At 44.6% G+C, this 248,215-nt stretch overlaps 1 protein-coding gene across 1 annotated transcript; it reads left to right on the top strand.

Annotated features, from left to right (window-relative positions):
* The first annotated feature begins 11,152 nt into the window (after positions 1–11,152).
* sema3h (sema domain, immunoglobulin domain (Ig), short basic domain, secreted, (semaphorin) 3H) lies at positions 11,153–182,674 on the top strand. The gene is made up of 17 exons (XM_078209416.1): positions 11,153–11,819; positions 73,036–73,190; positions 85,502–85,564; positions 89,472–89,591; positions 114,555–114,648; positions 133,844–133,963; positions 134,220–134,365; positions 138,161–138,275; positions 141,782–141,851; positions 151,179–151,323; positions 152,738–152,957; positions 155,856–155,944; positions 158,951–158,992; positions 163,010–163,167; positions 169,339–169,400; positions 178,876–179,018; positions 181,992–182,674. The coding sequence occupies exons 1-17, from the start codon at positions 11,645–11,647 to the stop codon at positions 182,454–182,456; spliced, it is 2,382 nt and encodes a 793-aa protein (XP_078065542.1). The 5' UTR covers positions 11,153–11,644; the 3' UTR covers positions 182,457–182,674.
* The last annotated feature ends 65,541 nt before the right edge of the window (positions 182,675–248,215 follow it).

The raw sequence follows: 248,215 nt of genomic DNA, 5'->3' as shown, positions 1-248,215 counted from the left end.
TTCATCAGATGGAGTGGATATCTGCTCTCAAACAGGGCATACAGAGGTGTCTCTGTATGCCCTGTTTGAGAGCAGATATCTACTCCATCTGACGAAGGAGCAGGGCTCCGAAAGCTAATGGCATTTGCTACCAAATAAACGCGTTGGACTTTAACCTGGTGTTGTTAAAACTCTTACTGTGTTTACCCCAGTCCAACGCCGGCATCTCCACATCATGAATTAGAATCATGCCAAGTACAGAAAGAAAGTTAAAGGAAAGAAAAATAAATATTTGATTAAGAAAGAATAAGGTGTATAATGTAGGAAAATGTGAAGTTATGCACTTTGGTAGGAAGAATAAAGGAGCTGAATATTATTTAAATGGAGAAAGACTGCAGAAAACTACAGCACATAGGGATTTGGGCGTCCTTGTGCATAAATAATAAAAAGTTAGCATGCAAGTTCAGCCGGTAATTGGGAAGGCAAATGGAATGTTGGCCTTTATTGCAAAGGGAATGGAGTATAAACGTTGCTAAAACTATACAAGGTACTAGTTAGACCACACCTAGAATTCTGTGTCAGTTTTGGTCCCCTTATCTAAGGGAAGATCATAGAAATCATAGAAACCCTACAGTACAGAAAGAGGCCATTCGGCCCATCGAGTCTGCACCGACCACAATCCCACCCAGGCCCTACCCCCATATATATTTTACCCGCTAATCCCTCTATTCTACGCATCCCAGGACACTAAGGGGCAATTTTAGCATGGCCAATCAACCTAACCCGCACATCTTTGGACTGTGGGAGGAAACCGGAGCACCCGGAGGAAACCCACGCAGACACGAGGAGAATGTGCAAACTCCACACAGACAGTGACCCAAGCCGGGAATCGAACCCAGGTCCCTGGAGCTGTGAAGCAGCAGTGCTAACCACTGGCATATATTGGCATTAGAGGCAGTCTGGAGAAGGTTGATCTCGGGTATAGAGGGATTATCTTATGAGGTGAGGTTAAGTAGGTCTGTACTTACTGGAGTTTAGAAGAATGAGAGGCGACCTTATTGAGACATATAGGATTCTCAGGGGGCTTGATATGGTAGATGCTGAGAAGTTGTTTCCTTTTGTGGGAGAGTCTCAGACGAGAGGGCATATTCTCAGAATAAGGGATCGCCCATTTAATACAGAATGGGAGGAATTTCTTCACTGAGAGGGTAGTGAATCTGTGAAATTCTTTATTGCAGAGCACTGTGGAGGTTAGGTCATTAAGTATGTTCCAGGCTGAGATAGACAGTTTTTAATCAGTAAGAGAATCAAGGATTATGGGGATAAAGTGGGAAAGTAGAGTTGAGAATTATATCAGTTTAACCATGATCTCATTGAATGGTGGAGCAGACTCAAAGGGCAGAATGGCTTACTTTTGTTCCTATTTCATATGGTCTAATGGTTTTAAAGGAATAGTCAGAAGCTTTTTCCCAGGGAGGAAGAGTCAATTACTAGGGGGCACAGGTTTAAGGTGCAAGAGGCAAGGTTTAAAGGAGATGTACGAGGCAGATTTTTTTACACAGAGAGTAGTGGGTGCCTGGAACTCATTGCCGGGGGAAGTAGTGGAAGCGGATACGTTAGTGACTTTTAAGGGACAAATACACGAATAGGATGGGAATAGAGGGATATGGTCCCCGGAAGGGTAGGGGGCTTTAGTCCAGTCGGGCAGCATGGTCGGTGCAGGCTTGGAGGGCCGAAGGGCTGTAATTTTCTTTGTTCTTTGTATAATAAGGAAAATGTCTGAATTTAAAATGGGCATTTTTAAAACCAAATTCTGATGGAATGTGATTCCGTATTTCCAATATATATTTTTCAGTGCCAGAAAGGTCCATTGGCGGTCATTAACATTTATCACATTAATAGTATACTGAAGTTATATAATTAAGTGATTGCAGATTACTTTAAGAGCTCATCACATGATTTGATTGTGATATCATTAGGGTGTTGCACAGGCTGTTGTTTTACTTTCAGTTTGTCCTCTGTACAGAGCTCCTAGAATAAATCTGTTGTTGTTAGTTTGAATCTACGTGTGCAAACCACATCTTTTCATTTTGTTAACCCACAATCTCTAACATAGCTTGGAAATAACAACTTATAGGAGGTATTGTGGTGCAGTGGCAATGTCTCTACCTCACGCCATCCCCACGATCACTGCTTGCCCCCACAATCACTGACAATCTCTAAGATCACTAACACCCACCGCGCTCCCCCCCCACCCCACCACCTTGTTCTTGGGCGACAGCCTCAACCGCAGCATTCTCCATCTGACAGGCTGAGTTTACAGGTGGGGAATCAAACTTTTCAAAAAAACATAGACATCAATGGACCAGAACCCCTCCACATCTTGACCCGACCCAACGTTGAAATCTCACCCCAAGAAATATCAGGCCCATAGAGTTCCTGCTGATCAATCAGCTAGAGACACTGACCCACAGAATTCATGTTGATCCATCACTAATGGCACTGATCCATTGGGGTAAATTTTAGCACCCAAAAATGGATAGATTCGAGTTGTTTGGGGTGTTAAAACTGTAAAGGTATCAAATCTGATCCAACCAGCCTCTAAATTGCACTCTTCCATGTTTAACAAAGGCCGGATGACAGATTCCCAGCTAGCCCATTCTTAACATGCCTCATTAAACCTAACAATTTTAAGGAGATGAAGACAGCTTTAGGGAGAAAGGAGGTGCCTTTATAGCACTGCTTGTGGACCAAGAAGAGTATGAATGCTTTCCCCAGTACTCCCAAGCTCTAATCCATAGGAAGACTCCCAGGGGTTGGGGAACAGACTTTATTGGGATCCCTAACCCCCCACACCCACAGTCATGTATCAGACCTACTCCCCGTCAGTGGTTGGCCTCTTTCATGGCAGAGAATGCTCAGTGACTACCCACAATACTAACTGACCCCAACTCAGGAAAGGGGATTTGAGTCATGGAGGTGGGTGGAAAAGTGGGATCAGCAAAGTCTTGCCCATGGAGTTAGTTCCTGCACTGGTAATGCTGAAAGTAAAACAACAGCCTGTGCACACCAACAGTATCGTTGCAGCATTTATTTATTTTTTTGTTTTACTTTCCTGGAACTACGTTCCTAACAGCGCTCTGTGCACCTGCGCAAGATGGACTGCAGCAGTTTGAGACGGCAGATCACCATCAACTTCTCAAGGGCAATTAGGGGAGGCCCAGCCAGTGACACTTAGATCCCATGAGAGAATAAAACATAAATAAAGTAGATGGTTTTGGCATTAGTCTGTCAGTATTTCAGTATATTTATTTCAGTATGTTATAAATATTTGTTACTTTGTTTCAGTATTTCCATCCCAGTGGTTTATGCCATAGATAATAAGCAAGGATGTATATAGACAGTCTTCGGACTTACGGCACTACTGGTTCTTGAAAACCATGTTGTAAGTTGAAACGGCGTAAGACGGAACCAATTTTTCCATAGGAACACTGGTACAAATGGGGGATTGGCCAGAAATCACTTATGGGGCACCCAGTATTGTGAAATGTTCTCAACAGTTGCCCTGTCAAGTTGTTGAGGTGACTGTCAATGTGTGCCTTCCAAAGCACAAGTTCCTTACTTAGTGTGGGTGATATAAAGAAGCCATCAATCACCCTCAATTGCCTGATTAATCTTGAATTTCAGTAAATCTGAGTGCACATTAGATACAACATAATTGTATACATTAAAATCACACCGGTTGTGCCAAAAATGTTTGTAGCAGAATAAAGCACTAGTTTCCAACCTAATAAATATGGTTCAACCTGTCCAGTCATAGAGATGGGTGGCACACAGCATCAATGCGCACATATGAACGTGCTGACATGGCATCAAAACCAATGTTGTAAAGTCAAAATGGGGTGGCAATGGGGTGCTATTCATCATAACTCGAAGGTCGTAAAATCAAGGACTGCCCTGTATTGTCTTTCAAGACACTTGACAGCCAACTAAATAATTTCAAAAATGTAACCACTGTTGCAATATAGGACAAGCTGTCGCTAATTTTCACACAGCAAAGTACGACAGGCAGCAATATGATAATGACCAGATAATCTGTGATTTTGACCAGATAATCTGTTTTAGGTATTGGCTGTCGGTTAAATAATAATGACGTGGAGATGCCGGCGTTGGACTGGGGTAAACACAGTAAGAGTTTTAACAACACCAGGTTAAAGTCCAACAGGTTTATTTGGTAGCAAATGTCATTAGCTTTCGGAGCGCTGCTCCTTTGTCAGATGGAGTGGAAATCTGCTCTCAAACAGGGCACAGAGACACAAAATCAAGTTACAGAATACTGATTAGAATGCGAATCTCACCAGCCAACCAGGTCTTAAAGATACAGACAATGTGAGTGGAGGGAGCATTAAGCACAGGTTAAAGAGATGTGTATTGTCTCCAGACAGGTTGAGAGCAGATTTCCACTCCATCTGACGAAGGAGCAGCGCTCCAAAAGCTAATGGCATTTGCTACCAAATAAACCTGTTGGACTTTAACCTGGTGTTGTTAAAACTCTTACTGGGTTAAATAATATCCAGGATAATAAGGAAAATCCTGCTGCTCAATTTTGGATGGATGGACAATGGGTTTAACAATTTCATTCGCCTCTAAAAGTGGGCATCTTTAGTTAGATTTTTCACGTTGATGACACTGAGACAACCCAACATCTCCTTCAGGGTGGATCCCTGGTGCTGTGAGGCAGCTGTGCTAACCACTGTGCCACATTGTACCACCCTTTATTGTAAGTTTGGGTTTTTCACCTCTAAAAGTGGGCATCTTTAGTTAGATTTTTCGCACTGATGACACTGAGACAACCCAACATCTCCTGAAATAAAGGAAACTTATTAATTAAATAGTAAAAGCAAAATAATGCAGATGCTGAAAATCTGAAATAAATAGAAAATGCTGGAAAGTCTCAGCAGGTTTGATCGCATTTGTGGATGGCATTTGTGGAGAAACAGAGTTAACGTTTCTAGTACTTATGACTCTTCTTCAATTAAATAGTAATATTATTAAACTAACTACCAAATTCTGCTCTACCAGTGTGAGCTACCCTTAAGGAGATGTTGGGTTGTCTCAGTGTCATCAGTGCGAAAAATCTAACTAAAGATGCCCACTTTTAGAGGCGAATGAAATTGTTAAACCCATTGTCCATCCATCCAAAATTGAGCAGCAGATCCTTCAGGAGATGTTGGGTTGTCTCAGTGTCATCAGTGCGAAAAATCTAACTAAAGATGCCCACTTTTAGAGGTGAAAAACCCAAACTTACAATAAAGGGTGGTACAATGTGGCACAGTGGTTAGCACAGCTGCCTCACAGCACCAGGGATCCAGGTTCAATTCCGGCCTCGGCTAACTGTCTGTGTAGAGTTTGCACATTCTCCCTGTGTCTGCGGGGATTTCCTCTGGGTGCTCTGGTTTCCTCCCACATTCCAAAGATGTGCAGGTTAGGTTGATTGGCTATGCTAAAATTGCCCCTTAGTGTTAGGGGTATTAACAGAGTAACTATATAGGATCACGGGGATAGGGCCTGGGTGGGATTGCGGTCGATGCAGGCTCGATGGGCCGAATGGCCTCCTTCTGCCCTGGAGGGATTCGATGGAACTTGTCAAGTTAAATCACAATGTTGCTTTCACTCAAAGGATTTTGCATTTAGGGTTCTTGTCCATTACTCAAAACCTTCGCTCAACCTATAGATGGCAGTGAGGCACCGCTCTATGTCAGGCCAGTGACTGCTCTTTCTCTCCCTCTCTGCATACATATTGACTTCCTGTGGAAATTTGTGACCAGTGGCCTCTTGAACACTGAACTCTGCCGTTGACTGTAGATATTCGCACTGCACGCAAACACCGATCTGTCAAACAGCCAAGACTGAAGTATGAACTGAGGCCGCCAACTCTTGATTTGGTCGCCGCTTGACGTCTCGAACACGATCCTGCCAGTGTGGGTGACAATCGAATGCAGGCGAAGATGTCTACAGCTTTGATTCATAAAAAGTTACTGGCTTTCCCGCACATAGGAAATTATTAATCTTTAGCACACGCTCCTTTCTCAGACCCGTTTTTTTTGCGAGGGAAATGTATCCTTAGCCCACTGCAGTCACCCATGTGAGATCCTGCACACCCCACCGGAAAGGATATCGCTCCAAACTTGGCAAGGTGTCCAGTTCAGCCTAAGAATAGCTACAGTATTGGTCATTGTCCCTCCGTACAACCACATTTCGATAGACACCAAAGGCAACTAATATCATTTGAGATTGTGGATGTTTGTGGACATAATGTACTGAGGAAGTTTACCAGTAATTAAATATATTTTACTCGCTGTGCCTGTTTATTGGTAAGGGTCTTCTGTCATAATTTGACCATCTCCAGCAGAAATCGATTCTATAGCTTCTGAAAACAGAAAAAAAAGAGATTGCGTTTAGGCGTTTTAAGAATTTAAAATGTCTCAACGCTCTTCAAAATCAATGAAGTACTTTGGAAGTGTAACCTAGGGACACACGTGAACCAATTTGTGAACAGCAAGCTTCCACCAACAGCATTGAGATAATGACCAGATCATCTGATTTAGTGGGTATTGGTTTCAAGGCAGCACTGGGAAGAACTGGCTAGAGCAGTGCTCCGAAAGCTTATGGTATTTGCTACCAAATAAACCTGTTGGACTTTAACCTGGTGTTGTGAGACTTCTTACCCAGTTCTTCTTCACCCAGAGTTGTGGGATCTTTTCCATAGGGCGGCACTGCTGTCTCACAGTGCCAGGCGTCCCACGTTCGATTCCCGGCTAGGTCACTGTCTGTGCAGAGTCTGCACATTCTCCCCGTGATTAGGTGCGTTGGCTATGCTAAATTCTCCCTCAGTGTACAGGTGTTGGTGTGTGTGACGACGAGGGGATTTTCACAATAACTTAATTGTTAATGTGGGCCTACTTGTGACTTTAATAGATAAACTTAAATGTAGGACAGGCTGGACCTCAGTTTAACAGCTCCCATGAGAAAGAGGGCACCTCGGACAGTGCAATGCTCCCTCAGTACTGCAGTCAGCTATAAAGAGAGGCTGGTTAGGCTTATGTTGTTCTCTTTAGAGCAGGGGAAGGGGAGGGAGGACTGATTGAAGTGTACAGAATTATGAGGGACATGGATAGGAAGGAATTTTCCCCCTTATTAGTGGAGTCAATAACCAGGGGGCATAGATAAGGTAAGGGGCAGGGGATTTGAGGAGAAACCTTTTCACCCAGAGGGTGACGGAAATCTGGAACTCACTGGCTGAAAGGTTGTTAGATGTAGGAACCCTCCCAACATTTAAGGAGGATTTAGATGAGCACTTGAAATGCCATAGCACACAAGGCTACAGACCAAGTGCTACAAAATGTGATTAGAATAGATAGAGGATTGATGGCTAGCACAGACTTGATGGGCCAAAGGGCTTCTCGTCGTGCTGTAAAACTCTATGACTCTATCAGCCTGGCTTGTGTCCTCAAATCCCTGGGCATGTGGGATTACCCACTGATGAGTATTGAAATTGTAGGCAGAATTTTGGGGGTGTCACAAAGAGGCAGAAGGTGCTTTGCATACATTGTGATATTAAAGTAGTAATGTTATCATCCATTCAGCTGCATTTTACAGCAGTGAAAGTAACACCCACCCAAATAGAAAATACCTGGACCCTGCTCACCCATTAGCCAACACACTCCCCATAATCCATTCTCAAGATATGTTGATCTGAACTGTACCACAGGACACTTGGGAGTACTGGCTGTTGAAAATGTTTGTCCAAATGCTTCATTCGCTGACAATGGAGCTGATCTTTGTATGATTAGTGTCAAATAAGTCATACTTGGCATCTGCTTCACACTTGTTTATTAACACGTCTGAACAAATTACGGAGTGAGACCATAAGACCATAAGATATAGGAGCAGAGTTAGGTCATTCGGCCTGTTGAGTCTACTCCGCCATTTGATCATGTTTCTCAACTCTATTCTCCTGCCTTTACCACGTAACCTTTGCCAATCAAGAATTTGTCTCTCTCTGTCTTAAATATACCCAATGACCTGGCCTCTACAGCATTCTGTGGCAATGAATTCCATAGATTCATCACTCTCTGGCTGAAGAAATTCCTCCTCATCTCGATCCTAAAGAATCATCCCTTTACTCTGAGGCTGTGCCTCAGTTCCTAGTCTCTCCTACGAATGGAAACATCTTCACTCTGGGATCATTCTTGTTTACCTCCTCTGGATCCCGTCCGGGGCCAGCACATCCTTCCTTAGATACAGGGCCCAAAATTGCTTACAATATTCCAAATGTGGTCTGACCAGAGCCTTATAAAACCTCAGCAGTACAATCCTGCTTTTGTATTCTAGCCCTTTTGAAATGAATGCTAACACTGCATTTGCAATGGGGCAGCATAGTGGCAGCATGGTGGCACAGTGGTTAGCACTGGTGCCTCACAGCGCCAGGGACCTGGGTTCAATTCCCAGCTTGGGTCACTGTCTGTGCAGAGTTTGCACATTCTTCCCGTGTGTGCGTGGGTTTCCTACGGATGCTCTGGTTTCCTTCCACACTCCAAAGATGTGTGGGTTAGGTTGATTGGCCGTGCTAAATTGGCCCTTAGTGTCCCAGGATGCGTAGGTTAGAGGGATTAGTGGGGTAAATATTTGGGGTGACGGGGATAGGGCCTGGGTGAGATTGTTGTCAGTGCAGACTGGATGAGCCAAATGGCCTCCTTCTGCACTATAGGAATCTATTATTTGCCCTCCTAACTACCAACTCAACCTGCATGTGAATCCTGAACTAAGACTCCCAAGTCCCTTTGCACTTTCGATTTCTGAATTCACTCCCCATTTAGAAAATAGTCTATGCCTCTATTCTTTCCACCAAAGTGCATAACTCCACTCTTCCCTCGTTGTATTCCATCTGCCACTTGTTTGCCCACTCTCCTAACCTGTTCAAGTTCTTCTGCAGTCTCCCCGTCTCCTCAATACTACCTGTCCCTCCAACTATCTTTGTATCATCTGCAAACTTAGCCACAGTGCCCTCAATTCCCTCATCTAAGTCATTGATGTACAAAGATGATGTTAAAAGAGTAGGTTTGTTGCTCCCACGCATGATCCCAATCTCTCTGGAGAGAGTCTAACACATGACTGGCTGATGTCAATAGTAGATCATCACCTTTTTAATAGTATCACTGAATCCCTACAGTGCAGAATGAGGTCATTCAGCTCATCGAGTCTGCACCGACGCTCTGAAAGAACATCCCACCCAGGCCTATCCCCATAACCCCATGCATTTACCATGACTAATCCACCTAACCTGCACATCTTTGGACTGTGGGAGGAAACCAGAGCACCCAGAGGAAACCCACACAGGGAGAATGTGCAAACTCCACAGTCACCCAAAGCCAGAATCAAACTGTTGTCTCTGACGCTGTGAGGCAACAGTGCTAACCATTATGCCACCCCATTTATATTAGCATATCTCTTAATCCTTTCTAATACACCCCCGCCCCCATTTTGCAAAGTCAAGATCTACTCCAATATGTGTAACATGGGTTAGAAGCCAACCGTGTGCTCCCTTTAAGTGTTCATGCACCCTAACTTTAAAATAGCAGCCCCATCATTCCCTCCACGATTGCAGGAGTGCTTGATTTTCTACAATATCATGTTCCGCTCAGCAACACACCCAATGTGATTTGAACTTGGAGAGAACAATCTCATTTACCACTGGTATGTGTCCCTTACCCCAGCCCCAAACTTGAAAAAATCTCAACTGACCCAGAACACAGCCTTCCTGATTTCCACAACACAACTCCCACCATCACCGTGTGGTGGCGATTTCTTCATTTCACTTGTAATGCTGAAGGAGGGGGCACAAACTCTAATTCTGACTTCATGTCCTCTCCTTCAGGATTACCCACCAGAGAAAATCATAGAATCATAGAAACCCTACAGTGCAGAAAGAGGCCATTTGGCCCATCGAGTCTGCACCGACCACAATCCCACCCAGGTCCTACCCCCATATCTCAGGACATTAAGGGGCAATTTTAGCATGGCCAATCAACCTAACCCACACATCTTTGGACTGTGGGAGGAAACCGGAGCACCCGGAGGAAACCCATGCAGACACAAGGAGAATGTGCAAACTCCACACAGACAGTGACCCAAGCCGGGAATCGAACCCAGGTCCCTGGAGCTGTGAAGCAGCAGTGCTAACCACTGTGCTACCGTGCCGCCCATAAAATAAATACCTTTTCCGTACCCTATAGAATCCCTTCACCATTCAACCACCTCCACAACCTTCCGAACTCAAGGTAAATTTATGCTGCCTGGCCCTATAATTTAAATGATGTGGAGATGCCAGCGTTGGACTGGGGTGAACACAGTAAGAGTTTTAACAACACCAGGTTAAAGTCCAACAGGTTTATTTGGTAGCCAACACCATTAGCTTTCGGAGCGCTGCTCCTTCGTCAGATGGAGTGGTAATTTAACCCTTCAAGTCCCGGCATCAGGGTGCTGTATCTGCGCTGCGCCCCCCTCCCAGACTAACACACACTTATCTGACCGTCAGTGGCTCTGGTGGTGAACGCTCTTGTAACATTGCCATTCAAAGGAAGGGACACTGTCAAGTGCTTCCGTGCAAGGAAGCAATTAATAACTCTGGTATCCGTGCCTCGGGAGCCTCCCTGGTTAATTAAGCCACACTGCCTATGTGGAGTAGTGATCGCAGAGAGAGTCAAGTGCACCTCTCAATGAGAGAAGCAGAGAGCACAACAGGACACTACCCTGCACAGACACGCACTTATAATCCTCTGCTGGGAGTCCGGAATTATCCTACTGTGATCATAACATTTTAAAAAAGCGATGAAAGGGATTTTATTCTTTCATTGGTACTGGCAAAGTCATTTATATTAACTGGCTTATTCTGACCTTCAGGTAGAGTTTTACACAAAGAGAGAGTTTGTGTGTGTTGGGGGGGGGGGGGGAGGGATAATCGCCACGTGTGTGTATAGGGTGGGGGCTAATCTGACAGCGTTTCTGTCTCTGAAGTATTAAAGCGGAATTCCAAACGTGTGACTTGCATTTAACTTTCGCCAGTGATCGCACTGTCGGCTGAATGAGAGGAGGGGCGTGTGCCTGGCTCTCCCTCCCTCTCTCCACAAGGAGGGACAGAGTACACCCATGCACTGGAGGAGCTGTCGCTGAGGACCTGGCAAAAGGAGGAGCAGCTAAGAGGAGGGGAGATAGCTCCTGTCCAAAACTCCACACAAGTAGAGAGAGAGAGAGACAGAGCAGGCACTGGGAAGAGGCTGTTTGGTGTGTGTGTACCCGGGGAAAAGGTCGAGAGTGCTGCCAAGCTGGTGACAGCCTCAAACTGTGCGTCTGTGACCCTCACACCCAAAGAGGTTAATTGAGAAGCTCAAGAGCTGGAACTTCTGTTGTTGACCTCTTGGGTTGAGAGGTCAGTCAGGCTGAGACCTGCAAGTCGTTCTGCCCACTCCATCCCTTCTTCTGGCAGCTGCTTTCTCCTCCTGTCACTCAGATTATTTGCACTGGGACAGTGTCAGGCTTTGAAGGATTGCTTTTTGTGACTTGTTGAAATCACTTCTGGAAAGAAGGAATAAGGTGACTGCGCGCCATGTGGATTAAGAGGACCCACCGTTTACCTCCGAGTCCCGGTGGATGTAGATTCAACCTGGGGCTCTGCAGGCTCAGTGCATTCCTCCTTCAAGTCCTGTTGCTGTCTGTCCTTGGGGAAAGACTGACCAGTGCATGGAGACCTTCACAAGCCCGGCTCCGACTCACCTTCTCAGGTAGACTTCCGATTATTTTAGTTTGCTCTCTTGGTTGTGCTCTCTCTCTCTCTCTTCCTGTCCACCTTTCTCACTCTGCTCTTCATCTGTCTCTGCTTCTTACTGTCCTGCTCTCTGTTTCTAGCCCACTCTGTCTCTGTATCAATCCTTGGCTGCACCTCCCTCTCAACCTCCTGGTTGTCTCTTTATTTCCTCTTTCTATGACATCTTTCCCATTCCTTGTGTTTCTTTCTCTCTCTCTGTCTTTTTCTTTAAGTGTCTCTCTCTCCTTCACAAACTCTCATGGAATGCCCCTCAGTTTCTGTCTCTTGCTCCCAGTAGCTGTCTGTCTCATTTTTTTCCATGTCTCTGCTCTGTCTGTCTGCCTGCATCTCTCTTTTGCACTTCCCCCTTGTGTACTGCTTAATCCTGTAAATGTTGTCTCTCTTGGATAGAACATGTAATTTCTATTGCTTTAACATGTGTATCATGGAAAGAAAATGTGTTATAAATGAAAAATGCAGCTTGATACAGTCCCAAATGTTCCCTGTCTGAGAGACACCAATAAATTAATTATATTGGATGTGTTACCTGGTTACGACAGAGTGACGATTCTCTGGTATTACATTAATGTTTGGGGGCTGGTTGCTTCGTGTAAAAGTTAACTCTAATCCTCATTAACCATTATCCAACCAACCTTTTTTTGCAAAGTATATACTTATTTTATAAAATATCTCAAAAACATGACAAAATGTTGCAAAATGGTCATTACAGAAACTATAATCCAGCTAACAATTCGGTGACAATGCCAGTGTTGTCCAAAGAAGGACAACACTTGCAGTTATACAGTGCCTTTTATAACCTCAGAATACCAAAAAGCACTCTGCAATCAGTTAAGTACTTTTTGAAGTGCAGACACTATTGTTACATAAGCACTGCAGGCACTTTGTGCAAAAAAAGGCCCCAACAAATGGCAGTGAGTTAGTGATCAGACAATCTGTCTTAGGCGTGGCTTGAAGGATAAATATAGGCCAGTACACTGGGAGAACTCTCCGAATGTATACTTTCAGAAATATTGTACTTTTTCAAATTCAACCATGGGGTGTAGGTATCGCTGGCAAGGCTGGCATTTATTGACATCTGTAACTACCTGTAAGGTGGTGATGAGCTGTCTTCTTGAACCGCTGCAGTCTGATGCCAATGCATTCTAATCTTGTACAAATATGTTTATAAATTCATCACTGCAAATTACTTCCAGAGCCACCACTGTAGCTACCCGTACTGTACCCTAATGCTCTGCAGCCCAATCTACACAAACTAATTGTTAAACCTATGCCTGTTCAGCTTGTGCTTTTTTAAAAGCATCGTGCAAAAGGTTTACATGTCGACCTTTATGTTTGAATAAAATCCAGTGATAATGTCAAATGATAAACTTGGCAGCACTAAGCATCCAGTGAGGAGCTACACTCAAACGGGCTACAAGTAGAACAGGGAGCTCCGATAATGTAGTGCCAACAGTCCTCTCAAGTGAAGCTCCCCTCTTGGAGCACTGAGGCACCACTCGAGAGTTGCTCCCTGTTGTGCACAATGGGTTAACTGGATAATTCTTGTTAACTCTTGTCTGTTTGTGTTGTTCATGAGGTAGCCAGTGGGGGCATCTGAGACTACATAAATAAAGGGAGGTGAATGACAGATTGTTTTTGTGATCCACTGTGTTTGGAAATCTAATAATGTGGGGAGGCAGAGGGGGGTGGTCTCATGCTAGATCTGTGCCTCTATTGCTGAATCTTAAGGTAATCATAGGCACTTTTGGTAGTCTGATGATAGCAGTGCATGCTCTTCTTTTCAGGTGCTCTGGCAAAGTCTTTCCTCACAACTCCCTGGTGAATAAGAATCACATTCTGATCTGATATGCCTGATCACCCAAGGCCATTGTCCATCTCATTTTCCATTCGTCATGATAACATCTTCATAAACATCATTATTGATCTATTCAAGGCAGCACTGCCTGCTGTTGTGTCTAAGTGACTGCTTTCTAAATTGAAATTTACCAATGATTCGAAAAGAAAGTAAGACCATCAACAGAATCTTTTTCATTCTGGGGATGTGGGCATCACTGTCGAGGTTGGCATTTATTGCCTATCCCTACTTGCCCGTCTGGTTGTACTGGACTACCTCCTTGAACTGAAAATGTTCTCCAATCTTCAGCGATCCTGTTAGGTAGGGAGTTCCTTGATTTCTGACTTTTTGTTTAAATTCTTTAAATTCCTTAAGAAGAAAGGTTGTTTGCAGACTGGAGTATGGCCAGGACAAATTCTTACCGTCCCATATTTCACCCGGTGTCTGTTTTTTAAAATTTTTGTTTTAATTTTCTGTTTTAGTAGTTATGAAAGCATTGGGAGATAGGTTTGGGAAAAGGCTGTTTGACTAACAGTCAAGAATCATCCAATTTCCCACTGGCAGGTGAAGGTAGGGTGCCATGAATGAGATACAGACAATGGGCTACTCGTTTCTGTGAAAGCAGTGAGTTTGGAGATGGGCGTGCTGGTAATTTTGCGTTACTGGCCTTTATGCTCCTGCTTGTGGTCGATTTTCAGTGAGGCTGCTTCTGGAGGTGACTGTTACCCACCCAGTGGTGGATAGCCATTATGACCAATTAAGGCACCAATTGAGGCCAATCATTATCTATCATCTGGAATTTTACAGACAGCAAGCAGGCACCCCGCTGAGATTGAAGCCTGTCATATGGTTAGAGACAGCCTCCCAGTGGCAGGCTGGAACTCTGAGAGACCTCCTTTAATTTCCACCCCCCCCCCCCCGCCCCCCCCCCCCCTACCCCCCCACCCCCACTGTCATTATGCATGCCAGAGGACCACAGCTGTGTAAAGCAGTTTTCCCACCACAATGATCGCCTGGCAACTATGGCCACATGTAAAAAATATTTTCTAAAGTCTCTAGATAGCAACCCTGTCTTGAGGCACCCTCCCATTCCCTCAGCTGCACCCACCTCTCCCAGCGGGGTTGCCAGTCAGTCACCCATAGTCTCAGGTGCTCCCATTGGCCTGCCCTGCTGCAGAGCCCACCCGCTATCCCTGGTTTGGTGGCACTTCCAGAGGCAATCTCTTGAGTGGCTGTCTCCTCGAAAAATCTCCATTAGGATCCCGTAACAGCAACTATTGGGTTCCCACAGCTGGAATTCAACCTGACATCGGGACTGGGACCCTGGAACGAAAATCCAGCCTGAGTATGTGAGAATGTGTGACAGTGAGAGTGACACTACAGCGAAAAACATTTAAACCGACTGTGCACATTGCAGATAGACTATCATAGAATCCCTACAGTGCAGAAGGAGGCCATTTGGCCCATTGAACCTGCACCAGCAACAATTCCACCCATGCCCTATCTCTGTAACTCCATGTATATACCCTGCTAACCCCCTGATATTAAGGGGTAATTTAACACATCCAATCCACCTAACGCACATTTTTGGAGTATGGGAGGAAACCGGAGCACACAGAGAAAACCCACGCAGATATGGGGAGAATGTGCAAACTCCACACAGACAGTGACCCAAGGCCAGAATTGAACCTGGGTCCCTGGTGCTGTGAGGCAGCAGTGCTAACCACTGTGCCACTATACATCACAGCTAACCATGGTATACCATAAATGTTGCTGAATGTGAGGAGAGCAAAATTAACTTTGAAGTTCATTGCAGTAGAGTTATCTCCTCAACTTCTCTTGTGAAGATTTATTTTTATATTCACTAGCCTATCTTAAATCACACAGGTTCAGACAAGACATGTATGTGCCAACATGGTGGAACTTTAAGCAGATCATTCTGGAAAATACTACTCTGGCCTCTTTTGAGGCAGTCACCTCCAATGCAGCAGTAAGATTCATTGTTTGGTATAGTGGGTTAACATAACATCCTTTCCAGCTCTGAGATAGGTCAATTTCAACTTAGACGTGTGGGATGAAAGAATTTTTTTGTTGATGACCTTAAAGATCCTAATTTGAATTAGTATAAAGAGTTGAAACCTGGTGACCAGTGACAGATAACGCAACCTACACCTAAATTAGCATTCTAATTTAGAGCGCCACAATGGATTGGTTGGTGTAGAAAGGCAGATGGTGCCAAGCATAGTCAAAGGCTAAATTACATTGGAAGAAGTGATGGAATTGGAAAGGCAGTTCAGAAATCAGAATGAGTTGAACAAGAAATGTAATTGGGCAGACCAATTAGAGATTAAATTTAAAGCAGACAAGTTTAATGTACTAAGAAGGAAAAATAAGCAACATATATTCCATGAATGGCATGGAAATGATTATGTGTGAAACAGAAAGATTGTTAGAAGTTTTTGTAAGCCATACATGTCCAACAAGCAATCAGCAAACATAAGATGTTGAATGACATTTCCAAAGCAGTAGTACGCAAATTCGTGGAAGGTATTGATTCAATTTTCCATTTCTGTAGTCAGATCACACCTTCAGTGTTTCAAAACACATTGCTGGAGGTTGTTCAGAGAAGGTCCATGGACATTGGTCGCTAAGTGTTAGGGGCTAAATAGATTTGAGTGTTCAGCCAAATATCCTAACTTTTCCCACATTTTGATGTAAGTTCACAGACCTGAATCCCTGTTTACCTCTCCACAAATACTACCAGACCTGCTGAACATTTCCAGCTTTGTCTGTATTATTTCAGATTTCCAGTGTCTGCAGTATTTTAATTTTGTTTAATTCACTGCCACTTCTCTTCTGCCTGTTTGGATGATTTTTGCTTTTCTCCCTTACAGGATTACCATCTGTTTCTTCTACCTTGTTCACCTTCAGAACTTTCTATTTCTCCTCTTGTGCTGGATTGGGTATCTCCCTTTGGCCTTCACAATGAAATATTTTGCCTTTTAATCTAGTCTGCCCTCGATCCTAAAACCGACCTTCCCTTTTGCTCTGCTTCCCACCCTCCCCATCATCCACTTACTCAAAAACTATTACATTTTTAACTTTCAAAGTTCTGATGAAAGGTCCCTGACCTGAAAAATTCACACTGTTTCTCTCTCCACAAATGCTACCAGGCCTGCTGAGTATTTCCGGTATTTCCTGTTCTTATTTCCAATTACCATCATCCATAATATTTGGCTTTTTTTATTACTATTTCCACTGGTTAAGGAGCCTTGAGCTAGGGGACCATGGGCTAAAAATTAGAACCAGACCTTTTAGGAATAAAATAAAGAACCATTTTTGCATGCAAGGCGTGGTAGAAATTTAGAATGTTTTTCTGCAAACAGCATTTGAGGTTGGATAATTGTGAATTTTAAATCTGAGATTGATGGATTTTTGCTAACTTAAGGTATTAACGGATATGGGGCTAATGTGGGTATATGGAGTTAGGTCACAGATCAACCATGAGTAGCAGAACAGGCTCGAGGAGCTAAATAGTCTCCCCCTGTTCCCAGCTCCATTTACCCGTCTTTGCTCCATGTACCTTGATACCCTTCCCCAACTAAAATCTATCAACCTCTGTTTTGAAAATTCCAATTGATTCAGCATCCAGTGTTTTGGTTCCAGATTTCCACTCTTCTGTGTGAAATGGTGTTTCCTGATTTCACTCCCAAATAACTTTGCTTTAATTTTCAGATCTTGCCTCATTCTTCTGGATTCCTGCATGGGAGGAAATGGTTTTAATTTAAATGCCCTGCACCTTTTAAACTCAAGGGAATGTAAATTGAGATTATGTAGCCAGGCCTCATTGTTTGATCCTCCTATTCGGATATAATTTCGCAGAATTAAGGGGAGATGGTGGCATAATGGCAATGTCACTGGACCAGAGACCCAGGCTAATGCTCTGGAATGTTACCATCGTTTATGCCGAAGGGATCTTCCCATCCTGCTGTAGTGAACAGAGATTTGGCTGGGTGTCAAATTCTCCCAACTCGCTGCAGTGGGAGCGTGGCATGAACGGCTGTTAAGGTTGTGCCCAAAGGTTCAAATCCCACCATGGTAGCCTGGTGGAATCTCAATTCAGTTAATAAATCTGGAATTATAAACCTCGTCTAAGTAATGGTGACTCTGAAACGTCAACCGATTGTTGTAAAAACCCATCCGGTTCACTAATGTCCTTTAGGGAGGGAAATCTGTCATCCTTGCTCGTTTTGGCCTGCATGTGACTCCAGTCCCACAGCAATAGTGGTTGACTCTTAACAGTCCTCTAGCCTAGCAAGCTACTCAGTTCAAGGGCAGTTAGGGACTGGCAACATATGCTGGCCTTGCCAGCGATGCTGACATCCAATGAAAGAATTTTAGAAAACAATCTGCTCTTGAATTTTCTTAAGGATGAGATATCTTTTCTGTGGTACAGTGGCCAAAACTGCAGTATTTCAGATGGGGTCTGCCCAAGGCTTTACATAATTTAAAGCATAATTTCCTCAGATTTGTATTCCAATCACCTTGAGATTCTATTAGCCTTTTGACTATATTTTACATCTGTGCACCAATTTTTCGTGAGCTGTGAAAATAGCCATCTGAATCCCTTTACAGTTCCTGGACTTATCATTGAAAAAAAAGTATTTGGATTCAAATTAGATGGCCACACACTTCCCCAAATTCAACTCCATCTGCCACAGTTTTTCTCATTCACTTAATCTATGTCACTTCAAATTACTGTTTCCACCTCCACAACTTACTCTGTCTTCTAAGTTAGTGCTCAAAGGGCTGAGTGGCCTACTCCTGCTCTCAACTTGTATGTATTGTGGGACCGGAAGATTTTGCCCTGAGTATCAGATACTGTTTTCATCTCAGGAAAGTGGGCAGACACACCCCCATGTTGTTATATTCCAGAAAGCCAAATGGTGAAGGTATACAAATCTCTAATCCTTCATCCATGTCATTGACATACATATATATGTAAAGTATATTTGGATCCAGTAAAGTTTACTGGGGGTTAGCACTTGTTATATTCTGACAATACAGAAAACCTTCCCTTTACCCAGCTCACTGAAGCTACTATATTTTTGCTTCTTTCCGGTCACAGGCTTTGCAATGGCATCAGGCACCTGCACAACTTGAGAAAGTAACATGGGTGTCCAGTGATTTCCTTTAAAAATCAATTGGCTGTGTTTGCTCAGAAGCCCACAGGGAATCCCAAACCTGGCTCTCGGTACATTGCTAAAACATGCTGACGATTGCTATCCCTCCCTCCCAGTGTCTTAGGATAAAGAAAGACCATCTATCAAAAAGCCAAAACGTTACTTCAAAGGCCTGTGGAATTGTTGCTTAATTTGTACTGAGCTTGAAACATGATGTTTTGCTTAATGCCTGGGTGAGACAGATTAACCTTAGCAGAGCCAGCTTTTTTTGTAATACCCCCCTTGAGTATTTAAAAGATTGCTGAATACATCACTGTAACAGCAATGACAGACATAGTCTGGGCTGAAGCAATCTTCAGTGATTAATTAAAAATTTGTCTTGTTTTTATGCCCAAGAAATACATGTTAAGAGAGTGCAGCACTCCAAAAAAGGAAAAAAGAAATTTTTCTAACACTTTATCAAGTCTGCACAATCAATGAATTACCTTGGAGTACATGGAAACGTAGCAGTCAATTTGCACAATCAGATCCCACAATGAGTAAATGAGTTGAATGGTAAGTTAAAGTGCATTTTATTAGCATTACTTGAGGAGGAATGTTGGCCAGGACACTGGGAGAATTTTTTGCTGAATAGCCACCTGAATAGGGCATTGGTTAAAAGTTTCTTCTGAAAGATAGCACCATCCAACAATGACCTGTCCACCTAGATTGTATTCTTCAACCCTCGGATGGCACTTGAACCCAGAAGCTAGAGCGCTGAACCCAAATTCCACCTACGGTCTCACCGATGAATGATGAAAATGATATAGGGATGTTCTGATTCTTTTTCTTCACTGGCAGAACATTATGTTCAATCTTTCATTCTTTCCTTGAACGTCGCTCCCTTTTAAACTGCTTTTCATGGAAACTGTATCACGGGAAACGTTCCAGGAACAGGTTCCAGCAATCTGGAATACGTGGAAGGCATAGTGGGATCTATGATGGTGCAAACAATTCCAAATAAAAAGAAACATTATTGATCTTATTCTTTTCCTCCTAAATAAAGTGTCCCATCTCTTGCTACTTTTTACCTTCAGCCATTTACGAATGGCCACAAGATAAAATTTCTCCAGCTCTTCTTCTCTGTGGAGAAATATATTTGCTTCACACTTACACTCTGCCTTTGAGCTCCTCATTTCTGTTTACAACTCTCTTCCCTTTTCTATTTGCTGCCCTCTTTTCCTCAGTGTCTCGCTATTGACTTATTGCACACCTCCCATAAAGTGCCTCCATTTGCTTTGCAGATTGCCCCACTGCTGACCACCATCTTTCCCCTCTGTGACCCAAATCCTCCCTCCTACCATCTCTCTTTGTTATTTGATTTAATTATTCCTTCTTGCCGCCTCTCCCATCTCGTGTGAACCAGATCCTTTATTTTGACCCCTCTTCTCATTAGGAACACTGGACTTAGGAGCAGGAGGAGACCATTCAGCCCCTTGCGCTTTCTCCATCATTCAATAAGATCACAGCTGATCTTGTTTGTATTTCAACTCCACTTTGCCATCTACCCCCCATAACCCTTGACTCCCTTCTCTATCAAAAATCTGTCAAACTCTGCCTGGAATACATTCAATGATCCGGCCTTCACTGCTTTCTGGGGAAGAGAATTCCACAGACTAATGACCCTCTGAGAGAAATAAATTATCCTGACCTCTGTTTTAAATGGCAGACCTCTTATTTTTAAGCTGTGTCCATGATATGATTATTGTATGATCCAAGGTTTCTGTTTTATCACTTCCCCTTCCTACCTGACCCATGTCTCTCCTTGTTATCTGGTTCATCCCTTCCCTTATTACCCCATCCATTATGTTGCCCAGCCCATTGTTCTTATCATCTTCCTTCCATTATAAACTAAAAAGGACATGGCTGGTATGAGTGGGAGGCCAGTATACTGCATTCGGTGTGGGATGTGGGAGTTCCTGGAGACAACTTGCCTCCTGGCAGTCCATATCTGTGCCAGATGCGTGGAACTGCAACTCCTGAAGGATCGTGTAAGGGAGCTGGAGCTGAGGCTCGATGAACTCAGTTTAGTTAGGGAAAATGAGAGATTAATAGATAAAAGTTATAGTCAGGTAGTGACACCAGGGTCAGGAGGGGTAATAGTCAGAAGGTTGATGTGCCAGAAAGTACCCCAGTGGCAGTCTCCCATAAAAGAAAGGGATGGGCAACAGATGGGAGAAAGGAAGGGAGTGAGCAGTCTGTGGAGGGATCCCCTGTGGTTGTCCCCCTCCAAAATAGGTATATTGTTTTGGATTCTGTGAAGGGGGATGACCCTCCAGGGGTAAGCCACGAGGACCAGATCGCCTTCACGGAGACAGGCTCAGGGGTCCGGAAGGGAAAGAAGGGGTTTAGGAGAGTGATAGTGGTGGGGGACGCAATGGTTAGAGGCACGGACAGGCGGTTCTGTGGGAGTGAACGAGAATCCAGGATGATAGTCTGCCTCCCTGGTGCCGGGGTACTGGATGTCTCCGAGAGGGTAGGAAGCATATTTAAAAAGGAAGGTAGTCAAATGGATGTGATTATACACATTGGTGAAAATGATGTAGGTAGGAAGAGCAGGGGGGTCATACGAGAGAAATTCAGGGAGTTGGGTGCTAGGCTAAAAAGTAAGGCCTCCAGGGTAGCAATCTCTGCACTGTTCCCGGTGTCTAGTGCAAGTGAGGCTCGGAACAGGGAGATTCTACAGTTGAATGCGTGGCTAAAGGACTGGTGCAAGAGGGAGGGTTTTAAATTCATAGATAACTGGGAAATCTTCAAGTCAGGATGGCAACTGTACAGAAAGGATGGGTTACACCTTAACTGGAAGGGAGCAAATATCCTGGCTGGGAGTTTTGCTAGAGTGTTTAGGCAGGATTTAAACTAGTGTGGCAGGGGGGTGGGGAACAAAACAGTAGGTCAGTAAATACTGAGGCTGGGGTTGAGCTGGGGGCCAGGGCAAGGCTAGCTAAGAAGAGGAGCACTCTGGAGGAGGATGACCTGAGTGGGCCTGGAGGTCTGGAGTGCATCTGCTTCAATGCGAGGAGCGTAACGGGTAAAACAGACGAACTTAGGGCCTTAATGCTTATGCGGAATTTGGATGTGGTTGCGGTGACGGAAACTTGGTTAAAAGAAGGACAGGACTGGCAGCTGAATATTCCGGGGTATAAGTGTTTTAGGCGAGACAGAGGAGGGGCTAAAAAAGGTGGGGGAGTAGCGATATTAGTTAAGGAGCATATTACCGCGGTGCAGAGGGTAGACAACTTAGAGGGGTCATGTACTGAGTCGCTGTGGGTGGAACTCAGAAACAGGAAGGGTGCAGTCACTATGCTGGGGGTGTACTACAGACCACCCAACAGCCCACGGGAAGTGGAGGAAAGGATATGTCAGGAGATTCTGGATAGGTGCAGAAAAAATAGGGTTGTTGTAGTGGGGGACTTTAATTTCCCTGGCACAGACTGGAAAGTGCTTAGAGCTGGGGGTCCGGACGGGGAGGAATTTGTAAAATGCGTACTGGAAGGTTCTTTGGAACAGTATGTAGATAGCCCGACTAGAGAGGGGGCTATACTGGACCTAGTTCTGGGAAATGAGCCCGGTCAGGTCGTCAAAGTTTCGGTAGGGGAACATGTGGCAAATAGTGACCACAACTCTGTTAACTTTAAGAAAGTAATGGACAAGGATGAGTGCTGTCCTATGGGCAGGGTGCTAAATTGGGGGAAGGCTAACTATAGCCGGATTAGGCAGGAATTGGTGGATGTTGATTGGGAGAGGATGTTCGAGGGTAAGTCCGCGTCTGGCATGTGGGAGTTTTTTAAGGAACTATTGATAAGGCTGCAGGATAGGCATGTGCCTGTAAAAAGGAAAGATAGGAAAGGTAGGATTCGAGAGCCGTGGATAACCAGGGAAATTGAGGAACTGATTAAAATGAAAAGGGAGGCGTATGTTAAGTCCAGGCAACAGAAAACAGATGGAGCTCTGGAGGAATACAGAGAGAGTAGGAAAGAACTCAAACGGGGGGTTAGAAGGGCAAAAAGAGGTCACGAGATGTTCTTGGCAGGCAGGATTAAGGAGAATCCTAAGGCATTCTATTCATACGTTAGGAACAAAAGAGTTGTCAGGGCGAAAATCGGACCTCTCAGGGACAAAGGAGGGGAATTATGCTTAGAACCCAAGGGAATAGGGGAGATCCTAAATGAATACTTTGCATCGGTATTCACGAAGGAGAGGGGCGTGTTAACCGGGAGTGTCTCGGAGGGAGGTGTTGACCCGTTAGAGAAAATCTCCATTACAAGAGAGGAAGTGTTAGGTTTTTTAGGGAACATTAAAACTGACAAAGCCCCAGGGCCTGATGGCATCTATCCTTGACTGCTCAGGGAGACGAGAGGTGAAATTGCTGGGCCTCTGACGGAAATCTTTGTCGCTTCTTTGGACACGGGTGAGGTCCCTGAGGATTGGAGGATAGCGAATGTGGTCCCGTTGTTTAAGAAGGGTAGCAGGGATAACCCAGGAAATTATAGGTCGGTGAGCTTGACGTCCGTGGTAGGGAAGTTGTTGGAGAAGATTCTTAGAGACAGGATGTATGTGCATTTAGAACGGAACAATCTCATTAGTGACAGACAGCATGGTTTTGTAAGAGGGAGGTCGTGCCTTACAAATTTGGTGGAGTTTTTTGAGGAAGTGACAAAAACGGTTGACGAAGGAAGGGCCGTGGATGTCGTCTATATGGATTTCAGTAAGGCATTTGACAAAGTCCCACATGGCAGGTTGGTTAAGAAGGTTAAGGCTCATGGGATACAAGGAGAAGTGGCTAGATGGGTGGAGAACTGGCTTGGCCATAGGAGACAGAGGGTAGCGGTCGAAGGGTCTTTTTCCGGCTGGAGGTCTGTGACCAGTGTTGTTCCGCAGGGCTCTGTACTGGGACCTCTGCTATTTGTGATATATATAAATGATTTGGAAGAAGGTGTAACTGATGTAATCAGCAAGTTTGCGGATGACACGAAGATGGCTGGACTTGCGGATAGCGAAGAGCATTGTCGGGCAATACAACAGGATATAGATAGGCTGGAAAATTGGGCGGAGAGGTGGCAGATGGAGTTTAATCCAGATAAATGCGAAGTGATGCATTTTGGAAGAAATAATGTAGGGAGGAGTTATACAATAAATGGCAGAGCCATCAAGAGTATAGAAACCCAGAGGGACCTAGGTGTGCAAGTCCACAAATCCTTGAAGGTGGCAACACAGGTGGAGAAAGTGGTGAAGAAGGCATATGGTATGCTTGCCTTTATAGGACGGGGTATAGAGTATAAAAGCTGGAGTCTGATGATGCAGCTGTACAGAACGCTGGTTAGGCCACATTTGGAGTACTGCGTCCAGTTCTGGTCGCCGCACTACCAGAAAGACGTGGAGGCGTTAGAGAGAGTGCAGAGAAGGTTTACCAGGATGTTGTCTGGTATGGAGGGTCTTAGCTATGAGGAGAGATTGGGTAAACTGGGGTTGTTCTCCCTGGAAAGACGGAGAATGAGGGGAGATCTAATAGAGGTGTACAAGATTATGAAGGGGATAGATAGGGTGAACGGTGGGAAGCTTTTTCCCAGATCAGAAGTGACGTTCACGAGGGGTCACGGGCTCAAGGTGAGAGGGGCGAAGTATAACTCCGATATTAGAAACATAGAAACATAGAAACCCTACAGTACAGAAAGAGGCCATTCGGCCCATCGAGTCTGCACCGACCACAATCCCACCCAGGCCCTACCCCCATATCCTTACATATTTACCCACTAATCCCTCTAACCTACGCATTCCAGGACACTAAGGGCAATTTTTAGCACGGCCAATCAACCTAACCCGCACATTTTTGGACTGTGGGAGGAAACCGGAGCACCCGGAGGAAACCCACGCAAACACGAGGAGAATGTGCAAACCCCACACAGACAGTGACCCAAGCCGGGAATCGAACCCAGGTCCCTGTAGCTGTGAAGCAGCAGTGCTAACCACTGTGCTACCGTGCCGCCCCATTAGAGTGATGTTTTTTACACAGAGGGTGGTGGGGGCCTGGAATGCGCTGCCAAGCAGGGTGGTGGAGGCAGGCATGCTGACATCGTTTAAGACTTACCTGGATAGTCACATGAGCAGCCTGGGAATGGAGGGATACAAACGATTGGTCTAGTTGGACCAAGGAGCGGCACAGGCTTGGAGGGCCGAAGGGCCTGTTTCCTGTGCTGTACTGTTCTTTGTTCTTTGTTCTTTATTATCTCAGGGTCTCCCAAACATTTCCAACCGCAAAACCTTTTTGACCTCCCAAGAGTACTAAGGGAAACCCTGAGAAACATCCTGATTATCTTGAAGAATGAACCATAAAAAATGATTATTATTTTGCAATAGGTACAAATTTACAAAAACAAAACTTAAAACATGTTTCTATGTCTTATGTCATCTTGAAACAAAAAGAAAATTTTATTCAACAAATACTTTGAAGTCTTATCTTCATTTTATTATTTTTAATGGGAGCATCCATTCACATACACTCCCTCACCCACACTCACCCACTCTCACCAATTTACACACTCACACCCTCACCTTTGAGAACCTCTGAATTATCTCATTTTTCCATTCACTTTCCCTCCCATTATCTGATCCATTGCCTTCCTCTGTCTGCCATCTCTTCATGTGTTGTTTTTTTTTCTTTCTCTCCCTCATTGCCCAAGATAGGATCCTGAGGGGACTTGATATGGTAAATACTGGGAGGATGTTTCCCCTTGTGGGGGAGAATAGAATTAGGGGACAAAGTTTAAGAATGAGAAGTCTCCTTTTTAAGACTGAGATGAGGAGAATTTTTTGCTTTCAAAGAGTAATTAGTCTGTGTAATACTCTTTCTCAGAGAACAATGGGGACTGGGTTATTAAATTTATTCAAGGCAAAGTTAGCTGGTTTTTTGCTAGGAAGGGTATTAAGGGTTATGGGGGTAGGGCAGAAAGGGAAGTGGAGTTGAGACCATAACCAGATCAGCCATGAGCATTTATGTAGCCTTTTAAACATAGCACAGAGCAAGGCAATTCACAGTAACATTATCAGACAAAATCTGACATTGAACCAAAAAAGGAAACGTCAGCACAAGCGACCAAAGAGGCAAGTTTTAAGCAGCATCTTAAAGGAGGAGAGAGAGGCACAGAAGTTTGGGGAGAATATACCAGAGTTTAGGACTTAGACAGCTGAAGGCACAACTACCAATGGTTGGATGAAGGAATTGCGGAATTTGCAAAAGACCAGAGTTAGAGCAATGCATGTCTCTCAGAGAATGTCTTGGACGTGGAAAACCAGCCAAAAGTCCATTGACTTCAGTGGGATCGGAAAATTCCGGCCAGGGAGTGCAGAGGGCCATGGGGTGATTTGAACATCAGCATAACAATTAAAAAATTGACGCATTGCTGAACCGGGAACCAATGTAGGTCAGCAAACATAGGACTGTTGGGTGAAAATACCTCCACTCTTTAAACAGCAGATTGCCCCTCTCTTCTTTCTGGGAATGTTGGAGTTGTGAAGTACCGTGTCATGGATAATCTTTGCGTGACTTGTCAAAGTGATGGGAGGATTACAGGTGAAGCTAAAATTGCTCTCAGTTGACATCTGAGCATTCATGTTTTCCAAAAGGGGTCACCAGAGATCAATCAATAGACAGTGTCTCACAGAAATTTCTCCCCTCCCGAGCTCCATGTCACCAGTTCTGCTCCAAATGAAATATATTAGCTTAGGGCAAACCGGGAGTTAAATCTGAGCCTTCTTGGCCTACTGAACCACAATATGGTAAAAAAAGAACTTTAATTTATATAGCACCTGTCATGACCTCTGGACATCTTTAAAGGTGCTTTACAGCCAGACACTAGCCTGTGTTGCAGTGTAATGGTCTCAGCTGTGGCTCATATGGTAGCATCCTTGCTTCTGAGTCAGTAGCTTTGAATTCAACACGTACTCCAGGACTTTAGCACAAGAATCCTGGCTAACACTCCAGTGCTGCACTGTCAGAGGTGCCGTCTTTTGGATGAGACGGTAAACCAAGGCTCAGTCGGCCCTCCATGGTTGATGGGATCTTGCTGTGCACAAAATTTTCTACATCACAACAATGACACATCTCAAGAAGTGCTTCATTGGCTGTGTAGCACTTTGGGTTGTCTTGTGGTCTGAAGGGTACTGTATAAATGGAAGGCATGCTTTCAGAAACACTGCAACCTGGTGCCTTCTAATGGACAAGCATGGATTCAGTGTGGTAGCTGTAATGCCACCAATATTAAAGGACATTGGCTCTGCATAGGCGCCTTTGGCAAATATTTCCCTTCTCCTTCGTAGGGAAGGAAAAAGCCAGAAAAATCACGTGCCAATTTTTTGTCAGAATGAAGTTAAGCACAAAGGATATAATATTGCATTTTTAAAAATCTTTTACGGCTCAAGGGTAATTTGTTGTCATCACCCGTCCAATTTTTATTCCATTCATATCAACAGTTGGGTTCTATAACAAATGGATTATCTGCTCTGTCAAGTTACTGCTTGTGGTGTTAAGATGAAGATTTACCCCACTGTGTCGTGTCTTGTGGATGAGTGTTAATCAAGGCTCCGGCTACATTCTCAGGCAAATGTAAAACATCCCATAGCACTAATTCAATGACAAACAGGGGAATTTTCCCCAGTGTCCTGGCCAATGTTTATCCATCAACCAACATCACTTAAAAAATGATATACACACACATAAGAACATAAAAATTAGGAGGAAAATTTGGCCACTCAGCCCTTCAAACCTGCTCCACCATTCAATAAGGTCATGGCTGATCTGATTGTAACCTCCCACCTACCCCTGATAACCTTTTGCCTCCTTGTTTATCAAGAATCTATCTACCTCTGCCTTAGAAATATTAAGAAACTCTGCTCCCACTGCCTTTTGAGGAAGAGAGTTCCAAAGACTCACTACCCTCTGAGAGAGAAAAAAGTCTCCTCATCTCTGTCTTAAATGAATGATCCCTTATTTTTAATCATTATTGGATTTGGTCATTATAACATTGTTGTTCGTGGGACTTGCTGTGTGATGATCGGCTGCTGTATCTCCTACATTACAACAAAATCCCCTTGACTGGCTTACTGGGATGTCTTGAGGCGTTGTTTAAATGCAGGTTCATTCTTTTTATCGGACCATTGGAATTAGTGACATTCTCCAAACATCTAACCCCCTGTTTAGACTATCACGTTTGTCAGTAATGCTTAGTGGGGCCGTTGAGCAGAAATGTGAATGTAAGGTTAAAGTATACAGAGAGTGAAATTTTAAATGTGCATTACTGATGTTGTTTAAAAGGGTGTCTCATCAAGCCTGATAACTATAAACAGCCCAAACCACTCAACAGCCCATTTGCTGTTCAGAATAAAACACGTTTCCACCCTCTGCATCTCTAAGATCGAGATCTGTCTTCTGTGTTTGTTTTTCATTTCTTGTACAAGTCTTTTATTGTTTGGGTCACAGGCCATTAGGCTGAATGTATCAGTAGGCACTTGGCCAAATGAGGCAAGTTACTGTAAATAATTGAGCAGTGTATTCATTACCTGCTGTCATCGGAATGAAGACATTTCTTAATCTGACTAAAAGTCGCGAAAGAGAAATGATTTATGGGCCACCTAATGCAAAATTCCATTTTCCCACCGATTGAATAGCACACAGCCCCCCCACCACGTCAACATGCCCTTGGGTACCCTCAGTCTTTTGAAACTCTCTTCTGATTTGTCAGGTGGAAGTTTGTGGGAGAGGGAAACAAATCAAGGGACCAAAATATAAAACTTTCTACATCACTCTGCATTGCGGGAGGGTATATCTGTTGTTTGTCTGTGTGTGGTAACTTCTTTAGATGAGCTTTCACTCAGGACTTTTGACATTGACGTGCGACCTGTGGTCTCACCCTTCCTGCTGAGTTAGGATGTTGTAGATTCATGACTTCTAGAGAATGTACAGCACAGAAACAGGACAAGGATATTGTAGGTTCATGACTTATGTAGAATGTACAACACAGAAACAAGACCTTTAGCCCAATTGCCTTCTGCTCCACATAAACCTCTTTTTTTATATTGTACCTTGCACGTGTTGAAATGTACGTCAAATAATATATTTTTTTGCGTTCGACCCACCGTTCTTATGCAGTGCAGATGCAGCAGTAAGTCTGCACGCAGAGAAGTTTCACAAACATGAAATAAATTAGTGCTTAATCTATTTTGATGATATAGGTTGAGGGAGGAATATTGACCAGGACACAAGGGGACCTGCTGTGCTCCCTTGATGGTGTCACGGATTCTTCCATGCCAGTCAGCTAACGACATTTCATCTGAGGGACAACACCTCCGATCATTGCCGTGCTCCCTTAGTACTGCGCTGAACTGTCAGCCTAAGTTATAAGTTTAAGACCTCTTAAGTAAGGCTCGACCTTTTGACTTCGAAGTGAGTGTGCAGCCCCTGGGCCGAGCTGACGTTCACGTGATGGCGAAGATGTGTTGCAAAACACCCATTATCTGCTTCCATGAGCTGCATGGTGCCATAACACACCCCCAGCGACAGTGGTTCCCAAAGGGTGCGGCGCGCCACACTGGTGCGGCAAGAGAGGATGGCAAGTGTGGCGGGAAGATTCAAGGACAATCAAAGAAACATTTAAACATGGTTTAAACAAGCATTGTTTTATACTTTCTGGATGTCCCATGATCATATTATAAAGTAGTTGTGTTCTATGTTACGAATCAAGCACTGCTAGGAGTTGTTTTTTTTTTGAATGTATTTCTTAATCAATAAAAAATTTGGTGTGGCGCGAGCAAATTTTTATTCCGAAAGTGCGGCCCAGTGAAAAAAGTTTGGGAACCACTGCCGCCCAGCAGGAGACAGACAGAATCTCTTCCATGAAAGCTGGTCCCTTTTAACAAGTGAGAACTTTGTTAGAATGCCCTGAATTCAGGATCTCCATTCTGTTGAATGTCCCAATTCTTTTTGTGAATTTGCATATTCCACTGTGTCCGCTGGGCCTGGGTCAATAGCTCAGTCTTATTATAATAATTGGCAATTTATATCAGTTGGCTTGTTTATATCAGTTGAAGAGGGGTGGTGGGTCAATGTTGTGTCTTTAGTCAAATCATAGTGCCAAATAGTGAGTCATATTAAGACAGCATTTCAAAACTGCAAATATTGAAGTTATGTCAAGTGTTGTGCAAGATGGAATGACAGCTGAGCATGTACTGATGACTTGCTGACCCAAAAAGTTAGGGAGGTGGCGGCCCAAGTAATTTGGAGCATTCACTCTGCCCTGTTAGTAATTCGATGCTAAACAATGCAGGCAGTCAGTGCTTTCTGCCAGTTTGTGACAGAGGGCTGTATCAATCTGAGGTCACTAAATGGTGCAAACGAACCAGTTTCACACTGGTTTTCCGCACTGGTCATTCCGAGATTGGGATGAAGGATTTACTTGCCACTCTGCGCTCTTTCACAACACTGATCAGTTACGAGTTCTAGGCTCCCACTTGGGACTGGAGTTTTAACGCAGTATTTATTCTGTATCACTGCTGTGAATGAATCAACTCATCCAGGTTAAAGAGATGTGTATTGTCAGGACTGTCTGGAGACAATACACATCTCTTTAACCTGTGCTTAATGCTCCCTCCACCCACATTGTCTGTATCTTTAAGATCTGGTTGGTTGTAGGGATTCGCATTCTAATCAGTATTCTGTAACTTGATTTTGTGTCTCTTTGCCCTGTTTGAGAGCACATTTCCACTCCATCTGACGAAGGAGCAGCGCTCTGAAAGCTAATGGTATTTGCTACCAAATAAACCTGTTGGACTTTAACCTGGTGTTGTTAAAACTCTTACTGTGCACATGCGATGCCAGAGGGAATGATAGAATCATAGAATTCCTACAGTGCAGAAGGAGGCCATTTGGCCCTTCGAATCTGCACCGACGCCATTTAGAGCATCTTATCCAGGCCTACCCCCCCCCCCCCCTTGCCCAATCGCGGTAACCCCACATATTTACCCTGCTAATCCCCACAACCTACGCATCGTGGGCCACTAAGGGGCAATTTAACATGGCCGATCCACCTAACCTGCACATCTTTGGACTGTGGGAGGAAACTGGAGCACCCGGAGGAAATGCACGCAGGCACGGGGAGAACGTGCAAACTGCACACAGTCACCCAAGCTGGAATCGAATCTGGGTCCCTGGCGCTGTGAGGCAGCAGTGCTAAAACTGTGACACTGCCACCCATTGATAGGACTGAAGGTGTGTGGGACAGATATGAACTGAGATTATCAAATGCGCCACAGGACACAACGCTTTCTGTAATCACTGGAGTGAATATTGTAATTGCCAGAGAACAGTTGGCCAGGTATGAAAGGAATGGACATTTGGGATGGGTAAAGATTCTAGATCAGGAATGAATTTTTTTTTTTGAAAGGTTAAACGAGTTGAGTCCATGAAAGGGTAAATGGCACCGAGTCTGTGGAAGAGTGGATGATGGGCTGAATCTCATTTTCTTGTGCTTTGTAATTTTATCTTATTATGCGGTAATATAGGAACTAATGACTAGTCTTTTTGGTAAGAGGTCAAACAGTTAAACTTGGGAGGTAACCGCTCGTCTCTAATCTGTAACATCAGTTTACGTTTATGTCATTCCTTTTGATTTAGCAAACTATTCCAAATTGCTTCACACTTGGGTACTGAGGACTGTTTTTAATGAGCTCAGCCCCAGTCTGCATCTGATACTTTGCATAGGCACACTTTGAGTAACCTCACATCATTCCACAAACCCAGCCTGGCCTGCTTTTAGTGACCTTCAACCCTTCTGCTTTTGATGTTCTCCCAGCTGCCAGTTACCTCCTTCCATAGACAGTAACCCTGAAAAGTGATACTTAGCCAGGATCTCAATCAAGTTACAGTTTTACAGTGTTGGAAACATAAAGTGAAGAAGCAAAGAATTGTACAAAAAAAAGCCGTTCAAGAAAACTAAATGAGAAGCGCAAATTAGCGGTGGGGTTTAACACAGGTACTAAAAAAGATGAGGGTTTCTGAGAATAAATAAGCAGAAACTGTTTCCCCACTTACAGGAGGGTCGGTAACCGAAGGAGACAAATATATAATAATTGGCAAAAAAAACAGGGGGAGATGAGTTTTTGTTCTGCAGTGAGTCATGATCTGGAATGTACTGCTGAAAGATTACTTTCAAAAGGGATTGGATATCTATTTAAGTTTATTTATTAGTGTCACAAGTAGGCTTACATTGACACTGCAATGAAGTTACTGTGAAAATCCCCTAGTCGCCACACTCCGGTGGCTGTTCGGGTACACTGAGGGACAATTTAGCATGGCCCATGCATGTAACCAGCACGTCTTTCAGACTGTGGGAGGAAACCAGAGCACCCGGAGGGAACCCACGCAGACACGGAGAGAATGCGCAGACTCCACACAAATAGTGACCCAAGCTGGGAATTGAACCCGGATCCCTGGTGCTGTACACGACAAGGGAAAAAGTTACAAATTATATGAGGAGGTGATGGTCTAGTGGTATTATCACTAGACTATTAATCCAGAAATGCAGCTAATGTTCTGGGGACCCAGGTTCGATTCCCACGGCAGATGGTGGAATTTGAATTCAATATCTACTGATTACCGTGAGGCCATTGTTGATTGTCAGAAAAACCCATCTGGTTCACTAATGTCCTTTTTAGGAAGGAAATCTGCCATCCTTATCTGGTCTCCAGGTCCAGAGTTACAACAATGTGGTTAACCTTCAACTGCCCTCGGGCAACTGGGGATGGGCAATAAATGCTTGGCCAGCCAGTGACACCCATGTCTGATGAATGAATTTTAAAAAACTACAGGGAAAGGTTATGGGAGTGGGATTAACTGAATAGCTCTTACAAAGAGCTGGCACAGGTATAATGGGCCAAATGAGCTGGAAGATTCTACCCATTTGTTGTGCAGAATACAAATTAGTTTTGAGCAGAGGAAAAGGGAAAATAAGGTAAATCGGGCATTAGAAATTATGGAATGCTGAGCTTGGCCGATAAAAGTCTGAAGATTATAAGATGGAGGAAGTAGAGAGGTGGGTTGGGGTTGGGTGGTGGGGGGTTCCACAGCTTTAGGGAATAATGAGTTGGTGTATCCGTGCTTTACGTTAATGCCGCCGGAGTTCCAAAGTGTGGATCTTAGTCAACTTAAGCCAAATGTAAAAATTGCCAGGATTGTTGAGACTGATGAATGGAAAACACGCCAAAAAAACAGAAGGTTTCCATTTGGTGCACACTAGGAATGTGCTGATACTTGTCCGGATCTCATACAGGTGGAAATACCCAGAGGATACCAATAACCGTGTGTCCTCAAAGCACCATTACGCTAATCCATGCTCTTATATTTTCATCTTCACCGAGTAAATTTTAAACCATTACAATTTAGCATAATGCACGACATATTGAAACCATATGACTATAAATTCCAAGCAAAATTATACAGATTTGTCCAGAATGGAATTCCAGAGTTGACAAGCACATTTTTGAAATACTGAGATTTTAGATAGTGAGATAGACATCTTGCCACAATGAACTTTGAAAAATTGTTTCATAAAAATAAAAAAAAGGTCTGTAATTGTCCAGCAAGTGTTGTGGAACATGTTTTTTTAAAACAAATCATCCTTTCTCAATGCCTTTAAACTCCATATGGAATTGGAAAGTATTTTCCAGCAGGATGAGTTCATACACAAAGTGAACTATTCTCCAATGCCGAGAAAACAATGGTTTTTAGGCACATTGCTTCCTTTTAAATGCTCTCCTGATTTGTACATAGCTCTGTTACATCACTGCCTCCAGGCTATCAATGAGATATACCTCAGCAAGCCACACGACGTCCCTTTTTCCTTTTATTCCTTGTGGAGAAGCAACTGGCATCTTATGACTTTCCCTGGCCAGCCCAGTTTAAATCTTAGAAACTTACCTGATTGTCAATAGTAAATTCAAACCCTCATTCTCACACCCTTTGTCAAAGTGTTTGAATACATTGTAGCATGGGCTGCTATTGATTGCAGTGTAAATCAAGCACAATTCTAATCCAACCACAGAATGCTTCCCATTCATTTCTACTCTAAAGAATTCCAAGATGGCCTAACCAATCTTAGTTCAACAACTTGCATTTATCTAGCACTTTTAGTAACGTGGTCCAAGGTGCTTCGCTGGTGTGTAATTTAACATTGAGCCACACCAGGAAATATTAAGACAGGTGACCAAAGGCTTAACTAAAGAATTGGGTCTTGAGGTGTGTCCTGAAGGAGAGAAAAGAGGCGGAGAGGGACTTTGGAAGGAATGCCAGAGCTTAGGACCTAGGCAGCTGAAGACGTGGCCACCAAGGATAACCTGATTAAAACTGGGGATGTGTAAGAGACCAGAATGGAGAAACACCGAGATCTCAAAGGCATGCAAGGCTGGTTGAGGCTACAGAGATAGAGGAGGCAAAGGTCCTACAGGGATTTGTAAAAATAACACTTAAAATTTGAGGCTTTGTTTTTTTCCATTCAGTTGTATAGATTTCCAATGCAATAATTGTTGCATTCACTTTAATTTTACAGAATTTCAGTGAGATAACCTCCTCATGATTACTCCTGCCATACAAAATTTAAATGTATTAATGAAACTTCCATTCATTCCCAACACATAAAATTCCAATGGACCCAGCGCCTTCCTAACCGTACCTATGTATAGAATGGGAGTGGATGACTTTTCACTAACTCTCATTGTGCAGAATTCCAATGGGCCAAGCCCTTTCCCGTTCACACTAATGTTACAAAATCCTGCTGAACACTGGAAAACAAGATGCTGATCCAAACCTAACTGTTCTCAGCTGTTCATATCACAAAATACAGTCGCCTCAAAACCACACAAGGCAACAGCAGACAACAGTTCATCCGCTTTATGTAAAATACTTTATTGTTTATGAGTATTTTCTGTGTATGTTTTTACTCACATTGAATAACTAAGTGAATGATCACAGACTGTGGTACTGAAGACTTTCCAAGTGGTTTCTTTTATCTGAAGTTTATAGAAACGCTGTTCCAAAGGGCCGCCTAGTGCGTGAAAATGCTTCCTTTCCACCTCTGCGACCTGGCTTGGATCCATCTTGGACTGATTACATGCAGCTTCATTCCTTCTGATGTCAATGAGAATTCTAAATAAGTTGAGTCTGGGACGGTTTAATCCAGTGGGCATGAGTCCACAACATAAACTGCCTATATGTCAACACAAATTGGCATCCATTGAGCATCTTTCAGAGAGGCCTCAGAGATGGATTGTGAGAAATGGAAATTTTTGGCTGGTGCAGTGGGGAGTAGTTTTTGGATGCTGGGGATAAGAAGGAAGGAAGGGTCAAGCTTCGGTATTTCTGACAGGCATACAGTACTCGCTTTGTGAGTGCTTTACCCTGATGCAGAATACTGAAGGTCCACATTTCTTATCACCAAGCACTACTGTCCCTCCAGGGAGGTCTTGTGGCACGGTGGATAGTGTCCCTACCTCTGGATCAAAATCTCTGGGTTCAAGTCCCACATCAGGACTTGATGGCCACGCAAGATGCATTCACAACGTGGCCAAACGGGTTGATTATGAGCCTGCAAGTCCTTCCAATATGCCTGATGGTCGTCAGTAAAGAGCAGGAGAGTTTTTCCTAGTCAGCCAAACTGCAGAAGGCAATAGCAAACCACTGCCAAGCAGAACCATGGACTAATCCAATGGAAGTCCTTGGTCACCAATGCACCCTTAGGGCACGATACCTGAAGGAGGAAGGAGGCTGTCTCTCCATGACTCTAAGGACCAGCCCCAGAGTAGGAAACAAAAGTAATTCTAATCTGAAACTTCAAAGAGAAACTCAGCGGGGCAAAGATCCTGCAACAAAGCCTCACATGTCTGTAGCTTGAATTGAGGAATTGGGGGCATTTCTTTCCCTTCTGATGCATCTCCATTCTGGTCCTAATGTCTCTTCTTTAACTATTGTGGCTTTATTAGGACCGTATTTGGTCTCCAGCAGTTGTGAAAGAACAAACTGTTAGCCACATCAAAGCTTGTGCAAACGGTTCACCCACTTGTCCTATTATAGAGCAGATATCTCCATTAGTGGGTAGTGTAGATGGGTCTTTTTCAGAGTGGAGGTCGGTCACCAGTGGGGTGCCCCAGGGATTTGTTCTGGGACCCTTGCTCTTTGTGATTTTTATAAATAACCTGGATGAGGAAGTGGAAGGATGAGTTGGCAAGTTTGCTGATGACACAAAGGTTGGAGGTGTTGTGGATAGTGTAGAGGGATGTCAGCAGTTGCAACGAGACATAGATAAGATGCAAGACTGGGCGGAGAAGTGGCAGATGGCCTTCAACCCAGATTAGTGTGTGGTGGTTCATTTTGGCAGGTTGAATAGGATGGAAGAATATAATATTAAGGGTAAGACGCTTGGCAGTGTGGAAGAACAGAGGGATCTTGGGGTCCGGGTTCATAGGACGCTCAAAGTGGCGTCGCAGGCAGAGGCTGTGGTTAAGAAGGCGTATGGAATACTGGCCTTCATCAATAGAGTTTAGAAATCGGGAGATAATGCTGCAGCTGTATAGGACCCTGGTCAGACCCCACCTGGAGTACTGTGCCCAGTTCTGGTCGCCTCATTACAGAAAGGATGTGGAAGCCATAGAACAAGTGCAGAGGAGATTTACGAGGATGTTGCCAGGATTAAGTGGTATGCCTTATGAGGATAGGTTGAGAGAGCTAGGTCTATTCTCCTTGGAGAGGCGAAGGATGAGAGGTGACCTGATAGAGGTGTATAAGATGTTGAGAGGTATTGATAGTGGATTCTCAGAGGCTTTTACCCAGGGCTGAAATGGTTGTCACGAGAGGCCACAGGTTTAGGGTGCTGGGGAGTAGGTATAGAGGAGATGTTAGGGGTGAGTTTTTCACTCAGAGGGTGGTGGGTGCGTGGAATCGGCTGCCGGTAGTGGTGGTGGAAGCGGATTCGATTGAGTCTTTTAAGAGACTTTTGGATAGGTTCATGGAGGTTAGTAGGATAGAGGGTTATAGATGAGCCTAGAAGGTAAGGAAATTGTTCGGCGCAACTTGTGGGCCGAAGGACCTGTTTGTGCTGTAGCTTTTCTATGTTCTATGTTTAGTGCCTGTTTCATGGAAATTTTCACATGATTTTGAGAACAAATCCACCATCTCTTGAGATTTGATAAGTGATGGTGGCTGTACATTCTTTTGCAGGGCTGGTCTAGAAGGTGTTCTGTTCATATGTTTGGGGAAAGATTGCTCTTGATTTTCCAAGTCTGAAGGTTAGATTCAAGTCCAACACCAGGACTTGACGGCAACTATCTATGATGACACTCCAGGGCAATGCTAAGGGAGTGCTGTAGTGTCTTCCACATGAAACATTAAACCTGTCTGCACTTGGGTGGATGCAAGAGAACCCCTGGCACTATTTTGAAGATGAGCAGGGGAGTTCTCCCTGGTATCCTTGGCCACTATTTACCGCTCAGTCGACATCACAAAAAGTAGATTATCACTTTTTAATCTCATTTCTGTTTGTGGGAGCTTGCTGTGTGTAAATTGGCATTTCGCCATTACAACAGCGACTCCAATTCAAAAGTATTTAATTAGCAGTAAAGCATTTAAGAATGACTGATAGGTGCTATATAAATGCATGTCTTTTGTTAATGCGTGCTTGCCATCAAGTTTCCTGAATTTCCAAAGTTCAAATCAGGTTGTGCTCTCTCTGTCAGGTAAATAGTGATAAGTATTAACTTAAGATTGCAAGTAAAACTCAGCGCCGATAATGACTGGAGAATCACCCCACCTTGTACCTCAAACACGCGACTCTGCTTGTCAACGCCAGAATGTTTATTGCTCTCTGCGGGTCTTGATGAAATGCCAGTTGTCTAATAACTTTACAGCTGCTGCCTCCATTGCTGCTTGTGTAGGCTCTGTGGAATTAGATTGTTCCATTCAGTGAGTTACATTCCCCAGCCCTTGGCCTGGTGCCCCTCGTCCACTCAGCCCCAGTTAGATGGGATTGGATATGCACCACAGCAGGTGGAATCAGGAAAAGGTTTCTCAGGGTTCATACACAGTGCGAAATGTATGAGCAGCGTGAACGGGTTATGTTACTGCTCTACCTCACATCTTCCAATCTTTCTCACATTAATTTTCTGTCCCTCAGCCCCCTTCATTCACTCCGTCACCCGTCTGGTTCTTTCTGCCTGTTTGTATACAAATCTTCCCATCAGCCTAGCCCTGTGTCCCATACATGTGCAGACAACGGTTTTGTTCTCTGCATCTGTCTTTCTACAGTTGTTTTTCTATCCTTGACTGCTTTTCCCACTCACCTCATCTGTCTCTCCCAATCTCTGGATGGAATCTTCTGCTTTCTCTGATGATGTGCTTGGAGGCAGGAAGGGCATGTACTTAGATGGGAAAATGATGCACTGGAACCCTGCCATCTTCTCACATCCGCCAAAATTAAATTCTGGAAGGGAAGGCCCATTGTTGAACTTACTGCTCTGCTGCCGGTGGAGGCCCCTAAGTGGCCAATTAATGACCATTTAAGCGCTGTGTCCCATTGCTGCTGGTATTGACCTAGCTGCAGGCAGGCCTGTTGTCATGTGGCATGCATGGCAGCTAAAACCATGTAGCTAGCTTGTCACCTCCGCAAGTGGTCCCTCGATCAAAGGTACTCAGTGCTTGATGGAAGGACTGGACATTGGGAAGGGTGGAGCCTGCTGAGAGCCAGACCTCTGCTCTTGCTGTCGACCCGCCCTGCACCTCGCTGTCCTCGACCCCTATGCTGTGAAACAAACCCCCCATTACTTACCTGCGGCCTGGTTAACTCCGCAATCCTGGGATCTAGTGCCTGTCCTTCCTACAGCTGCCATGGCTTCCCCCAGGGCACCTCTGAACACAAGCTGGTAGCCTCCGATTGGCTCTTGGTAGACGAGGTTTCTGTCCCCAGGGTCTTGAGTCCCGGGCAAGGCCCACCGCTGGCATCACCGCTGCCTGATTGGCTTGTGGTTCAGTGGGCTTTCCTGAAACAAGGCAGCGTGAGTCTCTCACAGGCTAAGGCAAGACCCCTGATCCCATCGTCTGTCTTTCTGTGCTCATCTTTCTTTCAACTTTCTAACATATTTCCAGTGTGTTGTTCTGTTTTACTATTTTATTTTCATCTATGTAGCCGAGTTTATTTTAAATAACACCAGAATAGCAAACAAAGGAAGAGATATTAAGGAGAGAATTTATCTTTCTGACCTGCAAGGGCCAGGTTGGGGAACCTGGAATTTGGATTCTTGCACATGCTGTCGTTTATGATATCACTAATGAGTTCCTCACTTGGAGACCAGTTTGATAGTTAGAGAGGGAACTGATTGGTGGAGATTGCAGGGACAATTATATCTGTGCTGTGGAGAGGGTGGGGTGGTGATGGGATGCAGGGTTGGTCAATATGTAGGGGTTTGATGTTGATTGGGGTGGGCGATCAGATGGCCTCCCAATCCAAGAGTTGGGGGGATGGTTTGGTTTGGAGGTTGCGAATCTAGTGTTGGGGAAATTGGAGGCTTTGCTGTCAGGGGGTGGGGGATGTTGGAGGCCTGATGGGGGCTTGATAGGCCTTGTGGCAGTGATGAAGGATGGGGTTGGGGGAGGAATTGGAGGCTTGAAGGGGAGTGTGGGTGACTCGCGGTGGGATCAGAAGCCTGGGAGATAAGGTGGTGAGGGCCTATGCAGAGGGTCCCTAGGCATTCAGCTGGATCCAGAGCGTGGTGTAAAGGCACTTATCTCCTGAATTGGTCAAGTCCTGATGAGCAGCAGTTAAAATTAAACTTGACAACATGAGAAATAGGAGCAGGTGTAGGCCATATATTTGGGCAGAACAGGGAAAAGCTATTTCTGTTGGCAGAAGGATTGAGAACCAGGCGACACCTTTAATGTGATTGGCAAAGGAAGCAAAAGGGGCATGAGAAATTTTTTTTTATGCAGCAAGTGGTTGGGAACTGCAGTACATGGACTGAGTGTGGTGGCGGCAGATTCAATTGTGGCTTTCAAAAGTGAATCAGGTAACTACCTGACAACGGAAAATTTACAGGACTATGGAGAAAAGGTAGCAGAGTGGGACCAGCTGAGTTGCTGTAGAAAGCTGGCATGGACAAGATGGGCCAAATGGTCGTCTTCTGTGCTGTAACCATTCTGTGTGGCTTCCTCAAGCTTGCTTCATCACTCAATACAATCATGGCTGATCTTCTATCACTTCCACTTTCCTGCCCACTCCTCATTTCCTTTGATTCCCTGAGAGTCCAAAGATCTGTCTATCCCAGTCTGAAATACAGTCAACAATGGAGCATCTACAACCCTCTGCGATGGAGAATTGTAAAGATTCTCAATCCTCTAGGTGAAGTGAAAAATTAAATGACAAAGAGATTTGCAGCCTCATTATTGTATTTAAACGTTCCAACCCACCTCCTGGGAGCGGGCCTCAGTTAAAGCCAGGAGTAGGCAGGTAGAAAGTGGATTTAAGTCGGAAAACAGATTTTCTCAGATTCAAAATCCCCTCCCGCCAACTTGACCCAAACGTACTGTTTTTAAGTTAAAATTTCCCCTGAGTCTTTGCCCTTCGTTTCTATCGTTAAATTTGTTTGTTTGTTTCTTTTCTCTATATGGTTGTTCTTTGCTCCCTACCCCTCTCTCTCTCGCTCCCAGACTCTGTATCTTCCACCTCCCAAATCAGTATGCCAGTGGTCTGATTTATTGGGAATAAACTTTGTACATTTGGACTTTAAGTAATAACATCGTAATAAACAATTGTCCCCCACTCCCCCCCCCAAAATGAAAAGGCTTTTGTTTAATAATTTAATCTGCCCTTGGAATGTGTAAAGGGCTGAGAGGGGCAAGTATTGGCGGTACGGTGGCACAGTGGTTAGCACTGCTGCCCCACAGCACCAGGGACCCAGGTTCCATTCCCAGCTTGGTCACTGTCTGTGTGGAGTTTGCATGTTCTTCCCGTGTCTGCGTGGATTTTCTCCGGGTGCTCTGGTTTCCTCCCACAGTCTGAAAAACATGCTGGTGAGGTGCATTGACCCATTCAGGTGCTGGAGTGTGGCGATAAGGGGAATTTCACAGTAACTTCATTGCAGTGTCAATTTAAGCCTTACTTGTGACTAATAAATAAACTTTACTTTAAGTATTCTTAGACTGTGTTCAGGAGAATCTTCCACAGCAGTATGTGTCTGGTTCAACAGGAAATGAGGCACTGGTTCTTGGAAAAATGATGGGCCAAGTAGGTCAAGTGTCAGTGGGGAGCATTTGGAGGACATTGATGGTTGTTGTATTTAGGATGACGGTAGAAAAGGACAATGTGCAAGCCAGAGTAAGAATACTTAACGGAGGGAGAGCTGACTTCAATGGGGCAAGCACGCAGCGGGGCCAGATGGACTGGACTGGGAAAAAGTTTAGTTGAACAATGGGCTACCTTAAAAAAAAATGGTTTGGGTGAAAACAAAGTTTATTCCCTTAAAAGGGAAAGATAGGGCAAACAAATCTAGAGCTCCCTGGATGAAAAAAGGAGATAGAAATTAAGATAAAGAAGAAAAAGTGTGCTTATGACAGGTGTCAGGTAGAAAATACAGTTGAGAACCAAGAGGAATACTAAAGATTCAGAGTGGAGGTGAAAAAACACATTAGCAAAGAGGGATTATCAGAAAAGACTGGTAGCCAACAGAAAGGGGAATCCCAAAGTGTTATATAGGTAGATAAATAGTAAAATAATCTTAAAAGGAGGTGAAGGGCTGATTAGGGACCTGAAAGGGCATTTACACATAGAGGTAGGGGGCATGGCTGAGTTTTAAATGAATACTTTGCATCTGTCTTTATCAAGGAGGCAGATGCTACACAGACAGAGGAGGAAACTCTGTCACTAGAGGGGTTCAAAATTGATAAGGAGGAGGAGGAAGTGTTGAATAGACCGTCGATAATTAAAGTTGACAAGGCACCGGGACCAGATGAGATGCATCCAAGGATATTGAAGGAAGGGAGAGTGGAAATTCCAGGGGCATAACCATAATCTCTCAGTCTTTGGTAGACTGGGGGGAGGTGACAGAGGACTGGAGAATTACAAACATTATGCCTTGTTCAGAAAAGGTCATAAGGGTAAGCCCAACAATTACAGACTAGTCAATTTAACATCAGTGGTGGGGAAGTTCCTAGAAACAATTGGGATAGAATTAATAGCCACTTGGAAACATATGGGTTGAATGTGGCGAGGAAACATGTATTTCTTAAGGGAAGGTCATGTTTAACTAACTTCCTGGAGTTTTTGGAAGTGGTAACAGAGGGTTGAGAGAGTAATGCTGTTGTTGTGCAGTATATGGACTTTCAAAAGGCATTTGATACAGTGCCACACAACAGATTTTTGGGAAAAGTTATAGCTCATGGAATAAAAGGGACAGTAGCAACGCAGATACAAAATTGGCTGAGTAATAGGAAACTGTAATGGTTAATGGATATTTTTTGGGCTGGAGGAAGGTTTGTAGTGGAGTTCCCCAGGGTTTGGTATTGGGACCCTTGCTTTTCCTGATGTATATTAATGATCTGAATCATTGTGTTCCAGGGGACAATTTCGAAGTTTGCAAACTTGGAAGCATTGCAAACTGTGTGGAGGACAGTGTAGAATTTCAAAATGACATAGACAACTTGTCTGAGTGGAGAGATGAAGTTCGAAGTGAAGCAATGTGAAGTAATTGATTTTAGTGGGAAGAACATGGAGAGCCAATATAAAATAAGGGGTACAATTCCAAAGGATGTATAGGAGCAGAGGCAATTAGGTATTTAAGTGCATAAGTCATTAAAGGTGACAGGACAAGTGGAGAGAGCAGTTAATAATGCTTATAGCATTGTTAATAACTTTATTAATAGTGGCATAGGAAGTTATGCTGAACTTGTATAAGACTCTAGTTAGACCTCAGCTGGAGTTTGTGTAGTTTGTGGGCACCACACTTTAGGAAGGACGTGAATGCATTGGAGAGAGTGCAGAAGACGTTTACAAGAAGGGTTCCAGGGATGAGAAGTTTCAGTTATGAAGATAGATTGGAGAGGTTGGGATTGTTCTGCTTGGAGAGGATTTGATAGAAATTTTCAAAATCATGACGGGGACAGGCAGAATAAATAGGGAGAAACTGTTCCTGCTCGTAAAATGATTCAGAATGACAGGGCACAGATTTTAAAGTGACTTGCAACAGAAGCAAATGTACTGCCTGGGAGTGTGGTGGAGGTAGGTAGAATTGAAGCATTCAAGAGGGCATTAGACGATTGTTTACGTAAAAACAATGTGCAGAGGTACAAGGAAAAGGCAGGAAAATGACACTATGTCATAATACTCATTCAGAGAGATGGTGGAGATATGATGAGCCAAATGGCCTCCGTCTGCACCATGGCAGTTCTGTGATTAGTGATAAATGCCCATCCCACAAATAACCTGTAAATGTGCTAGAATGTTCATGAAGTATAACACTCCACACATTCATTCACTTCACATGTTCATTCATTCATTCACTGCAAGTGCAATTGAAAAATGGAAACAAACTGAATTGTTCAAATTATCTACAAGTTCAGGCATGTGCCTTACTAAATGACAATGTTCACAGACCACACTGAGTATAACTCGTTCCATGGTTCGTTGGAGTTACACAACTTTACAGTAATCGCTCTCTTTAAATAATTTTGCCAGTTCTCTCCTGGAGGTATTTTTGTCAGGCTAGAGTTCCACAGGCATCACTTCCCTGAATTCCTTCATCACTGCTGGGTGAAAATCCTGGAAGCCCACCTCTAAAAGCACTGTGGGAGGACCTTCACCACATGAACAGCAGCAATTCAAGAAGAGGGCCCACTGTGACTTTCTCAAAGGCAGCGAGGGATGGGCCTGACTAGCTGCAACCACCTCTCAAAAACGGACATAGAATGTGACCATTCTTAATGGTTAAGCTCAGATAGAGTGTGGTTGCACGTTATTCTATCACCACAGACATTGTGGCTGAGCCTAATCCCATCCACATCCGACATTCACATTTAGCAGTTGTTGAATCTGTGACCTTCCTACTATCTATGGCTCAGTTATTCACTGGTTTAAACAGCTGAGATCAGAGGATAACCTAACTAACTTTAACTTTAATCAAGGGGCAACAAAGGTTGGACATGGGCTGAACAAAAAGAGGCAGAACAAGAAGAAAATAGGGCATTTTCTCTCACTGTTCGATCCCAAAAACCGAACTTTAACTTTAATCAGTTATGTGGTGGTGTGAGAATATAAGCAAAAGCCCTCATCAAATTCCAATAATAAATGTAATTACAAAGTAATACTCAACCTTGTAGCAGCTTGAAGGTACACAGTAGATATTGAGTGCGTATATTAATATATATAAATATATATATATACATTAATATTTATATATAGTACATTTCATCTTCCTTTCATCATAATTTCAAGAATATAATCTTGGTTTATAGAGATCAATGTCATGTGGGCTCAGTTTTGCTGTTTGTTCATGTTAGTGGTTTGGCACCAGTGTAAACCTCTTTGATCAAACAACGTCTCTTTTACTGTTAATGCCATATTCTTTCTCCCTATTCCTTCACTAAAACAGATTATCTGGTCCTAATCTCACAGCTGTTTGTGGGGTCTTGCTATGTGCAAAGTGTAATGGTTAAGCCTAGACAGAGTGTAGTTGCAAGTTATTCCATTACTGCACACATCATAGCTGAGCCTAATCCCATCCATGCCCGACATTCACATATGGACCCTTCCCATTGAGGTCACTCAGTAGGGACCAGGAGCAGAAGCCCTGTGCAGCTTTGCCCTTCACAACTTTTGAGCATTGGCCCATTATAGAAACACTACCACACTCCCCTTTCAGATCCACCAGTTGTTAATTCTGTGACCTTGCTATTCCCAATAGCTCAGTTATGTCATGTTTCCCATATTAGTGTAGTGATTACACTTCAAATGTATTTCATTGTGTGCAAGGTGCTCTAGGATGCATTGAGATTGTAAATGGTGCTCTATAAATGCAGGTCTTTCTATATACTGTCAAATTCCCAAGTCTCTGCCTCCTTTTCAAGTACTACAATTGATTCTGTAGCTTCTCCTAGTACATTCATGGTAATCCCCCTTTAGGTATGAAGAAGTTTTTTTGGTTTTGTCTTTATCCAGTAGAGTTTTAATTTGAAGATATCTCCCTTTGTTTTGGTTTCTCCTGTAAGATGGAAGAGTCAAGTCCCATCAATCCTCTCCATTATTTTAAGCATGTTTAAAGTTAAAGTTTCTTTATTAGTGTCACAAGTAGGCTTACATTAACACTGCAGTGAAGTTACTGTGAAAATCCTCTTGTCACCACACTCTGACACGTGTTTGGGTACACTGAGGGAGAATTTAGCATGACCAATGCACCTAGCCAGCACGTCTTTCGGACTGTGGGAGGAAACCAGAGCACCCCGAGGAAACCCATGCAGACACAGGGAGAATGTGCAAACTCCACACAGTGACCCAACCCGGGAATTGAACCGGGGTCCCTGGCGCTGTGAGGCAGCAGTGCTAACTACTGTGCCACTGTACTTCCCCTCACAGCACATTGCATTTTGAGAGCACTTTTAACATAGTTAAATATCCCTAGACACTGCACAGAAGCATTCACAGAAGGAAATTTGACATTGAGCCGTTTACGAAGTGGAACTGCTGTTTTCCTTGGGAGCAGGAAAAGTATAGGGATTTAATTGAGGTGTTCAAATTCTTGAAGGGTAAATGAAGACAAACTGTTTCTAGCGGCAGAAAGTAACTAGATGACACAGATTGAAGATAATTGGCAAAAACAATACAAATGGGAGATGAGGTTTTTTTTAAATTCGACCAGTTGTTATGGTCTGGAATACATTGTGATGGAAGGATAGCAGAGCGGGACTGATTACAACATTTAAAAGACGTTTGGACAGGTACATGGATGGGAATGGTTTAGAGGGATATGGGCCAAATGCAGACAAATGGGACTAGTTCAATTTAGGAAATTTGATTGGCATGGATGAGTTGGGCCGAAGGGCCTGTTTCTGTGCTGAATAGCTCTACGACTATGACTTATCTGGCACAAGCACCATGGGTTAAATGGCCTCCTCCTGTGCTGTAAGATTCTTTGAATCTATAATGCTGTAATTAGGACAGTTGACCAAAAACATGGTCAAAGAGGTAGTTTTTAAGGAGAGGGGAGAGGTAGAGAGGTGCTGGGCTTCACAGGGGAAATTCTAGAGCTTAGGGTCTTGACAGTTAAAGTCACTGCTGCCGTTGGTGGAGCGATGAAAACTGGGGATACACAAATTGGAGGAGTGCAGAGATTTTGCAGCATTGTTGGGCTGGAAGAGATTACAGCGCTAGGAGGGGCAGGCTTATGGAGGAATTTGAGAATTCACAGAGTAGATGTTGCTGTTCCTGCTCCTGAAGGTAGTGTGTGCCATCAAAGTCGGTGGATTTTGGCTCTTGACAACACAGTCACAAGTGTGAATACTGCTGTGGAAGGCACAAACATCACAAAACGTGACTCCCAGCCAGTTGAAGAAGGGGCTTTCACCCTCCATACTTGTCAAGTCAGCTGACCCTTCCCTAAACTTTTACCTCCTATTATCCCATTGCTTGTCCTCTCTTTTTGACTGGAGGCTTTCACTGTCAAAATGAATGCTGGGATGGTCCTCCAGTGAGTGAAAGAACTTCAGAATTCCACAGCCAGGTAAAGACTTAAAGAGGAATACATAAATAGTCAGACAGAACTCCACTAAGAAGAAATTGCATTTCTATAACATGCTTCACAATCTTGGGGTGTCCTTAAGTGCTTTAAGACTAATGAAATCCTTTTCCTTTGTTGGCATTGTTCTATGGAGGACATTTTAACAAATCGCCACAAATGACAATGAGATAATGACCAGACAATACATGTTTTAGTGCTGCTGATTGAGATAAATACCAGATCAGCAGAGATGCCTTCTGGTTTCTGCAGCCCACGAGGTCCAAGGAGCTCATTGCATTTATCACTGTTTATTTTTGCGGTAGATTGACAGTTTAATTTTATTGTTTCAGACTGATAATTGTAACACCCACCTGCATCCAATTTGACAGCTCTGGTGCCGTAACACCAGTAGAATTACTGACCATGAATAAGGGGAAGTGAACTTGTGACATTGGGATTATTGGAAGAAGTTTACACTTCAGTGATTGCTGACATTTCAGCTAATTCCACACATCTTCTGGATCCTGCATCAGAAGCAAGATTGCAGTCATGAAAGGGTTAAGATCTGGGGGGTGGGGGCGGAGGGGGAGGGGGAGGTGGTGGGGGGTTGGGAGTTCTTAGCAGCTTCTGCTTCTTGTTTGGGTTATGGTTGGTTCTGATTTATTGAAAGCTCTGGTATTACTGATGTAATCTTATGTAATCTCTTAATGCTGCCTGTGTGTGGTAACTCGGCAGGATTACCTTGTGTATCTTATTGATAACAACATGACACATTGGCGCGGTAAGCATAAAGCCATTTGCCCAGCAAATAGGACAGAAAGGAAAAAAACAATTTTTTTTTCATTCGATGATGGTGGGTGGCTTTTCTTTGAGCGCTAAATCATGTCAGGTTTGTTTTCCTGATCTGAGAGTGTTTGCAGTGTTTTAGGGAGTCCAGTCTAGGAAGAACTAAGAGGAAGGGAAATTCCACATGTGTCACTTATTTATTCCCTGTCTGGGATGAACCAGAACTTCATCCAGTTCTAGTCTGTGATGTCCTTGCTGAATTATTTCCTCAGGCTGAACTTGATGGTGTGAAACCTTGGTGTACCACTCTACCCTGAACTCAAATCCTTTCACTGTTCACTTATGCCATTGGAACTATATTCCCTACCTCTGCCTGTACCTCTCTCACTACCGTTCCTGACTTTGTTATTCCAGATTCGCTTTCCACTACCTCCAATTCAGTCAGAACTCAGCATCCTGTCCATTATGAGGCCTCGCTTGTCAATCTTCCCAGTTATAGAATCATGGAATCCCTACAGTGCAGAAGCAGGCCATTTGGCCCATCAAGTCTGCACAGACCACAATCCCACCCAAGCTCTATCCCCATAACTCCACATATTTACCCCGCTAATCCCCCTGACGCTAGTGTCAATTTTTTCCCCTGGCCAATCAACCTAACCCGCACATCTTTGAGCTGTGGGAGGAAACCGGAGCACCCGGAGGAAACTCATGCAGCCACGGGGAGAACGTGCAAACTCCACACAGACAATGGCCCGAGGAGTTTGCACATTCTCCCCGTGTCTGCGTGAGTTTCCTCCGTTCTAGCAACTCTCCTTCTCCCAGCAACACATTGATTTCAAAATCTGTGTCCCTGTCTGAAAACCCTCCATGACTTCAGCCCATCTGACAGCTGATAGCCCCACCCGGCTCGAAATCACATCACGCATTCTTGGCTCTACAGAATCTGGACAATCTCCCTCTCCACTCCTTAGCCCTCGGATGTCATTTGATGTCATTCCTCCCACTAGCCCATCCTTGTTACATCTCTTTTTCCATGTATCATTATTATTTTAAATCTACCTCTTCTACCACCACATCTTTTGGTCACCCATTCTAACCTTTCACTAGCCAATGAAGTTCTTCATGATCTTTTGCTGAGTTGAAGGGGCTGTGTAATTGTACACAGAGAATGACGTAGAATACACAGCGCAGAAACAGGTCCTTCAGTCCAACTAATGTGTACTGGTGTTGAAACACGTCATGAATATGCTCCAAATCTATCTGCATTATTGTTACATTACCTTTACTTCCAAGTTCTCATGTTTTGGTTCCGAAATTTGACTTCTCCTTTCTAAAAGTGCAACTGTCCTGATGTTCCATGACCTTCATTTACACTTGTATTACCTTTCAAATGACTGGTGAGCACTGACAGGGGTGGGGAGGGGAATGGAATTATCATTGCTCCACACAGTCTTGTTCTCATCCATATGACAAATCATTTTCACTTCTAGCAGCTAGTGGACAGTGATCACCTACAGGAAGCCTGGTTGATATTCTCACCCTGAACCCAGGGAGACTGAGGCCACTTGTAGGCACTTGTAAAATTGGCTTGGCCGAGATCAGCTAATTCAATTGAGACTGGAGATTGAACCTGGGCACCTTTCTTGTCTGCATTGTGAAACAATTCACTATCTCAGCCTGCTGAATCATTGAGGAAAAGGACACTACTATTGTTTGTCATGCAGAGATGGCGTTGGATGTCCCATCGCAGCCACGCTGCAATCCTTCTGCCTTTAAATACAATTTTTATTGCGGTTGGAGTCGACATGTGAGTTGAGGCAAAACACATCAGTCACACTTGTAGGACAGATAATTCAGAGAAAATCAGTGATGGTCATGACTCTGTCCCAGACACTTACAAAACGCTGGTGTGAATATTTGAGGAAGCTAGAGGAGGGGGTGTGGGAGAGGCAATGAAAGAGAGGGAGGGGGGGAAAGAGAGAGAGAGGTTATGACAGGGGTGATGAGAGGGAGGGAGAAAGGAGAAAAAAAGAGAGGATGGGACAGGGAGAAAGAGGGAGGGAGAAGGAGAGAAAGAGGCTGCATTAGAGATAGAAGAAGCGAGCAAGAGAAAATTCAGACAAAGTAAGTGGACAAGGTTGCGAGAAGGCAGAATGCGGTAGCATATGAACCAGAGTGACAGAGAAGAATGAGGAGAGCTGTGTTAGTGTAGAAGCGAATATAAGACAACTAAAAAAGTGAAGAAAAAGTAAACGGACGGGGCAGAGATTGCAAAATAGAGTCAGAAACAGATTGAGAAAGAATGCAGCCCAGAGGGACGGAAAGAGGGACAGAGAAAGGGAGTGGGACAGTCTGGTGGAATTGTTCACTGATGGCATGAATTAGTCATTTACAGTATTCCACATGTCTGGCAGTAAAACAATATTCCACATTCTATGAATAATTACGTCTGTTCTCTTGTTTATGAGATTTCATTGGCCACACCCAATCACTGAGCTCGGTTAAAACTGGCTTGGTGGAGGGCAAGGTCAGATTGTGTAAAACATTCCGCACTGGCTGTCTGAAGATGTTAAATCAGGCTGTTTGTGAAGTGTACCAATACTCTGAACAAGCACCAAGTGATGGAAACAAAATAATTTTCACCACATGTGAGGGCTGAAAGGAGTTGAGTGAGACTGACTGACAAGATTCTTTGGAACACAGAACTCCAGTTTGACAGTCACCTGAGATGATAATCAATTTAAAGCTAATCACAATTAAATTAATCTTCATACAAAGGAAATTCTCATTTGTGGTCCCCCTGTCTGTGAGCATTTCCTTTTTACTTCAGGAATATCATCTAAATTTTAAACATTTGACTTTGAGAAAATATATGTTACAAGCAGATCTAACATTAGGAAAAAAAATTAGAATATATGGTTAGAACTAAATTAATATGTGAGTTGACGGAACTTGCATTGAAAGTGTTGACCAGGAGCAGAGGGGGGTGGGGTGGGGAAGGAGGATGACCTCCTCGTCAACCTGCTCCTGAGCCTGACCAAACGTGCCGTCAACAGGTCCAGACAGTGGGCGATCGATGGGGGATATAGGACCAACTGTCCAACCCTCTACTGTGGCTACATTTGTGGCCGGGTGTCTCTGGAGAGAGAGCATATGCTGTACATGGGCACCATCAAGGCCTTTCATGCACATTGGGCATCACAGGGACTGCGGTGTCTTATTGACCCTCTTACTCACGTTTTGGTTTAATGTCTTCATAGAATCATTGAATCCTTACAGTGCAGAAGGAGCCATTCGGCCCATCGAGTTTGTACCAACCACAATCTCACCCTATTCCTGTAACCCCACATATTTACCCTGCTAATCCCCCTGACACTAGGGTCAATTTAGCATGGCCAATCAATTGAACCCGTACATCTTTGGGGAGAATGTGCAAACTCTACACAGACAGTCACCTGAGGCCGGAATTGAACCTGGGTGCCTGGCATTGTGAGGCTGCAGTGCTAACCACTGTGCCACTGTGCTGCCCCTTTTAAATTTCATTTGTGATTTTGTTTTTGTTTTGGTCAGTTGCCCTTGAAGGGGCTGTCCCTTTTACTTTGTCTCTCAGTTTGTTTAATTATTTTCCACAAAAGAATGAGAGTGTTGACTTGAAGCTTATAATTAGCTAGCATATTGCTGAAAAGCGAGACATGTTGTCAAAGCTTTTTGTCCTAGACTCATCAGATAAATGCAAGAATACCAAATTTCAGACAATCACATCAATTTATACTATAGGAGAAGAGGGGGCTGATTGGTTGGGAAGTCAACTCTGATTGGCCAAGGCATTGTCAGAGAGTAAGTAATGGGGAACAGTAGGCTCTTCAAGCTCCTGGCTAGTTCAAAAAAGGTGCATGACTTGAACATTTTCCTTTTGTTTGAACTGGTCCCCGTGTATGAATGTATCTTATTTATATCAAGCATAAATGAGTCACGTTGCAAGCTCAACTGATTAACTTAAATTGGTTGTTAGTGTAGCTAATAGCACACTCAGGAACGTTCAGCAAACACTGTCCAATCACAGAATCACATCTAACAGCAGACATTTTGTTTCAAGTTTTGCAAGTTGCAAAGACGCTCACTGCGCTGTAATGTTCTAATGTTCTAATGTCATTTTGACCTCGCAATAGAAGCCAAGTTCAAGTTGACAAGCCTTGTATTTTGTCAGAGACATGAGACTGGTTTGATGTCTGGTAACAAGTCTGCATTCTGTGTTAACAATGAACAACAACAGCCTGCATTTATATTAGTGTCATTAACATAGGAAAATGCCCTAAGAAGGGTGTAATCCACCAAAACCTGACACTGAGCCAAGTAAGGAGAAATCAGGACCCAAAACTTGATCAAAGAGGTAGGGTTTTAAGGATCATCTCAAAGGAGAGATAGAGGAGTGGAGAGGTTTAGGGATGAAATTAAAGAATTTAGGACCTAAGCAGGAGCTCTTGTTGTGCAGTGGGTAGTGTTGCTGCCTCTGAGCCAGAAGCTCTGGGTTCAAGTCCAATTCCAAGACTTGATAGTCAAGGAAGATATGTTCATAACACTGCAAAACAGACTGAATATCAACTTGTAAATCCTTCCAACGTACACAGGAGGTAAGAATGGGAGAGATGCCTAGTCAGCCTTGTGGTAGAAAGGAGTTGGAGCCTCTACCAATACTATTCATAACTCCAGGCTACAACATGCATGTAAAACTATATGTTGCCACACCAACTTGGACTCCTTAGGAGAGAGGGGGTGGCGGGTACTGGTTGGCTCAATTGGTTGGATGGATGGCTGGTGTGGATCAGATTGATGTCAAGGGTACTGGGTTTGCTCCCTGTTCTGACTGGAGTGGATCTGAACCTGCCTCTTCACCCTACCTGTGGTGGAGGTTAGGGCTGTGGGTTGGACTTGCCTTCCGGCAGACAGCTGAAGAAGAAGAGCCTAGGCAGCTAGAGGAATGGCCAGCATAGGTGGTGTGAAGGAAATTGGGGATGTCCAAGAGGTCAAAATGGGAAGAATACTCAGCTGGTTGTAAGGCTGGAGGAGTTTACGGAAGTGGATGTAATGTAAAGCTGGGAAAGTTTACAGAGGTGGATGTAATGGAAGGTGGGAGGAGTTTACAGAGGTGGATGTCGTGGAAGGCTGGAGGAGTTTACAGAGGTGGATGTAATGGAAGGTGGGAGGAGTTTACAGAGGTGGATGTAATGGAAGGCTGGAGGAGTTTACAGAGGTGGATTTAATGGAAGGTGGGAGGAGTTTACAGAGGTGGATGTCGTGGAAGGCTGGAGGAGTTTACAGAGGTGGATGTAATGGAAGGCTGGAGGAGTTTACAGAGGTGGATTTAATGGAAGGTGGGAGGAGTTTACAGAGGTGGATGTCGTGGAAGGCTGGAGGAGTTTACAGAGGTGGATGTAATGGAAGGCTGGAGGAGTTTACAGAGGTGGATTTAATGGAAGGCTGGAGGAGTTTACAGAGGTGGATGTAATGGAAGGTGGGAGGAGTTTACAGAGGTGGATGTCGTGGAAGGCTGGAGGAGTTTACAGAGGTGAAGCATTGAAACTATTATTTCTTTTCACAAACTTTTCCTGTGGCTCCTGCATTATCCCATTTCCACAGTTGCAAATCTTTCCCATTGTACTCTGTGTGATTATGAACTATTTTCCCATATTTATTTTTCCCCAAATTGCTCAATTAAAGACTAAAAGTTTCCTTTTCTTCCCTTCACTCTTACAGCCACCAGTTTATACGATGGAAATTAATTGGGGAGACATTTATTCCTAACCTAGGGGAAGGGTTTGCAAAAAAAGTGAATGTTTAAACTGTGGGGCTCATTTTCTGATTTCTGGACAGTGTTGGAGAAAGTTTTTCCAACAATAATTTTCAAATGGTTTCCATATGGGAGTTTCAAGAATCTTCTTGTGGTCATGGTTAACTTTATTTCTGTCTTTCCTCTTCCCCACACAGCACAGGATTCAAAAGGACACTAGCAAGGCCGGTTTCCTGATCTACATACAACATTCAATATGCCCTTACAGTGCTTTAGATAGTAAATGGTTGCATTATGAGTAATATCATACGATTGATAGCAGCACAGTTTGAGTCACCCAGTCAAGAGGCTCAGCAGCATGTGGTACAATGGCTGCAGTTTGCCATTCATTTGAACTATAAGTACTGCTGCTATACTGAACACTAACTTTGCTCCTGCCTTGTGAACAACAGAACAAGAAAGTGGTGGCTCAGTGGATAGCATTCTCACCTCTAAGCCAGAAAGTCGTAGGTTCAAGCCCCATTCCAGAGGCAGTGAGGAGAACAATTTAGGCAGGCACTCCAGTACTGAGGGAATACCGCCCATGCACTGTCTGTCTTCTCAGCTGGTTGTAAACTCCCATGGCACCGTTTTGAAGTCATATAGAGGACTTCTCCCCAGTGTCCTGGTTAATATTAATCCCTCAATCAATATTTGGTGAAGGGGAAGAACCTACTGATGCCTTGTTTCTCTTGAATTCCAGATCTCAGATGTGCTGCAGACAGGAAAAAAACAGAAGCAAGAGTGCCATAGCCCAGAAAAATCAAGTGGGAAAGATGTAGTGTTCAATAGCCTAATTGATCTGTGTTTAATTGTGTGAGACTGGTAACTGATCCATACTCACAGTGCTTGATTGGTTAAGTTGGGGTATGGACTCAAAGCAAAGTAAACAGACACTGTAAGAATGAGTGTAGACGTTTTGTGATTGCAGAGATATTTGAAGACTTTTATAAACAAACCTGTCGCAGACTTAGACACCAGTGTCATTTCTTCATTGCTCTGCTATAAAGTATACAGCAAAATATATCTGGGAATCTAAGAAAACTGACATCTTAAGGTCAAAATTTCCATGCTTTACTGTCAAAGCTTATTGTAACCTCAGCGTCTCATGGAGTATTGGCATCTGTAAGAGTCCTTTACTTTTCTCCACTCCAGCAGCACTGGTTATCACTGGAGTTTGATCCCACTCCAATTGATAACCTTCACTGCTGCCATCCAGATCTAGGTCGCCTTGATTTACGTGCAATCCTCGGTGGTGTGGCTTGGTGGGTTATCTAACTGCGAGGAACATCACGGCTGAGCTTCCTTCGGTTTGTACTTGACAACCACTTTCTAAGTCCGGACAGTAGGCAGCAAGCGGGAGCAGAAAATCTACTTCATTTGTTTTCTATCCTGAGCTGAAGGATACCCTGGGGCTGGTTATTACACTCCCTAGCTAACTCAGCGCAGAGTCCAAGGATCAAACCTGGGGCATTCCAGCTTCACACCACATGATTAATTTATTCAGTTGGCCACTGGGGAGTTACACCGTAAATGATTCACAGGGGCGGCATAGAGTAAGTGAGTAGGAAGTAATGTTGCATTTAGTACATTCCTCAGTTCATTTATATTTGAGCAGACTGTTCATTTTGTCGTTTGGAGACTAAAATATTTGGAGGGTAATATGTGAAAACTCTATTAAGACAGTCCGAGCATTTTTAACAATGAACAGGGGAGGTACTGAATTATAATACAATTGATTAGAGATTACTGTGGGTGCACTACAGGCTCTCATGGGATGGGTGATCATTTTGGCCAAGGTGCCATGCTGTCATTGCCATGTGTGAAGTGGCATGTTTGGCATTAGATTAATCACATCAATAGCATGTGATTGGAGGGTTTGGTTCATAGTTCAGCCTGGGTTCAACTGATGGGAAGAAAGTCTGTTCTGTTTCCCAGCTGTGGGGGTCATCAATGTGATGAATTCCGAGCTTGAGTGCACAGCCCAACAAAGTTAATTTGTGTACAAGCTGGCGTTGACCCATAAGCGCACTCGGAGGAGGCTGGTGCAGGAAATGGAAGTTATTAAATTGATGTAATAGGGAGTGTTCTTTGACTGCAGATGCAAAGTAGAGTGAGCTTTCCTCTGTGTTTTACCCGAGAGTGCTGAGGACAGACACTTGAGTGGGAAACTGTTTCGTTCTCCAGCACTGACATCGCTCACCTTTAATGAGCACAAGCATGTTGGATTGCTCTGCAGTTCAAGGGGATTAAATTCAAAACAAATCTGTAGCAACACTGGGCTGAATTTAGCAGCCCACGGGAAGTGGGAGAGTGTTGGCGGTGGGGATGGGTGGGTGTCAATTTTGTGAGGAGTCGAATCAGGTGGGGTCCCTGATGGGGTTTCGTTATCAGGGCATTTTACCAATGGTGCCACCAGATGCAGCGAAGTTTCTGGCACCATGGAGGGGGGAAATTGATTTACAGATGTAGATACCCTATTAACTAATCATTGGCAAAGGCGGGGAGACCAACACTCATTCCCCCATCCCAGTTCCCTTCATTGTATGAAGAAGCAGCCAGCTAAATACAGTACAGATAGACATCCAGCAACAGTCCAGGGGTTAGAAGATCTCACGGGCCAGCAGAAAAGGCAGCAGCTGTGTGGTGAACTATTGTTGGTTACCACCAGGAGTGCTGAGCCATGGTCTGGCCAGTACTATGAGTCTGTAGATATGTTACTGTTGGGGTTAGGGTTGGGCTGTTCTACCTGTTAATATAGTCCTATGGTACACCCCAGTTGGCTCCGCCTCCTGGGAGAGGTATAAAGGTCACTGCTCTGCCTGGTGACCCTTTAGTCTGGGAATGTGGTGAACCATTGTTGGTTACCACCAACCTGCAGCTGCAATTGCCCCCCCGCAGGGGCTTCCTCTTTGACCCTCAGTCCCATGAATTTAAAAAAAACTTTTAACTTGCTCGGCTCGGCTCCCGAGGCTTCCTGTATTCTTCAGGAGCAATCACCTATCCCAGTGGCCCTGCTTTTCACCTCAATGTCAGTGGTCCCCACTCCGGTGGTAAATTTCACCCGTTATTGCAATGAGTGAGTGGACAGTCTGTGGAACAGGCTCCTTGCACAACTCGTCATGCAGTTGGGGTCATGCTTGGGGTTCGTGCAGGGGTGGAGGATGAATTGAGGGGCATTTTGAGCCATGACGGGGCGGCATGTCGGGTATCATGAAGGGCGACCCAATGGGAGGGCTCCAATGGCTGGATCCCGGCGATCCATGTCGGGGAGGGGTTGGGGAAACATGCTGCAGATGAAGTGGGGGGGGGCGGGGGGAGAATCCTGATGTCTGTAGGTGGGGGGAGGGGGTCTCCCAGTGCACTGTGAGATCAAAGTGCCCGATTGCTTTACAGCTGGGCACACCTGCGTGTTTAGACTCTGACCCTCCCAGAAGCAGCGCGCAACTCACCACTGTTGTGAGGTCAAAATGACTAAGTGTGGGACAATTTGGACTTAAGGTTCCTAAAACTCTCCACCATTGGGGTTTTACTCAGCTCATGTCTGCCTCTGTTTTAGACTAATTGATAGAGATTAATTGCTTTGATTAGTTATTTCATTGCATTATTGTTGCATTATACAACTACCGGACAGGAAATCTAGATGGACCTTGGACTTTTTTCTCCATGTTCCTCTGCTCATTCAGCTGGCCTCAATGCCCGACAAAAGAATGCTTTTTATAGAGTTTATCGCACAGAATCAGGTCATTTGGCTTAACATGTCTGTGCCACTGTTCATGCCCCACATGAGCCATCTCCCATCTCATTTCACCTCACCTCATCAACATACCTCTTCTATTCCTTTCTACCTCATGTACGAATTGAGCGTCCTTTTAAATGCTTATGGAAAATTCTCCTCAGGGACTCTGGCAGCAAGTTGCACATTCTCACCACCCTCCGCGTGTAACCTCTTTAAGAACATTAAGGTGGCACGGTGGCACAGCACCAGGGATTGTGTTCAATTCTTGCCTCGGTTGACTGTCTGTGTGGAGTTTGACACGTTCTCCCTGTGTCTGCGTGGGTTTCCTCCGGGTGTTCAGGTTTCCTCCCACACTCCAAAGATGTGCGGGTTAGTTTGACTGGCCATGCTCAATTGCCCCTCAGTGTTAGGGGGATTAGCAGGGCAAATACGTGGGGTTGTGAGGATAAGGCCTGGGTGGGATTGTTGTCAGTGCAGGCTCAATGAGCTGAATGGCCTCTTTCTGCACTGTAGGGATTCTATGATTATTGGCAAGCGGCGCAGATTCTGCAAGGTGGGGTTTATAGTGCTTTCTTTCATCTCTTCCATACAATCTTTTTGTCCCTCGAATTAATTGCAATATGAGCTCACTGGTACTTCTGACTCTGATCCTTCTTCTGATGGAGCCATTTCTACTGAGATCAGATCAGATTTATTCAACTCTCTTGGCGTCGCACGACGACTTGGCATTAGCCTAACATTGATGTTCTTTAGCTGACTGTCCTTTTTCCTTTGACAGGATCTTCTTATTCATCGTACTCCTGCAGATAAGCTTGTGAAGTACACTAGTGACTCACCAAAACACATTCTGATAAACCACAGTATCTGATATAACACGCATTGTTCAAAGCACCCTCATCACTTGGGAAAATAATATAAGATAGCTTCTCTATACATCGCATCCTGACCAAAACATTCTCTTTTTTGTGTGGCTCTGAAAAGTATTTATCCAGTACCGGCTTGTGTCAGCTGTGGATCAGTGATAGTATTTGCACTCTGAGTCATCAGGTCGTGGGTTCAAGTCCCACTTGAGCATATAATCGAGGCTATAATTCCGGTGCACGAATGAGGGTATTGAGGGGGCCATCTTTTGGATGATACATTAAATTATAGGCCCATTTGCCCTCAGAGGTGTACATAGAATCATAGAATCCCTACAGTGCAGAGGGAGGCCATTCGGCTCATTGAGCCTGCATCGACAACAATCCCATCCAGGCCCTATCCCCGCAACCCCACATATTTACCCTTCTAATTCCCCTGACACTAAGGGGCGATTTAGCCAATCCACCTAATCCACACATCTTTGGAGTGTGGGAGGAAACCGGAGCACCCGGAGGAAACTCACGCAGACACGGGGAGAACGTGCAAACTGCACACAGCACATAACAGATTCCATAGCCGAAGGAAAGCGGGTGAGCACTCCCTGGTGTCCAAACTGATATCTAACCCTCACCCAACATCACTGAAACAGATTATTCAGTCATTACAACATTGCTGCTGTGGGATCTTACTGTGCGGATGTTGGCTGCTCTGCTTCCTACATTGCGGCATGGTGACATAATGGTGAGCACTGCTGCCTCTCAGCGTCAAGGACCCAGGTTCAATTCTGGCCTTGGGTCATTGTCTGTGTGGAGTTTGCACTTTTTTCCCATGTCTGTGTGGGTTTCCTCCAGGTGCTCCCATTTCCTCCCACAGTCCAAAGATGTGTGGGTTAGATTGATTGATGTGGAGATGCCGGCGTTGGACTGGGGTAAGCACAGTAAGAAGTCTCACAACACCAGGTTAAAGTCCAACAGGTTTATTTGGTAGCAAATACCATAAGCTTTCGGAGCAATGCTCCTTCGTCGGATGGAGTGGTCTCTGTTCTCAAACAGGGCACAGACACAGAAATCAAATTACAGAATACTGATTAGAATGCAAATCTCTACAGCCAGCCAGGTCTTAAATGTACAGACAATGTGGGTGGAGGGAGCATTCAACACAGGTTAAAGAGATGTGTATTGTCTCCAGACAGTACAGCTTGTGAAATTGTGCAAGTCCAAACCGGGATGTTGGATTTATGTCACATTATCAGTAACCCCCACAGCTTGGCTCCTGGACTTGCACAATTTCACAAGCTGTACTGTCTGGAGACAATACACATCTCTTTAACCTGTGTTGAATGCTCCCTCCACCCACATTGTCTGTACATTTAAGACCTGGCTGGCTGTAGAGATTTGCATTCTAATCAGTATTCTGTAATTTGATTTCTGTGTCTGTGCCCTGTTTGAGAACAGAGACCACTCCATCTGACGAAGGAGCATTGCTCCGAAAGCTTATGGTATTTGCTACCAAATAAACCTGTTGGACTTTAACCTGGTGTTGTGAGACTTCTTACTTAGATTGATTGGCCATGCTTAATTGACCCTAGTGTCAGAGGGATTAGCTAGGGTAAATGTGTGGGATTACGGGAATAGGGCCTGGGTGGGATTGTTGTTGGTACAGACTTGATGGGCTGAATGGCCTCCTTCTGTATTGTAGGGATTCTATGCTTCTATGATTGCAAAAGTGCATTGTCTTCAAAGCTTCCTGTGATGGCCCGAGGTTGAGGAAGGCCCTACAGAGATGCAAGTTGAAGAATTTGACTGTTCTGATTCATGTTGGTACTGACAACATGGGAAATATTAGGGAAGAGGCCCTGCCAAGGCAAATTAAAGGAAGGAGTTAAGGATAACAGTTAAGGAAAACATAAGGAGAGTTGGTAGAACTGTCATAGGACTAGTAATCCAAGACTCAGGCTAATGCTGTGGGGACAGGGTTCAAATCCCATCATTGCAGCTGTTGGAATTTAAATTCAATTAACAAACCTGGAATTAAAAGCTGCTTTAAGTAATGGTGACCATGAAACCATTGTCAATAGTCATAAAAATCCATCTGGTTCACTAATGTTTCTTTTAGAGAAGAAAATTGGCCAACCTTACCTGATCTGGCCTACATGTGACAGCAATATGGTTGACTATTAACTGCTCTTTGAAATAGTATGATGAGCCACTCAGTTCAACAGCAATTAGGGATAGCCATGGTGCATAAAAATAAAATAACTATTAAAAACAAGGAGAGATGAATAATAAATAAATGCAATGTAAACTGTTTGTACAGGAACAGATGTAGTATTCAAAACATTACAATGTATTATCTATAATGTATTGCCTGGTTAGATGGGTGAAATCCAGAGATGCTCCAATGGCCCTACTCCCACTGCAAAACACAGCTGAGTGATAGCTGCAAAGGATCCAGATTAACCCACACCTTAATCAGCTTCCCTTCTCACAATGAGATTAAGCAGTCGGGTCTGGTGAAAATCATAACACTGCTGCACAACATCTGGTTAGTCAGTTGGAACGAACCCACCTCACAATTAAAATAATCCCGGCTCAACAGAATCAAAGTTAAATTGCATTAACATCCCGCAGAACATAAGAGTTTCTAGGATCAGTAAATGGCCAATGGGATATTGGTTTCTGTTTGATCAATGTATGAGCTTGGATCAGTGTTAGCACACTTGCCTCTGAGTCAGAATAGTTTTCAAGGCTCAGTCCATAGTTTGAGCACACAAACTAAGCTGACACTTCAGTGCAGTTAAAAAAATTGTGCATTGTCAGGACTGATGCCTTTAAAATGAGACTCCATCTACCAGTTCATGTGGATGTAAGAGATCTCATGGCACAGTTTGAAGAGGAGCAGGGGGACTCTCTCCGTATCCTGGTCAACATTTATCTTTGAAATAGCATCATCAGGATAGATTAGCTCATCATTTATTCATTGCTGCAGTCCACAAATTAGTGGTGGCCACATTTCAAAAGTACTTAATCAGTTATGAAGCACTTTGAGATATTCTGGGGATGTGGCGGTTGCTGTCTAAAACCGAGCTAATTTGTTCTTTCTTGTTAGGGCCTTGCACACAGTTGGTGGTGTAAAGTTGATGAGGTGTCTCGAAAACCCTAGCTAAGTCAATCCAACTTCTTTTCACAGAGACTGCCCTTGGGTATCAGACTAAAATTTACCTGTGCAAAATGTATTTCTAAAGTAATTTTAAATATTTTAATTCAATGTTTTGCCTCAATCACATTCTTATTGTTCACTTAGCTGCTGTTCTCAGTGCTGTGGGCTTTAATTCTTTGTTATCTTCTCTCACACCCAGCCCTATTCAAACTGTTTAAGAAGCCAGCAACACCAACATTTTTCTGAATGTGGAAAACCCAAACAGAAATGAAAATATTTGGCCAAATAACCAGAGGGAGAAGAGGAGAATTTCTTTTAGGCAGTGAATTAGGTGGGAGCGGATTTAATAATAACTTTAAAGAGTAATTTGATAAATAAATCTAGTTGAAAAGTCAAAATATTGTAGACTGTGTGGAAAGAACAGGTGACAGGACGAATTGATTGGTCTCTCAAAGAACTATGGGCTGAATGGCCACATACTGCACCATAAGATTCTGAGACTGATTGTTTTTGATAAAAATCAATCATTTCAAACCATCTCATCACCAAATCCCTCAGTCCCTTCTCCCTCTAGAAATGAATCTAATTGCATCCATGTACCCTCTGTTTCATTGATGTTTCCTGACAGTGATTCTACAAATCCATTATTAGGTGAGAGAGATTGTCTGTAAAGCCAGTTTTTGCAATTCCCAGCCTTTCCAGAGCACTTTGATGTAATCTGTTTTAGTGCTGTATCAACGACTAACCGCTGCATTTGAATGAGTTTATATTCAACCAAATGGGATTTAGAAAACTAACGGCAGATTTGCTATTTATTAAAGTGACAACAAGCTTTGATTCATCCCTACTGCCAAAACTTAGGTGCAAATGGCTGTTAGTGAATCAAAGGCACAATGCAATAGGAGTGTGCTGCTTGAACCCAATTTTCAAAGGTCAGCTTAATAATATAGGTTCAGGCACAGAGAAGGATGGCTATTCTATATAACCAATGTTTAAAGGGATGGGAGTTAAAGGGGTTTGCCACAATAGGGAGACAAAATTTGCAGTCTTTGGGGATTCACCAAAGGCGTACCATTTAACTTTCCAACCTCTGCCTAGGTTGAAGTGGCATGAATTGCGAAGAGACAGGATAAAATGAAGCAGTGGGAAACCTAGATTAGAAGCACAAATCTGCAGATGGAACAAGACCATTCCGACGAAGAGTCATATTGGGTTTGAAGCATTAACTCTGTTTCTCTCTCCACTGACACTGCCAGACCAACTGAGTCTTTTCAGAACATTGTTTTTATTTCAGGTCTCCAACATCCACAGTTTCATTTTGCTTTAATTGAGGTGCTTTATGAGTTGGTTAAGGTTGATAGCTGCTATCCTCACGGGTTGCTAGTGCAGCATCCCTGTCAAGAGGCAGAGGGCAGATTTTAAGCCATACCTGACTGCTATTTCATTGGATGTGCCAGGCCCATGCTGAACACTGGCTGGAGCAAATGGAAAGGCTGCTTATTCACTGACCTGAACTCTGTGGTCATTGCCAAGGCTGACAGATATTGTTAGTGGCCACTTGGCAGCTTTGACCAATTGAGTTACATTGGCTGTTGGGTCACTCTGGCATACTTTAATCTCACGTGCTGCTACTGAAAGCAAGGCACATTGTGATTGGGATGGATTACCGTTCGTTTAAAAGTGTTTTCATATCTTAAAGGCACCATCAGGTTTGCTGTGACAGTTTCCTTGTAAAATAAGAGCTGCTACATGTACATTTCGGGCGAGAGTCTTGTCCGTGGTGGGATCTGTTGTGAGTGAGAATGGAAAATTTGTCGTTCAAGCCAAAACTACATTCACTTCCAGCGGCATCGGAAAATCCCAGCTGCGAACAAGGATGGAGGATTTTGGCCATCATCTGCCAAAGGGCGATAATTTTCTTGTAGGTGTAAATATGGGCACAGAGTACCTTGTGCCATCTGAACCACCTGCCAGCTTCACTGGTTTTCTTCTTCCAAACACCTCAAATAGGAGGATACTCATTGGATATTACATTTATGCCAGTAATGGCTCATGGGCAAAAAAAAATAATCTATAACTATTGACGCAAAGCTTCAAGAGAATCAGAAGTGCTAGAATTTTCTTTTAAAAAGAAAGAAAACCTGATAAGAAATAGCTGAAATGCACCTCAATATTGTTGAGTCCCTTCTCTGACCTTTCATGCTCAGCAATGCCTAGTGACCCTAGAGATCCATTTTCACATTGGCCTGATTTAGGTCCTGCACAGCAAGAATTAAGGCAGGAGGGCAGCGGATGTATAGTTTTTATCACTACGGTATTATTTTCAAGTGAAGCGTTTCAATGTGATAAGCTCCATTGCATCCAGTGTTTGCAAGTAAATGAACAGGCCCTCTTTTCATTAAACACCACGCCTTTACATCTTCCTTTTCAGTTTTCAAGGGCTGAGTCAACATGAGTGACCAGTGCTATAAGGAATAGGTTTTCATACCAGGGTCCATTGTTAATGAGAGGATCTTTAACAGAATTCTCGGGGTTCATAAAGCCACCTGTGTTGCATGCTGCATTCAATTTTTTTTTTCTGTTATTTATTGAATCAATAATGAATTGTAATTAGAACTCATTTTCTGTAATGAAGGGGTTGATTTTAACCAATAGGATTAAATTAATATTAAATTAATAAAATTATTAAATTAATCTACTTCAATAGATGGTACAATCAGGGCAGATGTAAAATCATCTTTGCATTCGATCTTGTCTATTTCCTGACAAGCAGATTAAATTAGTTTCCCCTCAATAGAACAGCTTTCCTTCAGGCATGTTTACATTTTGGGTGAATGTTTTTAGACTTTGGTCTACCTTTTCAAAAGTCTGAAAGCTACGACATTAAAGATTAGCCAAGTTGGTGGAAAGGACCATTACCCACTGCTGGGTCTTCACTGGCATGGAGCTCAGCCTGTGGGTTCCATGGTCCCGGTGTACCATTTCCTGCAAAGAATGCCTCCAGTCAACAATTCGGTAACCCTGGACTCCAGCACTTTACAAGTTTGTAATTAGCAATTAAGGTAGTTGTATTCTAAATAAATAGTCTTCAAGCCTGGTAACTGCATTGAAAATAAATACTTGACCAGGAGGGGCACATGCAGGATCTGGTTCTTGTAGGTTTCTTTGCAACTACAATGCATGGCTTTTGAGACGGACTGTGTTTGGGCAGGATGATTGACAAATTGATCCCCAGGAAGCATGGCAGAGTAATCAGAAAACTGAGCAAAGACAGGTGCTCTCCACATAGACCGCATTGATTAATTGGCTGACCTTGGGATATTTTGTTGTTCAGGCTGAGTTGCCGCATGTCATAAATAAAGATTTGTTGATGGGTTTCATTTAGCATGTTCCTTTCATGACATGTTAACTTGAAAGGTTGATTCCTTGCTACTTCCTCCCTCTTCCACATACACACACAACCCTCCCCCCCGCCCCCACTATTCTTCAGCCCTTGTCTGAGAGGCGGTTATCAGGTGAAGAGTGGAGCAGCCTTCATTACCGTTCTTAAGTCAGCTTACCCTAGCTTATTCTTCTTGAATTGGGACATGAATTGGAAAAATGCAGGAAGATCGCAACACGCAGAATCCCTCGCCACAAGGAGAAATTTATACCCATGCTCCTTTGTGATTAACAATAACAGCTAGCATTTATATAGCACCACTAGCATAGTAAAACGGCCCAAGGATCTTTATCGGACAAAATCTGACTACATTTTTTCATTTGCTCATGATATGTCAGCATTGCTGGCTAGGCCAGCAATTACTGCTCATCCCAAATTGCCCTTGTGAAGGTGGTGGCGAGCTGTTTTCTTGAATTGTTAGAGTACATGTGGTGTAGGTACACCCACAGTGCTGTTAGGAAGGGAATTCCAGGATTTTGACCCAGTGACAATGAAGGAATGATGATATATTTCCAAGTCAGAATTGTACATGTCTTAGAGGGAAACTTGGAGGTGATAGTATTCACATTCAACTGCTGCCCTTGTCCTTCTAGTTGAGAGAGGTCAAGGATTTGGAAGGTGCTGCCAAAGGAGCCTTGATGAGTTGCTGCAGTGTATCTTGTAGCTGGTATACACTACTGTCTCTGTGCATTGGTGGTGGAGGGAGTGAATGTTTAAGATGGTGGATGGGGTGCCAATCAAGCAGCTCCAACACTCAAGAAGTTCAACACCATCCAGACTCAATGGGTTGAATGGCCTCTGTCTGCACTGTAGGATTCTATAAGTGGGTTGCTTTGTTCTGGATGGTGTTGAGCTTCTTGAGTGTTGGAGCTGCAGTCGTCTGGGCAAATGGAGCATGATCCATCACACTCCTGAGTTGAACCTTATGGACTGTGGACAGTCTTTGGGGAGTTAGTAGATGAATTACCAGCTTCAGAATTCCCAGTCTCTGATCTGACCTTGTAGCCACACTATTTCTATGGCCAGTCCAGTTCAGTTTCTTGTCAATGGTAACCCCCAGGATGATGTGTCACATTAGGAGATGTTAGGACACATGGTCAAAAATTAAATCAAAGAGCTAGATTTTCAGGAGTGTCTTAAAGATGTAGCATGAGGTAAAGAGCTGGGAATACTTAGTGAGAGAATTCTAGAACCTGGGTTCCAAATGACTGAAGGTATCACCACTATTGATGGGGTGAAGGAAACTGAGATTGTATAAGAAATCAGAATGTGAGGAAAACAGATCTCTGAGGGGAACTTTTCTCTTTCCACTCTCCTCACTTAAAAGCAGCCTTGAGAAGCTAAGTTGCAATTGAGATTAACACAACATGAATTTTTGCCATAGTAAGGTGTTCAACATATTTACAAATGGCTCTAAACCTTCCAGGTTGAATTGGAGGCAGTCCAGCGAAGGTTCAGTTATGAAGGGATTTTTTTATGAGGAGATGTTGAGTAGGTTGGACCCGTTCTCATTGGTGTTCGGAAGAATGAGAGAAGACCTTATTAAGATATATGGGATTTTCGGGGGGGCTTGACAGGGTAGATGCTGAGAGGTTATTTCCCCTTGTGGGAGAGTCTCAGACCAGAGGACATAATCTCAGAGTAAGGCGTCGCCCACTTAAGACAGTTGAGAAGGAATTTCTTCTCTCAGAGGGTAGGGAATCTGTGGACTACGTTACTGCAGAGAGGTGTAGAGGCTGGGTCATTAAATATGTTCAAGGTTGAGATAGACAGATTTTTAATCAGTAAGGGAATCAAGGGTTATGGGGATAGGCTGGAAAGTGAAGTTGAAGAATTATCATTTCAGATCAGTCATGATCTCATTGAATGGTGGAGCAGACTCGGTGGGTTGAATGGCCTACTTCTGTAATTACATCTTATGGTCTTATGTTTTGCATTGAAGATACATGAGACTGAGGAAAACAGGCATAGAAACGGAGCAGTTAATGCTTACAAATTGATATCAAAAGCAAAACGTTTCATTCCTTTCATTCTGTTGCGAGAAGTATCCCTATTTCCTTCCATCTGTTGCTCGGCAGCTGTGTCTAAACCAGAGCATTTCTCACAAATTTGGATCTATTAATCTTAATTGGCCAGAAAATGAGTTGAACAATGATGCCACCATACAAAAGCAATTATACACAGCCTTTGTTGTAGCATCAATTTGTTCCAACCACACTTTAACAAATGCCAAGATCTTGGTTATGTAATGGGAATGGGGTCACCAATTTATCTTTTATTGGCTATACTGGGGGCAACTTGTGAGGAGGCAGCGATCACCATGAACTTTGAACTTTGCCAGGATAAAAGGAACAAAATGGGGAAGAGGGGAACATGTGTTAAAATAGATTCCAGTGAATCAAGATGTTTGGCTTAAATTCCAAAGAGGCCACCCTACTCATTAACTCTTGGTACATTTCTGATGCTGATGCGCGTTATCATACACGAGGCTTGATGCTCAGGAAATAAAGGCTTTTATTTGCTGTAACAGGGCAGCTACCAATTATATACACGATCCCAGACTGAGGGGTCCCAGCCAGAGTAGGGACCTTTATACCTCTCCCAGGAGGCGGAGCCCGACTGGGATGTGCCACAATACTACAATACAAAGGTGTAACAACCCCACCCTAACCCCAACAGCAACAAGTAGAACAACCCATCCCTAACCCCAACAGCAACATATATATATACTTGTAGTACTGGCCAGACCCTGGCTCAGTACTATCCAGTGGGAACCAACGATGGTTCACCACAGATGCCTTTTCATTTCCTCCTCCGCTGCTCAACTGTGATTTGTTTTCCCACCAAATCTGCTACAAGTACCCGAACCCACCAAAGGAAAATGCCAGTAACAACACTATAGACCATCTTGTCGATAGTAAGAATTCAGTATTGGACAAAACTAAGTATAATCATGAAATTCAAATCAGTAAAGCTGCTACAGATCTGTGTCTGCTGCAGACATCAACTTGAGCTTGGTGGATCTGTTATTTCCTTAAATATTTCATTGCTGTCTTTTTAACATAGGTTCACTACCATTGGCCTAAGGAAACTACTGCAAGAATGGCACTGTGTATGGTAACAATGAAACACCCTGTGATCCCAACTAGGCCATAAGAACATGCATCCCTTAGGTTTGTTAAAAGCTGGACCAAGTTAACCCTGGCTGAGGCGACCTGCCAGTCCATTCATCAAAGAGCACTAAGGAAAGAAAGAAATTGCACTTGCATAGTGCCTTTCACAACCTCAGGACATAATGCATGGAATTTACTGATGGAGCCTAACCCAAGACCAAAAAATACTGCCCAAGGTCAACGGACCATTAAATGGTCCGTCAAGATATCTGTGTCGCCCGCGATGATTCCCGTGGTGGACAGGACTGGAAAATTTACCCCAATGTGAGAAATAAGTGCAAGAGTTGACCACATGGGCCATTGAGCCTGTTTCCCAGTTCAAAATGATCATGGCTAATCTTGGGCTTCAACACCACTTTCCCACCCATTTCCCATATCCCTTAATTGGTGTTGAAGCCCAAGAAAAGTGAGACCAAAAATCTGTGTATTTCAGTCTTAAATATATTCAACAATAGAGCATCCACAACCCTCTGGGGTGGAGAATTCCAACAATTCACAGTCCTTTGAGTAAACTAATTTCTCCACATCTCAGTCCTAAATGTTCAGCCCCTTATCATGAGACAGTGCCCTCATGTTTTAGATTCCCTGATCAGTGGAAAGAAATCTCTCAACGCCCATCCTATCAAACTCCTTCAGCATTTTGTCGGTTTCACTGAGATCACTTCTCATTCTTCTAAACTTCAGAGATTATAAGCCCAATTTTCTCTTTGCAAAATGCTTTACAACATTTACAGTGTAGTCATTGATGAAATGGAAGAATCGCGATGGACAATTTGCGTGCAGCAAGATCCCACAAACAGACAAATGATAATAAGAAGATCATCTGTTTTTTAGCGATGTTGCTTCAGGGATAAATGTTGGCCAGGAAAGCAGGGAAGCTCCCCTACTTTTGTTTGTAACATGGGCCAGAATTTTTCATAGATCATAGAAATCTATCAGACCTAGGCTCTATCCCCGTAACACCACATATTTGCCCCATATTTGGGCAAATCCCTCTAACCTATGCATCTTGGGACACTAAGGGTCAATTTAGCATGGCCAATCAACCTAACCCGCATATCTTTGGAGTATGGGAGGAAACCGAAGCACCCAGAGGAAACCCACACAGACACAGGGAGAATGTGCAAACTCCACACACAGTCACCTGAGGCCAGAATTGAACTCGGGTCCCTGGCGCTGTGAGGTAGCCATGGTGTGGAGATGCCGGCGTTGGACTGGGGTAAGCACAGTAAGAAGTCTCACAACACCAGGTTAAAGTCCAACAGGTTTATTTGGTAGCACCAAATAAACCTGTTGGACTTTAACCTGGTGTTGTGAGACTTCTTGCTGTGATATAGCAGTGCTAACCACTGTGCTATCGTGATGCCCAGATGGCAGAGTTTCCCCTCCTGTTATCTGAGGAGTTGGCAGCAAATGCATGCCCACCAATACTGGCTGCCCCGCATCCATTCTACACTCCCAACATTTGGCTGGAGGCGAACCTACGCCCCTTATTCGGGAGGAAATCCCACCTCAGAGATGTGAAAATTGAGGCTGGCTGGGAATCAGTCCTTGAACGGTCTTGAATTGACCACTTAAGGGCCTCAGTTGGGATGAGTTTATTCACTGGTCTAATCTGAGGAGTTATTTATTTATTGCATTAGCATGAAATATCCAACTAACCAGGGTGAGGTTCCACCCTTGTAACTTGCAGATGGTTGACTGATATTTTGCTGCTTGTGGCCTGATTTTGAAAAGATTTTCTTCAACTATTAGCAGAGATTAAAAGAGCCTATTAATGCCACAATGATCGATGTCTTTCTGAATGAGCACATGTCGCAAATGAATTGGCCATTGTTTGTGATCAGTACCAAAAACAGCTCGACATCATAATCTCATTCACCCAGCTAACCTAAATGGCTATTATGCAAAATACAATGGGAATGAATGATAGATGAAAGGTTTTAGTTTAAAGCGAGTTTTTTGGGGGGAATATCTGAATTGCCTCGCACTGCAATTTGTGCAACATTCCCATTTCTTAAAGTCTAAATTTAAAGCACATTCTATGTGTTAGTTACAGCATTAATACCAATGGTTTATGACAAGCAGGCTAGTTCAAACAAGTCTGACGAAACCAGCACGCCTGAAGGAATCTCTGTATCCTTTGTGGGTTTAAATAGGATGTAATTAAAAACAAACACAATTAAAATTTTCTCAACGTTATCCTTTATTTATTGCTGCTGAAACTTCAAAGGTACACAATATAGAATGACTCAGTGCTGACTACAGAATCACTCCAAGGTGTCTTTATTTCAATACTTCATAGCCATATTAAAGAACACAGATATCTCTCGGTCTGCTTCCTCGACGTATAAGGGGTACTTATGAACTTGTACAATCATGAAATGAAAAATTTGGGGCAGGGGGCTGAAAAGATTTACACTCCCAGCATATTCCTCATGCAGGTTCCCAACAGGCTAAGTAGCATGCCTTGGATGCAAGTTAAGAAAATATTCCCTTTATCAATGTTGTGACCATTTTTGCCTAGTGTATAAAGTACAACCTCGGAGCAGAATTTAACTGATATATTTTTCTAATGATATAATACCTTGGTTTTATTAACTGTACAGGACACAAGGCACCGATTGCTCATAAGGGATTGGGTAAACAAGTTGTGAGTTCACTTTTTAAGACTAGGTACATGAGAACATTTAAACATAGGTACAAAGATTGAAGGCATCAGAGATGTGTGTGTGTGTGTGCTCTGCTCAAAGCAAAAGTGAAACTACAGCTGGATCACATGGCACATTTCCCTTCTGGTGATGTCATGCTGATATCCTGGTAATTATAGACCGGTGAGCCTTACTTCTGTTGTGGGCAAAGTATTGGAAAGGATTATAAGAGATAGGATTTATAATCACCTAGAAAGGAATAATTTGATTAGGGATAGTCAGCATGGTTTTGTGAAGGGTAGGTCGTGCCTCACAAACCTTATTGAGTTCTTTGAGAAGGTGACCAAAGAGGTGGATGAGGGTAAAGCGGTTGATGTGGTGTATATGGATTTCAGCAAAGCATTTGATAAGGTTCCCCATGGTAAGCTTTTGCAGAAAATACGGACACATGGGATTGAGGGTGATTTAGTGGTTTGGATCAGGAATTGGCTAGCTGTAAGAAAACAGAGGGTGGTGGTTGATGGGAAATATTCATCCTGGAGTTCAGTTATTAGTGGTGTACCGCAAGGATCTGTTTTGGGGCCACTGCTGTTTGTCATTTTTATTAATGACCTTGATGAGAGCGTGGAAGGATGGATTAGTAAATTTGCGGATGACACTAAAGTCGGTGGAGTTGTAGACAGTGCGGAGGGAAGTGGCAGGTTACAGAGGGACATAGATAATCTGCAGAGCTGGGCTGAGAGGTGGCAAATGGAGTTTAATGTGGAAAAGTGTGAGGTGATTCACTTTGGAAGGAGTAACAGGAATACCGAGTACTGGGCTAATGGCAAAATACTTGGTAGTGTGGATGAACAGAGGGATCTGGGTGTCCATGTGCATAGATCCCTGAAAGTTGGCACCCAGGTTGATAGGGTCGTTAAGAAGGCGTACGGTGTGTTAGCTTTTATTGGTAGAGGGATTGAGTTTCGGAGCCAGGAGGTCATGCTGCAGCTGTACAAAACTCTGGTGCGGCCGCACTTGGAATATTGTGTACAGTTCTGGTCGCTGCATTATAGGAAAGATGTGGAAGTGTTGGAAAGGGTGCAGAGGAGATTTACCAGGATGTTGCCTGGTATGGTGGGAAAATCGTATGAGGAAAGGCTGAGGGACTTGAGGTTGTTTTCGTTAGAGAAAAGAAGGTTAAGAGGTGACTTAATAGAGGCATACAAGATGATCAGAGGATTAGATAGGGTGGATAGTGAGAGCCGTTTTCCTCGGATGGTGATGGCTAGCACGAGGGGACATAGCTTTAAATTGAGGGGTGAGAGATTTAGGACAGATGTTAGAGGTAGGTTCGTTACTCAGAGAGTAGCAAGGGCGTGGAATGCCCTGCCTGCAGCAGTAGTGGACTCGTCAACATTAAGAGCATTCAGATGGTTATTGGATAAACATATGGATGATATTGGAATAGTGTAGATTAGAGGGGCTTTAGATTGGTTTCATTGCTCGGCGCAACATCGAGGGCCGAAGGGCCTGTACTGCGCTGTAATGTTTTATGTTCTATGTTCTATGTTCTATATCCGTTAAAAACATTTTGCAACAAGGATTGCTCTGGGAGTTCCTTGAGCTGCTTCCTTCTGAGATACCAAACTTTGTTTAAAGAATGTGAAGTGAATAGAGTGGCCAGTTGTGTTATTATGGGAGAAAGAGTGGAGGTTGGTTGGCGTCATGGGTGCAAACACAAGGCCATGTATCTAAACTTGGGCTGGAATATATCCAACTTCATGCACTGAGACAAAGAGCTAGCTGCACAGTTAATCTTTTCAAACTACCAAAAGTTGAACATGCGAATGACTTTGCTTAGATAGGAAGGAATTCAGGAGTTAATCCTTCTCTTCTGGAAAGATCACGGGGAGAAGTTTAACCTCACCCACCCTTCAGGATACAGATGAGACTGAGAATGCTGGTTTAACAGCTGCCCCTATTTTACTCTTCATTAAAGACAAAAGAGAGCAGTATTAGGCAGGATATAAACCCAGTTATTCACGTGCTCGTGAGTTAGGTTAAAACTACATCTATGAATCAGGACTGGGAAGAGGGTGTTTAATTGTCATAACTGGGAGCCCTAGCAACCAGGTGCATTTTAAAAACAGCTGGTTGGTTTGGTGGGCATTTTGCCAATCCAACAAAAGTGGTTCATGCTCCTCCAATGACTCAGAGAGCCACTGCCTGATCTGTGTTGAATTAGCTAGTCATCAGCGGTGGCATTACAATTGTTTTCAGCATTCTCTGGCCTCAGAAGAGGAAAATGAGATCCACAGTAATCAGCGAGTGAAGCTTCCTCTACTTGTCCCCGACAGTATAGTTTTGCTCCAACCTCGGAACATCTCCTCCACCAGTGTGACTATTACACATTTCCCACATCCAATATTTCTGTGACTTTAGTCAGATTGACAATTAGTGCCAAAGCTGTTTTGTGGCATTGGCCCGCTTGATTTGGGACTACCACAAACTTAATCCACATGGGATCGTTACCATCAGCAGTGGAGGAGACTTTCATTCTTTCAGCATAGTGTGACTTGTAGTCCAGGTCTTACTTGTGAAAGAAGTGATTCCTCATGTTAGACTTTGAGCTGATACTTTTGATAATTTCAAGTCCAGTTCTGTGTTGTATAATACTTTTATTTTTATTGATTACATTATTTTTTAGAGTTGATGTCAAACAAGCGGATCATCCCACTCAGATTCAGTGCCTCCAACTTGCATTCTATAATTCTCGATGAAGACAACCGAAAGCTCTATGCAGCTGCGAAAGACTACCTCCTGACCTGCAACCTGGATAACATCTCAAGTGGTGTGAAGAAGGTAAAAACAAACCCACCTTGCCTCACTCGGAGATGACATTCATAATAAGTGTTGTGTTGCGGGCTGCACCGAAATACACAAAAAGCAATAAATAGACTTGTCAGGTGGGATTTTCCACAGGCTACCCCGCCCCCCCCCCCCTCCCTCCCCACCCCCAGTATATAGAGCGAGCCAGCCAAAAGTCCATTGACTTTGGCGGCACCGTTAAATCTTGCCGGCGACCAGGAATGGAAAATCTCATCCATAGAGTGGGCAGACCAATGGCGATAAAAATTCAATTTGGTGAAATGTGAGGTGGTTCACTTTGCTAGGAGGAATGAAGAACCAAGTTTGAAGGGAGTGTGGATCAGAGATCAGGGTTCCCTTTCAGTGTGACTCGATGCTGGCAACACAATGTTAATCCAGAAGGAACTCTTCAAATGTAGACAATAAAAGTATAACAAAACTTACTCCAATTTATAAATCAAAGAAAAGGTTTAATAAATAAACTTCATTACTCCAAACTTGAGGCCTCACCCTGGGCCATTCCAAATTTGGAGTAATGAAGTTTCTTTATTAAACCTTTTCTTTGATTTATAAGTTGCAGTAAGTTTTGTTATATTGTTATTGTCTACATTTGAAGAGTTCCTTCTGGATTAACACTGGTAGCAGAGGATGGTTTACTGGGCCAGCTGACCCTTACAGCTTGTTACACCATTGGTCACATTTCAACAGACCCAATGTTACCACCGGTTACATTCTAACACACAAGAGCTCTGAATGTACCTTTGTGTGTTCACATGAGCTTATAGCGGGGCAGAGAAGTGAGAATACATTAATAGAAATGATGGACTGGTAAAATACATTTTAAATGACAGGACTCCAAGAGAATTGCCATTCAATGAAAATGATTCTAATTTTCTTTTAAAAAAACTACACAGGCACGTAATGAAAACTGTCACCACTTGCCACAATCGGTGAGCAAATAAGAGTGAGTGTGAGTCCAGCCTCTTCACATGTCCCAGTTGCAGAGCTAGCTAATCATTGAGCAGGAAATAGAGCCAATTGAGTCAGCCTTTGACACTTGTGGGGTTAAGAACACATCATTTTGAGATCGTTATTACTTGTCAGTGCAAGTGTTTGTTTTTGATAGTTAATTATATGGAGCCCGTGAATGCCACAGAAAACACGAGGGTGTTCTTTAGAGTTTCTGTTTTAAAAAAAATCGACTTATGACTGGCCAAGCGACTTGCTAAAATGTACAGGACGGGGCTGTTATTGAAATTCAGAAGTGCATTAAGTTTTCTTGTTGGGCAAGTTCATTGATGAACACTGCTCTTTGTGTGATACTTTCAGGCAGATGTTAACCTGTTTGTTTTAATCAGGTTAATTGCTTGGCTAGAAAAGGCACATAGAGAATTGCCATAGCAGCATGCCAAGTGCTCATAGTTGATCTTGATTGATTAGACAGTATACCCCAGACTGTAGCAAATGAGCAATCATCAGTCATTTATCATGGCCTTTCTGATCCATTAATGTTTCATACCACACATGCAAGCTACTACTGGCTCCTCACAATAGCCGGAACAGGCAGAGGTCAAGGAGACTTGTCCTCTTGCACAGGCGATGATAAGCAGTAGACGGCCAAGGAATCACGGAGTCATAGAATCCTACAGTGCAGAAGGAGGCTATTTGGCCCATCGAATCTGCACCGACCACAATTCCACCCAGGTCCTAACTTCATAACCCCACATATTTATCCTGCTAATCCCCCTCATATTATGAGGCAATTTACCATGGCCAATCAACCTAATCTGTACATCTTGGACAACAAGGAGGTATGGGGACAACCTCTTAAAATAACCAGCCGTCAGGACAGACTGGGAGAAAACTTGGGGCGTGGAGAGAGAATGGGGTGGAGATAGTTCATGAAATGAATATTAGGCTGCATGGGATGTAGGCAAGCAAGAGTTATTAAATAAATGGAACATATTTTCCTTACACAGCGACAATTGTAGACTTCTTAAATTCCTCCTGTGATTGGGACTATTCCTATTCAGGTGCAGTCAGAAGGCAAGTTAATGTTAGTGACAGACACTGGGTGCAATCTTACGAAAAAAATTGTAAATGCCGAACGAGCGAGAAAACGGGAGAGAATTGCACTGTTTTTTCAGCGAGCCGCAAGCCACAATCTTGTAGCACTTAGTGCAAAATAAAAGCCCAGATGTGATTCTCCCCAGCTGGGAGGGGGGGCTGGGCTCGCTGGTGAAACCAGCTGCAGAGCGCTTTGGGCACCATTGCGCAGGTGCCCCGAACACCCAGTGCACTGGGAGATCTCCTGCCAACCCACCCATTACCCACTGATCACCACCCCTGCAGAGTTTCCCTTCCCCACCGATCACCACCTCTGCAGAGTTTCCCTTCCCCACCGATCACCACCCCTGCAGAGTTTCCCTTCCCCACCGATCACCACCCCTGCAGAGATCCCCTTCCTCGCTGATCACCACCCCTGCAGAGTTTCCCCCTTCTCTCTGATCACCACCCCTGCAGAGATCCCTTTCCTTGCTGATCACCACCCCTGCAGAGTTCCCCTTTCCTGTCAATCACCACTCCTGCAGAGTTCCCTTCCCCTGACGACTGCTCCCTGTCTGCAGAACTCCCCCTTACCTCCCCTGTCATTGCTCCACCCCCACTCAGTCCCCACCCACTTGGCACTGCCCCGGCACAGTTATGGTGCCCGGTGGGCAGTGCCAGGATACCCGATGACCAGTGCCAGGGTGCCTGGGCCATGCCCCGAACCACCCAAGGGCTTCAATGGCTTCTGATCTCTGCTGATGGAGACCAGCTGTGGTTCTTGCTGGTGTGAAGCACAATCGGCGAGGAGGTAGGTATAAGTGAGCGGGACTCACTAATGACATATCAATCATGTCATTAATATTGAAAGGGCCGAAGCCAATTTCACCGGCAAAACAGGACCGGTAAGATTGGGTGAGGCGAGAAACCGGGTACGAACCTAATTTTTTGCCCCTCACCCTATCTTACCCCCTCGCCTCGCCAAACGACGGGTGAGACGAGGCCGTAAGATCATATCCACTGACTCCAAGGGGGGCATTTTACAGACTCTCCCACCAGTGGGATTTTCTGCTTTCGCTGAAGTCAATGGACTTTGGAATGGCTCGCCGTATTTTCGGGCCCCACCCTAACCCCCGCCATGACAGGGCCATCAAATTCTGCCCCAAGAGCCTAATCTGAATCGATCCCAATTTGGATTTCTTATAAGAATCTAAATTTTGCCAAACTTGAACAATTTATGCTTTGTATATGCTTTGGGGTAGATTTTCATCGTGCCATCTGGGCGTGAGTTGTCATTTGAGTGATGTTCAATGTGAAAAAAAGATCAAGTAGGGAGGATTATAGGTCCATAATGGATCCTTCCATTTTCCCTCTATTTTAACTCAATGGCAGGAAAATGAGGCAGACTCTGTTGCTAACATGCAATTCTCCCTGCCCAATTTTATTCCTGCTGTGTATTGTCTACCTTCAAAAGCTGATGGCATCAACACAATTTTCTGAATGCCCACACAGCGAATAAGAGAGGGCCTATGCTGTTTTATGCATTGTATATGATGGCCTCTTGCCAATCTGGTGGTAAATATACAATTACCAGGCGGTATATAGCTATAGCTGCTTTTTTTCCAGTATTCAGGTGACTGTATCTAGCTGCCCTTACTCCTTGGTTCTTCAGTCTTGGTAACTGGTTGTCTCCATTTGGTGTTTCATTGTAACCAATATAGCAGTCAGTTAAATATTTAGATGTTTGACTGGGAAGAATTTTTACCCTACCAAGCCAGCTGTCTAACTATAGTTTTGAAGCATTTACTTTCAATGATGATACTGGATGAAGTGTTAACCCTAACAGTGTGCTGGAGGGAGCAACTTTACTGGGTCAAGCTAAGTTCAGGTTCCGTGGTCAGAATGAGCCGAATTGGACAAGCCAATCCCTCTGAGGCACTTTGGTTATGTGATGAGTTGGAGGACCAATGATGACAGTGAATTGATATGATGAAATGATAGCAGGCTACATTTGGTGCTGCACGTAGACAGGCATCGTAACTGCACACAAATAGAGTTTGTTTGAAGTGTGGCTCCTGGGACTGTGTCTGAATATACATCCTACGCTGTCAGTACTTGATACGCTGTCAGTACTTGATTTCTGGAGCCCATTAGATGTAATTGCAGCCAATTATAAACCCATTGACTTCCACTGGGAAAGGTCATTTCCAATTTAGTTGCATTCAATATTACAGCCCTGTATCAGAAGACGAGGTTAATGGTTCCTATTAGTAAGTTGTTGTTGAAAAATGCGCCTTGAGAAAGCAATACAATAAGGAAATATTTGCATTAGATCCCCACCCCCACTCTAACCACGGAGGCACACTTTGAATGTTATGGGATTGTGATCCCTCTCTGAGTATCAGTAAAACTGAATGTGAATTTATCCAGTTTGGACCTAAGGGGCGTAGAACAGGGTACTTTCTAAGTGTCATAAAGCTAGAAATAGTGGAGGGCAAAACTTGGGCATCCAGGTACAAAGATCATTGAAAAGTCTTCAACAGCTATAGAAATTAATTGAAAAGGCGAAGGAATAAAGGACATTTTAGCTAGAGGATTAGAATATTAATGAGTAGAAGTTGTGCTTCGCTGCTTTACAAAGGCCTAGCTAGACACCTGGCGCACTGTGGCCAGTACTGGGGACCACACCTAATTAAGGCTTTACAGGGAGTGCAGTGTAGGTTTACCAAAATCAGACCTGGATTCTATGGGTTAAATTATGAGGAGTTTACTGGCATTTAGAAGCCTATGGGGTGATTTGATCAGAGGTTTTGAGATAATAAGGGGCACAAACTGAACATGAGAGAAATTATTTCCACTGGTTGGGAAACCTCGGACTAAGGGACATAGTCCAAATATTAGGGACGGACCTCTCAGGAGTGAAATTCGGAAACAATCCTACATGTGAAGGATGGTAGAAGTTTGGACTTCTCTTTTGGCAAACAGTATTTAATGCTCGATCAATGCCAAATTTTAAATCTGAGATTGACTGTTTTTTGTTCACCAGAGTGTTAACGGATATCGGGCAAAGACAGGAGTTAGCCATGAGTTCATTGAATGCCAGAATGGGCTCAAGGAAATAAAAGACCTACACCTGTTCCAACGTTCTTCTTTGCCCAAAACCTTATTTCTTTTCAATAGTCAACTAGGGTTCATGTATCAGCATCCTTACTCCTGCAACAGAGCACAGTGCATCCAAGTCCCACTCCAAAGATGCAAGCACAAGATTTAAACTGATACCGAGGAGTCCAACACTCGTAATCATTGCCTTTCAGATGAGACATTAAATCAAGGCTCTGTTTACCTCTCGGGTATTAAAAGATCTCATTGCACTATTCAAAGAGGAGCAAGTGGTTCCCTCAGTGTTCTGACCAAAATTGATCCTGTTCCCAACCCTATTAAAACAGACAACCTGGGCATTTGATTGAGTTGCTGTTTGTGGAACCTTGGTGTGCATCAATTGGCTGCCGCATTTCTCTACATTAACAGTTATTACGCTGCAAACGTACCTCATTGGTGGCGAAGAGGTTACATAGAACATAGAACAGTACAGCACAGAACAGGCCCTTCGGCCCACGATGTTGTGCCGACCTTCATCTGAAACCAAGATCAAGCTATCCCACTCCCTACCATCCTGGTGTGCTCCATGTGCCTATCCAATAATCGCTTAAATGTTCCTAAAGTGTCTGACTCCACTATCACTGCAGGCAGTCCATTCCACACCCCAACCACTCTCTACGTAAAGAACCTACCTCTGATATCCTTCCTATATCTCCCACCATGAACCCTATAGTTATGCCCCCTCGTAATAGCTCCATCCACCCGAGGAAATAGTCTTTGAACGTTCACTCGATCTATCCCCTTCATCATTTTATAAACCTCTATTAAGTCTCCCCTCAATCTCCTCCGCTCCAGAGAGAACAGCCCCAGCTCCCTCAACCTTTCCTCATAAGACCGACACTCCAAACCAGGCAGCATCCTGGTAAATCTCCTCTGCACTCTTTCCAGCGCTTCCACATCCTTCTTATAGTGAGGTGACCAGAACTGCACGCAATATTCCAAATGCGGTCTCACCAAGGTCCTGTACAGTTGCAGCATAACCCCACGGCTCTTAAACTCCAACCCCCTGTTAATAAAAGCTAACACACTATATGCCTTCTTCACAGCTCTATCCACTTGAGTGGCAACCTTTAGAGATCTGTGGATATGGACCCCAAGATCTCTCTGTTCCTCCACAGTCTTCAGAACCCTACCTTTGACCCTGTAATCCACATTTAAATTAGTCCTACCAAAATGAATCACCTCACATTTATCAGGGTTAAACTCCATTTGCCATTTTTCAGCCCAGCTTTGCATCCTATCTATGTCTCTTTGCAGCCTACAACAGCCCTCCACCTCATCCACTACTCCACCAATCTTGGTGTCATCAGCAAATTTACTGATCCACCCTTCAGCCCCCTCCTCTAAGTCATTAATAAAAATCACAAAGAGCAGAGGACCAAGCACCGATCCCTGCGGCACTCCGCTAGCAACCTGCCTCCAGTCCGAAAATTTTCCATCCACCACCACCCTCTGTCTTCGATCAGACAGCCAGTTACCTATCCAATCGGCCAACTTTCCCTCTATCCCACACCTCCTTACTTTCATCATAAGTCGACCATGGGGGACCTTATCAAACGCCTTACTAAAATCCATGTATATGACATCAACCGCCCTACCTTCATCAACACACCTAGTTACCTCCTCAAAAAATTCTATCAAATTTGTGAGGCACGATTTGCCCTTCACAAATCCGTGCTGACTATCCCGGATTAATCCGCATCTTTCTAAATGGTCGTAAATCCCATCCCTAAGGACCTTTTCCATCAATTTACCAACCACCGAAGTCAGACTAACCGGTCTATAATTACCAGGGTCATTTCTATTCCCTTTCTTAAACAGAGGAACAACATTTGCCACTCTCCAGTCCTCTGGCACCATCCCCGTGGACAGCGAGGACCCAAAGATCAAAGCCAAAGGCTCTGCAATCTCATCCCTCGCCTCCCAAAGAATCCTAGGATACATTTCATCAGGCCCAGGGGACTTATCGACCTTCAGTTTATTCAAAACTGCCAGGACATCCTCCCTCCGAACATCTATTTCCTCCAGCCTATTAGCCTGTAACACCTTCTCTTCCTGAAAAACATGGCCCCTCTCCTTGGTGAACACTGAAGAAAAGTATTCATTCATCACCTCGCCTATCTCTACTGATTCCATACACAAGTTCCCACCACTGTCCTTGACCGGCCCTAACCTCACCCTGGTCATTCTTTTATTCCTCACATAAGAGTAAAAAGCCTTGGGGTTTTCCTTGATTCGACCCGCCAAGGACTTCTCATGTCCCCTCCTAGCTCTCCTCAGCCCCTTTTTCAGCTCGTTCCTTGCTAACTTGTAACCCTCAGTCGAGCCATCTGAACCTTGTTTCCTCATCCCTACATAAGCTTCCCTCTTCCTTTTCACAAGACATTCCACCTCTTTTGTGAACCACGGTTCCCTCACTCGGCCATTTCCTCCCTGCCTGACAGGGACATACCTATCAAGGACACCCAGTATTTGTTCCTTGAAAAAGTTCCACTTTTCATCAGTGCCTTTCCCTGACAGTTTCTGTTCCCATCTTATGCCCCCTAATTCTTGCCTAATCGCATCATAATTACCTCTCCCCCAATTGTAAGCCTTGCCCTGCCGTCCGGCCCTATCCCTCTCCATTGCAATAACAAAAGACACCGAATTGTGGTCACTATCTCCAAAGTTCTCTCCCACAACCAAATCTAACACTTGGCCCGGTTCATTTCCCAGTACCAAATCCAATGTGGCCTCACCCCTTGTCGGCCTATCCACATATTGTGTCAGGAAACCCTCCTGCACACACTGCACAAAAAGTGCCCCATCCAAACTATTTGACCTACAAAGGTTCCAATCAATATTTGGAAAGTTAAAGTCCCCCATGACAACTACCCTGTGACCCCCACACGTATCCATAATCTGCTTAGCAATTTCTTCCTCCACATCTCTATTACTATTTGGGGGCCTATAGTAAACTCCTAGCAACGTGACCGCTCCTTTCCTGTTTCTAACTGCAGCCCATATTACCTCAGTGTGCATATCCCTCTCAAAGTGCTTTTCCGCAGCCGTTAAACTATCCTTGATTAACAATGCTACTCCTCCACCTCTTTTACCAGCTTCCCTACACTTACTGAAACATCTATACCCCGGAACGTCCAACAACCATTCCTGTCCTTGTTCTACCCACGTCTCCGTAATGGCCACAACATCGTAGTCCCAAGTAGCAATCCACGCCCCAAGTTCATCCACCTTGTTCCGGATGCTCCTTGCATTGAAGTAGACACACTTCAACCTATCTTCCTGTCTACCGGTACCCACCCTTGACCTTGATACCTTCCCCAATACCTCACCACCCTCAACACTGACTTCTGGACTACAACTCCTTTTCCCACTCCCCTGACAAATTAGTTTAAATCCCCCTGAAGAGCCGTAGCAAATTTCCCTCCCAGGATATTGGTGCCCCTCTGGTTCAGGTGCACCCCGTCCTGTTTGTAGAGGTCCCACCTTCCCCAGAACGTGTTCCAATTATCCACGTATCTGAAACCCTCCCTCCTGCACCATCCCTGCAACCACATGTTTAAGTGCACTCTCTCCCTGTTCCTCAACTCGCTATCACGTGGCACCGGTAGCGTACCAGAGATGACCACATGTTTTGTCTTTGCTCTCAGCTTCCAGCCGAGCTCCCGAAATTCCTGTTTTAAATCCCCGTCCCTTCTCTTACCTATGTCGTTGGTTGTGGGTGTCCTGAGATTGTAAACGGTGCTAAATAAATAACAAACTCTTTCTTTCATCTATCCACCTGATCCTCTTTGCCTATATCCTTAATTTTAATCCATTTACCGCTAACCCCAGTACCAAATCAAGACTGGGGCTGGGATTTTCTAGCCCCACCATGATGACACCCACCACGGAGGTCACGTTGAGTCGGCCAGTGGATTTTCGGAGGAACTGGAAGATCTGGGTAGCAGGCAGGGCTGGGAAATCCTGGCCCAAGTGTGGGTGGGTAGTTAAGACAGAAGTGCAGCCCCTGATCTTCTTCTCAAACTTCCAGCACCTTGGGATTGGGCTCCTAAACTACAATTATTCAAATCCCTCTCAGCTCTCCTCCCCCATTATGTTTATAGGAGGAATAAAGCATCACTTGCTGAATCAGTGACTGAGCTGTGGGAAATCTGTTGTCCATTTATATCCCAGTATAATTTCTCCAATTCTTTCTGACCTTCCATACACCAATATGGTCAAAGTCACCCGACATCAGTCCTCATTACAGCAACTCTGGATCCATTTAAGACACCATAACATTTTTAAAAATAATTCTTGGGTGAAAAATTCTTTCCGAATCCCCAAGTACCAGAAATGCGTTTCTGATCCATTGGATTGCCAATCCTCAATGCAGAAACCTTAGAACTGTTGCTATATTTTCAAATGGCTCATAATGTGCCTGTTGTGATAATCTTGGTAATCTCCTCAATGGAGCAAAGAAATGTGGAAATGTACATGATATCCAGGTAAAGGTTGGTTGCATTCAGAATGCAGTGGAACTCATTTTAACTTGGTCGAATGAGTGTTCGCGAAGTGCTCACAGCCTCAAAATAGGGCAAGAAAGCTGAGTGCCTCCTTGTCAATACCTTTAAGGCCTCTGTCATCTTTGAAGGAGCCTATTGCTGGGTGGCTTCTGTGCATCCCTGTTTCACATGGTAGGTCCTCTTAATAAGCAAAAGGGTGCCTCTCCCCGCCCCTGGTAGCAATTTGGGACACAACCAAGCACAGCCTACAACCAGTTTCATGTTGAAGAGGCCCCAGAACAGTAGGTTTTAAATTAGTTGGAGGGACCAGAAGGAACAAGAGTGCACTTCTGATCCCCACAAAAATAACTGGGCTAGCTGTCATACTGAGGAACCCTGTTCAGTGATAGAACACAGTAAGAAGTCTCACAACACCAGGTTAAAGTCCAACAGGTTTATTTGGTAGCAAATACCATAAGCTTTCGGAGCGCTGCTCCTTGGTCAGATGGAGTGGAAATGTGCTCATTTCCACTCAATCTGACGAAGGAGCAGCACTCCGAAAGCTTATGGTATTTGCTACCAAATAAACCTGTTGGACTTTAACCTGGTGTTGTGAGACTTCTTACTGTGTTCACCCCAGTCCAACGCCGGCATCTCCACATCAGTGATAGGACCCCCATCCCTCCCCACCTTGTCCTCAGGCAGAGTGAGCCTCAGGACTGCCCCATATTGCACCAGCCTAGAACCAGCAACCTGCCGTGAGAGGCCTGATTCCTTTCCTGCCACCGACATAGTAATCGAACCCTGCCCTTAGTGCTCGACTCGGTTTATTAGGTATCTGGTCATGGAGCTTCCCCACTTGCTGGTCAAAATCTACAGCCAGTCAGATTTAGTGAGCTTTGCTGTGCATATTGTTTACAGATACAAGAGGTTGCACCATTCAGTGAGGCTGAGTTTGAGTGAGGAGTCAAAACAACAATTCACATCATCAGTGGGTGGGTAAATCCATGTTGTATGGCAGCTGAGCCTTACTGCCGGGTGATAAGGACAGCATTGACGATCAGCCACCCATTACCACCCTGCCCATTTCTTGTTTTATGAAGGTGGTCACTGGGTGTACTGTATAACAACAGCCGACCTGTAACTCCTGTATCTATCCGGTAGCAAAATCCACTGCATTGATTCACAATCCAGTGGCTCCCGGAGTGTAAATCGCAATTTATAATGCAAACTGGTTTCTTGCTCAGGAACAGGCAGTGCTGTGAAGAATGAGGCAGCGATGCTGGGTGGGGATTGTTGACAGAGACTCTGAACTCACAACACTGGAATATGTCTGTGCAGCTAAACCTCAATACAACAACAAAATCTTAATCACCAACCCCATTCATTCCAGACATTCCAGGTTCCAACAGCATCACTATCTCTATTGGTTTGATCTGATTAAATACCTGAGCGTTTTATGGTTCTGGTTGGTGCAAGAAAAAAAAAGATTCAGAGTGTGGAGGTATCTGCGGGTAGACTAAACGCGTTGTTGATTTTTTTGGCAGATACAATAAGACAGATGGATGCTTTTGTGTTAGCTCCAAAGGAGGTAAGGGATAATAATCCATGGGAGTGATTACCAGCAGAGTGTTGCCAACTTGTGCCCAGGTCAGATATGGCAAGGAATAGAGAAAAACTGGCATCTGAATTGACAGTTTCACACTACTCTTCCAAAGCCAAAATGAGCCCAAGGCTATCTAATGGTTTTAAAGTCACTGTTTTCAGTGGTGTCTGTTACCATTAACTCTCACCACTGCCACTGGTGGGATGTGAGGTAGTCACTGGTCTTGAGACAACATTTGGATCTGCTTCTCTTCGAGTTAGTTGGTCGTGTGGCAGAGCAGTTGATGGATCAGCTGTTCCAGCACCAATGGATCTTGTCAATGGAAGCAGAGTCACCGAGGGCACTACTGCCGGTCAGTTACAGAGTAGGGCCAACCTTATAAGGCGTTAGCAGTGTCCCACTGTACTTTGGAAACTTAATTTATCAAACGTGGAAAGGACACCTTTATTATTGATTCTCAGGATGTGGGTATCACTCGCAAGGTCAGCATTTATTGTCCATTGCTAGTTCCCCTGAGAAAGTGTTAGTGGGCTGTTTCCTTGAATGGCTGTTGTCCATGTAGTGAAGGTACTCCTTCAGTGTACTCGGCGGTGCCGCCAGTGTACTCGGCGCTCCCCCCCCCCCCCCCCACTGTACCCCGGCGCTCCCCCAAAGTATTCGGCGCTCCCCAGCGTACTCTTTGCTGCACTTTGATGCCGAGTGACTTACTAGGACACTTCAGAGGGCAGTTACGAATCAGCCATGTTAAAGCAAGACTGTAGTCAGATATATGTCAGACTGGAAGAGGACACCAGGTTTCTTTCACTGAAGGGCAGTCGTTTCCATGACACTCCAGCATGTTGACAATTCCAACATTTTGATAGATTTTTAACTATTAAATTAAATATTCAGCCTGCTGTGATTGGATCTGAACTCACATTTTCTGGATCATTTGTGTAGCAACTTTATCACACTGCTATAGCCTGTCTTCCAATGTGTTATATATTCAATGTCTTTTTATCCCCCAGTTATACTGGCCACCTACTTCTGAGAGGATAGATGAATGCAAAATGGCTGGGAAGGACCCTGATGTGAGTATTTACAAATGAGATTTGTGTTCAAATAGAAACTTAATAACTATACACAAAACAAATCCTACTTCACTAAATGTGCCATAAAAACTAGATTTTCATCAGCCGGCAGCAGGAACCAGTTATTTCTTGAAGGAGAATGTTTTATATTCACAAGTTGAGAGGTTCTAGTTCTGGAGAATTCAACATCATCTCATTTCAAGCATCCATTGCCAGGATTAAGTATGGCCAAGTTAGATGTATCACAGCACAGTTAGATGTAGAGTAAAGGCAAAATATCACGGATACGGGAATCTGAAACAAAAACAGAAAATGCTGGAAAAACTCAGCAGGTCTGACAAAGGATCAACCTAACTTGAAACGTTGGCTCTATTCTCCACAGATGCTGTCAGACCTGCTGAGTTTTTTCAGCATTTTCTCTAGATGCAGAGTAGGCGCCTTCCACTCTGGTACAACTTCTGAAGAACTGCCCACCAGTTCCCCCTTGTACATTTTCCACATCAGCCACCCTGTGGCCTTGTGGAACGGGAATGCTGAAATTGAGGCAGTTTGCACTGTGCTGGAAGTTGCAACAGCCCCATCGTCATTTCACACCATGAAGTGATTCTCCCCAAAAGCTTCTGAGTGTCAAATTTGCATAAAAACTGGAGTAAATCACACTGGGAGTTCAAAATGAATCTCCCACACTCTGTGAACTGTAAATCATGCTGAAATTCAGTGGACGAGGCCTATTCCCGTTGGAGAGGACAGCAGCATAGCGCTGAGTGGGCCACTGTGCATGCACCGATCTGTTATTGGCCAGCTCGAACGCTGGCCAGCCCCGCGACTCCTCATCACTAGCACACAGACTGCCCCCCCACAGCCCGATCGCCTGCACCCTGGACATGTCCGGGCCAGCCTCGATCTCCCCCCCTTCCCCCCCGCCCCCCCACCTCCAGCCCGCCTCAATATCCCCCCATCTCCCCGCAGCCCCGAACTCCCCAGCAGGCTGACCCCAACTCCCACCCCAATGGCCAGCCCTGATTGCTGGCCTCCCTCCCTCTGTCACTCAGTCCAAATGCAGAGTGGTAGCGGAACCCCCCAATCCCATCAATCGCCCCATCAGGCCATGCCCTGCCCCTATTAGGCCCTGCTCCCTTGGGGCATGTGCCTCCTGGATATTGGCACTTTGCCCCTTGGGTAGTGCCAGGGGGCTCAAGCTGGCATTGCCAAGGTGGCAATGTACAAGGGGCACCACCTCCGGGCCCCAACCCTCTGAGGGGTCTCGAGGGCTCCCTCCCTCACTCCAGCAGGGTTGGGCTGGTAGATCCTCGCAAGCGGGGAGCTATTCTAAACCCTGCTGGAGTGAAACACTCCTGGGTGGGGGTGGGGGGATGGGGGAGATGCTAGCGGGCCTGGAGATTTCAGTCCTGGGCCTGCTAAGAACATTTAAATTGTATGGTCATGCTAATTTAAATAATTTATGCAGCTCCACGCCAATTTCTGGCACAGAGCTGACGGCGCTGGAAATCTGTCTGCCGGAGACACGCGGAGGCCATGGCGTCCAGCAGGGAGCCCGCGAATCGGTCTCTGCTTGAGTCTCCCAGCCAATGCGCTACAAAAGCAGCGCAGCTGGCTGGGAGAATCATCCCCCATATCTTTACGTGGAACGTAACTGAGATTTCATCCCCTTCGACTGGGCGGTTTGTAGAAGTATGCTAACCTGTCATACCATACAGATCCCGTTTTTGCTAAATAAAAATCTTCTCCCAACTTTGGTTAGATCTTCTTCCCCTTGCCCAAATGATGCTTGACAGACTGAGAGGGTGGCAGGCTCCCAGGCCCCTGCCAGTGCCACTCTTCAGCCAGGCATTGGGAGGGGCATGAGAATGATACAATGGTGATTCTCCTGGAGAAAATCCTTAGTCTTGGTGGAATACCCGCTCCACAACTCAAGTGATATTTCAACGGCGTAGCTCCAGTCCATTGATCCAGTTCAGTTCAAGTTTCTATTAACTCCAAGCAGCTTAATCAGAGATAACACTGGGAAATAATGAAGTTTCAAAGTGAATGGATTATTCGTTCTGAAAACTATCACTTGATTTGAATAAAGTTTTGTTAGAGTTTCAACCCAATGGCTGCCGAATTACATGGGCCTGTCTCTGAGCAGAGGTGTTTAGTATGACCTCACCATTACCTTTGCAGAATGTTCTGTTTCATTTTAAGCTAAAGGAAATATTTTAAAATGTAGCTAACTGACTTGTAAAGTCCAGTGCTCGTAGCAGTGTTCAACCCATGTAATTTTTCAGATTGGTGAGAACCTGAAGGATTGAACTCTACAAACAGAAAAACCTGAAGCACAAATAACCAAAGAATATTTTTGACAGGAAAGATTGACCATGTCGTCAAATAGATTAGCATGCAGACTTTTCTGGCTGGTTTCCTACTGGACTTGTCCATTGTGATGAAGAAACTGACCTTTTTGAACCTTTCCTAAGATGTAACTGGGACATGAAAAAAACTCTTAAAATTTTTTAAAATTATGACCTCAGAACTCTCTCCCCAAAAGACTAGACATTGTGATAATTAACTGTGATTAATAGATTTTTGTTATGTAAGTGTTTCAAGGGGTATGGGTCAAAGGCATTTAAATAGGACTGAGGTTAGATCAACCATGGTCTAATTAAATAGTGGGCTTAAAGGGCTGAATGGCCTCCTTGACTCCAAGACATTGCTCCAGGAGTTCCTCAGGGTAGTGTCCCAGGCCCAACCACCTTTAGCTGCTTCATCAATAACCTTTCTTCCATCATAAGTTCAGGAATGGGGATATGTGCTGATATTTGCACAACATTCAGGACCACTCACAACTCCTCAGATACTGAAAGAGTCCGAGCCCATACGTAACAAAACCTGAACAACATTCAGGCTTTAGCTGATGAATGGCAATGAACATTCATGGCACACAAGTGCCAGGCAATGACCATTTCCAACAAAAGAGAATCTAACCATCTTGCTTGGCATTCAATGACATTACAATTTGCTAACTCCCCCACCATCAACATCTTGGGCATTGGCACTGACCAGAAACTTAACTGAGCTAGTCATATAAATACTGTGGGTACAGGTTAGATGCTAGGAATTTTACAGAGAGTAACTCACCTCCTGGCTCCCCAAAGCCTGTCCACCATCTACAAGGCACAAGTCAGAAATATGATGGAATACTCTCCACTTGCCTGGATGAGTGGAGCTCCAAGAACGCTCAGGCAGTTCAACGCCATCCAGGACAAAGCATCCCGCTTGATCAGCAGCTCATCCAATATCTTCAGCATTTATTTTTTCCAGCACAGTGGCAGCAATGTGTGGCATCTATAAGATGAACTGCAGCAACTCACCAAGACACCTTTCACAGTACCCTACAATTCCGTGACCTCTACCATCTGGAAGGACAAGGACAGCAGATACATCTCAACACCACCACCTGCAAGTTACCCTCTAAGCCACACACCATCCTGACTTGGAAATGTATCGCTGTTCCTTCAGCGTCAAAATCCTGGAATTCCCTTCCTAACAGCACTGTGGATATACCTAGACCACACAGACTGCAGTGGTTTAAGTGGCTCATTATCACCTTCTCAAGGGCAATTAGCGATTGGCAATAAATGCTGGCCTTGAAGCCCACATCCCGTAAATGAATAAGACAAGTTCCGATTGACAAAGAGAAAGGAATTATGGGTAAAACAAGCTTGACTGTGACCCAAGTGCTCATTAGGTGTGCAGGGTTGAAACCAATCAAATTAGCAATTGCAAAAAGTACAATTCAGATAAATTGGTGTTAAAGTGAGATTACATTTTGAGTTTGCCAATAATCTGAGTTTATTTCGAACAGAAGGTACTAGAAAATAACTAAGGTATCTTGATTTCTCTCCAGCTGGACTGTGGCAACTTCCTGAGAGTTCTCCATTTCTTCAACCAAACTCACTTGTACGTTTGTGGGACTGGAGCTTTTCACCCACGCTGTGCGTACATTGCCACATCGATATTCAACAGGGTAAGTGTGAGAGGTACCTCACGTTGATTTTAGCAAACAGTCAGTCATGGCACAAGAGAGGATGCCTGATTTGGCACCAGTTGGCAGTGTCACTCTGGCAGTGTGATGAAGAGTACGAGCAATAGAAAACTCGCACTGTTCCTTTTTGATGGTGAGATGGATTGGTTAGGGTTGGGGATGTTATTCTGCTTCTAATCCATTTCTGTTTATTATGTTCAGAGAGCCATGGCCAATGATTTAGAATTGCTAACAGTGGGTTATTCATAATTAGGGCACATTGTGAAATCATCTTTGTGATGAGTAAGATAATTTTTCTGTCAAGCGTCCAGCACCATGTGGAGAACAGGCAGATTATGTTTTGGTATCTCTTCACCCTTTTGGTTGGGGCAGCTTGACATTGCTTCTCCACCCAGCAGTCCACCCAGGATTGAGTAATATTGCAGTGACTCACTATTAACCCATAGCTTTACTGTACCATTCTCCATAGTATTACTGCTGATGAAGAGAGATTTATTGTTTCATTAGGAGGCAAAATTCTGTGGAAAGCACGGAGTAGACAATAGAAGAGATTTCATCTGGATTGCATTGCACAATCTTCTAATTAGAGCTAAGCAATTGTGGAGTAAAATCATGGAACACCTCTTGACACAAAAGCTTGTGAAATCTAGAACTCTTTCCATCCACTGCCACAAAATTTTCAAAATCCTTTTCTTTGTTCATCCAGCAGTAAGGATCTTCAGTTGCAAGCAAAAAACTAACTTCACAAAGTAAATCAAAGAAAAAAGGTTGAGTAAAGAAACTTCATTACACCAACACTCAGGCCATGCCCTGGGCCATAAATGCTCCCCTCAATCCTCATCTGCTTTCTATTTGTACTGGGGCAGCTGGTCAGCTGACCACCACGTCATTTTGCCATTGGTTATATTGTCTACCGGTCAGCTGGTCAGTTGACCCTCACAGCATGTTACCATTGGTTACATCATCACAGATTCCAATGTTATCATTGGTTACATTATAACATGGAGGTCTTTTAGCACAATGGGTAATGTCCCTAACTCTGGGCAGAAGTTCTGGGTTCAGGTCTCACTTCAGGCCTTGGTAGCCATGGAAAGTGAGTGTATAACAAAGCCAAACAGGTTGATTATCAGCCTGTAAATTCTTCCAATACTCCTGATGGCAGGAAGTAAGGGTGGGAGATTTTCCTGGTCAGCCATACTACAGAAGGCAAAGGCAAGCCACTGCAGTGCTTTGCCAAGCAAAATCATGGACCAATCTAGTTGTTGCCAACAGTCTGTTAGGGCATGGTACCAGTAGGAGGATCAAGAGATATGGATCAGGCTGAGAAATGGACTTCAGAGAGAGATTCCATTCCAATTCTCTTCCCACGCTAAGGCAGACTTTCATCTATCTCCATAACTAGTAATTCCTGGAACAGTTCATTAGCTTGTCTCCAGGGGCTCATAGCTTGAGGGGGCGCCACTCCACATCAAATGTGGCTGACCAGGAGTCTCTCCCATTTTTACCACCAGCCATTGGCATGTTTGGAAAGATTTGCAGGTTGACACACTTGACCTGTTTGACCGTTATGAACACTCCTTCCTTGGCCATCAAATCCTGGATTGGGACTCGAACCTGGAAGTTCTGGCTCAGAAGCAGGGACGCTACCCACTGTACCACAAAACCTCCAAGATACAGATCAATCATGATCTAATTGAATGGTAAAGCCGGACATGAGGAGCAGAATGGAGTCCCGTTCATGATTGCCTTGGGTGGTGAAGAAAAATATTGTCGTAATTGTCACTGCAGAGGGTGGAAGGCAGGCTGAAGATCTTTGTGAGAAATTGAAAGGGAGGAAATAAGAAACAAGGCTGGTTTCCAAGTGCATCTTTCACTCGCTGCTTTTATCGGATGTTCTGCGAACAATTTCCTGCCCAAACATCAAATATGTATGGGCTCATCTTTCCCAGCTGTGTAACCTCTTGCAGCCTCACAACCCTCTACACTTGTTGAATTCTAGCCTCTTGCACACTCCACCATTAGCAGCCGTGCTATCACTGCCATGCCTCTAAACTCGCTTAATCCCCTCCCTGAATCTATTCACCCCTCTGCCATTCTCTTTCCCTTTAAGACATTCATTTAAAACCTCCCTCTGTGACCAAGCTTTTGGTCATCTGTCCTAATAATTCCTGGTGCAGCTTAAACTTTGTTTGTGGTTGAGGCTTCCAACTGGCACAAGAACACTGGAAGATTGTTCATTAAATGTCAGTACTCATTTTGCTGTACAAGTGTCTGTCCAGTGTGGGGAGGGGAGGAATGAGACAAGCTGTCTCTACTGAAACTACAATAATATGCATCCTTTGGAAAACCATTACATCATCAACCTTCAATTCCTAATCTACAAGCTGCTGTAAGATCTTCCCAGAGATTTATGCTGTTTATCGTGGAAGCTGGTAACCAGCGATCCTTCTGTCGAGTGGGAATCTGGGAGGTCTGCGGAACACGGTGTCAGACTCTCACTCGCTCTCTCCCTCTCTACTCCTAGTGATAAGCCTTTTCTGTACAATTAGTGCTATGCACAGTGTTTGATTGGTGCCTGGGAAAGGTTCATGCTCCTGGTCAGAGAGAAGGCAAGGGCAGGCTGAGGAGACCCTGACACCGTTGATCTTATCCTGTGAGATAAGGATTTTACAAGGAACATTTAACCTGTAGTTCTGCCAGCAGCAATCAATGGGGAATTGGATTTTAACCCTCTGAGTTCTGAATTTCTCATATAATTTCCCATTAGCAAAGTAGGACTAATTAGGATAAGTTGCATTAAAGCACAACAATCCAATTCATTCATGATATTCTATGATCCTGTCAGTGCGATTTTGTGATTTTGGTAACTTTGTTGTTGCAGCTCACCTCTTGGCACAGATGGTTCAGTAGCAGCTGGCATGAGGGTTGGCAGTGGTGAAGTGTTGCCCTCAGTAAAAATTACACATTACCAGCTTCCATTAATTGTAATAGGTTGTTGCTGGTGAATACGGGCTTAAAACTAACCGCATCAATCGATACCGTAGAAAAGGTTGGTAAGTGGACAGAGGGACATATGCAGAATGGCACATTTTATACCAAAATAACTGAAGGCTGGGAGTGAGAAATGAGTAGATATCTCTGCTTCCAGCAAACCAATCCCCTCTTTTCACTCTACTTTCGGACTGGAAAAGTCCCCTGAAGGATCCATTGACAGCAGACCAGATCGGTGTGCTATTAATTTGCCCATTTTATATGGGAGTGCAGGCTGAGCTCTCCTAAAGAATGGAGATTTTGGCAGGAGCCTCACTGATATAATTCTTCATTCACAAGGAAACTAATGCTGGCCTCCTCTCGGCATATTCATTTTCCTGCTGAAAAGAATAAAAGAGAATATTATTATCTAAATGGTAAGAAATTGCAGAGCTCTGAGATGCAGAGGAATCTGGGTGTCCTAGTGCATGAATTACAAAGGGATAGTATACAAGTACATGAATTACAAAGGGCTAGTATACAGGTACAGCAAGTAACTAGGAAAGCTAATAGAATGTTATAATTTACTATGAGGGGAATTGAAAACAAAAGTAGGGAGTTTATATTTCAGTTGTACAGGTCACAGGTAAGACTACATCTAAAGTTTATTTATTAATCACAAGTAGGCTTACATTAACACTGCAATAAAGTTACTGTGAAAATCCCCCAGTCGCCACACTCCGGCGCCTGTTCGGGTAACTGAGGGAGAATGTAGCATGGCCGATGCACCTAATTCATCTGGAGTATTGTGTATAGAATTGATCACCTTACGTGAGGAAGGATGTAAATGTGTTAGAAACAGCTTAGCGAAAGATGTAATATATTAATACCTGGATTGGGTGGGTTGTCTTATGAGGAAAGATTGGACAGGCTAGACTTTTATCCACTGGAGTTTAGAAGAGTAAGAGATAACTTGATTGAAACATACAAGATCCTGAGGGGTCTTGACAGGGTGGATGTGGGAAGGATGTTTTCTCTTGTGAGAGAATCTAGAACTTAGTGCCATTGTTTAAAAATAAGGGATCGCCCATTTAGGACAGAGATAAGAATTTTTTTCTATCAGAGAATTGTGAGTCTTTGGAGCTCTCTTCCTCAAATGGTGGTGGAAGCCGATGCTTTGAATATTTTTAAGGCAGAGGCGAATAGATTCTTGATAAGCAAGGGGGTGAAAGGTTATCAAGGTCAGGCGGCAATATGGAGTGTAAGTTACAATCAGATCAGCCATGATCTCATTGAACGGCAGAGTAGGCTTGAAGGGCTAAGTGGCCTACTTGTTCATGTGACTCCTCTTCCTCAGGGACTGCCTGCAGTCCCAGCACTGGCCACTGCTTCCAGTGTCATAGCCGGGACCAGAGAGTTCTCTGGTGGATCTTCAATCCTAGATGGGGGTGGAAGACGCGTCTCAGACCAGTTAATGCCCCTAAGAGCGTTAAGTGTCTGTGAAGCAGCCTGCTGAAGAAGGGGACGAATTTTGTGGCGAATTCTTTGACGGCAAGGCAGAACCCTGCCACTGGTAAATTCCTACTCGATGACTTCTCAGCTCTTTTGCCTTTTACACCTAAGAAGCGTTGTCACTTTGAAAGAATGAATTGCATTGATGTAGCACCTTTTACAACCACTGGAGGTCTTATAATGTCAATGAAATACCTTTGAAATTCAGTCACAAAATCCACGGAGCAGCAAACTCCCGGTTGTGTGTGTTTGAAGTTAACGAAAGCATTATCAGTTCAGAAAGCACTGAAGTAATCTGCTTGAGTTCCTCTTTCACTGTTCAAGTTTCCCATTCCATATTTTGCCTGATCTCAGCTCCACTCTGTTCTATTGCCCTGTGGTTTAACCTGTACAAAGCACCACTTGACCATTACTAGCAATCAGTCTCTGGCATCTGTCACCCTTGTTTTCTGGTTTGCTGCAAATTACTGCTATAGTCCGCAAAGGGTTATTTGCTGCAATCATCGTTGCTTATCCTGTGGTCTACAATAGCACCTTTCATAGTCCCTTTTAAGGGAGCTAGTGGCAATTAACATGATTGGTGATCGCTAATTTCAGCTACAGCAATCAAAAAGATAGATTACTTGTGTCAATTTCTAACTTGAAAGCTTCCAACACATCACTGCTCAAGATGGCAGTAGGCAGCAAATCTGTTGGTGTTTTGACAATTCTTAGAATCATAGAATAATACAACACATGAGGCCATTCGACCCATTGTGACTGTGCCAGCTCCTTGTTAAGAAGTATCCAATTCGTCCCACTCTTTCCTTTCCCGCTAGCCCTGCAGATGTCGTTCTTCTCAAAGATTAATCTAATTCACCTTTGAAAGCCACCTCATCAGTCTGCTGATCCACTCCACTTTCTCGATGCCATCAGAGGGTCCCCAGCAAAATAGAGCAGCAGGTGAGTCTTCTCAGGTAGATTGGATTGGGGAGGAAGGTTTGTGTAGGGAAGCTTGAAATGTTCATGGTGCCGAGAGCTGAATCCTCACCCAATAACTCTTTGTTTGCCTCTGGCAATGTGGCTTTTACGCCAAGGCTTCTGAAAACTCAGGCTGTGGACCTGTTTTCCAAACATTGAAAGTATTAAATTACTTTGAATTTACAGCACAGAAACAGGATTCCAGATTCTCACCACAACAGATGAAAATGCCAGAAGAGGCTGACATGGCGTTTCCTATTTTTTGCCAGGGTAGGTCTGGAGTGAATCCAGGGTTGGTGCATGTTTGGTTTATGGAGGCAGCTGGCTATTTAAATCCTCAGCTGCCTCGACTAAGTGGGATTTTGGGAAGCCCAGAGTGTAAAACCTGAAGTGTGCGGATTACGCCAGGTAAGACCATAAGACCATAAGACCATAAGACATAGGAGCGGAAGTAAGGCCATTCGGCCCATCGAGTCCACTCCACCATTCAATCATGGTTGATTTCAACTCCATTTACCCGCTCTTTCCCCATAGCCCTTAATTCCTCGAGAAATCAAGAATTTATCAATTTCTGTCTTGAAGACGCTCAACGTCTCGGCCTCCACAGCCCTCTGTGGCAATGAATTCCACAGACCCACCACTCTCTGGCTGAAGAAATTTCTCCTCATCTCTGTTCTAAAGTGACTCCCTTTTATTCTAAGGCTGTGCCCCCGCGTCCTAGTCTCCCCTGTTAATGGAAACAACTTCCCTACGTCCATCCTATCTAAGCCGTTCATTATCTTGTAAGTTTCTATCAGATCTCCCCTCAACCTCCTAAACTCCAATGAATATAATCCCACGATCCTCAGACGTTCATCGTATGTCAGGCCTACCATTCCTGGGATCATCCGTGTGAATCTCCGCTGGACCCGCTCCAGTGCCAGTATGTCCTTCCTGAGGTGTGGGGCCCAAAATTGCTCACAGTACTCCAAATGGGGCCTAACCAGTGCTTTATAAAGCCTCAGAAGTACATCCCTGCTTTTGTATTCCAAGCCTCTTGAGATAAATGACAACATTACATTTGCTTTCTTAATTACGGACTCAACCTGCAAGTTTACCTTTAGAGAATCCTGGACTAGGACTCCCAAGTCCCTTTGCACTTTAGTAAGAGGAGAACTGATGGATTTGTTTGGATATCATGATGTGGAGATGCCGACGTTGGACTGGGGTGAACACAGTAAGAAGTTTAACAACACCAGGTTAAAGTCCAACAGGTTTATTTGGTAGCGAAAGCCACACAACAGATGAAAATGCCAGAAGAGGCTGAACATGGCATTTCCTATTTTTTGCCGGGGCAGGTCTGGAGCGAATCCAGGGTTGGTGCATGTTTGGTTTATGGAGCTTGTGTGGCTTTTGCTACCAAATAAACCTGTTGGACTTTAACCTGTTGTTGTTAAACTTCTTACTTTGTTTGGATAGCCAGGGAACCCCTTTGAATATGCTTCAAGGACACCTCTGGGCGAGGTAAGGCACCCTTTGGGTGAGATATGGTAAGATATTCTTTGGGATTGTTAAATTATTGTGCGTCGAAAGTGTTTAGACTTATTGGAACTGTCAAAGCTGTGGAGGAACTGTCAAAGAGCTACCAAAGGATAAAAGTAAGTTTGCATGGAGAGGGTAAATGAAAAAGGTGGTGGATGGGGGATGGTTGGCACGAGATGGCACTAAGTTAACATAGGGACTGTATAGGGCCATGGGGATATGGGGATTGGTGCCTATGAGGATCAGGAGGGGTTGGCATGGGTTGACAGAAGAAGGAGTTAGATATATTTCTAATAAAAAAGGGATATGGGGATTAGGTGGTTAGGTGAATTTGAGACCAGGAAGTCAGCCATGATCTGATTGAATGGCAGAGCAGGCTCGAAGAGCTGAATTTGCCTACTTCTGCTCCTAATTCCGATGTTCCTATAGGGGGTATGAGGTAACATGACTGTGGGTGGAAGAATGAAGTGGTGTAGGTTGGCATGGATGGGACATGGAGAGTGTGTGAGCATGGTAAGGGAGTGAAGGGTGAGGGCTGTTTTTTGTTAAAATCTTTTTCCTAAATCAACCAAGTGCTGGAGTTCAGAGACAGGCTTTCCGCTCAGCTCACCTCCACAACCAGCAGCCTCCACACTCACTTCAGGGGCAGCGGGCCCAATTTCTAATGCAGCTGTTCCCTCCCCACCCTCATCCTGCCTGGAACAAAAGTTCCAAATGTGGGTGGTTTTTTAAAGGTAAGGTTTGCAGAGCTGGGAATTCTCCTATATCTTTGCATCCAACCTGGGAGCAAAAACCCGGCCAGGATGTTCAACCCAACAGGTCTTGGCCTGGTGTTTTGATCTACATAGGCATTTGGTCACCAAAGCATCTTTTATTCTTTCATGGGATATGGGTGTTGCTGACTAGATGAGCATTTGTTGCCCATCCATAATTGCCCTTGAAAAGGTGATGGTGAGCTGCGTTCTTGAACCTCTGAAGTCCATGACATGTAGGAACACCCACAGTGCTGTTAGGGAGGGAGTCCCAGGATTTTGACTCAGTTTCAGTGAAGGAACAGCCAAAAAGGACAGTGAATATCTACAACTCTCCCCCTACAGTGCTGCTGAGGCTAAAGGGGGTCAATTGAAACTTTCAAAACTGATGTTTTGGTTGGCTAAGAGTAATAAGGTCTATGGAGCCATGGTGGGTAAAGAGAGTTGAACATAGAGATCAGCCATGATATGATTGAATGGTAGACCAGGCTGGAGGGACTGAATGGCCTACTCCTGTTCCTACGTCCCGACAGTAAGTTGGACGCAAAACATGACTTCAATGTGCAGCACGACAGGACTGACGAGTATGTTGGGAGCCAGTAAATAAAGATCAACCTACTCTACTGTGGGTCAGGGCTCAGCTAGTAGTTCTTTATTTGTCAAATCTGTGCTTAAGACTTGTAGGAATGGTCTTGATAAATTAATGACAAGTAAGTCATTTAATTTAAAGGAACTGGCTGGATCACCCTTGCAAGCTGTGTCCACTCCTCCCAAATGAGTAAGGGCCATTTGTGAATCGACTCTTGCTGACCTTGTCACGTTCGCTTTGCCGATGGCGCTAAACCACCAGTAGCGTCCATCGGAGCTGACAGCTTGTCAACTGCTCGGAGGCTCTGGAATTCATTACGGCTTAAACTGTCAACATGTTGGGAATATCATGAGTGGAAAGGCTGTGTTAGTATTAGGGAGGTATTTCAGCTGTTGGTCGCTTTGCTTGAACCGATGTGTTCAGTGGCATTCAAAGCAGCTCATTGTGGATTCAGGCTGGGGGGTGGGGTGGGGGCTGGGAGTGTTGGTGAGGGAATCAGTCAGGTTTTGAGTTTCAAAGCTCCCAGGCAGGTCTGGATTCATGATTTCAGTGCAGTCACCGTGCCAACCTTGAGCAGAGCCAGGAGATGAAACAATCTACAATCCTATTACCCCACCACCCAGCTGGGGGGGGGGGGGGGGACATGAAAGGCCCAACTGCTTCAAACTATAGTAGAGCCAGAGAGGGAGTGAGGTAGAAACCGCATATAATTTCAACTGTCCCCAAAAAAAACCTAACAGAGGGGTGAAAAAAGACCTGTATTTGTATAGTGTTTACCAAGACATCCCATTGCATCTCTACATCTGCTCCTTTAAAATGCTCCTTAAAGCCTACCATTTTCAGCAAGCAATTGGTCATCTGCCCTAATATCTCCTTATGTGGCCCCAGGTGGCCAGGCCACATTGTGTCTGATCACATTTATGTGAAATGCATCAGGACACTTTACTATGTTAGAGGTGCTATATAAATGCAGGGTGTTGTTGATCTGCCTGTGTTCAGACTGTTTGCACTGTTGCTTATGCAAAAGGCATAATTGGTGGAGGGGAGGTTTCTGGTTCCCCCCCCCCTGTGGTGTGTTGTATAGGGGAAGCTATTGAGTAGGGTGTTGGTGAGACCACAACTGGAGTATGGTGTCCAATTTTGGTCTCCTTATTTGAGGAAAGATGTGGCAGCATTGGAGGCAGTTCACCAAATTGATTCCAGGGATGAAACGGTTGACATATGAGGAGAGATTAAAAAGTTTGGCCTTCTACTCGCTGGAGTTTAGAAGGATGAGAGGGGATCTGATGGAGGTATATAAAAATTTAAAAGGGATTGATAAAGAAAATGTAGGCCAAATGTTTCCTCTAATGGGGCAATCTCGAACAAGAGGTCACGGGTATAGGTTGACCTGTAGAGGCAGTAAATTTAAAACTGAGATGAGGTGGAACTACTTCTCGCAGAGGGCGGTGAATTAGCGCGGTGGAGTCTGAATTATTGAATGGTTTCAAGAAGGAGATAGACATATTTCTAATAAAAAAGGGGGTAAGGTGATATTGGGAACAGGTGGGGAGGTGGATTTGAGACCAGGGAGAGATCAGCCATGATCTGATTGAGTGACAGAGCAGGCTTGAAGGGCTGAATTGCCGACTTCTGTTCCTAGTTCCAATGTTCCATGTGTTTCTTGGCGGTGTGCTATTTGTCAGTGGCGGGATTTTCTGGTCCCGTCACTGTCAGTGGGATTTCCCATTGACGGCACCACACCCTGCCGGCGGGACTGGAAGATCCCATCAGTGTGAACAGCCAGAAAGTTCCGGCCCAGGTCATAATCAGGAACTTTTTCAGGCAACAAGTGGGAATGCACTGCCTGAGAGGATGGCGGAGGCAGATTCAATCCAGACATTCAATAAAGAGGAAGAATGTGCAGGGTTATATAGAGAAGGTGGGGGGGAGGGCTATCTCCAGGTGAAATGCTCATTCCGAGAGCCAGCACAGCCAAATGGCCTCCTGTGCTGTCACGTTTCTGTGATCTTAGGCTTGTCCACCTTGCTTGATCAATCAGCAGATGATGTTTGAATACAGGGCTCAAGCTGTTGCATGGTGAGCTACAGGAAAGTAAATTTCACTTCAAACTGCCACAATAAATCAATGTCTTCCAATTGTTTACTCCCTGTCAGCCAACCTGATTCCTGTTGCGATATAATTTTCATTTTCAGGCAGCATTCTCTCCTCCAAAAAGGAGAAAAATCCAATGATTCGACAGGAGGATATTATATTGTGGGATGGGATACTGCAGGTTGTTGGATGGGATACTGTAGGTTGTTGGATGGGATACTGTAGGTTGTTGGATGGGATACTGCAGGTTGTTGGATGGGATACTGCAGGTTGTTGGATGGGATACTGCAGGTTGTTGGATGGGATACTGTAGGTTGTTGGATGGGATACTGCAGGTTGTTGGATGGGATACTGCAGGTTGTTGGATGGGATACTGCAGGTTGTTGGATGGGATACTGCAGGTTGTTGGATGGGATACTGTAGGTTGTTGGATGGGATACTGCAGGTTGTTGGATGGGATACTGTAGGTTGTTGGATGGGATACTTACTGTAGGTTGTTGCCTGGAGGCCAACAAATAATGTGGTTGTGAATTCAGTTTCCACTCCAGCGACTTCAGCAGAAAAGTTAGGCTGATGCAGCAATACTATACTGAGAGGGTCTTTTACACAAGGCATTAAACCCTGGTTCTGACTGCTCTCTCTGGTGGATGTATAAGACTCCATGGTACCATTCTGAAGGAGAGCAAGGGAGTTCTCCCCAGTGTCCAGACCAATATATCACCCTCATGCAACATCATGAAGACAGTGGTCACTGCTGCTTTGCTGTTTGTGGGTGTTTGCTGTGTGCAAATTGGCTGCTGTTTCTGACATTGCAACAATGGCGACACTTCAAAAAGTATTTTATTAGTTGCACTTGAAATATACTGAGACACTGTAGAAATGGAAGTTTTTCTTTTTCTCACATGTTTCTGCAGCCTGCACACAACACGTTTTCACCAATGCACTACCAGCCCCCAATATAATCCGACCTGCGCTGCTTGTTTCTAGGATTTAATCGTATGAAATCATTTGCTGCAATGTGCCTTTTATGGTAGTTTACTTCATTATATTCGGTCCTTTTCCAATATTTCATCGTGATTTGAAGAGGGAATTCCTGATGTTCTGACCCATTCACTGAAGCAGAACCGGTGTTAGACTGTCCAAACAGAACGGAGGAAAAGATTGAAAATGATTTTTGTGACGTTAGAGGAAGTTGAAATGTCCAAAGGGGCAATATTTAACATGCCTTTCTGTTTCATGACTTCATGTCTGCTGAGCTGTCAATATTGAGGAAGCTGTTAAGGAGTGACATTTATGACTAGCCAAAGCAACGCAGATTGCAAGCACATTTAAACATGTGCAGATGCTCTCTTATTGAGAGCCACGTTCAAAAAGAAATACCCTTTTAAGCCTAAGTGAGTGATTGGTGCCCCTAATGTATGGTACAGCCCCTATGTCCTCATTTATTTTGGATAGATTACAACTGTCTAGCCAAAATTTCAAGCAGTACAGTTGGTTGTCAACTTCAGTCTGAAGAAACTAGCGTGCGGCAGGTGACAGGAATACTCGAGTGTTCAGAATAAGGGCTGTTGAAGGCTGGAGGAGTTGGTGATTGGATGCTTTCTCTGCTTTTCAATATAAATTAAAACCACAGGTGTTTCAAAGTGACAAATGGACATGGACATGAGCTGAGGCAGTTCAACAACCCCCAAGTTATATTCTCGACTGCAACACATGTGCATGCTAGAGCTGTAGCGAGGATATTTGGTAACACATTCTGTTTCTCTCCTGGGGAAACAGACTGAGAAAGGGTTGTCCTGGGGCTGTGCAGAGATTCCATTAATAAGACGTTGATGCCATATGTATGCTTGAGACAACAGATTAGGAAAGAATTTATTCTGCATATTATCTGCAGCATCTGGTATGTTTAATTGGGCGTACAATTTATTTAATCTCAATATTACTTCAATATGGATTTTAATGGAAAGCACCTTATTTTATAACCCGATCCATTATATCATTAAATTCTGAAAACAATTTAACATGAACGCACACTTCTTCAAAAACATTTCATACTGCAGACTGAATTTCCTTTACACCTCATCATTCCATCTGTTTCCCGTTAGCACTTCTGAAAGTTTACGCTCCCTGGGTGTGACGGCACGTCCCAGTGTGCGCAACTGAGGTTTTCAAAAAACTATATTAATCCCTGTTTAGACATGAGTTAGTTAATATCAGATGGAAAGGGGCTATACAGTAGCTGTCAGTGTCCCTGGGTTGGAGTTGGAGTGGGGTGGCACTGGGAAACAAGAGAAGTGAAAATCCAACAGAGTTTGCATTAGGATTTCCACCTTTGTACAAGTCTAGGATGAGACTGGGAGGGAAGGCAAAGCTCAGGTCCTGTTATTCACTTGGCTAGCTGAAACACCCATTGGAAATCTCAATAGCGTTCGCAGTATGGGACACAGATTTGATAGAAGAATTGGAACCCCCATTTTAAAAAATATATTGGCCCAGAGTTTGCTGGGAAAATAATGGTGAATTTAATGGTGGACACTGTTATGAGTGTCCAAATCGCCCAGTAGTTTGTAGTGAAGAAGAGGTACCATGTGTGTTGCAAATTGCACTCATTGCTTGATGATTTAAACCGCCCTGCCATTAGCCTTGCAAAAATGGGAGTTCACTGTTAAATTCATGAGTTTCAAGAAATTGCTGCAGTCCTGCTGTTATAACATATTCAGCTCACTGTAGAAGTTAGGGCTGATGCTTAATGATACAGGGATACTTAATGATGAGATTGATGTTCCTGCAAGTTCACGAAACCTCTTCAGCACAGAAATGGCATCGTTGAAACCGTGAGATCTCATTCTTACAAGTAGTAAATTGTTCCTAGAGGTTCTTAAAATTCAAAATTCCATTTCTTTCTTACTACTTTCTTGCTTTTTCACTCTCTTAATCCAATGTTTCTTTCCTCTCTTCAGTTGCCTTTACTGTATCCAATTTGACTTTATTTCCATCTTCATTCTTCCTCTATTCCTTCTCAATCTTCAAATCTAATTGATTTGAGAGATACACTGTTAGTCCTGTTGTCTAAGGTTGACCTTGTTGACCTCGCCAACTTCATCATCAGCTTACCCATCCAGCACCAAATGGCATGAAAATTCACATTGCAAGGTGAAATAAAAAGTCTAACAGGACATGTCACAAGATGCTCCCACTGCAGATAACTCTTGGCTGGTGTAAATGGAAGTTTGTAATACTTTCTCTTGGGTTTATGTACATTTTCCGCAGAAGTTGCTGCAGACATTCGGGATGAACCTCAGTGAGAATTCTTCCCTTTAGTCTTCTGGTTCATTTTCTGATAGTTGTCAGTCATAGCACCGGTCAGTACCTGACTGCAGTTCACTCAGCCCTGATGCAAAGTCTACATGCGACATTGGATGAGGAAAGGACAGGGTTTAGCTGTAATCTGCTTCCTCAACACCCCCCCCTACTAATTTATAGAATAACTTATCAACCCATTCCATCCATGTGCACATTTGGCAAGGTCCACTTGGTAAGGGGGTTGGGGGCTACACGAGGGGAGTGCACATTCCATGGGGCTGCAGGCCACACTCCTTCAGAAAACTGTGCTCATTGGTGGAGAATGGTCTGATTTTAGGAAACAAAAGGAGAAAAATCTGATGACCCTCTTCCAAAAATTCAAACTTGCAGCCATATTTGAGCTGGTGAGATGGTCCGAACTGGACAATGAACTATGTCTTTGGGAGTGTGAGGTTACAGGTTGCAGCACCACCCCGTTTCACTTGGAATGTTCCAGATGTCAGCCAAGCTGACAACAACTCTCGGATGAAAGAATTTTGAAACTATCGGATTCCAAAGATTGACCAGCCCCTGAGTGAAAAAATTCCTCCTCATCCAAATATCCAGCTGACACTCACTGCCTAGGCCCAGGTGTAAGGATGAGGCACAAGCTGGACACCGAGGACTTGTATCCCAAACGTGAACCTTTCAGGAGATTTCAACTGGAGAACATGTGAAGGGAGATTTTAAATAGGGAGAAGGAAAGGGAACGGCACGGTAGCACAGTGGTTAGCACTGCTGCTTCACAGCTCGAGGGACCTGGGTTCGATTCCCGGCTTGGGTCACTGTCTGTGTGGAGTTTGCACATTCTCCTCGTGTCTGCGTGGGTTTCCTCCGGGTGCTCCGGTTTCCTCCCACAGTCCAAAGATGTGCGGGTTAGGTTGATTGGCCAAGCTAAAATTGCCCCTTAGTGTCCTAAGATGCGTAGGTTAGAGGGATTAGCAGGTAAATGTGTAGGGATATAGGGTAGGGCCTGGGTGGGATAGTGGTCGGTGCAGACTCGATGGGCCAGAAGACCTCTTTCTGCACTGTAGGGTTTCTATGATTCTTCTTTCTATGAATGTTTATTCCAGAAGAAAAGTCAGGAAAAGAGTCAGATTCCATGTTAGATCAGACAATCCTAGCTCTAAAGAAATACAAGTACATATTTTTAAAAGATGCGAACGGTTTGCTTGCACCACATGTGCTGAGTCATGCTGTCTTGTGATGTCCAGTCAGGGACCACACTGGGAAGGACTCGGGTGGGGCAGGATGGTTGGGGTAAGTTGGAGATGATATCGCTTTTCCATTATCCAGGACCATTCCGGAATAGGCTGTTAAATGTTCTGGAACATCTTGGGGTCATAAAATAAAAAGATTTTAGGGTTTTAATGGCAAATTTGGAAAACGCATGGTGCAATGATGTCTTTTCTCAGATCCGTTCACGCAAGTGTAACAAGAGAAGTAGGAGGTTAGTGACCAATATAGCTAGCGATTAATAGACCAAAGGATGAGGGTTTTGAGTTAACACTGAAGGGTTTCTTTAAACTTTGAGTACAGCTGAGTCTCCTTTAACTCTCTCCCCGTATGAATGGTCATTTAATTTAGCTGGATTTAAGTGAAAAGCCAAGCACTAGAGCAGATAAAACAAATCCAATCCGAACATTAAATCCCACAGGAAGCTTGTGTACTAAGGGTTTAAGACATTTAGGAAATAGCAGCCATGTCGGTACTCTTTATATTGAGAATAATTGATTTCAAGGAATGGTGAACACACTGCAATTTAATTGAAGGGTTTGAGTGATTTATACATAATAACAATGAATACCCAATAGTGAGTTATAGACTGCAATTTAATCGAGGATTGGGGTTTTTTATGTAAATATGGGTGTGAGTTACAAGGTGGAATCCACTCCACTGCTTTAGATGTTTAATACAAAAGCTACTTGTTCCTTAGATTTATTTTATATCATTGAGAACCTAGCAGACCCTTCCTTTTGATCCGGGAGTAATCTGCAGGCAAGTCTGAGGGGCTGACAGACCTTTGCCAGTTGAAGCGGACATTCTGAACTATTCATACTCTGCGCTTTGTGGACACTCCTTCCAATGTTGAGTCACAACTCCAAACTGATATTTTTGTGCTCATGCAATCCGTTTCTGTAATGCTTTCACCATTGACTAATTGGAGTGACGAGCAACTGTACAAAGGGGCTTCCCAAAAGGACCTTCATAAGCTAACACTTTAAATGTTGCTGTTTTCTGCCAATGTTTTGTACTCACACTGGCTACATTAAGTGTGCATGGAACATTAGATAACCATGACAACCTCCGAATTTTAGAAACACTTCTTTAGCTTTTGGCTTTGGTTCTGTTTTTGATCCTTTGTAAACTGAAATGGGGAGAGGGATGAAATGTCTCACCTGGGGATTGTACACGACATGGAGACTGAAACACAGTGGGTGTGGGAGGAAAATGCCTCCGTTTTTCTCGTAAAACAAAATATCTTTACTGTTCACTTATGCCAGATTTTTGATAGCTCGTGGAGGCTAAAACAGAGAAATTACATTAAGAAATAGATTTTACTGTAGCTTTTGAGGTGGCGAAGTGGTTAGCACTGCTGCCTCACAGCGCCAGGGACCTGGGTTCGATTCCCGGCTTGGGTCACTGTCTGTGTGGAGTTTGCACGTTCTCCCCGTGTACGCGTGGGTTTCCTCCGGGTGCTCCGGTTTCCTCCCACACCCCAAAGATGTGCGGGTTAGGTTGATTGACCATGCTAAATTACCCCTCAGTGTCAGAGAGTTAGTAGGATAAATAAGTAGGGTTGTGGAGATAAAGCCTAGGTGGCATTATGGTCGGTGCAGACTCGATGGGCTGAATGGCCTCCTTGTGCAATGTAGGGATTCTGTGATTCTAATTATGCAGTGCACCAGAACACTTGTCTAATGTGTGTTGTCCTTGTTTTGGTTTACAAACACAAGATATATCCACAGAGCGTATCGTTCTGTTAAAACATGTGCTTTAAAATACCTAATTACCAATTTAGGTTCCGAAAAGGAATCATGGCATCGTACAAAACCTATAATTGTAAATGATGACTATGCCATGTTTTATTTGGAAAGCAGATTTTATGAGGACTCTTTACCTCACTGGGATTAGGACAGTGGGCGTAACCAACCTCCCCGACCACAGTCTAGAGCAGCATAAAACCAATCACCGCACAAAAGCCGACAAGCAGCAAACTCAACCTGATGATGCGTCAGTTTACATCTCTGCATTTTGCACAGGAACAAAGGCTGCTTAATGGCAACAAACTCTGGCAATTTGTCCTGATAGCTTACTGCTAACTTCTGCTGCTGCATTTTTCTGAAAGTGAACTGCTGTCTAGACTTGTGCAATTTAGACACTCTCTAAAGACGCAGAATTGAGTTCATCTGTTTACATTTACAAAATACCTTTGTCACTCTCGCAAACTAATAGGAAAATATCCCCATTAATCTGCTCTCAAACATTTGCCTATTTACATGAATTACAACAAGTAGTATAGTACTTTTGATGCGCTATCAATAAGGCGAAAGACTACCGGTGTGCCAATACAAGTGTAGGCTTTTATTCACAACAGAATCAGGAGCAGATCCCAACAAGTAACCGACCTGGACTGAACAAGGGGGAGGCGACAGCCACCTTTATACTAGGTGCCGAGGGGAGGAACAAAACTGGAAGGGGATGTGTCCAGGTATGACAAGCACACACAACGGTGGTCCATATAGGACAAAGGCACAACTGAGGTCCACCACATTCACCCCTTCCTTTAAAAAAACAACACGGGGGTGAAGCAGAAACAATATTACAAGTCCAGACGAACCGGTGGCTTGATCTGCCGTTGCGATCGTTGTAGTGCAGGTCGCAGAGTCGCGGCAGCACGAGGAGGCGAAAACGCTCGTAGACTGTGCCCTGTACCATCAGTGTCACCAAGCAGCACCCGAGGACCTCCACTGAGTGGGAATTCGAGGCCATGGAGATGGTCTGGCTCCAGGGTCGCACGGGAAGGGCATATTGACGCACTGTGCGAGGGTGTATAAAACTTTCTGTGCTCCCACAGTCGAACAGGCAGTTTTCTGCATGACCATTTACCTTGATCTCCATTATTGACTTGGAGAGTTGATGAGGCTGCGACTAGTCCAGGCAAATCGATGCCACCGTCGAATCAAAGAAGAATCCGTCTTCGTCGCCGTCTGATGACGTCACGGATGAAGCTTCCTGCTCAGCGCGTCTTGATGCCAGTCTCAAAGATGGCGATTCCCGCGCTTCCGGTGACCGCATCAAAGATGGCGATTCCCGTACTTCCAGTGACCGCATTAAAGATGGCGATTTGCGCGCAGCTGCCGCCTGCATTAAAGATGGCTGCACCCGCGGAACACACATGGCGCCACGAGGCTTCGGAAGCGGCTTTGCCCGGCAGACTTTAGCGAAGTGGCCTAGCTTACCGCATCCAGAGCAAATCGCGTCCTTCGCCGGGCAGCGACGCCGAGGGTGCTTGGGTAGGCCGCAAAAGTAACATTTGGGCCCCGCCGGAACAGCCGTCGCGGTGGAGCCGTCAATAGAATGGGATGCAGGGTAAGACCCGAGATTGTGAGAGGCCGCTTCTAACGTTTCAGCCATCGTGGCTGCTCTTCGGACATCTAGGTCATCTTGTTCCAGCAGGCGCTGCCGGATGTATGTAGACTCAATGCCCGCAACGTAGGCGTCGCGGATCAGGTCCTCCGTGTTCTGAGCTGCTGTAACAGCCTTACAGTCACAAGCTCGAGCTAGGACCCGCAGGGTGCGCAGAAATTGGGCGCACGATTCTCCTGGCTGCTGCCTGCGGGTAGTTAGGAGATGTCTGGCGTAAACCACGTTAGGGCTCTTTCGGAACTGCCCTTTTAGGAGTTCGATAGCGTCCGCGTATGTAGAGCATCCCGGAAGATTCCATAGACAGCTTCGCTTATCCGGGCGCGGAGCACGTGGAGTTTAGCGTCGTCGGTGTCGATGGCCGTAGCGGTGTCGACGAATGCTTCGAAGCAGTCCAGCCAATGATCGAATTTATCAGAGGCTCCAACCTCTTGAGGGTCTAATTCTAACTTGTCGGGTTTTAGAAACTGCTCCATGCTGGTCAACTGTTGTGAATAAAATTGATGCGCTATCAATAAGGTGAAAGACTATTGGTGTGCCAATACAAGTGTAGGCTTTTATTCACAACAGAATCAGGAGCAGATCCCAACAAGTAACCGACCTGGACTGAACAAGGGGGAGGAGACAGCCACCTTTTTACTAGGTGCCGAGGGGAGGAACCAAACTGGAAGGGGATGTGCCCAGGTATGACAAACACACACAACGGTGGTCCATATAGGACAAAGGCACAACTGAGGTCCACCACAACTTTATAATGGCCTCTGCTTATAGGCATTGAACAGAAGAACATTTCAAATCCTGGAAGCTGAATTCACTGTGATTGGTTCCCTCATTTGAATCTCGAACAGACATGAAAGAGATTGCTAACCTGTGGATTTGTCCAAAAAGCAAGCTCATCATTCTGAAACTTGAACTGCCAACTCCTGGGAAAAACCATGATGTGGGACATTATCACATATGCGTGCATGTTTGTTCACGCCTGCATGAGCAAGCATATGTGTAAGAGTGTAACTGAAGACATTGCTGCTCCTCCATACATTAGAGTCTAGGGGGTGTTGATGTCACTGATTGCTTGTATTGCGCTGTTAAACTTGGTCATGATTTTGGCTAAGATCAAGTGTAGTTTTGCTGTCCTGCAGTTGGTTGAAGTCAAGAGGTTACACTGAGGCTTCATTTGAAGCAATTTTTTTAAGTGGCATCTTGGCCTTTTGGCTCAGATGCAAATAAGATCAAACCTTGGAGGAGGTGTAATGCCTGCTCCAATCAGCTTGGATCATGTAGATCAAGCCCAAGACAGGAAGTGGTGAGCCTGTCTTGTCAGCTTGGATCTGGAATGTCTCACTTGTTGAGACTTTGAATTGGACTTTGATTGGATTGAATTGGATATAAACCAAAAAAAAAACCTGCTCGTGATTTGATTTAAAGAGCCAATTTGATTTTTTTTTGCAGGGAATTGGGGTCAAGTTTACAACAAAAAGACAATGTTTCTTAATCCAGCCTCAAATTCTGCAAAATTGCTTTACTTTGATTAGGATGATAACTTTTTTCATTTTTAAAAAATAATTTACTTCAAAATGTAATAGCTTGGTTGGAAAATGCACCATGTGGGGTGGGAATTAGACTTTCCAGTCAGATGGTGGTCTTCTATGTTGGTCTCAGGTGCATGTAGTATGACATTGGTGTTACAAATAGCTTCAAAAGTTACAGGTTGAGGAAGGGAAATAAAGCTAGAAAGTACACGGAATTGTATTGACCGTATAGCACAAATGTAGACCAATTGGCCCAACGTAGTCTAAGCTAATGTTTATGATCTATGTGATCCTTCTCCAACGTACTTCATTTCACCGGAGGTAGCCTGCTGTTGGCTGGCAGTGGAGTTTTCTGGTCCCGCCAGTATCAATGGGGTCTCCCATTACTTTGCACCATCAGCTGCAGGGGAACCCGAGGCAGGGGGGCATCATCAGTGAGACCGGAAAACTCGCAGGGGTAATGGCTGGAAATCCCAGCCAATGGCTATTCTGAACATGTGACATGGAAACCATTTAGCCCCTTGAACCTGTTACGCCATTTGACAAGATCATGGCTGATCTGATTGTGTTTCAGGTTCCACATTCCCAGCTGGCCCTGGTAACATTTAATCTCCTTGCCTAACCAGAATCTATCTACTTTCGCCTTCAAAATATTCAGTGACCCTGCTTCCACTGCCTTCTGAAGCAGAGTTCCAAAGTCGCACAATCCTCTAATAGAAGGAATTCTCCTTCATCTCTGTTCTAAAAGGGTGAACCCTAATTTTAAAACAGTGCCCCCTCGTTCTGGACTTACATACAAGAGGAAACATCCACTCCATGTCCACCTTCTCAAGATCTTTCAGGATCTTTTATACTTCAATCAAGCCACCCGTCACTCTTCTAATCTCCAGTGGAAACAACCCGAGTCTGTTCAACCTTTCCTCAACCCACTCATCCCAGCTATCAATCAGGTATACATCAGACTGTTCTGGTAATGTTTGTGTATTGATACAGTTGAGCTTAATTTAAAAAAAATACTTTCATGGGTTATGGGTGTCAGATTAGCATTTGTTTCCCATCCATAATTGCCTTTGAACTGAGTGGCTTTCGAGGCCATTTCAGCAGTCAGTTAAGAATTAACCACATTACTGTGGGGACTGGAGTAACATATAGACCAAACCGGATAAGGATGGCAGATTTGCTTCCCTAAAGGGCAGTAGTGAACCAGATGTGTTTCTACAACAATCGATGATGGTTTTATGGTCACCATTACTGAAGCTAGTTTTGTACTCCGGATTGAGTTAATTGAATTTAAATTTCACCAGCTGCCCTGTCAAGATTTGAACCCATTCCCTCACAGCATTAGTCCGGCCTCTGGATTACTAGCCCAGTGACATGACCACTACGCTACCATCTTCCCCATTCTACCAGCCAAATATCGTACGAAACATAAGAAATAGGAGCAGGAGTAGGCCATTCGGCCCTGTGAGCCTGTGCTGCCATTCAGTTGGATCGTGGCTCATCTTCTACCTTGATGCTATTTTCCTGCATTATCCCCATATCTCTTGATATCTTTAATATTTAGATATCCATTGATCTCTTTTTTGAATGACTCAATGACTGAGCCTCTACAGCCCTCTAGAGCAGAAAGTTCCAACGATTTACCACCCTTTGAGTGAAAAAAACCCTTTTCATTCAAGTATCCCATTGACACTCACTGCCCGGGCCTGGGTGTAAGGATCAGCTACAAAGATGGACACCGAAGAATTGCATCCCATATGTGAGCCACCATTTTCAGGAGACTCCGACCCGGAGGCGTGTGGGGAAATTTTAAATAGGGAGAATGTGTTTTATTCCCCATAAATCCGAGGAGAGGCCGCTGTAGGATATTATCCCGGGAGATTCTTTTCCAAATAAGCATTTAACATGTACAGGAGAAAACATTAAATCTTGTCAACCAGCGAAGGCAGTTGCTCGGGTATGCTGCATAATATCACGCCTGCAGCTAGTTGTTGCTGTTGGGTCAAAGTTCAAGCCAACTGCCATTTTGGCAATGGATGAGCAGTCCTGGGTGATGGCGTCATTTACACTATACAGTCGGCTGCCCTGCCTGCACTGACATTATAAACAGCAAAATACATGCTCAATCCCCAGAGGTAAGGCCAATGACCTATATGAAGTTCAATTCCGTTCATGTCACATTAACTCTTTACCCATTAGGCACATAAAACTGCAAAAAATGTTGACTATCCGATAAGAGAGTGTCTCTTACTTCTATGGGCGGCTGTTCCAAGTGACATTCAAGGCCACCCAAAAGCTAAAACAATGCCAACAGCTTGCATTTCAATAGCATCTTCAACATAGTAAAATATCCTGAGGTGTTTTGTAGGAGAGCAATCAAGACAAAAAAATGACATTGAGCTATTAGAGGATATAATGGATTTGATGATCAAGAGTTTGGCCAAAGAGGTAGGTTTTCAGAAGCATTCTAAAGGAGGAGAGAGAGAAAGGGAGTTGGAGTTTTAAGGAGGGAATGACAGAGTGTAGGATCTATGCATTCTTCAATGCTGGGGTGAAGGAATTGCTGTATGCAAGACGCCCAATATTGGAGGAATGCAGAGGATCTCATGTTTAACTGCAGGACAGTATTCCCGCTTCATGAAAAGCAGAAGTGCTCACTGGAACTGGGAAGGAGCATGGTCACTGGGTGCGATTACAAATAGGATCCTTCTTGTAGCAGTGCTCCCATTTTAACCCCTACACTGCTGGGCACTGTTAATATTTGCTTTCTGAAAGCTAGCAGCCACTGTAGTAATATATAGGTAGGAATTCCAATTGGTAAAACCCATGTATGAATGCTTAATGACTGGTGCTATGTTCCTGTGTGTGCAATTCCTACACATTCACTGCAGCCTTTTGAGGGGTCTGTAAAAGAATGTAGCCCTCAAAACAGCAGCATTTGACTGGAATTGATTTTTAAATTTGTTTGTTCTCGGGGTGGGTGTTGCTGGCTAGGTCAGCATTTACTGTCCATTTCTAATTGCCTTGAAAAGGTGGTGGCGAGCTGCCGTCTTGAACTGCTGCAGTCCCTGAGGTGTAGGTACACCCACTGTGCTGTTAGGGAGGGAGTTGCAGGATTTTGACTCAGTGACAGCGAAGGATTGATGATATATTTCCAAGTCAGGCTGAGTTGTCTGAGCAGCTGTATGAATGGAGGCTTTTCCTTTGAGTGTGGGCATTGTTATAATGCAGCAGCTGACAGACATACAGCAATGAGGTAAATGATAAGAGAATTTCAGAGATGATCAAGGAATACATGTTAATCAGGATAAATTATTACCTTGATTATACATCTCCACTGCAACCTGTCGTGCTACTCTGTGGGAAGCTGTGTGTAAATCTCTCTCCCCCACCATACTCATAGATTTCAGACCTGACTCTGACCTTCATCTCTGAGTCAGGGTTCAAACCCTACTCCAGAGACATGATCACAAAACCTAGGCTAAGCATACTAAAGTTGATTGCATTCAAATATATTTTAACTTGAAGCCTCTTTTGCATTTCCAAGTGGACGTAAATGGTCCCGTGGCATTATTCAAACCAAGGAGGTTTGCTCTGGTGGCCTCTCCGATATTTATTCCTTAACCAATGCCACTAAAACAGATTAACTGGCAATTATCACAGTGCTCTTCGTGGGACCTTCCTGTGTGCAAATTGGCTGCTGCATTTCCTTCATTATAACAGTGACCATACACTCAAAGATTGGCTGTAACGCACTTTGGAAGATGCCAAGGTCATATTCAATAGTCCCATCACTCATGCATGCTGATGTGCATCACAATTATCAAGGTATGGTGTGGAATATGACAGCAGTATATTTAAAGTTGCAGACAATTAGTGGGGCCTGTTATTTGCAAATCAGAAGTTTTCAATGCTGTTCAAGAAATCAGGTGAGGAAGGTATTCAACATGGCAGGTCATATGGATACCACTGCAGTTTTAGTGTGTAGAGAGATTTATACACTGCCTTCTTGGTGTGAATAATAATTTGGGGAAACAATGATGCTTTGATTCAGCCACCAATTTAGACATTCAAATATTGGATGTGCTCCATCTTCTCAGCCAGATACTTATGTCCAACAGCAATATGCAAACAGTGGGGAATTGCCTCATTAGCTCCGATCAGTGCAGCTTCTGAAAGTTGCATCTAGTCAAACTTCAAGTTCAGGAAACTGGTCAGAGTGAGATTTGGGATGGAGCACTCTCGCCAGTTTAAACACATGGGACTTGTATATTTTAAAGATGACATAAGTGTTATGTATTCATGACTTGCTGCGTATCTGATTTATCTCAGAGAAATGGAGATGACATTAGTTCTAAGTCTACAACAGACTTATTTAGTGTTCTTCAAAATATCTACACACACGCTTTTAGCTCAGAACTCAGGTCTGTTTCTGGAATGTTCTGTATGCTGTCAGTTACTTAAACTCTCTAGCTCCACCTTAAGTGACCAGGTACGGTGAACATAGATCAACGAATGAGCTAACATAATCAAACACAGATCAATCAAACCATTGAACACTACAGTAAGTCAAAATGATTCACATTTTTATCTCCTAAAGAATCTCCATGATAAGGTTGTAGCACAATAATCTAAATGTATTTGTGATCACAGGATGCAAATCCCAATCTGTGCTAGTCTCAGGCAAAGCTAAATGTGTTTGTACTCAATGACGATGTGCTATTGTAATAGGCACACACACACACACACGAGTGGTGAAATTGCACAGTGAGAAATTTGGTTTGGGATGTTAAGCATATATGCAGGAAGCACACCAACTTTTATCCTGACATGATACAAGATTCCTTGATCTGTTTTCGCAATAAAATGTACTCTGTATGAATGTGGCAGCTTCAAGGGACAGGATATTTAAAGTTCCTTTTTTTCAATGGCAGGGAGGCTGGATGGTGGAGGATTGCTCTGGTGCTGCATTTATGTCATTGTGGCTGACTCTTTATTCATTGTTATTCTCTTCCCTCTCACCCTGCAGGCTGAACAGCTAGTGCTACGTCATGAGCAGACCGAGTGTGGCAAAGGGAAGTGCCCTTATGACCCTCAGCAGCGGATGGCTTCAGCAATGATTGGTGAGTGAGCATTGGGTGAAGCTGACCCTGAGGTTGCAGCGAGAGTGTGCTTGCTGGGGTTGTGTGGGTTGGTACGCCATTTCATACGCCATTTCAGGAATGTTTATACTGGCAGAGCCTGCAGTCTGAGAGGAGACAATCTGTTAAAACTGTAACCCTGTCATAAGTAATATGCTCACAAGTGCCCACCATGTTCTTGGAAGAACCAAGCTTATATTTTTGTATAAATAATAGGCTGCATGGGATTTGTGACAAGTGCACATTTACACAGTCGGAAGTGGGCACTGCCCCAATGTGCACTTGGGTCAACATCAGGGAATACTTAGACCAGTGTTAACATCTGTGGACATGCTTTGAGTGTCTTGAGCCGCCAGCATAGACTGAGTATTTGTTCTGGAAAATTCCTCAACAGAAGTACAGACACATATGGAGTGGAACAAGATCACCAGTCGCAGCATCCCTGACTGTACAGACTGAGATCTCCCCACTTCACCCATTGACAGATTAGGTGGAACGTAACTCATTGTCTGAACAATATGCTTTGGTGTCAACCTCAGGACATTATGTGATATTTCCCAGTCCCGATGTTATTTATCACTGCAGGCTTCAAGTGACATTGCCCATTCATCACCAACTTATTTACAGTTCTGTGCTTTGGCCCCATGACCTGCAGGGAACAGAGTTGAGCTTGTCTGAATACATAGGACTCTTAGTTTAGAATATTATCTAGATCCCTGGAGTGAAAGGATGGTGTTAACTCACTGCACCACTCATCAAAATGTGTACTTAGTTGAACTTGAACTTGAACCAGGCCCCAGTTCTGAAAGGAGAATGTTCAAATTCATAAAGTTGACAAAATATCAGTGTCACTTATTCAATAGATGGTGTTCAGCAAGTTCTGGAGCTGACATCCATATTCTAAAAGCCTTTATGAATAACTATGTGAGAGTTTTGTGGTTGTAATAGACTCTCATCTGCTTGAATAGCCGGGGTGCGCACTCTCTGCCCAACTCAACATTTCCATTCTCTGCACATTCTTTCCGTAATGTCTTCACATTTCAGATGTCTGTGAAACTGTGCAGAATCTGCCTGGTGACAATGACCATTGCAAAAAGTCTTTGGGCCCTGTGCTCCCCCCTCCGCCCCGCGCTCCCCCCTCCGCCCCGCGCTCCCCCCTCCGCCCCGCGCTCCCCCCTCCGCCCCGCGCTCCCCCCTCCGCCCCGCGCTCCCCCCTCCGCCCCGCGCTCCCCCCTCCGCCCCGCGCTCCCCCCTCCGCCCCGCGCTCCCCCCTCCGCCCCGCGCTCCCCCCTCCGCCCCGCGCTCCCCCCTCCGCCCCGCGCTCCCCCCTCCGCCCCGCGCTCCCCCCTCCGCCCCTTCTCCATATCCTGTTGCTCTCTGGCCCAATTTATGTTAGGGGGACTTTGCGTGAATACTCTTCTCCCTGGATGTACTCTAAAACAGGAACAGCCAGTCTGGAGACTGAGGCAAATCAGGCGTCTACAATTCTCTGTGAAAGTGCATCATTATCCACGATTTCTAACAACGTGACTCTTCCCCAGAGAAGACTATATGAGTTTATGTGGCTCATTTGAGACTCCACAGCATGCAACCTTTGACTTGTAGTCAAAGAAAATCTGAAAGGTTATTCTCGATCACTTGATTTTTTTGAAAGCAGCAGTGGTAGGACAGTATTTTCAGGTGCCTTGGCAGATGGGCTGGAGTCATGGGGAGGCTGAGGTCGGCCGTGCACAGGCCCTTTGCAGCAGGAAGTTTATACATCAGAGAGTACATCTGTCGGCCTTGCTATTTGTGTACATTCTGTGTGAAATCACAATCAAATACAAAGAAAGAAAGACTTACATTCGTACAACCTAAGGACAATCAATTAAGTACTTTGTAAGTGTAGTATCTGTTGAAATGTATAAGACCCGGCAATCAATTTGCCCACAGAAAGCTCCCAGAAATGGCAATAAGCAGATTAACTGTTTAATTGATGTAAATATTATATAAAACACAGCAAAGTAATTGGTTCTAAGTGCATTCAGGTATTTCTAAGTGCTGTGTGAAGATGCCATATAAACGGAAGTTCTTTCATCATTTGAAAAGCATTATTATCCATGCTAGAATTTTGGTCACAAAGCCGTGTCCTTCAAGTTTGGGGCACAGAGCATTGTTCTTTTTTCTTTCAATGCAGAAGGAAACTATGTGGCCCATCAAGTCTGCGTCAACGCTCTGAAAGAGCATCTTACCCAGGCCCACCCCCCTGCCCTATCCCTGTATCCCAGTCCATTTTTATCATGGCTAAACCACCTGACTACTTTGGACACTAACTGGCAATTTACCATGACCAATCCACCTAACCTGCACATCTTTGGACTGTTGGAGGAAACACACACAGACATGGGGAGAACGTGCAAACTCCACTCAGACAGTCAACCAAAGCTGGAATTGAATGTAGGTCCCTGGCGCAGGGAGGCAGCAGTGCTAGCCACTATGCCACCATGCCAGGCCCTTGTCTTACATATACTCCCAGAAATAGGGTCAGGCAGTTACAGGGCCCAAATGTGACATGAGTCAAAAGCCGTGCAAACTGCTCGCTGTCCAACAAAATGCTTTACCACCAACCTCACTGCACCAGCCTGATGTTTCCATTTCCTGCTCCAGCCTCTCCATTCTCTTTAATGAAATTACTCATTTACCCTTAACCTCTGTCAAATCTTCAATGTACCAGCTGCTGCTTGCTTTTCGACCGAAGTGTTCCTGCACAGCTATAAACTTCTCGTTCCTACTATTGATGCTCGTGTCACCGGCTACCTGGACACCAGGCTCTGGGTTTCCTCCCTCTACCTCCCGGTTTTGATCCTCCTTTAAGACGCTCCTTAAAACTAACTCTTTGACCAAGATTTTGGTCATCCTAATAATTGGAAGCTAATTAAGTATGGAGGCACTGTTATTGTGACACAATGGGCAGTAGGTTTGTGGTAAAATTCTTCAGGCGGCCTTCCCACTGGGCTTCCACCTATCCCGCCCACTCCACCATTTTAAAGTGGGACAGTCGAGCCCGAGGTCAGCCTTGCCCACACTTCCGCCAACTGAAGCCCTTAAGTGACCAATTAAAGACCATTTCCCAGCCGGTCTCGATTTTCAGGAGACGGGTGGAGTTCAGGGGTGGGAAGAAGCCCAAAAGGAGACCCTGCTGGACTTGACTGCGAACAGTCGCCAAAGTCCAAGTCTTGGGAATCCAGGACCGGGTATATTTTGGGAATCTCGGGATGGGAAGAAGATGTGAGGCCCGGGATGTTGGGCAGAGTGGGTGGGGATTGGCTGGCAGCTTACTGAGGCCGGATTACCTCCCAAGTGAGGGGCAGAAGTCCCATTCTCAGTAAATGAACATCCATTAGAGCATTAGATGACAATGGGGCAGCCCATACTGCCAGGGCTGCATTTGCCTCCAACTCCTTGGATGGCAGGAAGGGAAACCCCATCATTCTAAAAATCCTGGCCTACCCATGTGCATGAAGTGCGTAATGAGTAAATATTAATTGATAATTTACACTTAAAAAAAGGACCATTTTGCAGTACCTTGCTCCTGTATTGCGGTGCTAACCTTGTCAGGCTACCAGAATGCAAATCTGAAGAATAATCCTGGTTTCAAAGGTTGCACTGTGAGTTGGGCAAGGTCACATAAAACACCACTAACAAGGTGAAAGACTTTTGCATTTCTTATTTTCTCGCTGCTTACAAGATCCAAGAGTCGTCTTTACGTCCCAGAAAGCAGCGCAAATCTTTCTTCAAACTTGGTCACCGCTATGGATGAGAACTTGTATACCAAGGCTCTACAAAACGCTCATGCTGCCTCCTTGTACCCTTGTCATGCCTTAGCAGGGCCTGGGCCGAGACAGTTCCATTCACCAGCCGGAAAGAGAAAGGGCGGGAAGCTTTAACATTAGCCTGCTGTGGCATCAATGTCAGATGTGAAGGGGCGGCGTGCTAACTCAATGCATCATGCTATACCTGGAGCAGTAAATTCAACCTCCTGCCCTCCATAAATACTGGCTTGGGTGCAGAAGTGAAGACGACAGCTAGCTCAGGCTTGCCGATCCTTCATAAGGAGAGGATTGCTGAAGGCACGTTCCAAGTTGTCCAGTGACATTGGAACACACACAAAGCACGGCGTCATCCTTGTCTGCTGACTACAGAATTCTGCATCCTCATGGTGTGGAGTGAGTGAGTGTGTCTGTGTGTGTGTGAGAGAGAGAGCGAGAGAGAGAGAGAGAGGTTGTGTGCGTGATGGAGCAGCTGCTGGCTGGTAATCAGAGCTCCAAATTCTACGGTGCCCTATGGGCCACACATAAGGAGGAAAAGATTAGTCTCAATCTGTTTCTTCCTTGTTACACTATACAAAAGCCTGCCATTTCCCATGGATCTCCAATTCTGGTGCCCCACCGCAAAGTAGTGTGATTTATTGTGAGGGCTGGTCTGGAAGGACAGACTGCTGCTGGCTCGGGAAAACCTGCACAACTGTCCCACCAGCTGTCATTCAAGGAGCTGTTGGCTGCAGCCTCTTGAGCCACAATTTGCTGAGTGAATGCGTTTTACTGACAGTCTCTCAGCCTCGAATAGCTGGAAATATCAAACTGCCATGCTACCCCCACGACACCCACTGGGCGTCACATAATATTCGAATTGTGGAGACATTGGAAGTGTGTGGCATGCTTACAGGACTCAAGGGTTTTTAATATCACTGAGCAGTCTGGATTATGTCAGAAATCTGATCTCAAAAAAATGTGTCAACATTTTAATCCAAAGTTCGATTAGTGCACAGACAATCTGGGCACCAGCCTGGGGCATTCCCCATGGAAACGAGAGGGAGATGCCCCAGTGGATCAATGAAAATTGCCACAACAACAACTTTATTTACATAGCACCTGTAATGCAGTTGAATTTCCCATAATTTATACGGGCAATATCAGACAAAATTTACAACTACCTACCTGCAGATCTGTAGATTAGGTTTATTGGCCATGCTAAGTTGCCCCTTGGTATCCCAAGATGTGCAGGTTATGGGAATTAGTGGGGTAAATATATGGGCTTACGGGGAAAGGGCCTGGGTGGAATTGCTCTTGGAGTGTCGGTGCAGAATCGATGGGCCAAATGGCATCCTCCTACACTGTAGGGGTTTTATAATTCTATGATTCTAAAGAGATATTGGGAATGGTCATCAAAAGGTTGGTCAAAGAGGTATGGTAGTATGGTGGTCTGTTATTGAACTAGTAATCCAGGGAGCAGGACTAATGATCCAAAGCCACCATGCAAATCCCACCATGGAAGCTGATGAATTAAGGTAATTAACTAAATCTGATTTTAAAAAAGTTAGCATCAGTAATGGAGATCATGAAACAACATATAATCCCATCTTGTTCACTAATGCCCTTCAGGGAAGGGAAACCGTTGTGTTTACCCAGTCTGGCATATCTGTCACTCTAAGGAAAAGCATTACTAAAAGTGAGATTCCAACCAGGTGAAGTGACAGCATTTGCTATTATCTATGCTAAACAACAGAAGCTGCATGCTATTCCACAACCAATGCATCAGCTCTGCCACATCTAGTTGTGAATGGTGGTGGAGAATTCAGTGATGGTACAGATCAGCATATGACTGTGAAAGGCAAGGCTGAAGTGTTTGATAGAATCCATAGAATCCCTACAGTGCAGAAGGAGGCCATTTGGCTGCACCGACCACAATCCCACCCAGGCCCTATTTCCGTAACTCCACATATTTACCCTGCTAATCCTCAACATAGGCTCAATTTAGTATGGCCAATCAACCTAACCCGCACATCTTTGGGAGGAAACCGGAGCACCTGAAGGAAACCCATGCAGACACGGGGAGAATGTGCAAACGCCACACAGACAATGACCCAAGGCCGGAATTGAACCCAGGTTCCTGGCACTGTGAGGCAGCAGTGCTAACCACTGTGCCACCGTGCTACCTTTTGCAACTACCAGCCAGAAGTGCCACATGGATAATAACTTACAGCCTCCTCCTGCAGTCCCTAACATCACAGAAACTGGTCTCCATACGTTATCAAGAAATATTGATAGCAATCACATTTAAAGTCCCTTGTTCCCCTTTTAGCCACAAGAGTCTCGAGATGGTTTGCTATTGCCGTAGCATTGTCACTCTGACTCTTGCACCTTACTCTATAACTCGGGGAAAATAAATATTCTTGTGCAGTTGGCTTCCGGCGCCAAGACTGTTCGGAATGAATGTCTAATATTTGGCCCCTTTTTCTTGAGAAGAGAAATGTCTGTCTTGATTTTCACCATAATTTCACAGCAAGTTGTCCAAGGACTGCCAGGTGCAGCAACAGTTTAAATCAGGAGTTTGAAACTTTTCCTGGCATTTTCAGATCGTATATACCTGAGAAGCTGAAACCTGTGATTTACAAAAGACTCGCTTTTATCATTAACAGTTTGATGGAGTCTGGCTTTGTTGCCTTGGATAGAATGATGCTCGTGTGTTGCTGCTTTTCAAAAAGCTTGACAGGTCAGATCATAAAAAATAGGAGCAGGAGTAGGCCATTCAGCCCATCAAGTCTGCTCCACCATTCAATAAGATCATGGCTGATCTAAGTGTGGCCTCAACTCCACTTTCCTGCCAGTCTTTCATAACCCTGAGTCCCTTGTCGATCAAAAATCTGTCTAACTCAGCCTTGAATGTATCCAATGACCCAGCCTCCAATGCTTTCTGTGCAAGAGAATTCCAAAATCTACGACCCTCTGAGGAGAAATTCCTCCCCCCCCCACCCCCACCTCCATCCTAAATGGGATTCTTTATTTTTAACCTTTGACAAAGGGTCATCTGGACTTGAAACATCAGCTCTTTTCTCTCCTTACAGATGCTGCCAGACCTGCTGAAATTTTCCAGCATTTTCCCTTGGTCTCAGATTCCAGCATCTGCAGTAATTTGCATTTACCCCTTATTTTTAAACTGTGTCCCTTGATTCTAGATTCCCCTTCAAAGGGAAACGTTGGGAAACATTAATGGGGACTGCAAGCTCAAGAGTCTTATGTCAGTCATAGGTATGACACTAAAAGTGATCGTAAAAGATGCCCTATACAACCATCTGATTAGGAAACATATAATTGGAGATATTTAACATGGCTTCTGGAAAAGGTTAAGTTCAACTCATCCATTAGAATTTTTTGAGGAAGTTACAAGGTTAGCTGATAAGGACATCCCAGTATGTGTTGGCGACATGGACTTCCAGAAAGTATTTGATAGTTAGCCCACAACAAGTTACTCTATAAGACAGAATCTTGTGCTATCAGTGGCAGCTGTTAGAATGCGTCAGGAATGAACCACCTTCTCGTAGGCAGAAAATTGTGCTTAGTCTATGAATCAGCTCAGAGGCTGGTTACATGTGATGTCACTTTACTTGGCGTGCCCTGCAGGTGCACATGTGAGCTGGTTGGTGTGGACAGGCCTTCAGCAGTCTAGGCCCGAGGCTCTGGAATTCCGTCCCTAAATCTCCACGACTTTCTATCTCTCTTAGCTCCTAAAATGCTGCTTGAAGCCTACCTCTTTTATTTTGCCACCGACCCATTGTAGTTAGGTGTCCAACTGTGCTTCATAACCTCCTGTGAGGCACTGTGGGATGTTTTATTATATTAGAGGCACGATGTAATGATGAGTTGTTATCATGTTATTACAATAAATCCAGCATCAAATTAGTATTAGACTAGCTTGACAGCACAATTTCAAGTCTTGGAATTACTATTAGTGATATTAGTGTTTGAATATTTGTTACGGTCTATCTGCTGCGTCCACCCACTTGAAATGAATAAACTACTACCTCAGACTGAAGTGCAGATGTCATGAACGCACTAAAGGGTTGTTGCATTCAAATTACCAAGTTCATTTTGAGACCAAGACTACACCTTGGGCTTATTTAGTGTACAAGGCACCAATGGCTCATAAAGGATTGGGTAAACTCCTCATGGATTCACTTACTAGGACTATGCACATTTGGAACAATTATACAAAGGTATAAAGCATGAAGAAATCAGAGCTGTGTCTGTGTGCTCAGCTCAAAGCAAAACGCAAAACTGAGACTGGATCACCTGACACGTTTCCCTTCTAGTGATGTTATGCTGGTATCCCTTAAAGACATATTATATGGATGTCTAATTGTGATACTCCTGGGGTATTGTAATTGAGTTGGGGGGCGGATTTTGGGATGTAACCTGATGCTTCCTGACTCAGCACGGGGCGGCAAGGTGGCACAGTGGTTAGCACTGCTGCCTCACAGCACCAGGGATCCAGGTTCGATTCCCAGCTTGGGGCACTGTCTGTGTGGAGTTTGTACGTTCTCCCCATGTCTGCGTGGGTTTCCTCCGGGTGCTCTGGTTTCCTCTCTCAGTCTTAAAAGATGTGCTGGTTAGGTGTATTGACCCAAACAGGTGCTGGAGTGTGGCGACTAGGGGAATTTCACAGTAACTTCATTGCAGTGTTAATGTAAGCCTCACTTGTGACTAATAAATAAACTTTTTATTTTACTTCACAGGACAGTGTATCAGCAACCAAGCCAAGCTGACCCAGAATGCCTGGCAGCTGACACCAATCCCATCACTATAAGCAACACTGCTTCTTGGTGTACTGCCACTGACAAGCCTCTTCATCTGGCCTTCGAGATCTCCCTCAGGGAAATCAAAAAGCATTACCAGCAGCAATTAATTTCAATGTATTCTGTGATCTTGGTCAGCACTTCAGGCGCTGGGCACTGTGACAGGCTGAACTGTTATTCTGGGTCCGCACACAGCATCTGTTGTGGAGAAAGATCTCATCGCAGCTGGCTTGTTTGTGCTGATGGTCTGTTCATCACCCTGAGTCTCAAAATGATGTTGGCAGTTTGAATGCACAACCCTTTAGTGCATTCATGACATCTGCACTTCAGCCTGAGGGAATAACCTATTCAGTTCAAGTGGGTGAACACAGCAGACAGACTGCAACAAATATTCAAACACGAATATCACTAACCGTAATTCCTAGACTTGGTGCTGGATTTAGAATATGACACCATTGTGGAAGTGTTTGGGGCAGGTTTGAAGCCTGTGTGATGTAGTAAAGTGAGTGATGTCAAAGCCAGTCCATTTTCCATCACTCCCCACAATTTATTTCCATTGTTGTAAATGTGAGAGATGGAAAATTAACCATCCATTTGCTTTGGCCTGTTTTACACTGTCGAACAAAGTCAGTATCTACCTATGGTAACGTGACCATTTTTAAGGGAGCGTTTCCTGAGGGCCACGTGATCAAACTGAGCCTATGGATTTTCAAGGCAGGAAGCTGAGCCAATCAGGAGCGAGGGTGCATACCTCGGACCCAAGCAGGTCCCACGGTTGGAGCGATGGAGGAGGGTTGTTCAGTCGCATAGTTACTTCAGTCTGACCTTTTGTGTACATAATTATTTACTGTTGGCAATAGCGCCTTTGCTAATTCAGGCCACATAAAGTTACCCTCAATCTATTACACTACCCCTTAATTATTAATTGTCCTCAATTAACTTCTCACTCATCGGAGTCAAACTTGAGGATGCCTTCATGAATTCAAAAAATAAATCCATGGCACTGTTGGGACCGATGGGAGTTTTGTGAAGGAGGATAGCATTTGGTGAAGAGTAATAGGAATACTCGGAGGTTCAGGAACAATAAGGAGTTACTACAGATTGACATACACGGCTGTTAGTCATAAAGTTGGTGCATTTGTGAGCGCAGTAAGGATGGGAATGAAATGCTCCAGGGGAAAATGTATTATGGATAAACAGGAATATATTATGAATTGAGAGATATTCTCTGCACTTTCAATTTCTATTTATCTCTGTAACCTCCGAAAGCACTCTGAGATATCTGCACTCCTTCAAATCTGGCCTCTTAAAACTTTGCCTGATTTACCCTATTGACATTGCCTTCAGCAGTCTAGACCCAAAGTTCTGGAATTCCCTCCCCAAATCCTCTCCCTCTTCGCCTCTCTTGCTTTTCACCTTTAAGATGTTCCTTAATTCCTTTCTCTTTGACCACTTTTGGTCACCTGTGGCTCAGTGTCAAATTTTTTTTGGTAACGCCCTGGAAGCATCTGGGAACATTTTACTATGTTACATGTTAGTTGGTATTATTGTAGTAAAGGGAACCACTACAAAATTTACCTGAGAGAAAAGACCTTCGTATTTTGTGAGAGGGTTCTGTACTGACGGGTCAAACTAGTCAGCAGAGCTTTGGGGAGGAGCTAAGAATCAAAGTGAGGCGCTGCTGGTGACTTCAGTTGACCAGATGACAGCAAAAATCTTCAAGTCGATATGTGGATCGAAAATACAAAAATGGACGCCATACATTTTGGTTCACAAGAGTCACAAGGTCAGCGATTCAAGCCCTAATCTGGGGATTTGAGCACATAACCTAGGCTGCTACTCGGGAGTGTTGCACTGCCATAAGCGCTAACTTACAGATGACTTCCAGTTTGAGGTGGCTAATAAATCCAATGTTTGTAGGTAAGGCACCTGGTCTTCAAAATTACTTGAAGCCATTGACATTACTGTAAAGCAAGTAATGATAAACCTTAAACATTAATTGGTTCATTCTATCCAATGTTTAAAGGTTCTGCATTATTGGGATGAATTTTCCGCGGACATCAGGCCCACCCATGTTAGCATGTGGTGCTAAGCCTGCCTATGGTCTCAGTGTGCCCACTGGACTTGCGGCAGCCTCATAATTGGACGCAACCTTGTTTGCCACCCAATTAAGGATGCTAGCTCTAAACGATTTTCCTGGCCCTATGGATCAGGGAAGTGGGAGGCCCAATAGGAGGACCCTCACCAAAGTCCAGAGAGCAGCTCCATGGGGAGAGGTGAGCAATGCTGGAGAAGAGGGAGATTTAGGTAGTGCCTCAAGATGGTGGTGTTCACAAAGGACTCCCTCGTTGGCTGAATAAAAGAAGAGCCTAAGGATGAAAGTTGAGTCCCCCGGGGGAGGGCCTGAGGCTGTGTCTGGATCCCTGTGATTATTGAGATCCCCTATTGCTGCAGACTAATACAGCCACCTATGGCCTGCCGACCAGCCAGTGAGAGGGTGCTTCCGCAACATAGCTGGGAATCTGCCACTTCCTCAGGCCTGAGCAATCAGGGAAGTCCCAGCGCTGAAAGAAAATGGCCCTTGATTGGGGTCTTGCTATGCTTCAGTGCCTTCCTGCCTCTGTGGAGCGGTTTGCAGATTCCCATGGCAGCCCACCCATTGAAAAGCCGCCCCAAGGCGGGATAACGTTGGGGAACCATCCGGATGGGGTTTCCTGCTGCTTTCCCTTTCCACTCCCCCTTTTCCACCTTGCCTCCATCTCCACAGAGTCAGAAACATTTAGCCCATTATCTCTGACCTTTACGGTTAGAGTTATAGACATTGTAAATTAATCAACAAAAACATTTCTTCCTGCATTGTATGACAGGATTCTATACCACACTTCTAACTGAAAGGTGGCACAGACATGTATATCACGTCTTTCATGATCTCAGAACACTCCAAAGTGCTACAGCGACAATGAAGTGCTTCTGAAGTGTAGACACCGTTGCAATGTAGGCAATGTGATAACCTATTTGAAGAATTTCACTCCCAAATGACCCAGCTCTAATTATAAGATTGTTCTGGACCCACACATCAAAGGCAGAGGAATTCTACATTCCTCAAATTTTGGACTCCTGTGGATCCCTGATTTTAACCATCCCACCTGTGCCTTCAATCGCCTAGGCTCCAAGCTCTGGCATTCTCATGACACCTCCCTGAGCCTCTTAGCTCTCTCTCTCCACTTCAAGACACTCCATGAAACCTACCACTTTGAGCAAGCCTTTGATCACCTTTCCTAGCCATCTGCTTTCATGACTTAGCATTACATTTTGGCTGATTACACTCCTGTGAAACATACGGGATGTTCTGTTACATCAAAGGTGCTATATGAATGCAAATTGGTTTTGTTGAAATGGGGCAGAGGGAGATGAGAGGAAAGTTCAAGAGGGTTGGGGTTAACATTTTTACAGTGGAGCCACGCAAAGCGGTAAGGACCAGGAAGGAACCAAACGAAATGTGGTTCAACTCCAGGAAGAAACATCAGTTAGCTGGGTCTCTGATGTCCTTGCATGTTTGTAATTTCATCCCACATCTTCAGATTTCTTTTAATGGAGACACACTTTTGCATTGTGTTGTGTTCCAGAAACAAACAATAAGTTCACAGCTGCAAGTTTTCATCGTTGAGTTTTTCCTGTAATTAAAGACTTAGATCTCTCCGTGCATGGTTACATTGGTGCTTTTAAAATTGGCTTGTTTAGGAAGGATTACTGCCACTTTCAAAGAAACCTCGGGTTGACCACAGAGGAGTGGCAGGATGATGAAAAACTTTTTTAAAAAGACACTTCTATCATCGGACTGGGGGTGGTTGGAGTACTAGTGCCATAAGAGCAGGGTCTGATCATTGTAACTCCCTTGGTGCCCTTGCTCATAGAGAAAATGAGGCAAGTGAGGAAACTCTCAGCTCTGTGTCCCACAGACTGTCCTCGAAATAAGGAACCAGAGGCCCCCCCCCATAAGGGACAAACAGTCACGATAAGAGACAATCCCTTAGGTGCCACACTCCGGCGCCTGTTCGGGTGCACCGAGGGAGAATTTAGAATGGCCAACGCACATAACCAGCACATATTTCGGACTGCGGGAGGAAATTGGAGCACCCGGAGGAAACCCATGCAGACACGAGAGGAATGTGCAGATTCCACACAGACAGTGACCAAGCTGGGAATCGAACCTGGGTCCTTGGCGCTATGAGGTAGAAGTGCTAACCACTGTGCCACCGTGCAGCCCTATCTGGAATAAGTTGAAAACACTCCCGCTTTTCCCAGAAGCAGGAGATTGTAACTCCCAGGCTTAATTTAAACCGCACCAGCCTGTTCCTTGCCTGCCACAGAGCCTGCCTGTCGACACTAAAGCCAGAATGTTATCACCATTCACGCCAGTGGGATTTTCACATCCCACTGCTGTGAATGGAGATTTGGCTGAGCGCTAAATTCTCCGACCTCGCTGCAGCGGGAGTGTGGCATGCACGGCCGGTAAGATCGCACCCTAAGTCCGTGGTGGGATTGAGTTCCGAGATAGGATTATCAACTCGGGCTGGGCATATTCTGGGAGACGACAGCAGACGTGACATCATGGAAAGCGGGCAGCGCGGTGTGAGTGGGTGAAAGTCTTCACTGACCCAATTTCTCATCCACCCTGCCATCTCAACCCTGGGCCACTCTCCCAGATACATCTTTTCAACAATTATTTCTCTTTTTGCTCTCTCACCTCGGGGACTTTCAAATGTTTAATTGTGGTTTCCAACAGGAGTTGTGTGTTTGATGCTCCAAGATTAGAAGAAAACAAATAAAACAACATTTACGCTGCACTAACCAAGTTAATAGTGCATCAAATTTGGCAACAAGTGCAACTGATGTGATGTTAAACTTTATAAAAGTCGTTCGATTACTCTCCCAGTTCAGTGATGTGAATAACTAAACCAACACCTTTAACAGGCAGATCTTTGCATGGATACAAAAAGCTCCATCTCTCTATCTCGCCTCCAACAGATCTACTCGAACTAAAATGTTTGGAATGTCGATATTTAACTGTTCTAACCTCACATCCATACTTACAACACAAACCGCCAGAGCCACATGCTCCACCCTAGCACTATTTGCAGAACCCTGCAATGTTCAGCGCATGAACTGAGTCCCCAGCACAACAGTGGCTCAGAGCTGCGGTTCTGTCCTGTCAGCACAGCCTGTGTCTGTTCCTGTTGGTGAGCTTGCTCAGCCACCTTTACTGATCTGAGATTTTCCGTGATCATTCCGAAATGTGTGTCTTTCCCAAGATAAGGAAACAATCCCCAAATTTATGTTTATGCTGTCAATTTGTTTGTCCTTTTCCCAACGACGGGTCGGGCTTCGTGGTGGCACAGTGGTTAGCACTGCTGCCTCACAGCACCAGGAATCCGGGTTCCACTGTCTGTGTGGAGTCTGCACGTTCTCCCCGTGTCTGCGTGGGTGTCCTCCGGATGCTCCGGTTTCCTCCCACAGTTTGAAAGACATGCTGGTTAGGTGCATTGGCCGTGCTAAATTCTCTCTCAGTGTACCCGAACAGGCGCCGGAGTGTGGCGACTAGGAGGTTTTCACAGTAACTTCATTGCAGTGTTAATGTAAGCTTACTTGTGACACTAATAAAGAAACTTAAGTTTAAGATATGGTGAAGTGGGGTAAAAGTCAAGCCCTTTGTGTTTCAGTATCTCCCAGATTGCTTTTAAAAGCCATCAGGAGATTGATCCTCTTTCCAAGAGTTATTCCAAGAGCCTTGGCAACCCTCTTCCACGGGTGTCTTGTGTTTGGGAAAGGTTAGGTGCAAGCGGGAGTTTCTAAGGCGGGAGGCCTGAGCTTTTCTTGTGGGCCTGCGGGAGTTCACATGCTACTTCTGACCCTGCAAAGGAAGAAATCAAAAACAAAAACAAAATATTCCAAAAAGACTCAGCAGGTTTGGTAGAAAACGAAACAGGGTTAACATTTCAGATCTGCAAGTTTTCCTCAGAATTCTAGTGAAAGGTCACAGACCCGAAATATTAACTCCATTTCTGTCTACAGATGCTAGCAAACCTGCTGAGTCTGCCCACCAGTTTCTGCTTTCATTTCCCATTTCCAGCTGTTAGGAATGGATTAACGGCAACCTTCCACTTTAGACCTAATTTGTATATTAATTATTTAATAGTACTCACCGGGATATATAAAGGGGTTACAGGCGGCACTGCGTGTTGGGTGTGTATGTGGAGTTGTAAAAGAGAATAAAGTGAATTTGTGAAGAAGCTGGACTTGCATCATCTTTTATTACTGCAACTGAGAGGCTTAACAGCAGCATCTGTAGTATTTTGCTTATGAAAATCAACTTCTCTTTCTTGGCCTTTTCTGGGGCTGTTCCTCTTACAACCTGATTTAGCCTCAGCAGCTCCCCCAATCAAATCAAAGTTAAAATTGCAATTCTGTTCTGATGACACTATCGAACCACTCCAGTTTTGGGAGAGTGTTCACACTCACCGTTCAGGAGAACAGGTCAAAATTGCAGAACAGTGGGATCCTGATGGCTTGATGGTGGGTAAGGAATCCTTTACCTCTCAGTGTCTTATGCAACATTTATCCCTCAAGCAACATCCCAAAAATACTAACTGTTCATTATCTGTGGGAGATTGATTTGTGCGAATTGGCTGCTGTGTTTCTTGTATTAAAACGTTGACAATACTTCATTGGCTGGAATAGGCTGTGAGATATCTGATTGTCATGAAAAGTGCTAAAAGTGCAAATCTTTCCTTCACAACTGAGTGCATGTGTCTGAGTTTGCGTGCAGTTCCATGTGTGTTTGTGTGTATATGTGCATGCAGGTGTGCCAACAAACGTGTCTGAGGCCATGTATGCCTACATGTTTCTGTGCATTCATATACTTGTCTATGCATGAATGGATGTATTTGTAAGTTATGGGTATGCATGCATGTGTTAATGTATGCCTGAGGACATCTGTATGTGTGTCAAAGTTTATTTATTAGTCACAAGTAGGCTTACATTAACTGTACTGTGAAAATCCCCTGTTCGCCACACTCCGACACCTGTTCGGGTACACTGAGGGAGAATTTAGCATGGCCAATTCACCTAACCAGCACATCTTTCAGACTGTGGCAAGAAACCGGAGCAGCCGGAGGTAACCCATGCAGACACGGGGAGAACTTGCAAATTCCATACAGACAGTGACCCAAGCCGGGAATCGAACCCGGGATCCCTAGTGCTGTGAAGCAGCAGTGCTAACCACTGTACCACCGTGCCGCCTGTATGTGCTTGGATCTGCGTAAGTGGCATGTGGCTGTGTGTATAAATGTTTGTACATGTACATTCTTGAAAATGTCTATGTGTGTGTCTTCGTGTGCGCACTACCACAACTCACACATACCTCCATGACCAACCATGTTAAGGGTGCAATTGAATTCAGCTTTCAATATAAATTTGTCTTTGAAAGTTAATGCTGGGCTCCAGCAACTTCATCTGTTTCCATTTGTTTCCTGGATAAAAGAGTCTCTGAAACACATGTGGATACTGAAGGCTACGCACAACAAATGGAGTGTAAACGTTCTAGCCGTCTGCTGCTGACAGTTCAGAGGGAAGGGTTAACCGAGAGCTTGCACGTTAACGTTGATGAATAGCACAGTGTCCTGTTTAAACAAGCAAGATGACCTAGCTGCCTGATAGGTTTTTGAAGACAGTAATAAATCATAGCATTGCAGGGCTCTGTCAGCCGCAGGTACAGTTTATTTATATGTGTAGTTAATTCATTCTTGACTATAAGTTGCACTCTCCAGTATGCATATAGTGTGGAATGGTCCACATTCCTGCGGAGAATTGTGCTTTATATTCCTGCCGCACACATCTTTGGAATATTCAACACCAGTTTTACTCACTCATTTTCTAAGAAGGATGGCTTCCAATTTAACTCAGTTCCAGCAAATCCCAGAAATTCTGAGGTCTCTTGTCCAACCACTCTTTCTCAGTTAGGGTTAGGAAACACTCAATTTGCGATTCCTAATTCGGCAGTGCTAATCCGCAAGATTTACAGTTGCAATGACATTCGCTGCTGAAACCATTGACTCTTTTCTGGGTGCAGTTGTGGACCATGATTCATGAGTGAACCTTGATGTTGAGAGTAAGGAGGCTATTCCATTCGGGGGGCATCGCAGCCAAACCCAATCCCACCAAGAAGCCAAAGAAGACCCCAGTCAAGGGCCAGTTTTACCCATTGCAGGGGATGCCAGTGATGGCCATTGGGGGGGGGGGGGGGGGGGGGGGGGGCGGTGCACAGATGGTGGAGGCGGGTGCCGGCTCAGACTGTGAGGGTGGAGGGGAGGTTGAAAGGTACCGATGATCGGGGGTGTAGAGAAGTGCCAACTCCGATCGGGATAGGGTAGGAGGCCCCTGAGACTCCATGGTGGGCTGGGAGGGAGGTTTATGCAGGTGCTGATGGGGGCACCTTTTAAAGATGGCACCCCGATCTCTAAGCAGCAGCTTTTTGCCAGTGTGTTGAGGCCGCACTCCCCTGTATGACGGCATGAAACATGCTCCCTTGATTTTTTTTTTGGCAGAGTCATAAGATCTGGAGAGAAAATCAACCAGTTTCTCTGGAGAGAAACACACTGTTTTTCTCACTGGAAATAACACTGCCATATTTTGGTAAGATTTCACACACTATCTCCTTCTTTGACTCAGTGTCAAAGTTTTTTCTGATTATTCTCCTGTGTAGTGCCTTGAACTGTTCCATTACCTCAAACATGCTACCCAAATCAAAATTGTTGCTGCTTGAAACTGATTTTATGCTGAAAATGTACATTAAGGCCACATCAGTCCACATATTGTAATGGAATAGATGGGTTGGAGTGTCAGGCAAATTCACTTCACACACCCCAATTACATTACCTAGTATTCCATCAGTCACTCACAAAACAACTGTGAGATCAGGCAGAGGAAACAATAAAAGGTGTGATAGTGGGCAGCGTGATAAAGAGCTTAAAACATCACTGCGGGTCTTAGGACTCCTCCCCAAGTGAGATGACCATGATGCTATTGTACACATAGATGGTGAAAACAAAGATAATTGTACACCAAGAAAGGGCCTCTTGGTCTCTCTTCATTAGAAACCAACATATCTGTGTGGAGTTTGCACATTCTCCCGGTGTCAGCATGGATTTCCTCCGGATGCTCCGGTTTCCTCCCACAGTCTGAAAGGCGTGCTGGTTAGGTGCATTGACCTGAACAGGCGCCGGACTGTGGTGACTAGGGGAATGTCACAGTAACTTCATTGCAGTGCTAATGTAAGTCTTACTTGTGACTAATAAATAAACTTTTTAAAAACTTTACATATCCGTATTGCCACCCACAATGAATCACATTCTCAAACCTTGCTCCACCCCTCCCGTACTATTTTTAACATCTTGTCTCGTTTAATGCTCTCGCCACAAATTATATTCCTTTTGAATAAAACAAAGGATGAATTAACTAAACTAATGAAAGCGGGGGGTGACAGCACCCTGTGGGACCTCCGATTTATATTAGAGCTGCTTCAGCCAAGTCATTAACTTCTTCAAATGAAACAGGTTTACAGCTTCACTCAATTAGTGTCCTGGCTGATTATTTTTTACAAGGGGATTAACAGAGCATTTAACATAGTGCTCAGCACATTTGGATGGATTGATTCCCTGGGAGTAGGGACTCTCCAGATGCTAAGGTCAGGAAAACTGCATTGAGATGGTTCCTAGTACCTCATCTGGATGTCTCAATGTACTTCAGAACCAATTAATTAACTTTTTTGAAGCTCTGCAGCTAACTTGTTCCTTGTAGACAGAATAAATAAATGCTAGATCTGTTTTCATGGATGCTGTCTTGAGTGAGCAATAAACAGCTAGGAATTCTACTTTTCTTCACTGAATCGTACAGTGGGATTTCTTACATCCACCTGAAGAGGCAACCAGATCCTCAATTTGACATCTCATCTGAAAGATGGCACTTCCACCACTACAGTGTTCCCTCAGTACAAGTCAGCGTCAGTCTGGATTAAAATCCAGGAGTGGTACTTGAACCCATAACTCATTCAAAGGCAGGAGTGCTATCACTGACATGTAGGGTGCAACCACACAGATGAGACAGAGAAGGATTTTTGGTGCTAATGGCATGAACTCATTTCAGTGTTGTACAGCATCCTCCTGCCAAAATCTATTGCCAGCAATCTGGCACATACCACGGAAGGGCGAGAGCGAAGGATAAGAAGTATGCGGTATGTTAGGTGTTGGTACACTGTATTACACAGGGAACTGTTCCTTGTGCTATAAATATCAATGGCCCATTCAGCTCTTTGCTGTGAACATACTTCTGACCATTTAGACATCCTAAAAGTCTTATCATTACTCTCCCATGATTAACAGGTCTTATTGGGGCAATGTGAAATACCATTATTCTTAACATCCTTCCCTTCCCACCTATTTGCTGCAGTTGGAATATGTGGAAAATGCCTTCTTTATTAATCTCATTGGTCCCTCCTGCTTGTGCTTACAGAAGGTGAATTGTATGCTGGCATTTCCTCTGACTTCATGAGCCGGGATGTGGCCTTCTTCCGCAGCCTGGGACACCGTCGTGTGATTCGCACTGAGCAATACGATTCAACATGGCTCCAAGGTGAGGTCAAATTTGAGCAAACTCTCATTCCCCACATCAGCCTCATCCCATCCCAGTTTTCCATTCAGTTGTCTAGTTCTGCAGTTTGCTTTGAACAGCTCTGATACTGCCAGACAAAAGAAAAATTTGTCTTTTATTATTATATTATAGTGGATTCTAGACTGGATTGTTTTGGATTCAATTAAGATTTTGTGGTCATGTATAGAATGTCAGTGCATGATCTGTAATTGGTTTAATTCTCTGTGCGCCTCTGCAGACCCTAGATTTGTGAAGATCCATGCCATCGCAGAGAGCAACAATGCAGAGGATGACAAGGTGTATTTGTTTTTCACTGAGCGTGCTCAGGAAGTGGACAATGGCAATGGGAAAGTGATCTACTCAAGAGTGGCTCGGGTTTGCAAGGTAAGGTGGAAGTAATTGTGAATGACAGTGAGCCAGAGCGACTGTACAGAAAAACATAAAGATTCATTCACACTTGTGCAGTAGAGCACAGTGACTTCGTAATGACGCTCCACACTTAATAATGTTTATGAGATTCTGAATGATCAGTTCCTAGGCAATGGGGAACCACATCACATATAGCAGGTTTGATCCCCGGCCTGTATGAGTTAGTCAGGATGGGGGAGAGACTGTTACAGTTCATCAGATCACATGATCCTCCATTAATGACCATCCATGGCAATTTTGGTTCATCATTCAGAACAGTCCTGCATCCCCCAATGCAGCAATCAATTGTTTCTGAAATGTTTTTGCAAATTCTACACTAACTAGAAGTGCATTCCATGTTTTGAGAGTTCTTTGTTTAAATAACTCAGAATCACAGAATAGTTCTGGTGCAGAAGGAGGCCATTCAGCCCTTCAAGCATATTCCTCCATTTAATAAGATTATGGCTGATCTGACTGTGGTTTCAACTTCACTTTCCTGTTTGACCCCACCCCCGCCCCCCACCTTCTCCCCCCTCCCTAATAACTGTTGATTCCCTTCTCTATCAAAAATGTGTCTAACACTGCCTGGAATAAATTCAATGACCCGGTCTCCACTGTTTTCTGGGGAACAGGAATCCCATACTAATGACCCTCTGGGAGAAAAAAGTCTCCTCTTCTCCACCTTAAAAGGGAAATCTCTTACTTTTAAACTATATCCCCTATTTCTACTCTCCCCACATGAGGAAAAATCCACCTGTATCCACCCTGTCAAGTTCTCTTAGCATCTTATATATTTCAATAAGAGTACTCCTCATTCTCCAATTGGTAAAGGTACAACCTGCAATCTTTCTTCATGAGATAATCCCTTCATCCCAGGAATGAGTCAAGCAAACCTTCTCTGAACTGCTTCTAATGCAATTAAGGGGCATTTCTCCCATCCCGAGGCGCTACTTTTTTAGCACGGCGGGCCGGGAGAATCGTGTCTGGCCAATTTGTGGGATTCGCGCATGCGTTCCCGATGCGTGCGCATCTCCTAGCGGCGGATAGCCAGCGCAGTTGGGACCATGCTGGAAACCGGCGGGAACAGCAGGTAAGTTATTTGAATCTATTTTTAATGTAATTTAAATGTCATTATCGGGCCCGGGACTGACGTCTCTGGGCCTGTTAGCACCTCCCACCCCAACAGTGCAATTTCACTTGGTGGGGTTCAGACTAGCTCCCCACTTTTGGGAAGATCCTGCTGGAGTAAAGGGGGGCAGTCGGGGCCCCCCAGAGGTTCGGGCAGTAGGGGGGTGGTGTCCTTGGGCATGGGAACCCGGGCAGTGCCAGCCTGTGTCCCCGGCACTGACCAAGGGACAAAGTGCCCTTGCCCATGGGCAGCTTGGCACTGTCCACAGGGCATGGGGCAGTGCCAAGGGGTGGGGGCCTAGGGGGCAGGGATTAGGGGCGATCGGTGGAAGAGGGGGGTCCTGCTGCCACTCTGGCCAGAATTTCAATGGGGGCGGGCGAGGCTTGGAGATCGGCATTCTCCATTGGGCGCGGGCAGGATTGTACGAACCTTGGGCAGATATGCCGGTAAAATTCCACCCTCTGCATTTGGTTCAATTGGGGCTGGAGGGAGGCCAGCGATCGGGGTGGGCTGGGGGGAGGGATGTCTGCCAGGGGGCGGGTCTGCCTTCCGTAGGAGGCTGGGGGGTTCTGTCGGGGGGTGGGGGTGTCTACCTCCCATTGTGGTGGATCTGTCGGGGGGGGATCGTCACTGCTGAGGAGCGGGGGGGGGGGGGGGCGGGGGCCGGGGGGCTGGAGACCGGGGTGCCCGTGGATGGAGGGTGGGGTCAGGGTCGGGGCTGGCCCAGGAATGCTCGTGGGGGGCTTCGATTGGACCGTGTGTGGGGGGTGGAAGGGCGGCACTACGGGGGTCCCGAGCTGGCCAGTGATCGAGCTGACCAGCAAACTGTAAGCTGACAGTTCGGGGCTACTGCACATGCGCAGAGGCCTGGAACTGTCAGACTCTGGCGTGAATAAGCCCCCCCCACCCCGAGCTTTTAATGATATTCACGATTGTGACCTCTGCAGTGCACAAAGTGTGGGAGATTCTTGTCTGAAGTCGCATTAAAAAAAATTGTGATTTACACCAGTTTTCCTGCGAATTCAGCACTTAGAACTTTTTGGGGAGAATTGCCTCCTATATCTTTCTTCAAATAAGGAGACAAAACTGTGCAGAGTTCTGCAGGTGTGATCTCACCAAGACCCTGTACAGTTACAGTAAAACTTCCCTTCTTCAATATTCCATTCTCCTTGCAAAAAAGGCCAACATTGAGAAGGTTTGACTTAGTGCCATTCTCCTGCCTCTTCCCTGTATCCCTGCACATTGCTTCTGTTCAAATAATTGTCTCATGCTCTCCTGAATGCCCCAATTAAACCTGCCTCAACCACAGATTCAGGCTGTGCATTCTGCCTGGATAATTGGATAAAAACTTAATTGACAGCATTCTGAAGCTTACAAGTTTAAAACCATAGTAATGTTCTACACTTGCAACTTAAGGTTGCTATTGGTCATTCCCTTAGCAACCTTATACACCTCTAAAAGATCAATCTCCTCAATTGGCATGGTGAGCTGGTAAGATCGGGTGAGAGGCCGGTTTAATCGGGCGCTGAGCCTATTTCAATATATATGCCCTAATTTAAATATCATTAATGAGTCCCAGCCACTATCATCCGGGCTCGCTTGGACTTACCCTCTCACTGGCTGTGGTCCTTGCTCATCAATGAAGACCAGACATGGTGGCCTCGTTGGTAGGAACGGAAACCCGTCGGATAGTCCGGGGCAGGGCCGGGCCGGGCATGCTCTTCCTTACGCCCCTCATGACGATGTGTCTAGTCTGTACTTGGATTATGTCCACTTTGAAGACCTCCCATTGCTCATTTACTGTTTTACCTGCCAATCCTGGATTCCGATCCACCTGGGCCAAATTCAATCAAATTAGCTCTCCTCCGTTGCAGGACTTTTACAATTGAACTGGTTTCACTGCTAAATAGTTAGCAAATGGTTTCCAAGGTGTTAATTCCACTAATCATATATTGAGGAAAGAATAAATCTGAAGCCAGTCTTAACTTTAAGACAGGTTTATTTCCAAGACCACAGAATATGGACACAGATTCTTCCAGTCCCCAACCCCGATAGTTTGAACTGTTTTCATACTCTTGCTATGAATCCGTAAACTTTCCCCTGGGATCAGCTGCTCATAATTACCAACTAAAAGCATGTAGCCTGTTGCAAAACAATTTCAACATTGCACAAGATTATATTCACTGGGGCGGCACAGTGGTTAGCACTGCTGCCTCAGCGCCAGGGACCCGGGTTTGATTCCTGGCTTAAGTCACTGTCTGTGTGGAGTTTGTACATTCTCCCCGTGTCTGCATGGGTTTCCACCAGGTGCTCCGGTTTCCTCCACAGTCCGAAGATGTGTGTAGGTGGATTGCCCATGCTAAATTGCCCCTTGGTGTCAGGGGGACTAGTTAGGGTAAATACATGGGGTTATGGGGATAGGGCCTGGGTGGGATTGGATCATTGCAGACTCGACGGGTCAAATTGCCTTCTTCTGCACTGTAGGATTCTATGATTCTAAGATGTCCAACTCTTTATGCCCTGGCTTACGACTGGAGGACAGACAGGATGACCAGTCTGAGGACAGGAGAGACAACCAGTGTGAATTGGGTTCAAAATGTGCTTGCAGTGCCCAGCTCACGGAACTCTTTTGTTTCTCCCAGAATGACATTGGTGGTCAACGCAGTCTGGTCAACAAATGGAGCACCTTCCTGAAGGCACGACTGGTGTGTTCCGTTCCAGGATCTGAGGGAATTCAAACCCATTTTGACGAACTGCGTGAGTTTCACACAATTTAAATGTTCATTACGATGCTGCATGGGATGTCTCAGATGAGATATAATTTTTCGTTCACAGGATGTGGGAATTGTCTTGCTGCAGTTATACAGGGCCTTGGTGAGGCCGCACCTGGAGTATTGTGTGCAGTTTTGGTCTCCTTATCTGAGGAAGGATATTCTTGCTATGGAGAGAGTGCAGTGAAGGTTTACCAGACTGATTCCTGGGATGGTGGGACTGACATATGAGAAGAGATTGGGTCATTTCGGATTATATTTGCTGGAGTTCAAGAAAAATGAGGGGGGATCTCAAAGAAACCTGTAAAATTCTAACAGGATAGACAGGGTAGATGCAGGAAGGATGTTCCTGATAATGGGGGTTCCAGAACCAGGAGGGATCACAGTCTGAAGATATGGGATAAACCCTTTAGGACTGAGATGAGGAAAAATTTTTTTGCCCAGAGAGTAGTGAGCCTGTGAAATTGGCTACCACTGAAAACAATGGAGGCTTTGTTGTTCTCAAAAGGAGTTAGATATAGCTGTTGTCGTGAAGGGGATCCAAGGAAATGGGAGAAAGGTGGGATCAGGTTATTGAGTTGGATGATCAGCCATGATCATATTGAAAGGTGGAGCAGGCCCGACGGGCCAAATGACTTATTTTTTTATGAGTGGCTTGCTGAGCCATTTCAATGGACAGTTAAAAGTCAACCACATTGCTGCGTGGATCTAGAAGTACTGGATAAGGTCGGCCTAAAGGACATGAGTGAACCAGATGGGTTTTTATGGCATGGTCACCAGACCAACTTTCAATTCCAGATTTATTAATTAATTGAATTCAAGTTTCAATAGCTACTGTGGTGGGATTTGAACCCATATCTCTAGAGCTCGAACCCGAAACCTGGTTTACTAGACCAGTGACATTCCCACTTTTTCATGGGGCATATGCTGGTTATTGGTATGTGTGTATACCTATCACTTGGTCCTTGTTATAATTAGCACAAAGGCCTCACTCTTTAGCTGGGTTCTAGTCACACTATTGTCATTGAGAAATAAGGACACCAAGAGCGGGATTTTCCAGCTCGCCGCCAGACCGGAAAATCCCGCCCGAGGTCAACGGACCTTTGCATGGTCCTGTCCCGTCCGCTATGATTACTATGGTGGGCGGGACGGAAAAATTCCACCCCAAGAGTTAAAAGTTCCCATGTGCGTACTGGGATTACATATCAAGAACCTAGTTACTCCCATCTATGAATTTGTGACAGTTTGGAGACTCCCCAGCTGACCACCAAAGGCTGATTGGGATCCATTGAAAGTTTCAAAGCAGAGATCTTTGGGTAAATATAAATGAAGCAAAATGAGTAAATGAGATTGAGGTCCAAGTCAACCATGATCTTATTGAATCTTAATGAATAGGTTCAAAGGACCGAATAACATTCTGTTCATATTATAAGAATCACAACTGCTTGTATTTATGCAGTATAGCAGCTTTAATGGAGTGCAGCTTGGAGCATAATCAGCAAAAATAAAATTGGCACAAAGCCAAAGGGAGAGAGGTTACCAAAAGTTTGTTTAGAAATAGGTGCTATAAAGTGTCTTCAAGGAAAAGAGGGAAGAGAGATTTAGAGAGAGGCTCCCAGGGATTCAGGCCTAGGCAGTTCAAGGTTAGGACAAAGGAAGTCAAGGAGGACCAAAAGGCCAAAATTGGAAGAACATAGTGTTCTCAGTGGGTAGAAGGGCTGGGAGATGTGCCAAAGAGATTAAAGAGCATCTCAGCAGTGCATATCTCCCTAGCACACGCTGCAGTGAAGGTTGTTGTTCAAACAGACCCCTATTGTAATGAAGGCTTTCCAACAACTCAGCTTTCAGAGCACTGGTCAGGTTTTTGCCTCTGGACCCCTTAACATTGTTTCACGGTGGTCAATTAACTAGCTTTGTTAGTGTAAACCTATCGAGAGTTCTGCCTGGATGACTGATGATGTGTTCAGTGATCCAGGTGAAGTAAAAGATTGTTTCCGAATAGCTGACACCTCCACTCGGATGCAGGCATGCGGGCAGGAGTGATAGAACGATCAAGCCCGTGCGACTGTCAGCATGCTGCACCTTTTGTTTATAAATATCTACATTTTTCAGGGTGCACATTCCTCCCCAACTAAACCACTGCTGAAAAAGGGTAGTTAAATAGACTATTGCAGTAAAAGTATTGATCTCAATAATGCTTTACTAAATTCTGTCCAAGACAGCTCCATTAAGCACGGGTGATGGCCTAGTGGTATTATCGTGGGACTATTAATCCAGAAACTCAACTAATGTTCTGGCGACCTGGGTTCGAATCCCGCCATGGCAGATGGTGGAATTTGAATTCAATAAAAAAAATCTGGAATTAAGAATCTATTGATGACCATGAAACCATTGCCGATTGTTGGGAAAAACCCATCTGGTTTACTAATGTCCTTTAGGGAAGGAAATCTGCCGTCCTTATCTAGTCTGGACTATATGTGACTCCAGAGCTATAGCAATGTGGTTGACTCTCAACTGCCCTCCAAGGGCAACTGGGGATGGGCAATACATGCCAGCCAGTCAGCAATGGCCATGACCCATGAATGAATTTTTAAAAAGTTGCTCTATTTCTGCTCCTGCAGAACAGAGATTGCAAATGAGTGTGGCGACAGAGAGAAAGAGAGAGAGAGACAGAGAGAGGATGGACAAGTGAGACAGTCAGCGTAACATGGCAGCATTGGGTAGGAGGGCAGGTGATGAAAACCTTTGGTGGAGTGAGGTGAAGGAATGCAAGTATAGGACAAAAAGGTTTGTAGCTTAGAAGGTCTCAAGTTTGTTATTCTATGCCCATTGCTGGTCTAGTTCAAAAGATTTTTGAGTTTGAAACTTGGATGTTAGGTGAAGTTTAAGAGGGTGGATTTCCTGGGGAAACGTCTTGCTGTAACTTGGGCAAAGGGCCAAAAGAAATGGTTGAAGATTGAGAGAACCCCACAGATACTCCTTTGGTTTCTAACGTCTGGGCTAGAACGCCAAGTGTTCAAGCCCCACATAATCAAGGCCAAAACTTGAGTACAGTGTTGAGGGAGCTTTGCACGGCCAAGAAGCTATATTTCAGATGCGGTATTAAGCTGAAGCCTAGCTTGTTAGCGAAGACGACAATCCTTAGACACCATTTTAAAGAAGAGCAGGGGATATCTCTCTAGTCTCTTAGCCAGTATTTTTCCCTCGACCTTTCAGATATTCATTGCTGTTTGTAGGACCTTGTTGTCAAGATAATTAGCTGTACAGTGAATGCACTTCAAAGATGATCCATTACTTTAGATAATTTGGGTCACCCAAAGGAAATAGACATTACATATAAGCTCTGTCTTGGTTTGAGTCATAGTAAGCCCACAGGTCAGGTATGGCCTTGATGGGCTAAATGCCATCCTTTCATGCTGTAATGACTCTATGAAGTCAGGGTTCCTGTTTGATTTTCCACTCTCGCCATCAACACATTTGTTTTCCCTGCAGAGGATGTCTTCGTGCTCAATGGGAAGGACAAAAAGAATCCACTGATCTACGGAGTTTTCACAACATCCAGGTGAGAGCTTTGTCCAATGGGAAGCCTGGGCCAACAATTTCACCAAATCTCTATCAAGAAAGAAGCCAAGTCATGTCCCTGTTACAATGAGAAGTGTGTACTCATTAATCAGGAGCCAAGTACCCAATCTCACGTACTCTCCAAAGCTCAGTGTTTCACTGAGAGGATCGACTTCTATCGGTCTGAGGTCCTTAAAACATTTGCTGCAGAAATCATTCAGCCTGATGGTATCTCCCAGAATGAAGCAACCTCCTTACAAACCCAAATGAAAGCAAAATCCTGCTGGAAATCTGTAATAACAGAAAATGCTGGATAAACTCAGCGGGTCTGGCAGCATCTGCAGAAAGAAACACAGTTACTGGGTGGAATTTCCCCCTCCAAAAAATAGAGTGCCATAAGGCGGGAAAACTGGAGCGCTCTGTGCCGGTCCAGCAGGCACGCTTCGGACCGTAATTGTCTACTCTGTCAATTTCTGGGAAAGTGGTGAGTTGCACACCGCTGCTGGGGAACCGGGCCTAAACACTCGGGTGAACCCAGCTGCAGAGAACTCGGGCGTCTTCTTGCAAGGATGCCACGATTTCACAGTGCTCTGGGAGATCCCCCTTCCTCCTCCCATGGACACAGAGACCCACCCCATTGGCAGCATATTCCCTCACCCCCTCCCCGACATGGGCCGCTGGCATCGGGGGCCTCCCGATGGTTCCCCCATCATGACCCTCAACATGCCCCTGACATGCCACCCAGAATGACCCCTGACATGCCCCCCCACTGTATAGCCCCCACTCAGGCCCCACCTCCACTCAGGCCCTACCCCCTTCGCACTGCTCCTGGTACACTGGCAGTACCCACTACCAGTGTGCCCAATGGGCACTGCCCGGCCATGCCCCTGACCATCTGGGGCTTCAATGGACTCCATCCTCACCCTGGCATGGCCATCGCGCCTGATCTCCGCTAGTGAAGGCCAGTAGTGATTCATGCCTATGTGACATCCTGCTGGAGAGGCAGGGAAAATTTGGGAGCGGGGATGATCGCGTGCCGAACTTGCTAATGAGATTGAAATCCAGTTCATTCATGCTAATCGGCCCCGTGTCCCTTCTGTGCGCAATCCGGTTTGCGCCAGCAGAAAGGGGCCGGGGCGATTGCAAACCGTTTGGCGCCAGGCATGGAACTGATTCTTAGGCCCGCATGCTATTTTCTGGGATTGACGTGATTTGCGCCAAGTCTGGCGAGGTTGGAAAATTGCCCCCATTAACTCTGTTTCTCTCCACAAATGCTGCCAGACCTGCTGAGTTTAATCAGCATTTTCTGTTTTTATATTGCTTCCAAAACCAAGTCGCTCCCTCTAGAACTCTGCATTCGTGCAGCTCTAGCCTCCTGCTCCTTCCCAATTTCCTTCAGCCTACCTCTTCCTATGGCTGTGTCTTCATTTGTTAAAGCCCTGAGCTCTCCCACCTTACACCTGTCTGTCTGTCTCTTCTTCAAGATGCGCCCATCTCTTTCACCAAGCCTTCGGTTACTGTCCTAATGTTTCCTTCTTTGGCTCAAGTGCCTTCACTAAGAATACCTTTTTCCACCTCCATAACATGCCCAACTTCACCCATGCCTTAGCTCATCAGATGTTGAAACTCTTATCCACGCCTTTGCTACTCTAGACTTTGACCATTCTCAGCTCATCTCCCACATTTCACCCTCTCTAAACCTGAGACCATTCAAAACATTGCTGCCCATATCCTAATTGATCCGACTTCTGTTCCCCTATCATCCCCACATTCACTGACTTGCATTGGTTCCCAGTCAAACAATAGTTGGATTTCAAAATTTTCAAAAGTCCATGACCTTCTTTCTCCCTATCTCTGTAATCATCTCCAACCCCACAACCTTCCCAGCTCATCTCATTACCTTTGACGACTTGAGCAGCCCAGATTTTGGTTTACAATACTCCTTGTAATGATGTTTCATTACATTAAGGGTGTTGTATAAATGTAAGTTGTTGTTGAACACACCCCTGTGAAGCACCTTTGACTATTTCCTCCATTGAAGGTGCTATATAAATGCACATACTTGTTGCTGGATGTGTGGTGAGAACGGGATGGGACTTGGCTAAACTAGGCACCAAAGTCAAATAGCCATGTTGACGGTAGTTATCTTGGCGCGTCACCGCAGCAAGAGACGGCAGCTTCAAACTGGAAACAGAAAGGTCACAAAGAGCGAAACAGTTTGGGAATCCCACCCAGAATTTTACTTTGGATAAGATAAATAAAGCTGCACAAAAAACTCGGCAGTCTCTTATCTGAGAGTTCAATGCCGACCCCTGACTGGCAGCAGGCAGTTAGGAAACTACAAAGTGTCTCTTCAAAAGGTTGCGATGTGTTGATAAGGCACTTGTTTATTTGTCAATCTCTGAGGGAAGAGAGAGCCAGGTCCTTGATCCGGCCTTGTTGGCTGTGGGTGTGGTTAGTGAGCAATTTGAGAAACTGTATATTTTCAGTACGCACTGCTCGGTGAATATTTGAATGAAGCGCATTGTGTTGTCTGGCAATGGAAGCATTCAGTGAAAATCAACGGTCCCCATTTTGCTGGGACGGCTAATTTGTGTTTTAAAACAATCCGTAATCATGTGTCTACCTTTTAACATCTGCCAACTATCACAGAGGTTGTTTTTTAAGTTCTGCACGACAGCAGCTTTGGGGCTATTTATGTCACAGTTCTGATTTTCTCTCTTAAAATGACAGCCCTTTCTGTTAAAATAGCTGGAATTATTTCAAAACTGCAGTTGCTGCAACAGGATTTCCTCATAACTTCTCCCCATTGAGTAGATGCTCTCTTGTGGGTGGCTGCGGGATGCAGTGCCAGAGTGTCCAGACAGGGCGTGCTATGACACTGCCCGTTTGACTGAACATGGGGATGTGGAACTCTTTGTCTATATGTTACAGGCAGGGTGGTGGACACCAGAGGCTCAACTTGTAGATGGTATGCATCAACTTATGGTCAACTCATTTGAAGCCTGGAAAAGAATTGCATGCTCATAGTTTTCCTGGGTTTGAGGTGGGTTGGGTGATTTTTGTGTGCAGAGTGTCTGTATATGACCCTATGAATTATAGGTAGAGTGGAACTTGCAGCAGGATTCATCGCAAACAGTATACTTCACTGCAAACCAACTCACTTTACGAGCACAGTCCGTTTAAACAACAGTTTACAATTTTGAAACCAGTGATGGGCAACCTAGGCTAGTCAGTGACCCACACGAGTGGCTTTCCTTCATCTCAAGGGCTGCAAGATTGAAATCCGGCCTGATCTCTAACCACGATCCCATGAATAAGAATAAATACATTTAATACACGCCTAATATTTCATAACAAGTTATAGAAAATGCTTAATCATTTATATATTATTAGAACTAACATCAACTTCAAATGGTAAAAACAAAATAAATATTTACACTTTGGACGCAGAGGGTGCACATGGCTCTCACAGTCAAGGTTGTGATTAATCAGCATGCACCTCACTTCACTTGTCCTTGCTTTATGTGCATATCACTTTAGTCATATTGGTAGGAAAAAAACTACGCGGACGGAAATCAGCAGAAATAATGTGGCAACCCTGCACGTGGGCAGCAGTCAACACAATGTCTTGTGGGCCACACTCAGAACCCAGCTCTGCATGTGGCCCTCAGGTTGAAACAGTGGCCTGAAATTTTTGACCCCTACTGGGGGTGGGAATGGGGGCAGGTGGTGCCCTGAAAATACTGTCACTGGCTGACATGTTAGCTTTCTGGTGCCATTCCCAGTGCTGGCCATTTTAGTGAAGGTGAGATTGGGAATAGCTGGGCTCCCTGACCCCATGAAACTGATAGCCATTTAGGCTGGTTAAGGTTTTCATTATGCCCAATTAATGGAGGTGGATTGGGATTTTCTAGTTGGCCTCTGGTTTCCCACACCAGTGGTGGCCAGTTTAGGTGCATGGAAGTGGCACCTGGCTTCAGGCCAACCTACAGATCCATTCCGCCTGCCTGGGAGCAGGAGTAGCCAAAGGCAGTCTTGTAGAGGGATTGGGATGGCACAGTGGTTAGCAGTGCTGTCTCACAGCACCAGAGACTAGATTTAATTCCAGCCTCGGGTGACTGTGTGGGGTTGACATGTTCTCAACATATCTGTGTGGGTTTCTTCCGGGTCTTCCGGTTTCCTCCCACAGTCCAAAGGGTGCAGGTTAGATGGATTGGCCATGGTAAATTGCCCCTTAATGTCCCAAGATGTGTAGGTTAGGTGGATTAGCAATGATACATGTGTAGGGTAATGGGGTTAGGGCGGGGGACATGGGCCTGGGTAAGATGATCTTTCGGAGAGTTGGTGCAGACTCAATGGATCGAATGGCCTCCTTCTGCATTGTAGGGATTCTATAGATCCACCTGTTCAACAGTGATGATCCAGAAACATTGTTTAATTAAAGTTTAAAAATAATTGGTGAGAGGGCACCTTCATGTTGAAGCACTCTCTCTGTTATTTACCTGTTGTCACAGCCTGCTGCTCCTCTCAAGTTGCTGATTGGCTTTCATTAGCTTAATGAGCCCACTGCTGCCCTTAATTGAACAGAGAACCTGTGTCAAAGTGATTCTGTCAAAATCCCAGAGTATGTCTGGATGCACCCCCCCACTCCCCCCACTCACCCCCGCCATCCCGACCCCTGTGGCCAGGTCCGGGACCTGGAAGTAATCCCAACGAATGTTTCCAGGCCATTAGAGAAAATCCCAGGGTCTTTGTAAACCATGGCCGACAGAACACATTAATAAAGCTACAGCAACTTGCATTCAATGAAGGACAATTCTTGCAGCAAAATATAGACAGTAGAAGATAGCTACGTACAACACTATGTGTAAAGTTAATCCCAGCCACTTCCAGCAGCGTTGTCTCCAGTTGTGAATAACAGGAGAATTACTTAATCACAGAAAATGCCGGAAAATCTGACAGCATCTGTGGGGAGCCCTAGGAAGCTCTGACGAAGGGTCATCTAGACTTGAAACGTTGGCTGTATTCTCTCCCCAGATGCTGTTAGACCTGCTGAGATTTTCCAGCATTTTCTGTTTTCGTTTCAGATTCCAGCATCCGCAGTATTTTGCTTTTAAATTACTTAATCACCTCCAATCTGTCTCGATTAGTGAGAGGGAAGTATTGATAGGAAACTACTTATATTCTCCTTATACACGAAGTGCAATTTTTATTAAAACAGTGGAATAAATCAGGCTGTTTTTCTGAAGTGTTTGTACCTTTCTTTAACCTCATCATAGTGGTTAGCACTGCTGCCTCACAGTTCCAGGGACCCGGGTTCAATTCCGGCCTTGGGTCACTGTCTGTCTGCAGTTTGCACATTCTCCCTGTGTCTGTGTGGGTTTCCGCCGGGTGCTCCAGTTTCCTCCCACATTCCAAAGATGTGCGGGTTAGGTTGATAGGCCATGCTAAGTTGACCCTTAGTGTCAGGGGGATTAGCAGGGTAAATGCATGGGGTTATGGGGATAGGGCCTGGGTGGGATTGTTGTTGGTGCAGGCTCGACGGGCCGAATGGCCTCTTTCTGCATTGTGAGGATTCTATGAACACAACCAAACTGGTCATCTATCAACCTGCAAATCCTTCCAACATACACCAACGGCAGATAATAAGAGTGGGAGAGATTCCTGGTCGGACATATGATGGAAAGAAAGTTGGAGCCTCTACCATCATCATGCATAGCTCCAGATTGCAACATATATGTAAAAGCATGTGTTGCCATAGCAGCTAGAACTCCCTGACTGAACTTTAACACACCACTACTTTTCATTCTTTCTGACCTTGGTGCTGCCTGCTCATTAGGCCACGACCCTTCATCTGGCCTCATTAGTCAAAGATAATCAAAACCATTGTATCCCTATGTCTGCCCTTGTCTGAAGGTTACGATTCCTGCTGGAGTCTCCCACTGTTATTATAACACCCCGCTGTTAATCACCATTATTATATAATTCTATAAAAAGGGCATTAAAAAATCTGGTTAATAACCAGGAATAAACAGTTCAAGAATGAAAATAGCTTATAATTATAGGTTATCTTTAACATAGCTTGTAATCAAATAAAGATTGACACTGAGCCAAAGAGTCAAACAAAAAATTGGAAATGACCTTTAGGGAAGGAAATCGGCCATCTTTACCCGGTCCATTTAACTCCAGACCCACAGCAATGTGGTTGACTCACAACTACCCTCTGTAATAGTCTAGCAATCCAAGCCACTCAGTTCAAGGGCCATTAGGGATGGGCAACAAATGATGGTCTCGCCAGCGATGCTCACATCGCATGAAAGATTTTTTTTTTAAAAAGAAAAATATTCAGAAATATGAGGAAAAGTTTGATAAGGAGAATCACAACGATGGAGAGGCTTAGAAAGGGAATTCCAGAACTTGGGGCCTAAATCCACTCGTGGTGGGATGACGGAAGTGAGGAGCACACAAAAGACCAGAATAGGATGGAAGAAGTTCTTGGGGAGAAATTGAAGAACTTATGCTCATAGAGAGGAGGACAAAGCCATGAAGAGATTTGAACAGGAAGATGAGATTTTAAATTAAAAGAGAAAATGCTGGAAAAACTCAGCAGGCCTGAACAGCATCTGTGGAGTGAGAAACAAACTCAGTTTCCTTCCAAAGATTCTGTCAGACCTGCTGAGTATTTTCAGCATTTTCTGTTTTCATTTCAGATTTCCAGCAAACACACTATTTTGCTTTCAGTTGAGATTTTAAATTGGAGATGATGGGGGACCGGGGAAAAATAACGTTAAGTCAGCGAACATAATGGTGATGGGCGAGTTGGAAATTGGTGCGGGTTCCCTCAGAATGATGCCGATCTAGTTCAAAACAAAGAGATATGCCACCACTGGAACTTGCTGCTGTCTACGTGTGAGGCAGCATGTTACCTGCTGGAGGGGAAAATGGGCCATCGGACTATCTCTTCAATAACAGCTCTGCTGATATTTTGTCTGTCGATTTTTGATGTGTTATTGCTGTGCTTAGCAGCAAGGCTTGACTTCAGCTATCAGCAGCTCCGATAGAGCAGATAAACTTGCTAAACAAGCTGCAATTATCATTCCTGAAGCAGCATGTTGCTGGCAGTATGCACAGGAAACCCAGTGAGTTTCATGTTCTGGGCTGCCACGAGGTGTGTGGCATTTGTAGACCGGTCAGGGTTGGCAGAATATATAATTACAATTTGTACTTTTGCATGCCTTGTCATTCAAGCAACTGCTCTTCATTTTGAGAACGGCAATAGTTATTTTAATTTATTTTTGGGATGTGGGGGTTGCTGACAGAATTGGTGTTTGTTGCCTGCCCTAATAGCCCATTAGAAAGTGGTGCTGGGCCACCTTCCTGAACTGCTGCAGTCTGTGTGGGGAAGGTACCTCCACACAATGACAAGCTATTTGACTGTGTATGGCATTGCCAGACAAGGTCAATCTCATCCACATTACACGCACTTTTTAGAATAGTAATCAACAGAAAGAATCCTGGCTGTTTTTTTAACTCTTCCTACTTTGGCCAGTTTTATTATCTTCTATCCTCTGTCCTACATCACGTTACCCTGGCTAACCCAGGAAGCTCATTTGAAGATTCCTAATTCAACTTCATGCTTGTTAGCTTGGGGCCCCCTTGTTAGGGCATTGACGTTTTTCTTTATTATTTCATGGGATGTGGGGTGTCTCCGGGGAGACCAGCATTTGTTGCCCATCCTCAACTGCACTTGAACTGATTGGCTGGCTGGGTCACTACAGATCATTACAGAGGGCAGCTAAGAGTCAATCACATATTGTAAAGATGGCAGATTTCCTTCCCTGAAGGACATTAGTGAACCAGATGGGTTTTTACAACTATGGATGATAGTTTCATGGTCACCATTACAGAGACTAGCTTTATAATTCCAGATTTTATTAACTGAATTTCAGTTCCACTAGCTGCCGTGGTGGGATTCAAAGCCACGTCCCCAGAGCATTACCCTGGGCCTCTGGATCACTGGTCCGGTGACATTACTACCACATCATCATCTTCCCCTAAACTACAGACTCATATTAGGAGGATGAAGCCAAAGAAGAAGAATCCCAACCTCCAGTGACCTCTCCAGGTTCCAACAGTGGAACTGTTCCACTGTTCCAGTGGACATTGGTTCACAAAGGGAGGCGAGGAGATGAGAATATTTTTTCTGCAGCGATTTCTAACAGTCTGGAATGCGCTGCCTGAAAGAATAGAGGAAGCACACTCAATTGCAACTTTCAAAAAGGAATTGGACAAATACTTGAAAAAGAAAATCTGCAAATGAGTGAGGTAGAGGCAGGGGAGTGGGATTATATGAAAAGCTCTTGCTACAAGCCAGCACAAGCACAATGGGGCCGAATGGCCTCTTACTGTGCTGTAAGTGCCTATAATGTGCCAAGCTGGCTAATCAGCTGCTTACCTTTCTGTAACCCAATTCAGGAATGTGCCTGGATATAGGTGTATATATTCACATGTTCAGCCTCAAGGTAGCATCTTCTATTGAACCAAACCTTAATTTCCTGTTGAATTGCTTAACAGAGTGCTGCTTTCCGTGCGATGGCAGGACATCCACTAGGCTGCTAAACCAAACACTCTAGTCATGAATTTCCTTGGAGTTTCTTTCACTGTGTTGCTGTAACTTCAATGAAAATAAGGCGGCAGCCCCATTTCTGTAAGTAAGTGTGGTTTCCATTGCTCTTCTACTGACCTTGCGGTGGTGCAGCAGGGCAGCTACATGAAAGCTCTGGGGCCCTCCATGTTGCAGACACTTGTATATCAGACCAGCTCCTCATCAAATGCTTAACCCAGGGCTTCATGTAAGTGGCTTCAACAAAAAGATGTACCCACCATGAGGCTGACTCTCCTCCCATCAGCGTAGTGAATGACTAGTTGACATATATCAAGACTTCTCCCTCTCTGCAAGCCACCTTTGTCACAAACTTGCCTCGCTGCTTGGTATTAGCCCTTGCATGTGGGCTGGAGGAAGCCTTTGCATTTTATATTTAGGAGTTCCCAATGGCTTTTGGCCACCTGACTTGTATGTCATATACCTAACCTTCAGTGGGTATTTGTTATTTCTGAAGGTGTTCTGTATTATTGTGTAGAAAAAATAATTTAACAGGTTAAGTTCATTTCAGTCTCAAAGCAACTGATTCAACCAATTGAAACTAGGAGATTGTTTTGGAGCATGATTCCTTATTCACTGCACTGTTCAGTTAATCAGTGCAGGAGTAGGTTAATTTAAATATTGTGAGAGGAAGTTCAGTGGCCATTTTGTTTTTCTTTCTAGCAATATACTCAATGGGTCAGCTGTCTGTGTGTACAAGATGGCCGACATTATACTGGCCTTCAAAGGAGAATTTGCACACAAAGAGGGTCCTGACTACAAGTGGGTGACCTATCCGGGACGTGTCCCCTTTCCCCGCCCTGGAACGGTGAGTAACGTGCAATCTCTGAAGCAGGCTGCACGTGCAGCACCCAGTCAGCAATGCACTATGGAGAGTGTCATTGATAGGAATGTGTTTCACTATTTAAAATTGAAATTCTTTTTGCTCACCCAACCTGCTGTGTCAGTCTAGACAAATTTTTATATGGGTGGCACAGTGGCACAACGGTTAGCTCTGCTGCCTCACAACGCCAGGGTCCCAGGTTCAATTCCGGCCCCGGGTCACTGTCTGTGTGGAGTTTGCTCATTCTCCCCGTGTCTGTGTGGGTTTCCTCCAGGTGCTCCAGTTTCCTCCCACACTTCAACAGATGTGCAGGTGGATTGGCCATACTAAATTGTCCCTTAGTGTCAGGGGGACTAGCAGGGTAAATACATGAGGTTACGGGGATAGGGCCTGGGTGGAATTGTTGTCGGTGCAGGCTCGATGGGCCAAATGGCTTCCTTCTGCACTGTAGGGATTCTATGTTTTATGATCATTAACATTACCCTACAGTTAAAAGTTGTGAAATGAGAAGATAAGAAAACATGGGAGAGAAAAACAAACCATCAAATCCAATCAATTTACCATCCTTTCTATTGATTGTAGAAGAGAAATAGGGATCACCCAGCATCAGCATTAACATTATGTGCCTTTAGTACTGCATGTCATGAGCTTCACCCAGTCCGGGCCTCATTGTCAGTAATGCGATCTTTCAGATGACGACTTAAATTGTCCATTCAAGTGAATGTAAAAGATTGCATGGAGCGATGCAAAGACAAACAGGGACTTCCTCTGTTGTTCTGGCCAACATTCATCCCTCAGCCCACATCAGCAAACATAGATGAACTGATCGCTTATTAAACTTGATGCTCATGGGAGCTTTAACACAGCAATTGGCTGATGGCCTTGCCTACAAGGGCGATGACCCTTTTAACAGTAATTCATTCCTGAAGATGTGAATTGCAGTATATCTTGATAACAACAGGACTCGGAAGCCATTTGAAATGGAAAAACAGGTGAGCGTTTTGGGTGTGACCCTTCATCAGAGCTGGACAATTGGCTATTTTGTTAATTTAAAAACCTAATCCAGGGGATAATGCTGTCACAAATATAAATCCTTTGACAAACCAGGTGTGTGCTGATCAGGATTAACCATGTTGGTTTAAGGGGGAAATATTGATCAAGACACCTGGAGATTTTCTTTGAGTTAACAATAATAGTGCTTAATAAGTCAAAGAGAATGGTCTTCCATGGATCATACCTCACATTTTCAAAGCAAATCATCCTGGAAATTTCATGTTGGTTTAGTTTATACCATTATTCAGGAAATGTTGAACCCTTGGTGAGATTTTCAGCAGGACCTCAAAGTGCACAGTCTCTTGTCTGTTACAATCTTATAGTTCCACATGTCACTTCCTTCCAGTGTCCCAGCAGCACCTATGGGAGCTTTAGGTCAACCCGTGAATACCCAGACGAAGCAATTTTCTTTATCCGGACTCACCCACTCATGCATGACTTGGTCTACCCTGTGGGTCACCGGCCAGTACTGATGCGAGTCGGGGTGGATTATAAGTTTACTCGACTCACTGTGGACCGGGTTGAAGCTGTGGATGGACAATATGATGTGATGTTTATTGGAACAGGTGGGTAGCATAATAACCTTTATAAAATCTACCAACTTTGAAGTACCTGTTAATAATGGCTTTATAATGTGGGGTTAAGCTAGCACCTTACTAATTAATCAGTTGTATGAAAAGAACTGTTTGGGGTTTGATTCATCTCCTCACTAGCAAAATAATTAACATCAAAACCTTCCAAAAAACTTTACAAAACTGTTACATCGTGCACAAGATTCAAACCTCTCAAGCATGCCAAACAATACGTATCAAATATAGAATCCTTAAAGTGCAGAATGAGGCCATTCGGCCCATCGAGTCTACACCGACAACAATCCCACCCAGACTCTATCCCTGTAACTCCACATATTTACCCTACTAACCCACCTGACACTAAGGGGCAATTTAGCATGGCCAATCAGCCTAATATACCTGTGCTTTTTGCGGGAAATGATAATTGGATGGATGATCTCCCTCTGGTAAATGTATGAGCTCTAGTCACTGATCTTGCCAGTGTATTATTGCAGCACATAAAGTGAGTGTGTGTGCATGTGTGCGTGTGAGTGTGTGTGCATGTGTGCGTGTGAGTGTGTGTGCATGTGTGCATGTGTGTGCGTGTGAGTGTGTGTGCTTGTGCGTGTGGAGGGTGGCGGAGTCATTGCCATTCCACACCCTTTGGACCCAAGTATCCCACTGGATGTCAACTCAATATTCAGAGACCTGAACTCTGACTTTCTGGTAACCAAGACAACCTGCCTATTCTTGGTGTCCCAAACTTTCCATCCTTAGCATTCAACTCGCCAATTTTTGTTTTGTGCTTTGCAACAGGTGACTGTTACCTCAAAGCCAGCAGACAAGGAGTCTTTCACACAAACCATTTGGTTGGATGTTAAAAACCAGTGGCTTAAATCATTGTGCCACCAAGATTACACAGAGCAATAAAAATAATTATGGAACATTACCTATAATGCCTGATGAATTGTGACTGCATGCTACAACTCACAATGGCAGCCACTTTTGAAACATACAAGATTCTGAAGGGGCTTGACAGCGAGAATGCTGAGAGATTGTGGGAAGGGAATCTAAAACATAGGGCCCGATTTTACCATCATATTGCTCCCATTTTCGGGTGCGAAAACTTGGTAAAGTTGGGCGTGAGGCAAGTAGTGCAATCCGTGACCACCTCCGCGCCCGTTCCCCCTTTACCAAGCGCCTAAAATGGCCGCGATCGGGACCGCGCCTGAAATGGGTGTGACAGCCATTTAAATGCATTTGCATGCATTTAAATTGGCTTAATGGACTGGACGCCCAAACTTGCTAGCATTTCCCCCTTTACCACTGTGTTCGCCTGGCCAGATTAGGCGCGAAACAGACATGGTCCACAAAGGTCCAATTCGGGCGCTCCAGCTTCTGAGGAGGTAAGTTCAGAGCTTCTGGCAGCTCTCTGATTCAGATCGGGGGGGCGGTAGAGGAAGGAGGGTCAGGTGGCTCTGGTGGGGGGAGCGAGGTGGGTCAGATGGCTCTCTGGTGGGGGGGAGGGGGGCAGGTCAGATGGCTCGCTGGTGGGGGGAGCAAGGCGGGTCAGATGGCTCTCTGGTGGGGGGGAGGGAAGTGGGTCAGATTCTCTCTGGTGGGGGGGGAAGGGAGATGGGCCCTATTGCTCTCTGGTTGGGGGAGGGAGGGAGGCAGGTCAGATGGCTCTCTGATGGGGAGGGAGGGAGACGGGTCAGATTCTCTCTGGTGGGAGGGAGAGAGGCGGATCAGATCGCTCTCTGATAGTGGGGGGGGGGTTGAAGGGGGGGTCCACTGCCACTCTTCGTGCGATCAATGGGGGGGAACGGGGCAGGGAGCTGTGATCGGTCTGGGTTGCAGGGGGGTGGGGGGATAAGGGGGACAGTTATGTTGTGGGGGTGAGGCAATTTCTGTGTAGGCCAGGGAGGAGGCATTATCAGGCCCGGGGTGGATGTGGCAGGGGAGTGGTTTTCTGTTTTTTTTTACTGCACGTGCGCAGTTGAAGGTGCCGATTGGAACTGCACTGTTTCGGACGTCTTTAAGCCCCACCCAGAGACTTCTGCAGCGCGATTCAGAATCGCGGATTTTTTTTTCAGACAGAGTGCGTATGGGGGCACCAGAGAATGTGTCCAGAAGTTGGACCTGAAACACTCCCAGATTCAGCACTTAGAATCAAAATGGTAAAATCGGGCCCACAGTTTCAGGATAAGAGGCTGAGATCAGTTAAGACTGAGGTGAAGAGAAGTTACTTCACTGAAAGGGTTGTGAATCTTTGGAATTCTCTACCCCAGAGGATTAAGGATGCTTCATCGTTGAATAAGTTTAAAGGAGGGATAAACAGATTTTTGGTCTCTCAGGGATCGAGGGAATGAGGAGTGGACAGGAGAGTGGAGTAAGAACCCTAGATCAGTGGTAATCATATTGAATGGTGGAGCAGGCTGGAAAGGCCATGTCATCTACTCCTGCTCATATATCTTTTGTTCTTACCCCAATTGATGTTTCTAGAGTATGCAGAAACTGCCTGGTACCCTTGCTTGTGCTGTCACTGTAATTTTACCTCAGAACATTGTGACTGCCTCAAGTTCAGACCAATGTGGCCTTATCAACAACTATGGTTTAAAAACATATCAAATTTGTAAATCTCATTTTGCTATTCTTTGTTGCACTATGCAGTAAAGTAATTCAGCTTTCCACCCTGATACGTTTAAGCAAGAACTGTTTAATCAGTTCAAGAAAGGCTTGTGTGCTTATTTTGGATATTGATGAAAGCAGATAGGGCAAAGGGCCTGGAAGACATTGTAGTCTGGAATGTCTGTTCCTCCCTTACTGATTATACTGAGACATTGAATCACTGGTGCTCGCAGGCCCCACTTAATAAAACAAGAGTTGACAGTCCTATTCTGTTTTCTACAGACACTGGGGTGGTCCTGAAATCCATCTATGCTCCCAAAGCAAACCTGGAGGTAGAAGAGATCACTCTCGAAGAGTTGGAGGTATTCCAGGTAAGTGGGAATAATTACAGAGGTAACTGAATGGAATTAATTCCACATCTTACAGGGGCTACCAAGTGACTTTCAGTTCACTTCAGCAACTTTGATCCAGCTGCGACATTTTGAAAAGAGGAAGGATAGACATGAAAGGAGACGTCAGACTAGCAAACAGAACAATGAGTCTTTGTGCTGCAGCTGAGGTCAGATTGCTCCAGGGCAGCAGCATCAAATGATCTCATTTTACACCCGTCCCAATTTTCATTTCTAGAGTATAAGAAGAAACAAACAAAAGGGGACGTGTAAGGGAAGAGCCAGTTTTTGTGAGGAAATGTGAGGGATAAGTGTGAGGGGAGAACCAGTCATTAGGAATAAGTGTGAGGGGAGAACCAGTTATTCTGAGGGGAAAGCCAGTTATTGGGAGAAAGTATGAGGGGGAAGCCAGTTATTGGGAGGAAATGTGAGAGGGAAGCCTGTTACTGGGAGGAAGCCAGTTATTGGGAGGAAGTGTGAGGGGAGACCCAGTTATTGGGAATAAGTGTTGGGGGGAAGCCAGTTATTAGGAAGAAGTGTAAGGGGAGACCCAGTCATTGGGAGTAAGTGTGGAGGAGACCAAGTATGAGGGGAGGCCCATATCTCCTGATTCCCTTAACATTAACAATCATAGTCTTAAATATATTCAACAACTTAGCAGCCACAACCCTCCTGATCAAGAATTGTAAAAACTCGCAACACTCTCAGTGAAGATATTTCTCCTCATCTCAGTCATAAATGATTCAGCCCTTACTCTGAGGCTGTGATCCCTAGTTCAAGAATCATGATCCAGGGAAAACAATCTCTTGGCATCTGTCCTGTCAAGCCCCTTAACATTTTTGTGTGTTTGAATGAGATCACTATTCATTCTTTTAAATTCCAACAATATTCTGCTAAATCTCATTTCGTAGGACAATCCTCCCATCTCAAAAATCAATCTACTGAACCTTGGTTGCACCTCCTCTGAGACCAGTTTCTCCTTCCATAGGCACAGAGGACATGACTGTGCACAGTAATCCAAGTGTGATCTCACCACAACCCCATATAAATGCAGCACGACTTCCTTACTCTTCCATTTCCTGACCTCACAATATAGACCAACATACCATTCGCCTTCTTATTGTTTGCTGTACTTCTATGTTAACTTCCTGCGACTCACTTAAAGGGACACACAAATCCGCCAACAATTAATAGTCTCTCACCTTTTAAAAATATTTTTTCTTTTCCATTCTCCCTACCTGTAATAACTTCAATCAGGCCATTGAGGTTGACCTATTGGAGTATGAACTCCCTGATTAAAGCTCCAATTGATGGGACAATCAGGGAGTCTTTGCCTTATACTTAACCGGGAGTGACAGATCCTCTGACACTCCCAGAGATAGACTGCTAACTACTAGCATTCTGTATGCTGCTGTGGAGCTTGTAAATAAAAGGATTTTGGTGAAGGGACTTCTGCCTCCGAAGACTTATTACACTACCCACCTAATAATTTCACATTTTCCACATTATACTCCATTTGTCACCTTCCTGCCCAATCACTTAACTTGTCAATCTCCTCTTTGCACCCTCTTCAAATCCTGCTACTCCCTGAGGAGTCTCAGCCATGTTGGCTAAGGGTGTTACATAGCCTTCACAGTCCAGATTAATAAAGCCACTTGATTTAGGTAGCAGAAAGCTTGAGAAAACTATAACAGGAGAGTTGGAAACCACGTTCGGTGGAGTTGAGGTGGGGAATGTAATTCAGATTCTTTATTTTATGGGAAAAAGTCCGTAATGGAGATACAGTGCAAAGGAGCTGTATATTAAGGCAGTGTAAGAAAAATTCCTGATATGTGCCTGATCCTAATAAGGACATTTCTTGGCAAATCACTTACACATTTATGAGGCTTCAGTCAGGCAAGCCATGTTAGTGTGCTTGCCGTGGGTTTGAACACTCAAGGGACTAGTTTGGCATGAGATATATCAAAAAAATCAAACTAGACCCTGCTGTGCTAAAACCTACATGAATGCCGACCACTGAATTACTATCGCCAGGGGATTAAACTGAATACATGCTTTTATTGAGAACCTTCTTTAATATTGCTTCTTTATTTAATGTATTTTCTGCGGCTATGTGTGATCCTTCTTCTGAAGACTTGTGGGGCTGCTTTGCGAATTAGAAGCCTGCAGTTGACCTACTGACCATCTAATTGAAACGATGCCCAGACCATAGTGAAGTAATAATGAAACAGACTGTTTGTTTCTTTTGATCAGGGTTAAAGAGGAGGGATATTCATCTCAATTATCTCATGTAGCTCAAATAAAATAAAGGGACAAAGAGCTAGTTGGAAAGGGCCTTTGCATTAACCATTTGGTGCAAAGTCCCCTCTTCAGTGATATTAGGAGTTGGGAGCTCTGTACTCTGTCTGAAGAAGAATGCAAGGGAACAAATAAATACCAAAATTATGTTTTGTAGGGGAATGATTCTTTTTTTACAAATGCACGTGATTAGGTTAGCATTTTTTTAGGGACATAGGCTAGGTTCCCCCCTGGCGGATGCAGTGAGCCACTCAAATCTCCATTGACTTTGGTGGGACCAGAAGATGCCGCCAGTGGGAGGGCCATAAAATTCCAACCATAGGAAGAGGAGTAGGCCATTCAGCCCATCGAGCTTGCTCCGCCATTCAATGTGATTATGGCTGATCGTCTATCTCGGTGCCACTGTCCCGCACTATCCCCATCCCCAACATAGTTGGCCATCCCTAGTTGCTCCGAGGTGAGTGGTTTGTTAGGGTATTTCAGAAGGAGATTAGTAACACAATGGTGTTACATACAGGCCGGACTAGAAGGACAGCAGGTTTCCTTTCCTGAAGGATATAACGAAATGCTTGAGCTTTTCTTTTTCCTCTGCTGCTTCTCAGCTTTAAATAAAAAGTCAAAGGTACAGATTAATTGATTCAACTGTTAATGTCATGGATACCCCCTTACTATGCTTTAATCTCTCCTCAGGACAAGTCACCCATCACTTCGATGAATCTGTCCAGGAAACGGGTAAGCAGGCACATACTGTATAAGCATTTGTGATAATGCATGATGAAATTATTGCACTGAATGTTAAATCATAATGTCCTGAGAGACAGCTCACAATAATTATTTCCTGGGAGTAATAGAGTAGCGATTGCTTTCCATTGCTAACACAGTTCACAAAGCAACATCTACTTATGTAAGATTCAAGCTCAGACTCGAGAAACGTATTTAACTCTGTCCAATAGTGAGGAAGGTTGACATGACTTCACAGGGTCCAGATATACATCATTAACAGCAACAGTTCTTGGAGAACAAAGGATATTCTGGCCCACGGGATGACTCATTTTTCTCAATCGTGTGATTGAGCCACACTTTGTTTGCTTCTACATGGGAAGCAGCCACCTGGCTGCATTACCTCAGGCTGTGGCATCCTTCCGAGGGAGAGGGGACATGAGGCAGTGTCCAGAATGGTTGAGGTTGAGGCAGTGATATCCATCCTCCTTCCTACAACTTCCCTACCCTGAAACACCCACCCCATGAAACCCCCTCCCCTCCATTACTTACTGTTAGGGAACTTCGACTTGGGACAGGCCATGATCCTGGGCCTCCACTGGGTCCTATCCACCTGTGGTACTGCTGAGCAAAAGGGCTGCCAGCTTTCGATAGGCAGGACCTCCAAGGGTTCTGATATTGAGAATAGATCACCACTTGCCTCTCTACTGTCTGTGGTCCAGTCAGCCCTCCCCAAAGGAGGCAACTATCCAGTTATCCTGTACTTCACTCCCCATGAGACACCAGACAAAACTTTCAGAGTTCGTTTTAAAGATCTTTATTCAAGCTATAGAAGGGAAGTTTGCCTCCTCAAGACTTCTTGAGTGATACATTGCAACAGTAATTATACCTTTGGTTACCTTGCAAGTAATTTGCATTTACCAATCTCAAGTATACACTTGTTTTGAAGTCATTGATGTCCAATTACAGCTAATGGCTCTAATTACTTCATTTATGTCAGGTGAATATAATTAACCAGTTACAACCGCTAAAGGCTTGCCTAATTATAATATTCAATTGCTAATGAAACACGCTGACGTGGCCACACCATCCAAACATTCACACCTGTAGACCTTGGCTGTTATGGCTACCTCCTTGTGGTTTCTTGCTTGTGTGGCCCATCTGTAGCTGTGGGAACTTCACAGAAACAACTTGACAGCAGCTTCCCAGGGGATCTCTGCTGTATTCAATTCACAGGGGAACTCTACTGCATTCAATGATTTTAACCCATTCACTTACCTACAACATGAGCCTGGGCCTCTACTGGGTTCTATCCACCTCTTTCCCTGTGGTACTGCTGAGCAAACGGGTGATGCACTATCAATAAGGCGAAAGACTACCGATATGCCAATATAAGTGTAGGCTTTTATTCACAACAGAATCAGGAGCAGATCCCAACAATTAACCGACCTGGACTGAACAAGGGGGAGGAGACAGCCACCTTTATACTAGGTGCTGAGGGGAGGAACCAAACTGGAAGGGGATGTGTCCAGGTATGACAAACACACACAACGGTGGTCCATATAGGACAAAGGCACAACTGAGGTCCACCACAACGGGCTGCCGGCCTCTGGCTGGTACAGCTTTCAATAGGCTGGACCTCCCACGGTTCTGATATTGAGAATAGATCACCACTTACCTCTCCACTGCCTGTTGGCTTGTGGTTCAGCCAACCCTTCCCAAAGGAGGCAACAGAGAGTCCTTCTCCAGCTAGCGAGTGAAACTCCCCCATCACCTCCACAAGATTCCACCCCCTGTGTGACTTGTGTTGTACCTGTTAATTCTCAGATACTTTCAACCAGTTTACTTACTCCAAGGTTTTACCCCGGTGTCCTTATTTGCAAGATGGACAAAGGACAAACACAACTAAAGGTTCAACAAGTTTATTAATAATAACACTATTAACTCTTAAATTACCCACATAAAACAAGAGGATACCCCAGCAGATTCAAGTATACTACCCGTAAAGATGGTTTGGTTGAACTGCAGGCCCGATTCTCTGAGTCCCTCTGGTCCGTCGTCACGAGGGTGAGTCTCGATGGCAGCTTCTTCCTTCCTTCCTTCTTCGGTCAGTCTTCCGAATGGGCAAGGCCGCCTCCTTCGTCGAGTCTTCGCTCCTGTGTGACTCAAAGTGTGTCCCTTTATCCCCCAGCCTGCTTGCCTTTCCAGAAACTTCTCTGGCTTCCGGCCAATGAGGTCCCAGGAGGGGGTTCCAATACCCAGTGGGTTTCTTGATGTCTGCCTGACAGGACACCAGGGTCCGCCCCTGAGGTGTCCATCTCCATGTTGTTGAACTTGTTATCAGATAAGGTATCTACAGGAACTCTTGGTGACAGAAAGTCTGGCCCGATCTGGGCTTCTAACAATAGGCCCATGCATTTCAATGAGGTGCCATGATCTCCTGCTAAGTCTCAGTAGAGTGCAAATGACCTTTGATGGGTGGTTGATGGGTCAGGCACAGACACGTCTGTGTATTTGTATAATTGGCCTGCCTGAGGTTTGACTGTGTTTGATTTCAATATGCCCAATTCTTTAATTTAGGATATCCAATTTTATCAGCCTTAAAACTAGGCCCTGTTTATATCACCACACTTGCCAGATCTTGCACTTCACAGAATCATAGAAACCCTACAGTGCAGAAAAAGCCATTCGGCCCATCGAGTCTGCACCGACAACAATCCTATCCTAGAAACTCTACATATTTACCTTGCTGATACCTCTAACATACAGATCCCGGGACACTAAGGGGCAATTTATCATGGCCAATCAACCTAACCTGCACATCGTTTGACTGTGGCAGGAAACTGGAGCACCCGGAGGAAACCCACGCAGACACGGGGAGAATGTGCAAACTCAACACAGACAGTAGCCCAAGCCAGGAATCGAACCCAGGTCTCTGGATTTGTGAGGCAGCAGTGCTAACCACTGTGCCACCGTGTCAGTGGAAAACCGTGGGCAAACTGTCCTGTGCCATTCTGCCCACTGGATTCAGTATCACAGCCATTTCTGGCTCAACGCCCACGGCAACAAGGGATGGACAATAATTGCTGGCCTGGCCAGCAATGACCATATCCCATAAATGAATTTTAACAAAATACCTTCTCTCCGTCAGAACATGCTGTAGAGTAGGATTGATACTTCACTGAAGGAGTGCTGCACTGTCAGAGGTGTCGTCTTTCAGATGATATGTTAAACTAAGGCCCCAACTGCCCTCTCACAGTGGCTGTAAAAGACCCCTCAACATTATTTTGAAAAAGAGCAGCAACCCTGAAGCGAATTGCTGCAATTTGGGTCCCACTGCCTGAGAGGGAAGTGGATTGAATGGTAACTTTTGAGAATTGGATAGGAAAAAAAGATCTGGGCTATGCACAGTACCAGTAAAATTTGGGAAGTGACTGATACTTTTTCGAACTGGTCTTGTATACATTAAAATGGAACTCCAGTTCAGACCACTGCCAGTCATTCCCAAGACTCACTGATTTTTTTCTTCTGGGTGTGGAAAGAGGGGGAGGATTATATTGACAGCATTTTTGAATCATAGAATCATAGAAACCCTACAGTGCAGAAGGAGGCCATTCGGCCCATCGAGTCTGCACCGACCACAATCCCACCCAGGCCCTACCCCCACATATTTACCCGCTACTCCCTCTAACCTACGCATCTTAAGATTCTAAGGGGCAATTTTCTTTAACCTGGCCAATCAACCTAACCCACACATCTTTGGACTGTGGGAGGAAACCGGAGCACCCGGAGGAAACCCACACAGACACGAGGAGAATGTGCAAACTCCACACAGACAGTGACCCGAGCCGGGAATCGAACCCGGGACCCTGGAGCTGTGAAGCAGCAGTGCTAACCACTGCGCTACCGTGCCGTCCCGTGAAGAGTTGGCACGAGCATAATGGGCCTAATGGCCTCCTTCTGTATTGTATCATTTATGATCTGAGCTTATGCCTTGAAAATAATTGCCAACTCTGGTTTTCATTGCAGCAGTGGCTGTACCTTGGCTCAAAGAGCGGCTTGGCCCAGGTCTCCTTGTACCAGTGTGATTTGTATGGTAAGGGCTGTGCTGAATGTTGCCTGGCACGGGATCCTTACTGCACCTGGAACGGAAGCTCTTGCAGCACATACCTACCCAGCGTCCGCAGGTTAGTCCGTTGCCGCGGTAACTTGTTTGCTTGAATACTGTTTGCATACATCACAACTGCCTGAACATGTAAAAATCCTAACATTTCTACATCATAACTGTGTTCCGGCACCCCGGCTACCCCTAAGTACCCCAGTGTATCACTGAGCATCATATAGGGTTGAAAACTCGACTCTGGATTGTCTTGTACCCATGAGAAATCTTAGACCAATAAGTTGTATTCATCAAGCGAGAGATGAGACAGATGAAAATGGAACACCTCACATAGCAGCATGTACTCCCAGATCAGTCAAAACATGGAGCCTCAGTCATAGAATGAAGCTCCCTCTCAACGCCCGATGATGTGCTGTAACCCAATCCCAGAAATACACTTCCTCCTACCGGAGGTGGAATGTTTTTGTTTTACACACAAGCATTCTGAGTGGCCTAAAGGAGAGGACGAGTTGGTCCAGATTAGGGGTTCTGTATACATGGCATGCTCTCATTGGGAACTGGGTGGAGACTGCTCCAAAAAGAGCTTTTACATATAAGGTACAGCAAAGAAACAGGCCATTCAGCCCAATTGGTCAATGAATCTTTATCCAACACACACACACACACACACACATTCTCTCACACCTCTTCATCTCAGCCTTTCAGAATAACTTTCCATTTGTTTTTCCCTCATGTACTCACCTAGCGTCACCTTAAATCCATCCGGGAAATTTCCTCAACAACTCCACAGGTTAACAAGTTCTACATTCAAGCTATAACGAAGTTTGTTTCAAGTTCCCTTCTGATTTAGTATTCCACCAGGCTTGGACATGTTTTGTACCAAGAGGTGAAATGAGGACATTTTTATCATGTGGAGATGCCGGCGTTGAACTGGGGTAAACACAGTAAGAAGTCTCACAACACCAGGTTAAAGTCCAACAGGTTTATTTGGTAGCAAAAGCCACTAGCTTTCGGAGCGCTGCTCCTTCGTCAGGTAAATGGGAGTTCTGTTCACGATGTGGAGATGCCGGCGTTGGACTGGGGTGAACACAGTAAGAAGTCTCACAACACCAGGTTAAAGTCCAACAGGTTTATTTGGTAGCAAATACCATAAGCTTTCGGAGCGCTGCTCCTTCGTCAGATGGAGTGGAAATGTGCTCTCAAACTGCACAGACACAAAATCAAGTTACAGAATACTGATTAGAATGCGAATCCCTACAGCCAGCCAGGTCTTAAAGATACAGACAATGTGGGTGGAGGGAGCATTAAGCACAGGTTAAAGAGATGTGTATTGTCTCCAGACAGAACAGCTAGTGAGATTCTGCAAGCCCAGGAGGCAAGCTGTGGGGGTTACTGATAATGTGACATAAATCCAACATCCCAGTATAGGCCGTCCTCATGTGTGCGGAACTTGGCTATCAGTTTCTGCTCAGCGACTCTACGCTGTCGTGTGTCGTGAAGGCCGCCTTGGAGAACGCTTACCTGAAGATCCACACACATCTCTTTAACCTGTGTTTAATGCTCCCTCCACCCACATTGTCTGTATCTTTAAGACCTGGCTGGCTGTAGGGATTCGCATTCTAATCAGTATTCTGTAAATTGATTTTGTGTCTCTGTGCCCTGTTTGAGAGCACATTTCCACTCCATCTGACGAAGGAGCAGCGCTCTGAAAGCTTATGGTATTTGCTACCAAATAAACCTGTTGGACTTTAACCTGGTGTTGTGAGAGTTCTTACTGTGTTCTGTTCACAAACAGGGCATATAATGACACAAACTCAATTTACAAAATAATGTTTGGAATGCGAGTCTTTACAGGTAATCAAGTCTTTACAGGTGCAGACAATGTGAATGCAGAGAGCGTTAAGCACAGGTTAAAGAGATGTGTATTGTCTCCAGACAGGACAGTTAGTGAGATTTTGCAAGCCCAGGCAAGTCATGGGGGTTACAGATAGTGTGACATGAACCCAAGATCCCAGTTGAGGCTGTCCTCATGTGTGCAGAACTTGGCTATCGGTCTCTACTCAGCGACTCTGCGTTGTCGTGTGTTGTGAAGGCCGTCTTGGAGAACGCTTACCTGAAGATCAGAGGCCGAATGCCCGTGACCGCTGAAGTGTTCCCCAACAGGAAGAGAACACTCTTACCTGGTGATTATCGAGTGGTGTTCATTCATCTGTTGTCGTAGCGTCTGCGTAGTTTCCCCAATGTACCATGCATCGGGACATCCTTTCCTGCAGCGTATCAGGTAGACAATGTTGGCCAAGTTGCAAGAGGATGTACCGTGTACCTGGTGGATGGTGTTCTCACGTGAGATGATGGCATCCGTGTCGATGATCTGGCACGTCTTGCAGAGGTTGCTGTGACAGGGTTGTGTGGTGCCGTGGTTACTGTTCTCCTGAAGGCTGGGTAGTTTGCTGCGGACAATGGTCTGTTTGAGGTTGTGCAGTTGTTTGAAGGCAAGAAGTGGGGGTGTGGGGATGGCCTTGGCGAGATGTTCGTCTTCATCAATGACATGTTGAAGGCTCCGGAGAAGATGTGGTAGCTTCTTCGCTCCGGGGAAGTACTGGACGACGAAGGGTACTCTGTCCGCCATATCCCGTGTTTGTCTTCTGAGGAGGTCAGTGCGGTTTTTCACTGTGGCGCGTTGGAACTGTCGATCGATGAGTCGAGCGCCATATCCTGTTCTTATGAGGGCATCTTTCAGCGTCTGGAGGTGTCTGTTGCGATCCTACTCATCCGAGCAGATCCTGTGTATACGGAGGGCTTGTCCGTAGGGGATGGCTTCTTTAACGTGTTTAGGGTGGAAGCTGGAGAAGTGGAGCATCGTGAGGTTATCCGTGGGCTTGCGGTACAGTGAGGTGCTGAGGTGACCGTCCTTAATGGAGATGCGCGTGTCCAAGAATGCAACCGATTCCGGAGAGTAGTCCATGGTGAGTCTGATGGTGGGATGGAACTTGTTGATGTCATCATATAGTTGTTTCGGTGATTGTTCACCATGAGTCCAAAGGAAGAAAATGTCATCGATGTATCTAGTGTATAGCATCGGTTGAAGGTCCTGTGCAGTGAAGAGGTCTTGTTCGAACGTGTGTATGAAGATGTTGGCATATTGAGGTGCGGATTTGGTCCCCATGGCTGTTCCGTGTGTCTGGATGAAGAACTGGTTGTTGAAGGTGAAGACATTGTGGTCCAGGATGAAGCGGATGAGTTGTAAAATTGCATCTGGAAACTGGCAGTTGTCGGCGTTGAGTACTGAGGCAGTTGCAGCAATGCCATCGTCGTGGGGGATGCTGGTGTAGAGTGCCAAGACATCCATTGTGACGAGGAGTGGTCCTGGTTCAACTGCTCCATGTGTGCTGAGTTTCTGTAGGAAGTGCATAGTGTTGCGACAAAAGCTGGGGGTTCTTTGTACAATGGGTTTCAGGATGCCCTTGACGTAGCCGGTGAAGTTCTCGCACAGAGTCCCATTGCCCGATACGATGGGATGGCCGGGTGTGTTTGCCTTGTGTATCTTCGGGAGGCAGTAGAGATCTCCAACACGGGGAGTACGTGGGATGAGAGCACGGAGGGTGCTCTGAAGGTCCGGCTCAAAGGTCTTGATCAGTCTGAGTTGACGGGTGTGTTCTTTGGTCGGATCTGCGGGTAACTGTCTGTAATGTTCCTCATTGTTCAGTTGTCGGTACACTTCTTTGCAGTAATCCATTCTGTTCAGTATGACGGTGGCCCCTCCTTTGTCTGCTGGTTTGATGACAATGTTGCGATTGGTCTTGAGAGCGCGGATGGCGTTGCGTTGTGCTTGAGTGATGTTCGGGGCTGTCTTGCGACTGCGGCTGATGAATCTGGTGTTGACGCACCTCCTGACGGCTTGGGCATACATGTCAAGTCGAGGACAGCGGCCTTCCGGAGGAGTCCAATTCGATTTTTTCCTCTTTGGTTGCTGCACTGCGGATCTCTCTATCAGCTGTTCCGGTTCATTGGCTGTCTCGTTGAGTTCGCTGTGAGCCTCTTGGGGTTTGTGGAAGAACTCCCACAGCCTCATTCGCCTGATGAATTCCTCTGTGTCCGCTGCGAGACTGATGGGGTCTATTTTGGTGGTGGGGCAGAAATTGAGCCCTTGGCTGAGAACTTCGATTTCATCTGGTTGAAGTGTGTAGTCCGACAAGTTGACAATGGATTTCCCTGAAGTGGTACTGTTTTCTACTGTGGTACCGGGGGAGGCTTGGTTGCTGCTGGTGGTGATGCCAAGTTTCTCAAGTTTCCTGTTCTTGGTGTGCATGTAGATGGCATAGTTCCGACACGGATGCCATCATCTCACGTGAGAGCACCATCCACCAGGTACACGGTACGTACTCTTGCAACTCGGCCAACGTTGTCTACCTGATACGCTGCAAGAAAGGATGTCCCGAGGCATGGTACATTGGGGAGACCATGCAGACGCTACGACAACGGATGAATGAACACCGCTCGACAATCACCAGGCAAGAGTGTTCTCTTCCTGTTGGGGAACACTTCAGCGGTCACGGGCATTCGGCCTCTGATCTTCGGGTAAGCGTTCTCCAAGGCGGCCTTCACAACACACGACAATGCAGAGTCGCTGAGTGGAGACTGATAGCCAAGTTCCGCACACATGAGGATGGCCTCAACCAGGATCTTGGGTTCATGTCACACTATCTGTAACCCCCACGACTTGCCTGGGCTTGCAAAATCTCACTAACTGTCCTGTCTGGAGACGATACACATCTCTTTAACCTGAGCTGAATGCTCTCTCCACTCACATTGTCTGTACCTTTAAGACTTGATTACCTGTAAAGACTCGCATTCCAGCCATTATTTTGTAAATTGAGTTTGTGTCTTTATATGCCCTGTCTGTGAACAGGACTCTCACTTAGCTGACGAAGGAGCAGCGCTCCGAAAGCTCGTGGCTTTTGCTACCAAATAAACCTGTTGGACTTTAACCTGGTGTTGTGAGACTTCTTATGACATTTCTATCACCAGGGTACATCAAAGAGTTACCAGTTATCCAGGTGCTACTTAGTTGCATAAACACAACAGCGTGCCATGCCAAGTATGTAACAGGACACCAACACATCGAGAGAGCACAACTTAGCCTAAACAACAGATGTGCTACCATAGCCATGAAGGACATTGCAAGTTCTGCACAGGGATTTTGGACCCTCATTAAGTGTCCATGATTGTATCACAGGATTCATGAGAGGGACATTATTGTTTCATGTGACTGAAAATCTGGACTAACATCTCGAGAATTATGTGAATACATCAAAAGTGTTACACCTCAACTATTCACTGTGGATTTTCACAGTGCAGGCCAGTCCTTAGCCCTTCAACAATATAACACCATATAAGGTGGAACGCTGGTCAATGGATTGTATTGTACCTTATGGGAAATCCTGGACAATTAAGTTTGAATTCATCAAGCAAGGGATACGACAGATGAAAATGGAATGAACCTTATATGATGTTAGTGTTCAACCTTACATATTGGTGTTATATTGGTTTGTTATGTGCTCCAACCTAAGTTCACTTGCAGGATTGCACAATCAGCCTTATGTAAGAATGATGGTGCATGTCAGCTGCCGATATCTGGGATGGTCCAGCAAAATTATCAACTAAAAAGAACCATCCACTGAACTCTAAACGAAAAAGCCCCCCTCCTGAAGATAATAGATTCAAAATCCGTCAGTAACACATATCTAGTAATCATCACTTTGTGTAAACCACCTCCATTATATTCCTGCCTGTGAATCATTCCCAGCATTCAATTTTCCATATAGAATCCAGACCAATTCCTCAGTTAAATTCGAGCCTTTAGCTCACTCTTGGCCATTCATGACCATTTATGTATTCTATTTTAAACACCTCCAAAGTCCTAGATTAGATTTCCGTCTGTAAATCTCCCGGGAATCCATTCTATACATAAACATCTAAACCCCCCCATTATATGTAATTATTACTCTATAATTTCACCACATAATGAGACTTACTATCTGTGAAGTAAATACTAGGGATTGGGCAGCTTTCAAAAGCCTTCCTGAGGCAACAGATTTGGCCATTGACACAAGACATCTGAACTCTTAGCTGTTGGATACTGTTCAAATAAACCACAGGATAAAAGAGAGCGCTTTGGATTGAGACTTCAATGGGTTGCTGTTGAACCTGACCCCCTTGCTGGTATGTTTGCTTGCAGAAGACACACTCGACAGGCCGCTCTGAATGGAGACCCTTTGACTCAGTGCTTCAACCAGGGAGGTAAGTGTCACCAATGAACCAAGAGGTCAACCCATTCATGAGTGTAATCATTGAAACTCTTGCATTTAAGAAGTGGTCTGTCAAACTGTTTGAGGTTAAATTAAAGTTCTTTAAAGGCTTGTTCTTGACAAATAATTAAGTCATTTTCCAGTATTGCTATCCTCAAAGGCAGAAGACAAAAGGAGGCTAGTACAACCCTTGTGTATGCTAAAATCAACTTGCAACCAATCTAGAGAAATTAGAAGGGCAGATTTTTTGGGACTTCTTTTTGAATATCTATATGCTGCACTAATCTTGTGCACTAAGCAACTTGTCAAGGCCTCTTTGATGGCAACTCCCAAACCTACAACCTCTGCCAACAAGAGGACAAGGACAGTGGGCAACTAGGGACACCATAACCTTGCAAGTTCCCTCTAGGCCACATACCATCCTGACTTGGAACTATATCATCGTTCCTTCACTGTTGCTGGGTCAAAATCCTAGAACTCCCTCCCTAACGGCACTGTGGATTTATCTACATTCTGCAGTGTTTCAAGAGGTGACTCACCACCACCTTCTCAAGGACAATTAGGGATGGGCAATAAATGCTGGCCTTGTAAGCGATCCTGTGAATGAGTGAAGAACAGTTATTTCAGAAATGTTCAAAATATATGGTTAAACATTAACAGTAAGAGATCTTAAAGAGTACAACTGAAGCATTTGTGATGGGAACATTTTGTAAAAGTTGCCTTATTACAGCTGGATTTCTGTGTTTCAAGAAGTCCAATTTCTTTTTCTAATGAAACCCGAGGGAAAGATTATACAGTAAAACTGTGCAGATGTCATCCATTTTGAGGTTAAACACCAGACTGTCCATTTTGAAATAAAAGTAAAATGCTGTGGGTGCTGGAATCTGAAATTAAAAACAGAAAATCTCAGCAGGTCTGACAGCGTGTGTTTTCTGCACAGATGCTGTCAGAGCTGCTGAGATTTTCCAGCATTTCCTGTTTTTGTTGTCCATTTTGAAATTTGAGTTTGAATGAAAAGAGGAATGATTATAGATCAGTTCCTGTTTCTGATTCTGCAAAGAAGCCTTTGGCACCTTTTTGTAGACCTTGAACCCTGCACCAATTTATATAGGCTTTGTGGGCCAAAGGTGGGTGAAGTTAAAGCAATTATAAAGTGTTGAGAAAGCACGACAGTTGAATATTCTGACAAAAGATGGAGCAGAAAATATACACCACGTACCAGCTATTTGCTGCCACCTTAACATGCTGCCTGCTTCTGAATCCTTCCAAACCTTCCCTCTTACTCCCCTCCCTGGCCTCCATCTACGCAAAGGTTACACAAAAGGAGTTGAGCCCCTAACCTGCCATTGAATCCTTAAATGTGTTCGTCCCACCAGTTTGTCAATAGCCCCTAGTGTTGCCCTCAGGGCTAAAACAGCAATTTGAATGTTCAGAGGTTGAAAGGTTAGTGGACTATTCAACCTTGGAGGTCAGCATATCTGTGCTACTTCCACTGCCACCAGACAGTGAACAGCTGTTCTGACCTGAGTTGACTTCCATTTCCCTAGCTGAGTGACACAGAGACCAGTTATAGCCCTCAACCGCTGAGTCAGCTGAATCAGCATGGATGAACAGTCGAAGTTAGGGCCTATTTTCAGTCTGTATGGTTCAGTGATTCACTCGATAGGCCATTGGCAGAAGTGGGAGGCTGGTAGGGGAGGAATCGAGCTTTGAAATGAAACAAAAGTGAGTTGGCATTGAGACCAGTGCGGAGGCTAATCAGTGCCTAAGGTCAGACTGCCTTGAAATGGTGGTTAGGCCTTTGTGACTCCACATGCCACAACTTCACTTTCAAAGACATTTGGCTGTGGCTTGTGTTTCCGAGAAATAATAATCTGATGGTTTGAAAGATTCCCAGGCTGCTTCACTAGGAAAATACTGATAGTTGGTTCTATGTAATTGTGCGCGGATGTGAATGTGTACAGCAAAGGAAAATGGGACATCAGTTCTCTTTTGTCTTCCACTGTCCATACTGATCTCCTTGAGGTCAGGGATGGGCTGATCCCCTCAACATAGCATCGTCAAGTTCTCCTGGATCAGACACAATGGGCAGGATTTTACAGCATCGCTCGTCCCGAAACCTAAAAATCCCGCCCAAGGTCAGTGGACTTTTCCATGGTCTGCCCCTCGCCCGCTCCAATTCCTGTGGTGGGCAGGGGTGGTAAAATTCCAGCCAATGGGTGGGAATTACTGCGTAACCCACCCCACATTTTGTGGCATCAGGAGGTTGCTCACCATTGGCCAGCGGCAGGATCTTCTGTCCCGCCATTGTCAACGGGGTTTCCCGTTGAATGCATCCCTTGCTGCTGGAAAACCTACGACGAAGGTGTACCGTTGGCAGGACTGGAACACCCTACAGGCATGAACGGCCGGAAAGTTCCAGACAATATGGGATTGGCAAGTTAAAGAAGATTTTTCTGCATTCTTGATATGGTCCCAAATCTGATACGTCGCAGCGATGATTACATGCTAACTGTCCAAAAGTGTTCAGCCTCGCAAGAGCAATCGCTAGCACACAGAAATCTGGACAGTTTTTGCAAGGTGGTCCCAGAGCCAGACTGCCCAGGTTAATTTCACATTGGACCCTTACAACCAGCACAGAGGATTGAGCATCAATCCCTCACCAGCAGACTCAAATCCTTGGGTCACAGGGAAAAGGGTAATGCTGATGGTAACATTAGACTCAGTGCCTCAATTTCTTATACTTAACTAACAAAGTAACATTTCTGCTATTGTGAAATGATCCTGCCCCCTCCAAACCAAGCCCCATAGTATTTAATTCTTTCCAATGACTGAGTTATATTTGTAAGATTTATTCAAGCTGGCTAACATTACTTGCATATAGGAGATTGAGAGGTGATCCGATTGAAGTGTCTAAATTACTAATAGGGCAGATATTCCCCTGATGGAAGAATCCTAAACAAGAGGGCAATATCTTAAAATTAGAGCCCACCCATTCAGGAAAGAAACCAAGAAGCAGTTCTTCACAGGAATCTGGAAATCTCTTCCTCTAAATGTTGTGATATCACATTGAGAGAATATGCTTGTGAGTAAGTAGCCAGGGTGTAAATCATGTGACCAGTGGACATTGTTCAGAGCAGCTTCCAGTCTAACGAACAGGTTGTGGTGTTAAAATATTATTTTCCTGTTAACAATAGCTGTTGAATCTTTATAGTAAATCTGTCTGCTGAACAATCCTATACCCCTCCTCTTTCAGGTATTATGCCCTAAGAGAGCATTGGCAACCGTGAAATTGATCCGCGGCTATGCTTGGCAAAGTACTGCGGCACGGTAGTTAGCACTGCTGCCTCACAGCTCCAGTGACCCAGGTTCAATTCCGGCCTTGGCTGACTGTCTGTGTGGAGTTTGCACATTCTCCCCTTGTCTGCTTGGGTTTCCTCCAGGTGCTCTGGTTTCCTCCCACCGTCCAAAGGTGTGTGGGTTAGGTTGATTGGCCATGCTAAATTGACCCTTAGTGACTGGGGGTTAGCAGGGTAAATAAGTGGGGTTATGGGGATAGGGCCTGGGTGGGATTGTTGTCAGTGCAGACTCGATGGGCCACTGTAGGGATTCTATGATTCTACTGCAGTGATTTGACATTACCTTCTGCAGTATAAATGACCGTGGAATTTGCCCACTTTTACCGCCTGTCATCAGGCATATTGGAAGGATTAACAGGCTAATAATCAAACCATTTGGCCACGTTATGAATGCATCTTCCATTCTCATGAAGTAGGACTTTGATGCTACCACTGTGCCACAAGACCTGCCTAATCCCTTACTACGTTTTCAAATAAACTGAACCCACATTTAGTTTAACAGCTCAGTGGGAGATTGGTAAGTTTGTATTAAGTAAACATAGGAATACAACACGAAAAGGCTGTGGATGTTGGATCAATAAGAGTTTTCAACAACAACAATTCGTATTTATACCAGCCACACGAGGAGATAGTTGGACTGATAAGTGAAAGCTTGGACAAAGAGGGAGGTTTTAAGGAATATCTTAAAGGAGGAAAGCAAGGTAGGTAGGTGGAGAAATTTAGCAAAGATATTCTAGAGCTTAGAGTCCAGACAGTTGAAGGCATGGCCACCAATGGTGGAGTGATTACAATCAAGAATGCTCAAGAGCCCAGAATTGGAGGAGTGCAGATATTTTGGAGGGTTGTGGGGCTGGAGTAGATTACAGAGATATGGAGGGTTAGGCCATGGAGGGTTTGAAAACAAGGATGAGAATTTTAAAATCAAGGTATTGCTTACTGGGAATCGGTGTAAGTCAATGAGCGCAGGGATGATGGGAGAACTAAATTTGATGCAAGTTTGGACATGGGCAGCAGGGATTTGAATGATCTCAAGTTTATGTGGTGTTAGATTGCGGGGGATTCCGGCCAGGAGTGTGTTGGAATAGTCGAGTCTGGTGGTAACAAAGGTGGGGCGAAGGTTCAGCAACAGGGAAGCTGTGGCAAGGGTGGAGTCAACAGTGTTACGGAGGTGGAAATAGGTCTTAATAATGCTGCAGATGTGTGGTTGGAAGCTCATCTAGGGCTTAAATATGGCAACCAGAATGTGAAACCTGATCCAGTCTTTATTAGGGAGATGGACAGAATCAGAGGTGAGGGAGCAGAAGGATGTCAGACAAGCAGTTGTTGACAGCTGAGAGATAGAGGAGGGGTTGAGAGAGGTGGCAGCATGATAAAGCTGGGTCTCATCATTGTAATTGTGGAAACTTGACCTTAGTGTTTTTGGATGGTGTCACCATGGGGCAGCATGTCGATTAATAATAGGAGGGGGACCCTGGAGGGTCCACCAGAGATAACTGTAGAAATGGGAAGGGTGGCCATTGAAGGTGATTCTCTGGCTATGATGAGATAGAGTCATAGAGGTTTACAGCATGGAAACAGGCTCTTTGGTCCAACTTGTCCATGCCGCCTTTTTTAAAAAAAAAACCCTAAACTAATCCCAATTACCCAGGTAACTATCTAAATGCTTTTTAAAAGATAAAATTGTACCCGCCTCTACTACCTCTGGCAGCTTGTTCCAGACACTCACCACCCTCTGTGTGAAAAAATTGCCCCTCTGGACACTTTTGTATCTCTCCCCTCTCCCCTTAAACCTATGCCCTCTAGTTTTAGACTCCCCTACCTTTGGGAAAAGATATTGACTATCTACCTTGGTCTATGCCCCTCATTATTTTATAGACCTCTATAAGATCACTCCTCAGCCTCCTATGCTCGAGAGAAAAAAACCCCAGTCTATTCAGTCTCTCCTTATAACTCAAACCATCAAGTCCCGGTAGCATCCTAGTAAATCTTTTCTGCATTCTTTCTAGTTTAATAATATCCTTTCTATAATAGGGTGACCAGAATTGCAGACAGTATTCCAAGTGTGGCCTTACCAATGTCTTGTACAATTTTAACAAGACGTCCCAACTCCTGTATTCAATGTTCTGACCGATGAAACCAAGCATGCCTAATGCCGTCTTCACCACTCTGTCCACCTGTGACTCCACTTTCAAGGAGCTATGAACATGTACCCCTAGATCTCTTTGTTCTGTAACTCTCCCCAACGCCCTACCATTAACTGAGTAAGTCCTGCCCTGGTTCAATCTACCAAAATGCATCACCTCACATTTGTCTAAATTAAACTCCATCTGCCATTCATCAGCCCACTGGCCCAATTGATCAAGATCCCATTCCAATGGGAGATAACTTTCTTCACTGTCTACTATGCCACTAATCTTGGTGTCATCTGCAAACTTACTAACCATGCCCCCTATATTCTCATCGAAATCATTAATATAAATGACAAATAACAGTGGGCCCAACACTGATCCCTGAGGCACACCGCTGGTCACAGGCCTCCATTTTGAAAAACAATCCTCTACAACCACCCTCTGGCTTCTGTCAAGAAGCCAATTTTGTATCCATTCAGATACCTCATCCTGGAACCGGTGAGATTTAATTTTATGCAAAAACCTACCATGTGGTACCTTGTCAAAGGCCTTGCTAAAGCCCATGTAAACAACATCAACTGCACTGCCCTCATCTACCTTCTTGGTTACCCCTTCAAAAAACTTAATTAAATTTGTGAGACATGATTTTCCACTCACAAAGCCATGCTGACTGTCCCTAATCAATCCTTGCATCTCTAAATGCCTGTAGATCCTGTCTCTCAAAATACCTTCCAACAATTTACCCACCACAGATGTGAGGCTCACTGGCCTGTACATAGAACATAGAACAGTACAGCACAGAACAGGCCCTTTGGCCCACGATGTTGTGCCAAGCTTTATCTGAAACCAAGATCAAGCTATCCCACTCCCTATCATCCTGGTGTGCTCCATGTGCCTATCCAATAACCGCTTAAATGTTCCTAAAGTGTCTGACTCCACTGTCACTGCAGGCAGTCCATTCCACACCCCAACCACTCTCTGCGTAAAGAACCTACCTCTGATATCCTTCCTGTATCTCCCACCACGAACCCTATAGTTATGCCCCCTGGTAATAGCTCCATCCACCCGATGAAATAGTCTTTGAACGTTCACTCTATCTACCCCCTTCATCATTTTATAAACCTCTATTAAGTCTCCCCTCAGCCTCCTCTGCTCCAGAGCGAACAGCCCGAGCTCCCTCAACCTTTCCTCATAAGACCTACCCTCCAAACCAGGCAGCATCCTAGTAAATCTCCTCTGCACTCTTTCCAGCGCTTCCACATCCTTCTTATAGTGAGGTGACCAGAACTGCACACAATATTCCAAATGTGGTCTCACCAAGGTCCTGTACAGTTGCAGCATAACCCCACGGCTCTTAAACTCCAACCCCCTGTTAATAAAAGCTAACACAATAAAAGCTGTAGTTCCCAGGCTTTTACCTGCAGCCCTTTTTAAACAAAGGCACAACATTTGCCACTCTCCAATCTTCAGGCACCTCACCCGTGACTATCGATGATTCAAATATCTCGGCTAGGGGACCCGCAATTTCCTCCCTAGCCTCCCACAACGTCCTGGGATATACCTCATCGGGTCCTGCAGATTTATCTACCTTGATGCGCTTTAAGACTTCCAGCACCTCCTTCTCTGTAATATGTACACTCCTCAACACATCAATATTTATTTCCCCAAGTTCCCTAACATCCATGCTTTTCTCAACAGTAAATACTGATGAGAAATATTCATTTAGGATCTCACCCATCTCTTGTGGATCCGTACATAGATTACCTTGTTCATCCTTAAGAGGCCCTACTCTCTCCCTTGTTACTCTTTTGTCCTTTATGTATTTGTAGAAGCTCTTTGGATTCTCCTTTGCCTTATCTGCCAAAACAATTTTGTGTCCCCTTTTTGCCCTCCTGATTTCTCTCTTAACTCTACTCCTACACCCCCTATACTCTTCAAGAGATTCACTTGATCCCAGCTGCCTATGCACATCATGTGCCTCTTTCTTCTTCTTGACCAGGGCCTCAATATCCTGAGTCATTCAGGGTTCCCTACTTCTGCCAGCCTTGCCCTTCACTCTAAGAGGAATGTGTTTACCCTGAACCCTGGTTAACACACTTTTGAAAGCATGCCACTCACCAGATGCCCCTTTTCCTTCCCACAGACTCCCCCAATTAACTTTTGAAAGTCCCTGCCTGAGACCATCAAAACTGGCCTTGCCCCAATTTAGAATATTAACTTTTGGGCCAGACCTATCATTCTCCATAGCTAATAGAATTATGGTCACTGGTCCCAAAGTGATCCCTCACTAACACTTCTGTCACCTGCCCTTCCTTATTTCCCAAGAGGAGGTCAAGTTTTGCACCCTCTCTAGTCGGGCCATCCACATACTGAATGAGACATACCTCCTGAATACACTCAACAAATTTCTCTCCATCCAACCCTCTAATACTATGGCTGTCCCAGTCAATGTTGGGAAAATTAAAATCTCCGACTATTACCACCCTATTTTTCTTGGAGCTATCTGTAATCTCCTTACTTATTTGCTCCTCAATTTCCCGCTGACTATTTGGGGGCCTATAGTACAACCCTATCAAAATGATAGGGTTGTACTATAGAGATGTGGAATCGGGTGTGGCAGTCCCATGTAGCTAGCTGACAGTGAGAGGTGTTGGAGGAGGAGGTTACCTTTGCAAAGAGTCATCCTGCACTGAATCAGTACATCAATTGTCCATTATGATGGCACAGTGTTTTAGCACTGCTTCCTCACAGCACCAGGGACCTGGGTTCAATTCCAGCCTCAGGTCACTGTCTGTGTGGAGTCTGCACATTCTCCCCGTGTCTGCGTGGGTTTCCTCTGGGTGCTCCAGTTTCCTTGCTCAGTCCAAAGATGTGTGGGTTAAGTTGATTGGCCATGCTAAATTGACCCCAATGTCAGGGGGATTAGCAAGGTAAATGAGGGTTACGGGAATAGGACCTGGGTGCGATTGTGGTCGGTACAGACTCAATGGGCCAAATGGCCTCCTTCTGTACTGTAGGGATTCTATGATTCTATTTCTTTTCAGATCTGTAACTGTTGAACTTAGGGAACAGAGATGGGGCTTGTACCAGGGTGAACCGCCAGGGTGGGGTAATAGCTCTAATGGGGATTGGGGTATAGAAGGTGGAAGTGAGGGCGTGATTGAACAGGTCAATAGCTACAGACATGTTGCGACAAGGCTGAGATAGATAAGATATTTGTTAGGAATGGCAAAGAGAGGTAAATGAGGTTGAATTACCAATGATGTATGATCTACTTGAATGGGGCAACAGGTTCGAAGAGTTGAATGGCCTGCTTCTACTGTCCCCAAGTTCAGATATATTAGAGGGTCTCAGTAAATTCTTTCTTTAGAGGGTCTCAGTAATGTTTGAAGGAGCCTTTTTGTATCAATACAGTCATTAATTTTGTGTTTATCCTGGCAGTTTTCTGGATTTGAACTTGTGGCCCCACACTGATATAAACTGCAATGAACAGCCAATAGGACTCACTCCTGCTTAATGTTGCAATGCGGGTCCTTCACTCCACTCAGTGTGAATACTGCCTTGCACTGCAATCTGTATGGGCTCTCCAATTCCACACAAAAGTTGCAGTATTTATTGTAAACTGATTCATAGCCACTAAGGAAATATAAATGAAACTTATTCATTTATGAGTTCCTTCAGTAATAACCTTTCATCTTAACAGTGCTGTGATGTCTATACATTTGGCTGAAAAATATCCTCAACAATTCATGATGTAATTAGGCTACGGAAGGTAGAATCATTTTGGCTCTTGCAGAGATGTGCAAAATGGGAAAATATTAGTATTTTGTTGTTTCCTCGCTCCTGGAAGACTTATTCCAAACTCTTATACTGAAAAATGACCATTGAGACATGATGAACTATGGTATTGTAATGCAGCCAACCTTCTGGGTTTTACCCTGCCTCTAATCAACATCCCCCTTCTACATGCTTACTGCAGGAGCCATGCATACCTGGACTGAAGAGAAGGTGATGTTCGTTGTTGAGGGAAACAGCACGTACTTGGAATGCATTCCCAAATCACAGCTTGCCACTGTCACATGGTTGCTGGAGTCGAGTGACAAGAGTGGACGGTTGCAGGAGGTAAGTGAACTTGCTTTGCCTTGGATTTTATCTCCTAAGTAAGAAACCACGCTACAGACCTATCAGGGGGCTGAAGATTCCTCACAGCTATTGGCAGCATAGGACCATAATGGCGGCACAGCAGGATTTTGAGGGCCTGATTTTTGCCATGACGTTAGCCCACCTTTTGCATTCTGCTGCTATTTGCAGTCTTGGGACTCGTTCCTTTACCCTCCTCTGCATGACAGAGATGTACAATTGAGATAGATGGTGTTCCATACATCAATTGCTGTCAATTCTGCCCCCCCCCCCCCCCACCCCCCTTACATAGAAATGACATTGGCGTAAGTACAGAATATGAGAAGATCTGCTCGGCTGAGGTCGGCTGGGCGGCACGGTAGCACAGTGGTTAGCACTGCTGCTTCACAGTTCCAGGTACTTGGGTTCGATTCCCGGCTTGGGTCACTGTCTGTGCGGAGTCTGCACGTTCTCCTCGTGTCTGCCTGGGTTTCCTCCAGGTACTCTGGTTTCCTCCCACAGTCCAAAGACATGCTGGTTAGGTGCATTGGCCATGCTAAATTCTTCCTCAGTGTACCCGAACAGGCGTCGTAGTGTGGCAACTAGGGGATTTTCACAGTAACTTCATTGCAGTGTAAGCCTACTTGTGACACTAATAAATAAACTTTAAACTCCAGTCAGTGCTCCTGAAACCTTGGCTGCCACAGTGTTACCAGACTGTGGAATCATGCTGGTGTGCTTCCAAGCCCCTGCATGATCCTGTGAATCCTCAGCCCCTTCTCCAGCCCCAGAATTAACCTGGAGTGGGATTTGGGTGACCTCGACAGTGTGGGGCCTGGGTGAATTTAACTGGGTCTGACCTGCATGCCAGTGGGTGAAAGCAGTCGATTGGGCATCGGGATTCAGCCGGCTGGCACCAAAAGAAGGCTCCACAGGGGAGATTCAAACAGAAGGTGCTGGAAAAACTCAGCAGTTCTGGCAGCAAGTGTGTAGAGAGAAACCGAGTTAATGTTCAAATCCAAAATGACTCTTCTTTGGAACTGAAGTCACAGAGAGGAGGTTTTGGAAAGTTCTTGAATGAGGGAATGGAGTAGAAGCCTTGGCAGGGACTTGTACTTGAAATCCAGCTCCTTTTTGCCACCCCCTCCCCATCCCCAAGGATCATTTGAAGAAAACACACAAACATTCCTGTTTGGACCTCCGCTTGTTCTGGATCCTCTTCCCACTGTCTTCACCTGATGAGAAAGGCCACCTCCCCCCCCAACCTTTCAGGCCACAGTTAATATTGCAGTCATGATTGGATATTTCTTTCGACATGGATCTACATATTTAAAACAAGACTCTGCCTGCGTATACTAGAAAATATTGTTAGTGACAGGATCCATTTTGGCAGCTAAATGAGCCATTGGATTTTTTCGGCTTATCTGCCCAATTTTCACCAGGTAAAAGATGTTAAAATTGTCCCTTCCATCCCCAAATATCTCTAGGTCCCCCTAAATCCTAGCATTCCTCTCTAATCCTAACCTTGGGAGTTCTCTGGGTCCTGACCCTGCCTTGGTGAATTCCAGCCCTCCAGTTCCCCCCCCCCCCCAAAAAATCTCTAAACCACAGGAACCCAGGCCCATCCCTTTCACCTCAGCAGTACTCAGAGGCCCTGCCCTGATGTCAGACTCAAATATGAAGTAAAGGGTTATCACACGCACACACACCACACACAACACATACATTCACACAAATATGCACGTACACACTACATAAACCCACAACATACACACACATATGTACATATTGATACATACACATATACATACACACACGCACACCATACACACACGCACACCATTCGTACACACACGCACCATACATACATACACACAAATACACACACACTACATACTCACGCACACAGTCTTTAGTTAATAAAAGCGGCATGGTGGTACAGTAGCTAGCGCTGCTGCCTCACAACGCCAGGGACGTGGGTTCAATTACGACCTTGGGTGACTGTGTGGAGTTTGCACGTTCTCCCCTTGTCTGCGTGGGTTTCCTCCAGATGCTCCAGTTTCCCCCCACAGTCCAAAGATGTGCAGGTTAGGTTGACTGACCATGATAAATTGGCTCTTAGTGTTAGGTGGATTAACAGGATAAATAGGTGATGTTACGGCAATAGGGCTTGGGTGGGATTGTTGTTGGTGCAGGCTTAATGGACGGAATTATCTCTTTCTGCGCTGTAGGGATTCTACAATTATAAATAAGTGGATAATGATTACATATGAATGGCTCAGGCACATCTACCTCAACATGGTGTCACCACGGCTTCCAGAGAAAAGGGCAGATAGAGTTGGTGGGATAGGACATCACTCTGCTCTGTTGTAGAGCTAGATTGGTAGAGGCTTGGAACCAAGTCACCTGTTGAGTTTTTTGCCAGGAATAATGGGAGACCTGATACAGGAGAAGAGGTGAAATATTCACAATTTACTTTCTTTTCTCCTTTATTCTTTCATGGGATGTGGACATTGCTGGCAAGGCCAGCATCTGTTGCCCATCCCTATTGCCCTTGGACAGAGTGGCTTGCCTAGCCCTTTCAGAAAGGTAACCACATTGCTGTGGGTCTGGACTCGCATTCAGATCACACCAGGTAAGGATGAGAGATTTCCTTCCCTAAAGGGCATTAATGAACCAGATGTTAGTTTCATGGTTACCATGGTTACCATTTATTACAATTCCAGATTTTGCAGACTGAATTTAATTTTCACCATAGTGGGATTCGAACCCATGTCCCCAGGGCATTAGCCTGTGCCTCAGGATTTTTGGTTCAGTGACATTGCCGGTATGCCACTGTCTCCCCTATCACACCAGCTCCACCTCACAGTTAATTGAGCATATCTGCTGTGTGGTATCTGTAATCTTACTCCAATGGATATGTATAGTTCACAATGAAATGTGACACAAATGGTTCAATGTAATGTTTACTCACAGGTTACCTTTGGAGACCAGATCATTCCAATCGAGCAAGGATTGCTGATTCGCCGTATAAATCGGCGGGACGCCGGTGTCTACCATTGCCAAATTGATGACCATGGTTTCCGCTGGACACTGCTGAAGCTGCGGCTGCACGTGGTCACCGCTGACCAGGTGGTCAACCTGCATGAAGGCGATGATCACCCCGCTAGCATGGTGAAGGACCACTCCCTGCTGGACCGTGGCCGTGGCTCTCAGCCATGGTACAAGAACATCATGACCCTCATCAATTACCCATCCAAGATGGACCTCTATTGTGAGCAGGTCTGGCAGAAAGACTTCAAGAAGAAACGGAACAAACTGCGGCTGAGCAAGAACCACCGCAGCGTGGAGCCTGGCAGGAGAAACAAACCGCCGGCAAGAGGCAGGAGAAACAAAAACAAACCACACGTCAAACTCCTACGGTCGCCCCGCAGTACCTAGCACCAGGTTCACATGGCAGAGACACTTGTCCAAAGTATAATAAAAGAAGGCTCTTGAAACTCTAATCTCTCCAAAACCATTTGGACTCCTGTAAATTAAAGGCTTTGCTTGCAATACAATCTTTGAACCGATGGAATGGTTACCTTGTTTTGGCTGAGGGTTGCTAGGTAGTTCTCCCATCTCTCTCCCTCACCGCCCCGCACCCCCCCCCCCCCCCCCCCCCCAACTGCACCCCCTGAAACAGCTGGGATTAGAGGGAAGCTGTTAGTTCCCAGCTGACTGGTTTATGTGGGGTCTTCAAGCATCACATCAGCTGGTCAGCTGCTCATGGGTCCAGGGATCTGAAGAGGTAGTTGGCAGTGAAGCTTACCACAAACCATTTCTGCTCTATTCAAGAGAAGCAATGGCAATAGGTTTTAACCACAACTCTAGTTCTTTAGTTGGCATTAGATTGGATAAGTGGCTGTTCAAATGTAAATATAGAAAGTGTCTTATTTGTTTCAACCACAGTTTAGAAAATCCAAAGATAAGGAGCCTCTGCAAACGCTAGGCTATTTCAGAAAAGCGGCAACAGAAGATTGAAAATTAAACGTGGCATTAAGGTTTCCACAATGGCTCATGGGGTTAACTGACTGAGCCATATACGTTCAATTCTTGATCTTAAAAAATCGAACAGCCATCAACACGTGGTGATGGAGGAAAGTGTAAAAATGGATGGGCCGGATGAAGTTAGCCACGTTTCCCAATCACCTCCCAGCAACCCCTACTTGTAATGCATTCATTGGACATTAAGGTCCGAATCAGGCTCAGCTATAATCCACCATCAGCAACATCTCCGCGCCCCCGCACGCCCCCTGCCAACGTTCATTGTCAAAGCTCACAGTGAAGATTGGCTACTTGGGCAACATATCAAGTGTATCGCTGGGCCAGTAGCCAGTACGGCAACATCCAACAAAGAGTCAACAGCTTCAGGGAGGAGTAGATGGAAGAAAACAGGAGAAAAATGGTGTAATAAAAACAAGTCTAAACATTATTGTAAAACCACTCCTATTTATATTAGAATTGTGGAGCTGGATTTTCCCAACCAGAGGCATGGTTAGAGATGGGGACGGGGAGTTAGGAAGATAGAGAGGGAGAGCAGCATCAGGGTGGCTTCTTTATTTGATGGCTTCTCTACAGGCAACCAGGGTCTCTTCCATGTTGAGGCTTTCTCATGCACCCCTGTCTGCCTCAGCAGTACCCATCACTCCCACTGGGGCCACAGGCCTGACATTGCTCTGGGCCCTGTGATCAGGCCTGGAAACTCTGGTACCTACCTGTCATCCTCAATAAGATGGCGAGGGCAGCAGGAGCCAATTAGAAGGCTGACTCCCAGAAGGCTGTGTCGGGGGAATACATACTGGGGCCTGACATGGGGATCCCGATGTCTGCTGAAAAATCCAGCCCATAAATTCTGCACATTGAGCAATGAAAGATAAAAGCTTACAGCCTGCAACGGGTCCCATGTGTTCATTTGGAACTTATTCCATTCCAAGCTAAATATGACAAATGACCTTTCTCTTCTTTAATACTGTTTATTGAACCTCTTAAATGATTGTTTAGACAAAGTAATTAAGAGTTTCGCAATTAAACCAAAATCAGTCTATTTGGATTGTTTACAGGATATGCATTTACTAACGGTGGGAGATTCACTTCTGGCCACTCTTATTGGAGAATCTCAGTCACACTACCCGTTTACTGACTGTGGAAAAATATGGATTGCTGGTTGTATCTTCCTGTCCATGTCTATGCTATTCTTTTTTCAATGATTTAACTGCACAAAAGTTTGAAATGCTATCATTGAATATCTGGTCCCTAAATTCAAAAATTTAAAGTTGACGTTTTGGGTGGTCATCTTGATTTGGAACATTAACTCTGTTTCTCTTTCTCCAGTCCTGCTGAATATTTTCAGCATATTTTGTTTTTATTTCAGATTTCCAGCATCCCAGTATTTTGCTTACATAGTAGTTTCCAACAGCTGAAAGTTCCTTTCCACTGTTCAATTACCTTTTCTTAAACTTCATATTAGTGTTCAAAAGTTTGAAGTCCTTTACCATCTGCTAAATTGTTTTTTTAACTTAAAATCTTCCACCCTATTTTATTGCAACCAAATAATGACAAAAGTTGCCTCAGCAAGCAGAAAAATGTCACCACTTATTTCTAGATTTCAATAGCCATATGCTCTCAGTGGTATTGACCTTTCACTTTTGGGGACTCGGTGTGAATCTCACCCACATTGGTGCCATAAAGTCTGACAGCTTGTGGTTGCCCCACTTGAGATTACTTTGGCCAGACCCAATCCAGTGCCCAGTAAGTATAAGACGATAGCATAAGAGTGCCCCTAATTTGCCCTATGTGACACCAAATTCGCTCAAGGAGCTCCGGTTGAGAAATGGAATTGTAATGGGTGAAATTTTCTGTTTGGGTCAGAATTGTACTTCAACGTTGCTTTATTTGTTATTGAGTGCACAGTTTTAACAGTGTCCTTGAGGAAAGTAGTTCCCAGGAGTGACGCGTATCATTTTGGCCAATACATCAACTAAAAATCTAAAAAGAGAAAAGTGAGAAACCTTTCATATTGATTGGGGGAGAGGGGGGGAGAAGAAATTGTGATGCAAGTCCACCTCAACTCTTCAACTCAGGTGAACTGTTTCAATCAATATCATTTCCTTCCAATTGGTGATGAGATACGGTCACAAGGTGTGTTAGCTCCAAATCCAGCAAAAATAGCATTGCTTGTATGTTTTGGGACATGTTAAAGGTGCTCTATAAATACAGATTACTGTTCCCTAAATAAGAAAGTGAAAATGCAAGAATGGTCTGTAATGTCATCATTTTGATCATGTTTTCCAGTGTTCATGTGTATCTTCTATATTCTCATTAAGTGTGGAAGTTGATACCACATAATTACTGACACCAATGCCAGGTATCTTAACATCTATTATTAACAAATGGCCAAGTGACTGGAAAAAAAGTTTCCTGCAAAGTACAAAACCATTATGAATAAATCTAAGAGTTTCCTTAGACTGAGGGGTTTGTTAGCATTGTCAATTAAAACTAAGACCTTTCACACAGGGGTTTGATGTCGTAACCTCTTTTGAATTCATTCTCTGGACATTGGCAGTGCTAGCAAACCCAACATCTGTGACCCAACCCCGCAATCTCAAACCCATGCCAGGTCAATGGAATCCAATGATTATGAGCAGAGATATGGTCAATTATAAAGAACTGGGATAGGGAGAAGGGGTCTTTAGGAAATTGTAGAATTTGGAGAGCAGGACAGAATACATCAAAACAAATTGGAGAGGGATAGGGGCACACTGTCTCCATGTTTGCACCTACAGCAGTCAGGGTGTTACAAAAAATGAATTTGGGATACAATCAATAGAACTTCAAATGGTCATAAGGCCTAACTGGCAGCACAATGGCACAGTGGTTAGCACTGCTGCTTCACAGCGCCAGGGACCTGGGTTCAATTTCAGCCTCGAATCACTGTGTGGAGTTTGTACGTTCTCCCCTTGTCTGCGTGGGTTTCCTCTGGGTGCTCTGGTTTCCTCTCTCAGTCCAAAGATGTGCAGGCTAGGTTGATTGGCCATTATAAATTGCCCCTTGGTGTCAGGAATAGGGTAAATACGTGGAGTTACGGGGTTAGGGCCTGCGTGGGATTGTTGTCTGTGCAGGCTCAATGGGCCAAATGGCCTCCTCCTGCACTGTAGGGATTCTATGATTCTATGATAAGTAAATGACAGTTTCCCATAAGTTAAGGTTTGAGGCACTGACAAAATAATATTTGGGAAGGGGTGGGTTGTTCGAAGCACTGTTAAATTGTTTTTCATCCGTTCAGTGATATAGGTGTTGCTGGCAAATCCAGCATTTACTTCCCATCCCTAATTGAGAAGGAGGTGGTATGTCGCCTTCTTGAACCACAGCAGTGCGTCTGGCGTAGGTACTCCCACAGTGCTGTTTGGGAGGGAATTCCAGGATTAGATTCCAGCAAGTGTGAAGGAACAGCATTATATATCCAAGCCTGGATGGAGTGTGACTTGGAAGGAAACGCGGAAGTGATGTTATCCTCATGCACCTGCTGCTCTTGTCTTTCCAGGTGAAGCAGGTCAAAGGTTTGCGAGGTGCTGCCAAAGATGCCTTGGCAGCTTTTTGCATTTATTTCTCATTAACTTTCCATCTTTTTCTCAAACGCACAATGCTTTTATCAGATTACAATCACATTGAGGATTTTCAATTCAGTAGAATTTTGTTTTAAAACTGTGTAGGCCGTGGGCTCCCTATTGTTCAAGTTGATGGTTTAATAAACCTGACAATTGTAACCAGGTTACAAAAATGTTATCATACTTTTCAGGAGGTTAGACTAGGTAATAGGTCAGAGGCCGTTTAACCTTCACCGTGAACAGCTTCAGCTTATTATATGACCTCATTTACAAAGTGTAAATGTAAAGCTATTTAAGTCAGAGGTTTTCTGGGCAGCGTTTATGTAAGGTAGTGTGAAAAGCATTCATACTGTCCTACATAATGGAACGAAGTTTCTGAAGGTATTAAATGCTTTCATTGGTATTATTTAATTTTATTTGTTTTTTTTCTGTACATTTGTTTTCTTTTCATTGAGATGTGTATATATTTAGTTTGTGTATTGACCATATGACCTGTGTTATTAATAATGGCAATGTCTTGCATCTCAGCTTTAAAATAAAATTGAATCTTCTATTCACTTTTATTTGTGTTTTTTTTTACTCCTCGACAATGTTTGGATCTTGTGAACCGATTTGATTTTCGTTCACTCCCTTAGTGTGGTGTCTCTTGTCAGTGATGGTAATGAGATTGAGAAGTCAGCACAGTGGGGTGGGGATGGAGGACACTTTGCCCCGATATTCTGGGAGAGGCAGGCAGGGAGGATTGTTGAGATTCAGTGGTCTGGAGACCTGAAAGAACAGGTTTAATAACCTGATTATTATCCGTGGAATCCATTTCCAGGCTGCAGCCAGCCAGAGTGAGAGGCGTGAGCACCAAGATGGAGTGGAGAGGAGTTCAGGAAGGAATTAAAGAAGAGGATCTCAAATGTAGTAACCTCTGGGGTTATTCCCTGTGCTGTTTACTGGTGAGTAAAGGAATGTAACTGGGTAAATGGTGGAGCAAGGACTTACGATATGAGGGCACTCGGACCAGGTGGAACCAGTTCAACTGGACAGCTTGCACCTAACCAGAGCTGGGATTTATGACCTCGCTGATGGTTAACTAGTGCTGAGGGGGAAAGCTTAAATAGATTTGTCTGGGAGATGGACACCAGGATGAAACCTCAGAGAGAAGAAACAATTGATTGGGGGCAACAAATAGCATTAGAGCAAAGGACAGTTCAGACATTGGAGAGGTCAAGCAGTAAGGCTGTCTAAAATGGGTTCCAATTGCATGTGTGTACATGCACTGAACGTGGTAAAGAAGATTGATGAGCAAAAGGCACAGCTCTCCAATGGGACTATTGTGGCAATAATAGAGATCTTGTTCAGAGAAGGAGATGATTGGGAACTTAATATTCATGTGATTGTGACAAAAGTAAACTTATCCCTACTCATCTTTTTGGACTTGTCTGCGGCCTTTGACATATTTGACCATACCATCCCCTTCCAGCTGGGTGGAACTGTACTGACCTGGTTCCATTCTCGTCTATCTATTCATAGCCAGAGAATCAGTTACAATAGCTTCTCTTCTTGCCCCTGCGCTGTTATCTCTATTGTCCTGCAAGGACCTGTCCTTGGCCACCTCCTATTTCTCAGCTGTATTCTCTCATAGAATCCCTACTGTGCAGAAGGAGGCCATTCGGCCCATCGAGTCTGCACCAACCACAATCCCACCCAGGATCTATCCCCATAACCCCACATATTTACCCTGCTAATCCCCCTGACACTAAGGGGCAATCTATCATGGCCAATCAACTTAATCCACACATCTTTGGAGTGTGGGAGGAAATTGGAGTACCCGGAGGAAACCCACACAGACACGGGGAGAACATGCAAACTCCACACAGTCACCTGAACCCAGAATTGAACTCGGGTCCCTGGCGCTGTGAGGCAACAGTGCTAACCACTGTGCCACCATGCCACTGCATGCTGTCCATCAATCACATCATCTGAAAACACAGGCTGGGATTTTCCAGTCCTTCACCGGTGGCATCCAGCTTGACCTCACCAATACTTTTCTCGATGACTCCACTATCTCAAGTTGCGAGGCTAAATTGTTTTTGGTCCCTGCCATAAACTGTTCCCCAGCCTCAGACTTCAACCCTCTCCCTATCAACTGCCTGAAACCAGACTGTTCGAAACTATGGTGTCATATCTGAACCCAGGATGAGTTTGCGTCCACATAACCACACTACAACTAAGACAATCTATTTTCATTTCCGTCACATTGTCACAGAAGTCACTCTGCCTCTGCTGCTGAAACCCACCCCCAGGCCTGTGTTACCCCTAGAGTTGACTATTTAATTCTAGACTGCACGGCGGCACAATGGTTAGGGGGCAGCATGGTGGCACGTTGGTTAGCACTGCTGCCTCACAGTGGCAGGGACCCAAGTTCGATTCCCAGCTTATTGTCTGTGCAGAGTCTGAATGTTTTTCCCGTGACTGCGTGGGTTTCCTCCGGGTGCTCAAGTTTCCTCCCATAATCCGAAAGACATGCTGGTTAGGAGCATTTGCCACGCTAAATTCTCCCTCAGTGTACCCGAACAGGTGCTGGAGTGTGGCGACTCGGGGATTTTCACAGTAACTTCAGTGCAGTGTTTATGTGAGCCTACTTGTGACACTAACAAATAAACTTAAACTTAAAACCAATTCAAATGCACTCCTGGCTGGAATCCCACATTACTCATCCCGAGCGAAAATAAAACTAGGAAATGTAGTAAACAATAGTAACAGACTTCAGGAGGACATAGACTGACTGGTAAAATGAGCAGAGACATGGCAGATCAAGTTTACTGCAGAGAAGTGTAATGTGATATATATGACAGGAAGAGGCAATATGAACTAAATGATACAATTTTGCATGATCAGAGAGATCTAGCAGTGTCTGTACATAAATCCTGATGATGACAGGACAATTCAAAACTATTGTCTAAACAACAGATAGGATTCTGGGCTTTAATAGTAGAGGAATTGAGTAACAAAACAAGATAGTTACGCTGTATATTTACACAACACTGGTTCATTTTCGACTAGAATTCTGAACACCACACTTTAGCAAGGATGTGACAGCTTTAGGAAGGGTGCAGAAGAGATTTACTAGAATGGTGCCAGGAATGAGGGACTTCAGTTATGTGGAGGAACTGGGGAAGCTGGAGTTGTTGTCTTTAGAGCAGAAAGGGTTAAGCGAAGAATTGATAGAAATGTTCAAAGTATTGAATGTTTCAGATAGTGGGGGCAATTTTCCGACCTCGCGAGCTCAGGTGCAGATCGGCTTGGGGCCATGCGAGGTCAGAGAATCATGAGGGAGAGGCCTAGCGTGTTTAGCGCTGGCAGGAACCTCCTTTGGGATTCTCCCATCCCTCGCTCGTGCCCGAACACAATCTGTTTCGCGCCAGGCGAGGGCGGGAATCACATTAGCATATTTAAATAGTCATTTAAAAACACGTGGTCAATTTCAAGCCGGATTTTCCTTGCTCCTGGGATTCTCCGACCCTCGGGAGCAGCGGGAACATGGCGTGAATCATTAGTGGTCTCCGCAAATGATGATCAGGCATCATGGCCATGCAGGGGGGCTCAGAAGCCATTGAAGTCCTTAAGTGCTCAGGGAACTGGCTGGCCAGTGCCACCCTGGCAGTGCCCTGACACCCTGGCAGGCCCAACCTGGCAATGCCAAGTGGCACTCTAGCAGTGGAGGTGTGTGGCGAGGACATACCTTCTATGGGGGAGGGATCCCGATGTCCACCGGGAGAGGGAGGGGGGTCTTGAATTTCACTTTGAGATTGGAGCAATCTTTAAAATCAGTGCCCGATCTCTGTGAAGCTGAGTTTGTCGGCTGTGAGTACAGTTCCACCCAGTTGGAAGAGGATGGTATGGTCCCCGAACCGGTGCAAAACTCGCCCCCTCCCAAAAAATGACTAAATGTGGGAAGATAACATCCAATTTGTGTCGGACTTGCAAATCACATTGGTTTTCTCACCTGAAATGACACTTAGGGCAGGACTTTTTTCCCCTCTGCAGCCTGTCTCATAATGGTGGGAGGCAGCATGCTGCTCACAAGTGGCAGGATTTTATGGTCCCACCATTGTCAACACGATTTCTCATTGAACACAACCCTCACTGCTAGAAAGGCCATGGTGGCAGCGCGCCATCGACAGGACCACAAACGGCAGCACAATTGCGGCATCAGTCATTTTTTTGGAAAATTCTGCCCATCATTAATCAAGGGGAAACTGTTTCTAGTGGCAGGAGGGATGATAACAAGAGGACACAGACTTAAAGTAATTGGAGAAAGAACCAGAGGTGAAATGATGAACAAAATTTACTCTGCAAGTTATGATCTGAAGTATGCTGACTGAACGAGTGGTTGAAGTGGATTCAATAATAATTTTCAAAAGGAAATCTTAGAACTCCTACAGCACAGAAAGAGGCCATTCGGCCCATCGAGTCTGCACCGACCACAATCCCACCCAGGCCCTACCCCCATATCCCTCCATATTTACCCACTAATCCCTCTAACCTAAGCATCCCAGGACACTAAGGGCAATTTTTAGCATGGCCAATCAACCTAACCCGCACATCTTTGGACTGTGGGAGGAAACCGGAGCACCCGGAGGAAACCTACACAGACACGAGGAGAATGTGCAAACTCCACACAGACAGTGACCCAAGCTGGGAATCGAACCTAGGTCCCTGGAGCTGTGAAGCAGCAGTGCTAACCACTGTGCTACCGTGCCGTCCTTGAAGGAAAAAAGCACAGGGCTGTGTGGAAAGAGCAGGGAGTGTTGGGACTATTTGAATGTAGTAGCTCCACAAAAGGTCTTGTGGCACAGTGGGTAACATCCTTATCTTTGGGCCAAAAGCTCTGGATTCAAGTCCCACTTCAGGGCTTGAAGATCATGAAAGGTGCATTCATCATGTGGCCAGCCAGATTGATCACCAGCCTGTAAATTCTTCCAATATGCCTGATGGCACATGGTAAGAGCGGGATGGTTTGCTGGTCAGACGAACTGCAGAAGGCAATGGCAGACATTGCAATACTTTCCCAAACAAATCATGGACCAATCCAATGGAAGTCCATGGTCGCTAATGCCCTCTCAGAGCATGGTTCCGAGAGAAGGAGATGTACAAAAGTGCTCAATGGACTAACTGGCCTTCTTCTATATTGTATAATTTGAAGATTCTCATATTCTCAGAGGAAGAACTTTCAGTTGCCAATGACTGCCCCTTGAAGAGCACAAACCTCCCATCCTTTTCACCCTATCCCACATGGAAATTGAATGAAACTCTGAGAACACTATCTCTATTGTAATAGTTACGCCCTAACAATAAGCTGGATATGGGATGGGATGTTCAGCTGAAAGCATTTAGCAAAAATACAAGGCCAACCACAGGAAAATAAGAATGTACGGCAGAAGCAAATTGGATGCTTTGATGTCTAATTAATTCAAGAAGCCTCGGAAGAACCCAAACCAAATCAGTCACAGCACAACATTCAGGGAAAGTAGAAAAGGGGCAGACATCATTGCTGTCTCTGGTTAATGTGCCACAAGTTACCATGATGCCTCATTCAGTGAATGATGTAGTCAGTTGGCATCCTGGACTGTACAAAACAGATCAGGATCCCACAGCTGCTGCCCATGTGCTTGCCTTGTTATTTTTCTTTAAGTCTTTGTAGGCTCTCATGCACCAGGTATAAGCTTTGTAGACAGCATTAGAAAATAGAGTTAATGCAAAGTGAGTGAAGAGAGAAATACCATCCAGCTCTCCACTTCCTTCAGCAGCCCATCTCCAGCCTGCAGTTACCCACTCTGTTCATTTTGAAGGAGTTTCCTGAACAAAGGCCCTGTCCAAATACACCCTGAGACAAAATCAAATTTGCCAGCAGCCATGATCTTATTAATGATTTCCTCAATTTGCATCATATTGTTAAAGATCCCAAGGCATTTCTGTTGAAGCTCTCCTGGCCCTGTACTTCACCCTTCAATTAACACTCATTTGCGGTGAAGAAATTTGTGATCTCTTGACCAAAAAATGTCCTAAATCACAGAACCGTTATGGTGCAGAAGGAGGCCGTTTGGCCCATTGTGTCTGTACTGGCTCTCCAAGTGAGCATCATGAGTTAGTGCCATTCCCCTGCCTTTTCCCCACAATCCTGCACATTGTTTCTATTCAAGTAATCATCTAATGCCCTCTTGAATGGCTTGATTAAACCTGCCTCCACCACACTTCCAAACAATGCATTCCAGACCCACACCATTCATTTTGTGAACAAGTTTTTTCTCAAATCACATTTGCTTCTTTTGAAAATCACTTTAAATCTGTGTCCTCTTGTTCTTGGTCATTTTACGGGGGGGAACAGTTTCTCCCTATCTACTCTGTCCAGCCCCCTCATGATTTTGAACATCTCTATCAAATCTGCTCTTAGCCTTTAGTTAATTTATTTATTTTTAGTCATAAGTAAGGCTTACATTAACACTGCAATGAAGTTACTGTGAAATTCCCCTCGTCGCCACATTCCGGCACCTGTTTGGGTCAATGCACCTAAGTGGCACGTTTTTCAGATTGTGGGAGGAAACCGGAGCATCCAGAGGAAACCCACGCAGACATTGAGAGAACATGCAAACTCCACACAGACAGTGACCCAAGCCGGAAATTGAACCTGGGTCCCTGGCGCTGTGAGGCAGCAGTGCTAACCACTGTGCCACCGTGCCATCTTCTCTCCAAGGAGAACAGTCCCAACTTCACCAATCTATCCTGATAACTGAAGTTTCTCATCCTGGAACCATTCTTGTGAACGTCTTCTGCACTCTCTCCAGTGCGTTCACATCCTTGTGGCGCCCAGAACTGTCCACAGTATTCTAGCTGAGGTCAAACCAGTGTTGTATACATGTTCAGCATAACCTCTTTGCCCTTGTACTTTATGCCCCTACTGAGGGTGGCACAGTGGCACAGCACTTAGCACTGCTGCCTCACAGCGCCAGGTACCAGGATTCGATTTCTGACTTGGGTCACTGTCTGTGCGGAGTCTGCATGTTCTTCCCGCGTGGGTCCGCGTGGGTTTCCTCCGGGTGCTCCAGTTTCCTCCAACAGTCTGAAAGATGTACTGGTTAGGTGGATTGGCCAGGCTAAATTCTCCCTCAGTGTACCCGAATAGGTGCCGGAGTGTGATGATGCAGGGATTCTCACAGTAACTTCATTGCAGTTAATGTATACCTACTTGTGACTAATAAATAAACTTTAACTTTTAACTTTAACTTTTAACTTTAAAAAGCCCATGTAAGCCTATGTAATTGATTAACTGCTCTCTCCACCTAAATAAAGGCAAGTTCTTCTTTTGACTTAATGTATGGGATTGAAAGAGAAAGAGCTGGAAGAGGGAGTTAATTCCCTTAGCCACTCTAACCCTGTAAATCATGCACATTACGAAATACTGTGAGATCAGTAAATCGGTAACTAATTAAATCCCCAATGTTGGCTCTGAATAGAACTCAAAACCACTCTCAACACTGGCGTGATCCAGCCCCAGCCTGGTTTTACACCGCTGGCATCTCCATGGTCAGAAACAGACAATTGAGAAAATCTTGTGGGGAAACATTCGATTTCATGTAGGGCTAAAGCAAGCATATGTCTTTGTGTTCAATTTAATTAGTGAAAGGAGCACAAACGTATTCACTATTGTGTCAAAATAGTATTTATTAGACAATTGTCTTGAAATTTAATAATAAAGTGGTCTTGAGTAAAAAACGGTGCTCCCCCGCACCCCCACCCCTCCCCCCCCAAGTGTAACTCACCCTGTGAGACCACACCTGTAGTATAAGGTCTGGCACAAACAGAGTTAATGTGGTACTGAGGACTGAGTGCAGTGCGCCCACACAATGATGACCCTCATCACTGGACAGAGTCATGTGCAGACCTAAACATTGAGACATTTATTGCATACCTGTAAATAGTTCTAATAGTTAATAATGACCCAGCTAAAGACTATGAAGACTTCATCAAATTTAACAAGATGTAACCAACACCTCACAACAACACCCACTTGTCATTTCCTCTCAGACACTGCACTGATACTCTGACATAGATCATGGAATCCCTACAGTGCAGAAGGGGGCCATTTGGCCCATCAAGTCTGCATCAACTCTCTCTGTGATGTGGAGATGCTGGCGTTGGACTGGGGTAAACACAGTAAGAAGTTTAACAACACCAGGTTAAAGTCCAACAGGTTTATTTGGTAGCAAAAGCCACACAAGCTTTCGGAGCTCCAAGCCCCTTCTTCAGGTGAGTGGGAATTCTGTTCACAAACAGGGCATATATAGACACAGACTCAATTTACATGAATAATGGTTGGAATGCGAATACTTACAGCTAATCAAGTCTTTAAGATACAAACAACGTGAGTGGAGAGAGCATCAAGACAGGCTAAAAAGATGTGTATTGTCTCCAGACAAGACAGCCAGTTAAACTCTGCAGGTCCAGGCAGGCTGTGGGGGTTACAAATAGCGTGACATGAACCCAATATCCCGGTTGAGGCCGTCCTCGTGTGTGCGGAACTTGGCTATCAGTTTCTGCTCAGTGACTCTGCGCCGTCGTGTGTCGTGGAGGCGCCCTGGAGAACCCCCATGACGATGGCATTGCTGCAACTGCCTCAGTGCTCAGCGCCGACAACTGCCAGTTTCCAGATGCAATTTTACAACTCATCCGCTTCATCCTGGACCACAATATCTTCACCTTCAACAACCAGTTCTTCATCCAGACACACGGAACAGCCATGGGGACCAAATTTGCACCTCAATATGCCAACATCTTCATGCACAGGTTCGAACAAGACTTCTTCACCGCACGGGGCCTTCAACCGATGCTATACACTAGATACATCGATGACATTTTCTTCCTTTGGACTCATGGTGAACAATCACCGAAACAACTATATGATGACATCAACAAGTTCCATCCCACTATCAGACTCACCATGGACTACTCTCCGGAATCGGTTGCATTCTTGGACACACGCATCTCCATTAAGGATGGTCACCTCAGCACCTCACTGTACCGCAAGCCCACGGATAACCTCATGATGCTCCACTTCTCCAGCTTCCACCCTAAACACGTTAAAGAAGCCATCCCCTACGGACAAGCCCTCCGTATTCACAGGATCTGCTCGGATGAGGAGGATTTCAACAGACACCTCCAGGCGCTGAAAGATGCCCTCATAAGAACAGGATATAGCGCTCGATTCATTGATCAACAGTTCCGACGCGCCACAGCGAAAAACCGCACCGACCTCCTCAGAAGACAAACGCGGGACACGGTGGACAGAGTACCCTTCATTGTCCAGTACTTCCCCGGAGCGGAGAAGCTACGACATCTCCTCCGGAGCCTTCAACATGTCATTGATGAAGACGAACATCTCGCCAAGGCCATCCCCACACCCCCACTTCTTGCCTTCAAACAACCGCACAACCTCAAACAGACCATTGTCCGCAGCAAACTACCCAGCCTTCAGGAGAACAGTGACCATGACACCACACAACCCTGCCACAGCAACCTCTGCAAGACGTGCCGGATCATCGACACAGATGCCATCATCTCACGTGAGAACACCATCCACCAGGTACACGGTACATACTCTTGCAACTCAGCCAACATTGTCTACCTGATACGCTGCAGGAAAGGATGTCCCGAGGCATGGTACATTGGGGAAACTATGCAGACGCTGCGACAACGGATGAATGAACACCGCTCGACAATCACCAGGCAAGAGTGTTCTCTTCCTGTTGGGGAACACTTCAGCGGTCACGGGCATTCGGCCTCTGATATTCGGGTAAGCGTTCTCCAAGGCGGCCTTCATGACACACGACGGCGCAGAGTCGCTGAGCAGAAACTGATAGCCAAGTTCCGCACACACAAGGACGGCCTCAACCGGGATATTGGGTTCATGTCACACTATTTGTAACCCCCACAGCCTTCCTGGACCTGCAGAGTTTCACTGCCTGTCTTGTCTGGAGACAATACACATCTTTTTAGCCTGTCTTGATGCTCTCTCCACTCACGTTGTTTGTATCTTAAAGACTTGATTAGCTGTAAGTATTCACATTCCAACCATTATTCATGTAAATTGAGTCTGTGTCTTTATATGCCCTGTTTGTGAACAGAATTCCCACTCACCTGAAGAAGGGGGTTGGAGCTCCGAAAGCTTGTGTGGCTTTTGCTACCAAATAAACCTGTTGGACATTAACCTGGTGTTGTTAAACTTCTTATTCTGTCAACGCTCTCTGACAGAGTACCATACCCAGGCCCTTTCCCCACCCTAATCCCGTATTCCCACAGATTTATCATGGCTAATCCCATCTAATCCACACATTTTTGGACACTAAGGGGCAATTTAGTATGACCAATCCACCTAACCTGTATAATCCTTGTACTGTGAAAGGAAACCAAAGCACCCAAAAGTAACCATGGGGAGAACGTGCAAATTCCACACAGAAAGTCACCCAAGGCCAGAATTGAACCTGGGTCCCTGGCGCTGTGAGATAGCAGTGTTAACCACAGTGCCACTGTACTGTCCTCTCACCATCACTCTCTCTGGTACCTCCTGTAAGATGATTAATATGTTTTTACATTATATTTTCTACAGGATGAAGATTGAACGGCTAATGTAAGCAAAATTGATTTAAGCTGTGCGCTCATAAATCCTATTCCTTGATCACAATACCACTGCTATTATTGGAGAAGGATAAATTTCAGAGCTGAAGGATTTGTAGTCTTTAAAGATGGGTGTTTATCTAGATTACTAAATGGAAGAAAATATTTGCAATTATTGAGCCAAGGTTAGGCCCCCCAACAGCCCAAGGGAAGTGGAAGAATGGATATGTCAGGAGATACTGGATAGGTGCAGGAAAAATAGGGTTGTTGTAGTGGGAGACTTCAATTTCCCTGGTATAGACTGGAAATCGCTGAGGGCAGGGACTCTGGATGGGGAGGAATTTGTAAAATGTGTACAGGAGGGTTCGTTGGAACAATATGTAGACAGCCCGACTAGAGAGGGGGCTATACTGGACCTGGTACTGGGGAATGAGCCCGGTCAGGTCTTCAAAGTTTTGGTAGGGGAACATGTGGCAAATAGTGACCACAATTCTGTTAGCTTTAGGATAGTGATGGAAAAGGATGAGTGGTGTCCCAAGGGTAAGGTGTTGGATTGGGGGAAGGCTAACTTTAGTGGGATCAGGCAGAAATTGGCAGCTCTTGATTGGGAGAGGCTGTTTGAGGGTAAATCCACATCTGGTATGTGGCAGTCTTTTAAGGAACAGTTGTTAGGGCTACAGGACAAGCATGTGCCTGTAAAAAAGAAGGATAGGAAGGGTAGGATTAGAGAACCGTGGATAACCAGGAAAATTGAGGGACTGGTCAAAAAGAAAAGAGAGGCGTATGTTAGGTCCAAGCAGCTAAAAACGGAGGGAGCTCTGGAGGAGTACAAAGAAAGTAGGAAAGTACTCAAACGGGGAATTAGAAGAGCAAAAAGGGGTCACGAAATGTTCTTGGCAGACAGGATTAAGGAGAATCCCAAGGCAATTTATTCATACGTTAGGAACAAAAGGGTTGTTAGGGAAAAAATCGGACCTCTCAGGGACAAAAGTGGGGACTTATGCTTGAAGCCCAAAGAAGTAGGGGAGATCCTAAATGAATACTTTGCGTCGGTATTCACAAAGGAGAGGGATTTGTTGACTGGGAGTGTCTCGGAGGGGAGTGTTGAACCGTTGGAGAAAATCTCCATTACAAAGGAGGAAGTGTTAGGTTTGTTAGAGAATATAAAGACTGACAAATCCCCAGGGCCTGATGGAATCTATCCAAGGCTGCTCAGGGAGACGAGAGGTGAAATCATTGGGCCTCTGACGCAAATCTTTGTCTCGTCACTGGACACAGGTGAGGTCCCAGAGGATTGGAGGATAGCCAATGTGGTCCCGTTATTTAAGAAGGGTAGGAAGGATAACCCGGGTAATTATAGGCCGGTGAGCTTGACATCCGTGGTGGGGAAGTTGTTGGAGAAGATTCTTAAAGATAGGATCTATGCGCATTTAGAAAGGAATAAACTCATTAACGATAGTCAGCATGGTTTTGTGAGAGGGAGGTCATGCCTCACTAACCTTGTGGTGTTTTTTGAAGAAGTGACCAGAATGGTTGACGAAGGAAGGGCCGTGGATGTTGTCTATATGGACTTTAGTAAAGCGTTTGACAAAGTCCCTCATGGTAGGCTAGTGAAAAAGGTTGGATCTCATGGGATAAAGGGGGAGGTGGCTAGATGGGTGGAGAACTGGCTTGGTCATAGAAGACAAAGGGTGGTAGTGGAAGGGTCTTTTTCCGGCTGGAGGCCTGTGACTAGTGGTGTTCCGCAGGGCTCTGTATTGGGACCTCTGCTGTTTGTGATTTATATAAATGATCTGGAAGAAGGAGTAACTGGGGTGATCAGTAAGTTTGCGGACGACACAAAACTGGCAGGACTTGCAGATAGTGAGGAACATTGTCAGAGGCTACAGAAGGATATAGATAGGCTGGAAATTTGGGCAAAGAAATGGCAGATGGAGTTCAATCCTGATGAATGCGAAGTGATGCATTTTGGTGGGAATAATGTAGGGAGGAGCTACACGATAAATGGAAGAACCATAAAGGGTGTAGAGACGCAGAGGGACCTGGGTGTGCAAGTCCACAGATCTTTGAAGGTGACGTCACAGGTGGAGAAGGTGGTGAAGAAGGCATATGGCATGCTTGCCTTTATAGGACGGGGCATAGAGTATAAGAGTTGGGGTCTGATGTTGCAGATGTATAGAACGTTGGTTCGGCCGCATTTGGAATACTGCGTCCAGTTCTGGTCGCCACACTACCAGAAGGACGTGGAGGCTTTGGAGAGAGTACAGAGGAGGTTTACCAGGATGTTGCCTGGTATGGAGGGGCTTGGTTATGAGGAGAGATTGGGGAAACTGGGGTTGTTCTCCTTGGAAAGACGGAGGATGAGGGGAGACTTAATAGAGGTGTATAAAATTATGAAAGGCATAGATAGGGTGAACGGTGGGAAGCTTTTCCCCGGGTCGGTGGTGACGTTCACGAGGGTTCATAGGTTCAAGGTGAAGGGGGGGAGGTTTAACACAGATATCAGAAGGACATATTTTACACAGAGGGTCGTGGGGGCCTGGAATGTGTTGCCGGGCAAGGTGGTGGAGGCGGACACACTGGGAACGTTTAAGACTTATCTAGACAGCTATATGAACGAAGTGGGAATGGAGGGATACAAAAGAGTGGTCTAGTTTGGACCAGGGAGCGGCGCGGGCTAATTGTTCTTTGTTTCTCATTTCAAGGCTTCATTCTATGATCATCTTGCTGGTGCCAGTACAGAGCGAGACTGCGGATAGTTGGGAACCTGTCTCGGGGGCAGGGAATTCAGATGGTGTTCGTAAAGCCGAAGTGGAAATGAATAGGGTTGGGAAGCATTTTCTGATCAGGGCCAGTGTGATCTCCTGGACTCGTTTCGATCGCCACAGGGGGTCGGAGAGGAATTTCCCAGATTTTATTTTCCCCATATTGGCCCTGGGGTTTTCACTCTGGGTTTTCGCCTCTCCCTGGAGATCACATGGTCTGGAATGGGGGGGTGGGGGTGAGTTAATAGGTTGTGATGAACAAAGCATCGTAGCTGTGAGGGACAGCTCGGTGGATAGGATATTAGGATGTAGATAGGCTGGAAAATTGGGCGGGGATCCTGGATTCAGGATTCAATCCTGGACCGGGGAGCGGCGCGGGCTTGGAGGGCCGAAGGGCCTGTTCCTGTGCTGTATTGTTCTTTGTTGTTCTTTGTTCTTAAGTTGAAATACACCATAAAAAAGAGGAATTTAGCATAGCAGAGTTGTGAAGTAACATTTTCCCTGGAATAAAGTTCAGAAGAGAAAAGAGAAGATACATGACAGGGATAAAGCTAATAAACTAAACATCAATATTTGTGTGGACAAGATACAGGACAATATACATCGCCAGCATTTGTCCAATGTATATGGAGATATATATATGCAAATATATGTATAAAGAATATGAAATAACTAAAATTCAAAAGGATTGTTAACTACCTTCAAGGCAATTTCACCGGATGTATGGACCTTGCAGTACGGACTGACATGCCTGGACCGGAATTTTTCACCATTCCTGGGAACACTTAAGTTTCTAGATGTTGGAATGTGTCTGATTTTTTAATTAATCTTTGGGACGTGGGTGCCAGCATTTACTGCCTATCCCTAAATGTACCTCAGGAAGATAGCAGGTGTTTGGTGAGACATCGTCTTGCACAGCTGCAGTCCATGTGGTGTAGGTGTTGTTAAGGAGTGAATTCCAGGGTTTTGACCTAGCAACAGTGAAGGAACAGCGATATAGTTCCAAGTCAGGATGTTTTGTGACCTGGAGGGGAACTTGGTGATGGTGGTGATCCTAGGCACCTGCTGCCCTTGTCCTTTAAGGAAATAGAAATCACAGATTTGGAAGGTGCTGTCCAGGGTGAGTTGGTGAGTTGCTACAGTGCCTCTTGTAGATGGTACATACTGCTGCCCACTGTGCCAGTGGCGGTGGAAGTGAATATTTTACGTGGTAGATGGGGTGCCAATCAAGAGCTCTGTTGCGTCCTGGGTGATGTTGAGCTCCTTGAGTGTTGTTGGAGCTACACTGATCCAGGCAAGTGGAGAAAATTCCATCACACTCCTGACTTGTGCCTTATAGATTGGGGCCATGTTTTAAGGTGTCAGGAGGTTAGTCACTCACCACAGACTTCCCAACCTCTGATCTGCTCTTGTAGTCACAGTATTTATGTGGCTGGTGCATTTAAACTACTGGTCAATGGCAACCACCCGGATGTTAAGGTGGGGGATTCAACGACGGTAATGCCATTGATTGTCAAGGGGCGATTGTTAGATTCTCTCTTCTTGGAGATGCTCATTGCTGACACTTGCGTGACATGAATGTTGCCACTTATCAGCTCAAGTCTGAATGTTGTCTAGGCCCTGCTACACGAAGGCAGAGACTGCTTCATTTTGTCAACAGTTGCAAGTGGACATTTTGCAATCATCAGTGAACATCACCATGAAGCAATAGGGTCTGGGACACTACCCTGAGGTACTCCTACAGTGATGTCCTGGAGCTGAAATAATTGGCTTCCAACAACCACAACATCGAGCTAGTGGTGAGTTTTGCCCCTGATTCCCATAGGAGACCAACTTTACAGGGCTCCTTGATGACAAATTCAGTCAAATACAGCCTTGTTGTCAAGGGCAGTCACAGTTGTTCACTATGCCTATTCAAATTTGCACCCTTGGACTTAACGGAGTGGAAATGAGGGCCATACCAACTGGAGCACGGTGAGAGAAAGCAATAGTTTCAATCGGATTATGGTATAAAGTGGAAGTCAGGGTGTGGCTGCAGAAATGTGTCGGTGAATGGAGAACCAAAGGCCAAAGGCTGGCTTTTCGAAAGTGCACAATGGGGAGAGAGATTTTTGAGGGGAAGAAACAGAAGGAAACAGGGTTGGGAGGAAGAAGAGTAACAAGTGAGGAGAATGATAGTAGGAGTAATTAGAGATGGCTTTATCTGTGACTGATGCAGTTGGAGTCAGGAGCCAAGTGTGGGAGTTTTGGCTCTCAGTTGCTCATCAATATGGCTTCAATTTGATACAATAATTGTTGCAAAAGAACCAGATTGCCTTGTAAAACAGATGCACACCCAGAATCGGGTTAATTTTTAAACGTGTGGAATTATAATAATGCTGACGCTTTGGTATGCTTCAGATTAGAATGGCAACAATCCCATTGTGATGCTGGCAGTCAGTACACAGCTAGATATCTGATGTGGTCTGCACTGGTGCCAAACTCCTGTCTTCTCTTCACAGTTGTTGAATGAAGGAATGAACTTGCTTTCAAACAGCACTTCTCATGACCTTAGAAAGTCCCAAACAGCTTTCCAGACAATGAAGTGGTTTTAAAGTGTAGTTAATGTTGGGAAACACAGCAGCCTACATGTGCAGAGCAAGGTCCCACAAATAATACATTAATGAGCAGATAACCTGTATTTCTGTGACGTTGGGGACCATAACCATGGAGAACTCCCTGTGCTGTCCTTCAAAATGGTGCAGTGGGATCTTATGCATCTGACCGAGGGGGCAAACAGGCCTGGTTTCACGCGTCATCTGAAAGACAGCTGCTGGAAACCCCCAAACTCGCCCGCGGCTGGGATTCTCCGGTGCTGCTGCAATGAATGGAGTTTTGGCTGAGAGCCAAATTCTGCATTCATGTTGGGAGCGGGGCGGGAATGAATGAGATCAGAGAAACCTGCTCATCATCTCCAACAGTGCAGCACTGGAGTGGCGGCTTGTATTATGCGTTCAGGGCTCTGGGCTTGAACATCCAACCTTTTGACCCAGATGTCAAAGAGCTGCCTATGTAGGCAAGGCTGACACTTGACTAGGACACGGTGACATTATTTCACACGATGCACATAACGTCATTGCCTCTGTCACTTCAGCCAAAGCGAATAGCACAGATCAAACATGTATTGAGTGGAGGTGAAGACTCATACACAAGTTCATAAAATTTACATAAAACTGATTGTTCTCAGTGTGAAACTAGGTTGGAAAAATTATGCTTAGAAATGAATATGTGCCATGTATTATTTTTAAATCATACTTATCAAATTTCTAAATTTGCAGATGACATCAAATTGGGAGGATAGTGAAGACGAAGGAGGATTACCAGAAATTATGAGAAGACATAAATAAACTTGTGGAATAGGCATATACTTGGCAAACGAATTTCAATACAATGGTGTGAAATATTAAATTTTGGAAAGAAACCCACGGAAGTCATAAATTACTTGGAAAATAAGTGTCTTGATGGGCTAGAGGAACAAAGGGATTTTGGAGTACAAATACACAAATCTCTCAAAATAATGACAGATTAATAAGGCAAAGAAAGCAAACTAAGTGTTTGAGTTTATTTCTAGAAGGGTGCAATTGAAGCACAGGGAAGTTATGCTCAAGCTATATCCAACCTTGCTTCGATCTCAAGTGGGAATTCTGATCACCGTATTATAAAAAGGCCATCTAGAGGACGCCAAGTGGATTCACATAAATGATATCAGAATCTACTCCAATCAATAAAGGATGAATAAGAGAAGGCTGAAGGGATGACTTAAAGGAAGGTTTTGATAGCATTGATATACAGTGTGTTTCCTCTCGAGGGGAAGAGCATAACTAGAAACCATCAATATGAGACAGTCACTAAAACCTCTTTCTCCCAAGAGCAGTAAGGATGTGGAACTTGCTACCACCTGGAGTATTTGAGGTGAATAATATAGTTGCATTTAAGGCAGGTGGTGCCAGATATGCATACGAGAGAGAAAGGATTGGAGGGTTAGGCTGATAGAGTTAGATAAAGAAAGACAGCAGGTGGCTCACCTAGCTCATAAATGCCATGCACTGATTGGATTGAATGATTCTGCGTTGTTTATCCTATGTAATCTAAATAATGATGAGGAATGTCACAATTGGTAAACAGGGAAATTAGGGATGGGCATTAAATGTCAGCCTTGCCAGCATCACCCACCATCAAGGAGCAAGTGAATGAAACTGGACATTCAGGCCAAATCTGGGCATGTCCTTCTCCAATTTTGGCACACATGCACTGTCAGGAAGTGCCTCCAGTTGGCAGTCAGGAACAGCAATCCCTACTCTCTTACCTGAAAATAGTAAAGCCCCCTTTGTCGCCAACAGTAAACTCGGCAAAGGCCTGGTATCTTAAACCTCCCCTCTCCTCCACCATACAGTTCAGAAACAGAGGGGGTGGGGCATTTAGCCAGTGTGCTATGATTGGAAATCAAAATTAATGCATATTTCATCCATTCTTGATGTCCAGAAGTGCAATAGCAGTGATGTGAGAAGTCACAGTGACAGATGGAGAAACAGAACACCATTAATATGGGAATGATTTGCTTAAAATTTTAAGAAGTTGTTTACATCAACTGATAGCATGTAAGGTCATGCAATGCTTTGAAAGCAGTCTCATTTGGAAGATATTATGCTTGGAACAGGATCACACATTCATAATGTTTTGGCTGGCACAAAAACTGCAAGCAATTATTCCATTGGAATTGAAGGCTTGGATCAGGTACGACCTTACTGAGAGTTGACTAGGTTCCCTGAATCTGATCTGGAAAACATAGAATAGTGTTGTCTATATATAGGCATTGCACTGGGAGTCCAAATTACCTGCAGTTGCTAAAGGACCACACACCAACCAACAGCTCCACTGAGTGCCAGCTTTCAGAGCTGGTTTCAATTGGCATGACGTTGGCCTGGGTGCATATGTGCTCATGTGGTAAGTTCAAGGAATCTCCACACATAATTGCTTTCTGCAAAAATGTATGAAGTCCAAAAGTCCGTGTGAGCTCCAGAAGAGTGCCATGTATACGGTCAGATCTTAAAGCTTGAATAACAGCAACTCACCTTCTGATCAGGCACTCGACAGCCTTCTGAACTCAGCATTGTGTTCATAAATGCCACACCATTAACTGCGTCCCCTATTTATTTTTGTTTTTGATTTTTTATATGCACTGGTCTTAATTTTGTTTTTCATGTTTTGCTTTCAGACAGAGCTATTCATTATTCTATCATTCACACCCACTCTGGTCAAATCCGTTTTTTCGTTACTACAACCATTACCACTCCCTTGGACTTTTGTGCCATGAAATCTTTTGCCATATAACCTATCCTGTCATCCACCCTATCACAGAGCCCCCTCTTATTCTTCCCACCCTCTCCCCATTTCTCATTGCACAAAACCTATCACATTCTACCGTCCTTCAGTTCTGAAGAAAAGTCCTGTAATATAAGGGTCTGGTATAGGAAAACTTAATGTGGGACTGGGTTCAGTACCAACTACACTGTGATATAAAGGAACACATGATCCAAGTTTGGAGAGCAGTCTTATACTCGGCAGAGACATGTGTAGAGGCAAGCATGAAGACAGCTGCTAGTTTAGACCTTGTACTATATACATGTACATAGTTAAAAGTAATTAATAAACACTTACCGTTAAACTGCACAAGACTCAAACCTTCTTCGTGAAATCTACTGAACTCCACAACATGTCCTAAACCTGAAACGTGAACTCTGTTTCTCTCTCCGCAGATGCTGCCAGACCTGCTGAGTATTTCCAGAATTTTCTGTTTTTAATTCCATTAGGAGTTTGACTCAGGTTATCTTTGCTGCAGGAAGAAATTCTACCCTTTAACGCAAAACTTAAAGTATGGCTTAAAGCTTGAGGATGAGAAAACAGGCCTTTTAATTTCATGACATTTTGCCAAATTTAAAATGAACCTACTTTCATTATAATAAATATTTTTAACAATAATAGTCGCTTGGCACAATAATTATGAAGTATCAAAACAAAATAAAACCCATAAATTCCTGTTAATTTAGTAACAACAAAACTGTTTCACAAATAATACAAGGCAGGCAGGAGCGAAAAGAAAGCTCTGCAGTTCTAAATGTGAAACGATTTTCAAACTGCGGAATCTATCGGTTATTCGGGAGACGCTTCTCACTTTTGGTTGTGTACGATATTTCAACTGTGCAAGGTGCTATTGCCAGGGTGCAAAATTTTGCCGCTGCCATTTCTAATCCAAGCTTGATTTACCACTGAAAGGTGAAACTTGATTGTTTTTTCAAAGAGGGCCCTTTGCAAAATCAAAGCTGTTCAAAGGAGAGGCCCATCACCTTCTTCAGCAACAACCCCTTGAGCGTGTTCTGTTGCTGTTCGTGGGTGATCTATACCTCATGTTCCACTCCCTGATTTTGTTCCAAAACTCTTGAGACCCTCATCTGACAAAAACCTACTGTGCTCCGTAATAAAAATTTGATTCCCTCAACATCCACAGCAGAATCAGTTCCAGATTTTCACTACACTTTGTGTGGCTAATGGGGCAGTAGGGGTGGAGCTAATGGGGAGGAGCCAGTGGGGCAGGGTTAATGGGGAGGGGCTAATGGGGGAGGGGCTAATGGGGGGAGGGGGCCCACTGCCACTCTGCAGCGATCGCTGGGGGGAGGGAGGGTGAGGGGGCCTGCTGTCACTCTGCAGTGATCGATGGGGGAGGGAGGCAGAGGGGGCCTGCTGCCACCAGCAATTGGTGGGGGGAAGGCAGCGGGGCCACAATCAGTAGGGGAGGGAGGGGGTCTGCGATCAGTCTGGGTGGCAGAATGAGTCAGTGGGAGCTGTATCTCGGGCCGTGGGCCCCCGTGATTGCAGGGAGGGGGGGAGCTGCTTCAAGCTGCCTACACTAGCAGGGGCCTGACAGCTCTCCCTTTGTCTGTCAGACCCCAGCTACTGCTAATGCACATGTGCAGCATCAGAGGCCTGCACATGCGCACTATCTCCCTCTGTAGGCTTTTTGGTGCCTTACGCCCCTCCCACAGGCTTCTGCAGTGAGCAACAGGCTCGCTCAGAATTTTGCAGGCTGAGTGCGTATGGGGGCGGGGGGGGGGTAAAAGCACCCCACCCAAAAGATGGATCTGAAACTCTCCCAGTTTCAAGCCCACCCAGCACTTAGACAAAAAATTGTAAAATCGCCCCTAGTGTTTCTAGTATCATGTCTTTAATGAGCTATCTGCAGTGGTCATGTGATGATATGATGACGCAGTTAGTTCAGAGATCACGTTTCTGAAGTACAGGTAGACTACAAGCACATAATAGCTACTCAGCTAGTGAATAAATTATTGTTGTTACAAGTCCTCGATCGCCAGTCTTTGGGAACCCAACACTTCTACATGGTGTCAGGAGTTGGCAGTGCGGCACAAAGACTTTGTCATATTGACTCGCTTGTATTCAGTGAAAATATTGCGAACAACTGGGTCAAGTTTGAAAAGGAATGATGTATATATTGCAGTTTTGGATTATTGGATAAATCAAAAAAGTTACAAGTTTATGTTTAAATCTGATGGGCCACCAGGTCATCGAGAAGTTCGAGTCCTTGGTGTTTCAAATGGAAGAGGAGAAAGAAGACCCCAAAATAATTCTACAAATGTTTCGGGACATTTGCCTGCCAGTGAAGAACATAATATTCGACAGGCATGCGTTTAACTCTACAACCCAAAGATCTGAGGAATTGGTTCACAGCAATTTTGAAAATCTTGGTGAAAGAAAGAGCATTTGGCACCCTTACTGATGGGGTCCACAGTCATCTTGTCCACAAGAAGCTGCTGCGAGAGGAAGATTTAGCACAACAAACAGCCATTAGCATCTACATGCAAAACAAACAGTCTGAAAAAAGCAACAAGGTGTTTAGGCGGGAAACTGAAGATTTAGTGGCACAAGGCACACCTTACCCCAACTGTGGTGGCCGTCACCCTCAGAACAGAGCAGCATGTTTGACAAATGACAAATGCTGCAACAAATGTGGAAAGTGGAATCACTTCACAAAATGGCAAAGATCAAAATCACAGCAGCTTTCTTTTGACAAGTGCCGCATTGCAGCCAGTCAGTCCTCCAGGTTCAGAGCATCAGCAAAGTGAATAAATTGGAGCTCAGCCACAGTAACCAAATCACTGAGCCTCCAACAACACTCTACAGTGAGAATGTTAACACTGTCACAGTAAAGGGTTAAATCTTCATCACCCTGAATGTGATTTGCAACAACGCAAAACTGAAGGTAAAGATAGACACTGAAGCAAAGTGTAAAGTATTACCCAGCCGAATGCTAGGGTAACTAGACCCATATGCAACACTGGACCCTACTAACCGGGTAGACCTCGTGGTCTGTGACAGACAAACCATCCACACAGAAGGTGTGGCCACTCTCCATTGCGCACAGGGCAGTTTCAAGTTTCATATAATCAACCAGAATGTGAGGCCACTGCTAGGTCTTCAGGAGAGCATCATATTGGGGCTCATCCACCTTGGTCCAGAGATACACACTCTGCAACACCAGACTCCAGAGATGAGAGAGTACAAAGACCTCTTCACCTGCGACGCCATTGGTAAGCTACCAGGAATGAACCACCCGAGACACGATAGAACATAGAACATAGAAAGCCACAGCACAAACAGGCCCTTCGGCCCACAAGTTGCGCCGATCACATCCCCACCTCTAGGCCTATCTATAGCCCTCAATCCCATTAAATCCCATGTACTCATCCAGAAGTCTCTTAAAAGACCCCAACGAGTTTGCCTCCACCACCACCGACGTCAGCCGATTCCACTCACCCACCACCCTCTGAGTGAAAAACTTACCCCCGACATCTCCTCTGTATCTACCCCCCAGCACCTTAAACCTGTGTCCTCTCGTAGCAACCATTTCAGCCCTTGGAAATAGCCTCTGAGAGTCTACCCTATCCAGACCTCTCAACATCTTGTAAACCTCTATCAGGTCACCTCTCATCCTTCGTCTCTCCAGGGAGAAGAGACCAAGCTCCCTCAACCTATCCTCATAAGGCATGCCCCCCAATCCAGGCAACATCCTTGTAAATCTCCTCTGCACCCTTTCAATGGCTTCAACATCTTTCCTGTAATGAGGTGACCAGAACTGCGCGCAGTACTCCAAGTGGGGTCTAACCAGGGTCCTATAAAGCTGCAGCATTATCTCCCGACTCCTAAACTCAATCCCTCGATTAATGAAGGCTAGTACGCCGTACGCCTTCTTGACCGCATCCTCCACCTGCGAGGCCGATTTAAGAGTCCTATGGACCCGGACCCCAAGGTCCTTCTCATCCTCTACACTGCTAAGAATGGTACCCTTCATATTATACTGCTGCTTCATCCCATTGGATCTGCCAAAATGGATCACTACACACTTATCCGGGTTGAAGTCCATCTGCCACTTCTCCACCCAGTCTTGCATTCTATCTATGTCTCGCTGCAACTTCTGACATCCCTCCAAACTATCCACAACACCACCTACCTTGGTGTCGTCAGCAAACTTACCAACCCATCCCTCCACTTCCTCATCCAGGTCATTTATGAAAATGACAAACAGCAAGGGTCCCAGTACAGATCCCTGGGGCACTCCACTGGTCACTGACCTCCATGCAGAGAAAGACCCCTCCACAGCCACTCTCTGCCTTCTGCAGGCAAGCCAGTTCTGGATCCACAAGGCAACAGCCCCTTGGATCCCATGCCCTCTCACTTTCTCAAGAAGTCTTGCATGGGGGACCTTATCGAACGCCTTGCTGAAGTCCATATAGACCACATCCACCGCTCTTCCTTCGTCAATGTGTTTGGTCACATTTTCAAAGAACTCAACCAGGCTCGTAAGGCACGACCTGCCCTTGACAAAGCCGTGCTGACTACTTTTGATCATACTAAACTTCTCTAGATGATCATAAATCCTGTCTCTCAGGATCCTCTCCATCAACTTACCAACCGCTGAGGTTAGACTCACCGGTCGGTAATTTCCCGGGCTGTCCCTGTTCCCTTTCTTGAATATAGGGACCACATCTGCAATCCTCCAATCCTCCGGAATCTCTCCCGTCTCCATCGACGATGCAAAGATCATCGCCAATGACTCGGTACCAGCAACAGTTTGTGCTCCGTGAAGAGAACCAATAACCATGAAGCAGAAAGTAGTCAATGAGCTGCATTGGATGATGACGCTGGGTGTCATAACTCCCATTGACGAAACTGCAGAATGGGTCTCAGCAATGATGGCTGCAGTAAAGAAAGATGGCACGGCCAAGATATGCATTGACTCAGTGCATTTGAACAAGGTGCTCCTCAGGCATCATCACTCTATGAAGATAATGGAACAGATGATAGCCAACATGGCCAATGCTAATGTTTTCAGCAGCTTGAATGCAAAATGTGAGTTCTGGCAGGTCCCACTAGGGACTAGCACTCGTCATCAATTGTTTTCCCAGTGGGAAATGCCCCATCTGGGGTGATTGAACCAAGTGGAGGGAGGGGCTGCAGAAAGATGTCAGGCAGTCTGCTAGTCAGTGAGTTACTATTCCATTGCTCATCATTAACAACCTCAGAGCTGCATTTGGAGGTAGAAGCAGCCGGAGTGACCATCAGTTGTATGAAGGGCACCTCTCCTTGGAGGACACTGGGGTAGCACTAAGATCAAGGATGACTTGACTAACTAATACTGGGTAGTTAGTGCCCTGACAACAACATACCATAATTTCAGTGACAGTGTATGGAGGGAGGTAGATGCAGATGATCAATAACCAGAAGTTCTTGATTTCTTTAGCTGCCAAAGAGCCCCTACAATGCTGACATGGCAATAACCCAAAGGAAACTCTTTACATAAGGTTTCTCTCAGCAGAGAGATAGTGCTGTGCCCTTTCCTGCAAGGATACCCATGGCTACCATTCAGGACTGGGTTAGCACAATCACAGCTGGAAGCTATTTGGTTCAAGCTCCCTGCAAACAGCTGTGCTGGCATTTGTGGGATAGTGCTCGGGATGGTAAGCAGTGCAATGCTCCTCTAAGCTACCTCTGGCAATACTATCTCCATTACCTGCCCCCTCTCAAACTTCTGTTCTTTGAACCTTTGCTTAGGCCATTTTGCGAAGTGATTCCACTTTCCACATTTGTTGCAGCATTTATCATTTGTCAAACATGCTGTTCTAGGGGTGATGGCCACCACAGTTGGGGTATGGTGCGCCCTGTGTCACAAAATTTTCAGTTTCCCGCCTAAACTCCTTGCTGCTTTTTCCAGACTGTTTGGCAATCGGAGCTATCAGATTGCAACTTTCCAAAAGCTTTCTGAGCTTTTTAAGCTCCTTTACTGACATTTTCCTTTAATTCTCTCTTCCCTTTGAGTTTCACTCACACATAACTATCCATTCCCATGACTACAGGTTGATCTTGACGTTGTGCGATGCTGTGAATTGGGCGATAGTGAATCATCATCTTGCTTTCCTTCATATTTTATTTCCATTGACTTTATCTATCAACAACTTGAGAATTACCATTGACCAGAAACTGAACTGGACCAGCCATATAAACACAGTGGCTACAAGAGCAGATTAGAGGCTGGGAGTTCTGCAGAGTGTAACTCACCTCCAAACTCCCAAAAGCCTGTCCACAATCTAGAAGGCACAAGTCAGGAATGTGATGGAATACTCTCCACTGGTCTGGATAAGTGCAGCTCCAACAACACTCAAGAAGCTTAACACCATCCAAGACAAAGCAGTCCACTTGATTGGCATCCCATCCACTGCCTTAAACATTCACCCTCTCCATTACCAATGCATAGTGGGGGCAGGAGTATGCACCATCTACAAGATGCACTGCAACAATTCATTAATGGTCTACTGTCAGCACCTTCCAAACCCACGACCTCTATCACCTAGGGCAATAGCAGCAGATACATGGGAACACCACAACCCACATGTTTCCCTCAGAGTCACACTGACAGGGAAATCTGACTTGAAAATATATCGCTGTTCCTTCACTGTCACTGGGTCAAAATCCTGGAACTCCCTTCCTTACGGCATTGGGGGAGGGTGGGGTGGGCGGGGGGGGGGTATCAATACAACATGGACTGTGCAAGATCATTCATGGAATATTGACACGGAAGTTTCGGTTACAGTGACATTCTGTTTGTTACAGCTAGAGTTCCAGAAAGTGGGATAATCTCTAAACATCTCACCTGTTGAAGGCATCCTCATCTCTAAACAGTGACAAAAGAAGAACTATTTGATTTGATTTGATTTATTATTGTCACATGTATTAACATACAGTGAAAAGTATTGTTTCTTGCACGCTATACAGACAAAACATACCGTTCATAGAGAAGGAAACGAGAGAGTGCAGAATGTAGTGTGACAGTCATAGCAAGGGTGTAGAGAAAGATCAACTTAATGCAAGGTAAGTCCATTCAAAAGTCTGAAAGCAGTAGGGAAGAAGCTGTCCTTGAGTCGGTTGGTACGTGACCTCAGACTTTTGTATCTTTTTCCCGATGGAAGAAGGTGGAAGAGAGAATGTCCGGGGTATGTGGCGTCCTTAATTATGCTGTCTGCTTTGCCGAGGCAATGGGAAGTGTAGACAGAGTCAATGGATGGGAGACTGGTTTGTGTGATGGATTGGGCAACATTCACGACCTTTTGTAGCTCCTAGCGGTCTTGGGCAGAGCAGGAGCCATATCAAGCTGTGATACAACCAGAAAGAATGCTTTCTATGGTGCATCTGTAAAAGTTGATGAGAGTCGTAGCTGACATGCCAAATTTCCTCAATCTTCTGAAAAAGTAGAGGCGTTGGTGGGCTTTCTTAACTATAGTGTCGGCATGGAGGGACCAAGGTAGGTTGTTGGTGATCTGGACACCTAAAAACTTGAAGCTCTCGACCCTTTCTACTTTGTCCCCGTTGATGTAGATAGGGGCATGTTCTCCTTTACGCTTCCTGAAGTCAATGACAATCTCCTTCATTTTGTTGACATTGAGGGAGAGATTATTGTTGCTGTACCAGTTCACCAGATTCTCTATCTCATTCCTGTACTCTGTCTCATCATTGTTTGAGATCCGACCCATTACAGTGGTGCCGTCAGCAAACTTGAAAATCAAATTGGAGGGGAATTTAGCCACACAGTCATAGGTGTATAAGGAGTATAGTAGGGGGCTGAGAACACAGCTTTGTGGGGCACCAGTGTTGAGGATGATCGTGGAGGAGGTGTTGTTGCCTATCCATACTGATTGCGGTCTGTGAGTTAGGAAGTTCAGGATCCAGTCGCAGAGGGAGGTGCCAAGGCCCAAGCCATGGAGTTTGGAGATGAGTTTCGTGGGAATAATGGTGTTGAAGGCTGAGCTGTGGTCAATAAATAGGAGTCTGACATAGGTGTCCTTAATTTCTAGGTGTTCTAGGGTTGAGAGCAGGGCCAGGGAAATGGTGTCTGCTGTGGACCTGTTGCGGCGGTAGGCAAACTGTAGTGGATCCAGGTAGTCCGGGAGGCTGGAATTGATTCGTGCCATGGCTAGCCTTTCGAAGCACTTCATAATGATGGTTGTCAGAGCCAATGGCCGATAGCCATTAAGGCACGCTGCCTGGTTTTTCTTAGGTACCGGGATGATGGTGGTCTTCTTGAAGCAGATAGGGACCTCAGATTGTTGTAAAGAGAGGTTGAAGATGTCTGTGAATACCCCCGCCAGCTGATCCGTGTAGGATCTGAGTGCTCATCTGGGTACCCCATCCGGGCCAGTCGCTTTCCATGGGTTGACTTTCAAGAAAGCTGCTCTGACATCTGCAATGGTGACCTCAGATATAGGTTCATCCAGGGCTTCCAGGGTGGAGGGCATGCTTTTGCTGACCTCTTGACCAAAACAGACATAGAATGCATTGAGCTCATCAGGGAGGGGTGCGTTGGAGCTGGTGATTTTACATGCCTTCACCTTGTAGCCTTTTATGTCTTGCAGACCTTGCCATAGTCGGCGGGAGTCAGTGTGCTAGCCTGGGACTCTAGTTTGGTCCGGTACTGTCTTTTGGCATCTTTGATGGATTTCCTTAGATCATTTCTGGCTTTCTTGTACAGGTCAGGGTCGCCTGACTTGAACACCTCAGACCTGGACTTCAGCAAGCAGTGGATATCCCTGTTCACCCATGGTTTCCAGTTGGGGAACACACAGATTTGTTTCTTTGGCACACAGTTTTCTACACACTTACTAATGAAGTCAGTTACTGTAGTGACGTACTCATTCAGGTTGGTCACAGAGTTTTTAAATATTGACCAGTCCACTGACTCCAAGCAGCCCCATAGAAGATCATCCGATTCGTCAGACCAACATTGCACGACTTTCTTTAACGGATTCTCCCACTTCAGTTTTTGCTTGTAAGCCGGGAGCAGGAGCACAGCCTTGTGGTCCGATTTGCCAAAGTGTGATAGAGCGGTAGGCATGTTTGTCTGTACCTTTAAGACCTGGCTGGCTGTAGGGATTTGCATTCTAATCAGTATTCTGTAACTTGATTTTGTGTCTCTGTGCACTGTTTGAGAGCACATTTCCACTCCATCTGACGAAGGAGCAGCGCTCCGAAAGCTTATGGTATTTGCTACCAAATAAACCTGTTGGACTTTAACCTGGTGTTGTGAGACTTCTTACTGATATTTGTGTAGCAGTGATCTAGGATGTTTGGGCCTTTGGTGGAGCAGGAGATGTGTTGGTGGTAACTTGGTAATACGTTCTTGAGCTTGGCCTGATTGAAGTCCCCGGCCACGATGAACAAGGCCTCGGGATGTTTTGTCTCAAGGCTATTCGTAGTGGTGTATATTTTGTCCAGCGCGATCCTCATATCCGCATGGGGTGGGATGTAAACTGCCATTAGGATAACGGAGGTGAACTCCTTATACTCACGTTTACAATTTCATATGACCTTATGTAAAGAGCGGAAGTAATTTTCCACTTGCCCACATCTCACTATGCAACTTTATAACCCTATTCTAGAAAATTTCTGTCTGCAGAAATGGACAAACACACATTCCTCTTCTGCTATTTTAACAAAGGAGAGTGTATAGGCACTCAACTTAACACCTCATCCAAAAGATGGCATAAAAATTCCTCACTACTGCACACTCAATCTATGAAATGGAGATTGAACCCACAACCTTCTGCCTGTGTCACAGAAGGGTCTAACTATTGAACCAGAGCTTAGTAGCCAACCATACTAAACTGAAAGTGCCCCAAACTCATCCATGTTGTATGATCCATATTGGGTGGCATGTTGGCACAGTGGTTAGCACTGCTGTCTCACAGCGCCAGAGACCCAGGTTCGATTTCCGACTTGGGTCATTGTCTGTGAGGAGTCTGCACGTTCTCCCCATGGCTGCATGGGTTTCCTCTGGATGCTCAGGTTTTCTCCCACAGTCTGAAAGACATGCTGGTTAGGTGCATTGGCCATGCTAAATTCTCCCTCAGCAAACAGGTACTGGAGTGTGGCGACTAGGGGGGTTTTCACAGTAACTCCATTGCAGTGTTAATGTAAGCCGATGTGTGACACTAATAATTAAACTTTAAACTTTTAAACTTTATCTTACACCTGGCAGTAGCACAGAGGAGTCTGATTTGAACATACACACGAAACAGGCAGTGCACTAAATACTCAATTCAAGCTCCGAGCAAAGTGGCTGTGATTCGCATTTCAGTAAAGAGGAAGTTTTGTTTCAAATGGGACTGTTACATTATTCAGATGTTGGGAACAGGAAATTGGAGCAATAATAGTTGTTTATCTGTGAGCAAGAGGGGCCAGAACAAAGAGATTCCGCTCTCCATGTGGTGTTGAACTGTAGTTTATCTTTATTAAATTCGCATCTGTTGGAAATACATGTGCAAGGAATTCCCAGTCTCTCTATAACTCACTGTGACCTGTTTGCAGAATAACCATATTTGACAACAATAAACTTGACTTAACCAACAGGCCCACCAGCCTTCACTCCAGGCACCATTTCACTGAACCTTTTCCTGTGTGAGTGGAGAAGGCATTCATCATAACAGCTGGGGTCTTTGGTGTTCTTTTTCTATAGGCCACTAGTGCTGCGAGGAATGGGATCAAGGGTTTAAATACTTTTGGAAAGGTGATAGGGCACTGGAATGAAATAGAGAGGACATACAAACAGCATTCGAATAAAGAGTAATTCAGGAATAGGGATCAGACTGGGGAATTGTGAGGCAGTCTAAAATGGGAATCTTCTGCCCTCCCCTGTGGCATGTTTGGTGGTGGGGGACATTTAATGAGACGGAAAGGAGGTGAGTGGGGATCCTGCCGCCTACCCCCTCAAGCTCAATTAAATCCATGGTGGGAAGGCCTATGGATAATTGATGCCCACTTAAGAGCCTAATTCCACCTGAGTTGGTATTAACACAATGGCGGGTGGCATAGTCGCCATGCATGCAATCCCTGGAATGTTTACTTGCCTGATCCCAGGGACAGTGAGTGCCTGATTGAGGGACCTGGTTTCGGAGAGGGGATGCCCACTTAAAGCCTGGCCCCTCCCCTGGCTATCAAATCCGCTGAGCCCCCTGCCCAAGGCTCGCACTCTACAAACTCTGTTCCGCCATTACTCACCTCTGGCCTGGCTCCTGGGCCTCAGGCAGTTGTCATTCTGGCAGCAGTCACTGCCTCCTCATTGGTGTTGACATTCAATAGAACCTCTGACTGGACAACAATTCTCGAGCTTCTGCGCCGGGGTCCTGATCCCAGGGAAAGGCTTCTCGTTGACTTGTCAACTGTCCGATTGGCACATACTACAGGCAAATCTTCATGAATAGATCAACACAGGGTCTCGCCATCTCTCCAACCCGTGGCCAAGGCCTCCCACTGCTGGCTCCACCCTACATGTTCACTGAGAATGTTAGGCATAAATAGTCACAAGGGACTATGATATAGTGACAATGGCAGACTTAGGTCTAACAAGGGAAGTCATTAATACTTAATATTCAGAACTAAAATGTATTCAGGAAAGATGGAAAAGAAAAACAGTGAAAGGCAGTATTGATGAAGAATACTTTTAGAACATTGGAAATAGATGATGTACTTGAATGTTCTAAGACAGAATCAATTTTGGTTAGAAGTAAGGAACAATAGGAAGACTATCACTATGCTGTGTGCTTTTATAGACCATTAAATAGTGGTAAGGAAAATTGCAAAAAGATACAAGAACTTGAGAGTTGATAATGAAATCCTTCATTTATTCTAATAGTAACTGGGAAAATAACCGTATAAAGGGGAAAGAAAGGGGAGTCCTGAAATGTATACAAGAGAGGAAGGAAGCATTGCTTGATCTCCTTCTGTAAAATGAAATGGTGCATGTCGGCTATGTTTCAGTTGGAGAGCATTTGAGAAACACTTTGTGTTTTCAAGTACTTTTGGAAAAGGACAGGAACACCTCAAATGTGAAAATACTCAAATGGAGAGTGTTAATTTGAATGAGTCAAAAAAAGATGCTGGTCCAGGGTGGATTGGATTCAAAAATTGGCTGGTAAAACAGTAAATGAGCAATGGGAGATCTTCAAAGACCATCAGTTACATTCCCACAAGGGGGAAAGGAAGGGCACCTAATGCTCCAACTCGCTGGATGTCTAAAAATATACAGATTAAAATGAAACAAGACAACAAGGTTTATGATAAATATTGGGGTAATCAGCGAGAGAACGCAGCTGAATACAAAAAGTACATAGAAGAACTGAAGAAGGCAATTAGAGGGGCAAAGAGAGTGAATGAGAATAGATTGACAGTAAGATAATGAGGAACCCAAAAGTCTTTGATAACCTTATAAAAAGAATGGTAGTCAATGGCAGATTAGGAAGCATAAAGGAGATCCCTTGTGGTGGTGGAAGGCATGACTTTGCATCTGTCTTCATTAAAGACGTTAAACAACACCAGGTTAAAGTCCAACAGGTTTATTTGGTAGCAAAAGCCACACAAGCTTTCGGAGATCCAAGCCCCTGGGCTTGGAGCTCCGAAAGCTTGTGTGGCTTTTGCTACCAAATAAACCTGTTGGACTTTAACCTGGTGTTGTTAAACTTCTTACTGTGTTTACCCCAGCCCAACGCCGGCATCTCCACATCTTCATTAAAGAAGACAATGACATACTAAATGGGGAGGTAGCATAGACATTGAATAGAATAAAAATAATAGTTAGTGAGTTGGCAGTTATCAAAATAGAAAAGTTACTTAGTCTGCATGGGCAGATCCTAGGTTATTGAGGTAACTAGGGTGGAAGTTGCAGAGGCTGTCCCACGGGGACAAGGAGAACATGCAGATTCCGCACATACAGTGAACCAAGCTGGAAATTGAACCCAGGTCCCTGGCGCTGTGAGGCAGCAGTGCTAACCACAGTGCCACCATGCCACCCTTTAAATCGATATCCCCTAGTAATTAGCGTTTCTACCCTGGTAAAAAGACTCCAACTAGTCATTCTATCCATACCTCTCATAACTTCACTCCTCTGACTTTCATGTAAAAACAAACCAAGTTTGTCCAATCGCTCCTCATAGCTAATACCCTCCAAACCAAGCCAAACCTTGGTAAACCTTTTCTGTACCCTCTTCAAAGCCTTAACATCCTTCTGATGGTATGGCGATCAGTTTGTACACAATATTGTACACAATATTCCAAATGTGGCCTAATCAAAGTTCTATACAGCTGCAATATTACTTGCCAATTTTTATACTCTATGCCCCGACCAATGAAGGCAAGCATATCATAAGCCTTCTTGACCATTTAATCCACTTGTGTTGCCACTTTCAGGGGACTGTTGATCTGTACGCCTAGGTTCCTTTGTATGTTAATGCTTCTGAGGGTTCTGCCATTTACTGTATACTTCCCTCCTGCATTAGACCATCCAAAACGCATCAGCTTGTAATTGTCCAGATTAAATTCCATCTGTCACTTCTCCGTGCAATTCTTCAGCCTATTTATATTCTGCTGTATCCTCTGGCAATCCTCTTCACTTTCCGCATCTCCCCCCAATCTTTGTGTTGTCTGCAAACTTACTAATCAGACCACCTAAATTCTCCTCCAAATCATTTCTATATATTACAAACAACAGGGGTTCCAGCACTGATTCCTGCAGGACACCACTGGTCACAGATCTCCAGTCACAAAAATACGCTTCCACCGCTACTTTCTATCTTCTATGACAAAGTCAGTTCTGTATCCATCTTACCAGCTCACTGTGGATTCCATGTGACTTCACCTTCTGTATCAGCCTGCCATGAGGAACCTTGTCAAAGGCCTTGCTAAAGTCCATGTAGACAACATCCACCACCCTGCCCTCATCCATCATCTTTGCCATTTCCTCAAAAAGTTCACTCAAGTTTGTGAGACCTGAACTCCCCCGAACAAAGTCATGCTGCCTATCGCTAATAAGTCCATATTTTTCCAAACACGAGTAAAACCTCTCCCTAAGAATCTTCTGCATAATTTCCCCATCACTGATGTGAGGCTCACCGGCCTGTAATTTCCTGGATCATCCCTGTTACCCTTCTTAAACAAAGGAACAACATTGATTATTTTCCAGTCCTCTGGGACCTCCCCGTGACTAAAAAGGATACAAAATTTTCATACAAGGCCCCAGAAATTTCCTCCCTCGCCTCCCTCAGTATTCTGGGTAGATCCCATCAGGTCCTAGGGACTTGTCTACCTTAATGCCTTTCAAGATACCCAACATCTCTTTTTTTATATTGACTGGCCCGAGAATATCAACATACCCTTCTCTAGACTCACCATCCACCATGTCCTTGTCCTTTGTGAATACTGATGCAAAGTATTCATTAAGGACCTCATCACTTCCTCTGGCTCCACGCATAAATTCCCTCTTTTGTCCTTGAGTGGACCCACCCTTTCCCAGGCTACCCTCTTGTTCCTTATATGCATATAAAGTGCCTTGGGATTTTCCTTAATCCTGTTTGCCAAGGACATTTCATGGCCCCTTTTAGCCCTCCTAACTCCTTCTTTAAGTTCTTTTCTACCTTCTTTATATTCTTTGAGAGCTTTGTTTGTCTTCATTTTCCTAAACCTTATGTATGCCTCCTTTCTCTTTTTGACTAAGCTCACAATTTCTCTTGTCATCCAAAGTTCCCGAATCTGGCCATCCTTATCCTTCATTTTCACAGGAACATGCTAGTCCTGAACTCTAATCAACTGGCCTTTAAAAGACTCCCACATGACAGAAGTGGATTTACCTTCAAACAGCCGCCCCCAATCTACATTCCCCACTTCCTGCCTTATATTGTTGTAGTTAGCCTTTCCCCAATTTAATACTTTCACCCTTATCCATAAGTAACTTAAAACTTACAGAAGTATGGTCACTGTTCCCAACATGCCCCCCCCCCGCCACTGAAACTTTGATCATGTGGCTGGGCTCGTTCCCCCCCAATACGAGGTCTGGTATTCTCCCTAATCAGTAACGCAACTCCCCCACCTCTTTTACATTCCTCTCTATGATGCCTGCAACATCTAAATCCCAGAATATTAAGCTGCCAGTCTTGTCCCTCTCTCAGTCAAGTCTCTGTAATAGCTACAACATCATAGTTATATCTACTAATCCAACTTTTAAGTTAATCTGCCTTACCCTGTCATGCTCCTCGTGTTAAAACAAATACACTTCGGGACCACCTGTCCCACTGTGTTCAGTAACCTCTCCCTGTCTGATCTTCCTATTAGCCTTACTGGCCTTAGGCTCTAACTCCTCCTCGATCATTTCACTTGCTGACCTACCGCTCAGGTTCCCATCCCTCTGCCACACTAGTTTAAACTCTCTCGAGTGACATTAGCAAACATCCCTGTCAGTACACTGGTGTCCCACCAGTTTAGGTGCAACCTGTTCTTCCTGTTCAGGTCCCACCTGCCCTGGAACACATCCCAATGATCCACGTATCCGAAGCCCTCCCTCCTACACCAGCTCTTTAGCCATATATTTAACTGTATTATCTTCCTATTCCTAGCCTCACTGGCGCGTGGCACAGGTAATAATCCCAAGATTACAACCTTAGAGAGCCTATTTTTCAATTTACTACCTAACTCCCTGAACTCCCTTTGCAGGACCTTGCCTATATCATTAGTACTAATGTGTACCACAACCTCTGGCTGCTCACCTTCCCTTTTGAGAATGTCCCATGTCTGCTCAGAGACAACTTTGATCTTGGCACTAGGGAGGCAACATACCATCCTGGAGGCTCTTTTGCGGCCACAAAAATGCCTACCTGATGCACATCAATTTAGACACGAGGCTCGAAGCTCAGTAAATGAAGGCTTTTATTTACTATTAATGAAGCTATCAGAACTTATATACACTATCCCAGACTGAAGGGGTCCCGGCCAGAGCAGGGAGTCTTATACCTCTCCCAGGAGGCGGAGCCCGACTGGGATGTGCCACAACACTATCATACAAAGGTGTAACAACCCCACCCTAACCCAACAGCAACAATAGCACAATCCAACAGTAACATATGTACATCCTTGTAGTCCTGGCCAGCCCCTGGCTCAGCACTATCCAGTGGGACCCAACGATGGTTCACCACACTACCTGTGCCCCAGACTATACTGTCCTCTCTTGCTATTGCTCTACTGCACCTTGACCCTCCCTGTCGTACCATAGAGCTGTGGTGCTACCGCTCTGTCTGTTGCTGTCACCATCCCCTGATAATCCTCCCATTAGTATCCAAAACGGTATACTTGTTAGAGAGGGGAACAGCCACTGGGGACTCCAGCACTGTCTGGCTGCTCCCATCAAGCGATTGTCCATCTATCTGCCTGAACCTTGGGTGTGACCATGTCTCTAAAACTCCTGTCTATGACGCTTTCCAGCCCTTGCAACTCCTAAGTGCATCCGACTGCTGCTCCAACTGATCCATGCACTCTGACAGATGCTGCATTTGGACACACTTCCTGCAGATGTAGTCATCAGGGATGTTCGAACAGTCTCTGATTTCCCACATTCAGCAGAAGAAGCATACTACCCTGCTGACTGCCATTTTTACCCTCTAGCAACTATTTAATTAAAAGTACATTTCTATTAAATTAATTTACAGCTAACTAGATGGTCCCTGGCGTTATATTCTCACTACAAAATACTAAATACACTATTCTGTCAGCAACAGTCTAGGTAATACTCTAAATCCCAGTACTGTACATGTTTGACTAACTTGACTGAAGACTCAGAGAGGGTTGTGCAATTGGTATTGGGTTTATGGACTTTTGAAAGGTGTTGCTATTCCAAAGGCTGAAACCGGCAGTTGCTGTACTGATTGGCTAAGCAATGGAAAGATCCCACTTGAAAGGAAGTGCAGGAACAGAAGGAATTGGGAATATATGTACACAGATCTTTGAAAGTAGGACAGCCAAGAAATTCAAAGGCTTTTTAAAAAAAGCATATGGGATCCTTGGTACAGAAACAACAGAACGTAATATTAAACTTTTATTAAACACTGCCTAAGCCCCTGTTGGAACACAATGCAAATTCTGGCTGCCACAATATAGGAACGATGGAAAGATCCTTTAACCTTTAACGGTGCAGAGGAGATTTGCTGGAATGGTAGCAGAGATGAAAGACCTCCGTTTCAGTGAGAGGCTGCAGAAATTGGCATGTTCTTCTTAGAGCTGAGAAGGTTAAAGGAAAATTTGCTGGAAATGTCCAAAAGCATGAAGGATGAGCAAATAATGAGAGTCTGTTTTCACTGGAAGAGGGTTTGGTAACCAAAAGCACAGATTTAAAGGTTTTGTCAAAAGAGCCAGCGATGACATGAGGGAAATATAATAGTGCAGTGTAATTGGAATCACTATCCGAGTGGGTGGTGGAAATTCAATAGTAACTTTCAAAATGGCACTGGATACATACACATTGCTGTGGGAAAATGTGAATGACTTTGGGGAAAGATCAGGGCTGTGTGAATAATTGGGCACACAGTCTCAGGATACAGGTTTATCATTTAGGACTGAGATGAAAGAAATTTATTGGAGGGTTCTGAATCTTTGGAATTTTCTATCCAGAAAATTATGGAAACTACTCCATCATTGAAAACATTTAAGGCTGTGATACATGGGATCTTTGGTCTTTCAGGGAATTAAGGGATATGGAGAGCAGGTGGGAGGTGGCACAGGATCAATAAGATTAAGGAAATAAATGCGTGGCTCCAAGATTGGTGTGGGAGGAATGGGTTTGAATTCACGGGACATTGGCTCTAGTATTGGGGAAGAGGGGACCTGTTCCGATGGGATGGTCTTCATCTGAATCATGCTGGGACCAGAGTCCTGGCGAATCGTATAACTAGGGCTGTAGATAGGGCTTTAAACTAAATAGTGGTGGGGAGGGTTCAGTTGTCTGGAGAATTAGAAAATCCAAGTTAAAGGAGAGGGTAGAAGTGCAGGTTAATGGAGCTGAGGGCTCAGGAGAGGTTAGTAAAGTTTCCAGACCACGGAATAGAACAGAGAGTGTAGAAGGTGGCAGAAATCTAACCTCAGGCAGAGCAAAAAAGGTGACAAGTATGAGAAGGGGGGTGGTCAATGCAGGACTGAGGGTGTTGTACCTGAATGCGCACAGTATACGGAACAAGGTAAATGAGCTTGTTGCGCACATTGAAATTGGCCGGTACGATGTTGTGGGCATCACAGAGATGTGGCTGCAAGGGGATCAGGGTTGGGATCTAAATATCCAAGGATATGTGTCCTATTGTAAGGACAGGCAGATGGGCAAACAACATTGGCCGAGTTGCAGGAGTATGACCACAGCACCACACAACCCTGCCACAGCAACCTCTGCAAGACGTGCCGGATCATCGACACGGATGCCATCATCTCACGCGAGAACACCATCCACCAGGTACACAGTACATACTCTTGCAACTCGGCCAATGTTGTCTATCTATTACGCTGCAAGAAAGGATGTCCCGAGGCTTGGTACATTGGGGAAACCATGCAGACGCTACGACAACGGATGAATGAACACCGCTCGACAATCACCAGGCAAGACTGTTCTCATCCTGTTGGGAGCACTTCAGCGGTCACGGGCATTCAGCCTCTGATCTCCAGGTAAGCGTTCTCCAAGGCGGCCTTCACGACACACGACAGCGCAGAGTCGCTGAGCAGAGACTGATAGCCAGGTTCCGCACACATGAGGACGGCCTCAACTGGGATATTGGGTTCATGTCACACTATCTGTGACCCCCACAACTTGCCAGGATGTGCAAAATCTCACGAGCTGTCCTGTCTGGAGACAATACACATCTCTTTAACCTGTGCTTAATGCTCCCTCCACTCACATTGTCTGTACGTTTAAGACTTGATTAGCTGTAAAGACTCACATTCCAATCATTATTCATGTAAATTGAGTTTGTGTCTTTGTGCCCTGTTTGTAATCAGAACTCCCACCCACCTGACGAAGGGACAGCCTGTTCCGAAAGCTAGTGGCTTTTGCTACCAAATAAACCTGTTGGACTTTAACCTGGTGTTGTGAGACTTCTTACTGTGACTGGCAGAAGGCAGAGAATGGGGATAAAGGGGTCTTTTTCAGGATGGCAGTTGGTGACTAGTGGTGTGCCTCAGGGGTCAGTGCTGGGACCACAAATTTTCACAATATACATTACCAATTTGGAGGAAGGAACTGAAGGCACTGTTGCTAAGTTTGCAGATGATACAAAGATATGTAGAGAGACAGGTAGTATTGAGGAAGCAGGGGGGCTGCAGAAGGACTTGGACAGGTTAGGAGAGTGTGCAAAGAAGTGGCAGATGGAATACAATGTGGAAAAGTGTGAGGTTATGCACTTTGGAAGGAGAAATCAAGGCATAGACTATTTTCTAAATGGGAAAATGCTTAGGAAATCAGAAACACAAAGGGACTTGGGTGTCATTGTTCAAGATTCTCTTAAGGTTAACGTGCAGGTTCAGTTGACAGTTAGGAAGGCAAATGCAATGTTAGCATTCATGTTGAGAGGGCTAGAATACAAAAGCAGGGATGTACCTCTGAGGCTACATAAGGCCCTGGTCAGACCCCATTTGGGGTATTGTGAGCACTTTTGGGCCCCATATCTAAGGAAGGATGTGCTAGCCTTGGAAGGGGTCCAGAGAAGGCTCACAAGAATTATCCCTGGAATGAAGAGCTTGTTGTATGAGGAACAGTTGAAGACTCTGGGTCTGTACTCGTTGGAGTTTAGAAGGATGAGGGGGGATCTTATTGAAACTTACAAGGTACTGCGAGGCATGGATAGAGTGGACGTGGAGAGGATGTTTCCACTAGTAGGAAAAAGTAGAACCAGAGGGCACAACCTCAGGCTAAAGGAATGATCCTTTAAAACAGATGAGGAGGAATTTCTTCAGCCAGAGAATGATGTGTCTGTGGAACTCTTTGCCGCAGAAGGCCAGGTCACTGAGTGTCTTTAAGACAGAGTTAGATAGGTTCTTGGTTAATAAGGGGGTCAGGGGTTATGGGGAAAAGGCAGGAGAATGGGGATGAGAAAAATATCAGCCATGATTGAAGAGCGGAGCAGACTCGATGGGCCAAGTGGCCTAATTCTGCTCCTATGTTTTATGGTCTTTGTGGGAAAGTAGAGCTGAGGCAGAGGATCAGCCATACATATTGAATGGTGGAACAGGCTCTACGCTTGCTCCTATCCTGTTCCTATGACACTTCCAAAGATCTGGCACAGGCATGATGGGTCAAATGGCCTCCTTCTTTGCCATTGCATTCTATGATTAAACAATAAAAGTATCCGCATTCTAATCATGTCCCTCTCCCGACATGTAGGGGTCGATTATAAGCCTCCCTACCCAGGTAGGGTAGGGATTGGTGGGAACCAGGGTCAGGTGGGATCTTTAGTATTTAGCCTTAATTGCCCATTCCCTTGGGATCCTGCTGAGCATTATTTTAACCGTTCACTGCAATCCACTGGCTGGAACACATTTGAAAAGAAAGCTAGAGCCTGATATAGTTATATAAATCATGGTGCCATTGAGTCATGATTCACCAATTGCACTTCAATCTGGGCCTGAGCAAGAAGGTGAAGGCAGGCCAGCAGCTGCCAGCAGGAGGAAGAGACTCTCTCCAAGGAAATGAAACGTGTTCCTTAATAGAGCCAGAAGGAGCAGGAGTCCAAGGAAAGTTATGTCCCACTCCTTCCTTCCTTTGAGATCCAGAAACTCCCTCAATTGAAGCGGGAGGAGTTTTGGCAAGGCCTCACAGGAGATTCATTCACGACATCACAATAACAGAATACCCGTTCCATTCAAAGCATCGCGGAAACAGAATTTCCACTCTGTTCAATGTAGCAGGGTGATGGAGTGTTCACTTGACATGGAGTACCAGTTTAACACAGTGATAACTCAGTCACAATGTCACTAGCGAGCACAGCTGTTACTGATAAAAAGCTAGTTCATTTTCTAAGATATGGTATGCCTCATACCGACTGACGGTTTGGTCAGAGTGTGCAAAATATAGAGCCACAAATCAATGTGGTTTATTGCGTCCTGAGGGCATTACTTGGTAAATAACTCCTTTCTTACACAGAATAATATACAGCCTTCCATGTAAGCTAGTAGATCAAGGAGGGATTATCTGGATCAGTGAGATTCATAGCTTGGTTGTCTTTGCTACTTCATCACTTAGTTCATTTACGCTTTATGTATCTGTGCACGTGTATGTTTTTATTTGTATTTGTATTTGTGCATCTATAATTTTGTATGTAAGAACATAAGAACATATGAACTAGGAGCAGGACTAGGTCATCTGGCCCCTCAAGCCTGCTCCGCCATTCTATAAGATCCTGGCTGATCTTTTCATGGACTCAACTTCATCTGCTCACCATAATGCTTAATTCCTTTACTGTTAAAAGATCTATCTATCTTTGCCTTAAAAATCAACAAGGTAGCCTCAACTGCTTCACTGGGCAGAGAATTCCACAGACTCACAACCCTTCGGGTGAAGAAGCTCCTCCTCAACTCAGTCCTAAATCTGATCCGCCTTATTATAGTTCTAGTTTCAACCACTAGTGGAAACAACCTCTCTGCTTCTATCTTAGCTATTCACTTCATAATTGTATTTGTTTCTTTAAGATCCCCCCTCATTCTTCTAAATTCCAATGAATATAGTCCCAGTCTACTCAGTCTCGCCTCATAAGCCAACACTCTCAATTCTGGAATCAACCTAGTGAATCTCCTCTGCACTCCCTCCAGTGTCAGTACATCCTTTCTCAAGTAAGGAGACCAAAACTGTACATAGTACTTCAGTTGTGGCCTCACCATCACCTTACACAGCTGCAACATAACTATCCCTCTAAATTCCATCCCTCTAGTTTTAGTTTATTTATTAGTGTCACAAGTAGACTTACATTAAAACTGCAACTAAGTTACTGTGAAGATCCCCCAGTTGCCACACTCCGACACCTGTTTGGGTACACTGAGGGAGAATTTAGCATGGCCAATGCACCTAACCAGCACATCTTTTGGACTGTAGGAGGAAACCGGAGCACCCAGAGGAAACCAACGCAGACACAGGGAGAACATGTAGACTCCACACAGACAGTGACCCAAGCCGAGAATCAAACCTGAGTCCCTGGTGCTATGAGGCAGCAGTGCTAACCATTGTGCCACTGTGCCGCACATAGATATAGCAATGAAGGACAAAGTTCCATTGCCTTCTTAATTACCTGCTGCACCTGCAAACCAACTTTTTGTGATTCCTTCACAAGGGCACTCAGGTCCCTCTGCAGAGCAGCATGCTGCAATTTTTTACCATTTAAATAATAGTCCATTTTGCTGTTATTCCTACCAAAATGAATGATCTCACATTTCCCAACATTGTACACCATCTGCCAGACCCTTGCCCACTAGCTTAAACTGTCTATATTCCTTTGTAGACTTTCAGTGTCCTCTGCACACTCTGTTCTACCATTTATCTTAGTGTCATCTGTGAACTTTGACACATTTCACTTGGTCCCCAACTCATAGTTGGTACATGGTTCCATCTCTATGTGTCTGTATCTGTACCCATGTGCATATGTGTGTTTATCTTGTGTACGTATCTACATGTGTCTGTAAGTGTGTCTGTACACATTTGTGGATTTAGTGCATAAGAGAAAATAATGCCCTTTATTGAGCTAGATAGTGCAGTAGCTGCAATTACTGGATGAACACAATCTCTGGAGTTTTACTGCCCCACCCGCCAGGGGAATTGGAGCGGGCGAGGGGCGGACAATGGAAAAGTTTGTTGATCTCGGGCAGGACTTTACGGTTTCGGGACAAGTGAGGCTGTAAAATCCTGCCCAATGTGTTCGTGACCTTCCCTTGTTCATTATTTTGAGGCAGGTGTTAATGTGTTTTTTTTAAATAGCTTAAAACCAGTGTTTAAATCACAAGCAAAGGAATGGCACAAGAATACATTAAACTTCTATTGATTAATATCAGCAAAAGAAATGTCAAGATTAAGTTCTCTGAGGGAGATTTACCTTGACCTTATAAAATCTGTCATCGTTAAAACAAACTATGGTTTATATCAACTGCACTATACTCTGTTCTTCTCTCTCCACAGATGCTGCCAGACCTGCTGAGTCTTTCTGGCATTTTCTGTTTTTATTTGTGATTTCAAGCTCTGGCTTGAATTGAAGTCCAATTAAGAGCAGAAATGATTCCTTACAAGTTTCCTAATTTTATTCAGGGAATCCTGAATCATCTGTGCCAATGGTGTGGGCTCTCAAGAGTCTCATTACAACTTCATTGCTCTGTCTGGAGCAGAGAGGTTTACCTGCAGCACAGAGGTAATTGGTGATTCATTCAAATGCAACTTGGATGATTTCTAATATATTTGGATACAGAATATGATTGCTTGACCTGATGCCTGTTTAGGGAAAAGGTGACTTTGGGCCTGTGGGTCTCAAAGCTCTAGACCAAGGGGGTTTTCCTCACCTTATGCCTGGACGATGTTGCAGACTAATTGATAGAGATCAATCGCCATGATTAATCAACAGTTTCAACATTGCTCTATCATGCAACTACCAAGATAACAGAGATGAATTTGATGGACATGGATTTTTTTTTCTCCAGAGAGATTTATTTTTGTGCAGCAAGTGGTGATGACCTGGAACTAGCTGTCTATGAGGGTGGTGGAAGCAGAGATGATCCATGATTTCAAAAGGAAAATGGAGAACTTGAGGGAAATCAACTTGCAGGGCTATGGAGATTGAGTGGGGGAATGGGACTGACTGTTCTACAAAGAGTTGGTATTGATTTGATAGACTGAATGGCCTCCTTCTGTGATGCAATGGACAGAATTTTACTGCCTTGTCACGGTAGGGGTGGGACCAGAAAATGAGGCGAGACATTCTAAACACCATCGACTTTGGCGGGACCGGAAGATCCCGCTGGTGGGAGGAGCCATAAAATTCCAACCAATGACTCTATACATCCGTGACTCTCCAATAATTCCTGTCTCTATCTTTACTGGAGCCAGTTCAGGTGATACAGTATTGTCAAAGACGGATTGTAAGATACACAATGAGTGAAAATTTCTTAAATTAATTTCCAGATATCACTCTGGGAAGAGTGGGATGCAAGTGGATATAGAAAATTATTGATTGATAGTTGGTCAGAGGAGTGAAATGCAGGCATTTATTATTAAGCCTCAAATGTCCTAAAGTTTGATGTTCACAAGGCATATAGAATCGGACAAGAAAGAAAAGATAAACTTTATAAATAGTGCCTTTCCCAACATCAAGGTATTCCAAAGCTCTTTGCCGCTAACCAAGTGCCGCTTTGAACCACTTTTGAAGTGTAGTCAGTGTTGTAATTTAAGAAACAGGGCAGCCAACTTGCACACTGCAAGCTCCTACAAACATCAATGTAATAAATTCCTAAATCATCTCTTTTAGGTGTTGACTGAGGACACAAGTTTAGAACTAGATTACATATAGTTCACTTCGGTATCTCTTTAAATACAATAAAAATTCTTGAATTACTTGATGTTTTATCTCTACATACATCATTTTTAATTAATGTCAATTGTGTTAGTCTTCCTCACAGAACAGACAAAATAAAAGATCAATGATAGCTTTCTTCATCTCTGCTCTCAATGGACTTCCTACCTTATTCAAATGTTATAGCTTCACCAATACCTCACCAAGTTGATTCAGTGTGAGGCTGAACACTAGATGGATACAAATCATTTCTCGTTCTGTGCTGACTCTTGGGCAGATTTTAGAATTCTTAAAAATAAAAATTCTGAGCTCCTAATTGTCCAAGTTCAGAAAAGAAAGAAATCTATTGTGCTTCAAACATTAAACTTAGTCTTGCAGAGTGAATCCTCTGGTCTGGATCTAGTCAAACCAATTGCTTAACTGAAGAAACACGATATAAATTTTCATATGCAGACTATAACTCATAGAAAAGCTGACATTGACTGTGAAGTGAGCACAGACTACAGCAAGTACAATACTCTTCTGCACAATCAACCATCAATAGTAGTAATTTTGGGGCGTATTTGATAATAATAGGTGGTCATGGAACCTTAATTATGTGCAGAAAGTGTCAATGCCTTCAAGAGAGGAAAGGGCTTTGGTTAGATTGCTTCCACGCAGCTAGTGGTTAGGATATGCAATTCACTGCCTGTCAATGTGGTGAAGACAGGTTCAGTTGAGCACTCAATAGGGAATTGGATTGTTATCTGAAAAGGAAGAATGTGCAAGGCGATGAGGGGAAGGTGGGGGAATTGCACTATGTAAATTGCTCCTACGGAGAGCCAGTCTAGGCATGACGGGCCAAATGGCCTCCGTCCCTACTGCAATAAATCAATGATCCTATGATTCTGTGATCGGATCACTCTTTTTAAAAGGAGAAAAGTTGGCAGGGAACACAATAGAGAGATAAAAATACTTTATGTTTTTAGAGTATTCTTTAATTCTTCATTGACCAGGTTAACTCAGCAGCACAATAAAGGGTTTTGCAATTGGCAAGGATTCAGGGATCCTTAAAACATAACGAGGCCATTCAGCACACCGAAGTCTGTTCCTTCTTTAGACTGGGTGGTATTTAGTGGAGGCCGTGGGGGTCTTGCAGCCAGTGAGTGCCCATTGTCACCTTTGTTTGAGAAGGCCTGATGAATGAAGTATCACACAAGCACTTGACAGGCCAGCAGCGGGCTATCCCCAGGGGCAGAAGTCCTGTCTGCTGAGAGCTGCCGGCCACTCAGGAGACCAGCAGCTCCTCTGCCCTCAGCACTGCCTCCTGGAAGCGAGTGGCTACTTCCTCTACTCTTTCCACCCAAGGCATTGGATCGAGGAGGGACCCAAACATTGGTGAGTGATGGCGAGTACTGGATTCCAGGGTGGGGATTGCAATGAAGCCATATGAAGGGTGTTGACAACAATGGCAGATGGGTGTCTTTCAGTAGGCGCACACCCCTCCCCCCTTCTGATGCCAATTCCCTCGATCAGGCAGTGTGATTTTAAATGAGGAAGCCCCCCACTGACCCCATGAGCCTGCAAGCAAACACGCCAGGGTTTGCTTGTCGTGTGCCCCACCTGGCGAGCACCACACACAACCATCACCACCCCGCCCCTTCACTCCCACTGCCCACAGGAGGTGGTGGGATATGATCCTTTATTGGGCATTAATTGGCCACTTAAGGAACTTAATTGGCAGCCGGATAGGAAGGCCATCCACGGGAATTCAGGATGGAGTCAGGAAGGCGGTGGGGTCCCCTATCCACTACCTTCAACCTAATTAAATCCCCCCCCTCCCCCCCACCCCACCACCAAACCAAACACTCCGGGCCTGATTTTACCATCGCATTGCGCCCGTTTTCAGGCGCAAAAACTTGGTAAAGTCGAGCATTTGCATGCATTTAAATTGACTTAATGGGCTGCACACCCAACTTTACTGGCACTTCCACCTTTACCACTGCGTTCGCCCATCCAGAATCGGCGTGAAACAAAGTTCGATTCGGGCCCTCTAGTTAGTGAGGAGGTAGGTCCCTAGCGTCTGATGGCTCTCTGCTTGAGATTGATTGGGCGGTGGGGGGGGGGGGGGGGGGGGGGGGGGTCCGCTGCCACTCTGCCTGAGATTAGTGGGGGGGAAGGGGGGTGTTCGCTGCCACTCTGCCTGAAATCGGTGGGGGGAAGAGGCCCGTGATCAGTCTGGATGGCAGGGTGTGGGGGGATAAGCGGGTCAGTAACGCTGGGGCAATGTCTGTGGGCCAGGGGGAGGCATTAGCCGACCCAGGAGGGATGTGGCAGGGGAGCAGCATTCTATCATTTTTTTCTGTGCATGTGCAGTTGGAGGCGCCGATCAGAGCTGCAGGATTTCGGGCTTCTGCAGCGCAGTTGGGAATTGCTGATATTTTTGCAGGCAGAGTGCGTATGGGGGCGCCTGAGAACAGGTTTAAAAGTCGGATCCGAAACACTCCCAGTTTCACATCCGCCCAGCACTTACAATCAAAATGGTAAAATAGGGCCTTCCATGTGGGGTTGGAAGGAGATTAAATATTTCAGATTGGTGACTTTACATCAGAATGCTACTTTTACTACAGGAGCCCTTTCCATGGACCCAGCATCTAAGCATTCCTTGAAATATTTAACCAAAATGTTTTCTTCTAACGGTAAAACCAGTTCCTAGTCAGATATTTACCAGAGTTTTAAGCGATGAGCATTAGCTACGTCTTCTGGGAGTCTGTGCATTGCACAAGATCCATTACTGATTGATCAAGTTGCCCAGCAACAGCCAGTTCTATCTACCAATCAATATTGCTGGCAGGATGGGAAAAGAATCCTGCAGTAATTACATTCAAGAAAAAGTCTGTGACGCTACCATAAAGACAGTCCAAATTATACTGGAACACATTTGAAGTTGCACAATCATTCACAACATTACATGTTTTGGAATGGACTGCTTTTTCAACAGCAGTCAAAGTCTTTGGTCCCAATTCACTCTTTGATGCTGCCGCTTTCTTTCCCTGTGCTGTGCACCGTTGCATTTTGTCATGCAAGTTGTGACCTCAAGGTTGTAAGGTTCCCACCATATTGACTTTAATTAGTCCAGAGATGATAACAATAGGAAACATGACATGCGGAAGTCAGTCACACGATCGGCTCATCAGATAGATAACGCACTTTGAAAATCTGCAGACATGATCATTGCGCTAGAAACTGTAAACACTTTCCTCCCTCGCAAATAAACAGACTTCTGCTCCAAGGGCCCACGTGTTTGGGTCATGTTTGCACGGTTTACACTCTACTGAAGAGCTCTAAGTGTTCAGAGGAACAACCCACTGTCATCAGAAAGGCAAATAAACTTCACAAAAGATGTCTTACATAATTCTGTATGTTTGCCTCAAAAATCAAATAGCGCATTGGCTATTATATTGTAACCATGAAACGATTAGGTTTATTTGCTGTATTTGTAGATGTTATTTACATATTTGCTGCTTTGTGCAGAAGCATGATAGCACAGTGGTTAGCACTGCTGCTTCACAGCGCCAGGGACCCAGGTTTGATTCCCGCTTGGGTCACTATCTGTGCAGAATTTGCATGTTCTCCCTGTGCCTGCATGGGTTTCCTCCGGGTGCTCTGGTTTCCTCCCACATTTGGAAAGTGTGCTGGTTAGGTGCATTGACCCGAACAGGCGCCGGACTGTGGCGACTAGGGGAATTTCACAGTAACTTCATTGCAGTGTTAATGTAAACCTTACTTGTGACTAATAAATTTACTTTTATTAATTTTTCAAACAAGATTGCAGGAAACTGATGAAAAGCAGTATGAAGGTCTCATGCACCAAAATTCTCACTTCTTTTGGGCTTAGTGTTGGCCAGACCTAGGCATTGACCTATGTCTTGGCATTGATCCATATTTTAGTATTGGTTCTTACCTTGACATTGATACATGCTTTGGCACTAACCAATGCCTTGGTATTGACCATACCTGGATAAGGGCCCATTCCTTGGCATTAACACATATTATGGCATTTTCCCCTACCTTCACATTGGCTTATATCTTGGAATTAACCCATTTCTTGACACATAAAATCATAAGAATATAAACAATCGGAGCTGGAGTATTTGGCCCTTTGAGCCTGCGCCACTACTTATCTAAAGCATGGCTGATCTTCTCCTTCAAATTCTCCTCCCTCTCTATCCCCATTGATGCACCATCAATCGAGCAAAGACTAGTTTGTATGCAAGAACAAATAGGCTTTTATTAGCAAAAGACTTGGAGCACACCCATGCCGATGAACTGGTCCAGACTGAGGCAGTGGGGTAAGGAGCAGTCGCCTTTATACCTGGACCGGGGGGGGGGAGGAGGCTCGGGTAGAGCCGGCAGGGATGTGTCCAGGCATGTCACATATACAGGTAATAAGCTAACAGTGGTTTACCACACCCATGTCCCTTAATTTCCCTGGTACCCAAAAATCTATCAGCCTGTGTCTTGAATATACTCAACGACTGAGCCCCCACACCTCTCTAGGGTAGAGAATTCCATAGATTCACAATCTATTGAGTGAACAAATTTCTCCTCACCTCTGTCCTGAATGCTGACCCCAATTCCGAGAGTGTGACCTCATGTTTTTGATTCCCCAGCTAGAGGAACCATTTTCTCAGCATCTACCTTGTCAAGACCCTCAAGAATGTTTTAAATTTCAATTAGATCACCTCTCTTTATTCTCCAGGATTATAGGCCTAATCTAGTCAATTTCTGCTCATAGTAAAATCCCCTCACCCCAAGAATCAGTCTAGAAAGCCACAGTTGGAATTCCTCAAGGGCAAGTATGTCTTTCCTTAGCTACTGGGATGTTAATCAGGGATTCCCCATGTAAGTCCTGGGGGTTAAAACAGTTGTGAGACCAAAGCTGTACACAGTACTTCAGATGTGGTCTCACTAATGTGCTATATAATTGTAATCAGTCTTCTTTAAGCTTTTCTCAAACCCCATTGTTACAAGAGCTAACATATTGTTTGACTTCCTTATTGCTTGCTGTGCCCAGCATATTAATTTATTGTGATTCATTCACCAGGACACTCAGGTCTCTTTAAATGCATACATTTCCCAGTCTTTCACCATTCAAAGAATATTCTACTTTTTAAAAACTTGACTACCAAAGGGAATAAATTCCCACTTCACCACCTTGTATTCCATCTGCTTTGTTCTTCCCCACTGACCTAATCTATTTATATCCCTCTGTACCCTCTGTGTCCTCCTCACCACTTACATACCCACTTAACTTCATATAGTTAGCAAAGTTGGACACGTTACACTCAGTCCTTTCATCTAAGTCATTAATATAGATTGTAAGTAGATGAAGCCCAGGTTTTGATCCTTGCAGTATCTTGCCAACCTGTTTACTGGTGCTCTCTGTTTCATATCCATTAACCAATCCTTAATCCATGTGCATATATTACCACTCATCCAATGAGTCCTGATTTTGTGTAATAATCTGTAGTGTGACACCTTATCAAATGCTTGTCAAAAATCCAAATATACTACAGTGATTCCCTTACCCACTCTTCTAGTTACATCCTCAAAAATCTCGAGCATGATTTTACTTTGATCTGGCTGTGTTCTACCAAACTCAGAACATTCAGTTTGATTTCACCATGTTATTATCACACCCTTTGAAATGAATTTAATTGTTATAACCATCAACATTACGGATGAACCTCAGTATAGCAGCAGAGGGTCTCTACATTTGCCGAATAATGTGGTCTGCAACATTATACCCGAAACATCTGTCACTATTTTCATTGCATCTTATCAGTTATGGCTTGCAGTGAATAAAACAAAACATAATGCATCATTCCAGTCTGCTGGTCGATTGATTTAAACGTAAAAGCTTGTCAGTTTTGTAGATAAAGGTAACTTTTGGTATAACTCTGGACAATAGTAATTCAAAATATCACATTGAACTTCCTTTTAAAGTTCAAGATTATTCTTCTCACGGCTGACAACATTTCAAATCTTCTTATCATCTGCAAATTTTGAAATCATGCCCCAACACCATTGTCTAGGTCATTAATATATATCAGGAAGAGCATGGATTAAAACACTGACTCCCCCCCGGGGATCTCTACCACAAACCTTCCTCCAATCCCTGTCACTCAGCCAATGTCTCATCCAAGTGCCTACTTTCCCTTTTATTCCCTGAGCTCGAATTGTGCTCGCAAGTCTGTTGTGTGGCACTGTATCAAATGCCTTTTCAAATCATTTCAAAACAACTTTGCCTTATCGACTTCTCTGTTACCTCTTCAAAATACTCCAGCAAGTTCATTAAATATGACTTTCCCTTGATGAATCCATGCTGCCTTTCCTTAATTATCCTGCACTTGTCGAAGTGACTATCAATTTTGCCCTGAGCTCAATACAGACTGGGAATCAACTTGATTTGATCTTTGTGTGTTTGTTTTTGCTGTATTTTTGCCCAGCCTTTATCCTAGATGCTGTTGAGAGAAATGGTTAAAAAAGAGAAAACGTAGTTTTTTGGTATGCAGGCTGCAAATCACCAGTAACACATCCACTTAATAGAATATTATTTTCAACAGCTTTACATTCTTACCTTTTATGGAGATGTTTCTGAAAAACGATGAACACATCTGATGACATAACTACATTCAAGAGTGCAAGCATGTTCCATAACATGCACATTACCTTTACAGAACTGACTGATATTGTTTTCTTTGGTGCACTTTGCCAAAAAACAGTCAACACTGCATAGCCCTAATCGGGGAAACCATTTAACTTTATTCTAGTCTGTAAAAAGAAAGAGATGTTTTATCCTGAATTTATCTTGCTGATATCTTCTAAGGATATTAATGTCAATGGAATTGAAGTTAGTCATTCATTCTTCTGTGCTATAGTTATTATTTTTTTCTTGGATCTGTGAGGGTGCTGTCAGCGAATATTTTGGCTCCTTATTACCATACAATGGGCAGCACCACTGATGCTGGGAGCTGGTTTCCAGAACAGGCAACTGAGAAAGATGAAGGAAAACTCTTGGAGTAAGACCTTCCAGAGTTGTGTAATGGAAGATGAAAGGCATGGGTGGAACCAAAGTCTGCAGCTACCCAGCCATGGGTGTCTTAAATAAAATTGCATTCATATCCTGGAGAATTTATAACATAGAACCAAGAGGTTTTTCTTCTAATATGCCTTTAAGGCATAGCAGCCTGCCATCACCAGAAGGGAAGTGTGCTATTTGATCCAGTGTCACTTTGTTTCACTTTGGCCTATGAGCAGAACACAGCACAAACCAGTCTGCTGCTGCTGCCTTCAAGCTTTCTGTCGTGTCATGGTGCCTTAGCTGAGTACCATGTCACATTATGGATTCAGCTGACATGTCTCAATGATGAAACCCTGCACCTTTAAATGTGAACAATTTATTGTTAATCTTTAACTATTAACAACACATGTATGCGCATTTAGAAAGGAATAAACTCATTAACGATAGTCAGCATGGTTTTGTGAGAGGGAGGTCATGCCTCACTAACCTGGTGGTGTTTTTTGAAGAAGTGACTAGAATGGTTGACGAGGGAAGGGCCGTGGATGTCATCTATATGGACTTTAGTAAAGCGTTTGACAAAGTCCCTCATGGTAGGTTGGTGCAAAAGGTTGGATCTCATGGGATAAAGGGGGAGGTGGCTAGATGGGTGGAGAACTGGCTTGGTCACAGAAGACAGAGGGTGGTAGTGGAAGGGTCTTTTTCCGGCTGGATGCCTGTGACTAGTGGTGTTCCGCAGGGCTCTGTATTGGGACCTCTGCTGTTTGTGATTTATATAAACGATCTGGAAGAAGGTGTAACTGGGATGATCAGTAAGTTTGCGGATGACACAAAAATGGCTGGACTTGCAGATAGTGAGGAACATTGTCAGAGGCTTCAGAAGGATATAGGTAGGCTGGAAAGTTGGGCAAAGAAATGGCAGATGGAGTTCAATCCAGATAAACGCGAAGTGATGCATTTTGGTAGAACTAACGTAGGGGGGAGCTATACGATAAATAGCAGAACCGTAAAGGGTGTAGATACGCAGAGGGACCTGGGTGTGCAAGTCCACAGCTCCTTGGAGGTGACATCACAGGTGGAGAAGGTAGTGAATAAGGCATATGGCATGCTTGCCTTTACAGGACGGGGCATAGAGTATAAAAGTTGGGGTCTGATGTTGCAGTTGTATAGAACATTGGTTCGGCCGCATTTGGAATACTGCGCCCAGTTCTGGTCGCCACACTACCAGAAGGATGTGGAGGCTTTAGAGAGAGTGCAGAGGAGGTTTACCAGGATGTTGCCTGGTATGGAAGGGCTTAGTTATGAGGAGAGATTGGGTGAACTGGGGTTGTTCTCACTGGAAAGACGGAGGATGAGGGATGACCTAATAGAGGTGTATAAAATTATGAAAGGCATAGATAGGGTGAACGGTGGGAAGCTTTTTCCCAGATCGATGGTGATGATCATGAGGGGTCATAGCTTCAAGGTGAGGGGGGGAGGTTTAACACGGATATCAGAAGGACATATTTTACTCAGAGGGTGGTGGGGGCCTGGAATGCGCTGCCGGGCAAGGTGGTGGAGGCGGACACACTGGGAACATTTAAGACTTATCTAGATAGCCACATGAACGGAGTTGGAATGGAGGGATACAAAAGAATGGTCTAGTTTGGGCCAGGGAGCGGCACGGGCTTGGAGGGCCGAAGGGCCTGTTCCTGTGCTGTATTGTTCTTTGTTCTTTGTAACACCCAGATATTGTCATGCATGGTGCTGTCTCCATGCAGGTTGCATCTAGAGTCTTCTCTCTGAGCCTATTATCATGTAACACTATACATCATACTGTTACAGTGCTATGCTCCAGTCCCACATTAACCCTTGCACTTCTGAACACCTTTACATTATTATGCCATTCAGGCACATACAACATCATACATCATTTTCCATCCATGTATATCTGTTCTCATGTGCCTAGTCTCAATAAATGAATCCACAATATGTTTACCCACTCCCTTAAGAATGATGGGTGCCTTTATATCATTATAAAAACACATAGGCGAAAGTACGACAAAAGCTATTCTGGCAACAACAACATCTCATATAGAATAGGAGGATCTCAGCACTGGGGATATACCATGATTCCTTCTATCAGCCTAAGTGGAATTGCAAATAAAGCTGATGAGATAGCAATTACTGGAGGGATTCAATGACCTGGTGCACAGTGAGTGCACGGTAAAACTCCTTACATATGGCAAACTGCTGAGCCCCCAAGGCGGGTGCTTAACCTGATAATAGCCTCTGCTGCCAAGTCTATATGAGTATATCCATGTTTAGGCAGCACCATAAAGCCAGAACATGGAGTACAACAATACAGCACTCAATGTACAGCATTTTGCAGAAAAAGAAAATGTTAACCAGTCTATCACCTGTTGGCACTTTACACAGAAGACAAACCAGAACATCTAGCACTGATACAATGGGTATTCTGCCAAACCTGTGAAGAATGGTTTCTTCTGAAATCTGCACAAATAGCCTGACAGTACTGAGGAACTGGGGGAGTTGGGAGTATTAGTGAAGAGATAGAACTGGATGGAACCGGCTGCTAATTGTCATGATCAAAAATTCTGGAAATTCTGTAATCTTCCTGTCAGTAACCTGGTCTGGACATCAACAGCAGATAACTGCAAAATATATTTCTGTTGCCTAGGAACAACATCTTTTTGTACAAAAGCAAGGAATAATGTTTATTTAAGGGCAAAATCAGCCAGTTCCCTCCAGAGATGAAGTTCATAGACCCTTGGGTGTGACGATCCATCCTTGCTTTCAGGTTAAAACAGGTCAGTGGATGGAGAAAATGGGATCTTGGCTGCACTAACCAGGAGAATATGGTAAAGCCGGTTCGAGCTTGTCAAAATGTACATGCAAATTAAGACCCTCGCTATTAATTCCTTCCAATCACCTGTCACACCTTCACCCAGCAGAAATCTTGGAGAAACGGCATCATTGATGTTGATGCCATCTTTCCAAAATTTCACATTTCACCTGGCAGATAGATTGGGAGAAGACCTGTGGATATTTAATCCCTGTTTCTATCTGACATTCACAGGAATCTGCTAGATACCACAGTCAACTTAGACAAGAACTTCAGAAGAGAAGCCAAACCATTCCTTCACCTACATTCCCAAAGTCAATGTATCAACTATCTTTCTTTCCAAGGACAATCTCACAATGGAACAAACAGCCAAAGGAAATGGCCCCAACAGTTGAAGCCTTCAAGGCCCACCTTTAGATTATTTCCTTTTAAATGTTTTCATTATCATGACTACCATCGCAGCAGATGGTGCCTGGTTTAGCTGGCATTACCTACACCAGTGTTGGTGGAATATGGATATTAGTCTGTGATGCTAAAGCAACCAAAGCTGTAGCAGAAGAGGCATAAATCCAGAAAAAGCCAGCCTTCATGTAACCCCTTATCATATTTCCCAGACAGGTTTCAAAAATGCCTCTGATACAATAAATAACATTGAAATCTGATTACCATACAGGAGTATATGGCAGCCATTGTCACACACCAAGCTCCCACAAAATGCAAAGTGTGAATTTGTTTATGGTGGTATTGGCTAGTTCACTGGAAGAACTTCCTGCTCTTCTTAAAACGGTAGTGTTAGATTTTTAAAGTTTATCAGGACTATTGGAGAAGGCCTTTAGGATTCTAATGTCTAATGTCTCGCCTGAAGATTGCCATCTGATAACACAGCACTCTCTCAGTCTTGCAATGATCTGTCTGCCTAAAACATTGCATGTAGGAGTCCTGTCTTTTGAACCAATTAACTGAGAAAGGAATATCAGCACATCTAAAAATTATAGGGTGGGATTTTTCAGTTCCGCCAGTGGCAGGCATCGTTGACTTTTGGATGTTCTCCAAATCTTCCAGTCCTGCTGGCAACTTTGCCTGCCCTGGCAAGACCGGAAAATCCTGACCATATGTTTCTCCTGATACATTAAGAGCTCCCAGTTCATGCACAACAAAGGTTAGTTGAAGCTCAAGTGAGTCTCTGCTTCAGCCAAACTCATCTCAGGCACTCCCTCAGGATTGAGGATTGTTGCTAGTCTTCTTTGATAGATTCTGAGGTGGCTGCGAAGTCCAATGCGTGATCTGCACACTCCGCCACATGTGGGGCAGGTGATGCTTTACCTGCCAGGCAGATGGTCTGTTTGCAGGTTTGTGCGCTCCCACTGATGCCTCAACTTTGCTTCTGCATGTTTCTGGCAAAGTTTCTTGATACGTTCCATGCCTTCCAAATGAGCTTTCTCCATTTTGGTCTGTCACAAGCCAGAGTCATCCATGAGTCAGCAGGTATGTTTGACCACTTCAAGATGCTTTGGGGACATCCCTAAATTGTTTCCGCAATCTTCCAGGGAGTCTCCTGCTGACCAAGCTCCAAGCAGGGCAGTTGCTTCAGGAGATTGACATACAAATGGCATGTGCCGCCTTTCATTGCTGATTTTGAGTGATTTGTGACTCGATGCTGGGCAAGTTGGCAGGAGAGAGATTGCTGCTGTTGGATCCCCTTTCTTTCTCACTGGATTTGGAAGATCTTCTGAAGGCACCACTGGTGGTACTTCTCCAGAGCTTTGAGGCATCTGCTATTGGCTGTCCAAGTCTCCAAAGTATATAGGAACCCAGCGATCACTGCTGCCCAATAAACCATGACCTTAGTCTCGAGTTTGGGATCCTGGCCCTCACATATTCTTTTCCTCAGTAGGCCAATGGCTGAGCTGGCAAGTTGGAGGCGATGATGAATTTAATCGTCTATGTCTGCCTTTGTCGACAGAGGGGGTTCAAAGGCACGGAAAATGGTCCACATCTCCCAGGATCTTGCCATTGATCTTAATTGGCTGGGGTGGGTGGGCAGGTTTTTGCTTGGGTCACTGGTTGGAAGATAATCTGAGTTTTCCAGCCATCTCCACAACTTTAACACCCTCATTTCCTACATAAAGATCCTCTGGGTTGGGTCCTCAGTTAGTGCAGTTAGACTTTATTCTGAATCAGTAGCAGTTTGCAGTCTTCTCTGTAAGGCAGGCTCGCTCCAGACCACACACCATTAGATCCCGATTAACCACAATATAAATGGAGGTAAAAGCCACATTTGGCAATTACATAGCTTCATTCTTCAAGTCACTTTTAATGAGCCATCTATCTACAGAATAAACACAATACACTGTAAACAGTCAAGCCTATGAACAATTTACCATTTGTGCATCTTAATGCTCTGTATTTGTCACTTGATTCAGTTTGCAACCTCTTATCTCTGAATCAATGGGTTATCAGTTCAAGTTGAGCACAAAATCCAGAATAATGTTCCAGTTCAGTGTTGAGGGAGTGCTGTATTGTCAAAAGTGCCTTCCTTCAGTAGAGGGGTTAAGCCAAAGGTCAGTCTGTGTCCTCAGATAAATCTAAAAGATCTCATGGCATTTTCCAAAAACAAGAGAGCAGGTGAGTTTTCCTGACGTCTTGTCTAACTCTATCCTTCAAGCAATTAACATCAATGTCCGTTGCTTGTAGGACATTATTGTCATTCATAAGAACTTCAAAAGTTCATTTATTTTAATACAACATCAATTTGCTGGCTGAATTCTGAACTGTAATCAACCGGGGGCTTTTACTGCAGGGGTCCTGTCTGACTTTACTGCTGTCCAGAGAGATGACAATTTTTGACATGACAAGGGTGTTTTTAACCCCATTTGCCTGGTGGATGAATGGTTAAAATTGTAATGTGCCTGATGTTGCCGAGGTCATGGTGGCTTTCCACCCCTCACAATGTCACCACTCCACACTTCCTGATTCTCCACCTGAGTTAACATCAGGGCCTGTGGACATGTAAAGAACTGAACGTTTGTTTTCTAAACAGCATTTAATACTTCCACCTTAAGCCTTCATAGATATTTAAGTTTCTGTTCCACAGTTCAAAACAGACGGCCAGTGGTTAAGCGGGAGGTGGCTGTGCGCAAAATGGCTCTGGCATTTCTTACTTTACAACAATGATTGCAATTGAAGGTGTGCTTCATTGGCTGTGAAGCACTTTGCAACGTCCATAGGATGTGAAAAGTGCTAACTAAATGCAGGTTCTTTTCTGCTATTTGCCCATGTGCTACACACAGAGTCAGCTAATAAGAACGATCTGTGAAGATTAACTATAGCATTGAATTCCGATCCCAGCTCTCTAGCTGCTGAACACTGTACCTACAGTTCAGCAAGACAACAGTCTTTCACAAACTGCAATGCTCTGCATAGCAAAATAATCAAAAGGGCCCGTGTTTGTTGACATTGTCCGCAATGGGGAATTTATATGACCAGAAGGAGGTGTGTAAAATGTTGAGCTCCCAATCATGCAAAGAAACAAACCCACCAGAGCCCAGAGGAGCTGAAAACCAGTTCAAGGCAACTGTGTGGAGAAGTAAGTCAACAAAGTCCAAACAAGCCTGACATGAGGCACACGACATCCAGGGTTCAATGGTGGTGAATGAATGTGGCTGCAGTAATTTTTCTTATATGTGTGATAATTCACTCCTCTGCGGGGCTGTTAGGACCATGTATTTCTCAATGCATAATCTGCCATGTGCTGTGCTCATTAAGTAAAGTGCTACCCATTCACTCACCCATCTGGCCTGCTTTCTCTGCTCCTGCTTATATTGAATTAGTAGCAAGTTGGGCACGGACCATTTACTCTTCAATGTTACATTATCGTCTGGCTGGAGAATGGGTCGGGGTTAACTGCTGGAGCCCACTGGATTTCCAGGGTGGTGGTGGGATAGTAATCTTTGGGGACTGTCAGCTAGAGTGGAGTAATGGAGATGTGAGGACAAGGGAATAGTCAGGGAATGGGTCTAACAGACTGGACATTTCTGCCTTGCTCCACAATCTCAAGAAACAGAATATTAATTTATTGGTGTGCACCAGAGATGCTTGGGGTTAATTTGCCTTTGCCTGAAGCCCTGTGTGCATCTATATCCACAGTGCTGGGTGGAAGGATAAAGCAAAGGTGCCTATTAAACTAGATCTCCACTTTTTGAAGCCAACTACACAATCTCGGGCAGGGCTTAATGTTGAGGTTCAATGACATTAGGCATTTAATATTTTTGCCCTAAGTCTTCATGGATGTTTAAGTTTCTGTTCCATGGTTCAGGTTAAAGAATTAAAACTATAGATAGGAAGAGGCTAGAATTAGCAGAACACAAAGATATAGGAGATATAGGCCAGAGGCGATTACACAGAAAAGGAGGGACAAGGCTATGGAGGGATTTGAAAACAAGGGTGAGAATTTTCAAAGAAGCATTCAGGATGAGGATAAATGTTAGTTAGTGAGCACAGAGGCGAAGGGTGAACAGGATTTGATGTGAGTTAGGGTACAAGTAGTGAAGATTTGGGTGAGTTTGAGTTTATGTAGGATAGATGATGGGAGGCAGCCTGGTGAACATTGGAATAGTGAAGCCTAGGGCCAACACAGACATGAATGAAGGACTTTTTAAACATTAAATTACAAGATGTAGACATCGCTGGCTAGAGCATTTATTGTCCATCCCTAATTGCCCTGGAAAAGGTGGTGGAGAGCTGCCTTCTTGAATTGCTGTAGTCCAAGTGGTGTAGGTACACCCACAGTGACGTTAGGGAGGGAGTTCCAGGATTTTGACCCAGCGACAGTGAAACAATGGCGATATATTTCCAAGTCAAGATGGTGAGTGACTTGGAGAATAATCAAGAGGTGGTGGTATTCCCAGGCATCTGCTGCTCTTGTCCTTCTAAATGGTAGTGGTCATGTGTTTAGGAGGTGCTGCCTAAGAAGCCTTGGTGAGTTGCTGCAGTGCATCTTGTAGATGGTACACACTGCTGTCACTGAGTATTGGTGGTGGAGGGAGTGAATGGAGCATAATAGCTGAGGCAGGGGTGGAGTTGGGTGCCATTACAGAGGTAGGAGGTCTTTGTGATGGAACTGATACATGTTTGGAAGATCCAATACAACTTCAGTCTGCTTCAGCCTTAGACAGTTTTCAGTTTGCTTCAGCTTCAGACAATTTTCAGTTTGCTTTAGCTTCAGGTAGTTGCCAGGGAAATGATCTGATCATCATGGCATGACTGCTTATGGGACCTTTCTGTGCACAAATTGGCTCTGTCATTTCCTACTTTACGACAGTTACATTTTATGAAATGCAGGTCTATTTTAGAAGCATTGGATTCCCAGTCAGAGACTCCTGGACCTTTACCTAAGTGAACTGTCTCCACAATAGCTTAGCAACAAGGACTGTCAGTCAATAAAAGGTGCAGAAACATTTTGTAAAAGAACCTCTCTTACACACAAACATGTTTACTATTTATATAATTGATTTAGAAGGGACTGAAGGTATGGCTGTGAAATTTGCTGATGACACAAAGATAGATAAGGAAGAAAATTGTGAAGCGGACATAAGGAGGCTACAAAGGAACATGGATATGTTAAGTGAGTGGGCAAAAATCTGGCAAATGGAGAATAATGTGGGCAAATGTGAAATTGTCCATTTTGGCAGGAAGAATAAAAAAAGCTTGTTATCTAAAATGTGAGAAATTGCAGAGTTCTGAGGTGCAGAAGGATCTGGGAATCCTGGTGCATGAATCACTAGTGTGTAGATACAGCAAGTAATTAGGAAAGCTAATAGAATGTTATCATTTATTGTGAGGGAAATTGATTACAAAAGTAGGGAGGTTATGCTTCAGTTGTACAGGGCACTGGTGAGACAACGGGTGGGATTTACAGCCTTACTCGGGTGAGACCAGAAATTCCCGCCCAAGGTCAATGAGATTTCTGTTGTCGAACCCTTGCCCGCTCCAATTTTGTGGCGGGTGAGGTGGTAGAGTCCAGGTCCACATATGGAGAATTGTGTATAGTATTGGTCCCCTTATCTAAGGAAAAATGTAAATGCATTAGAAGCAGGTCAGGGAAAGTTTACAAGAGTAATACCAGGGATGGGTGGGTTGTCTCCTGAAGAAAGGTTGGAGACATTACGTTTGTATCCACTAGAATTTAGAAGAATAAGGATGGAATTCTCTGACCTCACCCACTGCTGGTATTATCCAGTCCTGCTGCTGTGAATGGAGGTTTGGTTGAGCGCCAAATTCTCCATTCTCATTGGCACTGGCAGCAGGGCGTACGAGACCGGATAATTCTCATCTAAGAAATCACTTGAGCAAAACTTTTTAAATCCTGAGGGGTATTGACAGGGTGGATGCGGAGAGGATGTTTCCTCTTGTCAGAGAATTTAGAACTAGGGAGTCACTGTTTTAAAATAAGGGGTTGCTCATTTCAGAAAAAGATAAGGAGACATTTTTTCTCTCTGAGGGTCATGAGTTTCTGGAACTCTCTTCCTCAAATGACAGTGGAAGAAAAGTTGTTCAATATTTTTGAGGCAGAGCTAGATAGATTGATGATTAACAAGGGGGTGAAAGGTTACCGGGCATGGGCAGGGTTATGAGGTTGAATTTACAGTCAGATTAGCTGTGATCTTATTGAATGGTGTCGGAGCAGGCTCGAAGGGCTGAGTGGCCTCTTGTTCATGATTTATATGTCCTTATGACCATGGAGATCAGGAGTTAAGCAATTCTAATTGAACCCAAGCTACAGATCAGCAAGATGGTTATTGAAGAACTCTTCTCTTGTGATACCACTACTGCTGACTCCATCCATCACTCCCCATGCAGAGGAGATAGATAGGGCAATAAATGGCTGGGTGGGATTAACCCACATTATACACTGTTCTGCACTTTGCCTGTACCAGAATAAGTTTTTCCACAGGAATGCGATTATTGTAAGTGAATGTACTGATGGAATGGAAATGTATCTTTGGTGAATCAGTCCTTTCAGAACAAGAGGGGAAAAGACGAATGAATGAAGAAAAGAATGTCTCTAGCAGAATACCAGTTCAATGATCTGATTAAATAGAACACAATACTATCAGTCACACATCGGCCAGCTTGATCTGTGGCCCAGTGGTTAGTACTCTGAGTCAGAAGATTATGAGTTCAAATCCCACTCCAGAGACCTGAGTGCATTATTGAGCACTGAGAAATTACTGCATGTTCTTAGGTACTATCTTTTAGAAGTTAAACTGTCTGTTCTCCCAGTTGGTTATAAAAGATTCCACAGCAGTATTCAACGAAGAGGAGGGGAACTCTCCCAGCAGACTGGACCTCAGCCAACTCCTAAAAACAGATTAGCTGGTCATTATCTCATTGCTGCTTGTGAAACCAGTCTACATTAACTGCCTACACCAGGGACCACAGTTCAAAATGTATATTGTTGGCTATATTTTAGGGTGTCCTGAGGTAGTGAAAGGCACTATATAAATGCAAGTTCTTTGTCTCCCTCTTTCTTTCCTTTCTATTGCTCTTTCTTTTCACAAGCTGGAGGTGAGGAGTTCCTCTGCTGCAGGCACAACATAGAGTCCAAATACTGCTTAGCCCTTAAAGCAACACATCACCTCACCCTGAATTCCAAACATTACTTCAGTCTAAAAAAAACGAAACCACTTTAAGTTATGGACCATTTGGAAGCTCTGTCACTGGTGAGATAATCCACATCAATCATGTGGGGAATGACAGCATGGCAACTCCCATGGACTGAGGAGATGTTTTTATTTCTCTTAACATTTTCCGATGCACCTTGTGGCAACCTTTGGTGAACTGGAACACAGTACAGCAATAAATACTATGGTGACAGCCCTTACAACAAACCAGAAGATTGCTGTGATTTTGTTGATTTTCAAGAACATAAACATCTTCTTGGGGCACATAATCTGAGGCCGTCACCTCAATGTGGGTGTTTTCTATTCCTTGAAGCGCCCACCTGCCTCCCTGTCAGTTTGCATTGTGGTCGCAAGACCTTGCAGGCGGGTAGGTTACTTTCAGTAGCTCAGGGCCGACACAGTGGCTGTAAATGTCATTAACTCTCTGACCTTCCCCAAGCCAGCACTTCACACTGAGGTTTGAAGTGTGGGGTCCGTTAAACAGCACTGCCAGAGGGGAAAACATTCACCGCACAGTCAGGCCCCAGCCTGGGATACTCAGCCCAGCAGG

The sequence above is a fragment of the Mustelus asterias genome, chromosome 3, assembly GCF_964213995.1.
Source record: "Mustelus asterias chromosome 3, sMusAst1.hap1.1, whole genome shotgun sequence".
NCBI lineage: Eukaryota > Metazoa > Chordata > Chondrichthyes > Carcharhiniformes > Triakidae > Mustelus > Mustelus asterias.
This window is presented reverse-complemented; position numbering and strand designations above follow the sequence as displayed.

Coding starts and splice junctions, on each gene's coding strand:
- sema3h (XM_078209416.1), top strand. CDS start 11,645: ATGTGGATTAAGAGGACCCACCGTTTACCTCCGAGTCCCGGTGGATGT. Junction 141,852..151,178: donor GGAGTTTTCACAACATCCAG/GTGAGAGCTTTG, acceptor TTTTCTTTCTAG/CAATATACTCAATGGGTCAG. Junction 155,945..158,950: donor AAGAGTTGGAGGTATTCCAG/GTAAGTGGGAAT, acceptor ATCTCTCCTCAG/GACAAGTCACCCATCACTTC.